Source organism: Mustela erminea, chromosome 2 (genome assembly GCF_009829155.1).
Source record: "Mustela erminea isolate mMusErm1 chromosome 2, mMusErm1.Pri, whole genome shotgun sequence".
NCBI lineage: Eukaryota > Metazoa > Chordata > Mammalia > Carnivora > Mustelidae > Mustela > Mustela erminea.
The window spans coordinates 164,670,857-164,885,071 of record NC_045615.1 but is presented as its reverse complement, the minus strand read 5'-3'; the positions used below and the strand labels follow the sequence as shown (position 1 = coordinate 164,885,071).

The window sequence follows — 214,215 nt, the reverse complement described above, 5'->3', positions numbered from 1 at the left end:
CACACCGGCCGCTCCCTCAGCGGACAGTCGTGCTCCGGTCTCTGTCCCTGGGACTCAGCGGCGGTCACCGCACTCTGACCAGTGCTGTGCTGTCGCTCGTGGTTGCTCGATGCTGACCCTGGGGCGTCTGTGAGGAGACCCTAAAACAGTTGTGCAGGTGCACCTGTCAGACCTTCTCTTGAAGATCTAACTCTTGAAGATCGGCTCACTGAGAGCCTTCAAGCTTCAGAACATGCCTGTTTTCTTGTTTGTTTTCCACATCCTGAGCGGCCGTCGCCCGTGACCAGGTGTGGCACAGGTCCTGGCCACCTCGCCCCAGTAGGAGAGACCCCGCTCACCGGCAGCCCTGGCCCCCAGCCCTGCTGGCCGGCTCGGAGCCGAGCGCTGAGGCTCCCGCCCCGTCGTCCTTCCTTCGCCTCTCCGCCCGCCTCGCAGCTGGGCGGCTCTCCCTGTCCGTTCCTGCTCCCCTTCAGCTTCCACAGCAGGACCGCCCCGCAAGTCGATGACGCCCCGAGCTCCAGCGTCCATTTCCTGGGTCACCCGACCAACACATCCGTCCCCAGGTGACCCCGTCAGACGGTGGCACCCCTTCCCTACCGGGCCCCCGACTGAGACAGCCGGACGCATTGGCTGGATTTCCACAGGGTTCCCACACACACTCGGGGAGGACTAGCCCCAGAGCCCTCCAGGGCTGCCCTGCCGTGACCACAGATAACGACAAGTGACGCTGAGGTCCCCTTGCTGTCCCCACCAGCATTTCCATCCGCACCGCGGCCCCCACCGCCGCTCAGCCAGGCCCGGCCCGGGGTCTGAAGCCGGAGAGAGGGGAGAACCCGCGGGACGGTGGGGGTCAAGGAGCCACGGTGATAAGAAGTGCGGGTGTTTCGCTCTTCTCAACAGAACCTTAGGAAAGTGCATTTAGTCCTCAGCGTTTGGGAGAAAACGTCCAAATTCACTGAAGCGGTGGGCAAAAATAGCGTCAGAAAGGCACGGAGTCTATTCATAAACCTTGGAACTGAAGCTTGTTACTAACTGAGAACCAGGCTACTTGGGCCTTTCTGGGCCAATCTGCGCTCGAAGAGACCAGGAAGTGGGGTTCTCTGCAGGCGGGCGGCTCTGCGCTGCCTCGGTGGGGCGTGGGTGTCTAACTCACTTTCGGGAGCGATCTCAGTGAGAAATTCTGATCCCAGCAACACTCTGCACATTTTCTAAGTCTCCTAAGACAAGAAGAGTGCCACAAAACCCTCAAAACACAATCCACTTCGTTATAAAAAGCACATGTCATAGAGAACCTGAACATTAGGCCTACATTTTTTCTAGGCTCGTTCTAATCTCAAGAACTTTGGCCTCTGGTCAAAAACACACATAGTGGGGGGCGCCTGGGTGGCTCAGTGGGTTAAGCCGCTGCCTTCGCTCAGGTCATGATCCCAGGGTCCTGGGATCAAGCCCCACATCAGGCTCTCTGCTCAGCAGGGAGCCTGCTTCCTCCTCTCTCTCTGCCTGCCTCTACCTGCTTGTGATCTCTGTCTGTCAGATAAATAAATCAATAAATCTTTAAAAAAAAAAACCACACACACACACACACACACACACGTAGAATCAGGCTGTATCTTCCCTTTGGGATTTGGAAACTCCAGTCCTATTGTTCACGCAGCATTTTTAGGGGAGAGAAAGAAATGGTGGAAGGGGACGTAGGACGGTAATTTTCTTCAACATTTTCTTCAAGAAACTTCCCACATGCGAAGATTCAGTCCTATCATATACGTTACTAGATCTTTTTCCGTAACAGACGGAGCTCGGTGCCTCTCCGCTAGTGCCCCTCACCTCCAAATGTGCTTATTTCTTGATTGTCTTTTGGGTCCTCACAAAGCCAAACACCAGGACGGAATGAGGTCCATGAGAAGTTTACTGAGATTAATGCCTGTGAAGAGCGAGGGAGGGAGCAGGAGTCACTGAGGAGAAGCTTACGGCCAGACACAGGTCTGACATCTGTGAGGGCTCGAGCCCCCGAGCGCGGCATCATTCTGAGGAAATCTGGGTCAGGTCATGGGAAAGTCCTTGAGCCAAAGCTGCCCATCAGAGGGACCTTCTGTCTGGCAGAAATGGCCCTGAGCTACGTTCCCTCTGCATTAAACTTCCTGCCCCTTCTACCGCACACATTTACCTGCGTCCGCTACAATCCGTGCCTCTCCTACAACGCGGCACAGCCCGGGCCCCTGGCCGCTCGCTCCTACTGCTTCGACCCTAGAAGTAAGAAGCAGGCACGGGAGCAGGACACGGCCCAGGGGGCTCCGGGGGCTGCAGGGGCTTGGAGCGGCTGGTGTGTGAGCAAAACGGGTGAGCTGGGGATGCTTCGTGACATAGCCAAGACCCATTAAGGGGGCTCCCGGGCTGCACTAGGAGCTTGACCTTCATCCCATGACAGGTAGGTGTGGGCCACTGAAAAGAACAAATCAGGATCCGACAGATTCGCCTCTCATTTGGGTCACGCTGGGGCCACCACAAAGAGAGTCTCACAGAGGAGAGATTGGAGCCAAGGCCTGGCCAAGACCTGTTAGCAGATCACGGCAGCGCCCGGGAAAGCGAGCATGAGGGCCGTGACAGAGACTGAAGGGTGAAGACAGCAGTGGGACGTGAGTGTCCCAGAGCCCTGTGCCCGCGGCTCAGCTGGGGGCTGGCGGGCAAGTCCCCCTCAGTCCCCCAAAGGCAGCTCTTGCTGCATGGCCCTCCCCGCTAGGCCCTTCTCCTCTCCCGCGTGGGACCCGAAGCCCGTGCCTCCTCTCCTTGTGCCTGTGGGCCATCCCTCAGATCTCCACAGTCTCCGTGGCAACCCGAGTGTCCTGTCCCTGGTCAGGCTTGCCTGGACACTAGCCCACTGGCCTCCACGCCTGCGTCTCCAATCCAGCCCTCACCTGCTGTCAGGGACTTCGGTCGCTCAGTGGCTTCCATTGGTGGCAAGAAGAACACAAGCCCCTTATTACTGCGTGTAAGACCCTCCCACGGCTTCGGGCTGCAGGACGGGCTCCGGGCGGCTCTCCCAGGCCCTCCCCCAGCAGCGCTGAGCCCGAGCAGTGCGAACGTGCGCTTCCTCAGTCACACCCGCCGTCTCGTGTCTCTGTTCTTGTCATCACGTGGCTCCCCAGCCGGCGCACCTGCAGATCCTGCCCACGCCTGCTCGTTCCTCAACACCGGCCACACCGGGCTCTCTCGGAGGCCTTCCTTGTATCTCCACTTATTACGATTTGTGCGACAATCACTTCTTCCCTGCCAGCGTGTAAATGTCATGAGAGCAGAGATTATGAGTATATTGGGTTTTTTTTAACATCCTCTCTAAGACTAAGCATCACTCCTGATACATAATGAATGCTCAATAATTACTTATTGAATGAATAAATACAGATTTTGTCTCCTTCACTGGACCATGAGTTTTTTGTTTTGTTTTGTTTTGTTTTAAATAAGCTCTACACCCAACACAGGGCTTGAACCCACAACCCAAAGATCAAGAGCCTACAACTTGCTCACCTACCAGGCCAGCCAGGCTCCCCGCAGACAACAAGCCTTTGGAGGCAGTGACTGAGTCATGTTTATCTCTGTTTGTTCCCAAATAACTGTGTTAGTACAAGTATTAGTACAAAGTTGCTGGGCTAGGAAAGTTGATCTACTCATTTCTTACTGTATTGGAAAAAAACTATTTTTTCCAAGTTCCTCGTTTCACTTAAGAGATGACTTTGGGGAATAGCTAAGTTCAGAGTAGAGCCAGGTCATAGAGTTTTATGGATTTTCCCTAAACAAAACAAATGGGAAGTTATCCACTTAAAACCCTCACATCAGAGAACAGTGGCTTCAGGAAAAAATAAAATCTAAAAGCTGTGCGGAAAGAAGCATTTAAAATTTTATTCTGAGAGGGTGAGGGTCTCTGACTCCTTGAGCCTGAGCACCGACACCAGCAGAGAAATGGAGACTGAGTAGTAGGTAGACGGGTCTTCATCGTCACAGAGATGGAAGCCTGGGTAGCTTTCTCAACTCAGACGTTTATGAGGGCATCATGTTAAATCCACATATCAGGGCTGCCTGCGTGGCTCAGTGGGTTAAAGCCTGTGCCTTCAGCTCAGGTCATGATCCCGGGGTCCTGGGATCGAACCCCCACATGGGGCTCTCTGCTTGGCGGGGAGTCTGCTTCCCTTTCTCTCTCTCTCTCTCTCTCTCTGCCTACGTGTGATCTTTGTCAAATAAATAAATAAAATCTTTTTTAAAAAATCCACATATTAAAGTCTTTGCGGGTGACAGTGAACACAGTATTAGTGAGCCGTTGTAGGGGCACACGAACTAAAACCGACTGGTAAAATGACAACATCATTTTTTTCAAAGTCCCCTCACAAGATGTAAAAAATGTCCCCAAATCACCAAATGATCATTCATTTTAATCAAGGTAAAACTATTCTAAGCCCAAGAACAAAGCCCGCAGAACACAGCCGTGCTCCCAGAGCCGGGGACAGTCAGGAGGAGCCCCCGAGACCAGCCTGGTTGCCTTGACAACCGCACCCGCAGCACCAGCCTTCAGGATGGGCTTGGGCAGAGCCACGAGGAAGACTCACTGACGATCAGACCCAACATCTAAGACGGAAGAGTGACTGGATGGCAGCGTGTGAATATTTCCACGCTGAAAGGGACATTGGGGCGTGTGTGTGTGTTTCCCCCCGACCCCTCCGAGTTCTCCCTCTTTCTCGGTTCCAAAATAAGAAACCTCTTTTTAGAAAGGGTAACAAGCACAGCGGAACAGCTACCTTGGAAACTCTAACCTGGAAAAGGACCGTTTCTCATTTAAAACCCAAACTCCCTGCCCCCCCCCCCCCAGGCAAAGATGACAGCAAATGGGAGGCAGCTGTGGGAGACCGATCTCAACTCTTTAAAGAAAACCTCCTTGCGTGTGGGGGTGTGAGGAGTGCCTCAACAATCCTGGTGCTGCCAGACACCAGGCAATTAGTTCACAGCCGAAACCGCCACAAAAACGCAAGCACACTGGGAGAGAGAGAAGGCGGCAGTCTCCCGTGTCAGCCTCTTTCCCACGTGCCTGCAGAGCCGCGTCTCTGCGAGCAGTTGCAGGTGCGGAAAGAAGCCTGTGCCCGGACAGCAGACAGTGTGAGGAGGGTCGGGACAGGGAACAACAAGCCACGGTAAGGACAGACGACACAGAGAAACCCGCACGCCGGACAGAAGAAGCCTGTGAGGTGCTGCGATGGCATTCCGAAGCCAACTGTGTCACCCAAACAGGAGACAGCAGAAATGCAATCACTCCAGCCTGGGAATAAATACATAAAATGAGAAGTCAGGGAGAAAGCAAACCAGAATTAAGACTTAAGATTTTTTTTTTTTTTTTTTTTTATTTATTTGACAGAGAGAGATCACAAGTAGGCAGAGAGGCAGGCAGAGAGAGAGAAAGAGGAGGAAGCAGGCTCCCTGCTGAGCAGAGAGCCCAATGCGGGACTCGATCCCAGGACCCTGAGATCATGACCTGAGCCGAAGGCAGCGGCTTAACCCACTGAGCCACCCAGGCGCCCCAGAATTAAGACTTAAATTAACCACAGGGCTCTAAGGAGTCACCTTTCTCTTGTCGTGTTTTCTTGGCGGTATCTGAGACGCCCTTCCCCAAATGTGCAATTATCTCAGCAGAATGAAGGAAGATGGGAAACCGCAGGACGCCTGGGGGGCTCAGTCAGTGAAGCGGCTGCCTTTGGCCTGGGTCGCAGGGTCCTGGGATCGAGCCCCACATCGGGCTCCTTGCTCGGTGGGAGCCTGCTTCTCTCGCTTGTCTGGGCCTGCCACGCTGCCTTCTTGTGCTCTCTCTCTGACAAATAAATGAATGCAATCTAACACAGAAAAGAAACGAAATGAAACTGGCGTGTGCGCTCACCACAGTGCACAGGGGCAGTCACAGAACCTGGGCGTGCAAGGGCGGTCACTAGGCACGAGCTGGACAGTCGCCTGTGTGACCTGCAATGCAGAAAACTCAACAAGTCCTTGAAACACGGAGCCTGAGAAAACAACTTTGAATTATTTCATCTCAAGTAACACAAATGGGGGTGGCATGGCCGGCTCGTCAGCAGAGGCCAGGACTCGGTCTTAGGGCTGCGTGTTCAAGCCCCACGCTGGGTGTGGAACCTCCTTCAAATTAAAAAAAAAAGTAAAACAAAAAAAGTAAAACAAACTGTTCTTCAAGTTCAACAGCAACACAACAAGAGCAAATCCACGAAAAGTGGTGGGACCTAGTTGCTCACCTGATGCGGTTGAGGAGGCCAGAGATGTGTTTGCACAACTTGTTGTCCTGAAGACTTGTTACCCCGAAGGCATCAGCGCCTCGGCCAGAAGCACCTTCTCTCCAGCTGAGAATGCGGCAGGTGTACGGTGACAGATGACAGCTCGTAACCCTTGCTGGCCACGAGGGGGATTCTCAGCGCCAAGACATTTCAGTCATTTTAGGAGACGATTTATTCCCTTAACTGGAGTTACTTTTGGTTTGTACAATTTAAAGCAGCACGTTAATTCACTGTTGATGGAGCATGGAGAAATGACTGTTGCCTGAATTGCTGGTGAGAAGTAACACCGATACCAGCTTTCTGGGGGAAAGTGACGTTATGTGCACCAACATGTAAAAGTGCAGCTGACCCATGAACAATGTCAGGGTGAGGGGTGCTGACACCCCGCGCGGTTGAAATCAGCAGAGACCTTGTGACTCCTCCAAGTCTTGACTATATTGACTTGATGCCTTACTGATAACACAAATGGTCGATTGACACATATTTTGTATGTTCTGATAAAGTCAGCCAGAGAAAGAAATTGCTATTAAGAAAGTCATAAGGAAGAGGGGCACCTGGGTGGCACGGTCGGCTGGGCGTCCAGCTTGGTTTTGGCTCAGGTTGTGATCTCAGGGTCATGGGATCAAGCCCCACGTCGGGTTCCACACTCAGTGCAGAGTCTACCTGAGGCTCTCTCTCCCTCTGCCCTTCCCCCTGCTCGCTCGCTCACGCTCAAATAAGTAAATACATTAAAAAAAAGAGAAAATCTTAAGGAAAAGAAAATATACTTGCAGTACTATACTGGAAATATATAAATAGCAGTACTATATAGCAGTACTATACTATATTGGAAAATATCTGCATATAAGTGGATCTGTGCAGCTCAAACCCTGTAGTTCAACTGTCAGCTGTACTCAGAGAAGCAGCTCTGTCTGTCAGGTCCGTCTGTAAACTGTCCATTTCTCATCAGCCACTGCCACCTTCCTGGTCCAGGCCACCATCGCCTCTTGCCTGCTTTTCCGAAACAGTATCCAGATTGGTCACCCTTGACCCTTGAAGTCCGCACTCAACAAGCTGCCAGATGCTACCCCACCCCTGGTCACAACCGCTCATCTTCTCTGAGTAAAAGCGAAGACCTCACCACAGTCTCACAAGCCTCCCTCCTCCTACTTTCCTACCCCCACCCCCCAGTCTCTCGGAGTCATCTTTTGCTTCTCTCCTCTTTGCCAGGTCCACTTCAGCCAGATCAGCCTCCATCAGCTCCTGCACTCACCAGGCATGCTTCTGCCCCCGGGCCTTTGTACTTGCTGTTCCCTTATCCTAGAAATCTCACGCCCTCTCTGTCCTACCTTCATCCCTGGTTTCACCAACTTCAAATCTTTTCCCAAAAGCCATCTTCTCAGTGGGGTGAGGCTGGTTTTGCCCACTCTAACATCACAATGTTCCCGCACTTACTCTTCCTCTTTCCCGCCTAGCTTTTCTCCCCAGCCTTTACCAACCTGTCTTTCTCGGACACCCTGTATAGTCGACGATTTTTATTTAAGTGTCATAGAAAAGGGGCACTGGGCGGCTCAGTGGGTGAAAGCCTCTGCCTCCGGCTCAGGTCATGATCTCAGGGTCCTGGGTTTGAGCCCCGCATCGGGCTCTCTGCTCAGCGGGGAGCCTCCTTCCTCCTCTCTCTCTGCCTGCCTCTTTGCCTGCTTGTGATCTTTGGCAAATAAATAAATAAAATCTTTAAAAAAAATAAAAAGAAATGTCGTAGAAAAGAGTGATCCCCAGAACTCTAGTACACTAGGGAATAACCAGGCAGCTGATCTCTAACATGTACAAGCTAATAAAGGAATTCATACATGTCATTTAAAAATCAGTTTGCTCGCTGGTTAGTCACCTCTCCATCTACAAATAGCTGTAATCGATATTTATATATGTCATGACTAATCTCTCCAGAAGGAGAAACAATTAGCCACTGTGAAAGATAATCCTTCGCTGGCTCGACGTCTTCTTATGTCTTACCAGTGGGGATCATATCCTGCCATTGGATGGGCTCCGGATCTTTCTGCACAGTGTGAGAGGTAAGAAATGTGAATTCTCAGGCACACAAATTAAAACACACACTGTAACTAACTAAGACAGATCAGTCATTCTCGTCAAGTCCTATTTGATGAACTTGACCAGCTGCTTTTCTGGATGACCGAACAGTGTGGCTTCAGCCACGACATCAAGCCCAGCTCACTCTGCAGTGCCACGACGGATGCGTTCTTGGTTCGTGCGGGTCATGAGCTGTAAACGTCTCAGGCCCAAAGTGTGTGTGTGTGTGTGGAGGGGAATGAGTCTTCTCTTCCCCTTAGACTATCTGGCAGTCAGGCATCGAGTCCACAAGTGTCTCCGGACGCAGCCCTGGGAGAGCTGTGTAATGACCCTTCCAGCGTCAGAGGACAGGTTGGCACAGAGCGCCCGGTGCCATGAAAGCAAGCGGAATGAACCCTTGGCATGTGTAACGGAGAAGGTCCCTCGGGTGGGGACGAGGGTTGGGAAACACCTCTCTGAGAAGTAAGGTTTAACTCTTGAATTTTCTTGGCAAATGCAATGGAGAAGGACAGACTTGGCAGGCAGAGGGGAGGGTACGTGCAGAGAAAGACCCTGAAGTGGCAGAAGGATGACATGTCCAGAAGCAGGAAGAAAACCCTTAAGACGGGGCACCTGGAGGGCGCCTGGGGGGTTCAGGCAGTTAAGCCACTGCCTTCCGCGCAGGTCATGATCCCGGAGTCCTGGGATCAAGTCCCACATCGGGCTTCTCCTGCTTTTCGGGGAGCCTGGTTCTTCCTCTCCCTCTGCCTCTCCCCTTGCTTGTGCTCTCTCTCTCTGTCAAATAAATGAATAAAATCTTAAATTAAAAAAAAGAGTCAACAGAAATGGAACACTTTTAAAAAGAAAGATGGGAAGTAAAAGCAACCCCCCCCCAAAAAAAAGACGAGGCGCCTGGGGGGCCCAGTCTGTTAAGCATCGGCCTTTGGCTCAGGCCATGATCCCAGGTCCTGGGATCCAGCCGGTGTCAGGCTCCCCTGCTTCTTCCTCTCCCTCTGTCCCTCCGCACTACTTGAGCTTGCTGGGGTGCGCTTGCTCTCTCTCTCTCTCTCTCTCTCTCTCAAATAAATAAATAAATAAATAAAATCTTAAAAAAAAAAAAAAAAGGAAGAAAGAAAGAAAGAAAACCCAGAAGACTGGAAAGGTGGACACAGTAGTATTAAACTTGATCCTAAGGGCAGAGGAAGGCGGTGGAGGGTTGTAAGTCAGGGACAGTGTGATCCGTGCCCTGCCCTCGGCTGGTCGCTGCGGCCTTTGGTTTTCTGACCGTGTCCTTACCCAAGTGCTGTGCTGTTACGTAGGAACCGTTCCAGACTCGCTGTCCAGGACTTCAGGGGAGCACATTAAGTCCGTTTTACTCTCCATCGTGCTTATTTGTAGGACCTAAAATAGATTTTCAGCAACACATGAAGAACCTAATTGCTAAACCCCTGGGGAAAGAAGTCAAGCCGCACCTGTGGTATCTCCGCTTGTCCCCACTCTCCTACCAGGCGCGGTGGGAGGTGGCGCGACAGGGCCTCAGAACCCCAGGTCTGTCACTCACCGCCTGTGGGACTTCGGGCAAGTCGCTTAATTTCCCTGTGCCTCGGTTCCCTCATTCGTGAAGCGGAAGATAACAATAGGACCTCACGGGCAGGGGGACCACACAACGGTCTTCCAAACTGCACATCTGAGAGGCAGAAGGGCCTCCCGACGCCCGCCGGTGCACGGAAGCCTGCGGTTGTCGCTCCTGGGACGCGGTCCCTCGTGCCCGAGGAGACTAGAATCCCTAACCGAGTCTAAACATCAATGTGGCTGAAAGGGAGAACCGAGAAATATCTAAAACCCCGTGAAACTGTGTCAGACTCAAAAGTACTGTAACTTGAAGAAGATTATCTTTTCACAGAAAACTAAGTGAAGAGATAAAAAAGAAAAGAAAAAACCCAAATAAAAGCAAACTATAGCTGTGCTCAGAAAGACAAATACTGGTGGGCGATACGGGTTAAACGCTGCTCTCAGTCCTTTGTAAAGTGGGATTTAAAACGACCTGACTTACAGATGTGGGTGTTAGTCTGCCAGAAGCATCAATTAGGGGCGGGCTTCATCTAGTTCCGCTTATGAAAGTAATAACCGCTGGTTAGAGAAAATCTGAAGATGAAAAAAGGAGGAAATGAAAGTCATTCATTCTCCTACCACTAAAAATAACCACCAGGAACATTTGGCCACGCGCTCTGGTGTGCAATGTGCCGCTTTCCCGTATGCTTTCCCTCAGGGACGCACGTGTCTGTGGATAGGTCTGTCTGTCTGTCTGTCTTTCCAAAAGTAAGATCATTCTAAAAATGCATGTGTCTTAGTTTCCCAGACCTGCCATAACAAAGTACCCCAATCGGGGAGTCTTTAAAAAATAGACATTTATTCTCTCAGTTCTGGAGCCTAGAAGCCTGAAATCAAAATGTTGGCAGGGCCGCGCTCCGTTCGAAGATTCTGGGAAACGGTCCCTTCTTGCCTTTTCCAGCCTCTGGGGCTGCCGGACATCCTTGGCCTTCTTTGCTGGCGGCAGCATCCCTCTGATCTCTGCCTCTGTCTCCATGAGGCCTTGCCCCGTGTGTCTGTGTCTCTGTGGGCCCACATGGCTTTGTGTGACGGTACCACGCACTGGACTTAGGCCTGGCTTCGTCCAGCAGGATCTCATCTTAACCAATGACATCGCAAACACCCTATTTGCCAAGTCCTATTCGGAGGTTTCACGTGGCCTTGAGTACTCGGGGGACATCGTTCGACCCAGCACAGCACGTGGTGAAGCTCTCCAGCTGTCCCATGTACAACGTGGCAGCCTTCCCCATCCTGAGGTGCCCTGAATGAAATATCTGAATCTCCTTTTACCAAATCCGATGCAGTTCCCTTCCGTACTTCCCCCCAGACACGTCTGCCTACTTTCTGGGGTAGGGTGGGGGGTGTTTCAGACATCATTCAGGACCCCAGGGCCTAGGGAGAAGAGTCCAGTCTCCCTAGAGTCACGGGACTATGGCCTGGATTTAGCCCCTTCACGGATTGAAGGCTGACCTAAGAGTTAGCCGCTGAGACACCATTTTGTCGGACCAGCGTTTGCACAGCCACTTCCTGAGCCATGGTCAGGGCCTAGAAAAATCACTGACACTGGTTGGCTCGGGATACAACAGGCTGCCAGTCCTGTCTCTTTCCAACCTCAGGATAATTTTATTTTGAAAGACGCTTTGACTTAACCTGACCACAAGCCATAATTAGGGCCTCGTGACCTACCGTGAAAGATTTGTCTAGGGTTGAGCTTCAGGTCCAAGTTGTTGGTTTTGTAACTTTCCCTCCAGAAGGCCCCTGGGCTCTGTATGCAAATGAGAGCAGCTCCTTCCGGGGACAGTCTTCACTGGGAGGCACTGGGAGAGGTACCTGGGCTCCATCTGAGCAAAGGTCCTGCCCTGCCCTCAGGCAACAGGAGCCTGGTGCCTTCTTACATTGCGGAACAAGGGGGTGACTATTAAAGAAGCCTCCCCATGGAGTGTGTTGGGTGGCTGGTGGCCTCCTGTAGACCTAGAGGTGTCTGCGTCACTTCGAAGCCCCCCAGTACCACCACTGTGCTGAAGACTTAGCGTCACATCATAATTCACATCCCATGAATGTACTGTAACTCATTTAACTGTTCCCATGCTTGGTACATTTAAGTTGATTTCCTTTAACTAGTTAACTGGGATAAAAATCCACCTTCACTTAATGAATATTTATTATTCCTTTACCAGGTCCCAGTCAAAGTTTTAGTGTCAAAGGGTCTAAAGTTCTTGTTTCTGGGGCACCTGGGTGGCTCAATCGGTTAAGTGTCTCCCTTCGGCTCAGGTCATGATCCTGGAGTCCTGGGATCAGGCCCGCATCGGGCTTCCTGCTCAGCGGAATCTGCTTCGCCCTCCCTCTACCCCTCCCCCGCTCGTGCGCACTTTCTGTCTCGCTCTCTCTCTTGCTCTTGCTCTCGTTCTCACAGTCTCAAATAAAATCTTTAAATAAAATAAAATAAAGTTCTTGTTTCTGAGACACTCACATTTTTGTGACAGAGAAGGAAAACCACAAAAAATAAATGCAAGTTAAGATACGTATGTTCGCTCTCTATGGACAGCATTCCTGTGCCTTCGTAATACAACGGAGAGAAGTAAGAGCAGGTGGCAGCGTAGCAGGGGTGTTATTCCAGATGGGAGAAGGGGGAAGAGCCTTATGAAAGGTTGGTGTGTGATACACCTGCCCGATTTGGTGAACGGGGTAGGGTCTTTACAAAGCACAGCGACACTCACGTGAAGTTCTGTCTTTCTCGTTTCGGTTTGCTCACTACGTCACGTATGAATGTAAACACGATGGACGTCTCTCCGCTAAGTGAAATTGCCACTTACATGCGATCTGCAGTAGCACGTGAAGAATAAACTGGTTTTAAGAGTCAGTGGTTGCTCATGAAACTATAACTACTATTTTTTAAAAAGGTTTTATTTATTTATTTGACAGACAGAGGTCACAAGCAGGCAGAGAGAGAAAGAAGAGGAAGCAGGCTTCCCACAGGGCAGAGAGCCTGAAGTGGGGCTCGATCCCAGGACCCTGAGATCATGACCCGAGCTGGAGGCAGAGGCTTAACCCACTGAGCCACCCAGGCGCCCCATAAACTGTAACTACTATTATGTCTCCCCCATGAATTACGGGGAGCCACCATGTAAAAAGGATGACATGGAAAACTATGAAAAGTGGCCAGGGATCAGCGTTCAGTTTTGAGATGACTAGATCTATTTGTAACATAGTCTTTTCTCTGAAGAGATCTGACGGTCTTTTGCCTTCAGCAGTTTGGTCAACCAAACTGGTGCCACATGCAGGCCAGCTGAACAACGCAGACTCTAAGAGTGACTCTTCCACAACTTATCATTACAACTTACTTCCTAAAGAGACCCAGTCTGCCTTTACGATGCCGTCTTGAATATCAAACACTTAAATATGTTTGTCACACTGAGAACCAAGCCCTTCACAATTTTATACCTAAGTTTTTTCTTGCTGCAACATTTTAGGTAACCAGATGTTTAAACATCCTGTGCTTAATTTTAAGTTGTGTGTGTGTGTGTGTGTTATAGTTCAGTGCTGTGTAACAACCTCCAAACTTGTCTGTGACAAATAACCATGTAACAACCCCACAACTTGGTGACCCATTTCACTCTGCTCACTCCCTGTGGGCTAGGAACAAGGGCCAGGTTTGACTGGACAGTTCTCCTGACGCACGGTACAACAACTGCGTCACTCTGTGGTACCCACTGAGGCTGTCACCGGGCGAGGCTGGCCAGTCCAAGACAGCTTCATTCACCAGCTTGGCTCCTCGGTGGGAAAACTAGAAAGCTAGGCTCTTTCCTTCTCCAGGTAGTTTCCAGGGTTCTCCTTACAGGATCTGGAGAAGGTCAGCCCAGAACGCTGGTGTCTGTCCCTAGAGACAGGAGCTAGAAGCTGCCAGGCTTGCTAAGGGCAAATCCAGCAAACCAGCACAGGTCCCTTCCAGTGTATTCTATTAATGAACAGTCACAGAGCCCACAGACCCTTTAAGAGGAGGTGATAGAGACACCTTCTCTAAGGTTAGGGCAGTGTCAGAGAGCCTATAGCCATCTTTGATCTGCTACAATATATGAATTTGGCTTTTCTTATGGAAAATGTTAAACATACGTAAAAGTAGACAAACTGGGGTGCCTGGGGGGCTCAGTCGTTAAGCGTCTGCCTTCAGCTCAGGTCATGATCCCGGGGTCCTAGGATCAAGCCCCGCATCGAACTCTCTGCTCGATGCTTCTGCTGCTTCTGCTGCTCCCTCTCCCCCTGCTTGTGTTCCCTCTCTCACTGTGTCTTTCTCTGTCAAATAAATAAAATATTTTTTAAAAACCCTCCATGGACCCGTCACCACCGTCCACAGTTCTCAACTCCAGGCTGTTCTGTTTCATCCATACGCCCTCCCACTTCCTCTATGCCCGTATTGTTTAAGTCAAACCTCACACATTGTACTAATTCATCCGTTAATGCTAAGTTTTGCTTGTTTGTTTATTTAAGTTGGCTCCACACCCGGGATGGAGCTCAACACCGGGCTTGAACTCAAGACCCCCAGATCAAGAGTCCAACACTGAACCAACTAACCCACCCACGTGCCCCCGTTAACGCTAGGTTTTAAAGTGATATGGGCAAAGGACATTACACTTTAAGGGAGAAATTCTCATTTTGGTGGCTTTTCTTATGTTGATACCAAGCTGTTCTTACCGCTCAGAAGCTTGAGATGTCTTCCTCACCCAAGACTGCTAAGTACTGGAACAGCAAAAACGGACACTTTCCCAAGTAGCTTCTGGTGAGACACAAAGCGACCGAGCAGCCCCGAGCCTGGGTTCGCTCTCAGCCAGCGCCAGCTCTGGGACTCTGGCCAACTGTGACCGAGCCCTCGTCTGCCGCTCTGCACTCATCTTTTCCAGGCTGTGGTTACCCCACGTTACAGAGGGGCTTGGAAAAGGTCAGCAACTTGCCTGGGGTCAAAGAGTAGCCCAGCTGGGATCCCTCCCAAGCCATCCAGAGGCTCCGTTTTCTTCTCTGCCCCGTGGAGTTAGTTGTCCAGGTTCAGCCTGTTTCACCGGAGAATAATTTATTAAATGCTCAACAAACCACTCTGGAAACATTTCAAATTCTGATCACAAAAGCTCTTGAATAGATCATGGCTCAAAAATCCAAACAATAGAAAATGGTGAAAATCCGGCTCCTACTCTCATTCCCATTTTTGTCTTACTCCTACCCATTTTCTTTCTGTACCAGGAACCATCCAATTATTATTTATTTATGCAAATAAATGAATAATGAGAATAATGTTCCCCCTTCTCTGTATGTTCGATCTCTATGGACGGCGATCCTGTACCAGTGAATACACAGCTCCCTTGTCTTTTTTGATAGTCGCCTACGACCTGACTGTGTTGCCTCCGACCCGATTGTTTCGCTGCGCCGACAGTTACTGAACAAGTTCTCCACTGGTGGATATTGGATTTGTGTCCCAATCTTTGCTATTACAGACAATCCAGCCCAGAATTTTACTTTTGCGGAAAAGCAAAGATCCAGAGTGCCGGTGTGTGTGTGTTGGGAGAAGACAGTCCGTAGGAGAACCTCTCGTTCCCTGCTTTGTTCAGTGCCATCATTCCCTGCCCGTTTCCCATATTTCACACAAGACGAAGTTCATCGACCTTAACTGGAAGAACCTACACCTTCTTGGGGCACGTGGGTGGTTCAGTCGGTAAAGCCTCTGCCTTCAGCTCAGGTCATGATCCCAGGGTCCTGGGACCAGCTCGTCAGGGATCCCTGCTCAGTGGGGAACCTGCTTCTCCCTCTCCCTCTAACCCTGCCCCCAGCTCATGCTCTCGCTCTCTCAAATAAATAAATAAAATCTTGAGAAAAAAAAAAAAAAAGAACATATACCTTCTTACGGAGTCCTCTCATCCCGGAGCCCCAAGGGACCAGAGAATTAGAGCCTCATGGGTGTATCATTATCACTGTCACGTTTTACTAATCTTGTCTTGGGTTTGCTTATTTTAAAACTCTGCCTGTGGGGGACTCGGTGGCTCAGTGGCTAAGCGTCTGCCTTGGGCTCAGGTCATGATCTCCGGATTCTGGCATCGAGCCCTGCATCCGAAGCCCTGCTCAGCGGAGAGCCTGCTTCTGCCTTTCCCCTCCCCCTGCTCGTGTTCCCTCTCTCACTATCTCTCTGTCAAATAGATAAATAAAATCTTTAAAATAAAAAAAATAAATAAAAGGTTATTATCTTCAGTCATTCATGCCTTAAAGTAAATTGATGTACTCGGGAAACCGGTCCTAACACCGGTGTGGATCAGTCACGCACTGAAGGGTGCCGTGGAGGCGGCGAGGCGAGGTGCGATGCTCCCGGCAAGTTCGGAATGGGGTGGGGGCGGGCGAGTGGGACGGAAGCAGCGGGGGCGACTCTGGAATGCGGGGTGGGGAACTCTTCACCACTCGAAGAGAAAGGAGCAGGGAAAAGGGACACGCAGAAGAGAAGTCTGCCGGGCCCCAGAAGGGACACTGTCCTCTCTGTGATCTTACCCAGGAACAGCCCTGCCTTTTTGGACGTGTTTACCGAGAATGCGTCACTCTGGATCTTTCCCCTCTATTGTTGGGTTTTGTTTACTATTAGCTGTGCGTGGGAACCCGGAGCTGGCGAGCAAGGTACAATCAGAGAGTAACTCCTGGTACATGCGTGTGCGTCCTCAGCAAGAACCCTCTGGCACTGTGGGTTAACCACAGAATACTTTGTTTCCTCGTCTGGATTTCAAAATTCTCAAGCGTAGCATTATGCCCACTCTGAGAACATGAAGAAACAACTTAGACTGAGCAAAGATTTTTTCTTAAAGGGACGCCGTGAAGGGAAAAAAAGCACTACACGCACTGGCAAAGAACTAAGTTAATCATTTCCAACATGATTCAACAGAACAGAATCTCCGCTTCAGGCGCCTCTCCGTTCCCCGTCCTCTCTGCGGAGACTCCCTGAGCAGCTCCAGCCCTTAGCAGAAGCTGCCAGGCTGCCCCGGGAATGGCAAAGCAGCCGAATGCAACATCTGTGTTTTGACAGATCAGCTTCTAGGAATCAGGGGAGGACGTGGCACGGAACAGCACGTGCGCCGAACCCTCTGCGAGCCTGACAGATGTCAAGCCGTAGTGCGTCCTCCTCCCCAAACTTCTGTCGGAGTGGTTGTTTTGAATTGTGTTTTGTTTTGACATCTGCATATATTCTCTGGATCGCCTCTGGATTTTTACCTCACCCCTATTTGAGTGTTTCTTCGCAGGGAGCCCAGTGGCTCAGCGGGTTGCGCAGCGGGCTCTTGATTTCAGCCTTCACCTGAAGAGGTTCTGACACCGTAGGTCTAGGCCAAGCTCTGCAATTTTATATTTTTTAAAAGTTTCCATAACACTTTTAATGTGAGCATCATTGATCAAAAAGCTCCAAAGGACAGAGCAGGTATATTTTAGGACACGTTTTCCTTTTTACCGCTGTCCGCCTCACCCCCACCTCTGCCACCGTGTTCTGAGCATCTCCCAAACGCAGGGTGATGACCCATCCCAGTTCACCTGGGACAACCCACGGCTGCTGTGACATAATTCTCAACTGCAAGCCCCCCCACCCTAAAACATGTCCCAGTTGGAATGACTGGTTGCCTTACCTAGAAGAACTACTAGAGGAGCTAGTTTAAGCAGGAGTCTTAACACTACATCTTCCCTATTTGGGATAAATTTGTGCCTATCTTAATGTTGAAAGGAGGCCCAGGTTTGCAGAGGACTCAGCTGGCTTGCTGGAGTTTTTAAATAAGCCCTTCAGTCCCAACCCTGGAGGCTTTCGATTTCGGGTGGGAGATTGGGGGTTGCATGCGAATCTCAGAAGTCTCATAGAAAGTTAGGTATTTCCTGAGTTATTTTTGTGTGCTAAATTTTTTGTTACCACTCTGGTGTGCATGTTGTCCCATCTGAAGGCAGGGGAATGATCGAAATGATTTCCTAGCTTCCCCCCAACCCCAGGATGCTCTGATAATGTACATCCTGCTGCAAGCCTTAGGAACTAGAAGAGGAAATTACAAAGTGGGAGCTGCTGAAGCAGAAGAAATCTCTTGGTTTAAGATGCTGGAGTGGGGGCGCCTGGGTGGCTCCAAGGGTTAAGCCTCTGTCTTTGGCTCGGGTCATGATGTCAGGGTCCTGGGATGGAGCCCCGCGTCGGGCTCTCTGCTCAGCGAGGAGCCTGCTTCCCCCTCTTTCTCTGTCTGCCTCTCTGCCTACTTGTGATCTCTGTCTGTCAAATAAATAAATAAAAATCTTAAAAAAAAAAAAAAAAGATGCTGGAGTGATGTCCAAAGCAGAAAGCTGCAGCACGGAGCAAAGCAACAGACCGGCAGGGAAAGCAAAAGTGAGGGGATGAGACTGAGTTGCTTTACTGTGGCCTCGTGAGGGTTCTAAACCTTGCCTGGGATTAGCAATGCACTTCGGAAATCATGCAAACAGCTTAGATGTGGGCATTAGAAGTTGGGGGTGGGGGGCTGTCTACCAGGGCAGCCAAATAGAGTCCCAGTTTCACAGAGATCTGTCAAATCTTTGGGGGGGAAAACAAGGAGGAGTTGGAGGCCGCTAGTTGGGCTCCGGGAAGTCATAATGGAGACTGTAAACAGGAAGGGGCCATCAGGGCTGCCTTCCTTCTCTCCAGCAATGCCTTAGATGTTCAGAGAGATCTAGATGGCTCTGTGGGAGGGCAACGCTGAAGGGCCCGAGAGCTTCTAGAAACATCGGTCAGTTGTTGAAGACAGGAAATTCTTTAGAATGAGAAGATGAAAGGTGCCACTTAAAGTCCTGGGTTCTTTGACATGAGTCAAGAAGGAAGTAGAAACTGCAAGAGGGATTTTCTTGGCCCACAGGGAAGAGTTCTCTGCTCTACCTCTGGGAGAGACACGGGGTCAACTCTGGGAACTGTTTCAGCTACACGTTGCTGTGCAAGACTATCTCAGAACATAAGGGCTTAAAACAAGAACCATTTATTTGTTCCCAATTCCTATAGGTCAAGATCGGTCTGGGACACTTCATCTTTGTTCTATGTAGCATTTGCTGGGACACCTTGACCAGCTGAGGACCTGCTTTCAAGTTGGTCCACTCCCGGAGCTGGCAGGCTGGGGCTGCTGCCGTCTGAGGTCTCAGACGGGCCTGGAAGCTGGGGGCCTTGATTTTCTTCCACATGAACCCGTGGCTCCAAGTGGCTGCCGAGGCACCCTCACAGCATGGAGGCTGACAGACAAGAGAGACAAGAGACTGACAGTCTTACTAAAGGCAAGTCTCATCGCTTTCTCTTTGTTTTATTGATCAAAGCAGTCACGGGCCCAGCCTATATGTAGAGGAGAGAAGAAACAGATCCACCTCTCAGCGACAAAAGTGACAAAAGACTCGCTGCCATCTTGAATATTCTCCATGAGCCGTGGAAAAGGTCAGCCCTAAGATGTCAGAACAACTGGCTATCGAAGTCGAACCTAAAGGTTGTCAGTGAGAAAGTGTCTGGAGGAAGGAAAAAGAGATTTGGGGAGTTCAGTATTCCCGGAGATTTGCTAGGGAGGAAGAAGGGACAAAGGCCGTTTTGACTATCATGACTACCACAATTCATGCTCCTGGCCTCACTCCTGGATTTGTGCAGCCAGGGAAAGAAAACATACATATCTACAGCTGAAGCCTTCAAAGTTTAGGATTGCCATGTGACTTAAGTTATTCATTTATTTATTATTTTTTAAAAGATTTTATTTATTTATTTGTCAGAGAGATAAAGAGCACAGGCAGACAGAGTGGCAGAGGCAGAGGCAGAGGGAGAAGCAGGCTCCCTGCGGAGCAAGGAGTCTGATGTGGGACTTGATCCCAGGACGCTGGGATCATGACCTGAGCCACAGGCAGCCGCTTAACTGACTGAGTCACCCAGGCATCCCGACTTAAGTTATTTAATTCAAAAATCTTAAGCGAAAATATTTACCATATACAAGACAGTATAATACATCTTGTATTAATTATAAAGTTTTATAAAACATGACTTCTGTCCTCAAGGAGCTTTCCGTTGATTTAGCAAGCATTGATCAAGCACACACCAAACACTGTGGGACAAGCTACCAGCTAGTAGATGCATAGATAGAAAACACCACGGCCCCTGCCTTCACAGAGTTCAGACTATAGTAGGGGAAAGAGATCTGAACATAATATTCCAATGTCATGCAACAAGTCTGGCCCAAGCTCTGTAAAGGATAAGTAATACGTGTGTATAATAGAAGAGAAAATGAAAATATGCAATCCAAAATGTTAATCATGGGATTACCAGTGGACTTTTGTTTTTTTATTTATACTTTATTTTCAAAAATTAATGTTACTTATAAGATAGAAAATGATACATATTATTTTTAAGCACAATGTAGTGTTTTTACAGAGAAATGTCCACCACGTGCTGGAACTGAGATGAATTCCCTAGTTCCTCCTGGAAAGAGAAGCGAGAAGTGCACATCACCCTCTTCGAGAGGTGACAGCGAAGTCATGGCTTGAAGGGTCAACAGAAGTTGTGACTATTATTTGCCTTTTGGGGAGTGTCACCCCGCCTAACCCTCTTATCTGGGGAATCTGGGGATGGTTCTTTACCAGTTGTCCTGTTGGGTCCATAGAGCTTTGTCGCCTCAAGGCAAGTCAGAGAGGTAGGCGACTCCGTTTACTCTTCTTTCTTTCCTAGAAACAAAGGTATGGCTGCCGAACCTGGGTTCCACCTATCAGACTCCTTGCCCAGGACACGGAATCTGGCGCTGGAGGAATGAAGCCAGGACGGGCAGCAGGCACCTACAGCAGATGCGAGAGGGCGCAAAGAGGGCGACCGTGGTGGCGTGGTGGCGGTGGTGGCAGAATCCTGTCAGATAAGAGCTGTGTCTCTACTCCTCCCTGGTCCCTTTTTGCCATCTGTGTCCTAATCTTGGTTTCTCAGCCTCCTATTATTCTAGGAGTCCCCCAAACCCTTCCAACAAATTCCTTAAAAAGAGCCGAGCCTAGGTTGTGTTGTTTGAGGCGACTGAGTGACACAGGAGTTAGCTGGGCAGGGGAGGAAGGCTGGTGAGACTTTCAGTGCCTGCAGACAGAGAGGCCTGAAGGAGGGTCTGCAGGGCCATCCAGAAGGAGTGACCACACGGACTCACAGATATATGGGGGGGTGTGCGAGCTGCATATTGTGGGGGGTGCAAAGGAATCACTTCCTGCTGGGTTTATTAGCAAAAACGCAGTGGAAGAAGCGGTATTAGCTTGCCCATGAGAGAAGAGGAAAGAACAGAGTGGTTATTCCAGGCAGAAGGAGAAGTATATATACTCACTGGAGATATCCGTGTATATTTAGGACTCTAGTAGTCAAGCAGTTAAATTTAGCTGCAGCACAGGGAGAAGCAAAGCAGCCTGTACAGCTGGTAGATACGCAATTCTACCGAGGTTTCAGGCTAGAACAGAGACTCTGGACTTCATTTGGTCGGTAATAGGGAAACGGGGAGGGTTTGTGAACAGGGAGTGTCATCAAGCAAGTGGCACTTTAAAATGCTAAATTCGATGGTTGTGGCTGGACGGTCTGGAAGCAGCCAGAATAATCCGGGATGAGCCGCCAACGTCCTGAATTGGGCTGATGGCAGTGCGAATGGGAAGGCAGCGCACAAAATATAAAGAAGGATTTGTAAACTGGCAGCTCCTCTGTTTAGAAAAAAATTCAAAAGCTAGCTTTAAAACGCATATGTGCACAATCACCGTGTTCCTAAACGGGCTAGATTTACAGATACACAGAGTATAACACGCCACATACGCTGGCTGCAACTGGCTCCAGCTAACAGAGCAGTGGATTTATTCCCTATGTTGTGCAAAACAAATAAAATAAATACAACGAAGCAAAAATGCTCCATATCATTCCATGGAAGTGCTTGGGCTGCATCTGCATGTGTGCGTGTGTGGGCATGTGCAGGTGTGTGTGTGTCTGTGTGTGTGTGTACTGGAACACGGTATGCAGCAAAGAGCTTAGACTATCCGTGGGCTTCTCAGCTTCCCCGGAGGTTTTCCGTCACCGTTTTCCGTGGCTCTGCTCTTCCCACCCCCAGGGTTAAAGATGTATGCAAGGGGCCATTGCTGCAGTGCGTGGGACTTCACTGGGCTTGTATTAAAAAAAATCTGATCGTTCCAAGGACAGTGACATTTAGAAGGTATTTTTTTATTTATTTGGGAGAATGAGAGAGAGCACATGCAGTTGGGGGAGGGGCAGAGGCAGACGGAGAGAACCTCAAGCAGACTCCGTGCTGAGTGTGCAGCCTGAGGCAGGGGTCGATCCCGGGACCCCAAGATCATAACCTGGGCCAAACACAGATGCTCAACCGACTGAGCCATATTTCTTTCTGGAGAAGGTGCCCCCAGCAGTGCCCTAGCAGTGCACGAGCACGCTCTCCAGCCCGTGTCCTTAGTAAAGACGTTCCAAGGAAAGGGTCTGCAGCTCCCCTCGGAGTAATAATTGGCCATTCGCTGGCTCATATCATGTCACAGTGGTTTGTGGATCTAATACATTTCCCGTGACAACAACACGGGCTGGGTGTTACTGTCCCATTTTACAGAACGGGAAGTCAAAGCTGCAAGATGTGAAGTAACGTGACGGCCTCACACAACCGCAAGTCACAGAGCCAGACGCCTAATTCCCCAGCTTAGCTACGGAACCACTTCGTCCGTGGATAACATGACATCGAGCTAGGGGAGCCCGGTCCCAGCTGAAACCCTCTTCTCACTGGGATGCGACACCGCTGGGCTCTGTTGGCTGTGAACGCAATGCGGGCTTTCCAGCCGGGGCCTCCAGGGAAGACTTGCGCTCTTCTTAATGCCTTTAGGACCCAGTTTTCAGTCTTTTCAAGGCATTGTCTCTTTCCTCTTCAGCCCACACTAGCGACCTCTCTTCCCAACTCTCATCCCCGCCGTGCAGGTTAAAGCAGTGTTGGCGTCAGATGGTATTGTCAGAAGGTGTCAGATGGCATCAGTCAGGTGGCGTTGGGCTCATCGTCAGGAAGCCCGTTGGACACAGCTCTGTCACTAGAGCACGTGTGGTCACCTAGAGCACATTCCTCACTTCTCATTACAGGTCGCCGCGGTCTTGACAGAAGCGATGCCTGTCCCTGCTTCTTCCACATGTCTATTTCCAGTCACTGCTGTAATCGCGCACGTAAACAGTTAAGTAACTTGACCTATGTACAAACACATCAACATTCTCATAAATGCTTCCTGGGCAAGGAATTCCTCGCGGCAAAACTGCATCTAGGTAGGAAAAAGCCACTGTCTTTGGTTGGGCTCCCAAGAAGCTGTCCCTGAGACAAGGATTCACGAGCAAGTGATACATTAAGCAAATGCTCCTGGAAGAAGCCAGTGAGGGACTGGAGGAAGCAGGACAGCGAAATGGGAGGCTCTGAGCGAGGGTCCAGTTTCAGGTACCGTTTCTGCTTCTGCTTGATCCCCAGGGGGGTTCTGGAATGTTCCTTCCACCTCAGAGTTTGTCTCCATCAGAGCAAGGGATGTCAACATTGGGACCCCTGCGTGGTGAGTCACCAGCTTTGTGCCACTCTATGGGAATGGAAGCTCTGTGCACTGCTGGCTCTCTGGGCTGGGGCAAAGCTGACCCAGTAGCCTTCGGGAGTCCTCTGAAGAAGGCTACAGGTGCTGGTTGCTAGAAGAGAAGCAGGCAGAAGTGGCACAGAACGGACCCACTGGAGGAAGTCCTACTGTCCACTGGGTAAGAGACGGCTCTGGAATTAGATCCGGATCTGTGTTCCGACTATATTATGCTAGATGTGAAGCCTGTCCTCACCAAGACTTAGTTTTCTCCTTGTAAAATGGGAATAATATCTTCTGAGGGAGGTGTAAAGGTTTAAGATGTTTTACCTGAAGGGTTATTTTGCTGACCACCTTAAGCAGGTGCTCAATATGGTAACAGTTTCTGATTTGATATAAAGGTAACTTTTAAAATGTAGTCAGCTCAGCTGGGTCATATACATAAAAAATCTTTTCTCATGTCATGAAATGTGCATAAATTATGTAGAAAGATGATATATTTTTCCTGTCACTTCACCTGTGTAGACAACTCCCTCCCTTTGACAGAGCCATCAGTCTGCAAGTCAGAAGTAAGCTTCTTTTAAGCATGTGAGCAGGAAGAAACTTTATTTTTGCCCACCAATGCTTTTTATATTTCACTTTTTATGATGAAAATCTTTGAACCTATCCAGAAAGAGAGAAGAGAGCATAATGAATCCCTGGAGAGAATAATGAACCCAGTTTCAACGACTGTCAACTCACGGCCAATCTTGTTTCATCTACACCCTCCCATTTCCCTCCCTCCCATATTACTGGAAGCAAATACTAGATTTTGTATCATTTCACCCATGAATATTTCAACATGTATCTCTAAAAGGCAAGGACTCTTTTTAAACTTTAATCTTTGAATTTACATACAATAAAACCTCCTTTTTGCAGTGTGGGTAGCTCCATAAATTTTAACACATGGATAGATTCATGTAACCATCATTATGGTCAGGATACATAATAGTCCCATCACCCTTACAGGGCTCTTTTTTTTTTTTTTAATCTGCAACAACAATAACATTATCACACCTTTAAAAAATTGACAATAACGCGGGCACATGGCTGGCTCAGTTGGGGGAACATGTGACTCTTGACTTGACAAAAGAATCATATTTGTTTGGACCTCTTGTCAGTTCAAGTCCCATGCTGGGTGTAGAGCTTCTTAAAAACAAAAAACAAACAAACAAACAAACAAACAAAAAACACTGACAATAACATATATGCTTTTAAGGATAAATATGATCCTATTTCTTTACAATCACAAGACAAAACCCTCCGACTCATAGTGTCTCTCTCACAAAAGAAATATTCATATCTAGGCATTCATGTGCCATACAGAGAAGACGTTCTAAGCATCCTTCACCTTTGTTTCTGGTAAGAGGTCCAAGGAAACATGACCCTTTCCCAAAAACTTGTTCATTTCCTTTGGCTTATGACCTTCCTGCCCAATACAGGAAGATGTTTGATAGATGTTTCATAACATCCTCAGTTCTCCCATTTAGTACAATTATGTACTTTAACATGATTGTTTAGATCTATAGAGGGATGGGATTGCCTTAACCAGTTTTTGTTGAATGAACGAGGGGTATTTTTTTTCTGAAAGAACTCAAATACTCTCTTTATTTCTTAAGAAAATACTTTAGAGGGGAGCCTGGGTGGCTCAGTTGGTTAAGCATCTGCTTTTGGCTCAGGTCACAATCCTGGAGCCTGCTTCTCCCTCTGGCCCCACCCTACTTGTGCTCTCTCCCTTTTTCTCTCAAATAAATAAATAAAATCTTTAAAAAAAAAAAAAAAGAAAATACATTAGAATCTGAGATCTAGAAGGGTACTTAAAAGCCATTCACTTGGATTTTCCCATTTCATGATTGAGAAAAATCAGCTCAAGAAATTTAAAAGCTTATCAGAGGTACACAGTTGGTTAGAAAAAGAGCTGGCTCCAGAATGTGGTCTCCTGGTCTTGAGGGCTCTTTCCCTGACACTGTATTGTCGGCCATCCTGTGTCCTTCATGTTACTGTCAACTGAGTGTGGGTTCCATTACCAGTTGCATAGCCATATGTTACAAATAGTAATTAGGAATACTTCTAACGGGGCACCTGAGTGGCTCAGTCAGTTAAGTGTCTGCCTTTGGGTAAGGTCGTGGTCAGGTCATGGTCGCAGGGTCCTGGGATCCAGCCCCACGTTGGGCTCTCTGCTCAGCGTGAGCCCGCTTTTCCCCTCTTCGTGTAGCTTCCCCTTCTTGTACTCTGGCAAATTAATAAATAAACTTTTTTTAAAAGGAGTACTTTCAGCTTAAAAAAAAAAAAAAAAAGTTGTTTATGAAATGTCCTGAAAAGACAAACCTACAGAGACAGAAAGCAAATTCGTGGTTACCTAGAGTCACAAGAACGGGGATGGACGGCAAAGCAGCCCAAGGAATCTTCGTGGGGTGACGGCAATGTCCTCAAACGGGACTGGAGTGGTGGCTGCAGAACTCTGTGAGTTTACTAAAAGTGTACGCTTAACGCGGGTGCATTTCATGGTCCTAAGTCGCTGTCGCTCAGTAGAGCTGTTTAAAACGAAAACCGCAGGAACCGTCGCGCGCAGATACTGAATCACGTCTTCTAGGAAGAAGTCTGCAAGAAGGCGACTGCGCGCTTGGTCCCGCAGCTCCGCAGCGTCCTCAGACCCGCGTGCTGCCCGTGTTCAGCTCACCCGCCCGGCCCGTGGGCGTTCGGAGCTCACGCCCGCCCCGCGGTCCCGCACAGCCCGCGCCACCGCACCTGCACCGCGGGGAGAAATCCGCCCGAGCGCGAGTTCGGAGCTCCTGCCGGCTCCTTCCCGGAGGCGGGCTCTCGACGGGCTTCCGGTTTCTCATTGGCCAGAAGCAGGGCACGTGCCCCCGATATGCAAATCAGGCTGAGCACGAGGTTAAGAGCCGCGGAGCGCGGGTGGGTCGAGGCCCGCGCAGGGCCCGGGTGGGCCGCGCGGCGGTTCTGACCCAGAGCGCGGCTGCGGGCGGGACCCAAGCGGGGGAGGCTGCGGGGGCCGCGCGAGAGCCTCTCCCCCGCCGGGAGACTCCAGATGGGCTACATACGGTGTTCCGCGTCCAGAGCCCTGCTTTCGATGTAAAGACGTCCTTTGTTGACTTGAGGGGGCGGGAGCGGCCGAGAGCGAGGGTCGGGGAAGCGGGCTCCCCGCCAGACGGGCGACCCGCGGCCGGCCTCGGTGCGGGCCCGGTCCGGGCCTCCGGGATGACCCGAGCTTAACCAGCCGAGCCCCCCGGGCGCCCCTGCCGGAGTTTCCGCGGCGCGGCGGCTGAGAGACTCCGGAAGACCTTCCCGGCTCGCTGTGTGACCTCGGGTGCGCGCACTGCCCACTTCGTGCCTCCGTTTACCTCCCCGTAAACGAAGCGTAAGGATGACACCACTTGACTCCGACCCGGAGAACTCGGCGAGCTGCCCGCGGGAAGCTGCTGGAACGGTGCCCAGCATCCAGTAAGCGCTGACGACGGATCCTCTCGTGGGGGGGGGGGGTACATGAAAATGTGTTATCTTGGCATGTCCCGCATTGCACCAGTATTTACTGAGTAATTACTGTGTGCCGGCAGTGAGCTACACACTTGGGTAAAACTAGGAACACGTGCGCTGCTTCGCAGTCTTGCCGAGCTGAGATTCGGATGGGAGAAACCCACAGTCAACAAGTTGATAAATAAGTAAACAAGTCATTACGGACTGGAAAGTGTGAAGGAAAGAAACAAGGTGATGAGATAGAGCACGGAAGGAGCAGCTGTCTCACATGGGGCAGACGAGGAAGAATTCTGCAAGATAAGGGGGAGACTGCGTTAATTAATAAAGTCCTTCCAGCATTAAGCGGACGCGTGCATACACGTACAAAAGAAAGGTGGGTAGAGCTGCCCTCACAGAATAAGAAATTGGTTCCATAGTTCTTGTCTGCAAACTTTGAGAAATGGGAGGGGGCAGGAGTCTTCCCAAAGACCCCAGCTATGGGATGGCAGTGGTTGGGAGGAAGGCCAGAGCCTCCCAACCCCTTGCAGCTAAACCAAGGCTCAAATCAAACCCACCTTTCTGCCAACATGCACAGCTGATGGTTGGCAACCTTGACGCTTCCTCCCCTTTTCGTGTCAGAAGCTTTAATTAATCAACCAAGACTGCTCTTGATGTGATTTTTTAATCAGTTTTCATCTGTGTAAGTCTATTAATGGGTAAGGACAGGGGCTCCCACAGTGCCTTGCCTCAGCTCCACGCAGCATGTGTGACCCAGCCTCCAGAACCACAGCCTGCGAGAGCTAGATCAGCTGACGACCAAGACCTTAACTCCCAGCCGAGACCCAGAGAATCTGGCTAGCCCAAGGGGACGCGAGCAGCTGCTGGCACCAGAACCGACTGGCACCGTTCCCTGATTTGTATGTCCCCGGACAGGAGGTCGCCGGGTGGAGTTTAATTGAACTGACTCGACTCCCCCAGGGTCCTCCTTCTCAGCCAGCACTTGGGGGGGCCGTCATGCCTATTTACAGTGTGAGATGGCCTCTTGCAAAGTTGTGGTTGTGAATCCTGAACTTAAACTTGGTCTCACTAACTCCCCATGTGGGGAAGAGCAGACTGAGCCAGGGCAACCTTGAAAATGCCTTAAAACAAGGAGAGTTCTGTTACTTTCAAACACTGTATCAGAGTGACAGAAACTGTTAACAACGGGCAGCCGAGGAGAGGTCCAGCCAGCTCCCCCGGGGGGCAGGGGGCAGCAGGGTGGGGGGTGGGTTGAGGATCTGGCCAGCCTGCGTCTTGGAGGCTCAGAGCTCTGCGGGTTTGAAAGCTCTGCCCAAGGGGAAAAGGGGCGGCTGGCATCTGGAGAGACAGGGTCTGCAGAGGCCAGGGGCTGAGACTGTCGGGCAGTCGTGTTGGAGGCCTTGCTTCCGTTGAGTGGATTTGAAGGAGGGAAAGGTGAGGAAGGTGATGAGGTGTGTCCCTGCGATGCCGAGCCGCACGGGAAGGGCTGGACAGACTCCCGCCGTGGGGGCTGTGATTGCGACCTCAGGGCCCGGTTCTCAGGGACCTGTTCAGAAATAAACAGTCCGAGATTCGTTATTAACTTTGTCCTCGGAGACAGGCCCCCCGAGAGTCTGGCATTCCAGGGTGGATCTGACCCTGTTCTAATAGGCTCTGCTCACCTTCCTCCACAGGTCACTGTGGTTCAAATGAAGGTGGAGGCAGACTTGAAGGGAAAAAAGGTCAGGAAGAGATGCGGGAGAAGCCAATAAATAACCTGGAGATAAGATAGAGCTTTGTTGGGGTGCCTGGGTGGTTCAGGCATTAAGTGTCTGCCTTTGGCTCAGGTCATGATCCCAGGGCCCTGGGATTAGCCCTGCATTGGTTTCCTGCTTGGTGGGAAGCCTGTTTCTCTCTTTCCCTCTCCGCCTGCTTGTGTGCTCTCTCTCTCTGTGTGTCCCTCTGTTATAAATAAATAAGATATTTTTTAGAAGTCATTTTTAAAAAAGATAGGGTTTTGTTAGCGATGGGGCAGTCCCAGCTTATTAAGGGGGGAAGATCGGTTATTTTAAAAAATAATAACTTAGCTCAACTCATCTTTTTTGAGGCTAGTATTACCATGATACCAAAACCAAAGACATCATAAGGAAAGAGCCGTGAATGACTAGGCTGTGTTTAAAGTTCTTACTCATGTCATACGTCTACTTCCCTGCAGAGTAGTTTTGTTTGTCAAACGCCCTGGTTTATCTTTGCATATGTGCCACTGTAAGGATCTCGAATCCATGTTTGTGTTCATGTGGACTTAAACCCCATTTTCTCTAACAAATCCTGACTCATCATTGCCGATCACAAGGCCTCGGAGAGCTAACTGTGAGAACAGTCATCACGTCACACACGGGCGCCCCCACCACACGTAGGTCCTGTAGCGGCATTTGTCTCTCACTCGTGCTCGTGTCCCCGGCGCTCTGCACGGGCCATTCCCACAGGAGCAGGCATTCCCTCCATGTCTGGGGACTAGGATGTCAAAACCTGTTCACAACTTTACTAGAAGGCCGAACAAGCAAGAATGCCAGTAAAAGCATGGGGACCGGGAGATGCATGTGAGGGGAACTTAGGTGGCGGGTTGGGGGAAGGGAAAATGTAATGGGAAATGAGGCGGGGGAGGGGGATGGACTGAGACCACAGCAAGCCCCAAAGGCCATATGCTACATGACTGTAATCCAGTTCTGCATCCAGTGGAAAAATGGAAGGGTTTGGGGACAATGAAAGATCATTTTAATACTAGTCTTTGGAAGGAAATTTCTTGAAAGTCCACATGCGTATCAATTAGGGGGACTTCCACTACAGGGAACAGAAAACCTGATTCCAATGAACTTAAGAAAGGAAATCTGGTGGGTATGTTGGCATCAGCCTCAGACTGTCATCTCTCCCGGTGGCAAGACTGTCACCCCTGGGGCTGTGTCATTTCTCTCAACCTTTAATGAAAAATCCCAAGTTTCATTCTGATTAGACCAATTTAGATCTCACCGCCCCCCCCAACCAAGAACTAATTCTTTTTTTTTTTTTATATTTTATTTATTTATCTGACAGAGAGACATGGTGAGAGAAGGCGCACAAGCAGAGGAGCAGCAGAGGGGGAGGGAGAAGCAGGCTCCCCCCAGCAGGAAGCCTTATGCGGGCTCCATCCCAAGATCCTGGGATCATGACCTGAGGCGAAGGCAGATGCTTAACGACCGAGCCACCCAGGCGCAAGAACAAATTCTTGAGCCAGAGCCAGAGAAATACAATTAAACTGATTGGCTTAGGCCAATGGAGGCCACCCGTGGCCAAGAGTGGGTCAGTCCACCCAAACCACATGGCCACTACCCAACAGGAAAGGGGTATTTGGAAAGCCGAGAAGGCAACCAATAATGTTCTGAAGTAATATATACTATGACTCCATTTTCTGTTAAAAATGTGAATATAGGGGCGCCTGGGTGGCTCCGTGGGTTGAAGCCTCTGCCTTCGGCTCAGGTCATGATCCCAGGGTCCTGGGATGGAGCCCCACAGTCAGGGTCTCTGCTCTTCGGGGAGCCTGCTTCCTCCTCTCTCTCTGCCCGCCTCTCTGCCTACTTGGGATCTCTGTCAAATAAATTTTAAAAAGAAATGTGAATATATGTTTGTATGAGCATGAAGAATTTCCAGAGAAATTACCGGGCTGTTAACATTGGGAAATAGGAAGGAAGGGGTGAAGACAATGGGAGACTATTAACTTTTGCTTTACACAAAAGTGGATTTTTTTCACTTCTTAATTAGGCATATAGGACCATGTATCCAAAGAAAGTGAAATAAAGGAAGAAGAAAATTATTTCAGGGCGCCTGGGTGGCTCAGTTGGTTAAGCAGCTGCCTTCGGCTCAGGTCATGGTCCCTGGATGGAGTCCTGTGTCGGGCTACCCGCTCTGCGCGGAGTCTGCTTCTCCCCCGACCTTCTCCCCTCTCACGCTCTCTCTCTCTCAAATGGATAAATAAAACCTTTTAAAAAATAAATAAAAATTTAAAAATTATTTTAAAAGATTTTGGGGGACAGCAAGAAAAGGAATTGGAATAGGGGAGAGAGTGGAGGCAAAAAGAGGAAATAAGGCAGCTGTGCTTGCCGGCGGTGGTGAGGGCTGGCCCCGAAGCAATGCAGATGGAAAGCAGACAGATTCCTAAGACTTCGTATAAGTAGAGCAGGAACCAGGACTGAGTTCCCAGGTGAAGATGAGACCACTGGAAGAGAAAAGGAGTCGTTGCTACTTCAAAAGTCCAGAAATTTTGGTCTACAAATAAGGTGATGGTCCTAAAACTTGCTTTTGAGGTGTTGGCTGACTCACCAGACAGAGACCCATGACAGATGAGTGCTTTGGGGAGTCATCTGGAAAGATTACATTATCCAGAGGGAGAGACCACAGTGTTAGAAGAGAGAAGGCCCCTCGAAGACCACATTCCCATACCGGCTTTCCTGTGAAGGAATATGTGAGGAAGTAGCCAGAGAGGACGAAGGAAATCCAGGGGATTGTGACATTGTGCCAGCAAGGGAAGGACGAGCCAGTTTCAAAGAGGACAGCATGGTGAATCAGGAGACCACAGAGCCGTCAGCGGCACTGGGGGTCTGAAAGCTCATTCCTTGTGCGTCCGTAAGGGAGCGTTTTCCACAGAGTGGGTGTGGAATCCAGACTTCGGGGGCTGAGAGTTAGTCAAAGACCAGACTGAGAGGAAGTAGTGAGAGAACACTATGCTTCTGAGAAACTTCGTATCGAGGGGAAGGGAAGTAATGAAATAGGAATTTGACTGAGAAAGCAGTTTCTGTGGAAGGCATCTTTGGGATGGAGGAAACACGCTCGTGTGTATAGGCATCTGAGAGGGAAGGTTTAGCCTCAAGAAAGAGTCTCGGAAGACGAGACGACAGAAATGAGAACAACTGGTCTACCGCGGTGGGCTGGGAAGTAGACTGAGGACTTTCCTATTGTGAGAGTGGGGAGACAGGAAAGGAACAGAAAACATAAAAAGGTGGGGGTTTTGTTTGGTGAAGAGAAATTGAGCCCCATCCGGGGGTGATCACTGAAATAGCCAACAGTCAGCGCAGAGTGCACACTGAGGCAGGAGCCCCAAAGGCCCCAGCTCTCCTCCGTGTTAACTCTGGTTGCTGGTCCTGGCAAGGTCTAGGGTAGAGGCTGGGGCAGCTGAGGGCAGGCAGCACAGAGGGACAATGAAACCGCAGGGCTGGAAGCAACACCTCGCGCTGGAGCTTCAGAAGACTGAGTGAGATGGTCTACGTCCTGGGGCGCCCGGGGGGCTCAGGACTCTTGATTTGGCCTCAGGTCATGATCTCGTGGTTGTGGGTTCGAGCTCCAAGTCAGGCCCCAAGGCGGGCTCCGTGCTCGGTGGGGGGTCTGCTTGAGATTCTCTCCTTCTCCCCTCACCCCTTCCCTGCTTCCCTTGTTCTCACGCTCTCTCTACACGAATAACTAAATCTTTAAAAAAAAAGAATGATCTAAATTCCTCAAAAACAGCCGTTTGTAATAAAAGAATATCATGCTATAACATGATTAATCTTTCTGATTTCTGATTAAGACTTTCTGATGTAGAAACTATTTTTTTATCAGATACATAATGGACGGCTTCCATAAACTTAATGCATGTTGGCTAAAGGCCTAAAAGAGAAGGGATGGATTGAAATCAAAACTGGTCACACTTTCTGGCTTATGTCCTTGCGGCAAACAACAGTCTCTTAGTTCAAATAGGGGAAATGGGGTCACAGTGAATCTCAAAATACAGAATCTGGCGTTTACTCAAGGTTTTCCCTCTGAGCACCAGTCACGGACCTCTTGCTCTCCCACAGGACGAAGAGAACGAGACGACGACACCGAGAGCTCCAGAGAATGCGGACGAGGGCTTGGGGATTCCCACAACCCCGTTGCCAAGTACAGAACACGGAAACCGTCACCAAGGGGATCGCACCAACATCAGCCGCGTGTCCGCCTCCCCAGGAAGGCGCCGCCCGCCGTGTGTGTCCGTCCACACGGAGGAAATCCTTGTCCCCTACCACTGCGCAGCCCTGCCAGCCGCGGGTCCGAGGGCCGCCCGCCCGGGGAGGCAGACTCTGAAGAATGACCATGTCCTTGAGCTAGGACACGCTGTATGTGGCTGTAGCCTTTCAAACGTAGCATTTTCTGACTGAGAGATCGCTTTGACCTAATCCCAGCTGATCGAGATGAGGCAAGTACTGCCGCCCGCTCCTTAGGAGATGTTAAACCAACATTTAGATCCACTTCGACGTTTTACTCCAAGACCCTCGCTTCTCACGGTCCGGTGGGTGAGCTTGGGCTACAAGGGGTCTCCCGGGAAGGGCTTCCTTGACACGCGCCCCTTATTGGTAATTCGAGGAAGATGCCAAAATGAGACGCCCTCAGAAGCTTCCAGGCCCGAGGTGGAGGGCGGAACGTGGATCTGAGCTTGTGGCGGCCGTGGACGCGGCGGGACCCGTGGTGCCAGCAGAAAACAGCCTTCCTGTCCCCTGTCGCGCCTGTGGGCGCTCCCTGCAGGGCTATTTGTTCGACCGTCCCTGAGAGGAGCTGCCATGTGGGCCTTGTGCCTCCTGGGGTCGATCTCAAATAACAAAAAGGGCCTCTGGTTACTTTTAGTCGAAAATCCAGGCCTAGATCCGTGAGGGCCGACAGGTCACAGTAAGAGCTCCACCGTCCAGAGGCGAAGGGGAGCGAGGGCTGCTCCCGTGTTTCTCCCAGCCCAGGCTTCTCCCTCCTCCTTGCCCCCGGGGCTGCCCAGTCTTCCGGGGTTGACGCAGGAAAGAGCACGCTGCGGAGAGAGAAAGGAAGACTTTGGGGGCTGTAGCCGGCTCGGCCTCTCCGGGGCCAGCAGATGGTTCCGACCGACGCTTTCTCTTGGGGGCAGTTTGGCAGGTTTGCCAAAGCCTCCCTCAACCCTACCTCCCTGCCGAGCCATCTCGCGCCCCCCCGCTTCCTGGGCATGAGCGAGTTCCTTTCGCCTCTGTCTGGCGGCCTCCAGTCTTGCCTGGGCCCCCGCCACCTGCAAACAAACCTCTGGAGGTGTTGCCTTTCCAGGCAAGCCTCTTGGGGAGGATCAAAGTCAAGCCCACGCTGTCTCACCCTCTCCAGACTTGTTTCCCATGGGAGTAAATTACTTCCCCTACTACGGTCTCTATCCCGTGTTCAGGCCACTTTTGCCAACTCTGGCCTTTTCGATTTCTCAAGCGTGAGGTAGACACCGGCCCATGGTGTTCCCCAAACTGCAGGGGACACATCCAGGGCTCTCCGAGTGCTCTGCCTAGAGTGCCTGTTGCCAGACCTAAGGTGAGAGGAAAGCTCCCTCTGACCTGTCCCTGGGGAGTCGGGGGGCACAGGAGGGACCTCTTAGACATCTTCAGTCCCTCTATGGAAACCTTTCTCTGACCCAAGCGGCCTCACCAACCCCCACCTCAACCTTCGGACATCTCTAAGTGAGACGTTAAGGGAACACCCCTTGCAAGTCCCAAATCACCGCCCTGCGCCTTGCTTGGAAGGTGAGAGGGGCTGACTCGTGTGTGGGGTGTCTGTAAAATGGAAATGAAATAATAGCTCCCATTTTATTTTTAAAGATTTTATTTATTTATTTATTTGTCAGAGAGAGAGAGAGAGTAAGCGAGTGCACAAGCAGGCAGAGTGGCAGGCAGAGGTGGAGAGGGGAAGCAGGCTCCCTGCCGAGCAAGGAGCCCACTGCGGGGCTCCATCCCAGGACCCTGAGATCATGACCTGAGCTGAAGGCAGCAGCTTAACCCACTGAGCCACCCAGACGTCCCTATAGCTTCCATTTTAACATCCTGTTACCAAATGTATTCTCTTTCCAATGATCCCTATAAAGATTCCTTAATAGGTAGATGTTGGAAAAGATCAAATGCCATTTCAACAAACTGCATAGTTTTGTTGTTTATCGGAGACTAACTTGAATTATCGGTGGCTGGCACTAACTTCGTGGTGCAGAGAGTTTTATTACAACAAGATATACTGCAACTCCAGCGGCAGCAAGGATCCCTGAACCCCCGCAGTGTTATTTATAAGTCGTGCTTCCCTGCTTTTCCAACCAAACAAGGGACGTGGTTTGCATCGTAAACAGCCACAAACTGGCTGCCTAAGAGAAAGGAAATGAGCAAAATACAGAATTTCTTAGAATTCTGCATGTTTTTGTTGTGGTTTCTATTAGATAACCAGGTCTCATATCAGAAGAGCCATGGCCCCTACTCAGACCAGTGGACACCTGTGCTGTTCACTGAACACCGGTCAGTAGCGCGGTATCAGAATCACGGTGCCTCCTCGTGGTCCTGGGGACTGATTAAGTCTCTGCATAATGATCTCCATCCTGTCCCACCGTGGCTGTGGCTGGCGTCTACTGGCAGGCCTTAAACCCTATTTGTTCTGTACTTAGCCCTTTCCTCAAAGCCCCAAGCGTTTTGGAACACTGTCAACAAATCATTTAGGAACACAGGATGAATCTTTATGTACATTTTTTTAAAAGACAACCGGTTCTAGGAAAGTATTTCGATCTTACACACATACGTGATTTAAAATAGCACAGGTCATACTGAGTGCAGAGTGAACACATTTTAAGGCGTGCAGTTCGAAGAGCAATAAAAGGAGAAAAGAGCGTAGATAAAGTTGCGTTTTGTTGGTCATCAGTTCTCTAGACGTTTCACTAGATGGCTCGGGACAGTGACAGACCTGGTCACAGCAACCAGCGCTCCTTCATGGCCAGTATTTTAACATAATATCTTAGTTGTCGGTGTCACCGTCAGGAATACAGTTTCGTTCACACTTGGGGCTTATCTAGACGGACATCTTGGAGAGGAAGGTGGTTGTGATCCGGTGTTGCTGGCGAGTGGCACTGAGCCCACCATCCTTGCAAATCCAAGTTGGTTTCTTAGGAGTGGGCCCGACTCTAAGTGACAGTGACATCTCAAATAAATTAAACATAGTGCAGGGGTTCTCAATCCTCCTGTGGAGAAAAGGAAGGACATTCTATAAATCGGGGACCCTTTTTCCAAGAAAGGCAGTGACTTAGTCATAAGCAGGTCAAATCATCTACTTGTGAAAGTACCTTCCCCTGCCACCCCTGCTCCTCCTGGATCCCGACTCTGGGGTCTATGGTGGGAACGGGCTCTTGTCTTTTTTTTATTCTTTTAAAGGCCTTCGCGGGCGGTTCTGGTGTGCAGTTCAGGAGGGGTCGAGCTGTTTGGATGCATCCGGAACTTCTGGGAGACGGGCTGGGAGACGGTGGAGGGTCTGGCTAGCGGGTTCCTTCAGGCACCGCAGAGAGAGGGGTAGGGCCCGAGGCGCATGGAGGGGGAGGCCCTCACACCCGGCTGGGGTCATCCACGGATGCGACTTGGAGGGGCTCACGGATCCCGTGGAGAGTGTGATGAGGGACCGTCCCCGCAGACACGCACGGGCTGACTCAGACCCCTCAGGGGGTCCCGAGGAGCAGGAGTTTCGTCGCGAGCAGGTGGGCCGCACCCGCACTGCGCGGGGAGGTCCTGGCCTCGAGAGGCCGGCGGGCTGGTGGCCGCAGCACAGCGGCTAGCGCCGGGTGAGCAGGGCTGGTGGGGGAGGGGCGCAGGGGGTCGGGCCGGGGGTTGAACCCTCTGCCCTGAGCCGCCGCGGACCCGAGGAGATGGGCGTGGCCCGGCGCCCCCGGCCGGCGGCCGTCCTGGGGCGGGGGCGGGGGCGGGGGTCCTCCCGCGGGGCCGCGAGGAACCGGAGCCCGCGCGGGCGGGGGGACAATGGCGCGGGGCTCGCGGCTGCCCGAGGTCCCCGACGCGGCGCCGGGTCGGCCGAGGTGGGGCGCGGGGGCGACAAGGACGCGGGACTGCGGTCTCCCCGCACCCTGACGCGGCCGAGCGCCCGCCGCGGGGTCGGAAGCCGGCGGGGCCCGGTCCTGCCGCGGGGGGAGCCGCCCCGGCCGCTGGTGCAGACCTGCGGGCGCGGACCCGAGGCGGCAGCCGGAAGGTCACCGCGGGTCGCGGAGAATCGCCTCCGCTCGGAGGGTCGCCCGTTCCGTCCTGCCTGTCCCCGGGCGGCGGCGGGCGCGTCCACGCGGGCTCGGGAACGCGGCGCTTCGGCGGTGCCGCGCGGCGCAGCGCCCGGTAAGGACTCGGGGCCCGGGGGTGGGGGGGGGGGACGGCGGCCGGAGGCCGGGGGGGGCCGGGGGCTCGGCTCTCGGGGGCGGCCTCGCGGCGGGGACCCCGGGAGGAGCGTGGGGCGGGCCGCGGGGCGGGGGCGGGCGGGCGCGCAGGTCCCACCCCTTCCTGAAGGAAGCGCCCGCCTCGCCGCCGCCGCCGCTGCCTCCGCCGCAGGTCACGGCCCCGCCAGGCGACCGCGGCCCCGCCGCTCCCGACCAGGTAGGCGCGGCGCCCCCTCCTCCGCCGGGCCGCGGGGCAGCTGGGCGCGGGGCAGCGGGGCCGCGGGGCCGCGGGGGCCGCGGGGCAGCCGGGGGCGGGGGCCGGCTCCGCGCCCAGCTTGGAGGCGGAGACCGGGGACGGCGGGGCGCTGCTGCGGGACTGGGGCGCCGGGGTCCTCCCGGCCGCGGGGGCCCCGCTCCGCCCTGCCCCAGCCCCGCAGCGCCCCGGGCGCGGGTGCGCCCGGCCGAGCCCCCGCGGGGGAGACGCGCGTGTCCGGCCGCGCCCGGAGCTGCCCCCGCCTGTCCCCCGCGCCTCGGTCCCCGCCGCCGCCGCAGTCTGTCCGCCGAGCCCCTGCGCCGCCCGCCGGCCGCGGCCCCGTCCCGCGCGGTGACAGGTGTCCCCACGCGCCAACCCCCGCCGCACGGCCCGGCCCTTTGTTGTCCGGTGGACTCGGTCGGGAGCGACCCCAGGTTCGGCCTCGGGGCTCCTGCCGCCGCGGCTCACTTGACCGTTAGCCGAGTCGGGCCGGCTCGGGCGACGGGGGCCCGGGAGGGGCCGGGGCGGCACGAGCTCGCCTCGCCCCGCACAGCCGCGTCTCTCCGGCCGCACGCGGGCAGCACGCGGGCTTTTCGGCTTCTCCGCGCCGGCGGGGGCTGCCGGGTCCGCTCGTCTGTGGGAGCGACTGCTGCGGGTGGCGGAGGGCGACCCGGTGCGCGGTTTTCCCCGCCTCAGAGGAGTGTCGCTCCCGCGTGAGACTCACGCTCGCTGCTCGGTGCTCGTCGCTCCCGTCCGCGCGTCCTGCCCCGAGCGCCCCACGGGGTCCCCACGCCCCACGGACGGTGCGCGGGGCCCGGTCCACTGCGCGGGGCCCGGCCGTGCTCGCAGCGCGTCCGCAAGAGCAGGGGCGGCCGGTGGCGGTTTCGAGGCCGGACGGCGGTGCGCGCTCCCGCTGGGGCATTTCTGCTCCGACCCGGGCAGGGTTCGGGGCGCGCGGCTGTCCCCGCCGTCCTGGCCGCAGGCGAGGGCGACTCTGGAGACCCCGCGGGGCCGTTAGCGAGCGGACCCGCTTACGGTTTCGAGGACGAACTTGTTGGGCTCGCGCGTGGGGTGTTTGCAGATCAGAGAGTCTGGGGCTCAGCCGTCGTGCGCGAAACCCCGCACTGTCTCCCCTCCGCGTCCCGGAGACGCTTCCAGGCTGCGGCCTCCTAAGGGGCGGCGCGTTTCCTCGGGGGGCCGCAGCTCGGGCCTTCTAAGGGCCGGTCCGTTCTGGATTTGCTCCCCAGGTTCGTCGCTCGGGCACTGGCCATGGTAGACAGAAGGGAAGGAAGTGCGGCCCGCGGGGACCGCCCCTGGTCGGTGCTGCCGACCTCGGGCTGACGCGGCGGGAGCGGGGAAGCGCGCGGTCACTCTGCCGCCAGCGCGAGGCCGTCTGGGTTGTTTAAATCCAGGTTAAAGTATCTTTGTAGCCGTTGCTCAAGGCACAGATTTCTCCTCAAATCCCCTTACAGTGTGCTGTGCGCAGGGGAGCTGCGCCGGGCAGTGACTGTGCGAACCCAGTAGGGCCGGTGTTAGGCTTTGCTCTGGATCCGCCACACCCGTGTGTGCTGTGACCTTGCGGGGTGTCCGCTCACGGCACCTGCTCTGCGGTCATCCACAGGGACAGTTCTTTGTGTCACTGCTTCGTTTCCCCTGTGCCCGGAGCGCACCTCCGGCGTCCAGCGGGCCCAGAGCCCGACGACGGCCTGGGGTCCCCACGTGGAGAAGCTGGCGGGGCCTGCAGTTTGAGCCTTTTGCTCCCACGAAACTCTGGCCACTGGGGATCATTTCAGGAACCAATGGAGCAAGACAGACACTGACAGGATAACGTATGACCTCTCAGTCTCCCTGTCACCAGCAGAGTCTGTAGCTCCCAGAATCCATCCCACAGTGGTGATCAGTTCTGAGAGGCTGAAGTAAGATTTGAGCTAAAGCTCTCAAAAGTGTGATACAAACACCAAGTGTTCCTGAATCGGGGCCTACATTCATGACAAGCGAGGAGCACACTCTGGTGTGTAATAAAGGCTTTCCCCGGAGCTGACGGCAGAAGTGCCTCCCTACTAACTCCAACGGCAGACTTCTCCTGGCTCTGCCGGTGGCCTGTGTCTCCATGGTTTCTCACCAACTGTTCTGAGTACTTTCAAACGAGCTTATCTAACGAGTTGTTGTTTTTGCCAAATACCCTTTCCTGGCGTGGTGGGATGGCGAAAGATAGCTTCTTGGCGATGGCAAGTCTTCATGGGAAGAGATTTCAGACAAGCAGTTGCAATGATAGTGTGAGGTAGCGTGGAATCTTCAGGCAGACCAACCTCGCTGTGGAGCAAGTCGAGCCGGCGCTGCTGAGTCGGGCTTGGAATTCTTCTACTGATTAAGAAATCAGCATTTTTCTTTTAGCCTCTGTAAATGGCCTTTCTCTATATTGGTGCTGTCCATAGGGGCGCCTGGGTGGCTCAGTGGTTAAAGCCTCTGCCTTCGGCTCAGGTCATGGTCCCAGAGTCCTGGGATCGAGCCCCACATCAGGCTCTCTGCTCAACGGGGAGCCTGCTTCCTCCTCTATCTCCCTTGCCTACTTGTAATCTCTGTCTGTCAAATAAATAAATATATTGGTGCTGTCCAGTAAAACTTTCTGTAGTTCCATCATTTGTCCGAGGTGCTGGCCACAAGCCACATGTGGCTGTTGAGCACTTGGTATGTGCCTCGTACAACTGAGGGACTCGATTCTAATTTTTATTTAATTTTAATTAATTTAAATAGCCACATGGGACTAGTGGCTATCATGCTGGACGGTGTAGCTCTAAACTGTTTTTACCTGTTTCCTGTAGAGATAACATTTAATGGCAATTCTTTTTTTTTTTTAAGATTGATTTTATTTATTTAGAGAACATGAGTGGTGGGGGGGAGGGGCAGAGGGAGGAAGAGCAAGAAAATCCCTGCACTAAGCATGGAGTCCGATGTGGGGCTCGACCTCACAACCCTGAGATCATGACCTGAGCCGAAATGAAGAGTTGGACCCTTACCTGACTGAGCCACCCGGGGGCCCCTGTTGGCAATTATTCTTTGGAAGAAAGTGGAAATAGGCAGTGATAGACCCAGAAATTAAATTTCACTCTGTCATCCTACTGTTACCAAAACACTAGCATTTACTCTAAAGGAGGTGTTTTATGCTGAAGTTTCAGCCCACTCTAAAAATTAAGTTTACTTTTTTAATTTATACGTATTTGCTCACCTGCAGAATAAGCAATGTCCAGAGCGGTTTAGATGCTCGGCCCCGTGCGAGCGGGTGTTCGTCCACGTCCTCGAATCTGCTCTCTTGCACGTAATAGAATCATTTATTCTTAAAGTTGGTTTCTGTGCTTCTAGATTTCTCAAGGGGAGGGACGTTTGAAGAAGAGGTGGTAGGTGAGGGCTGATGCACAACCATTCTCCCGTCCGATTCCCGTTCCTAACAGTCACAGAAATCCCGTGAAAAAGCCAACAAATGAGTACCCCCGCCTCAGGGAGCGGCTGAGGCCACTGGGGGAGGCTTCATGAATTTAGGAAATGTTCCATGTACTCCTGTTTTGGTTTGTCGTTTTTGAGGTCTGCCGTGCACCGTAACATGGTCAAGCCTCCAAGACGAGACACATGTTCTTGCTTAACTTTCTTATGTTTCCAAAATGTTTTCATACACCCTTACAGTATTTTTCAAACCATGTGTCCTGAGTCATGGAATTGATGTAAAAGGTTAAGGTCAGTGTTTTGTCTGTTTGTTTTTTTAATGAAATGAAATACACAGTGGAATAGGAATTCTCACTCTGTGTCCCTCTCAGTGGGAGCTGCTAGCGACTGGTGAAATTTTTGCTTCTCCCACGTCTGGCAAATACAAGACCACAGAGAGGGTGGCGACCCTTGGACTCAAATCCTGACGCTGCAATGCCCGGTCCTTATATAGTGAGCACTATATAAGCAGGGTCATTATTTCTAGTATTATATGAGTGTTTGTGTGTCTCTTGGATCATGATATCAAATATTGCCTTTGAAAGTAGGCTCAGGACCCACTTTTGGGAAGCATTGATCTAAGGCCTCCACAAATCACTGAGTACTTCCCAAAGGCCCCACAAGGAATGCTTCACATGTATTACGTTGCTTCTCACGACAGTCCTGTGAGCCTCGCCGCGATCCCATGGTACCTCCAATCCCAGGAAGTCGGAGAGGCAGGATGTGAGCCCCAGGCAGTCGGTGACAGATCCTCACCTTCCACACTGCAGTGTGACAGCAATGTGCAGGGGGACAGCGGCACACCCGTGAGGCTCAGACATTGCGTAGCCTTGCACAAGCACAGAAGTGAGCAGACCACAGCTGTCGTCTGAGTAAGATGAATCCTGTTGGGTGGGTGGGGAGTCACTCTGTGTTTAGTCGCTGTCCTTACGCCAGGAGAGACCTTGCTGCTCCCAGCCTCTGGCCCCTGAAAGTGAATGCCCTAAATCAGGAAGCATGGGGACCAAAGAAACGCAAATTACCCGAAGATTGACTACAGACTGTGTGGGCTTCCTTCCTTCCTAACCACTCGCTGACTTCTACCCCCTGCTTTGTAGCAAATCGTCCCATATGGTCTGAATAGATAAGGTCCATCCCATAAATCTCCCACTTTTTACTACATTCTAAATTGTTTTTTGGAATCACTTCTTGCCTGTAAGTGTTTCGTGATATGTATATATTTTTATTTGTAATAGACATATAATAGTATAATACTTTCAGATGTATACCATGATGATTAGGTATTTGCATATGTTGCAAAAGGACTAAGTCAGTCTAGTTAACCTCCCTCAGCACATAGAGATAGATATTTTTTCTTGGGATGAGAACTTTTGACATCCACTCTCTCAGCGATCTCCGAATGCAGAATACAGAATTATTCACTATAGTCACCGCACTATATATTATATCCCCAAGACGACTTTATTTTATAACTGGAAGTTTGTACCTTTTGATTTCACTTTAATATAATAAATGGAAAAGAGTGTTGTTTTCAGAATTTTATGTATAGGGGCAGCCGGGTGGCTCAGTTGGTTGAGCATCTACCTTCAGCTCAGGCCATGATCCCAGGGTCCGGGGATGGAGCCCCGTGTCAGGCTCTCGGCTCAGCAATGGTCTGCTTCTCCCCTCCCTCTGCCTGCCGCTCCCCCTGCTTGTGCGCTCTCTGTCAAATAAATAAGTAAAATCTTTTTTAAAAAAGAATTTTATGTACAAGGAGAGGTCTTAAAACAGGCTGGAAATTTTTTTTTTCCTCACCTAGTGTAATCTAGAAAGTAAGACCAAATTCATTTTGGAAGGAAGGTTTCAGTTTTCCCTAAAGGTCAAACTAAATCTGAGCGACCACATGTCCATGGACTTCATCAGGCAGACGAGAAGAGGAAACAGCTTGTCGGCTCGGCTACTTTTCTTCTTTGTACCCCATGGGTAGAGTCTGTACCCCTGTCTCCAGAGGTGGACACTTCTGAAGCTTTGAACGACATCTGAATGCCTCCAGGACATTCTGGAGATTTTAAAGGAGTACAGCGAAGGTCTTTGAAAACGTGCTGGAGGTCTTGTAATACTTTTAGGCAAGTGTAGACAAAGCTTAAGAAGTCATTGTGAGGGCGCCAGGGTGGATCAGTCGGTTAAGCGTCTGCCCTGGGCTCAGGTCATGATCCCAGCATCCTGGGATCGAGTCCCACACTGGGCTCCCTGCTCAGCGGGGGATCTGCTTCTCACTCCCCTCTGTTCCCCTTGCTTGTACTCTCTCTGTCAAATAAATAAATAAAAATAAAATCTTTAAAAAGTAATTGTGATTAACTATGGCAGTAGAGGAAATCAGCCTGTAGTTTAAATGGTGTTATTTAACTGTGCAGTAATTATAATGAATTCTAATGGTTTTCAACTGAATGTAAACATAAATGTCTCCAAAAATAGCAGAGCCTTACTGTTCATCAAACATTTCACTTATTAACAAAGTAGACTGCTTCCTGTTTTTTTTTTACACTTATAATGATTTAGCTGCCACAGAAATAGTTTAGATGGTAATAATGGGAAGTTTTAAGGCATAAATTAAAACCGTACACAGCCAAGGGCACCTGGCTGGCTCAGTTAGTAGAGCATGTGATCTGGGGTTGTGAGTGCAAGCCCCATGCTGGGGGTAGAGATTACTTAAAAACAACAACAACAAAAACAAAAACAAAAACAAAAGCGGGCCCCTGGGGGTTCAGTTAGTTAAGCCTCGGCTCATGGTCTCAGCTCAGGTCTTGATTTCAGGGTCATGAGTTCAAGCCCTCTGTTGGGCTTCACACTGCGTGTGGAACCTACTTAGAAAAACGAAAAACAGGGGCACCTGAGTGGCTCAGTCAGGTAAGCATCTGCCTTGTCTAAGGTCATAATCTCGGGGTCTCGGGACCGAGCCTCACGTGGGGCTCCCTGCTCGGGGGGGGGGGTCCCCTTCGCCACCCTCTGCCTCTCCCCCAGCCCCACTCATGCTCTCTTTCTCTCCCAAATAAGTAAATATCATCTTTAAAAACAAAAAACAAAAGCAAAAGACAAACAAAAAACAAAACAAAAAAACAAGAAGAAATCTGTACATAGCCAAAATGGACATTATAGTATTTAAACTGGTCTGGTTAATAAAACAGCCTTTCAAATTATCTTTCATTTTATTGACTTATGAGTGAAAGGTGGTTTTTCTTTTTTTAAAGATTTTGTTTATTTGAGATAGCAAAAACAAGAGATAGAGCGAGAGAGAGCAGGGAATAGGGCAGAGGGAGAGGAGGAAGCAGGCTCCCCGCTGAGCAGAGAGCCCGATGTGGGGCTCCATCCCAGGACCCTGGGATCCTGACCTGAGCCCAAGGCAGAAGCTTGACTTGAGCCACCCAGGCGCCCCACTGAAAGGTGTTAATTAAGAAATACTGATACCATTGTAAAGCCATTTCAAATAGATACTATTTTTTACTGCACCTGGACTGTTTGTAAATTAGAATCCCATAATGTAATTATTCTGGAAATTCTAGTGGAAATGTATCTCCTGGAATTCCTGAGTTCTTCTTTTCAATAAAATTTTTAAAATGTATTTACGTAGAAACACGAGCAACTAAAAATACCTGCATGCAATGGCAGGAATATGAACTCATGGGGGACAGTTTTTCTTTCTTGTGGGATTATGTTCCCACATGCCCTAGACTTAGAAAATTTTGAAAAATTTTCCAGGCTTGTCAGTGACAGCACAGAGTTCACAAGAACAGGATTTATCACCCTATAATTTTAATAGCTAATAGAATTGTTCCTGAATAAACTGATTATTTTTTCTATGGCATTTTGATTGGTGTTTTTCATTTTATTTTGAGCTTCTATGTGGCATAACGATTGATTTGTATGAAAAGGAGTGGGTTGCCATTTGCATGCCAAAATTTTGATTTTCTATGTATGCATGTAAAAATAAAGACAAAGTTTTCCCATTAACTGATTTGGGGAGAGGACGTCCTTGTGATCAAAGAGTAGCACATGGTGATCTTTTAAGATGAGGCCATCGAACAAAGTGAGCGTTTACTTGTAGGGCCACAAACTTGGCAGTTCACCAGCGGTGTTCTCTGTCAGCCGTTGGGACAGTATTTCTGCCAGCCCTCGCATGTTCCCTCGCCCGGAGGAACTTTTTCTTCACTGTTACTTCCTCCTTATTCATAACACAGGTTTTAACTCCTTTCAGCCCCTGGGAAATTAAAGAGGATTGTTCTGGATGATAACTGCTCCCCCAGTGAGCATTTCTAAGAGCTAGAAAAGCCTTAGGAAGTCAGATAATTTATTTCTTAGAGTCGTGGCATGACTGCAGTCATCACAGAAAGATATCTAGGCTCCGTTCTACTTTTAGCCTGTGAATATTTTACACCAGTTCTTGACATATTGTCTGTCCGGGCTGACTTCATGGCACTCTGACGTTGAACCTAGGCTCAGTTCCATTTCAAGTGTCTCCTGGTTTGCTTGCTTGTGGCACATGTATCTTGTCTTTTCCAATTAAGTCATTGTTTTGGGGCACCTGGGTGATTCAGTTGGTTAAGCATCTGCCTTCAGCTCAGGTCGTGATCCCAGGACCTGGGATCGAGTCCCACATCGGACTCCTTCTCAGTAGGGAACCTGCTTCCCCCTCTTCTCTTCCTCCTACTCGTGTTTGCTCTCTCTCTCTGACAAATAAATAAAATATTTAAAGGGAAAAAAAACCTGTTTCTTTGCATATAGAGATTATATCATGTTATTTATTTATTTGTTTGTTTATTTTTAGCCCTCCAGGTTGTCTGGAGAGGGAGGTTGGCTAACTATTTTTTTTTCCTTTTTTTTTTTAAAGATTTATTTCATTTATTTATTTGACAGAGACAGATCACAAGTCGGTGAGAGGCAGGCAGAGAGAGAGGAGGAAGCAGGCTCCCTGCAGAGCAGAGAGCCCGATGCGGGGCTTGATCCCAGGACGCTGGGATCATGACCTGAGCTGAAGGCAGAGGCTTAATCCACTGAGCCACCCAGGCGCCCCAGTTGGCTAACTATTTTGCAAATAAAGTTTTATTGGAACACAGCCCTGTCCATCGGCGGCACATCACCTGGGCTGCTCCTGCACTACCACCACAGAGTCCAGCAGTTCAAACAGCCCATCTGGCCCATGAAGCTGACAATCTTCTGTATCTGGTTCTTTATAGGAAAAGTTGATCAGCCCTGTTCATAGGATACTCTTCTTATGGGACCCTGGAAGAAAATGTGGGAGACGGCCCGTCACAAATTATGTGCAGAGGCTTGGTCCCTGTAGGAGCAGATTTCACATCCGAATGCCTGACTGAGTGATCGAGACCTTCTCCCTTCCTGCGGCACCGTCCATGGCTATGAAAGCAGGTGTCAGCACAGGCTTGGGCATCGTGTAGGCCTGGGTCACTAGCTGTATAACCTTGAGTAAGTTACTTAATCCTTTTAAAGCTGTTATCGGTGCTGTGGTACTGTACTGTTGGGAGGCAGTCCTCCGCACGTCCCCTGCATTTGGACAGGTCTTTAAGAAGGGAGGCACTGGCTGCAACTTTGTCCTGGGTTGTGTTTCCCAGCACGTGTGTGTAGCGAACAGTCTTGGATGATAGAGGTAGCGTTGCCCTCAAGCAACGGGCAGGCATGCGTCCATCCGGTATGAAGGACACGGGTCCGCAGGGCGGCCTTCCTGTCCAGGAACGCTCCTGCCTGTGTGTGCAGGGGCCACCTGGCCCTTGTTGTGACACCTGTAGACGTCAGAGCTGGAGGACGGTCACGAGAAAATGCAGGTACTCTAGCTACTGCTGTCGCTGAGAGTAATACAGTCGTCTGTCCCTGACCCAGGAGCCCCGGGTCTTCTTCAGCATCCGTGACTTGTGCAAACAGCATAAAATCCCAGAATTTCCCAGTTCTCAGACACCAATTCCGTGGGCTATTATGAAACTTGAATAAGGTAACGAATAGAAGTCATTTAACACAGTGCCTGGCAGACAGTAATTGCCTGATAGATGTTAGCTGTGAGTTATTACCGAGCTGGCTATTAACTCTGAGGTGCAAAGGCGAGTCCCAGGTTCTGGTGTCCAACTTGTATCTTAAGGTAGTGGTTTTTCAAGCCGTAGGTCAGCAGGGCTATGAAAACAGACGAGTAGATTAATTTTTATAATGACACAGAAAATACAATAGAATAGAATAATAAAGAAAACATCCAAGTGCAGAATTTGTAGTAAGGATAAATACTGATTTCTGAAATATTTCTTTTCAGTTATATACATATATATCTGTATATTGGATTGTGATATTAAATACTTCTGTTTACGGTCAGTCTTGGTCAAAAAAGTTGGAAAGCCACCACTGCCCTAATACATGTAATGGAACTATTCAGAACTGTTGTTCATGAGAGCCTAGAATTCCTGTCCTAGTTCTCATTCTGGAAAAGGCGTATAAAGGGCCGCTTTCATCTAGGTGTGGCTGCTCAGAAGGAATGACCAGAAATTCAGATTGCTTACCCTCTACAAACCATTTTGCCCATGATTAACAGAAAATCAATATAGCCACAGGTTACTTTCAGAAGAAGGGGATTAGGGACACCTGGGGGGCTCAGTGGGTTAAGCCTCTGCCTTCGGCTCAGGTCATGATCTCAGGGTCCTGGGATCGAGCCCCACACCAGGCTCTCTGCTCAGCGGAGAGCCTGCTTCCCCCTCTCTCTGCCTACTTGTGATCTCTGTCTGTCAAATAAATAAATAAAATGTTAAAAAAAAAAAAAAAAGAAGAAGGGGCCTGGTAGTTGTTGTTAGCCTTCGCCACTAGAACTTTCTGCGGTAATGGAAATGTTCCCTTTCCGCATCTTGCCATATGGTGGCCATTCTGTGTTGAGCAACTGAATGTGCAACTGAGGAACTGAATTTTTAATTAAAATTTTTAAAAATCTGGATTAATTGAAATTTAAATAGCCATGTGGAGGCCCTTGGACAGCACAGATTTATTCAGATTGAACACAAAGTTGTGGTTTCCTCCAGTACAATTAACTGTGTTGTGGCTTCGGTACTGCCCCAAGTGCAGCACCCTTCCACTGCGTGGTTCAGACAACCACTGACCCTTGCCCGGGCCCGCTGGGCGGACATCAGGGTGAAGACATGCTTGAGGAGCGGCTACCTTGGACAGCGCCACACACCAGGAGAAGACGTCTGGTTGCTGGGGGCAGAGCCTCTCAACCGTGACCGAACAATAGAATCATTTGAAAAGCTATAAAAATCCAGGCTGCGCTCCAAACCAAAGAAGACATTGTTTATTTTTTTTAAGATTTTATTTATTTATTCATGAGAGACAGAGAGAGAGAGAGGCAGAGGGAGAAGCAGGCTCCCTGCTGAGCAGGGAGCCTGATGCCTGGCTGGATCCCAGGACCCTGAGATCATGACCTGAGCCAGAGGCAGGGGAAGGGGCACATGAAAGACAGCGGACCCCTCTCTTCTCTTACAGATAAAGACTCCAGCTGATCTCTGGTGTGGAGAGCTGAGCTGTTTCCTACCTGGTTGCCCTTGCACCAGAAGTCAGTCCCCTTGCTCAGTGGGCCAAAGTGCAAATTTTTGTGTGACAAAACTCTTCAAAGAAGGAAAATATAGTCTGTTACTGACCTGATTCACATGCACAGTACTTACCATTTATATACCCAGCAAACGTTTGTAGACGTCTGCCTGTGTGTTTGCGGGAAGGTGTGCCCCTTCCGTCCGGCAGGGGAGGCCCACACGGTAATAGTTGTCCGCAATGTGGAGAGAAAAGCCCCTGGGTGCCTCGAGAGCACTGTGAGGGCTGGGGATCCTGGGTCGAAGAGCAGAGACATCAGAGGGTTTCTGAGAGACACGGACACACAAGTTGAACCTTGTAGGATCAGAAGGAACAGTCACATCTAAGAGGCAGAAAATGAAGGAAAGAACAGATACGACCTGGGAGGAGGCCCTGGCCTACGTCTTCCGTCCCTTTACCGCTGAGACTAAGACAGCTCCCTCCTGAGGGAGGCCCGTGCTGCAGTTTTAGCAAACTTCATGGGATAGGGCACCTGGGTGGCTCAGTGGGTTAAGCCGCTGCCTTCGGCTCAGGTCATGATCTCGGGGTCCTGGGATCGAGTCCCGCATCGGGCTTTCTGCTCAGCAGGGAGCCTGCTTCCTCCTCTCTCTCTGCCTGCCTCTCCGTCTACTTGTGATCTCTGTCAAATAAATAAAATCTTTATTAAAAAAAAAAAAACTTCATGGGATATCCTCATCCTAACTGGTTTTTGTCATTTATTCATTCACTCGATTATTCATTCAGCGTGATTTATTGAGGTGTTACTATACGTAGACGTATCTAGGTGGTGGAGATAGAGCAGAGAACAAAACAGACGCATTCCTGCCCTCCGGGAGCTGTACAGTCTATTGGAGAAGACCAGCCAGGAATGGGTAGATAAGGAAATAGTACAGAGTACGACGAGTGGACAAATGTGCTGTGGAGAAAAAGAAGTCATGGGAAGGAAGCTGGAGGCGCGTGAGAACTGGAAGCCTCCGAGCACGCTGTCTCTCTGCAAACTTAATAGCATTTCCTGCCACTTTTCTGAAACTAGACTGGGTCCTGCATTCTCTTTCTTTTGTTCAAGCCTGGCCATCCACCGACGTCCGGAGCCCTGTGACCTCCTCCGCCTGACAGTCTGCGTCAGTAAGACCTCTCACACCCACCTGCCTTACCTCCGCCCGCCATATATCGTCACTTGCATTTTCATGGCTTCTCAACGTTTTCATTTCTGCTCCTCTTTTGAATCCCCCCATTCTTTCCCTCCGCACCCCAGGGAGCCCACGCTGAATGAAGCCCTTGACCTTCCGCTGGTTGCGCTCTCCCTCCTCTGTGGTCGCTGCATGGAAAGCCGTGTCATCCCCAACTCGAAGACCATGGTAAACCGCCTTCCACGCCTCTCAGCACACCCTCCGTCCAGCTCCCAGGCACTTCATTCATTTCTCGGGTTGCTGGCTCTGTGCCTGCCCTGCCTCCCGCCTCCCCATCTCTTTTCCTGACTCTCAGCAACAGCAGTCGTCCTGGATCATCAGACCATAGATCTGGCCTCAAAATCCACGGGACCTTTTCCATAAGTTCACCTCCAACTAAACCATAGCTGTTCACTCCCAGGCCTCCACCCAGGTTCTTGTGCCATTGGGACTTTTCCACCTCAGAAATCGTAGCCTCAGTGTCCCCTTCCTGAGCGTCCCTGTGTTTCCTTCCGGCTGCCCCACACCCTCCTCCCTGCACGGCTTCAGCTCCGCAGAGGCTCCAGGCTCTGACTGCCTTCAGGGGCCCCAGCTCTTCCTTAGAAATGCAAATGGAGTCCCCTGATCGTCAGAGGATGTGGTTTCCTTTTTTGCAGGTCTTTAAGGCCAGTCCATTCCCTGAACCCCGAATGCCATCTCTCATCCTTCCTTCGGGACCTTGGCTCTGTTGATAATCCTCTTTCTTCTGGGTCATGTACCTCTGCCCTTTACTGGCCCCTCCCCTTAGCCAAGCACCCACAGGTCACGTCCAGAAAAATAATTTTCTTAGGTTAAGTAAATTAAGATAGATCATGCCAACAATACTATACTGAAAATTGGAATATTGATGGGGATACGTGTGTGTGTGTATCAATCACACGGAGAGGTGATCACAAAAATAAGTTAAAAGATATTTAGACAGATTTATTAACTGATTTTCTTTTTAAAATTTATTTATTTTTAATTTTGTAGTAGAGCACGTATAGTAGAAAGTCACTCTCTTAACCAGTTTTAAGTGCACAGTCAGTGGTGGTAAGTTTACTCACAGTGTTGTGCACCCAGCCTCCAAAACTCTTTTTATCTTGCAAAATTGAAACTGTACCATTGAACGACTCCCCCTTTCGCCCTCCTTCTCCAGTCCCTGCAACCACCATTCTGCTCTCTCTGAATTTGACTAGTGCAGGCGGCTTGTGTCAGTGGGATTCTGCAGTGTTTGTCTTTTTATGATTGGCTTATTTCACTTAGCATGACGTCCTGGAGGTCTCTCCATGCTGTAGGATGTGTTCGAATTTCCTTCCTCTTGTAAGGCAGAGTATTACTACCTTGTAGGTGTAACCCTATTGCTAAATGATTCCATTTTTGAAGTTATTATTAGTATAAACACACACACACACATAACAGATTGCACGACAAGATGTTAACCGTGGTTCTCTCTCTCCGTTGTGGAATTCTGAATACTTTTCGCCCTTTCCCTGACCTGTACCTTCTAAAGTATTTGCAGTGAGCCTCCTTCTCTGTTGTAAAAGCCAAGGAGACTCTTCCTTGGTGACGGTGGGTCACACCCGCAATCGGCACCTGCTGGGCCGCAGGCCGCCCCCTCACCTGCCCCCACTCTGCTCTGAGCACCACCAACCCCAGCCTTCTGCATGCGCAGCCTTTGGAGGCCTTGGAGCCCTCGCGTGCCTCTTGCTGCGGCCGCATGGGAGACCTCCCCGTCCCTGCAGACGCAGCCCAAGGTCATTTCCTCCTTCATTGCACACCCCCTGCCCTCAGTGCCAGGTCGGTTCCTCCCTCTGGAGCTCCCCAATCCCCCGTACCTGTCTCTGGTGCTGTATCCTTTCCTAATGGACGGTGAGCACCTCGGGGCGAGGACTCTGCGTTCGTCGGTGGACTCTTGGCCGGTGGCACAGAGCCTGGTAGATGAGCCGAGCAGCCTGGGGAGCCTCTGGCCCTCAGAGGGGCTGGAGTGCGGGATGCTGAGAGATGCGGTTGGAAAAAACTTGCCCTGAGGCCCTTTTTCCACCACCTGCTGTTGCCCCTTGCATGAACAATGTATTAAAAATACATTTTACTAAAAATTAATTTGACTTTTTAAAAGATTTTATGTATTTATTGGAGACAGAGCTAGCTAGAGAGAGCAGCAGACCCCCCCACACACACACTGAGCAGGGAGCCCAACGCGGGACTCGATCCTAGGACCCTGGGATCATGACCTGAGCCCAGCAAATTCTTAACCGACGAAGACAACCAGGCACCCCTACATTTGATTTTAAAACCAAAGACACCCCATTTCTATCTTAATAATGCTGGTGAGCTCTGGCCTGGTCCTCGGTCTCCCATAGCGCGTTTGAGAAATCCCTGTTCCTCTCCTTGGTCCCCGCCCAGCCCCCTGTGAGCAAACCTCCCTTCCTTCAGTTCTGCTGGTCGACAAGCTGGAACAGGAGTTGGGGGTGGGGCTCCTTCGCCATCCCCCGCCCATCGTAGGCAGTGACTGGCAGCCTCCACCACGGGTCCGACTGCTGCCGGTCAAGCCCGGTCGGAGAAGGGAAGGAGTGAGGCGACGCACTGCTGCTCCGGCTCGGAGCCCCTGGTGAGGGGAGACAGCGGAGGACGCTTGCCCGCTGCCCTTGACCTGGCAGCGAACATCATACTGTAGTAGTAGTTCACACGGAGGAGCCGTCGCGGGCCACGCACGGTTGGGGAAACACATTTCAGGCGCGCCTGGGGGGCTCAGTCGTTAAGTGTCTGCCTTCAGCTCGGGTTATGATCCCAGAGTCCTGGGATCGAGCCCCCTGCGTCGGGCTCCCTGCTCAGCGGGAGGCCCGCCTCTCCCTTTCCCACTCCCCCCTGCTTGTGTTCCCTCTCTCAAATAAATAAAATCTTTAAAAAAAAATTCATAGGCTTGTTCAGGTAAGTAGTTTTGGATAGTTCCCTTCCATTGTAAATGAAGGATTCTAGTCCTCCTTTAGGAAGTATGAGGGGGGCAGATGAGAAGATGAAAAACTGTTTTTTTTTTAAAGATTTTATTCATCTATTTATTTGATAGCAAGAGAGATCACAAGTAGGCAGAGAGGCAGGCAGAGAGAGGGAAGCAGGTTCCCCGCTGAGCAGAGAGCCCGACGTGGGGCTCGATCCCAGGACCCTGGGATAATGACCTGAGCTGAAGGCAGAGGCTTTAACCCACTGAGCCACCCAGGTGCCCTGAAAAATAGTTTTAGTTACTGGGGAACTTAATCAGTTGGGACCCTCTTCAGCTTCTCAACCCACAAGGACTTATATTGGTTTTTCTTAAGGAAAGTGGTCCAGTATGAGTGACTCACCCAAAGCACCTGAAATTATTTTAGCAAAAATTATTAATGATACGACACTTTGTATCTGAAATGAAACATTTTGCAACTGTTGGACCAGTGTGTGGTTCATTGGCCTGTCTGCACCCGAATCACAGTGGCTTCCTGTAAAGTCTCCTTCTTACCAACCAGCTCTGTTGCGGCTCGGCCAGACTGGAGAACCCTGCTGGCGGTACTGTCCTGCTGGTGTACTGTTGTCGTGTTTTCTTTTCTTACTGCCACACCACAAGGAAGTAACAACACTCCTGAGAATCAGCGTTAGACTCGGAGATGTTAATAACGGCCTTTAAGTCTCGGCCTTCCCGTCCTCATTTCTGGCCGCGCGCTCGGATGAGTTACTCAACTCACGGAAGCTTCGAGTTTCTGTTGTTCATCAGTAAATGGATCTGTGTGTCCGTCTTGTGACTAGCTGCGGGCTCCCCCACAGGAGGGGTGGTGCTTCATCCATCCTTCGAAACTCAGTACGTGGGACGAGGCTGGGCAGGTAAGAATTCTGCACGTATTTGCCGGGCAAACCAGATTCATCTTCCTTACTCCCCTCATCGGTGGTTTCGAGGAGCAGTGGGACGTGCAGCGGCGGAGTGTGTGATGCTGGGCTCTCGGGCTCTGGAGTCACCCCCCGGGGGCCGAGTCCTGGCCCCGGCATCCCCAGCAACGTGACGCTGGACAGGTTATCCTCCGTGCGTCTGTAGAGACACGTGGTGGTACCTGCCTCCTCGGGTTGTGAGAACTCGCCGCTGTGCCTGTCCGAGGGTCCGGGCTCTGTACGTGCCAGTTCTTGGTGTGACACATGAAAAGCTTTTCAAATTGCTGCTCAGGTAAAGGTGACAATTTTTCCATGAGGACTTGCCAAGGATCAAATGCTCCGAGATACTTAACAGTAATGTGTCTTTCCTTGTCTTCCCGCGTGGTAATTCCTTCTGTTTCACATTCTCTAAAGCCCAGGTAGGGTGTCTTTCATGGGGGCCCTTTAATAAAAATACTCACGGCTCACTCTGATATAAAATATAAGGTTCAGGGACACCTGGGTGGCTTGGTCGGTTAAATGTCTGCCTTTGGCTCAGGTCATGATCCCAAAGTGTTGGTTGGGATCAAGTCTCACATCAGGCTCATGGCTTGGCAGGGAGCCTGCTTTGCCCTCTGCCTGCTGCTCCCCCTGCCTGTGCTCTCTCTGCCAAATAAATACGTAAAATCTTTTAAAATAAATAAAATAAAATATCAGGTTCAAAGAGGGCCTAACCTTGGGCTGTTCCTGGCTGAGACTGGCTGCCTGCTCTCTTCCCACTGTTTGCGGTACAGAAATCGCTCTGGTCAGTTCCCAGTATTACAGATTTTGAAGATCACGATTTCGGAGGTGAGGGCACAGCGGCAGGTCCTCCGCTCACGTCCTCTTTTGCTGTCTCTTCCCGGGTCTGTCGTGCGCGGCACTGTCTGTTCATCCTCCGGACATTTCTCCTCCATAAGGTCTCCCCGTCCAGGGAGCCTCTGAGAAAGTGCCTTAGTTATGGGACCAAACCCAAGTACTAGTGACATTCAAGGCCGTGCGCAATGGGAACCCATTCTATCCATGGTTTTATCTATTTATTTTATCGACTCTTTTTCTCCCAATTCCTCTCCAACGTACACTTTTCCCACCCACTCACCTGAACAGTCTTGGCTTCTCTCATTTTCCTGGTTCTCACACCAAAATGCCCTGCTAGGCCCATGGTGTTTGTCTACCTTGGTGCGCCGCCCCGTGGATTCTACGTCTTGTTGAGCACTGAGCAGCTTCTGTCCACATGTCTGCGTTTCCTTGTATTGAATCTCGAGCTTGGTCAGGTGCTATTTAAAAATGCTCTTGAAGACTCCGACTGTTGACTTGATATCAGAAGCTGATTAGCTGGGCATTGAGGGAAACTGCGCTGTTTTATATGTGTAGGTAAAAAAGTAAAAATCAAAAATTAACATTGCCTCCTGGCAGCTGTGATTGCACCCACCGCACACAGCCCCGACCGAATGTGGCAAAACAGACACCGCCGGGGAGCGGGTGGGGCTGCGGGCGCGTCGGTCTCTGCTTCTTGACATTCGTCCCAGGGCCAGCACAGCCGCTTCGGGCCGGCAGCGTCTCCTCCCTGCTGAGCCCCGGCTGGAGCGGAGAAGCCAGAGCCGGAGCCTCGACTCACCCACGTCGGTAGTGGACGCTCGGGGACGGTCGCGAACACGTTAGCTGCGGCCTGGTCTGGGCTCCTCCCCGAGGGAGTCTGACTTACACGTGTCAGCTCAGTCTCTGCTAATTGAGCGCATCTTCCACGGTCCCAGGATTTCATTCCGGAGTGAGACCGTCGTGCCAGAGCAGAAACGCTGCGTGTGTCACGGCCGCCAGCCTCTCCTCCTGCCTCCCTCTCTTCCTGTTCCTCTCCTTCTCCTGGCTGCATCTGAAGCGCAGACAGAGCCCTGGGCTAGGCCCGGGAGGGAAACGGCGCCTTCGCTCTCAGAAGCCACAGCCCAGCACAGGAACACACGTGTGAGCAGCCGTGTTCTACCCAGAACGTGAGACCGAGCTACATAAGAGGGTGCCAGGGTGGCTCAGTCGTTTAAGCATCAACTCAATTTCAGCTCAGGTGATCTGAGGGTCCTGGGGTACAGCCCTGCCTCCTGGGATACAGCCCTGCCTCGGGGGGTACAGCCCTGCCTCGGGGGGTACAGCCCTGCCTCGGGGGGGGGGGGGTACAGCCCTGCCTCAGCTCTGTGCTCAGCCAGGAGTCCGCTTGAGGATTCTCCCCTGCTCCCTCTGCCCCTCCCCCTAAAATAAATAAATAGATCTTTTTTTAAAAAAGTAAATGGTGACATAAGCAAGCCAGTGAAAATGAAGAGAAAGGGAAGCTTGAAAAGTATGTAATTTGCATAAACCATACTACGTTTCTAGGATGTGCCAAGCTGTGTGCTGGGTAATAATTGTGTGATGGTAACCTCACAGCAAGGACAGGAAGCAGGTAGGTATAGGAGTCTATTTTTCCAAAAAATAAACTAGAACACAGTCCAATAGAGGCAGAGCTGGGACTGAATTCTAGACCACTCTTTCACTATACCAGCCTGCTCTTATGCCACTATAAAAATAAAGTTGCATCAGTAAATTAAAAGATTTAGAAGTACCAGGGGTACTTTTAAATAGCCACAAAGCTCTGGATGGGCTCACATTCCCTAGAGGAAATTAACCAGGGTAAAAAGGAATAAAATGCAGAGAAATAAGCAGAATAAAACAACTTTTTAAAGGAAATATCTTTCAGTTTTGAAGCCTCTAAAGTAATGAATGCTAATCTTTTATTAATTTAATAGCCAAAAGAACAGGCAGAGACATTGAATGACTTATTTTGTGAAATCTCCAAATAAAACTAACTTCCTTCAGGATTATTAAGAAGGTTTTAAAAAGGTTCTTAAACACAAATTCTTATATGTGGTTGTGTTTCGACTATAATGTGCTTCATTCCAGATGAACTTTACAAATACTGTCAAATTCCAAATTAATCCCCTTGAGTTGTCTTTTTAATTGAATTCTGGATATCTCTAAATTAATGTGGCAAGAGTGGCTTTCTTCACAGTACTCTAATTAACCCTCCAGGAACATTTATTTAAGTTTTTGTGTGTCACAGAGTTTTGTGGAGTTTTTCATGTATATCTCTTATTACAGATAGTCTTAGATATTTTATGGTTTTTCAATGCTATTAAAAATCTTTTGTTTCCATTTTTTTCTGTATAATTAAAAGTCGTTTGAATTTTCGTCTTTTATCCAACCCTTTATACAAACTTTCATTAACTCCAGTAATATTTTAATTAATCTCTGATCTTATTTTTGTAGTAGAAAATAACTCTACTTCTATATTTCTTATAACTAGACCCCTTATTTCTCTTTCTTGTCTTACTGAATTAGTAAAAACTGCCAAGACGGGGCGCCTGGGTGGCTCAGTGGGTTAAGCCGCTGCCTTCGGCTCAGGTCATGATCTCAGGGTCCTGGGATCGAGTCCCGCATCGGGCTCTCTGCTCAGCAGGGAGCCTGCTTCCTCCTCTCTCTCTCTCTGCCTGCCTCTCTGCCTACTTGTGATGTCTGTCTGTCAAATAAATAAATAAAATCTTTAAAAAAAAAAAAAAACTGCCAAGACGGTGTTAATAATCATGGTAACATTATCATTCAGCTGGTTTTGAGAGCAGAGAGAGACAAAACACGAGTGGTAGGGAGGGACAGAGAGGGAGAAGCAGGCTCCACACTGAGCAGGGAGCCCAACGTGGAGCTCCAACCCAGGATCCCGAGATCATGACCTGAACAGAAGGCAGATACTTAACGAACTGAGCCACCCACGTGCCCTTCATAGAAGCCTTCTGTTTCTAATTTTCCTAGGTATGTTGTAAGGGATGGGCACTGAATCTTATCAGTTATCTTTTCAATATTCTCTTAGGGTGTTTCTTATTTGGTGTCTTGACATATTACATTACATTGACAATAATAATTATCTATCTCCTGGGATAAACTCTCCTGGGTCATGGTTTCTTTTTCTTTCAGTGTACTGTTGACTTTATGTGATGTTTTCCAATTTGGGACTTTTTATTCCTGTTAGCCATCAGGGTTGTTCATACACATAAGCAGACATCCTATACACATGTGCATTTGGGGGTCACATGGTACCTCCACTTGTTTTCTGAATTTTCTGTTTGTATGCTGTAAACATTTCCCGCGGCATTTGAAATTCTTCAAAACACATTCTTTAATGGCTGTACATTATAGGTATATTATAGCTTATTTAACCCTTCCTCTATTTTCATTGCTTTAAGTTTTTCCTAATTTTTCCTGTTACAAATCACGCAAAGATGAACATCTCTACATATAAACCTTTCCTTATGTCAACGGTTGTTTCCATAGTGTATTAGTTTCCAAGAGCTGCCACAATCTTAGTGGCCTAAAAGAGCAGAAATGTATTCTTTTATTGTTCCAGAGGCCAAACACCCAAAACCAGAGTGTCAGCCAGGCCTTGCTCCTTTTGAAGGCTCTGGGGAGAGACACTGTCCTTGCCTCTTCTGGCTTCTGGTGGCTCCCGGAGCTCCTGGGACCATGGTAGCATCACTCCAGTCTTCACATGGCCTTCTTTCCTGAGTGTGTCTCTGGGTCCTTTCCTTTTCTTGTAAGGACAGCAGTCATTGGACTTGGGGTCCCCCCTAAATGCATGACGTATCTTTTCACCGTACTTTGCTACACCTGCAGAGGTCCTGTTTCCAGATACAGTCAAGGGTTAGACTCAGGTCTTTTTCGAAGGGGATGCAGTCTAACTCAGTGTACTTTCTGTGAGTACAAACACAAAGTGAAAGACAGAAGCCTTCTTAAGCTTTTTCCTACTTAGGACCATGTGGTTTTCCAGAACGTGTAAGAGGTCCTGGCTCGTTTATCGTTGCCAGTATAGAGAGTACCCATTTATCTACATCTTCACCCGCATTATCATTTAAACACACACACACATACACATTTGCCTCTTGGATGGAATAAAATGGAAAATTCATTATTTTTACATTTCATTCCATCCGTTGTTGGGAAAGTTGACACCATTCTTAGGGACTTATTATGGACATTTATAATTCTGTGACATCTTTGTTCAAGCTCTTTGCCCATTTTTCTTTTGACACATTAGTTGTTTTCTTATTGAAACTGTCATTATACACGAAGCATGTTAGTCCGTTGTCATGCTGCTTGTAAGTATTTTCCCAGTTTGTCCTTCACCTTTTAATTTTACAAAACTTGGGCCGTGTGTGCTCAAGGATATCGGTAATTCTCTTGTGATTTTTCCCCTTTGTGCTTCCCTCTCCAGCCCGTACCTGAAATATTTTCCTAAGTTTCCCAGCCATGTTACAGCTTCAGGTTTTACACTTGATTCTGTTTCACCTGGAATTTACCTACGGGTATGACGTAGCGAGCATTTCCCCCACTTTAGGACAGATTTTCTGCACGTCGGCGGGGAACCGGCTTCTCCTCTTCCTCCGCTGTCCCTGCTTGTGCCCTTCTCGCCCTCTCTGCCAAATATACAAAGAAAATCCTTAAAAAAACAAAAGCAAAACCCTAACTAGAGGGAAACATAAATTTAAAGTGTTTGTGCATCTGGTGTGTGAAATTAACACGAAACGAGTCTGTAATTTCATCCAAAATTTGGATAGTTTTTACAGACAAGAATTTCCTTTATTATTGTTATTTTTTTTTAAGTTTTTATTTGCGTACTTAGTTGTTGGGGAGGGGGAGGGTAGAGGGGGGAGGGGAAGGTGAGGGGAGAGGTAGGGGGAGAGGCGGGGCAGGAGGGCGGCCGAGCCCCGGGCCCAGGTGCTCCGTTAATTGTCACCTTCGCTAAAATGCACCGATTCACAAACGTCTTGGGTCTCATGCCGGGGCTCAAATCAGGGCTGTACCTGGGCACCCCACTGAAGTGTTCTGTCTGTTCATTAGATTTTATTCACTGACTTGAGAGAGTGAGCAGGGGGCGCAGGGAGAATCCGGAGCCGACCCCACCCTGAGCACGGAGCCTGACGCGGGGCTCGATCTCACGACTGTGGGGTCATGACCTGAGCTGAAACCAAGAGCTGGACACTTAACCGACGGAGCCACCCAGGTGCCTCCATCCCACCGCATGTAAACATGAGTCCTCATGATCTTACAAGGGGACTCGACATAAAATAGAGGGGAAGTAAGTGTGCCTCACTTTAACTGTAGGTTGCCTTAATTTCCCACAGTCATAGCACTTACTGACCTGAAATATCCCATTAGACAGAGATGCTCGAATATAACGAACAATAAATTAAAGCTACCTTAAGTTTGGGGCATTTTACAAATTGACTTGGTAAATGGAACCCCATGGATCCCAGTTAAGATTCTTATTTGGCCCCAAATAAATTAAAATAGGACCTTCAGAGATTAAAACTCATTATCTAAACCTCATACATACAGGAGTGATTATCTCCTCTGCCTCTCCATTTGACAGTCTAATTTTGCCTGTTCTTAAATCTGAAAAGTAACGGGGCCTCCTGGTGCAGTACTAAAGCTTAGTGCTGTGGCCACGCCAGCCGGCCGGTACCCAGCACCCAGCACCCAGCACCTAGCATGGTTGAAGGTACTGACTGCTCAGCCGACCACCCGTAAGCTTCTGCTCTCACAAGGTTGCTCACGCATTCGAGTCAGGGCCGCTTGGTCAGCTGTGGTGCGCCTCCCCGCAAAGGGACACCGGATGCCTTTTCTCAGCGGTCGTGGGGTGTTTCCACAGCTTCACCATCACACAGTCCTTCTGACCCCGCCGACATCCACCTTCCTCCAGGTCATTAAATCGGTAACATCTTTTTCAAGAAGATGCACTTGATACACATATTAATGACACTTGAGTCTAATACCATCCAGTGCTTTCTGGGTCGTGCCCACTGCATACTCATTTGCCAACGTTACTTAATTAAACTGAACAGCGGTGGCGCATGGCAGGCCCCGTCGGAAGAGCGTGGGACTCTTGATCTGGGGGTCTCGGGTTCGAGCCTCACGTTGGGCGTACAGATTCCTTACATGAATAAATAAACTGGGAAAACGTAAGAAAATCAACAGGCACTCCCATTAGTGTCTTCAAAAACTCCTTCACCGTAGAGGTTTGGGCAGCCTCTTCCCATGCCTCCTGGAACCTCCGGGCCACTTGTGCTGGCTGCTGGTTGCCCCCGGGCTTCTGAGGAAACTGCCCCTCCGTCTCCTGCTGTGCTCCCTCGGGACACCGAGTGACTGGCTACCGCTGGGCTCTCCAGGCAATAGAGACTCTCACAGACCCTGAGCCTGGGGCCCTCCGAACCCCGTCGCACCCTCTGCTTTGGATTAAAACAACACCCTTGCTCTGTCTGCTGAGGCCTCCTGAAGACAACATGGAGCCACACCCGGGCCCTCCGGCATATTCCATCACCAGGAGTAGGTGGCTCCCCTGTCCTCAGTTCCCCACCAGAGGCCAGGGTGCTGAAGAGGTCTCCACTGCCCCAGCGCCCTTGGCTACTTGGAGAACCTCTCAGGATTGACTGAGGGAAGCCCTGGGAAGTCACGTCCTGTGTGAATGGCATGGCCAGGCCTCACGCGTGCTGGAGGTCAGCGGAATGTTGCTGCTTTCTGTCCCTTCACCAGAACGTCCCCCGTAAAGGATGGGACCCGAGAAACAACAACATACGTGGCCAAATGTTAGGTGGTCATCTTAGCGCCAGACGCCCTGGCAGGTATGGCCTCATCCTCACATTTATTATAAACTGTTGGGCCATTGCCTAAAAATTAGCTCCTTCAAGAAAGATGGTTGAGAAATCTCTTGCCTCACAGATCGCCAAAATCTAATTCTAAATCACGCATTCCTCAGCGTATATTAAGGCCACAAACACGTGGCCTTGCCAGGACACTCCTTGTCCCCTTCAGAGTTACAGACATCACTGGTAGGAACAAAGCGCACATTTTCAGTTTTCGGAATACATAATGCCGGACTCTTGAAAGAAGGTAGTCAATAGAATGTTCATGGAAGGTCCCAGATACTTGGTTTAGTTGAGAGAAATATGGTGTTCTTTTCAAATACGAGTACAACAAATTAAAGTTCTCTATCTTGCCCCAGGACTTAACTTTTTTTTTAAAGATTTTATTTATCCGTTTGAGAGAGAGAGCGAGCTAGAGCCAGGGGGAGCAGCAGAGGGAGAGGGAGAAGCGGACTCCCCGCTGAGCAGAGAGCCCGATGCGGGACTCGATCCCAGCACCCTGAGATCATGACCTGAGCCGAAGGCGGACACTTAACCCACTGAGCCACCCAGGAGCTCCCCTCCGCAACTTACTTTAGTTCAATCTTACCCCCATCTCAGGGCTGAGGCCAGAAGAAGGGCACACACTCTCGTGGGACTCACTGGCCACACGTTATCCCGCCTGCCAGAAAGCTTGCTTCCGTGATGGGAGCCCATCTGAACCTAAACTTCCACCAAAAACTAAAACAAACGCCGTGGCAGGTGTGACTGTATCCCCATTCTGCTGACTGTTGGTCTGCTTCCTGCTGGTCCGGGCACCTTCGCTGGTTTACAGTCTGGAGACCCACTCAGGTGGGACCCAGTCCCGCACCCCAGACAGCATTGCTCTGGCCCAGAATCTCCCAGTTGGAGACGACATGGCCCCAGATGATGTCGTTCCAGTCGAAGACCTCACCAAATTGGAGGTGACTTCACTTTTTACACTAAACTCTCCACCCCGGGGACACACAGGACCCACCCCTCCTATGGCACAAAGTGAACACAGGGTATTTTTTGCTTTTCTGCCTGAGTTTGCTGTCTGCTTTGGCCCATGGTTCTCGTATAATCCTTGATCTCTGCACGCCCAACACTTCCATGCCTCAGGAGAAATCTGGTAATGCTGGAGATCTGAAATGCTGGAGACTCTTGCTTTCCTCAGGAGGCCCCTGCCTCGTATCTATCACTCCACCCCCTGGGGAGAGGATCACCCACTCCTTAATGCCTTTTCCTTTTCCTACCTGCCCCTCCCCCAGGTTCCGCCCATAAGCTCTTGCCTTGTGTCTCCAACCTTGACCACCGCAAGCATCTTCCCTGGGGTTCAGCACAACGACTCTTTCCACAGGCACATCGTACTCTAACAGTGACACCTCCGGGTACTGTTGGGGCCCAGACTCATGGACCCAGAACTTTTGCATGTGTCGTTCTCCCCTGCATGTTTTCCCTCATTCAAATGTACCCCAGGGCGCAGAGCCTGTGCTTCTCTACCCACCAGGTACTTCCCCGTTTCCATCCACCCAGGAATGCCGGGCAAAACAGCCCTCGCTCCCGTCCCGTTAGCACTCGCTGTCACCCCAGGAGCAGCCGGCCCTGGAGCCAGCAGAACCACCTTTCCCAAGCCGACTCCCCTCGAGCTGCCAACCAGCACCTGGCAGCAATCCTGTCAGAGCCTTCAGAGGCTGCAGAAAACATGGTCCCTGATGCAACAAATCTTCGGGTCTTTAACCCAGATGCTAACAGACCGGCCCTTGGCCTTTTACCAGCCGGGGACGGAGGGCTTTGTCCATTTGGGTATCTCTTGCTGTTCCACATGATTAACTCTGGGCGGGTACAGGCCAGACCATGACGAATGGGCCGAAAGGTAAAGGGAACCAGCACCTTCCAACAGATCCCCTTAAAATCAGAGCTACCTGGTCTGTGCTCTTGGCCGCTGCCCATAGAGGAGGGTGCCTGGTAGCACTTGTTGTCATCAGATGCCCGATGAGAGGGTTCTGCGCTGTCACCTTTATCAAAGGTTGCCTTCCAGTGGCTCAGTCAAGCTGGCGCAGTCACCCTGAACATCTCCACAGCCCAGAGGCAAGCACTGTCCGTCCCATTTTTATTGTTCATGATGTGGAGGCATCATAGGATCGACTGCATTCTAACTTCTAAAAACGCCCTAGTTTCCTGATGCCTCAGCGTCCCTGAGTCCCCTTGCCCAGACGGCCAGGTGCACCGGTGTGCTAAAGCTGGTGCCTGCCACGACTCCCCTTCGCACCCTCCCCGGACTGTGACCTAGGGACATTCAAATGCACCAGTGAGATGCCTTCCCTTCCTGTATGCGTGCCCTCCCCTCTGACCCCCAATTAAGGCACTTGCCTTCATAGGTTCTCCCTCTCCCCGCACTTCCCTCTCTGCTCCCCACCTGCTTGGTTGAGCCCACTCCTTGGGCATCTTCGCAGGTACCCCCGAGGTGAATGCCACAGCTCCCTTTGCAAGGACTGTGAGTAGAACCAGTCTTTTACGTCCGGACTTCTCCCCGTGGTGTTCTGGGTGTGCACCTGACTGATCATAAAACAGAACAGAACACAAAAAACCATCTGGGGGCACCTGGGTGGCTCTGTCAGTGAGAATCAAATTCTTCTTCTTTTTTTTTTTTTTTAGGATTTTTTATTTATTTGACAGAGATCACAAGTAGGCAGAGGCAGGCAGAGAGAGAGGGGAGGAAGCAGGCTCCCCGCTGAGCAGAGAGCCCGACGTGGGGATCCTGGGGAGCCCAGACCCTGGGATCATGAGCTGAGCCAAGGCAGAGGCTTAGCCCACTGAGCCACCCAGGCGCCCCGAGCATCAGACTCTTGATTTTGGCTCCGGTCAGGATCTCAGGGTTGTGGGATCGAGCCCTGCATTGGGTTCTGTGCTGAGCGTGGAGCCTGCCCAGGATTCTTCCTCTCTCCCTCTGCCCACCGCCCCCACCAACAAAAATAAAACAAAAGAAAAATAAACCATTTTTAGCCTCATTTTAAGTAATGTAATTACTCTTTACGCACATGTAGCTGCGGCCTCCCTGGCCACGTTGTCTCTCTGGCGTCCAGCATCAAATCCTGCCAAACGTAGCTTCCAAACTCGGCTGAAGGTGCAGCCGGTCCTGTGTCGCTCTCGGCCGCAAGGACGACAATCAGCCTTGTTCATCCCGTTTATTTCGTCAACTTCCTCAGCTCGTATGCGGCCGGGTGACCAATAAGGGGCCAAGCGATGGGGAGAGCCAATCAGAGTCCTGTTACTATGCTGGTTAAATTCGAAACCGCCAATGACTATGTCCTGCTGCAGGCGGGCTTCACCAGAACGCCGGTTGCTTACGTGCAGCGGCCTCTGCTGGCAGTGAGCCAAGCGCCATCTTGTAATGGCGGGGCGGTCCGGCCGGAGGCGTCCCCGACAGTCCTGAAGACGCGGAAACCGGCTGGTGGACCCGATTCCACTTCAGTCACTTAAGACAGGATCCGTCTTCGGACTCTTCAGCTACGTTGTTTGTAGCTTTTTGTCAAAAACTCGCATGATTTCTACTCCCGAAGTGCGCGCTGGGCCGCGCGGACGGACTTTCCCGGGCGCAGCCCCCGTGGACCCACCGCGGACCGCTGGGGTCGGGCCGAGGTGCTGGGGCACCTCCCGGAGCGGGGTCGCGACCCTGCGCGTCTGTCGGGGTCCCTCGGGGAGCCCGGTCAGAACCGTGTTCGCCTCCCGTGATTCTTGCGTCGGGGTCAGCCCAGGAATCTGCGCTTTAACCACCGCCGAGGGTTGGTCCTCGACCCCGTCCCCAGACGCGCGGCCCGAGCAGCGGCCCAGGACCGGCCGGTCTCCACCGCCCTTCGCCGTCGGGTCGGCGGCCGCCGGGAACCACCGTCCTCCTTCCGACGGGACGCCGGGCCCGCGGCGGCTCCCCTGGTCCGGCGGGGCCGCGGGGCGCGGGGTGACCGCCCGCTCGGTTTGCCCCCGCCGCGGCGCATCCGACCGTCTCGGGTCAGGCCCTGCGCCGGCCGCGGGGGCTCGGGACACGGGGTCGTGCGTCCTCCCCCCGTCGCGTGTCCCCGCCGCCCGCAGCCTCCAGGACTCGCTGGAGGCCCTCGGGGAGCCCCTTCTGCGCTCCTGCTTCCGCGGCTTCACGGTTACGAGTGGTCGTGCGGTCTCTGTCGTCCGTAAAGACGCAGTCAGTTCAGAGAGTGGGTGTGAGGTCGGGGGCGCAGAGGAGGAGGACCCGAGCAGACCCAGCCTCCACCCCAGGGCCCTGGAACCATCACCCGCGCTGAAACCCAGACGCGATGCCCAGCGGGCGAGCCCCCAGGCACCCGATCCGGATTTTAGAAAGGTCTTTTTTCGGTTCGTGTGGAGGAGCTTACCGAAAACGCGACGGAAATAGCTGACTCTTCTGGTCTCTTCATGCTGCTGCTACTTTTTAAATTTTATGAATAAACACTGGTATTTCAGTTTATGAACATCTATTGTATGATCGGCCCCGGGGCTACAGGTCTGTGAATCCCCGGGTTGCACACTTCACAGCGCTCACCAGGGCACACGCCCTCCCCATGTGCGTCCCCAGCCGGAATGGGTGTAGAAACCGCAAGGAGGAAAACATCTTTGTTCTTATAGCCTCTTCAGTTCTGTAGCCGGGACCCTGTAAATTGGGGTGACAAAAGGCCGATGAACAAAGAAAACAACGAAGTTTATTAGCACGGGAATTCCCACTTACGCAGGGAGCACCCAGAGAGGAGTGCCTCAAAGTGGGGGGGGGCTGTGGTCTGAGATATGTTGTATGTCATTCATACCGCAGTAAGAACACATTAGGGGTCCGTGTATCTAACTTCCTAGGCAAGGAGAAGAAGGGGCCCTACTGGAAAAGCAGACTTGGGGGGAAGACCTGTGGGCCCTTGGGAGAATAGACAGGAGACGTGCTAGTGTGTGACAGTGTCGGGTGCAGAGTCCCTCCTGGTGGGGGATTGATGAGAGTTGATTTCCTTGGGGAGGCCCTTCTTGTAGACAGATAAGGAATTTCAGAAACTCCAATGCGTTCACCCCAAAACAATTCTCATGTCAAGGAGGCATACTTTGGGATGCCACCTCCTGCCCGGTCCGCTTCAAATCTTACTTAGTGGCTCTCAGTGTCTACTGAAGGAGTAAAATGGTTTTTCCTTTTTTTTTTTTTTTTCCTTTTTAAAGGATATTAATAAAATTTCTAACCCATCAGGGCACCTGGGTGCCTCAGTTGGTTAAGCACCCCACTCTTGATTTTGGCTTAGGATATAATCTTGGGGTCCTGAGATCTAGCCCAGCATTGGGTCCCTGCCCAACAGGAAGTTTGGTCAAGATTCTCTCCCTCCCCCTCTGCTCCCCCATCTCTAAAAATAAATACGTATATCTTTTAAAAAATATCTGACCCATCCTTATTCTTCTGAAATAACTCATACTTAGTTGTGGTTCATTCTTCTTATTCATTTATTCCGAATTTTATTCCCTACAGTTGCAGTCTCTAACTGTGAGATATTTTCGTTCTAAAAAGTCACTTGCCTGCCAAACTACAGTTGGCAAAACCGAGGTTTTAAAGATGAGAGTAAGGCACTGACTTCTGTTTTGATTATGAACTAAATTCAGTAAAGGGAAAATTCTAGGTGGCAAGCTCTTCCAAGACAGACCAAATTCGTTGATATTAAAACCCAAGATGAGGGGCACCTGTGAGGCTCAGTCAGTTAAGCATCCGACTTGGTTTCAGCTTGGGTCATGATCTTGTGGGTGATGGGATCGAGCCCCGACTTGGGCTCCACACTCAGGTGGGGGCATCTGTCTGCTTGAGGCTTCTCTCTCTCTCCATCCCTCCCCTGCCCATGTATGTGCTCTCTCTCCCCCTCTATCTAAAATAAATTTTAAAAATCTTTTTAAAAAATAATAAAACCTGTGGCTGGGTAACTTTTTTCCTGATTCACATTCTCTAATTGATCAGAAAACATTTTTTTGGTTTCGTAGTTCACTGAGAGACTGAATACACTTTGAAAACTCCGTTTGTTTTTACAAATTTGGCTAAATATTCCTTAAACAATGCTCATTTAAGAAAATTATTGAAGTAGCTACTGGCGTGTTTTGGACAGGCTTCCTGATGATGGATCCGTGTATAGAGAAGACAGCCAAGAGATCTGTCTGATCCACTCAATAGACGTACCTATAAGATCTAAAGACAGCAATAGTTGGTGTCTTGGGGTTTTTTGTTTGTTTGTTTAAAGGCATAAACTATGGATATATAAAAACAATCAAGAATTGCCTTCGGCTTGGGTCGTGGTCCCAGGGTCCTGGGATCGAGCCCCGCATCGGGCTCTCTGCTTGGCAGGGAGCCTGCTTCCCTTCCTCTCTCTACCTACTTGTGATCTCTCTCTCAAATAAATAAATACAAATCTTAAAAAAAAAAAAAAGAAGAAGAATTAGTAATTTTGGGTAAAGATAAAACTTGATGAAGTTTTATATCAAAAATACTTATTCTGAGACAAACCATAAGACTTAATCTCACAAAACAAACTGAGGGCTGCTGGGGTGAGGGGCAGGGATGGGGTGGGGTTATGGACACTGGGGAAGGTAGGTGCTATGGTGAGGGCTGTGACGTGTGCAAACCTGGCGATTCACAGACCTGTACCCCTGGTGCTAATAATACATTCGATATTAATTTTAAAAAAATTTTAATTAAAAAACTTATTCTGGGGCACCCAGGTGACTCTGTCGGTTAAGCGTCCAGGTCTTGGCTTCAGGTCATGACGGTCATGCTCTCAGGGTGCTGGGATTGAGCCCCGCAGGGGCCTCCCCGCTCGGCTGGGACTACGCTAGCTCATGCATGTGTTTTTTTTCCTGTCTCAAGTAAATCTTTAAATATATTTATTCAAATATTCAAATACCTATTCAAAAATATGAGAGATGATATCTTTTTATTCAGAAATAAAATTAGTCTCTATATTTTTTGGAGACATGTTCATCAGTTTTTGGTATGAGAAAACTCTACTTTCGAAAGAATTTGGGTAGCTTCCCATAGTTTTCCATGTTCTAGTATAATATATTTAGCTTTAAAATTGGCTTTTCCTTCAAAGTTTGAAACTTAACAAATAATATTTAGAATTTGGCAAATTCGCGACTGTCATACAGATATAAAATGAACATGTGGTACAGACTTTATTGTCATTATTCAGTGAGGGAACCAGGCAGATGTTATAACCAGTTCAAAGAGAATTTTTAAAAAACTTATAGATCAATGGTGTTGAATTATAGATAAGCAATACTGAAAGAATGAATAAATGAGCAAATGGAAGCAGAAGTGGTTTTTTCGCAGGGGAATCCTTGGAGCTTCCGCCAGACAGACTAGAGCCTGTGTGTGGGTAGGAATGATTTTTGTCTTGCTCTCAGTTACTTAGGGTTCATAGTGCTAAACTAGCTCCGGTAGATGGGATCACGGGCCTCTGGATAATGTGCGGTTTTCCACTGAACACAACTTTCTTTCCTACAGAAACAACACAGTAGGGAAGGTAAAGAAATCATTCAACAAAGGTTTGTTTGCATGTGATGGGATTGCTAGTGCCCCCTAACTATCCATTTCTTCCTGAATTTAATCCGTTTGGTACTGATGCCTGCAAAAGTTTGAGACTCCCCCAACTAGTGAATTTCTGTTGTTTTCTTTTTAAGATTTTTTAAATTCATTTTGAGAGACAGAAAGAGAGAGCAAGAGAGCACCAGCAAGGCAGGGAGAGAGAAGCAGACTCCTGGATGAGCAGAGAGCCTGATGCGGGATTTGATCCCAGCACCCTGGGATCATGACCTGAGCCAAAGGCGTACGCTTAACCGGCGGAGCCACCCAGGCACCCCAGAACTGGTGGGTTTCTTAGCCATTCTTCATGGCCCAGTGTCAGTGTTACTTGACCTCATGTGCGGAACCCTCCCAGGCCTCTCAGACAGAAGGAACGACTTTCTCCTGTGTCTGCCCGTAGTACTTTATTCCTGCGTTTCCGTCGCACTTGTCTCATTACGGTTCCTGAACAGTCTCCCCCCTCCCTGGGTTATAAGGTCTAGGGTTATTGTTGCTCTTTGTATTTTCCAGCACCTGGCCTGGTGCCTGGCATGAAGGAGAGCTGTGTCATAGTATCACAAATTACTTTCATGTCTTCTGCTTCCATGACCCCTTTTTACTCTGTCTTTCCCTTCCTGGATCTTGGCTTCTGGGTGTGAATAAATCATCCGCATGAGATCTTGCCATTCAATAGGATTGTTTTCACTTGATTCAAGGCTTCAGCCCCTTCGTATCTATCACATACGGCTCAAAGAGAGAAGCAAAACCACGAATGGAGATTTTATATATATATATATATATATATATATATATATATATATATATATGTATGTATGTATATATATGTGATTGATTATAGGGATTTAAATTTTTTTTTTAAATATCAATTTGTCAAAGAGAGAGAGAGAGAGCACAAGCAGGGGGAGCAGCAGGCTCCCAGCTGAGCAAGGAGCCTAGTGCAGGACTCAATCCCAGGACTCTGGGATCATGACCTGAACTGAAGGCAGAAACTTGACCCACAGAGCCGCGCAGGCGCCCCAGGGATTTGAGTCAAACACGGCTGCAGAACTGGTTAAACTGTGCAGAACTGTTGTCTTGCCTTCCGTGCGGGAGCATGAAGTTCCCTGGGCAGACACTGGGCAGGACAGATGCATGAGTGGGGATGTGGGGGAACGTGAAGGAAGACTGAGTCCCGTGAGCACACGGTGGGACTCGTGAGCAAGAACTGGAACCCACGAGGACAGATGGGGACCGAGTCTGTTCTCCTGGCGCCAACCTTGGTGAAGCGGATGTTCCACCGGAGAAGCCGGTGCCTCCGTCATGGAGCAAACACACTCCTGCCCCAGGAGCTGGAGAAGCTGAAGGGGGGGTCTGGACAGAGGGGAGCCGCAGCAGACCCACAGCGGCCCCGCAGCAAGGAGGGCGTCGGCAGACAGACAACCCTGTGTGGGAGCCACAGGAGAACCCGCCCCAACATTCCAGCATAAAGGCAGAAAGGCTCAGCGCATCTAAAATTGTTCTAAGATAAAGCCTGGTTTTGTTTTTTCCTTAAATGGCTCCTCTTCACTTTCACCTCCAGATCTCATGTGAGCAGATCTCTTGTGGCCCACTCTTAACCAGAAACCTATGGGGAAGGAAATTCTGGAGAACTTAACAAAGTCAATACAATATCGGTGTGTCTGATTCGGAAATAACTGAGGTTTATTCTGTGAACTGAAAAATCTGAAATATGGGCAATATTTTATCCCCCCAAAAAACCATTGTGCGGTGGTGGTGAGGGAAAAGCCCTTCGTAGATTGGATGGCAGTGGAACTGGTTCTAGAAAGATGGTTAAGAATTCCCTGGTGTGGGGTGCCTGGGTAGCTGGGTCATTAAGCCTCCGCTTTCAGCTCAGGTTATGATCTCAGGTCCTGGGATCAAGTCCCGCGTCGGGTTCTCTGTTCAGTGGGGAGTCTGCTTCTCCCTCACTCCTCCTCTTTGTTCTCTCTCTCTCAAACAAATGAATAAAATCTTAAAAAAAAAAAAAAAAGAATTCCATGGGGGAAGGCTAAGACATCCCACAGGAGACAAGTCATGATGTGCAATATTAGACTCTCAGTAGCCAGTCAAAGGCACAATTATGTGAGTATATTCTTTCCTGAGGTGACACAGACCTGAGCAAGATTATCAGTAAATTTCAGAGCAAAGCCATCTAAATTTAATTAATTAGAACATCATGCATTACAGTTCATTGAGTTTTTTTAGTAAGTGGTGAGTGTAATAAAGGGTAATAGCGTTTAGTAGAACCATAGTGGCCAAGAGCTGGGACTCAGCCACTTCTAGCTGTGTGACCTTGAGCAAGATGTTAAACCTTTGTCAACCTTTGTGTTCTCATTTGTGAACTGGCAGTAGGAACGGTCTGTCCCTCACAGAGTTCTTACGAGGACTTGCGAATTCATAGAAAGTACTCAGCAGAATATTAGAGGCATCATATATATTTTTTTAAAGATTTTATTTATTTATTTGACAGAGAGAGAGATCACAAATAGGCAGAGAGACAGACAGAGAGAGAGATGAGGAGAATCAGGCTCCCTGCTGAGCAGAGAGCCCTATGCGGGACTCGATCCCAGGTCCCTGGGATCATGACCTGAGCCGAAGGCAGAGGCTTAACCCACTGAGCCACCCAGGCGCCCCTAGAGGCATCGTATATTAACTGTGGCCAATATCCTATCATCATCGTTGTGGTTGCTATTATTTTATCATTGACCTAGGAAATACTTCCCAGGCCAGTTGATTTCCAGAGTCTCCGTAATACCTTTGTCCGCTCAAAGTGACAGGCCAGTGTAGCAGATGGGCCAGTGTGGACTGTTGGAAGAAATTTGCTTTAGTTATTAGTAATGTAATTAGTTATTGTAATATCTTTGTAACGTAACTAGTTGCTGTAATATATTTGTAATGTGACTAGTTGTAGTATAACCTTAGTTGCAATTGGTTTCTCAGCCCCAGCCCCAGCCCCCAAATGCATTCCTGCACTTCCCTGTAAAACTTCTCTTTTCCTTTGTCTACGAAATGGGCTTTGTGGCTTTTCTGCATCCCCTGCCCTACCAGCCCTGGGGCCAGGATGGTTTTAGAACCGGGGTGTGACGGCTGGAGACACAGGCATCCTGCCGGTCGGTGATGTGGGCCTCTGTGGTCTTCGCAGGAAGGAATGAGAGGAAAAGCAGACTGATGTCCACCGCAGCCATGGGTGTCATTTAGGAGCTGGTAAGCATTTATCTATCTGCCCAAGAGAGAGAGAACCGGGTATCTCTTTATCTTTGTTCAACAATTAAAAACAAAGAATGGAATATTGTCCTTTAATTAAAGAGCTATTCTAACCTCTTTCTTTATCCTGATTATCATTGAGTTTCCATAAATCTTCATCTGCTGTAAATCTGCAGTCTCATTTTCTCTCCCCCATCTTAATTAGGTTTTCTGGTTTCTGGCCATTTTAACTGGAGAAAAATCGCGGAAGTGTAATTTGGAAATGGTAGCCCCTTCTGGTTTTCTCACCCAAGTCCGGTGGTGATCGGATCCCCGGAATGCCTTCTGGTTTTCTCACCCAAGTCCGGTGGTGATCGGATCCCCGGAATGCCTTCTGGTTTTCTCACCCAAGTCCGGTGGTGATCGGATCCCCGGAATGTACTTTCATGTACATCCCTCTCTTTCGGAACAAAATCTATGAATCGCACCAACACAGGGATTTTTTCTCCTTTATTGAGCCCAAACTGACATTACTCCAAATAAAAAATTCCCTCGTTGGAAATGAATTAAAGGATTTCTATTCATTGAAAGATGCATCCTGCAGGTCCCACCTCGGCTAGGAATGAAATGCATCAAGCATTCTTTCTGCTTTTGCCTCCAGAACCCTGAAGTATTTCTTGAATTTGTCTCTTTCATGATCTTTCAACAGCTTCTGCTTTGGTCCAGGATGCAGGTATCTCTCTCCAGGAACATAGCAGTACCTCTCACTCCCCACCCCCCACCTCCCACCCCCACCCCCGAATATTTCTGTACTGCAACCACAATGAAATCCGCTTCCTGGGTAAAATGGTTCAAGACCGCATCTGAGGCTTTGTTCAAGCTCTCCCTCTGCCCAGAATGCCCTTTGAAGCTTTGTTTGCTGGTGAATTCCGTCAAGACTATTTTAAATGTCACCTCCTCCTTTAATCTCTTCCCAGCTCCCCCTGTGGGGATTAAACCGGCCTTATTCTGGGCTGGGTAGAGCTTGCTGGTATTGCAAAAACTGTTACATTTGCATTTGTAATTATTTCATTGTGCGGGGCGAATCCTTGCCTTTCTCATTGAACCTAAACCACTGGCAGTAGCTGAGGCAGGGAGGCACTTGGTAAATACTTGCTGAATGAATGTAAATACAATCTTGTTTGTTTCGATGGGCATATAAATAAGAAAGAAAGACATAATAAAGAAGACAATTACTTGGATATTTTTCTCAAGAAACTAGAGAAAGCTGCAAGTAACTTGTTTGCAATTTAAAAGAAATGGGCTACTCATTCACATTTGGAGGATGAAATTCTGTGCTCCCAGGACACACTTCTCTCTCAAAATGAAGTGCTAGTGCCACCTAAATGGACAATGAATGTTTTGGGGAAAGAAAAAACCTTTTTAAAAAAATTTTCCTTGTTGTCCCTCAAAAAGAAAATCAAAGAGTAAAATGGTTCTTCTGAGAAAATCATAGCTTGTGTCATCTAATTTTGAATTAGAGTTAGTCATGGTTTAGTTATTGTGTTTCAATAAAGCAAGTCATTTTGACCCAACACACTTTCCCTTCTCATTCTCTTAACATCATCTAGAATGCTTCGTGACCGCATAGTTGGCTATCCGGATGGCCTGTGGAGACAGTGCCCAGTTTGATTCTGTGCGTTAAGATGCCAAAATTTCTTTTTCCCCCAAATCAATGTAAAGCACCTCTTTATCTTTGTAAATTTATCATTTAGTACTCATCTGGAAGTATACTCGTGAGTGCCTGTGACCTCTAACTGATTTCCAGAATACGTTCTGGGGTGTTTTGTTGGAGCTTCCTCCCATCATGGCCGCCCTCGCGGTCTCTCCACATTATCTCACCGCGGGCAGTTGTGGATTTTGGTGAGGGAACAAGGACAGGGCACACCCTGGCTAGCTCACTATTCCCACCAGAACTCCCAAGGAGAAGTGTGACTAGAACGTGGCAGTTCTTCATGTGGCCCCCTCGCCTCTCTCTACTTCCCACGTCTTTCTGTTTCTGGAGAATTCCATAAACATATAGTGAATTTAATCCTCCCAAAGCACTGTCTTCTCCTTATTGCTCTATAAAGGGATGCCCACCCCCCCCCACCTCTTTACCCAAGAATGTATTTCCTTTCAAACCCCTTCCCAAGCAAGGGTGGTGGGCTCCATACAGCCTGGCTGCAGACCCCTCCCAGCCTTGCCTCCCACCTCAGGTCTCCTCAACCAAACGCCCCTCCCATCAGCCACGCTGCCCCACCAACTCTTCCCCACAAATACTTTGTACTCCCTCTTCCGGCAGTTTCTCTGCTAATAGCCTGCTGTTCCCTCTCAGTATGTTGGGATTCTATTCATCATCCGAGGCGCAGCTCCAACTCCACCCTCTCCACAGACCCTGTCCTAACCCCCATAAGTCAATTAATCACTCTGCTGTAGTATAGACATCTTTGTTTTCAGTGCAGACACAGCAGTAATCAGATTACTCTTTATACCATAATTGTGTCCCCATTTATGTTCCCTTGAGCCAAAGTCCCTACTTTCGTTTTACTCTTTCAAGTCTTGTATTTCCCATTTCCAAGCACAGCGTCTTTCATTCACTCTTGACCAGACATTCATTGACACCCGACTATGGGCCAGGCCTTCTTCTACACACTGGGGATGAAGCAGGAAACGGAAGATGAAATGTCTTCTCTCATAGAGCTTATATTTAGTGAAAGAAGGTCTGATATAGAATAAATTGATACAATACAGTACGAGGTGCCATGGAGAATAAGGAAGCAGACCGGAGCAGGGGGTTCAGGAGGTGAGGGGTAAGGGTGATTTAAATCGGCTTTCAGGGAAGCCCTCCCCAGAAGGTACCATCTTGGTGAAGATTTGTGGGGGTGAGGGGAGTCACGTGCATTTGTAGGGGCAGCTCAGGGAGGTGTCAGGGATATCCAAGGGCCGCGTGGAGGCCAGAGTGGCAGGAGCCCGGTGGGGAGGTAGTGGGCCAGGTCAGAGCAGAGGGCCCTTGGAGGTGGGGGCCTGGGTGTTTACCCTTGGCAGGTGTTGAGCTGAAGAAGTCCATGATCTGATCTGTGTTTCAGAAAGATACCCCTGGCCGCTGTGGTGAGACAGTGCCAGGATCCGGATCGTGTCTAGATCAGGTTTTGCAGGCACGTTGAATGTGGGTGTTTGAGAAACTGAGGTGTGTAAGGTGACCCTGAGGCTTCTGGTCTGAGAAACAGGAAGGATGGAGTGGCTGTTAATGGAGAAGTAGAGACTGCAGGATTATGGAACCGAGATCGAAAGGACATCTGCGTCCACTGTCGCCTAAGGAGGCTCACAATTCATTAAGTACAAGATTTTACACGTGCGTGACAGGGGGAGGCTTGGAGGATGGACGTTGTAACTGTCAGCAGCTCACTTTTTCCACATGGCATTGCTGGGGGCTTACGCTTCCCATTTCCTAACTCTTAATTCCACATGCGTGCAATCCCCAAGTGTAGGTGGTCTGAGGGCAGCACCATGTGGGAGACATGCCCGGGCCTCGGCGTGCATAGAAGAGTGCAGAGCAGGTGTGGGAGGGTGATGGGACCCCGGGAGTGCCCACGTCCCACGCCTGGCTCGCAGCTTTTCACATTTCTTCCTTCACTCCCCAGAAAGTCCAGCCCTTGGAGGCCACCTCACAACGACAACCAGAACAGAAATGCATTCACAGTGGAGTTAAAGTAACGTTAATTATTTGCTTAGGAAATTCCTTTCTTGTCAGTAACTCCATTCAGAAAACCATATTATAAGGGCCCCCCAGGTGGCTCAGTTGGCTAAGCGTCAGCTTCAGCTCAGGTCATGATCTCTGGGTCCTGGAATTAAGCCCTGAGTCGCTCAAATAAATAAATAAATAAATAAAATCTTAAAAAAGAAAAGAAAACCATATTATAGGCCTGTAGATGACTTGGTAGATAGGGGTTTGCAAGAGAGGATATTTCTGTCAAACAAGACTAGTTTGGAATCAAAGCACCCCACCCCCCAAGTCCAGCACTACTCAGACACACTAGGAATTCTAATGGTTCAATGTCCTCAGTCAGCAAATCCACCTGTAATTCACACAAGCAAGGACAGTTCACCATGTTAAGGGGAGTACAGCGGATCTGAAAATGTGACTACCATGCTATCAACTCGTTCTCTGCAGAAAGAGAAAAGGCTATTTCCTGATGAGCTCTCTCTCAAAGAAAACGGTTTTCCTGGTGCGTCCTTTGCAAGGGGACGAACGACAGTAGGGCTGGAACAGGGGCATTATAGGTACCAGAGCTGGGAGGGAGAAGCAGCACACACAGGGGGCCTGTCCTGAGAGGGGGACGGGTGTTCACTGTTCTGCAGCCAGGCCGCCAGACCACAGCAGAGAGAGACGGTTGCTCCAGGTCGGGTGAAGGGAAGAGGGAGGAACTTGGGAGAGAATGCATGTGTGTCTCAGGGGTGGTTGCCCCGCCCCCAGTCTTGTTCCCTCCATTCTGGGGAACAACTCTGGCGGGAGAGCGGGAGGGCTTCAGCCTTCATGGGGAGGTAGAGCTGGCATTAGAGCGGCGAAAAGGGACAGTGGGAGAACGGTATCCTGAACGGGTGACTCAAGTTCAAGGCCACAGTTTCCTTGGTCTGGTGATGGGACACCCGAGGGCCACCAAGAGGCACGCCAGCCTCTTGTTATGGAGAACTGAGAAACATGCCAGTCCTGGGGCACCTGGGTGGCTCAGTCGGCTAAGCATCTGCCTTCAGCTCAGGTCATGATCCCAGGGTCCTGGGATCGAGTCCTGCATTGGGGCTCCCTGCTCTTGAGGGAGGCGGCTTCTCCCTCTGCCCCTGCCCGCTGCTCATGCTCACTCTCTCTTTCTCTCTCTTGCGTGCTCTCTCAAATAAATAAAATCCTAAAAAAATAAATTTAAAATTAAATTAAAAAAATATATAGAAACATGCCATTCCTCCTAGTGGCATGCTTATAAGTCGTTGTTGGGTTGAGGGGTTGAGGAAGACCGAGGAGGTTGATAATTTATGAGGTCTGCTGCGGGGGCTTTCTGGACAGGAACTGTACAAAATGAGAAACTTATTAGATCACCTTGTACAAGGTGTGTGGCGGGCAGCCCGGCTGTGGAAGAACGAGCATGAGGCACTTAAGCACGTCTTCTGAGGCCCTGGATTCTGTGGTTCTCGCTGTGGGGATGCAGGGGTTCTGAGTGTTTGGGGGAGTTGGGGTTCTGAGTTGTTGATTCATTCTTCTGGCCGTGGAAAGGACTCAAGGTGATGTACGACCTTCAGCACTGGTCTGAACCCCTCAAAGAAACCTCCACTCCCAGCTCTTTCATGTGGTTCTTCTCTTTCCAAAGAAAAGTCACCAGTGTGATTTCTAAGAGACAGCTGGGAGGATTTTTGTACAAGGTCATACCCTGCTTCACCGACAGAACATTAAAAGCCTAGCCTAGATTCTCTTTCCAGTTTCTCACCAAATTCCCAAGTTGTTACCGTTAAACTGGAGTAAATCTGTAGTTCTTCTTGTTTCTCTTGGATCGCAGATGGGTCGGGCATCAGTGAGATTAGGACAGCTACTCACAACAATAGACTTCTCATTACTGAGTGCTTGCTATATGCTTACCGAAGAGCCTTACATGTATGAACTCCCTTAATCCTTGTGGCAGCCCGAGGAGACTGGTACTATTATGATCCCATTCTATAGATGAGAAAACTGAGGTTTAGGGAGGTTAAGCGATTTGCACATCACCACCACCCCCCCGCCCCCCACCGCCACTCAGTGGCAGAGCTTGGACTTGAGACCAGAGAATCTGGATCCAGGACACGTGTTCATGGTCCTGGCTGTGGAGATGGGATGAATTCTCATTAGGGCCATCACCTTTGGTATAAGGCATCCACCACGCAGCTGCCCGTCTGCTGGCCCAGGACATCCAAGTTCAGGGTTTGGGCTTTGACGGCCAGGTGCAGCAGCCTAGCATTTCTCAGCCTGTGTTCTCCCCCTAGCCAGGTAAGATTCTGCCTGAGTTTCCTCCTCAGCGTCCCCATTTCTTGAACTTCGTGGACTGTGGGGATTTCTCGTTTGCTCTGGTTTGTTTCATGTTTGGTTGTTTCTCTTCCCGGAGCCAGGCCTGAGAGGCGGTGTCTGAGCACAGCAGGCGGGAGGCAGCATCCTGCCCAGGCACTGTTTGTCTTGGCACGTGGAGCTGGGACTCTGAGTCAGAAGAGGTTGCCCTGATGCTCTTCGAAGCTGCGGGTTAGCGATTGCAGGCACAAGAATTTCATTTTCAATAAGCTGTGGCCAGACGGCTCTACCGAGTTGTGTTTGTGTTTCCCCTTAGGGATAGGAAGGCATATGAAGCAACTGCATATGGCAGAGGTTCTAGAAAAGGTTCTTCAGAGCTGCTGAATCAGGCATGTCAAGAGTAAACACCTCATTGTCATCTATCAAATAAAATTAATAATATTTCCTACCCTTATTTTAGACCTCCCAGGATACCGTGAGTCATCGTCTAATTCCCGATCTATAAAACGCAGCTAGCTCTTTGCAGGGAAGCTGTGGGTATTTATAAAACCTTTGTAAAAGTTATGTGTGTAAAGGTTAGTCGCTGCTAAGGAAGGAAGCCATTCCCTGGCCTTGATTCTTCCGCGTCCTTAAAGAAACCACCTAGTTGCTTGGAACATCTGATCCAGCAGAGCAGAAATCTGTGAAATTACTGTTGCCTAAGAATGGAGCTCATGGACAGAGTGACTTTGTCATTTCTGTGTCGAAGAGTGTGAGGAATTGGACAAGCTGCCTGGCCTGTAAACAGAGCATGTGAACGCAGTTAGAGTGTCTGAGTGTCAGCTAGAAGAAAAGACTCAGCTGTTACAACAGGAAACCCGACAATAATGGCGCTTAAAAATGAAGGTGTTTTTTTGTCGTGTTAGAGTCCAGGGTGACAGCCCCTGTCACCGGAGAAGGAGAGGTTCACGAGAACCAGGCCATGCTCAGCACAGCTGCTTGCTTCCGCTCGTTGCCATCTCCGCTCGTGGGAAGAGTGTTTGAGAGCTGTGTGTGCCGGGCCAGGAAGGTCCCACGGCAGGAGTTTAGTTCCATGGTGACTTCACAGCCTGGAGGGGTTTGGGCAGGCAAAGGCCTAGCTAGCTGTTCTTGGAACATGGAAGAAAGGCCCAAGAATGGGTTGTCTTTTTTTTTTTTTTTTTAAGATTTTATTTATTCATTTGAGAGAGACAGTGAGGATGAGAGCACAAGCAGGGAGGAGAGGGAGAAGCAGGCTTCCCCCCACTGAGCGGGGAGCCAGACCTGGGACTCAATCCCAGGACCCTGGGACCACAACCCGAGCTAAAGGCAGATGCTCAACCTACTGGCACCCTGAGAATGGGTCTTCATAGACATGGACAGCTAACAGCCCGGGCACAGTCGGTCCCTCTGGCCACCAGGTTCACTGAACACCCTGTTTCCAACTTGTGGAACGCTCTCTCTTCATCCCAAGTGAGACAAGCGAAACGCGTCCATGAATGCACCCCCTGCGAGTTCTCAGTCTCTGGGTAATGCACAGTCCTTCCACCAGGCTTGGATGTGGTTTCTAATGGTCTGGCCACCTGTGAACCGGAAGGCACGTGACCTCCCCACTACACTCATACTCACACTCCTTGCGCAGTGGTAGAGCAGGGGTAGAAACCACAATTAAGGAGAAAGAAATGCACACAGCAGCCCCCGGCTAGAATTCCAGAGTGGGCAACGGGAGGGCTCCTTACCGTGCCAGAGAAGGTTTCCCATGGAACCCTGATTCTGCCTTTTCAAGAGGACTCCCCTCGTTCAGGGCTCTCTGTGTGTCCCTCAGCCCTGCCCTTGGACGGGCATCGCCCTATACTCTTTAGCGGAACCTGAAGTGGGTGTTGGGATCTGCCCCCCTCGGTGGCCGCCCAGCTTTCGCAGCGCACGGCCTGCCGGTGCAAATCTGGAGAACTGAGCGCACCGCTGTCACGAGGTTTTATTGGCTGCCGTACCTTCACAAAAGCCACAATTCCCTCGGAAACTCCCCTGGCTCCTGACCGGTTAATTTCCAGGCAGTTCACATACCAGCAATCTCTCCCCAAGTTCTTTCCAGGCCATGGCTCTCAAGCCGGCTCTATCTCTCTGCTTCCACGCTTGCCTCTCTTGCCTCTCTGCTCTCACCCTAGGCTCGTGTCTTTCTTATCATTCATACTAAGAACAAGAACAGCTAATTCGCACTAATACGCAGGCTCTTTCCAGTCGTTTCTCATAAAGTTAGAAGTGCAGTCGGAATGTGATCTGCTTTCCAAGTCAGACTATCAGGGGACAGTTTTATTTCTTTCTTTTAAGAATCAAAAAACTTTGTTGACGCAGACCAGATTTTTAAAAACACTTTCCCTGTATCTATTTCTTTTAACCATGGTAAAATATCATAACACTGAAGTTACCATTTTAACCAATGTAATTATGTGATTCAGTGGCATTAAGTACATTCCCACTGCTTTGCAACCCTCACCACTGCCCATCTCCAGAACTCTGTTCCCATTAAACACGAACTCCCCGTTCCCCCTTTCTCCTCAGTCCCTGGCAAGCCATTCTACTTCCTGTCTCTGTGAATCTGACCACCCTAGAAGTGCCCTTAAACTGCAATCATACACATGCGTCCTGCCATCACTGGCTTGTTTAATTTACTGTGAGATCCTCGAGGGTCATCCATGTTGTAGCCCGTGTCAGAATGTCCATCTTCTTTAAGGCTGAGTAGTATTCCGTTGTATGTACGTATCCCACGTTTTGTTTATCCCTTTCCCCATCGATGGGCATTTAGGCTGCTTCTTCCTTTTGGCTCTTGTGAAAAATTCTGCTGGGAACACAGATAGGCAAATATCTCCACAAGTCTCTGCCTTCGGCAAATATCTCCTCAAGTCTCTGCCTTCACAGCCGGAAACGGAAGTCCTGGATCGTATGTTAATACCTGGTTTAATGTTTTCAGGACCCTTTACGCTGTTTCTCACAGCAGCTGCACTGCTTTCTCTTCCCAGCAATGGTCACAAGGGTTCCAATTTCTCTACGTCTCTGCCAACACTTGCTATTTTCCAGGATTTTGGGGGGGGGTGATAATAGACATCCTGATGGGTGTCTTCTTCTTTTCCTTTTTTTAAGATTTTATTTTTAAGTAATCTCTCTACCCATCGTGGGCATTGAGCCCACAACCCTGTGATCAAGAGTCACATGCTCCACTGACAGAGCCAGCCAGGTGCCCCTTCCCAATCTTTGTCATCACTCCATTGGTGAAATGTTTGTCAATTTTAGACATTATGATGATTGATCCCTAAATGCTTCGGTATGTGTCTCTAGGAAGTAGAAACACATACATCCTATATGATACAATGCTATTACCACAGGATGCTAAGTGTTATCATATGAACACTCCCATTCCACTGGAGAAAAGTTACAAATAGGGTCACGCTTACTTGAACGGGAGGCTGCTAATGAGGCTGTAGTTGGGCACCACTTGCCCGGTTTTAATGGAATTAGGAAGAATGGATTCTGGTACTTTACCAAGCTACAGCAACAGTGCAATAAAGGCTTCCCTGATTCGCATCACAAGAATTTGGGTGGCTGGTTTCTGGGAGTTTGGTGCAGTGTCTCAGTGATGTTATCAAGGAGTCTGTTCTTTCCGTCTTCTGCTCTGCCACCCCTCAGTCTGTTGTCTTTGGATCCTCCTGTTTGTTGTCTCATGATTCCATGACGACCAACATGGCACTAGGTACCAAGTTTTCACAACAGCATCCCAAGTGGGAAAGGAGAAGAGTGGAAGAAGCTTCCCATTACCAGGGATGCAAGCCCTTCTCATTTGCTCTTCAGCGAGTAGACCTCCCCTTGACTCTCACTGGCCATGTTCAAGGGGTCTGGAAAGATACTCATCGCGGGAACAGGATAGCTATGATTGGCTTAGACCAGTAATGACTTAGACCAGTTAGGGCTGGAGCCATTGCAGTCCTAAATAAAGCTAGATACTGTCAGGTAAGAAAAAGAAGGGAAATGACTGGTAGGTTGGCAATAAATCTGCCACATGAGCAACATTTTAAAGTATTGTTAAAGATATAAATGGATATAAAGATATAAATGATGCCTGGTTGGCTCAGTTGTTAAGCATCTGCCTTCGGCTTAGGTCATGATCCCAGGGTTCTGGAATCAAACCACGCCATCAGGCTCCCTGCTCAGCAGGAAACCTGTTTCTCCTTCTCCCAATCCCCCTGCTTGTGTTCCCTTTCAAGCTATCTATCAATTAAAAATATAATCTTTTGGGGAAGAAAAGATCATATAAATGGACTCTGGGGAGGATCTTGGCTTAGAAATTCTAAGAAGATATCAAATTGAAAACCTGGGAGGAGGGGCCTCTTTCTGGGATTATTCCATGAATGGTGTGGGGACAGTGTCTACCATCTGTTTCTGAGAGAAAGAGTTCGTTGGGCCACTTGCATGAGAGGATCCCTACAGTGATCTGCTTCTAGATCTTCTAGACTGCTTCTAGAAATCGAGAGCGCACTGGGGATAAACCAGTCACCATGGTTCTACTTAGAAATCATCATGTTATTTAGAGATGTAATATTTTATGGAAATCTTTTACTAATTAATATATCATCTTTTGCCAGTGCTCATAAAAATTATTTGGTGGCAAAATTTGACCTCATTGATTGAACAAAATTGCTCACATCCGATTAAAGAAAGTCATATAGGGCACTGGGGTGGCTCGGTGGGTTAAGCCTCTGCCTTCTGCTCAGGTCATGATCTCAGGGTCCTGGGATTGAGCCCCGCATCGGGCTCTCTGCTCAGTGGGGAGCCTGCTTTGCCCTCTCTCTCTGCCTGCCTCTCTGCCTACTTGTGATCTCTCTCTCTCTGTCAAATAAAATAAAGTTAAAAAAAAAAAAAGAAGTATATTTTAGGGTGACACCAGGTCACTCAAATTATGCTTTCCCAAACTTAGGATTCATGAAAGCAAAATTTTTACTGTCAGCATAATGAGCTGGTTGTACTGCAGTTTTATATCTGAGAGCCTGTAAACATTTTAGCAAAACAAAACAAGGAGTCCCTGTTATTACCCCTTATTATTGTAAATTAATTACGAAATAACACAAGCCTTCCACGCTGGCCCACAACACGAACCAGGAAATAGCTTAAGATTCCCAGAACGTTAAAAAAAAAAAAATCAAGGATGCTCACAGACACTGTGACAATCCCAGTTTTTAGTGGGTGACTCGCTAATCTTTCCTGTTCCATTCCAGCTGGCCCTGAGAGAAAAAAAAAAAATTGCTTTGGCAGGGAGCTCATTCCTGATAAATCATAAAATAAAAAACAAAAACAGATAACTGAAGATTCCAAACATCACTCGCAGTGGAATATAGTTAACACTGAAAAGCCATCAAATGCTAGGCAGTTACCAGTGCTTTCAGTGTACTTCCAACCATTTTAAAAACCCTCTGAGTAGGTACCATTATTTTTCCCACTTGACTGATGAAGAAACTGAGGCACAGTGAGAGCTCAACAGCCAGGCTCACACAACAGTGCAGAGCTGAAATTCAAAGTCATGGGTCGTCTGGCTCCAGAGTCCTTGAGCTGGAGCTGCCTCCTCACCGTGACCCTAGCCTGTGAGATATTCTTCCAGTTCATAACAGGCACATCGTCTCCAGTCCCCAAAGTATTATCTTAACTTTGAGGACATTTTATTGTAAGCAGTTTCTCACCAGTAAAGTTGTAAAATCTGTAAACGAAGATGACCCAGTGGGCTTTATTTTTCTGTTTGTAGGTTGGTGGAGGTTTACCATTGCTGCGAGAATAGGTGTGTCTTCAGGGATCATCACTGGGAACAGTATGCTATATTCTTGACTTCCCAAGCTTCATGAGGTTATACTGCAAGAACCATCTGTTTGGAAATTTGATTAATTATATGACCTCAATTTTATCAAGACCCCTTTTTCGAGTCCATTAAAGTAGTTGGGAGTCCTAGGTGCTGGGGTAAAGTGTGCTTAAACTAACACTTTGTTGGGGCACCTGGGTGGCTCAGATGGTTAGCATCTGCCTTGGGCTCTGGTCGTGGTCCCAGGGTCCTGGGATTGAGTCCCAACATCAGGCTTCTTGCTCAGCGGGGAGCCTGCTTCTCCTTCTGCCTGCCGTGGCCCTGCTTGTGTTCTCTCTCTCTCTCTGACAAATACATAAATAACATCTTTTTTTATTAAAGATGTTATTTATTTATTTGACAGAGATCACAAGCAGGCAGAGAGGCAGGCAGAGAGAGAGGAGGAAGCAGGCTCCCTACCGAACAGAGAGCCCGATGCGGGGCTCGATCCCAGGACCCTGAGATCATGACCTGAGCCGAAGGCAGAGGCTTTAACCCACTGGGCCACCCAGGCATCCCATAAATAAAATCTTTAAAAAAATTTAACACTCTGTTTGCTTCCATGAGATTGTAAGTTTTAAAATGGCCAGGTCTTCTCTTGATGCTTCATAGCTAGAAGACTTATAGAAGAACCTAAGTGTCACCAGCAGGAGCCACCACAAATGTTTGCTACAGGTCAGGTTCTCTCTGAGGAAGAATGAAAGCTTCAGGAGAGCAGGGGCCAGGTCAGCATTTTCAGCCTTTGACTCTGAGCTGACGAGTCTCCACAACGCAGTCTCACTTGTGCCACAGATGGGGTGAAAGAAAGTGAAGATAACTCAAACTTTGGGAATATTTACTGCAAGAAAAGGACACAAAATAGACATGTACAGAGAGTACAGAGAGCTCGTATTGGCTCTCTAGGAGGATCTGACCATCTGGATAACAGCTTTGCAACTCATTTGGATAAATGATACCATTTGGAGGAGAGCCTTCCAAACCAAATCTAAATGCCAGAACCCCTGCAAGAAGGTTTGTGCAATTTGGGCTCTTTGCCTCAGACAGTTTCCTCAGTCAGAAACGCTTTGGGTGCCATTGTTTCAGATTTAATTTACCATTTGGGACATGGGAACAATTCTAAGTTTCTTTAAGGTATAATTAGAAGATTAGTATCAATGGAGTAAATATTACACAGAATTAAAAAAAGAAGTATAATTCAGTATAGTTCAGAATGCAAAGATAAAAGTATCTTAGGAGTATGGAGTACTCCTTCCCCACTCCCCCTCTTTTCCATAAAAAGGCAAGGAAAAGGGTGCTATCTTAGCTAGTAGGTACCATGTTGCTATAGCCCCAGGAAGAGCAGAATGTGTCCTTGCTAGGAAATATAAAGTTTGGGTGATACTTTCTAACGTGACTGGAAGTGATGGACCCGTTTATTTTAATGGTGTCTGGTCTGGGAGGGTAGAATAAAGAGAACCATCTCCGTTTCAACTCTTAATTCTCAGATAACACTGGGAAGCAGAGAGAGTTAATTCAATACATCAATTCATTTATTCTTTGCAGAGGTACTTCCAGTCAAATATCTAAACTTACCAAGCCAGAACAGCTCAGAGAAGATTATGAAACCTCACCAAATCGATGTTACTTCCTGCTGCCTCCAGACTCCTCCTCCAGCAGGGAGAGCAGAGAATGCGTCGGTGTTGTTTCTACACTGCAGGTTTCTCTGGTCACATTATAAGCTGCGTATGGGCTAAAGGACAAATAGGTTATTCTGGAAGGAAAGAGAAAAGTATACATAACAGAGTCCTCTGCTGCGGTTAATACAGTTCCACCAGGGAGAGAGAAGGAAGTAACAGGACAAAGAAATGTCAGACGGGGCATTGATAGGTTAGCAACACCAGAAACAGTACCAAATAACTTAAAGATGGATAGGGATATGACATAGGGAAGGGAGACCTGCTCATCTTCATACGCGTGCGCGCGCAAGCACACACACACACACACACACACACACACACACACACACTTAACTGTTCTGTTAAGTTCATGCTTGTCCGTTGCCAAAAGAACGCGGCCTGGTAGGGTGTGTACTATGTTACAGGGTCTTCCTTTACTGTAGCAGAAAACTGACCTGGAGCATCACATATTTCCTGATCCTTGTCAAAGTGATTCACAAACTGCTTAGGATCTAGCCCACTTCAGTAAGACAATAGAGATCTATAGTTTAAAAAGACATAAGCATGGGGTGCCTGTGTGGTTCAGTTGAGTAAGCGTTGGACTCTTGATTTCAGCTCAGGTCATGAGATCAGGCCTCACATCTGCTTAAGAGTCTCTCTCTCCCTCTCCTCCTGCGCCTCTCCCCTCTCCCCAGCTCGCACTTTCAAGTAGATAGATGGATAGATACATATATACATACTTACATATATACATACACATAACCAGGCGTGCCTGGTTGGCTCAGTTAGTAGAGCATTAGTTAGTAGTGACTATTGATCTCGGGGTCATGAGTTCAAGCCCCACGTTGGGCATAAAGCTTACTTAAAAAAAAAAAAAAGACATAAGCAGATCACAGATTTAAACGTAAAATTATAGATCTTTTAGGAAAAAATAGAAAATCATTGAAATCAAGGGGTAGGCAAATACTACTTGTCTTAGACTTGACATCAAAAGCACAGTTCATAAGAGAAAATCTTGGTAAGTTGGATCTTCAATGAATTTAAACTTTAGTTGGGGGGAGGGGAGGGTGCACCTGACTGGCATAGTCAGTAGAGCATGACACTTGATCTCCCGGGTGTGAGTTCAAGACCTACACTAGGCATAAAGCTTATTTGGAAAAAAAAAAATTTAAACTATCCTCTGCAAAAGACTGTGTTAAGTGCCAAGACTATTCAGTGGGGAAAAAGATAGTCTTTTAAACATTGTTCTGGATATGCAAATGAATTACATTACCTTGCACCATATGCAAAAATTAACCGAAAATGGATCAAAGACCTAAAAAGGAAGAGCTAAGGCTATAAAGCACCTTTAATAAAACAGGGGGGGAGCCTCATTATGTTGGATTTGACAATGATTTCTTGGATAGAATATCAAAAGCACAGACAACAAATAAAAAAATACAGTGGACTTCATCAAACTTAAAAACTTTGGTGCATCGAAGGACACTATCAGCAGAGTGAAAAGGCAACTCACATCATAGGAGAAAAATGTGTAAATCATATACTTGACAAGGGATTAATATCCAAGGATTAACTAATATATTTATTAATATATAAAGAACCCCTACCACTCAATAATAGAAAAACCAAAAAACCCAATTTAAAAATATGCAAAAGACATGAGTAGACATTTCACCAAAGATATGTACATGGCCAATAAGCACATGAAAAGACACTCAGCCTCACTGATTATTAGGGAAATACAAATTAAATGGCTACTAGTAAACAAACAGAAAATAACAAATATTGGTAAAAATGTGGAGAAATTAGAGCCTTTGTGTACTGCTAGTAGGAATGTAAAATGATACAACTACTCTGGAAAAAATTTGACAGATTCTTTAAAACTAAACATGCAGACGTTCCTGGGTGGCTCAGTGGGTTAAGCATCTGCCTTCAGCTCAGGTCATGATCCCAGGGTCTTGGGATTGAGCCCCGCATCGGGCTCTCTGCTCAGCGGGGAGCCTGCTTCTCCCTCTCCCTCTGCCCCTCCTCCCTATGCTCTCTGGCGCATGTGCACACTTTCTCTCTTAAAAAAAAAAAAACCTACACATGCAATTATTACAACCCAGTACTTGGCAGTTGTGGGCATTTAATCCAGAGAAATAAAAATTTACATTGACACCAACTCCCATATGCTAATTTTCTATAGTTTATTTGCAATAACCAAAACCTTGAAACAACCCGATGTCCTGTAATAGATGAATAAATTTGTAGATGCATACCATAGAATGCTACCCAACGATAAAAAGTGCCAAACTATTGAGAAACACAAATCTTAGATGAATCTCCAGGGAATTATGTTGGGTGGAAAAAATTCAATCCTGAAGGTTTCATACTATATGATTCCATTTGTATGACATTTTGAAATGGTAAAATTTATAGACTGGAGACAGGATTCATGGTTGCCAGGAACTTAGAAAGGAGGGTGAGGGGAAGATGGGTGTGGTTATAAGAGCAAAAAAGGAATTCTTGAGGTCATGTAACTCCTGTCATATTGGTTCCCCTTTTAGGAACAACTGTATGTTCTTTATTGGACTGTTGTGGTGATCACACAAATCTACACAGGTGGCAAAACTGTATAAAACTAAATGCACACACCTACCAAGGAATACATATAAAACTGGTGAAATCTGGATGAAGTCAAGAACTGTATCAGTGTCAGTATCTTGGTTGTTGATTGTACTATGTTTGGACAGGATATTACCATTGGGGAAATAGAAAAATACAGAGGATCTCTGTGTATTACTTCTTAAAACAGTGTGTGAATTTGCCATTATCACCACCCCTGCGAGAATGGTGTAGCCGATGTAAAATTCAGAAGAAGCTCCACAGCAGTTTCACTGGAAACTAAAAATAAAACTATCCACAGACTTACTCTTTTTATCTCCCAAGGCATCCCTTTAAGAAACTGGCAATTTCTTCTATCATTAGGCAAGCAATACAGTATGGTTTTCCCAAAATTTGCCCTATGAGCATTAAATTATTAGGGACGCCTAGATGGCTCACTCGGTTAAGCACCTGCCTTGGGCTCAGGTCATAATCCCAGGGTCCTGGGCTCCAGTCCCACATGGGGCTCCCTGCTTAGCAGGGAGCCTGCTTCTTCCTCTCCGTCTGCCTGCCTTTCCCCTGCTTGTGCTCTCTCTCTTCTCTCCCTCCAATAAATAAAAATCTTTAAAAATAAAAAAAAAGAAACAATAAAACAAAATAATTTAGGACAATAGCCATTAACCATCTGAGAACCTTTGACAATAAAATAAGAAGAGCAATGCATACTGAAAGATATCAAAGGATATCAGGAAGGATGTCTGCATTCCTCGAGAAAAGCAGGAGCCAGGAGAGGAAGATAGTATGAAGCTGTCCTGAGCCCTGCCTTGGTGGGAAAGTACCTCGGCCTAACATAGGCACTGATCTGCTTGGCACGGCTGCCATTTCCGGAGCATGTATTATGTGTGAAGTGCTTTACCTGCATCGTCATTAATCCTTAGCACAACCCTACCAAATACGAAGTTATCAGCATACTTAGGCTTAAGAGATGAAACCCCAAGCCTGAGATCACACAAGTAGTGAGTGACAGAGGTGGATTCCGGCCAATGCACCACCACACCATTTCCATTCCACCATTCTGCTTCTCTTTAGAGGAGTTGAGCACATAGAACTACTACAGTTTGAGGCCATGGCCTTAGAGTTCTCTCAACTCTCTTTTTTCTACTTTCCTGCTTCCTCATTTTGATTGCTCAAAGAGTGTTTCTGAAATGGGAACCAGTGTGAGTATCTGTCCATTTGGCAGTCGTATTTCCCTTGTGTGTGAATGCGTTGGCACTGATTTATTCACTGGACTACTGTAAAAATGGTCAAGAGGCATGGGTTCCCTGCAGCCTGGTGATTTTCCGTGCACCGGAGCATTCTGTTACTACAGACGTAGAAGACACTGTGCTTGGGTTAACCTCCAGGGTACTGCCTCTCTTGTGAGGCCACAGTCTCCAATGTCCTCCCTCTTTTAAAACCCAGTCTTTATGAAGCAAGATGGGGAAATGGTGTTAGGTACGTAACTGGCCCAGACCCAGAGAGTTGATTACTGGCAACGTTAAGGTTGAGAACTAGGCCTCTGGACTCTTAACTCTAGTGTAACCATTTCATCTGTGCTCACCCTGTCAGAGCAACTGATTGCAGGGCCAGATGTGGAAGAACTGGTTTACGTGCTCAGTCCGCATTCCCATTTTCTGTACTCATGCTACATCTTTGGCTAATGATGAAATTATTTTTGTTAACAAAATTGGTAGCTTTATTATAAGCCCATAGCTTTCTGGTCGGAAATAAATGAGGAGGCACTGACTAGCCACAGTGGGTGTGCTTCAAACGTTCATCCTCCTCCCACATTACATAAACTGTAGCCAGGCCCTGCTGGTTCCTACAACAGCTTCTCCAGAGTGAAGAGACTATTACATAGAAGCAGTTGTATTCGTGAGATGTCCCCTCAGTTATTCCCACCTCCTGGTATGGTATGTGGCACAAGCAGGACGTCCATCCTTGTGGACTGGATTGGAGTAGACTGGATTAAATGGACTGAAAGTGATTCTAACGTATTTCAACTCTCAGCTTCCGTCATTTATTTAACATCCATCCCACCCAGACAGCTGTTGAGAACACACCACAACTGATCACAGACACATTATTAGGTCCAGGTGTGTGTCCCCTCACCCAAAAGATCTACTTTATCAGGTAGGTCACTTCTGATAACCGAGACCTTCCTGACACTTTGTGGGTCACCACCTTCTAGGGAGGGTCATGTTAGTTCTCTGATCCAGGACTTGGGAGTGTCAGTGTGCAAAGGCAGATAGGGAGGTGCTCAAATACATGGCAGTGCTGGTTCAAACTTGTAAGCAGCTGGTGGTTCACTGGAAAACTCAAAATAATGAGCAGTGATAGCTCCTTAGAGATACCTACTAATTACATTACTCTTCTGTTTGGCAGGTCACCTGTGGAGGTCAGTTTCTCATAGACACTCCGGCAGCTTCTCTTTTTCACTTCCAACTTGTGGAGAATCTTTTTATGCATTTATTTTTGCTTTCAAATATAACATCCAAAATGCCTGACATCTGTTCTTGTTCCCCCCTTGTGTTCATTGGAGTTAGTCTGAAAGTATTCACAAAGCATTGTTTTCCCCAACATTCATCTTTAGAGTCTTCAGAGATAGCTGCTCAATATCATGTCACGAGAAAAGTTCAGATTTGCAAAGCATTTGTCATTTCTTCCTGACTGCTAATGTACTTAGTAAGCATCTGTTTCTAGCATTCTTGTCTACCAAGCTGTAGGCATATGTACATGCCAGATCCATAGGGCCATAAATCCATAACTGTTAATAATCGCATGAAAAGTAGGTTGGAATAAGCCTTGGTTTCCTAGCCTTCTGTACGTCCTAACCTAAACCCTTTGTCCTTGCTTAAAAATACTGATGCTCCTATCAGGATAACTGTGTTTGTGAGAAGTTTCCCATTTAGTTCTCATTAAGGCTCTGAAATATTTAAGCTAATGCTAGATAACAGTCATCCTTGTTACCTGCTCAAGGGATTTCCACGAGCATAAGTGGCAGTATTAGACTGATTTGGATCATGGTTTCATAAAATACACTTCTTTTAACTTCCTTCCCACCCTGAAAGGGTAAGGTAAATTTCTGCCTTAGTTATTAATGTCTGTTCATTTTATTTCAGTGGTACAGGCATGGATGGGAAGAAATGCAGTGTATGGATGTTTTTACCTCTTGTATTTACTTTGTTTACTTCAGCTGGATTATGGATAGTGTGAGTATTCTCTTAATTATTTAAGGACTCGGGTGCAGTGTAGATCAAAATGTCGTTTTGATAGTGTAGGGCATAGCTATCTAAGTGTCTTTTAAATACTTTAAAATAATGTTTACTAATTCGACCTTGCTAAAGTCCCCATTTGCCTTCCCTTCTTCTATTACCCAAAGTAAATAGCAAGAGTGAGTAATAAATTACACCAAGCAGATAGTGAAGAATACTGATTTTCTTTTGTGTTCCCGTGTTCTTTCAATAATGAACGTTCTATAAACTGGTGATAGGGATTCATTATTTGCAAGATTTGCTTATTATTCCCACTTGCTAAAGATTCCATTCACAGTTCATTGCATCATTCAGTGTGACTGGGTTTGGTATGTTTATAAAATGGGTATCGTTACATTTTAAGTCTCGGCTTATCACTAAAGGATGCCCACACTTGCTTATTTCAAGGCCAATTCCCTTCCAGCAAATTATTTTAGCTCCCTGCAGTTCATTGAGAGAGGTGGACACACTCCTGAGAAATTAGACAATTTGAATTCTAATTTTATTTTGTTTTATTTTTTAATTCTAATTTTAGTTTGCTCAAAGTTATCAGGTCTTATTTCTTTGTTTTCCAGTTTCCAGATTATAATGATTACCATCAATTTGGCAGGGTGTCTTGAAAACTCAAGAAATAGAAATAACAATCACATTTGAACTTTAAGGAGCTAAGTGATTTATAGGTAAACATGATAATAATGCATAGAAATAATACATAAGATGTAATGTGGCTAGTCTAGTAAAACTGGGCAACAAATGAGTCTTTAAAATTTTCTTTGTTTTATAAACATTCCTTGTTCTTTCTTCACAGATACTTTATAGCTGTGGAAGATGACAAAATTTTCCCATTAAATTCAGCTGAAAGGTAAAGTCAGTCTCTGGGTAATTCATTGTTTATGAATGGATATAACAAAACTTCTGCCACTGGTGATTAAACTGTGCACAAATGACTATACTTTAATCCATGTTTCTGGTTTTCCAGGAAACCGGGTGTGAAGCATGCACCTTATATAAGGTAACTCAATAGCCCTTCGAATCTGTTGGATGCTAGGAGAAGTTGGGAGAGTGATTTAGTTTGGGCTACTGGGTGGCTTACAAACAAAAATTTGTTTAAATTTAAATAAGTTTAAATTTAAATAAAATAAATTTATTTATATACAGCTTGGGTGGCTGGAGGTCGAAGATTAGGGCGCCAACAGTCAGGTCTTGATGACGGCCCTCTTCTGGGTTGTAGATGGCCATCCTCCCGCCGTGTCCACCCACGGCAGAAAGGGGTCAAGGTAGCTCCCTGGGATCCTTTTTATAAGGGCACTAATCCCACTCGGAATGGCTCTACCCTCATAACTTGAGTATCTCCCATAGTCCCTACCTCCTCATCATATCTCATTGAGGGTTGGGATCTTGACGTATGAATTCTAAAGGGACACAGGCGTTCAGCCCGTTGCAGGTGACAGGTTTTCATATGGCGATAATGAAACACGTCATCATTTTCAAGTATTGCAGGTGACGAGCCCCCAGCAAGCTGCGTGTTTAGTCAAGTCATGAACATGGCAGCCTTCCTAGGTAAGCGGGATGAAAAGAGGGCTTCATGTGCTTCGGTAGCTTTCTTTTTTTAAATTTTAAATCCTTCCAAACATCAAAAGCATGGTGGGCTTAGCTGATAATTTGCTGTTGTATCACGTCAGTTATGCTAACACTGGCTTTTTGTTTCGAGGGTCTTTTTCTTATACTTTCGTGTTCACCCTGCTTACCTTACACTTTCTCTTCCCCTTATCATCTTTATCATTTCAGTGTATTCTTGACATTATATCTTTTGCCACATGAAATACTTTAAGACTGTCATAAAATTCCCACATGAGAATGTAGTGTCCTATAATACATTTGCATTAAAAAGAATGCCGTATGTATTTCTTCACTGGCAAGGATGACAAATGCATAGGCTTTGTGATAAATATTGACATGTGGAGACACTGTCTTTAAATCCCCAGGCCGACAAGAACATGGGTGACACTGTCTCCTGTACATATATACACATAACAGGATGGCAAACAGAGATGCAGGTTAAAAAAAAAAGAAGAAATCTTTGGTACTCAGGTCTGGTCCCCGTTCCCTACTTTCCCTTCAGGGCCCAAGACCATCATTTCACATCCTGTCCCCTTTGTTCTGTGAGTGTTTCCTTCCGAGGATCAAGGGAACCAGCCATCATCTCTGTCCCTTTCCACTTCCCCCTTGTATACCTTCTCCCCAAGACCAGTCTCCTCAGTGTCTTTCAGAGGGTCAGCTAATACCATCATTGGCATGTTGTAGGGGATGGGCCAGTGACAGCTAAATTTTTCAACAACAGTTCTCTGGAAATAGTTCTTTTGGATGGTGAGAATTTCAGCCTTGGTAGCACCTGTCCCCCAAAGAGATGACCTGTTATTCTATGTAGAACGCCATCCCCCCAAAATCCTACTCATTCTTAAAATATTTTTTAATGTTTGCTGTTGGAAAAGGAAAGACCTATAGAAATTACTGGAAAATCAAGGGAGATGGTTCATCCAACAGGCAACATGGGCACAATCTTAGTTTAGAAGGCTCAAAACATGAGAAACATGGAGAATGTACCACAGGAGGGCCAAAATGCTTCTCCTGAACCTGTCGAGTTCGATGAGAAGCAAAATGGGGGACTTGGCTACAGTTACTAAAGTTCCTCTCTGGAGCTAACTCTGTGTGGGTCAAAACCTTTCACCACCCAGTGTGCCCAGAACATAGCCCATTTGCCTGAGCAGGAAGTCTTCTGGAAGGCATGGACTGCCAGGCCACCACTAAGGAGGAGGTCAGATACAACCCTCATGTCGAAGCTGCTGAGTCTGGAAGAAGCTCTCCTCGTCATGCCCTTGGTAGGCAGGATTTTCATGTCCTGGCTATTCCCCAGTTCTGGAAAAGGTAGTAGTTGCTGCAGCTGATGCACACCTGGGCACCAGTTCCAGTCCCGGCCTATCAGGTTTTGTCTTCCCTGCCATCAGCCTCAGCTACCACGAGGTTTAATTCTCACTTTTTTCCCCTACTCTTGACACCAAGGCCTGACTGACTGCTAAGGAGCTATGTGCATTTAAGAGAACACAAAGGCCAGAGAGAGAGAGAGATTTCTTGAATCCCAGGGTCAGGCACCTTTCCCAGTTTGCCTGTAGTCATACCACGTAGGCCTGAAGGTCGGAACCTACTCATCATATGAGCTTCCCCATGGGGCGCAGTAATAACATAATTAATAGCAGTCATCCATATTCCAGGCACAATGCTAAGTGCTTCGCAAATACCACCTCATCTACTCACAAGACACAGGAGACTGTCCTTATTAAAAAGCTGTCACAAGCTGTTTGTCCTCCATTTGGGCTTTAAAGACACCAATGAACATGCTGGAAGCCACATATTGCTTCCTTCACGTTCTGAAGACAATATGATATTTCCCCACAGTCTTTAGTGTGTACTCTTCAAAATGCCAATTTGCACAGCTCGCAAATGTATCCAGTTATAAAGCTTATGATTAACTAATTAGAAAAGCATTTCCAAAAACAAAGTAATGAAAACCAGCTCCCCTCTTCCAGATGACATTCGTCATCATCTGATCCGCTGGTCCTCCCATTCCAGCAAGAGACACTTAAGCCTTTACTAGCTCTTGCTCTGAAGTGTTCTTTACTATCTTCTGTCATTTTCGGTGCCATCTGGTAGACACAATCTGATGAAGATTAGTGTACAGTGGGAGGAAACTAACAATTATTTATCAACTCTGGGAGTGAAAAAGAATCCATTTACTAATGATTCCTGCTCAAAGTGGAGGAGGCTTTTGTCTCCCCAGGCCAGTCCCTGCTAGACCTCAGACTGTTACTGTAGACGGCATTACTAGCTTTAAGGAATAACCTGGACTGCCTATAAGTCACTGCTTTTTGGCAGCCATCTAGATTTACAAATGAGTCAGTGTAGCATTTATTAAAATCAGCTAGCTAGCAAAGATCTTCTATCTTTTTGATGTACTAATCAATGACCCAACTCAATTATTTTCTTTATGCAATTAGTTATGCACTTTGTCCCTAATCCACATTTTTATTCCCCACCCCGGGGGCAGGTGGGGGAGGAGACCTAAGACAAATTTCTTGAAAGGAACAATCTTTTCTGTCTTTTGTGAGGATAAAGCTGATAGCTGGATGATTTCAGTCACCTAACAGCAGCTGCTCCCCCACCTCAACTAAAACACATTGATTGCCATGTTCTACCGCAGTCATAAATAGGAATTATTGATGCATAAACAATAAAACTAAACAAATGAAAAAAGCATCTGGCCAGGCACCAGTTTAGTACTTCGAGGAAGAGCTGCTATTTTGGGTTTCAGGTTTAAAAGCCCAACCAGGAGCGCCTAGCTGGCTTAGTCGGTGGAGTGTGGGACTCTTGACCTGAGGTTTGTGAGTTCAAGCCCCAGGGGTGCGTGGAGCCCACTTCAAAAGCAAATAAGTAAATAAAAATAAAGCTCCAGTCAGCCTCACAGTAAGAAATTTAGTAAAGAAAATAAGCAATTATTCTACTTTCTGTGTTCTTTTAAAATAGATAATAGGGGATACTTATATAGCAAAGGACTATTCCAAATACCATAAACAACAGGAGGGTAAGTTTTAACAATCTTTTCTAAAACTGTTAATCTAAAAATTTCTTTTAGAGATTTTATTTATTTATTTGACAGAGAAAGAGAGAGAGAGAGCACCAGCAGGGGGAATGGGAGTGGGAGAAGCAAACTCCCCACTGAGCAGGGAGCCCAATTCGGGACTTGATCCCAGGACCCTGGGATCATGACCTGAGCCGAAGGCAGACACTTAACCAACTGAGCCACCCAGGTGCCCCTAAAATCTAAATTTTTTAATGGAACTAAAAGACATATCTTCTGATCAGAACATTAATGTAGTATAAAATTGGTCAGCACATATAAAGACAGCTTTGAAATCATGCCACTACCCCGAAGTCTTTTTCAAGCATGTATATTTAAATCACTACTTGGTTGAAAAGGACTTTGTAACCAATAATCTCAATCTGCCTCCATTAAACCTGCTAATAAAACTGTTAAAAGGACCAGAAGCTTATAATCTCTACCTTAAAACTTCAATTAGAACTTTTTTTTTTTTTTTTTTCAGTGTAGTCCCTATGATCAGCGTGAGGCCTGAACTCACTGAGATCAGGAGTCACATGCTCCACTGGCTGAGCCAGCCAGTTGCCCATACAATCTATCTTTAAAGGAAAATTTGCCTAGTCAGAGCTGATTAATAATGGTGTTAGTAGGTAAAGAGGGCAGAGTGTGGTGTTTGGACTGCTGTTCTGGAAGTTAGGACTATTGGGTTGAATTCATGTCTTCAAATAGGTTTCTGTTTCCTGCTTAATTTCATCATCTGTTCATGATCAGATGATTTATCATCATATTACAAGGGGGAAGGCTGGGACCAGAAGATGACACATGTCCTGTATTGACTAGGAAGAAATTAGTAGCACAGAATATGGCCACTGACCCTCTTGCTCTGGGAACAGGGAAACAAACTGACCAGATAGGTCAATATGGAAAGCCATCTGTGTCTGCTTCAGCAGTAGGTTAGGGCTTAAGCCAAAGTTCTAGTACCATCCTATCCTCCCCAACCTAAATGGCATCTAGAGAGCAGTTAGAGTAATACTTTCCACTAGTCATTTTAATATTTTTAAGTTGTTTTTAAAGATTTGTTTTGTTTTTTTGTTTTTAAAGATTTTTATTTATTTGACAGAGAGAGATTGAGTACAAACAGAGGGGGAGCAGCAGAGGGAGAAGCAGGCTCCTTGCTGAGCAGGGAGCCTGATGCTGGCCTCCGTCCTGGGACCCTGGGATCATGACCTGAGCCGAAGGCAGCTGCTTAACTGAGCCACTCATTAGTCACTTTTAAAATAAATGAAATGTGCTATCTTGGTATTTTGTCATTATGTCCTAATATCCACACACAATTAATAGCAAGTGTCTCCCATGGTGCCCTATGTTGAGGCTTCTGGTCTCAATCTAGTGACCGCTTTAATCTGATCACTTTGTGTCAGAGGGCTTATGTGAAATTTCTTCTAATTCTTCCTCCTGTGCCCATCCTAGAAAGCAGAAAAAGTTGTGCTGAGTTTTTCACCCTCTAGGATACTTGTTGTCATTATTACTAGACATCAGATATATCACAACTTCTAACTAAGTCCTTCAAACCATTAGGTTTGGACTCTTTCAACTCAAGTGTCATTTATAAATTCTATGAACTCCAGTGGGAATTAGATGAAACATAAAAATACTAAAAGCTAAATCAGAGCTGAACAATCTGCAATTTTATAAATTATGGCTTACTGCTATTTTGTTTCTAAAATGCAAATCTTAACTAGGTTGTATTCCACTCTTGGATCAGAGATACTTGGACTGAAAATCAACTTGCTGAGCTTAACTTTGTAGCTTGAAACTATGACATTCAGCAGATTTAGGAAATGCAAATTTATGGACGAGTTTTCTTTATTAATGACTCCTAATAGGGAATGAAGATAAAAACTTTTAGCAACTAATTACCTACTTAATTGCTATATAAATAGGATAATTCTTGAATTTCTAGTCATCTTCCCTGTTAAACCTTAATGTCAGAATAAATTGTCGTAGGAAGTAAAAAGTGCATTTCCTTATTTGTAGATATAATTCATGCTAGCTGCAAGTACTTTTTTCCTCTTATTCATAGACTAACCTCCCCCGCTTTTTGTTTAAATATGAAAATATCCCTGCACTAAGCTGTTAATAAAAGGAGATTCTTATATTCGTGGCTTGAGTATGTACTGTCCTGAAATCAGGTTTGAGGCATGCCTGGCTGGCTCAGTCGCAAGAGCATGTGATTCTTGATCGCAGGGCTGTGAGTTCGAGCCCCACATGGGGTATAGAGATTACTTAAATAAATAAATAAAACCTTAAAAAAAAGAGTCAGGTTTAAATCTAGGTAATTCCTTCAACCTTTCTGATTCTCCCGTAACAATCTGCTTCAAAAGATGGAGTGGTCTTCTAAAGTAAGTAACACCGGGGCCCCTGGGTGGCTCTGTTGGTTAAGCATCTGCCCTCAGCTCAGGTCACAGTCCCAAGGTCCTGGGATTGAGCCCCACATCGAGTCCCACGTTGGGCTCCCTGCTGAGCAGGGAGCCTGCTTCTCTCCCTCTCCCTCTCCCCCTCCCCACCTTCATGCTCTCTCACTCTCTCAATAAAATATTTTTTAAAAATAAAATTTAAAAAATAAAGTAATATCACTGAAAAATTAAGCTTTCTTAATATAATCAGCTAAATCATTACTGTAACACCTCTAAGTTAGATCAACTATCCTTGTCCTATGACAGTGGACACCTCCACACAGAATTAGAGGGAGGAGGGAATAAACCAGCAATCAAGGGATTTGTACACTTGCCTTGTCTTCTTCGTGTCCCCAGGAATGATTTCTGGCACAGGGACCAGCCACCATGTCTGGATGTGGATCCCTGTCTTCTTCCCTGTCTTCCTTCCCCTAACTGAAACTAAAGGGGTGGTGAATTCGTGAATTCCGAGCCATGGATTGTCTTTCTCCCTGTCATAATTGTTGCGTCAAGGCCTCTGTGATGTTCTCCTAAGCCAGTGGGTACTGGGCCGACCTTGCTTTAGAGAACTCTGAGCACCACCCTTGTGGCAGCTCTGTCATCCTTGCATCCCTCAAATAACATAGCACTGCCGCTTCAGCTCCTCTCTGCCTCCCTCAGGATAGGCATAATAAAACATCTAAATAATCATAAGCATCGCGTGAAAAATTTCTTTTAAAAGCTATCTGCCATTTCAGAGATGTAAAACTGCACCATGGTGAAAAGTTTAGTCTTGCACATTGGGGCTTCAGAACTGTGCCTCCAAGTCTAGCTGCATGGTTTAGATTTTTAAATAACCTTTTTTTTTTTTGAATCCCCAGCTCTCGTGGTAGCTGTTCTGCGCTTCATACAACTGAAACCCAAGGTTTTAAATCCATGGCTGAATATTAGTGGATTGGTGGCGCTGTGTCTGGCTTCCTTTGGAATGACCTTACTTGGTAATTTTCAGGTACTTCATTTGGCCTTTTTCACCTCCTTCTTCCTCTTCACCTAGCCACTGATTCTGCACGAATCTTTTCAATAATGCTAATCGTGCTTCCTAATAAGCACAGATCCTTCAGCAGTCAGTCCTTCTGGTCTTCGCCCCCGTGTACCTGTGTTCGCACCACGCATGTGAGGGTGCTCCCTCTGCACTGGGAGGACAGCACAGCTACGGGGAGAAGTAGCCTCTCCAATCGCTGTGCATCTTCTACAAAGGATTTCAAAGTGCTTTACTCTTTTTCTCAGAACAAACTGTCTCCTAATGGAACTTTCTAGAAAACTAATAGGATCGTGACCTTTCTAAAATTAAACACTGGGGACGCCTGGGTGGCTCAGTTGGTTGAGCAGCTGCCTTCGGTTCAGGTCATGATCCCAACGTCCTGGGATCGAGTCCCGCATCGGGCTCCTTGCTCAGCGGGGAGCCTGCTTCTCCCTCTGCCTCTGCCTGCCATTCTGTCTGCCTGTGCTCGCTTGCTCTCTCTCTCTCTCTGATAAATAAATAAAATCTTAAAAAAAAATATTAAACACTGAACATCCTTTTTGGATGAAAGCTCGCATTTCATATGAGCAAGCTCACGTGGGACTCAAGTTTGAAAACCCAGAATTTCTCTAGAACACATAGGACTTGTATAAAGATCTCCTAGCACTAACTCTTCTGCCCAGACATTTAGAAGCCCGAGGTCACAACATTTAGTAGTAAGTTCCCTAGGGGTGCCTGGATGGCTCAGTTGGTTGAGTATCTGGCTCTTGATCTCCGCTCAGGTATTGATCTCAGGATCATGAATTCAAGCCCCGTGCAGGGCGCCACACTGGACATAGAGCCTACTTAAAAAAAAAAAAAAAATTCCCTTGCTACTACGATCATCTGCCTCTTGACTCGAATGACTCCATCTGTAAGACAGACAAGGAGCTCCCCTGCACTGGAACAGTTCCCCTGGCTCCATTCTCTTCCCACCGTCCTCCAGCCTGTGTTTTATACCCTGGTGAGAAACTTCCTCCATCCTCACACCTCTCCCTGTCTGTGGAGTAAAATCCAAATGGCACAGGCATTCAAAAAAAATATGGTAGTGGATTTTCTAAGACTGTCTCTTGTTCCACCCCTCAGTCCTGATAATTCATTATATCAGAACTTGTTCCCCAGCATTCCACCTAGAACAGAGAGACCATGGAATAATGAGTTTTGGAATCAATGGGTCGTTTGACAAGCAATCCCACTCATCATTCTACTACTCTAGGTCCCATCCCATATCAAGACTTGAGTGTCTGTGCTGGTTTGTGCTGCAGGGACTAGCATGTTGTCCAATGCTCACTACCAATTCTCTCAACCAGGGCCTGGATGGAAGTTACTGAGGAGACCTTTCCGTCTTTCCTGAAGTCCAGAGACTGGGTTGTTTTGGTGCACCACAAATACTCAAAACCATGAGTGATCACGTGACATAGGAGAACACTTTCTGGAATATGTAACACACAAGAAACAACACCTTAGTTGCCTGTGAGGAAACAAGTGGCTAGCGTATGGGATGGGAGACAGACTTTTCCATCTGTACTCCATCATTTTTTAAAGTTTGAACCATGTAATTATATAATCTATTTTTTAAATTAAATTTAAGATAATAAATGAATAGACTGTGTATAGCATGGAAAACCAATTTCCTAAAAATAAAATTTAATTTGAGGAATTGTTATTTAAAGTAAGATCCAGAGCACCTGGGTGGCTCAGTCAGTTAAGTGTCTGCCTTTGGCTCGGTCATGGTCCCAGGGTCCTGGGGTCGAGCCCTGCATCGGGCTCCCTGCTCAGTGGGGAGCCTGCTTCTCCCTCACACACTCCCCTTGTGTTCCCTCTCTCACTGTCTCTGTCAAATAAAAAAAAAATAAAACATTAAAAAGAAAAAAAATATATATATATATATAATTGCTAAAGATGTTTCAAGGGGGCAGTGTATATATATTTTTTAAAGATTATTTTATTTATTTATTTGAGAAATAGAGCGCAAGCCAAGGCAGGGGAGACGGAGAAGCAGGCTCCCCGCTGAGCAGAGGGCCCGATGCGGGGCTCGATCCAGGACCGTGAGATGATGACCCAAGCCGAAGGCAGAGGCTCAACTGACTGAGCATCCCAGGCGCCCCGAGACCACTACACTTAAGCAAAAGGGGCCCGTGAGCTTCCCGACACCCCTAGGCGATGATCTGGAGAGTTCGCGTCTGTGACGCGCGGACGGGTGTCCTTCAGCCTGTTCGCTGCGTGAAAGGGAGAGTTCGGACACGAATGTCCGCTGGCGGGCCTGCGACTGCGGGAGCTCTTGGGTGGCGGCTCTCTCACAAGAGCAGCCTTCCGCAGCGCCCCGCACTGCCCACCGCAGCTGGGCGTGTTCCGTCCGTAGCGACGCGGCGGTCCGGGCGTCGCCTCGTGTGGAGAAGGACGCCCGGGGCGTGCGTCCGCAGACCCCGACGCCCTGTCCCGGCTGCCACGGCTCCTCCTGTGCCTGCGCACGCGTGCGGGAAACGGACTCCCGCGACGCACGAACACGCACAGTGCTCGCGCCGCACGCGTGCTCCGAGGCCCGGGGCGGCCCGTCTGCCTCCCGCCCTCCGAGGTCAGGCCCGAGAACACTCGCCAAGAACCGGCGACGACGAAGGCCCGCCCAGTCCTCCCCGGGCGGACCCGTCCCTGCACGTCTCCCCCTCACGCGCCCCCTCTGCCCGCCCCCAGCTCACGAACGACGAGGAGATCCACAACGTCGGCACGTCCCTGACCTTCGGCTTCGGCACGCTGACCTGCTGGATCCAGGCCGCCCTGACGCTCAGGGTGAACATCAAGAACGAAGGGCGGAGAGTGGGCGTCCCGCGCGTGGTGCTCGCCGCCACCGTCACCCTCTGCGTGGTCCTCTGTATCCTTTCAGTGCGGGGAGAGGCCGGTAAGCGCTCCGGGCGGACGGTCTGGTCGCCGACCCTGAGGGCGAGGAGGACGAAAGCGCGCGGCCGCGTTCCTCACCCAGAGAGGACGCGGGGAAGCGTGCGTGACGCGGGCTCCGCCGCCTCCAGATCCTGTCTGTGGGGACGGCGTCCCCGTGACGGAGGGCACCGGATGCGCAGCGAGAGGGCGGCCGGTTTTCCCTTCCCTCTTAAAACAAGGTTAATTAGCGACATGATTAAGGCCGCGGTTATGTCCTGTCACTTAACTGGCAAAGGAGAACGCGGCCGGCCTCCCGGGTCGCACCCTGGGAACGTCCCCTCTCGTCAGCGGCGGGCCGGGTAAACGCGAGAAACCCCGCCCAATCCCGCGAGAGCAGTTCAGCGTGGGGGTGGGGGGATGCGGTGACCCCACCTCCCGGCAGCGTGGCCCAATAGAAGCCGGCCGGTGCCAGTGCGGCCCATCAGGTCAGCCCCTCGGACCGAGCGTCGTCAGTGTTCACGGCGACAGGGCCTCCCCGACACCCGCGGGGAAGCCAACAGGGTTCCCAGCTGCCGGGGCGGGGAGCTGAGCGGAGGAGGTCCGGCACGCGTCGGCGACGCTGATTAGGCAGCACGTGCCGGGCCACCGAAGCCCTTTCCAAGGCTCCGCTCTTAGTCCTCGTGTGACAGCAGTAGGCACAGGCCACGCGCCGTGCGCCGGTTCGCGGCTCCAGCTCAGGCGCGGCTGGAGCTCTCGCCGCACCCTGTCGCGCGGGGGTCACGGGCGGTGGCTCGGTGACGCCGCAGATACCGCAGCTCGGGGTCTTCGCTTCCTCTTTCCTCACGAACGGCCGCTTGCCCGGGTGTTTGAGGTTGTGCAGCACCTCAGAGGACAAGGCCGGGAGGGTCCAGCCCGGAACGGTGCTTCGGCGGCCGCGCGACGGGGTGTTCCGTGAGCGACAGGTGAGACTGTGCCGCCGAGGCCCAGCCCTTCCCCCGCGGCTCCCGCAGCCCTGCGCGGCCGCGGTGCGGAGCCTCCCCCAGGCCCGGCGGAGACTCGCATCCGTTCGCATTTTCCGCGTCTACCAGCCCCGCCCCGTCGTTGCTGAGCGCTCGGAGCCCCGCTGGGTCCCGGGCGGGGGGTGGGGTGGGGGGGCGGGTCCGGGCCTTGTGCGAAGCCGCCGCCGTCGCGCCGCCGCCTGCTCTCTGCAGACTCGCGGGTGCCCGTGCAAGGCCTGCGGGCAGCGCTGGCTCCGCGAGCCTCAGTGTTTCCTGACGCACGTACTTAGGGCCTGGCCCCTTGGCTCCGGACTGCAGCCTTGACGCCTCGCGTCCCTGCCGCCGCCGCATGCTGTGGCGGCGCGGCGGCGTGGACGCTCCGCGGGGATCAGGCCGCGGAGCCTCAGTCGCTGTCCTGACGCGGAGCTGGGCAGAAGAAGACGCGCCACCTCCACGGTGGCAGGAGCTTCGGTGTCGGTCGCTAGTGATTTCGTGTGTTCGGGATGGTTTCTGCAGGTAGAATGGTGACCGCGAATCCACGGCCACACGCACTGGTCTTTAAAAACATACATTTATTTTTCTGGCCGACGTGTTTTTTTTGGTGTTTTTTTTGGAATTTTAATCCTCTGGCTAATCTCACAGATTATTAGGCGGCGGGAGAGCTGCCTGCCCGGCCTGGGAGTCGGAGCATTTGAATTCCAGCTCTACGGTTAACACCTCTGTGACCGGTTTCCCCATTTTTAAGTGAACCGGTGATAATAGGGTTGCTGTGAGGATCAAGTTAGATTTTTCATGCAAGCCCCTAGACGCCTGTCCCACACGAGGGCAGAGCTCGGTACTGAGTTCGAGTTATTCGTGCAGGTGGCGAGTTCAGCAAGCCGTCCAGCCGAGTTCCGCTGGGGAGGGGGAGAGCGAGAGTTCTTGTCACCTGTCCCTGTCCAGAAAAGAGCCCAGTTTCGATGCGGCTGATGGGGGTCCTTTCCTTGACTGCTGCTCCCCAGATTTCATCCTCATGGCCCAAGGCATCCACATGTATGCGGCCCGGGTCCAGTGGGGACTGGTCATGTGCTTCCTGTCTTACTTTGGCACTTTTGCCGTGGAGTTCCGGCATTACCGCTACGAGATTGTGTGTTCCGAGTACCAGGAGAATTTCCTGAGCTTCTCCGAAAGCCTGTCCGAAGCTTCTGAGTATCAAACCGACCAGGTGTAACCCGTCTGCTTCTCCTTGCCGGTGAGGTGGGTGCGCTGGGGGGAGGAGCCGGAAGGACACACCCACGGGCCTCGGTACAGAACCTCTTCACACGTTTCCACCCACACGTTCATGGCCACATCTGCCAAATGAGCTTTTCAGGGCAAGGTATGTCTTTAGTGGAAAAGCACAAGCCCTTATGTGTTGAAATACACGCTGTTACACTGAAAATACATGCACGACAGAGCCAGAAGCCTGTGCATGATCACTTCTCCTTTCCCTCTCTCTCCCAGTACTCTCTGCTGTTCTCATTCTCTCACACGTTTCAGACTTCGTGATCTCCCTGCCAGAGCAGGGCGGGCCACATGTAACACGGGAATAATGCCGACTCCCAAAGTGGCCTTCAGATCCAAAGGGCTTGGACCCAGCTCATGAGGAAGTTCTGAATCTGGCACTCAGACTCCTGAACAGACTGAGGATCATCTGACTGGATGGAAACTGCAGTGATGGGACCCCTGTAACCCATGGAAAGGTCTGGGGTCTGGAACTTAACTCCTTTCACCATGGTTCGGTGGTCGGCTGTGTGGAGTCAAGGAGGGGAGTAGGCTACTAGCCCATCACCATGATTTGGACTTTACTGTGACTGAGAACTATTTCCAAATGTGAATATTTGTAGGGGTGTGGTCTGCCAGGCATGGGACAAGATGGGGGCAGTGAGGGTGTGGTGTCATTTTTGCTTCTGTAGTATGCTATGTACAGCTTTTGTTTTATAGTTCATAGTTTAACTTCTTTTTTTCTTTAAGTAACTACCGTGGGTCTCTTGAGGCCCGTGGACAAAGAAGATGTAGGCCAAGTGCAAGAGCTGAGCTTGTTTTGGGTTCAACCATGACAAAAGCAAAAAAAAAAAAAAAAAAAAAAAAGTGACCTGCAGGCTTCATTTGCTGCTTTTAAAAAGGTTCAAAGCTAAGAAAATGTTCACAGAAAAGCACAAAGAAATATTTGTGGAGGTAATAAAAAGAGCTCCTGCTGGACATTTTATAAAAGGGGTCTTAGAGTATCTTGTTACAAGTCCAGATCAAAGGAGAGCTTCTTAACACGTATCTGTAGCTCAAATTTAGTATTTGATTCAGGGGGGTGGCTTAAGGGCTTTTTCATACTTGGGATTTATAAAAACCAGCTAAACGATCACCCCTTCCCACCCAATACCAGCACAGCTGATCCCCTGCTGCCCAACGTACACTTTCCACCTGCACAGAGTTTAGAACGCAAACTGGAGGCCTCGGCTTTTGGGGCCGTGCTTCATAAAGAGCAGAATTCTAAGTTCAAAATGCCCTGGAGTGGGCCACGTTGACAGACTCTCCTGTACTTTGTTTCAGAAAGTCCCCAAATGTACTTCCCAGGAGCCTGGGACTTCATGGAATGTAATGTGAAAAACGCTGTTTTTTAATTCAACCCAAACTCAGACTCTTGAGGAAGGGGTTCGTGACTTTTCATCTCTGTGTTTCTCTCTGCCTCCCAGCACAGTGCCTGGCACGTATGGGTGCTGAACAAATGTCTGTTCAATAGAATGACTGGTATTTAAGGGCAGGAGAAAGGAGTACCAGAGAAAGAGTCAAAGAGGAGTGAGCAGATGACTGTTTCAAGCAAGCAAGAATGGAAGAAATCCGAGAGTAGGAGCAGATGGGGATGAGAACCCCTACGAGGGATACGTGAAATGTGAGGAAAGAATCAAGAAGCAGAGAACATTCTTCTAGGAAAGAGGCATCTTACTGTACATAGTCCAAGGTGACATTTATTATTTTTGAATACTGCTTTGGGTTTGTTTTTTCATTTTTATATTTTAAGAAATTTTAATCAGAAAACAAAGACTTATGAAGTTTTCTTTTACTCTGCACAATCCAAATTAAACAGCTTTTGGCGATGCACTGTACACTTTCTTAAGTATATCTAAATAGCACATTTTAGCAGAATCAAGCAATGACTGGCATTATTCATTGGGATCTGACCACTAAATAAAATTCTTTTATGCAGAATTATGATTTGTCTCTTACACTAACATTTCTTCTGTAATATTAATGCATGTTGTAAAGGCCATCAGACATTCTGCAGAACATACACTTCAGTGGGCACCTGGATGCCTCAGTCAGTTAAGCCTCCGACTCTTGGTTTCCCCTCTGGTCATAATTTCTCAGGGTTGTGGGATGGAGACCCTGCTGCAAGGCTCTGTGCTCAGTGGGGAGTCTGCTGGAGGTTTTCTCTCTGCCTCTGAGCCTCCCCCTGCTGACACGTGCCAAAACAAAAACCTAACCAGAAACAAACCAGAAGGGATGCCTGGGTGGCTCAGTTAAGCATCTGCCTTTGGCCCAGGTCATGATGCCAGGGTCCTGGGATTGAGCCCCTGCATCAGGCTCTCTGCTCAATCAGGAGCCTGCTTCTCCCTTTCCCTCTGCCCTTCCCACTGTCATGCTCTCTCACTCTCTCTCAAAATCTCTAAAAAATACCAGAAATTATACTTGTGTTATGGGGGTAGCATATCTATCTCTAGGGTGTTTTCCAACACCCACAGCCAATTCTCTGATTCTCTGGACACCAACCTGATGTCCTACAATTTGGTTCGTACTAACACTACCCAGAGTTATTGTCACTCCCACGAGACTGCCCTCTCTCACTTCAAATGCCAGTCCCACAGACTGGGTCCCAGGTTACCCACACTTCCGTCCAACATGACTATAAAATTGGTGGGGAAAGGGATGTCCCACAACTCCCTTCCCTTTTAAGTTAGATAATTTGCTAGAAAGTCTCCCAGACTCCAGAAAACATGTGTGCCTGCTTATTATAAAGGATATAACTCAAGAACAACCAAAAGTAAGCGACAGGACAAGGAAGGGGAGGGGTGCGGGCATGCCATGCTCCCAATGTTCTCACGTGTTCACCAACCCAGAAGCTCTCTGAATCTCTCTGTGCAAGAGTTTATAGGGCTCAATTTCCAGCATCCTCCCCCACATCTGCTTCTGGAGGTTGGTCAAGAGGTCTAATCCCTTAGTCTTCTGGTGACCTGAGCCTATCTGGGGGCCCCCTCCCTAAGTGACCTCATTAGCATAAGATTGGGCTTATAATGAATAACACAAGTCACTCCTGTCACTCAGGAAATTTCTAGAGTTTTAGCAGCTCAGTGGCAGAAACCCTAGGACAAAGACCAAATACATTTTTTTATTAGGCCACACATAAGTCAAGATCAAGATTACAGTACTTCCTAGGAGTTAAGATCCACAGGAAGCTTCTCGGAAGCCAAAACCAAGGTCTCTGTGTTTGGAATGAGCACGCCTGAAGGATCTGATGCAGGTGGCCCAGAGAACAAAGCTTGTAATAAACTAAACTTCATTTTTGTAGTCCAACTAGGTCTCTTGAAGAAAAGTTCTCCTCCTAGTTGGGAGAGAGATGTTTCTAGAACAATGTTGACATTTCAAAGGTTCCATCGTTTTTTATTGAATGGAGAGACCTGACAGGGAGGTGAAGTTTTACCACCTGTTTCTGGGTCTTCTTTGCCCCTGATGTGGGAAACTGAAACTTTCATATGCTAGACTTGGTCTTCTGCTGGTTATAATGGAGAATGATGAAGTCTAGAATCTAGGTGAAGTTCAGCGGGGTAAAGTCCAGAGCCAATGACCAAGAAAGAATTCTTGAGACATCTTTGCTGCAAAATGGTGGTTTCTTAAAGCATGGGGACAGGACCCATGGGCAGGAAGAGCTGCTGCCCTGCTATCCTGAGAAGTGGCTGATTACATACACAGGAGTTGGGTAGGTGAGGATAAAGGGGTGTTCAGAAGAGCTGTCACGGTAAAGAAGACTGTCAGGATACTGGAGGCCTGGTTATTGTCAAGCCAAGGTTGTTTTTCCCTCTAATGAGGCATTAACATGAAGACAGTTGGGAGTTTCCTGGTGGAATGTCCTCCTGTTACACATCCTTGTCAATGAGCTTTAGGTTTAGAAGAAATTTAACTTTATTTACATTTCCTTCCCCTCAGCCTCCTTCAGTTTTATGGAGGGGAGGGTGATGTTAGGGCTTTAGGAACTGAGTTGCTTGCCTCCGGAAGTTGGGCTTTTGATAAGGACATTTGTAAACTGAGGGAGACTCCTGTCTTGCAGGATTGTCTCTACAAGTTAATTATTTGTTTTCCTTTTAGGGCAGCCAGGAGTGCCTGAGGAATGTCACACATGTCACCGAGGTTGGGAAGAGAGGGGGTGTAAGGTGCCAGCTTTAGCTTTGTCCTCAGCCAGCCTCTGCTCCCTCATCAGAGAATGGAACATTGGTTCATTTTTGCTTAGCACTGTGTCCGTCAGGGTATGCTGGATTTTGCTGTCCCAAAATAAAAGGAATAAAACTTAAGTTCACTTCTCACACAAGGTGTGTATCCAGGGGTTGGCAAGGGGGCCACACTCGGTGCTATGACTCGGACCCTGGCTGACAGAGGCTTCATCTCCACACGTGCTTCTGCCACCGTCACTGACAGCTAAGAACTCGTAGACTGCTCAGTGGTTCTTTACGGTTCTGTTAGTGATGAGGGAGCACGAGGCTGGCTGAAGACAAAACAAAAGCTGGCGCCTTGTACCCCACCCTCCATCCGCTACCTCTCAGTCCTATGTGTAGCATCCCTCAGGCAGCCCTGACTGCCATGAACAATAAGCAAATAGTTAACTTGAAGAGCTCACAATCCTGCTAGACAGGAGTCTCCCTTGGCTTAGAAATGTCCTAAATCTCACTAACAAAGACGATTGATAGGATTGTGACATCCCACCAAAAAGTCTCCCAACTATCTTAATGTTAATGGCTGGTCTAAAGACAACATTGATCCAGCTGCAAGGTCAAGGCCTCGGGTAGGCCTGGGACATCCTAGCACCTTGTAGGCCCTCTTTAGCATATGAAAACTCCATTGAAACCTCCCTTCCCCTCACCTTCCCCAACCGCAGGGTACATAACCTGCCATCCCTCATAACCCGGGGCAGCCGCAGCTCTTCCTGTCCACGGGTCCTGTCCCCGTGTTTTAATAAACCACCATTTTGCACCAAAGATGTCTCAAGAATTCTTTCTTGGTTATCGGCTCCGGACCTCAGCCCACCGAACCTCACCTAGGTTCTAGAACTTCATCATTAGGAAGCGACAAACATCATGTAGCTTGCATTTCATTGGGCAGGACACATTGCACAGTCTTATCTGAGAGCCACGCTCCCACTGTGTGCCCAGAAGGGAGGAACATTTCTGTGAACAGCCTACGACTGTCCGGGTTCACATGACTTTTTTTTTTTTTAAAGATTTTATTTATTTATTTATTTGTCAAAGAGAGAGCGAGAGCGAGCACAGGCAGACAGAGTGGAAGGCAGAGTCAGAGGGAGAAGCAGGCTCCCTGCGGAGCAAGGAGCCCAATGTGGGACTCGATCCCAGGATGCTGGGATCATGACCTGAGCCGAAGGCAGCTGCTTAACCAACTGAGCCACCCAGGCGTCCCTCACATGACGTTTTTCAGACTTCTTTGGTCATTGTCATTCCTTTGAAGCGGAGTAATGAAGAATCCGTGAAGAACCATCATCCTACAGAACCAGGAAAGGTGCGATCAGTGGCGCTGACACAGCCAATCACAAATGTGAAGCACCACACAAACAAAAAATGAGAGAAATGCAATTCCTTGGAGCATCTTGACCGAATCTCTGTTGTTTCCCCAAAGCAGGGGGATCAACAGCTGGGGGGGGGGGGGGCCGGGCATTCTGCATATGAAAGAAGCTGGATTTCACAATCCTCACTTCCTGGCAGTTCAGATTCCCCATTGTGAGGGCTCCAACAAACAGCAAATACCTAAACCAGTCCTAAGAGGGGAGTGTGCGTGACAAGGCTGAATCCCTCACTGGAAAAGCAAAGATCTTTTCATCAGGATAAAATATGCTTTTATTTCTCCTATCTCTAAAAAAAAAAAAAAAGTGTCCCCAGGCACCTGGCTCCTGGCTCAATTGGAGGAGCATGTGACTCTTGAACTCAGGGTCATGAGTTCAAGCCCCATGGTGGATATAGAGATTACTTTAAAAAGAAAAGATTTAAAGAAAGTCCCTATTTGCTGTCTCCAGTCCCTCTCTCCCAATTCTCTCTTGAACCCAGTCCAACCATTGGAGCTCTCACTCCTGCCACTTCGTGGAACTGCTTCCCTCATTCTCCAGAGACCTTGTGATGTTGCATACAATGGTTGGTTCTTTTGCAACCTTATCTAGACCCATAAGCACTACTTCACCCTTCTCTCCTGGAAACATTTTCTTTACTTGGCTTCCAGAGATCATTCCCTCTTCATTTGCCTCCCGCTTCACTGTCCATGCCTCTGCCTCCTTTGCTGGGCCTTCTCCCTGACACCTTCACACTGGAGTGTCCCACACCTCAGTCCTTGGAACTCTTCCCTTACTAGCTACATCCACTCTGCTGGTCACTGCATCCAGCCCTTTTGTTTTAAAGGCTGCCATATGCAGACCTCTCCCAATCCACCAGCTCAGACTTCTGGATATCCAACGAACTTATGACATCTCTACTTGTCATCTCAAGTTCAGTAAGTAATTCCTCCCAGAGTCTTCCCATCTAATTTAAGGACAACTCATCTTTCAGTTGCTCAGACTGAAACCTTAAAGTGATCTTAAAGTATCTCTTCTTTTTCTCACACCCCACATCTGTCAGCAAATCCAGCCTACTCTATCTTCAAATTATTCTGGAATTCATCCACTGCTACCCTCTGGTCCAGGCAACTTCCATCTCTCATGGGCTTTTATAATAGCGTACAAAAACTGGTCTCTCTGCTTCCATCATTTGCTCCCTTCGGACTGTCCTCGACACAGCAAAATGGTCTTGTGAAAAGCCAAATGAGATCATCATCACTTCCCTACAAAACCCTTCAATGGATTCTCTTGTACTTAGACTAAAAACCTCAAGCACTAAAATGGCCTGCAAGGGCCAAGAAGACCTGTCTCTCTCCCTTTCATTCTCTCTGCCACTGTAGGTTCCTCCAATAGCCAGCATGCTCTGACCTCAGGACTTCTGCACTTGCTGGAACCTCCGTGCCCTGGACGATCTTCCCCCAGATATTTACATCTCTCACCCTTCTACCTCCTCCAAAGTCACCTTCTCACCGAGGCCTACCTGATCTCTAAAACTCAAGCCCAGCCCAGCAGGACTGCTCTTTCCAGTTTTATCTTGCTTGATAGCATTTTGTAAACAAAATGTGATTTTGTGATTAATTAAAATTCTAACATACATAACACTGTCTTACAGGTTTCACTTAGTTCATTATCTCATTATCTCTATCCCCAAGATGCAGCTCCGTGAGGGCAGGGATTTTTTTTTTTTTTTTTTTTTTTTCAGAGATTTTTGCCTGCTCTGTACCTGAGGCAGAAGAAGATCTGGACTCAGATCCCCTCAACCCTAACCACCCAAACATTCCCACAGAACTCTGCCCTTTGAGGAGTCCATCTTCTATGACAGCTAAAACTCTCTGCCCCTTGAATAGTGTACCTTACAGGAATGCGAAGGGAGGCTGCTCACTGAAAGGAGGGATGATGAAGACTGGTGAAGACTGGACCAAACCAATCTGTGCCAAGATGCACCCCAGTGCTGAACTTCCACCTACTTCCTCCCTCATTATAATACTAAAAACAATGCCCAGAGCGGAGAGATGACCTGTTAGATAGGCAATACACGGAGAGGCATATTCTGTCCACTGTGCCCGCATCCCCCACGTCCTATCTCTCCCTGCTCCAACATGCTTAGACGCCGCCCTTTCCCACCCCAGCCCCCCTGAAAACTTTTCCCGGCCTTTGGTCTGAGAGTCAGCCTGTGGGACACTTCGCCCTTACACCATCTCCCTTGTGCCTAAGTCCTAATAAACGCCTCGCCTGGGATTCCCTTTTGGCCTGCTGTCAATTTCTGTGGCTTAGAGAGCCCAAGCACCCATGTCTGTCACACACCTGGCCACTAAAACAGCGGCTGGCACAGAGTTAGATGCTTTGTAAATACTTTCATGATAAAGGCCTGGTAGTTCCCCCCTTTTCCTTTTTTCTCTCTTTTTTAAAGATTTAATGTCTTACATATGAGCTGCTCCGGGTGGCTGGGTGGCTCAGTTGGTTAAGCATCTAATTTGGTTTTGAATCAGGTCAAGATCGCAGGGCAGGGAGATGGAGCCTCCCATCGGTTCCAGGCCTGCATTAGATTCTCTCTCCCTCTGCTCCTCCCCATCCTGCTCGCAGGGTCTCTCTATCAGAAAAAAAAAGTGAGCCGTTCAAAATTCAAGGCATTTAGGAAACAATAGTAATGCAGTGAGATTTCAGAGGATGTAACCGTTCTCCTGCTTCTCATAGCAAACAGCTTTCTGTGTCTTAAGGAAGTTCTAGATTATAAAAAGGGTTATTTCTTAGAGTGTCTGCTGTAACTAGTACATGTCAAAGATCCATGTTCTAAATGAGGCCTGAAATAATCGTATACAAACTCTGTCAGTGGCAGACTTCTACTCATGTAGCTTCAAAAATAAAATAGTAGGGATAACCGGATCCTTACCTAAAAAACTCCCATTTTTTTCCTGTTTTTAAAAAGTAAGAATCTAAGATGACTCTGTAGGCTATATTCAGATTTATTAGCTTAACTCACAAAAACTCTCCCTACAAACGCTGCTTGGGTCAGCACAAAGAAAAAGCCATGGTTGTTTCATGAGTATTTCTAGAGAAAGCAGCACGAAGGGATTTACTTGACAGTCAATATCGGAGCGCTGTCTAATACCACTAGCCTTCTGTAAGCCAAATTTAGCTTTGTAGCCAGGGACAGTTAAGAGGAGCTGGAGGAAAAGGTCTTGGGCCCAACACAGGAACAAAGTCAGTTCAGGACTAAGAGCACGAGAGGCAGACTGGGTCTCACCTTTTGCTTTCCCTGGTAGGAGACAGTGGTCTCAAACCACAGGGGACTCTCCTATCATACTGATCATCGTTAGGGATGGGAAGGAAGGAGCAAATTTGTGTGGGCACCAGGGAAAAAATAATGGGCATCACTTGTTGTCTCTGTCAGGAGGGTGAAGGGAAAGGAAAAAATCAGACACCCTGTGGTTCCGGGCCTGGGTGTTTGGGAAGATGGGGACACTTGCAAAGTCTAGCAGAACAAGAGATGCCACTGTCAGGAGGGAGGGAGGGGTGAGGAATGAGGTCATCTCCACGCTCAAACTGCTGCTTTGGCACAGTCCTTTCCCAGCCCAGCTATACTGAAGGGGAGGAAAGGTCTGTCCCCTGCTTGGCACCATTTAATTCACTGGGTGACTGTTCCAATTACTGGGGCTGTTGAACAAGTCACCAGAAAATGCAGCAGCATAAAATCACTACATCTGCAGAGGCCAGGGGTCAGAAATTCAGACAGGGCATGGCCCAGAAAGCTCGCTTCTGCTCCGCGAGGTCCGGGTCTCAGCAGGAAGACTTGACAGCCGGAAGCAGTCTGAGGCCTGGTTTATTCCTGTGTCTGAAGCCTGAGGCTGGCCGTCAGTTTGGGGCCCTAGCGCCTCTCATCCTGGTCTCTCCACGTGAGTGAATTTGGGCCCCCCCAGAGCATGGGAGCCGGCTTCCCCAGAGCAAGTATACTAACCCCAGCTCCTACAAAAAGGATATGGCGCAGTAGCCTTTCTATCACCCAGCCCGGAGAGTCAGAGAAACTTCTCTTGTCCTTCTTGTTGGAGCACTCACAAGCAACCTCCCGACGCGGACTCAAGGCGGGAGAACCCATACGGCCCCCTCGGTGGGAGGAGTGTCAAAGTCCTGGGGGGAAGAGAACAGGTGGGAAGACAGCAGTGAAAATGGGGGAGTGAGGAACACCCCAGTCCTTCCCTCTGAAACACCAACACATACAACACTGGCAAAAACCACCAAACACAACTCTCCCAGAACTCTGGAAACTAAGTAAGAGCTCGCGGCAAGCGGGGGAAGCTTACTCAAGAAAATCTGGCTGACTCCCGGTGAAAACAGAGAGCTTTGTGGTCTTTTAGCTTATCCTGGTCCCACGCCAGGCCGCAGCTCAGTGGCGGCCTTGACAGTAGCAGCCGGTGTTTCTGGGCAGGAAAGAGCACCAGACGGAGAACAACGGGCCTCAGTCGCTAGGAGTGGCGCTTCTGAACTACCTATCCATCAGGCTGGGCTGCTACAACAAAGGACCACCAACGGGGTTTTAAACAACAGAAATTTGTTTTCTCCCCCTTCTGGAGGCTGCGAAGTCCAGAACAAGGTGCCGGCTGATGTGGTTCTTGGGGAGGGCTCCCTGCTGGGTGTCTCGTCCTCGCACACAGGCGTCAGTCCGAATGCATTAGGACCCCGGCCCCAACAACCTCGCTCAACTCCAGATAGTCACGCGGGAGGGGAGGGCTTCCCCGTGGGCGAATTTGACTTGGGGGGGCGAGAAACCCCATTCCCTCCATAGCCACCTGTCCGCTGGCTCCTTGGGGGACCGGCTCCAAGGGTTGACCCTTGGCTCAGTGACTCAGAAGCTGCCGGTGCCAAGGGGCTACCCACGGGCAGTGTCGAAAACACCCGAGCGCGGAGGTGTCCGCCCCGGCTTCCTGGAGCGGTGGGTGCGGGCCGGGGCGGACAACCGACACCCCGAAAAGCTTGAGAGCAGAGAGTGGGGAATGCGACGCTCTGGCAGGTAAGGGCTTGGAAAGGCTCTGACATTTCCTTGGTGCTCGGACTTGAACTGTCACCCCGAAAAGAGAGCATGAAGTCCTAATCCCCAGTACTTCTGAAGGGACCCTAACTGGCAACAGGCTCGCGGCAGGCCCAGCCACCAGGCCCCAACCGACCCCACAGAGCGCTCCGCGACAGCAGCGCGCGGCCACGCTCCAGGGCCGGCCGGCCGTCAGGCCACAGAACACGTCTCGACACGTTTTCAAAGATCGCAACCGGACAAGCACGTTCACGAAGAAGTCCATCAGCCGAAGGAAGGTTGGGAGGTTCACAAACACCGAAACACCACGCTCTTCCGCCACCGGGGGCCGCGGAAGCCGTCGGGGCAGCCGAGCGCGCAGCCGGAGACGACGGGCACAAGCGCTCAGGGTCCCAGACCCGCGGCTGCGTGAGGGCGGTCACTGCGCGGGGAGAGGAAAGACCTCAGAGCAAAACGTAACCTTGCCCTGGAAGAAGTCGCCGAGAGCAAACGGTGTGCGCGGCCCGCGGAAGGAAAGAAGAGACGGGAGCGGAGATGCGCCAGACAGAGAATCCCGGGCACGGCCGAGTCGCTTCTCTGAAGAGAAAACGGACGGACCTTGAGCCTCCGCTTCCCTCAGCCTGTGCTCGCCGCACGCCGGAGCCAGAGGCCGCCCTCCACCCACCCGAGGGCCGCCGCCCGTCGCGACCCCCGGAGCCGGTAGCGGCGTCAGGCTCTGCTCACCAGGCTCCCCCGCCCCTCCTGGTTCCCGCCCGCGAGGCCCAGACCACCGCCAGCTCGGCCGCCGGCCCCTGCCCGCCGCCGGGTCGCTGCCCGGGTCGCCGCCCGGGTCGCCGCCGTGGGAGACAGGAGCTCCGGCCGCTCCCCGGCAGCGGCCTCGTCTTATTTGGCCGCGTTTCGTGGCTTTGCTGTTGTTCCCTGGCTCCCCCGCCAAGGTCGCAGGCACGCGGGGCGTAGGACAGGACGGTAACCCCTCACCGCAAACCCGGCCGCAAACCCGGCCCATCCCACGTGCCCCAAATAGAACAGACGCCCGCAGTTCGCGCATTTTCCCCGGGGCGTCCTCCCGCCCCCCACCTCGCACCGCGCGCGCGGACACGCCTCGTGCTTGGTTCCCGCACGCGGCCCCGCGTGCACGCGCCCTCCGCGTGCACGCGCGAGGGACCGGCCTGGGCGAGGGAGAGGAGCTGGGCCCCTGGGCGCTGCTCCGGCGCGTTCGCGCGAACGCACAGTTCTTCCTAAAGAGTGGGGGAAAGACGGGGACACGGTGCCGTCGGGGCTTACGTGGTGCGAGGACGAACTGTTCGGCCTTCGCGCTCTGGCGGGAATTTCAAGACCCTGAAGATCCTTTTTCACGAGGCCGCGGGAAACCGGCGACCGGGCAGCACGGTCTCGAGTGCTGTTTGCCGACGTGACTGAAGGAATACAGCGAGGAGGAGGCTGGGTGGGCGGTCCCTGCCGTCCGGCCCGACGGCGGGATGCCGCCGCCTCTGTCGCAGGCCGCCGACCGGCTCACTTCTCCCCTCAGCCGCCGCCCGGCGCCACCTGCTGGGCGCGGCCGCCTCGCAGCGGGGAAGGTCCCTGGAGGAGCAGCGCCATCTGCCGGGCGTGGCCGGCCGCGCGCCTGTCTCCGCGGTCCGCCGGCGGCCCTCAGCCGTCCCCCGTGCAGCTCTAAGTGGCCGTCAGTTCGGGGGTCAGTTCGGGGTCGCAACTAAGGCCGGTCTCCCAGGAGGCCAGGCAGGAAGCCCCGATACCCCAGAAACGCTGATGACATCAGCGAAGGCCTCTGACGCTTCCCTTCCAAGGAACCAGTCTTTGGCTTGGGGGCGCTTGGCTCATCCAGTCGGTAGGGCTCGCGACCCGCTCTCCGGGGTTGAGACTTTGAGCCCCACACGGACTGCTGAGATTACTTAAAAATATAACCTTTTGGGGGGCACCTGGGTGGCTCAGCGGGTTAAAGCCGCTGCCTTTGCTCAGGTCATGATCCCAGGGGCCTGGGATGGAGCCCCGCATCGGGCTCTCAGCTCAGCAGGGAGCCTGCTTCCTCCTCTCTCTCCTCCTGCCTCTCTGCTTACTTGTGATCTCTCTCTGTCAAATATATAAATAAAATCTTTAAAAAAATAAAAACATAAAACCTTTTGGGGCGCAGGGGTGGCTCAGTGGGTTAATAAGCCTCTTGCCTTTGGCTCAAGTCATGGTCCCAGCATCCTAGGATCGAGCCCAGCATCGGGTTCCCCGCAACCCCCCTCTCTGCCCGCCTCTCTGCCTACTTGTGATCCCTCTCTCTCCGTCAAATAAATAAAAATAAAAATAAATCAGTTTGGGCTTTGATCCAAATCAATGCCATGGTGAGAAAGAGCAGAACTGAGGTAGAAGATGTGCGTTAACAAACAGGAATAAAAAAGGCCACAGTTTTAAGGACTTTCTCCCCTAGAATTCTCTGCAAACAAAATGCTGAGAAAATGTAATAACTTTGATCTCTTTTTGGAAATTCCAGAGGTGAGATTTTTCCTCTTTCCCTTACTAAGGACCATGAATTTCTGTGGATTCACCACCAAGCTCCCTTCTTGCTTTCTAGGCATTTTTCCTTCCTCATGACCAGTCTACTTCATACCTCAACTTCTTCCTAAGATCTTTTTCCATAACATTTGTGAATGAGTTTTTAGGGTCTAAGAAATATTCCACTCGACTTCTTTTTCCCTTCCTTTCACCTCCCACTTTGACAAACTGAATCTGACGGCGGACGTTCTCTTTATTCCTGAATCTATTCTCAATTACCCAAAATACATTAGTCTTGGGGCGCCTGGGTATTAGCAGATTAATGGTCCAGGTCATGGACCATTTTTGGCTCAGGTCATGATCTCGGGATTGTGAGATCGAGCCCTTATAGGGGTCTCCCTCTCCCTTTTCCCCTCCCCCCTAATAAGTTTTTCTGCTGCCTTTTTCATCCTGGATAGGAAACGTCCCTTGCTGTAAACTGAGTGTCTTGTCCCCCTCAAAATCCATTTGTTGAAATCTAACCCCCAAGGCAATGGTATTTGGAGGTAGGGCCTTTGGTGGAACCCTCATAAATGGAATTAGCAACACACACACACACACACACACACACATTTATTTTTTAAGTGATCTCTATGGGCCAACATTGGGGCTCGTACTCACTACCCCAAGATCAAGCGTTGCATGCTCTACCAACTGAACCAGTCAAGCCCCCCAGAGTAGCTTCCTTATAAAAGTAGCCCAAAGAATGCCCCTTTGCCCTTTCCACTATGTGAGGTTACAGAAAGAAGACTGTGGTCTGTGAGGAAATGGGCTCTCACCAGACAGTGAACTTGCCAGCACTATGATCTCAGACTTCCTAGCCTCCAGAACCATGAGAAATACAAATTTTGTTAATTATAAACCACCCAGGTCTCTGGGATTTTGTCAGAGCGGCCCCAACAGACTGCAACACCTCCACCCCAACTTTCTTTTGGCTTACATACAGAGCACCCTCCCTTTCCTTTAATTCCTTCCTTCCTTTTTTCAAGTAGGCTCCAGCATGGAGCCTAAAGCGGGGCTCAATCTCACAACCTTGAGTGAGATCAGGACCTGAGCTGAAACCAAGAGTCGAATGCTTAACTGACTGAGCCACCCAAGCACCCCAATTCCTTTCTAATCTAGACTCTGGTGCGTAATCTTTTCTCATTTCTTCCTTACGTTACCAGTTATTCCTTTACTGGCATTAAGAGATACCTTTCATAAATTACTGCCACTTCCAAGATTTACTTCCTCATTTGCCTTTTACTACCCTTCCAAATTTTCATAGTCCTCAGACTTCTTAGTTACTAGGAGACAAAAACTATCAAATAAAGCCTTTTATATTCCCTGTCCTCTCAAATCTGTAACACTTTTTCATATTCAAAGCATCCCCCAAATTATTCCTCCAGGATTAATTTTAGCTTTTCTTGATTAATTAAGAAAACATCTTCCTTCAAGCATTATTTTATATAAATCAAACGTAAGACTCTCAAAAATCTAAGAAACCCCACTCATGAGTGCTTACTATCCAAATGAAATAATAACCAATGAGATCATATGTGTATACATAACTCAACTAATAGTCAATGCCTTTTCACTGGCATTGCATTCTCTCTCTCTCTCTCTCACACACACACACACACACACACACATCCACACACAAGATTAAGGCAAAAACTAAAATAAAGCTCTTATTTTCTCAATCTCTCTTCAGTTTGTCTTTTGTTTATGGCAATAGGTAGTATGGTTCAGGAACCTACATAAAACTGAGTGAAGAAGAAAATGTTTTTATTAATCACAGCATGAAGTTGACATGACATCCCACTAGAATTGAACCAGGATAAATAATGCTGTTATAAAATTTACACTCTTCGTATCCATTTCAGAGGAAAATACTACATTATTAGGGCTCTTCTAGAAGGATCTTGAGGAATGATTTCAGTAAACCTTTTGCTTTTCAATAGTAAACTGCAACATATATTCTCAAACTCTGCTAAGAAGTAGTTAGAAAGGCAACTATACGATCTATGATGATGACAATTGGCAGGATTAGGACTATTCTGTTAAACATTAGGAGTCACATTCCTATTTTAGCTGTTAACAATACACTTTTTTCATTGGTAAGGCAACCGCTGCTGGGGATGCCACAATGATCAGCTCAAGTTTCTTCAGTAATAGATGTTTGCATGCAACTTCAAGATTCAAATGAGTTTCCTCTCCCAATTTTGCTCTCTTTTAGAGCAGAAATAAATGGCTTTTTGTTCTGTACAGAGGGAGGCTAATATTTTGAAATTCAGCTGTCACAATCTTCTAACTCATAATTTAAAAGGAGAAGAATTATTATTGGGAAGAAGTAGGTGAAATACTTCTAGCTTTTTAAAATAACAAGGCTTCTCGAACCTATCTTTCCACATTGACACAGGACTCGATAAACATGACACATGTGATCTGCACTGCGGTAATTCTTCTATCAGCTACGTTTTGCCCTCAGTACGGGTTAGATTTGTGGTTTCAAACAATTTCTACACAGAAAGCATCTTTAAATAAGTTTCCTTTTCACTGAACAGAGATTTTTTTTTTTCACTGATTTGCCTGTGGAAGGCAATTTAAATGTATGCATGTATACACTTGCATACCTATGTGTGTATATATATGGATTTTTAAGTTAGTTACTTTGACCATTAGAATAAAACTAGACTACAGGGAGAAGTCTGTGAGGCTGGTGTTCCCTCCGGCTCCTGCACTAGGCTGAGGAGGGCAGGTACAGTTCGCTGAAGGACGTGATGAGGCTGTAGTAAGTCTTCTCGTCGTCTGTCAGCCCCGCATTGCCGGGTCTCACCACCACAGCGACGTGCACATCTGCTTCCTCGGCAGCGCTGGCCTCTAGGAAAGTCAAAGTCCGTGTCAGCAACATGACAGGTGATGTCTGAGGTTTGCTTCAAAGGAACCAGGGGCGTGTGGGGGAGGACGCCCCCAAGCTGGGCCCTGATCTGATCACTGCTGAAGCTACAAGACGGGCATACTGGGGACTGAGCACACCATTCCTCCATGTAAATGTGATGCTTCCACAATAAAAAATGTTTAAAAATACATGATTGTGCCTGACAGACTAGAGTGGTCTAGACTTCCGTGTCCTTGTGTATGGTGTATTGTGTACCCCAGACTTCTGAGCTTTACGTGGTTATTGAGTGCAGAAGCAAAGAGCTACGCTCCGCCCACGACGTTCCTCCACTCACTGCCTCAGTCCTACAGAAAACCGAGTGTTTCCCAAAGGTCAAACTCTTGGTCATAGTACCAGTTAGGGACAAATGGACAAACACCAAGGGGACAAATGGAAGTCCATGATCCGATCAGGCCAAAATTCCTGCTGTCACATCAGGAGCCCAAATATGTCCTACCCCCAGACCCGCCTGCTCCTCTTTTTTGCCTGGCAAATTTCTACTCTTGAAAATTCAGCTCAACGATCTTACCTTCAAGAACCACTGCGCCACGTGTCTTAGAACAACCCACGTGCTCCTCTAAGGCTTCGTGTTTGGCTCTACCAACATTGTATGAATTGACACGTTATTACCTGTTGTCTCTCTTCGCATTAGACTATGAGCACCTTATGATCAGTGACTGCATGGTGCGTAAAGGAAAAACAGGACAAGTCAAAGGAGACTAGGTAAGCTAGGTACAGCAGGGGAGATCTCTAATACACCTTGGGTCATACTCCTCTCTCCATTCTGCTTCCATGTGGAAGAGAAGAGCAACACCTGGTATTGTTTGGCACCTACTATGGGCCAGGTACCCTTTTCGGAACAGATATGTGTGAACAAAACAAAGCTCCTGCCCTCAGGAAGCTCCCATTCTCATTTAAATCTCCACAACAACCCTGAGGTAGTTAGTATTACTACCCCCATGCTAGAAGCAAGCCAGTGAGTGGCAGAGCTGAGGTCTGAAAGTCCGTGCTCTAGAACACAGGAGAGCAAATCATAACCTGCCACGAGCTTTTGTAAATAAAGTTTTATTAGAACAGTCAGGGCCATTCATTTGTATATTTTGTATGGCTGCTTTTCCACTAAGAGGACAGGGTTTAACAGTTGTGACAGAGACCGGAGGGCCTGCAAAGCCTAAAAAACACCATCTGGCCCTTCACAGAACAACCTGTCAACTTCTGCTCCATAGCAATACTATTCCAAATGTGACCTACAGACCTGAGGTGCGGGAATCGCCTGAAAGCTTGTTAAGAAACACAGCATCTCTGGGGCTCTTGGAGAGGGGGTGCTCAGTTGGGTAAGCATCCAACTCTTGATTTCTGTTCGGGTCATGATCTCAGGGTCATGGCATTGAGCTGGGCATCAGTCCCCGCATTCAGCGGTGGGGGGCGGCTGGGGATTCTCTCTCCCTCTGCCCCTCCCCCACTCGCTCATTCCCTCTCTGAATAAATAAAATCTTTTTTAAAAATTTTAAAAAAGGGGTGCCTGGGTGGCTCAGTGGCTTAAGCCTCTGCCTTCAGCTCAGGTCCGCATTGGGCCCTCTGCTCAGCGGGGAGCCTGCTTCCGCCTCTCTCTGCCTGCCTCTCTGCCTGCTTGTGATCTCTCTGTCAAATAAATAAAAAATCTTTTAAAAAAATTAAAAAAAAAAAAAAAAGCAGAATCTCAACTCCCCAATATGGAACACTGAATTAGAATATGCAATTCAACACATGACTTCTCAGCACAGAAGGTAAGTTTTGATCAGAAGTTTTGAGGAAACAAAACTGCCAAGAGAGGAGGCATTCTGGGCAGACAAAATACACGTATAAATATTGGAAGAATGGAGCGAGTGAGTGTGGGAGACAGGACGTGGGTCAAATGCAGCATATTTGAAGAGAGCGAAACCGGCAAAGAACACGCTGTGTGGAGTTCAGATCTGGTGTAGTAAGAAACCTCAGTGGCTTCCTGACCTTTGGAAAACAGTCGCACCATCCACATGGGGTAAAGGGCAGCCGTGCCAAAAGAGATTAGAAGTTCCCAGAGAAAGGAAGTGGGGCAGAGCTCTCTTCCACCTACCAACCTCAAGTGTCTAGCTTCCCGTCCTGTGAAAGGCTGTCACCTTCCCAGAGCAAACAAAGTGCTAAACCATCCCCTCTTCATGAGGAAATCCCTTCCTCCGAGCAAACTGTGCAGGCGCTATTCTCCTCATCCCTAGTCCCCAGCCGACCGCCGCAAACACAGCTTTCCCTTGACTAGCAACCCGTGATCCCAACTGCGAGCCATAGCGGTCCACATGGGACCCGACACTCGCTAGTGGCCACGGCACATTCAGCCTCTTACCGAGACCATCCCTGGGCAACTGTCCCTAAGCATCTATTTGCCCTACTGGCATGATATTGACTTAGAACCCTGGGCCTCCCTCCTTTCCTCCGAGAGGAAAAGGTCTTTCGGGTCTCTCTTTCATACTTGGATGTTATTTGGGGTATCAACTTAGTCTTCCATTCTGCCTTGGCAACGGAGCCTGGGCACGTGGTACCCAACAGAGGATCGGAAGTGACAGGAAAGAACAAGGCCAGCAGCCAGCTGCCTGCTCCCATCCGAGCTACACACGAGCCCCGTTCTGGCCCTACTGCCTTAGATGGGTGTGGAGCTGGCAGAGGAGGAGGCAGAACAAAACCTCCGTGCACAGACCTTGGAGAAAGCCAGTTTTGTTTCAAGGCCAATTTGGGGATTATCTCTATTTGCTAAAGTTAAGAATAGTTTCTGGGACTGCAGCCCAAGGGAACAGCTTAAGTGAAAAGAGGAGGATATTAAAATTATAGATGTACTATGGTAAGAACTAGGAAAAAAATGTGGCTCAAGGCAATATGAAGAACCTGTATGCGACCTTACTAGAGAAGGGGCTGTAATTATTAACGGGGGCCAAAGGTGAGGAATGGGGGGACGACCCGGGGACCACAACACGCCCAGTGCCAGCGTACTCGGGACAGGCGGACACGCCAGGAGCGCCAGCCAAAGCAGGTCTCTAACTCCAAGCCTGCGTAAACTACTCTTCCAGGGTGCTAGGAAATTCAACAGACGGCAAACCACGGATCTGCATCTCCAGCAGCCCCTTCCATATAGATGATGATAAAAAAGCAATTCACAGATTAAAGCAGCTAGCCTCAGCAGAGCAAGGCCTAGCTCCTTTCCATAAGGAAGAAAACACAGTAAAAGGTCTTCTAATTATCCTTCGTCACGGGGCCTGCTGTGTTTCACAGCCCGAACCTCTCTAAAGCAATCCCCTCACCCCACCTCTCTAAGTCCCCAAAAGCCATTCACAAGGGAGGGTAGATCATAGCTTTGAATTGGCAAAAGTTTCTGTAGAGGAATAAGACAGGCAAATATTAACAGGGCAGGGTAGGGGCCCGGTGAAATGGCTTTGCCAAGGCTGACGCTTGGCCATGGTACATCTACGTGGCCTGGCTACCTAGTTACACAGGGAACCCTGAAGCAGCGTGTCCATGTGTCCTTCTGTCTGTTCCTCTCCTTCAGTGCAGCCCGAAAGTAAATATAAAGTTCTTCCGGAGGCAGAAAACTGAGACAAGTCTTGTAGAAACCCTTGGACTCTGGACCCAAGCCAGGACATGTAAGACATGCAATCTGCTAAGTTTTCAAAACTCAAGAAAACAAGTGGCATGATCTGGTACCATCTACCTGGATCAAAGCTTTCAGTCTATACTGACCAAGGCCTGAAATTTAACACTCATTGAATGTCTACTGTATGCCAAGTAAAATTAAGACTTTCTTTCTCCAGAAAACATTATTATCACTTTTTGAAGGCATTACATCATCTCTATGCTGGTTAAAATTTTTTTTTAAAAAACCACTTAGCAACTTAGTACTTGCTTATACGCCTCTAACTCTTGCCCGACACAGCAGACCAAAAGGTCAAAGGTCAGCAGCACAGCAAGATCCCAGTTCAGACACACCACCTCTGGTAAGGTATGTCCGTCAGCAGCTTGGATTTGCCTTTGGGCCCTATCTCTGAAAGTCCCGGTGGGTAGGGGCGACTCTAGTTCCACACGATAGGAAGGACCAGGGAGAGGGAGACGGCCTACAGGCTCCGGGGGGGCCAGGAGTCACATGGAGCCAACCAGGCAAGAGCGCACCGAGCCCTCAGTCTCTTTGCCTAAGCGCCCTTCCCCAGCCGGCGGACCCAGACGTCGTGTGTCACAGCAGCAGCACGGTCCACCAAGTCCTGCTCTGGGGCAGATGGAAGCGGCCACTCACAATCCCACTAGCAGGAGGAACACAAACATAAAGGAGGGCCCTCAAATACCAGCGTGATTATGAACGCACCACAAACAGGCCCCGGGAGATGCATGAACTCCAAGGGCCATGAGCGAGCCGTCCGCAGCCGGAGCCGGTGGGGGTGTGGGAAAGCCGCACCAGCAGACGCCTTCCGAGGAGAAGCGGTGCAGTCCTCCACCAGCACCCACTACCTCTTCGCCTGCTGCTGCCGGCTTCCTCCTGATTTCCTGCTGGAATCCTCTAGAGCGTGTACATTCTCACACAAGAGCTGGAGTGGCTGTTTTACATCCGGTTAAAAGTGCTCTTGAACTCACTTAAATTACCAACAGAGTCGAGCATAGGCTGCCACCCGCATTCAGTCCTTACAGCAACAGTGCGTGAGCCACCGCACCATATGTGACAAAGAGGGCCCCGCCGGGGCAACAGGTCTGCCTTTCAGCAGTGAATCAAGCGCAACCAGAGGCTCCGAGCACGGGGGAGTCTGGGGACTGAGATCACCTGAGGGAAGGCAGAGAGGCAGCTCGTGCTCACGGAGGGGCCGTGCTCGTCAACCAGAACGACAAAGAGGAAAAGGGAATTCTCCCTCCCTGTAGCTTTTTGCTTCTTTTTTGGCTTTTAGCCCCCATCACTGCTGTTGGATACACGTGCTCAGGTCCACGGCAACGTTATGTCGCTGTCTAACCACGCACCTACCCTCACACCCTTGCCTGCAAGCTCCTATCAGGGACACCCCTGAAACTGTCCTTCGTTGCTCCGCCAGCCCGTCTGTGTGCTCGTGTGTGCGGAGGATAGGCGGGGGCCGTGGACAGAGTGACCGCGAGAAGATCCAGTCTTTCCAGAGCCACCTGCCCACACACAAACGCCAGGATGGGGAAATGGAGAGAAACATGGATCGGCTGGTCCACGGCTTCTTTTTATAAGCCCGTTCCATTTTTCAAGGCTCCCCACAAACCTCCTTCACAGAGGCCGCATGTGTGCAGGGCAAGGTTCGGCGCCCACCCGCGAGTATACAACAGAAGGGGTGGGATTACTCACCCAGGGTGACGTCTGTCAGAAACAGGATGTTGTTGGTGGCGCACCCGATGCTGCTTGCAATCTTTCGGTAGCTCTCACTCTCCACTTTGTGTCCGATCTTGGTATCAAAGTGCCCGTCAACAAGCTGTACACAGGGCGAGGAAAGATCGACGTTACGAATACACTTGCGACCTGACCCTTTGTCTCTCCTCGTCTGCTCTGAAATACACAACAATCACAGTGACTTCGGCCCCTCAATAAATAATCCCTGAAAGTCTGCTTAAAAGAGAACTTTACGCAGGCTATCTATAGAAAATAAAGGAAGATTTTACAGAAATAAACATTTGGAAGAAAACTACCAATTCAACGTATATACAATCATGCTACAATTTACTTGGTTTTCTTTGATTAGCGTTAATTTTATCTTCAAAATCTTTTAAAATATACATGCTTGACTTTGTATCCTTAAAACCCTATTTGCAAAGTCAAGCATGTATAAGGATACAAAGTCAAGCATGTATATTTTAAAATTACTTACTGGACTAGGTGTCACTCCTGATTATAGGTCCCGAATATTGTTCTTTTGACCCCAGGAAGAACAGATTTCTCTAACCTGCCTCATTAGTAAACTGCTACTTAACTTTCTTTCTCTGCTGCTGACCTTTGAGATTTTGGTCTATTGGGTCAGGCAAGAGTTAGAGGTATGTAAGTAAATTTTTTTTAAGGATTATTTATTATTTGAGGGGCGCCTGGGTGGCTCAGGTCATGATCTCGGGGTCCTGGGATCAAGCCCCGCATCAGGCTCCCTGCTTGGCCGGGAGCCTGCTTTCCCCTCTCTCTCTGCCTGCCTCTCCGCCTACTTGTGACCTCTGTCAAATAAATAAATAAAATCTTTTTTAAAAAAAGGTTATTTATTATTTGAGAGAGAGACAGCATGAGCAGAAGAGGAACAAAAGGAGAGGGAGAAGCAGACTCCCTGCTGAGCAGGGAGCCTGATGTGGGACTCAATCCCAAGACCCTGAGATCATGACCTGAGCCGAAGGCAGACGCTTAACCGACTGAGTCCTCCAGGTACCCCCGCAAGTACATTTTTATCATTGAATTCAGTAACTATTGTGTATTATCTACTATCACCTTACTGTCCTATCAGAGAGAACAAGAGTTGTTTACATCTGTATTCAGGAGATATACATATCTGTATACCAATACAGGGTTTTAAAGGGTTTTATTCTTGATTTAATATTTGACCTAAACTAAGATAAAACACAAGGAAGTACTAAAATGAGAAAAGGACACCTCCAAAGCCAAAGTGTTCTTTCTCTGTGCCTGGCAGAGGCTCAATAAACATTTATTTAAAAGACAGCTGCTGAGTGACCTAGTGCACATCACTAAGTTCAGCCTGTATTCAGTCAGTCAGCATTTCTTCTTCAAATCCTAAATGCCTTCCCTTTTCCCAGTGCCCGCCCTGTCCTCCAGAGGGCCCAGGGATGGTGGGGACAGAGGAGCCAGCAGGAGTTTTCTCATCTACAGGAAAGGTAACAGGTGTCCTGAACATTCCACACTCAGTTCTCACAGGAGAATGAGGTTTCTGCTAAAATAAAATCTGCTCTCTCTCCAAAGTGCCAGGAACAAATGAGCTACCCTGCACACCGCTTCATTAAAGTACATGCACGTGTCTGGAGGGGGTACGTGCCACTGCCGTACCGCTCACCGGCTCCTTGAAACAACCAAAAGAAGTGGCCTATGAGTTTCGTCCGAGTTGACAATTTTCTAATGTCGGAAAGACAACTGATTTACAAGCCAGCTCATGCCTTACTGGCTGTATTACATATACATAGACATATTCCTGGCCCCTCCCTTCCCAGACTTGCCAGTGCAGATTTGCTAGGAAGCGTGGCCCAGGGATCTACACTTTCAACAAACTCCCCTGGTGTTCATTCTTCACAGCAGCTTAAGAACCTCCAATGCCAAGACTGGCACAACAGAAACATTCTGCCCTTCCCTCGAATCCACTCCCCAGTTTTCCCACTTCTCTTCACCACCTGCTTGGCATATATACACGCAATGATCTGGACGTTGACTTGGCTTATAATCGTAGATACTCCTTTAAGAGTCATTATTACATGCTTTGATAGTGTCAGAAAAACAGTAATCAGGTAACATACCTCAAGAATGTCTCCCTCTGTAGAATGCCCAAATAGTAGCTTCTGGGCTTCTACACTCCCTGAGGAATAGATATACACCTTCATTCCAGCCTCTCTCCATTTCCGGACTGCTGGAACTACATCTTCGAAGAACCTAGAGGAAAGACCATCATGTTCAAATGCAGGAACATGGTATCTAGCCTGATGAAAGCCAGTCAAAATAGCTGTAACAAGTTTCTTTTATTTGAGCCCAAAGGGTCGCCATGAGAAGCACCTCCAGGAGACTGCAAACTCCTGCCAACCTACCAAGTCCCTGGGGTTCCAAGACCACAGCAGATTAGAAGCAACAACGTAGGTGCACAGAATAGTCTTTGACAGGCGGCCACACTAATAATAGTAAAAGTGATTACAAATAAAGGATGAAATAAAATGCTTCGTTAAATTCCCAAAGAACTCAAAAAGGTAAATAACAATTATGTAATCTTCGATGAAATTCATGACAAGAAGAGGCTATTATGTCCAGTGTGCCTTCAGAAAGCATGGAAATGCCTTTAAAAAGATTTGCTCCCAAACAATTACAAGGAAAACATTTGAGAGTTCAAAGCTATTCATATGTAACCAGCTATAAAATGGAACTCTTTTGAGAACTAAGAAAACCTAAACTTATAAAATATAGAAAAAAATGACATAACAAATCAGTTAAGAGACCCGCACCATGTCACGTAAGCTAATTGGCAAACAGTGTCTAACTTTTCTGATTCCTGACATGAGTCCTGCTTCCCGGTTCTACAACTTCTTCCATACTCGGTGGTGGAATTATCACAGAAATAAGGTAGAAAGAGAAGCACAAGAACTTGGAACACGCAACCAGTCATCTTTAGCAGATTAACTGGAAAATATCAGGAAGTCTCCTACTGGATCCAACAGCTTACTAGAGGGCATGGACTGAAGGAAGGTGGTCAACTAGTTTGAAACCAGCACCCATGACCGTGGGTTATTCTGTGCATTATGCTGCAATCACAGAGACAGGAGTTTTCCACATTGAATTTGCAGATTGTTATTGCTCCAAGTCAGGGCTTAGAGGTCTAAGGTAACTTATTTCAAATCCTTGGTTTCATAATTAAGGAAACTTAATTATGACTAGCTCAAGCATCCTCTCTCAACTCCATCATTTAGTGTCTTACACACTGAACTAACGGATATTCCCAGACGACTGGCCTATCCTGAAATCCTAACGTGTCCTTTAAAAAGTGGGAGCCTCCCGGGGCGCCTGGCTGGCTCAGTCGGTCGAAGTCAAGCATCTGACTGCAGTTTGGGTCAGGGTCCCGGGATTGAGCACCGGGGTCAGGATCGTCGCTCAGCAGGACATCTGCTTCTCTCTCCCTTTGCCCTTCATGTGCTCTCTCTCAAAGAAATAAATAGAAATCTTCAAAAAATATATTAAAAAGTAAAAGAAGCCCCTTGTGAAATACACAGAGGAAGGGCAAATCGTTTGACAGGAAAAAAAAATATAGCAGCAACTCGAAGTAGTCTTGGGTCTTCTGCTGTGCATCAGGCAATGGCCTAAAATCCTTAGTGGCAGTGTCACATCAAGAATTTCTTTCAGGCACCTGGGTGGCTCAGTGGGTTAAAGCCTCTGCCTTAGGCTTAGGTCACGATCCCGGGTTCCTGGGATCCAGCCCCACATCAGGCTCTCTGCCTACTTGTGATCTCTGTCTGTCAAATAAATAAATAAAATCTTTTAAAAAAAATTAATTTCTTTTTGGGCACCTGTGTGGCTCAGTCATTAAGCATCTGCCTTTGGCTCAGGTCATGATCCCAGAGTCCTAGAATTGAGTCCCACAACAGGCTCCCTGTTCAGCAGGGAGCCTGCTTCTCCCTCTCCCACTTTCCCTGCTTGTGTTCCCTCTCTCACTGTGTCTCTCTCTCTGTGTCAAATAAATAAATCTTTTTAAAAAGGGGGATTTCTTTCTTTTTTTTTTTTTATTATGTTATGTTAGTCACCACACAGTACATTAGTTTTTTTGTGGTAAGAGTTTCTTAGCAGGCACTGTCTGGTTCAGTCAACAGAGCAGGGGCTCTTGATCTCAGGGTTGTAAATTTGAGCCCCATGTTGGGTGTAGAGATTACTTAAAAATAAAATCTTAAAAAAAAGAAAAAGAAAGAAAGAAAGAATTCCTCAGCAATACAGGACTCCAAGTCTCCTTGGACAGGATGGCATTCGGGAACACCACAGCCCAGACTCAGGGGTGTATGGAAGCTGCTCCCCAACACAGGACAGAGTGGCACTGCTGACAATTTGAATGACCCCAAGATGACATATAAATCCTTGACAGCATCGTTCCTTCTCCGGTAGTGCAGAAAGCAGGAAACCCGACAGCCCTGAGAACCAGCCCGACGGCACTGTCTGTTGAAGATCAAATGTGACCGAGCTCAGACACCTTTTCCTGGGAGCTGTTTTAAACTGGGATCCAAGGGTGCCTGGGTGGCTCAGTGGATTAAGCCTCTGCCTACAGCTCAGATCATGATGTCAGGGTCCTGGGATCGAGCCCCAAGTTGGACTCTCTGCTCAGCGGGGAGCCTGCTTCCCCCTCTCTCTCTGCCTGCCTCTCTGCCTACTTGTGATCCCTCTCTGTCAAGCAAATAAATAAAATCTTTAAAAATAAATAAATAAATAAATATATAAACTGGGATCCAAGTCCTCAACCACCATCCCACAAAGCCAGGCATGCTAACATGGGGAGCTTAGCTAGGTGGAATGCTTTATCCCCACCTTGGAAAAAAACAAAACAAACACTTGTTTTGTTCAAATAAAAAGAGCGTTAGGCGCCTGGGCAGCTCCATCAGTTAAGCATCTGCCCTGCTCAGTGGGGAGCCCGCTTCCCCCCTCTCCCTCTGCCCACCCCCCCCCATTCTCTTTAATAAATAAAGTCTTAAAAAAATAAAAAGAAGGTTGAGTTTATCTATCTGACTAATCACACAACTAACACCGGGCAGAGGACCATGTACATGTCTCGGGCTTCCGGGCTGGCCAAGTGCGTGGAGCCGCGCCCAGCACGTACTCGGCCTTGACGCGCCCGGCTGCGAACGCCGCCCTCCACATGTGGCCCTGCAGCTGCTTCAGCGCCGTGGTCTTGCGGTCCAGGGCCATCTGCCAGCACACGTTGTCCACCACGGCCTGGATCGTCCGCTGGGGGTCGTCTCCTCTGCTGCCAGACCAGGCCGGAATGGGAACAGCCCCATCCAGGTGCGAATCCTCTTCCGCCTTGAAGTCATAAACAACATGAAGTTTGTTTCTTACTTACTGTAAAAAAGATCACTTAAAATGAGGCCTGAAAACCTAGCGGACCCGCTTTCTCCAGCTATCACTGGCACCTACATTGCTACAAATTAAAGTATCTTACACTTTGGGGGCGGAAAGTGGATTAGAATGAATAAATCTGCATCCATGTTGTACGGGAGAGAGACAGCATAAAACAGTAAAATGATATGGTGAGACTCGGCGTGTTGATTCACTTACGGGATCAACAAACCAGGACATCGGTTAAATCCGACCATTTTCTCTGCACGATAATGAATCAAGGGAAGAAACAAAGAAAATGTCAGTGAAATTCACTTATGCCTGGGATCCCATAAAGAGAGGCTAGGGAAGCAGTCTGGGGTTGGCTCTTTTTCAGTATCTTGCAGATTTCCTCCTCTTGCCCAAAGTATCTAGCAGGTACTTAGAACAACGATGCTTTGACAAAGCATATGTCCAGGTTCTAAAGACCAACGATGTGTATACTATAACAGGGACTGAATATGTAATTTCAATAACAAGAACTAAGACAAAAGAAAGCTTAAGGGAGGGAGTGTTTCAGACGAACCTGGAGTTACCTAGAACATTTAAGAAACCCAAATACCTAATGGCCCCAAGGGTATTATTTCCAATCCCAACTCCCAACCATTAAAACATTTCCAGAACATTCTACATTGTCTGACATAGAACACGACTAGAAAATAACTGTCAGAGTTCACCCGGCCCAGTGTGTAAGATCTTTGCCACTGAAGCAGTTTGAAGGAGAAAGTGAGCAGGAGCTCTACAGCACGGAATGCAGAAAGGAAAACCGACTGTAAGCTGGCCAGAGAACAGAGCAGAACAGCACAGGAGATGAAGGCTGGGCCTGGGGGGAGCTGGATGCGAGGTGTGCAGGGCTGTGTGGAGGCGAGGGCCCAGGAGGGCTATGCAGGAGGCAGGAGAGACTAGAGGCTCCCTGGGAGACGGTACTGAGAAACATGGCAAGATGGCAAAAAACCTCTTGCACACGACCAGAAAAAGCTTAGTTTTAAAAATCCATGACATTTTTAAATAATCAATTAATTTTTAAAAAATGACAGCTTTATGCAATCGAAATGGCTCCAAAGAGAGGCAACTGTGGAGACAGTAACTGCCACGATTTGGCCGTTTAATGACGTGCTTTGAGTCCCTAAGCAGGCAAGCCACCACACCGCCACGCCCTCGGAAGCCGGGGCGCTGTTTCCAGTGCGTTCGGAGCACATGTGAGTCTCCCAGCATCAAGTCTCAGACACCTGGGAACGTGGAAGCAATGGAAGAGCGATGTCCCAACCTGTTTCCTCAAAAGACTGACGTCCTGCTGGCACTCCTCTTCCTCCCAGTGTGTCTGCAGATACTCTCTAACATTTTCTTTGATGTAAGGAAATAAAATGTCCTGGATAAACAAGTTAAAAAACAAGAATTAGCTTTAGTCATCTGCACGAGAGCAAGTTCTTCCAACAGTCTCACCTCTGCTAACTGTGGCAAGTAAGCCCCTGAAGCTTACATGGCAAACGTGAAAATTTCTGCTGGAGAAACAAAGACCAAGAAACAAATGAACTAGGTCAAGAGTCAGCCAACCATGGCCCATGGGCCAAAGCCAGTCTACCTCCTCCTTCTGTAGATGAAGAATTTTGTTTTGTTTTTGTGTCTTAAGTAAGCTCTATGCCCAGTGTGGGGCTTGAACGCCCAACCTGGAGATCAAGAGTCACAGGCTCCACCGACTGAGGCAGCCAGGCGCCCCCGGAAATGAAGTGTTACTAGAAATGGCCACACTCACTTGCTTACAGCATCGGCAGCTGCCCTGGGGCCACAAATGGCAGAGTGCAGTATGTGTAACCAAGATCACACGGTCTGCAAGGTCCAAGAATGTACTGTTCAGCCCTTTACAGCGAGTCTGCTGACTCACGCACACCTGCTCAGAGCTGCAGTGTTGATACACACAAGCTAGCACGTGTGCACAGCTCAAATTTCGGCTGGAAGATGGTGTCCACGCAGGGTAAATGCTTAAAAAAAAATGTGATCAGCATGATTCTTTCTTGGTGGTCAGACTACCTACAAGACAGTGATGGGCAGGACAATTCAAAATTAAATACCCTGTCGGTAAGGTGAGCTCTCTTACGTCAAAATTTTTATTTACTTACAATTCAGCACGTGGATACTTTCAAATCAAATATGGCACATTCAATAATTTTTTTAGTGTCTACTAGCGGGGCATACAAAAGGGAACTGGAAAGACACAATACACCGTGAGGTTAAGAATCTAGCGCGGGACAGGAGCACGGCAGGTGAAACCACCCCTGCGGCGTGGTGCAAGGGGAGGGACAGGCCGAGGAGCAGGACGGATCCAGAGGCTCACGACTGATCCAGAGGCTCACGACTGAAACAGTCTTAGCAAGAACCTGTCTAAAAACCCAGCACAGGAACGTACGCCAGGAGTGTAGACCCCAAGTGTACACCTCAGAGGAGGTCTTACGGTTTAAGGAGAATTCTATAATCAAGTTGAACTCAAGAAGTCTGTTTACTTCAACTCATCCACTCCTTTATTTATTCAAGCATTCACTGAACGCCCTTTGTAATTATCAGTTCTAAAATAAATAAGTGACGGGGATACGAAGTATAGCGTAGGGAACACAGGGACGAACTCTGGTTAGGGACGGTGATGAAGCTTGGTGTGGCGACCGTTTCCTAACACGTGTAGAACGTCCAGCTACTATGCTGCCCGCCGGAACCAACAGGGTAGGGGAGTCAGCTGTATTCCAACAAAAAAGATAAATAAACAAACAGCAGGGCCAAAGCATTTACCTCTCCTCACAACGCGTTACTACAATCTCACCTGCGCTAGTAGAAACACAGAAGCCCCCCCAGTCCGCTGGCTGTCGCACGGCTTCTAGTTTGTCACGATCGTCCAGAACAGAGCACACACAGTGGAGCCCGGAGGACCGTCCAGCAGACTTGGCAGAACAACCTTGTTTAAGCTCAATACTAACTCATTCCGGATCTCAAAGAAGGAAAACAAAGAGCCGAGACTGGCACTTGCTTTTTCTGCAAGAGATTCCCTTCCCAATACCGACAGAGCCCAGCTTTTCTTTGAAGACTTGGTTTCCCCGTCGTGTCCTACATTGTGCCCCTCGCCCCTACCTTCGGGCCGGAAGGCAGGCGGGCACCCCACTCAGAGCACTGTCGGAGGAGAGAGGAAGATGCTGGAGGTTCTGTGCACGCGCACCCAGGCCTCTCCTGGACACGCACCAAAGACTCTAACACACATGCACAAAGAGGAAAGTAAAAAAAATGTTTATTGCAGTACTTGGTGTAACAAAATTGACAGGAGCAACCGAAATCTTCCCCAGTGAGAGAGAAGATAAACTCGGGTATATTCATTCCTACTCAAGAGCAGTATACAGCAGTTAAGAATCAGCGCACTTCAATTATCCACACGAACATAAACGCTAACACACAAATAACCCTCCTCTCCTACCACTGGAGACGTACTCAAGAGTCTCAGCTACAGCTGTAATGTTTCAATCCTTACAATCTGAAACAAAACAGTATAAAACCTAGTTAAGCTTCGTGGTAGGTGCGCAGTCATTAGATTAACCCATATACTTCCTTATTTAAAATGTTTCGCAGTTAAACAACAAGCCAGCTTTGACCCCTCACCCTCTACCTGCTTCCTTCCCCCTTGGTCATCCTCCTCTAACATCCTGTTTCCCACTGTCCCCCCATTCTCGAACACCTGGAAGCTCTCCCCGGGGAACTGCTGGTTAGATTCAGGGCCTCCCAAAATCTGAAAAGCTAAAGTATGTAAAAGTTCTAAAAGTGCACGCAGAGCTACACTCCTCTGTGCGTCACAATGCCCGATTCCCTAATCCAGCTTGACGGGTCCCAAGAACAGTTTCCGAAGAACCTTCGAAGGCCGGAGCCCAAGTCCTCCATGAAGAGCGGGGAGAAGGGAGGAGCAGCAGAGACGCGGCAGGGCCCCAGGCCGGGGTCCGCCCCTGCCTCGCCCTGCTGTGCTCCCCCCGGCCCTCTCTGCGCCTCTGTCTCCTCACCTGCTGAACGGAAATGGTAATCCCAAGCAAGGTCGCTGCAGTGATGGCAGAGAGAAGTAGACAGACAGGCAGACAAATAGACAGACCTAGATCTTGCCACTTACATTCTCCAGCACAAACATTTAAACCGGGCAACGATCACCTTAGACCCAAACTGAGTGACAGGATGGCAGCAAAGTCCCCAGAGGATAAATCACAAGTACGATGAACTCATGCGTTCAACTGTTACTGAGGACCCACCGAGTGGCAGAGACTGCTGGTAAGTTACCAACCTCAGCCTCTGACCTCAGGGGACTCAGAGAAATACAGGGTGCAAGGTCTCAAACAATTCTGAACTTTTAGGAAAAGCTTCAGAGTTCCTTATCATCTAATTTGCCTCTTCCCTCTAGACACGAAACTGCCCGCTGCACGAAGGGCAGAACTTCGTACACAACACACGGGGGGATGTCAGGACTCACTGGGGAGACGTGTCAGCAGACTTGGACCTCAGTGGAGTAAGCGCTGTTGCATCATATAAAGGTATATGTGGCCAAAAACTAAATCATTAAGATTTCTTCCTATTCTTTCAGCATACTTTTTGAGCAACCTATTTTATAAAATAAATAAAATGCCTTCCAATCACTTGCTTTTCAAAAAGCCGTAACTATATGAATTACATGTGCTGTGACAACATACGAGAAGGCTCTAAAAATAGATTCAGGAAAGCTAGAGCTTACTGCCCAACGCTGGCCACTCAACATTTTCAGGCTTTAAAAGTAATTCCAGAAGTAACTGTGATGACAGATGTTTTAACTTCAGTCACAATCCATTTATGGGTTAATTTCCGAATACTACAGTATGAAAAACATGCCGCAATAAACCTAGGGTTCTATAAACACGTGAAATATTTTTAGTCCCCCAGGCACCTAAGGGGCTGGTACGGCTTAGTAGTACACAGAACAAAACGCCAAGAACCAAGTGAGAGTATTTCCATCGAATGCTGGAGGGGACACTACACAAGCAGCACTTTACATGACCCAGGAAGCCCAGCGGTGGCTTTCTGAAAGAGCCCCATTAACGCTCTGTAAGGGCCACAACATTTCTGAAACATCTAATTAAGGAAGCTGCCTCGTTAATGTTTAGGAGTCCACTATGGATTTGCTTTATGGTCAAGAGGTTGTTTTAATAAAAAGGTCATAGAATCAGTAAGAATAAAACAGTCACTATATTGTTTACTCAAGTCTCCTTTGAGGAAAATGGATAATAAAAAGGTAATGAGTAATACTTAGAGTATAGCTATTTAAAGAAACTATTTTAAAAGCCTTCCAATGGGGCGTCTGGGTGGCTCAGGTGGTTGAGTGACGGTCTTCGGCTCCGGTCGTGATCCTGGAGTCCCAGGATCAAGTCCCACACACCCACACAGCCTCTCTGCTTGGCGGGGAGTCTGCTTCTCCCGCTGACCTTTCTCCTCTCATGCTCCCTCTCTCTCAAATAAATAAATAAAATCTTAAAAATAAAATAAAATAAAAAAATAAAAGCCTTCCAATGAACCACACAGTACAACAAATGATTTAAAGTATTTGAGAACTTAAAACTTTTTCAGCCAGGGGTGCCTGGCTGGCTCAGTGGGTAGAGCATGAGACTCGTAATCTCAGGGCTGTGAACTCAAGCCCCTATTGGGCATGGAGCCTACTTGAAAATAAGGTAAGCAGCACCTGGCTCCCTGCTCAGTGGGAACTCTGCTTCTGTCCCTGCTTGTGCGCACGCATGCTCACGCCCTCCCTCTCTGGCAAATAAATAAATAAAATCTTTTAAAATAAAATAAAATATTTAAAAAAAAATAAGTAAATACAACTTTTTTAGCCAGAAAATTAAACAACACAAAAGCAGTATTAGTGGACTATAATTTTTTTCTTTGGACTACTATTTTTCTACTAATCTCAGAAGATAAAAGGAAAGGAAAATTAAGTGGCTTGATGGGTCTTAGAAACAAATTACATTCTCAAATAAGAAATGAAACAGGTTTCAAATATACAGCATAATCCCCTCCTGGGGACTATCTAATCCACAGAACAAAAATCAAGGGGAACATGACCATTTGCAAAGGTTCTCAGTTTTTTGGTTTTGGTTTTTTATTTTTTAGATCTGGTAATTTTTTAATTTGGTAATTTTTTTCTTTTCAGTGTAACAGAATTCATTATTTTTGCACCACACCCAGTGCTCCATGCAACATGTGCCCTCCATAATACCCACCTGGTACCCCAACCTCCCACCCCCCTGCCCTTTCAAAACCCTCAGGTTGTTTTTCAGAGTCCATAGTCTCTCATGGTTCACCTCCCCTTCCAATTTCCCCCAACTCCCTTCTCCTCTCTAACTCCCCATGTCCTCCATGCTATTTGTTATGCTCCACAAATAAGTGAAACCATAGGATAATGGACTCTCTCTGCTTGACTGATTTCACTCAGCATAATCTCTTCCAGTCCCGTCCATGTTGATACAAAAGTTGGGGATTCATCCTTTCTGATGGAGGCATAATACTCCATAGTGTATATGGACCACATCTTCCTTATTCATTTGTCCGTTGTAGGGCATCTTGGTTCTTTCCACAGTTTGGTGACTGTGGCCATTGCTACTATAAACATTGGGGTACAGATGGCCCTTCTTTTCACTACATCTGTTATCTTTCATGTAAATACCCAGCAATGCAATGGCAGGGTCATAGGGAAGCTCTATTTTTAATTTCTTAAGGAATCTCCACACTGTTCTCCAAAGAGGCCGCACCAACTTGCATTCCCACCAACAGTGTAAGAGGGTTCCCCTTTCTCCACATCCCCTCCAACACATGTTGTTTCCTGTCTTGTTAATTTTGGCCATTCTAACTGGTGTAAGATAGTATCTCAATGTGGTTTTAATTTGAATCTTCCTGATGGCTAGTGATGATGAACATTTTTTCATCTGTCTTGATTGCCATTTGTATGTCTTCATTGGAGAAGTGTCTGTTCATGTCTTCTGCCCACTTTTTGATATGATTATCTGTTTTGTGTGTGTTTAGTTTGAGAAGTTCTTTATAGATCCTGGATATCAACCTTTTGTCTGTACTGTCATTTGCAAATAACTTCTCCCATTCCGTGGGTTGCCTCTTTGTTTTGTTGACTGTTTCCTTTGCTGTGCAAAAACTTTTGATCTTGATGAAGTCCCAAAAGTTCATTTTTGCTTTTGTTTCCTTTGCCTTTGGAGACATATCTTGAAAGAAGTTGCTGTGGCTGATATGGAAGAGGTTACTGCTTATGTTTTCCTCTAGGATTCTGATGGATTCCTGTCTCAGGTTGAGGTCTTTTATCCATTTCGAGTTTATCTTTGCGTGGTGTAAGAGAATGGTTGAGTTTCATTCTTCTACATATAGCTGTCCAATTCTCCCAGCAAAAGATTCTCTGTTTTGTTTTGCTTATACATTTTCTGCAGTGACAGTATATAACCTCTTTTTTAATTGAGATATAATTGACATACATCAGTTTCAGGTGCACAACATAATGATTGGACAGGTACATACAATACTGCAGAATGATCATCATAATTAGCCCAATTACCATCCATCACCACACAGATTTCTTCTTGTGATGAGAACTGTTAAGATACACTTTCTTAGCAACTTTCATATATTCAGTGACAGTAGCATTAACCAAAGTCACCATGCTGTACATTACATACCAGAACTTACTTATTTTATAACTGGAAGTTTGTACTTGCCTGAACACTTCCGAAGATGGGAATTAATGACTTCACAGGAGTGGTCCCTGTCATCTGTTAGACAGCTTCAGCAGCTGTGGGATTAAAACTTCTCCTTAAATATCTTTCTGAAGACCATCCTAGGAACTACCAAAAGTCTGGTGCTCTCACTGCTACATAGGGCCACAGGGGCTCAGAGACTGTAATTCTGGTGTCCCTATTTTCAATGCTGTACGCAGGGATGTAACCATTCCTCTCTGAAAGCACAAGTCTTACATTTCATATGTGCATTCAAATGAATGAATAAATGCATTGCCAGATAAGAAAAAAAGTCTTCTATATCCCATTAAGGAGATTAAACTCCTTAAAGAAAGATAAACTATAATCTAATTAATTGCAAAGAATCACATCACACAAGGAAAGGTTATCATTACAAGGGGCTAATAGCTGGGATAAGATTTTAAAAATAGGCACCGGGAGAGAATAACCGTTATGGTTCGAGTTTCAGAGAAGGAAACCTGACTGGCCTGAAGTCGTAGCCCTTAGCAGTGGAAGGGAAAGGGAAGGAGTGGATAACTGATTTTTTTATTTTTCTTAGAGAGCAAGAGGGAGCACGGAAGGGGCACAAAAAGGAAGACTCTTAAGTAGGCTCCATGCCTGGCTCAGAGCCCAGCTCAGAGCCCTCATAACCCTGAGATCATGCCTTGAGCTGAAAGAAGCTTGACTGACCGAGCCACCCAGGAGCCCTGACATCCCCTTTCTGAATCCACCTGGCGTCCCTGCAGGGTGACCCCTCTGAACACATGAAGAAGCTGAGGTTCTAAAGGTTTCATTGCTGATACAAAGTAAAGGCAGGACCCAGATGCAGGCCTACCAAATCCCAATGCCTGAGCCTATCCAGTTCCGCAAACGGATGACTCTGGGGAGCACCACTCACTGCGATCACCCAACCTTCCGGGATCCTGACAGTCTCACAGAAACTTCTAATAAAGCTTTCAAATACATTTGTACTAAGAAAAATGAGACATTTCGGTTCACCTGGCAAGTCTGTAACATTTCTAATAAATAGTAGTAATAACACAAGCACTGTAGTAATAGTGGGCGTGACTGCCAACATTCACTGAGCCCCTACCATTCCAGGCACATCCCTGCCCATAGCCAATCTTCAGTGACTTCATCTAATCACAAGATTTTATTTATTTATTTGACAGAGACATACAGCAAGAGAGGGAACACTAGCAGGGGGACTGGGAGAGGGAGAAACAGGCTTCCTGCAGAGCAGGGAGCCCAATGCGAGCCGGATCAGGAACCCTGGGATCCTGACCTGAGTCGAATGCAGACATTTAACAACTGAGCCACCCAGGCGCCCCTAATCTCAAGATTTTAAATACCATCTATTGCTGATGACCCTCAAATCCATAGCTTTAGCATAGACTTTCTCCCTGACCTTACCAAGCACTCCACACTTATTCAATGAATTGATTAATGAATGGTCTTAATGAAATCATTTCAATTTGCATAAAAGCCTTATGAAACAAGGGCTATTATTCCATTTTACAGAAGCACATAAAGGTTAAGTACATTTTTTTTAAGACTTTTTATTTATTTATTTGACAGACAGAGATCACAAGTAGGCAGAGAGGCAGACAGAGAGAGAGGAGGAAGCAGGCTCCCCCACTGAGCAGAGAGCCTGATGCGGGGCTCGATCCCAGGACCCTGGGACCATGACCTGAACCGAAGGCAGAGGCTTTAACCCACTGAGCCACCCAGGTGCCCCAGGTTAAGTACATATTAACAGACTATGGTAACAGTTTATTAATCAGATCTTTTTTTTTTTTTTTTAGTTTGAAGTGCCAGACCCCAGAGCTTCATCATCCCGCTGCAGGGATCTAATGAGCTTAAACGAAGCTACAATGACTTAGACCCACAGAAGGCCCCGCCCGGGAGTCAGCCAGCCTCTTGGACCATACCATGTGAACTGCTGAACAACGGCCTGACCCCGGGCCCTTTCCAAATTCTCACCCAGGTCCCACTGCCGTGATGACCACTAGTATCCAAACGACATGTCTTAGTCTCTCTTTACTCAACGAAGGGTGTCAACCCCACACTTTTTAGACTTCAGAAATGGAACTTGCAAGAAGGCCACATAATGAATCACTCAAAAGAAAATCAAGTTAAGGAAACCCTCATGTACACACGCAGAGGACAAAGAACCCTTTTCGGTATTAAAGACTTCTTTGGAAAGAAATCTGTGTTTCTGAAATGGAATCCTCTGCAAAGAGGTCCTGGGGCCCCATGAGGGCCCCTGAGGACAGACCCTCGTGGGGTCTCCCGGAACCTCTTCCCGGGGGATTTCATTTCAGAAACATGGATTTCCTTCCAAAGAGGGGTGATGGAGAACCGGGTACAACAGGTTCCCAGGGCGTTGGCTTTCCCTGTCTCTGACTCCTACCCCCACCAAAACCAGTTTTGAAAATCAAGAGTTAATAAATACGAAAATCAGAAGTATTACACAAAAATAAGCTTTTACTATTAGAAAAAAAGGCTTTTTTTTTTTCCTTTAGTCAAGCTGTAAGAATAGAAAATTTTAAGAATCATCAGACAAGGAAGGACTTCTCAGAGCTAAATACAGGATGTCCTTAAAAAGTTTATCTGAGGGACACCTGGGTGGCTCAGTTGGTTGAGCAGCTGCCTTCGGCTCAGGTCATGATCCCAGGGTTCTGGGATCGAGTCCCACATCAGGCTCCTTGCTCGGCAGGGAGCCTGCTTCTCCCTCTGCCTCTGCCTGCCTCTCTGTCTGCCTGTGCTCACTCGCTCTCTCTCCCTCTGTCTCTGACAAATAAATAAATAAAATCTTTAAAAAAAAAAAAAGTTTATCTGAGCAAAACAAAACAACAACAAAGAAAACAAGCTTATCTGAGCAAGATAGAGGCCTACTACATATACTTAAAAAGTTAAGGTTATATAACTGATGTCTTTTGGGGAGTAGATTGGACATTTTTTTCAATAATCTCAATTACTGTATGCACAGGAAAAAATCAAAAGGAATGTTCACCAAATTCTTACTGGTCATCTCTGGGTGACAAACAAAAGGAGACACATTCAGTCTCTATTATATTCTTCTATAACGTTTGCAATTTATAACAAGCATGAATTATTCTGAGGAAAAATCTGGGGCGGGGGGCCGGGGAACCACTTTCTTCTATCCAAAAAATAACAGATACAAGTTTCCATTCAATGATATATTTAGCTTTTTAACTTAATTTTAATTGTGAATAAATTTTCTATGTCTCATGATTTTTTTTCAAGTAAACTCTACCACCAACATGGGGCTCAAACTCACGATCCCGAGATCAAGAGTTGCACGCTCCTCCAACTAAGCCAGCCAGGCACCCCTTTTTTCATAGCTTTTAATGTCCATTTTTACCTGATTTCTTCCTTTGGACTTCTAGGTTTAGAAACACTGCATCAATGAAAATCCATGTCACTCTGTAAACACTTCGGCTAAAGTGCATGTTGTTCAGACACGATGAAGTAGCGCCTTGAGGAAACCCGGAATAGCACAGATCGCAGAGGCCATCCTGAACCTCAGCCCAGCCTGTGCCCATTCTGGAAGGCACCATAGAGCACCATCAATAAGCACTGGCTGAATGCCTTGGTCCTGAACTCCTATGTTTTAGATCATACTGGGTCCCAATTAATTCGTATGCACAAAGTTAAACTACATACTTATAGGCCATTACCCTAATAACCTACCAGGCTTCCCATCTTTTATGGAAATTAAACAGTTGCTATTAAAATTTAAAAATGGGGCACCTGAGAGGTGCAGTTGGTTAAGCATCTGCCTTCAGCTCAGGTCATGATCTCAGAGTCCCAGGATGGAGCCCTGTGTCGGGCTCCCTGTTCAGCAGGAAGCCTGCTTCTCCCTGTGCCCTCTCCCCAATCGTGCTCTCTCTCTCAAATAAAATCTTTAAAAAAAAAATTAAATAATTTTTTAAAAAATTAAAAAAGGCTTGTTTCTGTCCACAAGGAGCTCTCAGTAGTGCTGGAAGACAGGACACAATTACAACCCCAAAGGCAGCAGGTGCCGCAGTGGCAAACGCACAGACCTGCAGCAAGGGGAGAGGACTCGAAAACTCCTGCTCAAACAAAGTCCGCTGAGAGCAGAAGCAAGTCTTAGCTCTGCCTGCCCACAGCCCAGCCCAGTAAACAATGTTTATACGTAACGAGTGCATGGAACCAACCTGCACTTGGAGGGACAAAAATGATTACCTTCCAAGCTGGAGGAACAGGACGGCATCAAAGAGCATGGCCTGGACGGGCACGTTCAGCTGTATAGAGGGCAACAGAAGAAAGGGATAGGGCACTGGAAATCCCTGCTCACTCAAGTTCAGGAGCTAAATCTTCGTAGCCCACAGGAAAACACATAGCAGTTCCACGATGCAAAGACATCGCCTTCCTTACCAGGTTCCATGAGGGTGATGTCTAGGTCTTAAGGACTATGGGTCCCTAGCAGAACCTGGCACGATAGGTGTTCATATAAATGTGACAGAAGGAAGGAAGGATCATGCAAGTGCTAGGACACAGAAGGTTCCAGAGTAAGAGACCTGACGTTCAGGCCAGTGGAGCTTTCCATCCACCTGGTATACTCAGACCCAATACAGTGACTCTCCAAAGGCTCTTCCCTTTGTTTCTCCCTGAAAAACAAAGCCCCATCACATACCACACTGGGTCTATCTCCCCTCGGGAAACAGTACTAAGCAATGGGGCGGTCTGGGGGAATGGGAAGCAAACCCACAGGTACTTATCAAGACAGTCTTGCCATTCCAAAGCTTCCGCAGATTCTTTGAGATTAGACATGTTCTGGGTCTCATTTTTACCATGTTTTTGACGAGGGCCACAAGAGCAGAGGTGGAAGGAATCATGGTGGGAAACCACAGAGCAGGTGGCTTTCACTAAAGGTCAGGTCCCCTCTTCCTGACTCTTCACAAGCACTGTCGGTATTAGTCTGGTTCTTCCGCGTTATAATCAGTGTTTCCATGAAGCTTTGCCATCTTCAAAGGCTTCTGCATTCCACTTCATTTAACCTTCATCACCGCCATAAGCACAGCAGATCCTAGAACCTCATGCTTGCAGGTGAAAAAGCCTAGTAAGTTCATAGCGTGAACGAAGACCAGAAACATGACTCAGCTGCAGTTACTGGGGTCAAGAATAAGCAGCACAGGTAGAAGGAAAGTTCTAGTTCACTGTACCTTGACAGTTGTCTTCTAGCAGTTTCCTACTGAGGGCAGAATGGGCATCACATACCTCTCAGTGCTGAAAACATTAGAAGCAATACTTATCAAACAGATGTTTCACTGAAGCTGGGATATACTATCAGACAACACAAGCTCTCTTCCGAGAAAGACCATAAAATTAACACAGCAGTTTTCGTGAGAAAGAAATGTCAACTTCGGGGCACCTGGGTGGCTCAGTGGGTTAAAGCTTCTGCCTTATGGCTCCGGTCATGATCTGAAGGTCCTGGGATCAAGCCCTGCATCGGGCTCTCTGCTCAGTGAGAGCCTGCTTCCCTCTCTCTCTCTGCCTGCCTCTCTGCCTACTTGGGATCTCTTTCTGTCAAATAAATAAATAAATAAATAAGAAGGATGTGGTATATATACACAATGGAACACTATGCAGCCATCAACCTGCCCCCCTGCCGAAATCTTGCTATTTGCAGCAACGTGAATGGAACTAGAGGGTATTATGTTAAGCAAAATAAGTCAGTCAGAGAAAGACATTACCAAATGATCTCTCTGAGATGAGGAATTTGAGAAGAAGGATGGAGGGTTGTGGGGGGAAAGGAGGGAAAAATAAAACAAGATGGGCTCAGGAGGGAGATAAACCATAAGAGACCTTAATCTCAGGAAACAAACTGAGGGTTGCTGGGGGGAGGCAGGCAGGGAGAGGGTGGCTGGGTTATGGACATTGGGGAAGGTATGTGCTACCGTGAGTGCTGTGAAGTGTGTAAACCTGGCGATTCACAGACCTGTACCCCTGAAACAAATAATATATTATATGTTAATAAAATAAAATAAACAGAAATTAAAATTTTTATCATTTTGATTTTCAATTAAATGGGTATCTGCTACTTCAAATAAATATTATTTACAAGATCAAGAATTCGTCTGTTTAATTCATATTTTCTAACTTAGAAAGTTTAGTTTGAGATCTTTCCTTCCCTTCAGTCTAAATCAAAACCTTGCCAAATATCTCATTCTCTAAAAGTCCAGCCCCTAAGTGCTGCCTTTACCAACCTCCATACCAATACAATCTTAAAAAAAAAAAGTCTGCCACATCTTAAGATTGCATCCAACACCATTAATGATAAATTTCAAAACAAAAGTGGACCCATTATAAATTCTAATTCCTATGTAGCCTAGAACTATAAAGGGATCTGCTAGAAATATCTGTAGTCGTCAAGTATGGTAAAGGGGAAAATTTCCCCACTCTCAGATACCCATATCCTAAACCCCAAAACCTGTGAATGTTACTTTATATGGCAAAGGTACTGTAGGCATGATTAAATTAAGGATCAAGATAGGAAGATTATCCTTGGATTATGTGGTTGCGTCTGATACAATCACAAGGGTCCTTAAAGGTCAAAAGAAGTAGGAAACTCAGAGAGTGATCTGAAGATGCTATGCAGCTGGCTCTGAAGACAGAGCAAAGGCCCATGAACCAGGAAATGTGGGCAGCCTCTAGAAAGTAGGAAAGGCAAGGCAATTTTTCTGCAACCCTGTCAACACCCTGATTTTAACTCCGTGAGATCCATTTCAGAGCAGTCCCTCCAGAAGTGTGTAACATGATAAATCTGTATTGTCTTAAACCACTAAGTTTGTGGTAATTTTGTTGCAGCAACCACAAGACACAACACAACAGGTTTAGTAAAGGACGATTCACTGCCCATCTGCCAGGAGACCATTCCAAAGGCTTATCACACAGGTGCCAACTATACACACACACTCAATTACACATTTAAACCAACTATCTAGGTGGTCCTGTAAGTACACGGAACTCCTTGCTAATGTTCTATTCGTCCTTTAAGAATGACGGTGTAGGGCACCTGGGTGGCTCAGTGGGTTAAGCCTCTGCCTTTGGCTTGGGTCATGATCTCAGGGTCCTGGGATGCAGCCCCATACCAGGCTCTCAGCTCAGCAGGGAGCCTGCTTCCTCCTCTCTCTGCCTGCTTCTCTACCTACTTGTGATCTCTGTCAAATAAATAAATAAAATCTTTAATTAAAAAAGAAGATTTATTTATTACAAGAGAAACAGAGAGAGAGAGGAGGGGATGAGAGAGAGAGTGGAGGGGCAGAAGGAGGGAATCCCAAGCCAGCTTCCTCCTGAGCTCAGAGCCTTACATGGGGATTGATCCCACAACCCTGAGATCAAGACCTGAGTCAAAATCAAGAGTCTCATTGAAGTGACTGAACCACCCAGGCGGCCCCAAAATTTACAAATTCTATTGGCAGTGCCTGCTCCAATTCTGCTGATGGTGTACACGACCAAAACAGGTTGGGAGATCAGCCCCGTAAAGGATCAGACTTAGTGCCTGAAAAGAAAATCAACACCAGAGGCATGCGTCCTGCAGTGAGGGGCAGGGCTGGAGGCTGAGGATTCAGATGCAGGGGGAACATCTAAGGAAAGCTGGACTGCTCTGCTCCCAACAGTTGTGATGGCCTCACACAGGACCTCCCCCTCCAGGCATCAATTCATGAGAAATTAATTAGCTGGTTGCAACATTCACTGCACTATCTGCACTACCCTGCTAGGAGGCCCTCCTGTTCCAGAAATTTGGCAATTCTATGACTCAAAGAATATAAGATACAACAGCTGGTAAACAAAACCACTGTTTTTTTTGTTCTTGTCTGACAGGGAAGGGCTGAGGCAAGCCCCAACAGAGCTGCAGGCCGACCGGAGAACACCACTTCCCAGACGGAGTCCCACGAGACATCCCAGACTGTTCGTGTTGTAGAGTTAAGGTGCATCATACACACATTTAACTTTAAGTGCTCGGACCAAAAAAAAAAGAGGAAAGGAAAAAAATAACCATAGTCAGTGCTGGCACTATGTGTGTTATTCCACTCAATGGGCGTTCTGTTACCCAGTGGAACAGTCTCTGTTCTCCAGCGTCTCTTACTGTGTGAGCGGCTCAGGATGAGGCTAATGCCTGACACGACTTATTTTTCATCTATATCACCAAATCCCAAACCAGCTACTTCCTCTGATGCTCCAGGGAAGAAGCAGGGATCATGTCTCCACCCTAAAGGAAAAATGAATGCACGACTTACTGAAAAACAGAAATCAGTCTCCAAAGAGGAATGACTTCCTAAGGGTCTTTCAAGGACAATTTTTGACAATACTCAATTTTCACAGTATATGCTGACTACAGAACCAAATCTCCAAATGAAGACCCAACTACGGTTATTGTGGTTCAAGGGTTCACTCCTAAACCTATCGCCAAGAGATGGTATAAACTGAAATTTGTTACCACATACTTTTAAGGTACTTCGTGTTGATTAAAGTGGTCTCCTATCAACTCTCTCATTTAACATACACAGAAGCCAAGGGAAGACATGGAACAAGCACTGTGGTTTCCACCTTAGAGATCAAGTGTAATAATATAAAGAATAGAAGCTTTGGAGCCAGAAAATTTGGGTTCAAATCCAGACATACCATTCAATTTTTAAGAATCTTAGTTTCCTATGAGTAAAATGTGGACAGTGCACACACCTCGCAGAGGTTTTGAGGATGAGTCAAGTATACAAGTGGCACATGTGTGGTACTCGATGTCTGTTTCCACAAGAAGCAGAGCTGTATGTTCCACATACCTAACGTAGCTAATAAAGTCCAAAGTAGAACAAACATGTCCAATTTCCACCTCCATGCTCAGAGGTTCACGAAGGGTATGATTTAGCATCTCTTTTAAAAGGTTTAAAGGATTAAACCTTTTAAAAGGTTTAAAAGATCACTCCTTGACATACTCTGCTACAAAGTGTTTTGTTCAAGTAAAATTTGTGAAATGTCACTCTTGAAGACTTATCATTAAGCACATATGTGAGTGTATGTGTATGATATAAAGGCTCTGAGAACTGTGTAATAAAGAAACCAGGTAAATATTTTCCAAAAGTGCATTTAATAATGGAATCCTTTTTGCAGAATTACTGTAAATATCCACCAGACTTCTGAATATACTTTTGGAAATACTAATTTTGATATACTAATGTATACCAAATAAATTATAGCTTATTAGATTATAACAGACTGAAAAGTAATGTGAATAAAGTAACAATGGAATACAGGACAAAGCACAAGAAAATATCCTTTAAACAAAGTCCCTGAAATGTGCACTGGGTGTTATAAGCAACTGATGAATCACTAAACTCTATCCTGAAAGTAATCATACATTAACCTGAATTTAAATTAAAAAAAAAAAAAAATTTAAAAAAATAAACAATCCCCTCCGCACCCCGAAATCATTTTTTCCAGCCTGCCTGGACTCTACCCAGTGTCAAACTTTAAAAAAAAAAAAAAAAAGTCTATTTAGGCCATGAAGGCATTTTAACTTTCAGAGAGATGTCAAAATAAGTCTACCATAAACAAAGATTTCAAGAAGTAGCTCATGTCATCTGGCAAAAGACAGGATTGGGTGGCGAGTGGGGAGTGGAGAGGTGGTGGGTATGGCACCCATGTTTTTGTTGTTGTTTTAAAGATTTTATTTATTTATTTGACAGACAGAGATCACAAGTAGGCAGAGAGGCAGGCAGAGAGAGAGGGGGAAGCAGGCTCCGGGCTGAGCAGAGAGCCCAATGTGAGCCCCACGACCGGGGTTCATGACCTGAGCCAAAGGCAGAGGCTTCAACCCACTGAGCCACCCAGGCGCCCTCACCCATGTTTTGTTACAGAACTGATTTGCAGGACACCTGGGTGGCTCAGTGGGTTAAGCTTCTGCCTTCCGCTCAGGTCATGATCCCAGCTTCCGGGATCAAGCCCGGAATCGTGCTCTCTGCTCCGCAAGGAGCCTGCTTCCTCCTCTCTCTCTGCCTACTTGGGATCTCTGTCTGTCAAATAAATAAATAAAATCTTTAAAAAAAAAAAACCACTGATTTTCATGAGATATCCTAGTCCCTAACCAACTTTTCAAGAATGGTACATAATCTTGTGTTGCATCACTATCTCTCCTGTCATTATCCCTAGTAGAGTTCATAAGGTGTGAACTATATAACCCACAAAGATGAGGAATCCTTTTTTCCTGAAAACTCTGAGAAAGTGGTTATTTTGTTAGTTGTGAAGAAAAAACCAGTCAACTCTATTACCAACATGTGGGGTCAATTCTGAATATTTCTGCAGGTCTCTGGTGTAATTAAAAACTAGAAAAAAAGGTCAACCTAGGGACGCCTGGGTGGCTCAGCGGGTTAAGCCTCTGCCTTGGGCTCAGGTCACGACTCAGGGTCCCGGGATCGAGCCCCGGGCTTCCTGCTGAGCTTCCCTGCTTCCCCCTCGCTGTTTCTGCCTCTCCATCTACTTGTGATTTCTCTCTGTCAAATAAATAAATAAAATCTTAAAAAAAAAAGAAAGAAAGAAAAAAAGGTCAAACTAGATTTCTTAAGATCTTGTGCTAAGACGGTATTGTAATTCTCCTAAAAAACTCCTAAGTGGTTATTACACCGCAGTCCTAAAAGTGTACACTGACTTTACGTAACAATTCACATCAAGAAAATCACTCTTCACGGTCAGCTTTAGAAATAAAAAACTCAGACTGCTCGGTTTGTTCGAAGATGGGTCTTTCCTACGTTGCAGACAAGTACCTGTTGTTGCAAACCCTTCTAGCTAATGCTTCCATCTTCACCCCCAGCAGTCGAATAAAGCGGGGACGAGGCCCAAGGAATGCCTTCTAAAACTACAGGAGCACTTGACATTCGTTGACAGACAAACCCAGGGCTCGTCGAGGCCCCGAAGGAGCAGCGGACTGTGTGGTCAGCGGCGACGTGCCGGGATGCGGGCTTCGGGGCAGGAGGCGGCTCCGGCGGCCGCGGCTTCCGGGGAACCGCCCGCAGCGCAGGCAGGTTCGCGAAGGCGGCGCCGCGGCCCGCGCCCCGGGAAGCGCGGCGGGAGGAGCCTCCCCCCCGGACGCCGGCGCGGCCCGCAAAGCCGTCGGGACAGTCCGGCCCACGTTCTGCGCGACTGGAAGCCCCCAGCAGCGCTCGGTCGCGGCGCCCGCCGGGCCAGGCCCAACCCGGGGCCACCCGCGTCCCCCTCCGCGTCCCCCTCCGCACGCGCGCGGGTCCGGGTCCGCCTCCGCCCCTCCCCACCCCCCGCACGAAGCCGGGGCAGGGGCGCGGGAGGACGCCCCGGCGACCGCGAGGGAGCGTCCCGACCCCGCCGCCGCCCTCCTGCCGCCCGCGCCGCGGGGCCCCGCCGCGCCTCCCGCCTCCCGCCTCCGGCCCGAGTCCGCGAGACTCAGACGCGCCTTCGCCGGCCCTCGGGGAACCGCCCTCACCTTCACGAAAGCAATCGGGGTCGTGGTACCTTCGACGTCCAACAGGATCACGCTGACCTCGGCGGGCACGGGCAGCACCACCATCTCCCCCGCGCACGCGCCCACCCGCCTCGGCCCGCCGCAAGGGAGCGCGGAGGGCGGCGCCCCGGGCTTCCCACGGCCCCGCGAGAGCGTCCACCCGCAGCCGGACGCGGCCGAGGCCGAGGAACACCGCCGCCCCCGCGCCCCGGCGGAGGCAGAGCCCGCAGCCCCGGCGCCCGCACCGCCCAGCTGCCGAGGCCGAGGCCGAGACCACGTGGGCCGGGAGGGGGCGGTCCTGTCGGAGAGCGGGGGCGGGGGGGCAGGGGGCGGGGCGAGGGCGTCGACGCCGATTGGCCGCCGGGGAGCCGCGAGCGCGATCCGTCAACATGGGCCTCGCGTGGGCGGGAACAAAGCAGCGAGCGCGGGAGCCGGGCGCGCGGGTGCGCGCGCGCGCGCCGCAGACTGGTAGAGCGAGCGGGAGCGGCCCGGGGCACGTGCAGACGGGAGCCCCGCGAGTGGCGCGCCGGGGATGTGAGTGCCCCTTGCCCTCTACGGCAGCTGGCCCCCTCCCCGCCCACTGCCTCCGCTGTCGCAGCTTCACAGTAGCCCGGGCGGGCTCGCGCCCCTCCCCCCGGCGGCGCCCGCAGCAGAGGCCGTGCGGGGACCGGCCCGCCGTGCTGCGTCGGCCCCGGCTCCGGCCGCGCGGAGGGGGCCCCGCCGCGCCTCCCCGGCCCGCGCGCCTGCGGCGGTAGCGGAAGAGGCCGCCGCGCCGCGGTCCGGAGGGGCCCCGCGCGCCCGCCCGCTGCCGGGCCGGTTCCAGCCGGCTCGAGGACAAAACACGCGTGCGCGCGGCGGGGCGGGCGGGCGGGGGGCGCGCTCGCGGGCTCGGCCGCCGGCGCCCGGCGCAGTCCGCCTTTTGCCGGGAGCTTCCCGGCCGCGGTGCTAACCGACAGCGGCGGCCGCCCCGCAGCAGTCCGCACGCGGGCGCCGAGGGCCCTGGAAAAAGGCGGGGCGGACGGCTGTGCGCGGGAGCGGCCGATCGGACGCCGGAGACAAAGGCCGCCCGGACCAGCGGGACTGGGGCCCTGCGACGGCGCCGCTCGGACTCTCGGCCCAGGACTCGCCGCCCCGCCGTCGTTCCTCTGCCGACGCTGCTCTCGTCTTAAGCCCGCGCGCCCTCACCCGCGACCTCGCTCCTCAGCGGGAGGGCCGCGATGGAGGTCCCGCCCCGGCTCTCCCATGTGCCGCCGCCATTGTTCCCCTCCGCTCCCGCTACTTTAGCCTCCCGCAGCCTCTCCCATTGGCGGCCGCGGGCGCCGCGGCAGCTCGCCCCGCTCCTCCCTTCGCTCGCTGCCAGCGCCGCCCGGCAGGGGGCGCGCCGGGCCCAGCGCCACGTCACCGCGCAGCAGCCCTCGCGATTGGCGGGCGGGGCGGCTATAAAGGGAGGGCGCAGGCGGCGCCCGGATCTCTTCCGCCGCCATTTTAAATCCAGCTCCATACAACGCTCCGCCGCCGCTGCCGCCGCGACCCGGACTGCGCGCCAGCACCCCCCGGCCGACAGCTCCGCCGCCATGGAGGACATGAGCGAGTACAGCAACATAGAGGAGTTCGCAGAGGGATCCAAGATCAACGCGAGCAAGAACCAGCAGGATGACGGGTACCGCACGCTTCTCCTCTCGCCCCTCCCCCAGCGCGCCGCACGCGCCCTCCGCCCTCGAGAGCCGCGCGCTGCCCCGGCTCCTGCCCCGAGTCGCTTCCCCGCGTGCCCGCCGGGCCCCGGTGGCCTGAAGGGAAGAGGAAAGTAGGAGACGGAGGGGTGACTCGGGAGGCCCGCGGAGGGTGGGGGAAGGGCGGGGGAGTTGGAGGAGGAGGGCGGCGGCGGCGTCTGGGGCCCGAGTGCGCAGGCGCCGCGTGGGGCCCGAGGGGGAGGGGCGGCCCGGCCGCGCGGCTCGCCGCAGCTGCCGCCGCCCTCTCATTGTGTCTGTGCGGGGCCCCCGCGCGCTGTCCGTGCCGCGGGGCTGTCGCTGTGTGACGGGTTCCCGGCCCCGCGGAACGCGGCGCGGGTGCTTCGGGTCGGACCGGTGCCGGGACGGCCGCGGGCTGGGGGACCGGTCAGGGGCCGCTGGAGACGCGAGCAGCGCGGAGCAGCTCGCCTCGTTTGAACTTCGTGTCCGGCAGCCGATGACCGGCCGCGGCGTCGGCCGCGGTGGGGCTCGGGGGTCTGCGGGCTGAGTTGTGGAGGACGCGGTGAAACGACCCCCGCTCGGTCGTGCGAACGGAAGCACCGTCGGGGCGCGGCTGATCTTTTTCCCTTTTAATAACTTCGTTCCCAGTAAAATGTTTATTGGAGGCTTGAGCTGGGACACGAGCAAGAAGGATCTGACCGAGTATCTGTCCCGGTTTGGGGAAGTGGTGGACTGTACGATTAAGACGGACCCGGTGACCGGAAGATCGAGAGGATTCGGATTCGTGCTTTTCAAAGACGCGGCTAGTGTGGACAAGGTAGGAGCGGGGCCCTGCGCCGTGCTGCGGGTCGCCGGGCGTCGGGCTGCGCGCCGTGCACTGAGAACGCTTGTCTTCCAGGTGTTGGAACTGAAGGAACACAAACTGGATGGCAAATTGATAGACCCCAAAAGGGCCAAAGCTTTAAAAGGGAAAGAACCGCCCAAAAAGGTGTTTGTGGGTGGATTGAGCCCAGATACTTCGGAAGAACAAATTAAAGAATATTTTGGAGCCTTTGGAGAGGTGCGCTGTGTGGTTATGTCTGCATGTTTCGTGCTCGGGGTGTTCATGCACCGTGAGTCCCCAGCTTGCACAGAACAGACGGATTAGTCCGGTGGGGGAGGGGTGGTCACTCTGGTCACTCTGGTGGACCTCTGGTCACTGCACCGTAATCGCTGTTTTTCTCTGTGCTGGGACGGAAACCAGCATCTTTATTTTGGTCAAAACACAGGTGCTTTGGGGTGGTCAGTGTTTGGACTTACCAACCAGTGGCATCTGTTGGGTACAGAATGATGCTGAATAAGTTTCGCTCCCCTCTGAACGCTTCACAGATGAATTTTTGTGGTGCGATGTTGATGATAAAATACGAGTTTCTATACGGAAGTATTCTGACCAGAGGAACTTGCAGTATTTCTGTTGAAGCTTGAAGATCTTGGGCGTTAGCTTTTATCATTGGTGGGTGATCTGGAGTGTGCTTCTGGGTTTCAGATTGAAAATATTGAACTTCCCATGGATACAAAAACAAATGAAAGAAGAGGATTTTGTTTTATCACATATACAGATGAAGAGCCAGTAAAGAAATTATTAGAAAGCAGATATCATCAAATCGGTTCTGGGAAGGTAAAACCATTTTCCTTCTATTAAATGAAGTTTTTGGTGGGGGGGGGGTGTTTTTGTTTTTAAGATTTTGTTTATTAGATTACAAGTAGGCACAGGGGGAGGGGGAAGCAGGTTCCCTGAGTGTGGGGCTCAACCCCAGGATCCTGAGATGATGACCTGAGCCCCGAAGGCAGAGGAGGCAGAGGCTTAACCCACTGAGCCACTCAGGCACCTGAAATGAAAATTGTGAAGGTGGTTTTTTGTTTTGTTTAGGGAGATTTTTTAATTTGTTTTGAGAAGAATAAAATGGCTTGACATTACAGTGAAAGAAATTTCTCATGTGTTTACAGTGTGAAATCAAAGTTGCACAACCCAAAGAGGTATACAGGCAGCAACAGCAGCAACAAAAAGGAGGAAGAGGTGCTGCAGCTGGTGGACGAGGTGGCACTAGGGGTCGTGGACGAGGTGAGGCTTAATTCTTTGAAAGTGACTCCATGGTTTAAGCTGTAAACTGCTCACTAGAAATAAGCCCAGGAGAAAATAAAGCAGATTTTCAGCATAAAATGCTCAAGTTAATGAGTGGGTATTTGTTAGTTCACTGGTTTCCTGTCTTCCAAGCATGGCCACTTTCAGTGGGAAAGTAATACCAGTTTAATGTAGTTAGGATTATGTGATAACACCATGGCATGCTAGGTTTTGGGGGCGGGAGTCCTTTTTTTTTTTTTTTTTTTTTAAGATTTTATTTATTTATTTGACAGAGAAATCACAAGTAGATGGAGAGGCAGGCAGAGAGAGAGAGAGGGAAGCAGGCTCTCTGCCGAGCAGAGAGCCCGATGCAGGACCCGATCCCAGGACCCTGAGATCATGACCTGAGCCGAAGGCAGCGGCTTAAACCACTGAGCCACCCAGGCGCCCCGGGAGTCCTTGTTTTAAAACCAAACAGCCTTCCTGTCTTCACCTTTGTTCTGATTTTTCGGTTACATTTAGGAAGCTTGGTAATTGGCGCAGTTGGACTTTCTGTCCCCTTTTATGACAACTGGAGTAATTTTCTCAGTCAGATAATTATATAGATGTCCGTTCACCTGTTTCAGATTTTCAGCGTGAGGGACAGGAATACAACATTTTGTGGTAGGATTGGGGGTCAGAAGTTGTTATCTAACAATCATTGTGCATTGTTTCAGGTCAGGGCCAAAACTGGAACCAAGGATTTAATAACTATTATGATCAAGGATATGGAAATTACAATAGTGCCTATGGTGGTGATCAAAACTATAGTGGCTATGGCGGCTATGATTATACTGGGTATAACTATGGGAACTATGGATATGGACAGGGATATGCAGACTACAGTGGTAAGAATATTTAACTTAATTTCATAAACCAGTGGTATTAAAATTCCATGTTACAGTACAGTCCTGTTCTGAAATTGTTTGTGTGTGGGTTTTCCATTCTTGAAGTGTTTGGAGTTAAGTTTTTAGGCATTTGATAGTCATCGGGTAATTATGTTAATGTAAAAACTTTGGTTATAAATGTTGTAGAATATGTGATATATGACTAGTTTATAATGGCTATTTAAGATACCTGGTATTTTAACATTTGGCATGCAGAGTTGTACATGTCTCTAAAGTATTTATAACGAAACCATTTTGTAGAAAACTATATCTTAATAGAATTTTTTTGTGTTTTCAAAATAGGCCAACAGAGCACTTACGGCAAGGCATCTCGAGGGGGTGGCAATCACCAAAACAATTACCAGCCATACTAAAGGAGGACATTGGAGAAAACAGGTGTGTGTAAGAGTACAAGAAACCAGTGGAAATGTCTAATTTAATTTAAAGATCAATAGACAAATGAAAAATAAGTAAAAACAAAATATTATGTAGTCTGTTTTTACTAAATTGTTAACTTTTTAATTGCTTTATGAGCCCGTTTTGCCTAAAGTGTCTATAGATCTTTAACTTTAAAGTCTTATCTCACTTTCTTTAGTATTACAGAAAAACTTAAGAGTTTTTCTGTTTGCTTTGTGTACCAGGTGGTCTAGAGGAATAATTAAACTTTTTTAGAACTATTAACAGGTAAAGTACTGAAATGGGTACAACTTAAGGAAAACAAGAATGTTGTCTTCTAACTCTGACATTATACCTTGTTTGTACCCGCCAGCGGGAACTTCATTGCAGGCCGTGTGTCACCCTGACCACGTCTATCTCTGGGGGTCGCACGTTGCGGGCAGAGCGCAAGGCATACACCAGAAAACGCTGTCCTGTGGTATGGTCTCTTCCAACTTCATGTACCAGCGTAAAGATTAAAGTGGAAAACTTCAGACTTTGGCTTCTTTTTTAATCTTTTTGAAGATTAAGTGTCTAAACTTAACTTAAATGGTTTTTTACAGGAGTTAAAGTACATAAATGCCTTTTTACAGCTTAATCATTTTGGTCTTCTGTTTAGTGTTGTATTTCAATTGTGGAGCCTCATTTTAAGTGTTCATTCTTTAAGATTTAATGCTTGCTTTTTCTTTTTATAGCTAATAGTGAAATCTACAAACCAAAACAAGAACTTTAAAATCTGGGATATAAATTAAAGATCATATGCACAAAGCAATTTGTTTTCTTAAAATATAAAAGCTTACTAGAAATTAACTTTTGTAAGAGGGATTTTTGGCTTACTAGAGATCCTTCTAGTAGACCTTAATCTAGCACAGCTTAACCTGTGAAATGGGAAGATTGCATTCCCCAATTCCTTAACTAAGTTAACTATCATTTGGGAACTCCAGGGTGAATTTATTAATGACCCAAATTACATTTTGCAATTGAGTATGCATGTGATCTTTAATTATTGAAGAAAAGAATAAATTGAGGACTTAAAACAATTCATGAAAGTGGACCTTTGAAAGCTTTCAGAGTTGCACAAATCTAATTGCTATTTTGTTTTTGTTTTTAGGAGGAAATTGCTAAAGTTAACCCATCTTGCAGGACGACATTGAAGATTGGTCTTCTGTTGATCTAAGATGATTATTTTGTAAAAGACTTTCTAGTGTACAAGACACAACTGTGTCCAACTGTATATAGCCGCCAATTAGTTTTCTTTGTTTTTACTTTGTCTTTTGCTATCTGTGTTATGACTCGATGTGGATTTGTGTTTATACAAATTTTATTTGTATGATTTCATGTTAAACCTCAAATAAATGCTTCCTTATGTGATTGTTTTTCTGCGTCAGGTACTAAATAGCTCTGTAAAAGTGTAATTTAAAATAAGCAATAATTAAGGCACAGTTTATTTTGTAGGGAGTATTGGTCCATAGGGAGAAACTGTGGTCCTTTATGAATAGCCAGCTACAGTGTCCCCCTGTTACCCATTTTTGTTAGATGTATACTATCCGCTAAGGCTTCATTTCCCTGCTAAAAGAGATTTCTACCACACCTTTAATGTTCTTTGTGTATCTGGAGGCCTTGTCATAGGGTTGTCAGTAGTGGAGGTTTTCTAGCAGACCATGAATCTTTCTGGACTGTGTCTTGGTAAAGTGCACCTTTTAGCACAAAGCATGTTGGTAGCTCCTTTCATGAATAGAAAAGATGGTGCTTTGTTTCTGTCTCTGGGAAGCCATTAGAGATCTGCTAAATCAGGATCAGTGTGGTCTGTTAGAGCTTCGGCTGATCATAATACCCTGACTTTGATTTCTTGATTAAAATGTCCAGATGTACCCAGGCAAAAGGCCCTGTTAAACTGTATGTAGAAGCTACAGTTTAAGAGTATCAAAAACAAATTTTAACAAGCATTTTGTCAGGTGGTTAAAATTTGAGCAAATGTGAGATTGAGGTATTTGATGTAGTAGACTAGGCTGAGGAAATACAGTTGTATTCTGGTATTGTCAAAGCAAGCACCAAACTGAACAAAATGTTTTCTATTGGGGCATTTTTAGGAAGCTATATTGGGTGTTAACTGTTAATGTGGTGTGAGTTCTTAGAAAAAGTCATGGTAGTAGATTTCATCATTTTTAATGCGTTAGTGCATGAGCCGAGTAGTTAAGCATACCCAAATTCAGATATAGGAAGGAGTAATAGGAGAAAGTACACTTTAAGTTTTATGTATGTCAATGCAAGTCTAAGTGACTGAGTCATTAAGACATCTTCCTGGTACATCAAAAAGCAGTTTTAGCCCTAGATTTGGGATAATTTCCTGGGTAAACCCAAGTTTTTGAATTTTAACATTCAGTGTAGTTGGATTTAAGGATTTTAACTTTTGTTTTCTGTGGTTCCACATTAAGTTCTAGGATTGGCATACATATTCAAATGTGTAGTAGTTGACCTCACCTTCAACCAGATGTTAATTTTTTATGCTGATGAACCTGCTTTTTGTTTCATTTGGTGCCTGCAACTTTTCTCTGTTCAATGATGTTTGTACTTGCTGGCTATCAAGTTACAATGCACTTGGCCTCCTTTTGCATCCTGTTTTGCTATTTGACCTTAAACCTAGGCCAAGTACCAATGTTGGGTTATTGCGAGGGACTGTTCATTATATCAACATGCAACGTTAGGGAAGGAGGAAGATTTTGATTTTAAGTTATGTTGTCAAAGTCTGTAGGTGCAGTGTCTCGAGGGCAGTGAATCCTGTTCAAATTTATGATTAGGTGAGAAGTTGACATGGAGATTGTCCTTTCCCTGATCAAAAATGAATAAAGGCTTTTTAAACAAAATCCAAACTTTTCAATCAAGTCTTGATATATATATGACTTTGAAGAAATACACTACATCTATAGATGATTGAGAATTACAAAGAACTGAGTAAAAATGCGTTTGGGTTTTTTTTTTTTCCCCAAGGGGCTTTAGACTCTATAAATTCAGATTTTAGGCTCTATGGATGCCGACTGATGTAAATTTTAAATATAGCAAGGCTAAGCCATAGGACTTCATTTGGTTGAACAATAAAGTTATCAGGGTGTCATCCAAGTATTCAGAACTAAGTAATTTGACTAAGGTGTGAGGGTGGAAATTCTGAGGTCTTTAAGACAAACATAAGTAGCCTGTGTTCTTGTTAAATGTGCTTCCTGAATGGTTTTGACTGAGTTCTGTGTGGTAGTCCTCATCCTAATAGAAACTTTATTAATTTCACCAGTATTCTGTGGTCTCATGGTTATGTTTATAAGATTATTAAGATGTCTGTTGGGATACTAAATGGATAAGTGGAGCTTTTATTCCATTCCCTGATGCAGCTTTCAGAATGGTGACAGGGACTGGTTTCTTGCTAATTGTAAATTTTAGTACTTAATTTTTAATATCTGAAAATTTCATCACTACCCTTTACGAAGATTTTCTGATAGGATGTGAACCACAGGATGCTAAGTTTCAGCGATTAAAAGTGATTCAAGGACACTGCAGGTGTACTGCAATTTTTCTGTTACCTTTTCTATGAAGTCATTCAAAAGTACTGTCATAAAAATACGGGTTTTAGGGTTAGTTGGGGTTTTGTATTTTTGTCTTGAAATAGTTTAATTTGATGTGGAATTTCAATGGATTTTGGTTGAATGGCAAGAAATAAAAATTCACCTTTGACTTCTCAACCACTGCTTCTTATAAACTAGGGTAGAGCATAGTGCTTTCCTGAAATTACACATAAAGTACATTCTGAAAACTTGATCTATGTTTAAGTGGTAGCTTAATCTGGTTTTATTTGAGTATCAAATATTTAAGAGGTTTACTCCTCAGGCACCTGGTTGGCTTAGTGGAGCATGTGTCTTGATCTCAGTGTTTTAAGTTTGAGCCCCATACTGGGTACAGAGATGACTTTTGAAAAATCTTTAAAAAAAAAAAAAAAAAAAAAAGATATACCCCCATTTTGGTGGAGGTATATCCATCTCAGGGTGCTGGGACTGAGTTGTAGTTTGAAAAAGGATATTCGGTATACTCTGATTTGTTATTTAAAATGTAGAAATTTCAATTAACAATGCTTTAGAGTTTGAGTTTATCAAAGACCAACACAAATGAGAAACACTTTGTAGACAAGTTTCCTTATGCTACTCTAGTGGTTCTATCTTGAGAATCTAACCCAAAATGAATTTTGACCCCCCAAAAGATGCATGTCTATATATATTCTAAGTATAGCATTCAGAGAAATTATCTTTGAAAGCCGTCTAGTTTAAAAGGCTCTTGAGGTTTGTTGGCTTTAATGGTAATGGACTAAGTTTATTGAATCTGCTACCCTTGATGAGGTTGCACAAAGGTGACAGTGGGGGCTAAGTGGTATTTTAGGGTAGTTCCAACTTCCCATTACCAGGACACCCTTTAAATACATTCTTTCACAGACTCGGGGGTTGTTGTTGTTTTCATTTTGTTTATTATTGGGGTTTGTTTTGTTGAGAGAGCACAGGGGAAGGTCCGGGAGATAAATCTCACGCAGGCACCACGCCCAGCCCAGAGCCCAGTGCGGGACTGATCTCACAATCCTGAGATCATGACCTGAGCCAAAATCAAGAGTTGGATGCCTAACTGACGGCGCCACACAGGCTCCCCCAGATTGTGTTTTGAATGGCTGTGTATTTATCAACTACATTGCTCACTATGTAATCATGCTTCCTTTCTTTTTTTAAGATTTTATTTATTTATTTGACAGAAATCATAAGTAGGCAGAGAGGCAAGCAGAGAGAGGAGGAAGCAGGCTCCCCGCCAAGCAGAGAGCCCGATGCAGGACCCTGAGATCATGACCTGAGCTGAAGGTAGAGGCCTTAACCCACTGAGCCACCCAGGGACCCTGGGTGCTTCTATTAAAATTCCACATAGGGCATCTGGCTGGCTCCGTCAGTAGAACAACCTTGATCTTGGGATTCCAAGTTCGAGCTCCACGTCCGGTGTAGAGATTATTTAAGATCTTAAAAAGACATCAGCTGTCGATCGGAATTTCCCACAGTATGATAATTGGCATCATATCACCAATTACAATGCCAGCTAAAACCAAAGCATCTTCGTTAGCTTGTCCAGGTTTTTAAATATATATATATATATATATATATTTTTTTTTTAAGATTTTATTTATGTATCAGAGAGAGGGGGGGAGAGAGAGCGAGCACAGACAGACAGAATGGCAGGCAGAGGGAGAAGCAGGCTCCTTGCCGAGCAAGGAGCCCGATGTGGGACTCGATCCCAGGACGCTGGGATCATGACCTGAGCCGAAGGCAGCTGCTTAACCAACTGAGCCACCCAGGCATCCCTTTAAAAATATTTCTATCAGACTTTTAAAATATTGAAAATAAGTCTTAAGAATTTTCATTACTACTTTCTAGGACTTTAGCACTATACCTACCACATTATTGAAAATAAGGAGAAACAAAATGTATTTTTAAGTACATTTCATATTCTAGGGAAAAGTTATTTTAAAATACTTCAAATAACTATAGTTACAGTTATCCGTACTAAACTATAAGTATAAAGTAGTTATCCATACTACTTAAAATGTAGTATGGATACAATTCAAGTTTTTAATTTTTTAAAGATTTACTTATTTGACAGCAAGAGAGCACAAGTGGGGAAAGCGGCAGAGAGAGGGAGAAGCAGGCTCCCCCAGTGAGCAGGGAGTCCGAAGTGGTTCAGTATGGGGCTCGATCCTGGCCCCTGAGCTGAAGGCAGACAGAACTTGAATGGCTAAGCCCCCAGGCACCCCAGTTCAAGTTTTAAAAAATCATGCTTTGAAGGACTTCAGAACAAAAAGGCCTCTAAATTATACCACTGATCTCATTTTAAACATACACTTCTGTTTGTCATACATTTGTTCTTTAGTCACATTCCATGTAACTAAACTAGACCTTAGAGACTGTCAAAACTAAGAAAAACCTCACCCTGGTCTAGGTCTTCCCTTACTCTTTTAAAGTTATTTTAATTGCTATTCGCATGATGTTTTAGGACACTAAGATGTAGACATCGAAAGGATATTTAATTTTCTTCCATTCCCCTTCATAACACAATGACAGATTCAGGAACATCATCTCACTGCCACTCTCTGCTGACCGTGGCGTCCGTCCGTCCGTCCGTCCTCTCTCTTTCCTTTTCTTCATCTTTCTCTCCCTCCCTTCCTCCCTCCCTCCCTCCCCCTCTCTCTTTCTTTCTTCCTTTGTTTTCTTTCTTTCATCTTGAACCCCCAAGAGAGGAGGGTCTTGGTGTTAGTGGCAGGTAGAGAGATTTGCCACTGACCCGTAACCAAGTACTACCAGGCAAGTGTTGTTTAATCGGAATCATTTTCAATTCTGCTTATAGATATTTGCCCCTCGAAATCATCCTCTTACTTCGTTAAGGACACCAGGGGGGCAAATTTTACTCCTCTGCCTCTAACAGAAACAATCAAGCACACACTTAGCCAGGAAATACATAGGCATTAATTACTGTTCTCTTGATTATTCCGGGAAAGGTATGCAAATTCTTGGTATAACTTGGTTAAGAACAATGGTCACAGTTTATTAACTCCATTTGTTGCCATGAGGAAAGAGAACGTCTTAGGTAAGATGTCAGTTCTTAAATTATCCATAACATGCTAAGATGATACTGTGTTTTTATTTAGCAGTACATAATTCACATTTCCAGGCATTAGCCTATTCTTCATAATAGGGTAAGAACATGTACTCACGTATACATCTACATGAGATACAATTTTCATTAGACATTTGTTCAAAAAGTATTTAATACTTGCTTCCGTTTTCAGCAACTATGGCCTAAGTAATTCAAATTAATGCTTCTGAACATAAGCAGGATGAAAAGGATTTTTAAGTCTTCTTAAAAGGACTGAACGAGGGCGCCTGGGTGGCTCAGTGGGTTAAGCCGCTGCCTTCGGCTCGGGTCATGATCTCAGGGTCCTGGGATCGAGTCCCGCATCGGGCTCTCTGCTCAGCAGGGAGTCTGCTTCCTCCTCTCTCTCTCTCTGCCTGCCTCTCTGCCTACTTGTGATCTCTCTCTGTCAAATAAATAAATAAAATCTTAAAAAAAAAAAAAAAAAGGGCTGAACGAACTAAAAATATAATGAAAAATTCACCTGGCTAAAATCTAGAGAATGTCAAAACCTAGAGAAGTACGCCTGGCATTTAAAGTTGGGTTTGATGGCCTTACCAGACAAAGAAAAAGAAGTCAAAAGCGTAGGCCACCCCCAAGTGTAGACTCTGATACCCCAATTACTCCATTAAACTAAGAGTTTCCAAAAGACCTGAGAACCCAGTTCCCTCACCAATGTAGTTAAGGGAATCTTAATCCCAGAATTTAGACTAAGATAGTTCTAGTAAGGGGCCCCTGGGTGGCTCAGTGGTTTAGCCTCTGCCTTCGGCTCAGGTCATGATCCCAGCGTTCTGGGATCCAGCCCCGCATCAGGCTCTCTGCTCAGCGGGAAGACTGCTTCCTCCTCTCTCTCTGCCTGCCTCTCTGCCTACTTGTGATCTCTCTCTGTCAAATAAATAAATAAAATCTTAAAAAAAAAAAAGGGGGGGGGAGATCTAGTAAGGTAAAGGGCCTCAAATGCTTGGAAAAAGGAAATGAAAATCATTTCTTTGTCCTAGATTTCTGATGGTTTCCACGAAGGTTTTTTCAAACATAATGACCAGTACATAATAAAATCCACCATGAGCAGAATCAACGCAATGAACAAATCCAGAAGATATCAGGTCTCCTTGCTTACTGCGTTGAAATAAAATACAAGCTTGAAAATATCTCAGGGAAGAGGAAACTTAAAGCAACACAACAGATCTGATAAAGAATCAAACAGAACTTATACAAATAAAACAATAAATGAAATTAAAAACTAAAGATGGATGGGTCTAAAAATGGAGTAGATACAAGAATTAGTAAACTGAAGGATAAATGAGAAGATACTTTCCAAAATTTAACATGGAAAGACAAAAACATGAGAACTGTCATGGAGAACCAGTGACATAAAAATTCCAGTAGGTGTATAACATGCTTGATTGGAGTTTTAGATGAAGAATCAAGAGTTTTCCAGAGGAGCCCACTGGGAAGGTGAGTACGGCACACCGGGGAGGGATGGCAGAGGTGCCTTTGGCCTTTCCTTTTGGGCACCCCCCAAAAAGTAAAAGAGACAGAATGAGGCAATATATGAAGAGAAAATGGCTGGAATTTTCCTAGAAGTGATGAGATGCAATCTACAGATTCGATATACCAACAAATTGTGAGTTTGAAGAATATCAAGAAATCTGTACAGAGATACAACTTGGTGAAACTAAAATGTTTCACAACAAAGAGGAAAACCTTCTCGACAGAACCTTGCATTCGGAGGCTTCACTTAGGGTGGGCAGCCGGAGAATGCTGTGATTCAGCGGCTCGGACCTGCTACCCTCCAACTCAGAACCGCGGGAGCCACCGGTGTGTCCCAGACGTCTGTGGCTGAGGGCAGGAGTGTCCAGCAGACCGTGGAGCTCCTCGCCGGAAACTGGGAGATGATGCTCGCGGCAGCGAAGCAAGGAACATTTTTTGTGGATTGTGAGACCCACCACACAGCTGCCTCTATTCTTGGCACCCAAGGTCAGGCCGGGAAGCCGTGGACGTGTTGCACGACTCAGGGTACCCTTTGAGAAGGGCCATTGCCCCACTGCCAGCGCCAACTTCGATGAGCTCATGGTGAAGCTCAAGGGTTTCTTCCAGGTTGCAAGGCCAGCAGGATGGAGAGCCAGAGTGCCCGTTACCAGTCCCGTGACCCTCTAGTGAAGGAAGACACAGTCCCCGTGGGGCCCAGTGCCCAGGGTGTCTCCACAGCGGTGGAGCCTGGCCCCTGTGCGGTCTGAAGCAGCCTTGGATCTCGCTGCTCGGGGTCCTACGGAGTTTTCTAGGCAGCCACGCGCCAGGGAACAGTGTCTGGGTACAGCGATGCCAACTATGGCCTAGCAGATACCACGGTCCGGCACTTGGGGCTCTTCGACGCAATTCGCAAGCTGCTGCAGGTGCCGGTGGCTGGGATTCATCGGTGGTGGCCGCTGCCCGCCTGAGCTCGGTCACCCGGGCAGCATAGGAGGAACAGGGGCTGCACGCTGAGGCCTCTGGACCCCAGAGAAGCAGGACAGACATGGAGGCTTCCTGTCCCTCTTCCCAGCTGTGGCTTTCGTTCCGGGGATCCGAACTCCCCTCCACTGACCCGCGCACAGCCCCCCAGCAGCTGCCCCACTGTACGCCTTACTGGATCCGGCTTGTTCTCGGAGGTAACCACGACGAGTGCAGAAGTGCAAAGCTTTCCTGCTTTGGGGAAGAGGCAGGACAGGCCCGTCCAGGCCTAGTGCTGGTGGGGAACTGTCTGGATCTCCAGTTACTGAGGATTCGGCCGAGGTCCGCAGTGGATGCCCTGGGCTGGGCTGTGCAAACGTCTCCTTCCTCTGCTCTGGGAATGCAGCCAGGCCTCTTCCAGGGAAGGAGCAGGAGGCCTAACTTGGCGAAACGCCCACTGTTTCTGACCTTCTCACCGAAGTGACCTGTGAGTTGACTTTTCGAGGGGGTCAGGGGAGTCCTCTGGAGTCTCCCTCCCGAGTCCTTCCGTTCTGCCAGGCATGAGGTTCTCCTGCTGAAACAGAGAACCTGAAGCGCCGTGGCCCTTCGACGTTGACGCTTCCATCTTCTGGGCTCCGCAGTGACTGCGTCCGGGGGGTCACATGGGCTGGGGCAGATTTACCTGTACAAGGTCACCAGGACCTCGGTTTCCTACTATCTTGTTGTCCAGCCAACCCTGGGGTGTTGACCTTGCCCACAAGGTCAGCTCCGGGTCTACAATACACCAGCGAAAGCAAACAAAGCTGTATCTTTTCAAAGGACACGACCTGGATTCCCTCCCATGGGTGTGGTTGCTGGTGTCCCTCGCATCGGTGTGGCCGCACTCTGCGGAAAGGGACGCTGGGACGTGGAGCCTCTTCCTTGAGTGGCCGTGCGTTTAGTCAGAGCTCAGAGGCTTCTGTAACAAAACGATGAAGGGGAGAGTGGATGGGGGGGCCCAGTCGGGGGCCTCTGCTACGCGGACCTCAATGGATGTGCCCAGGAGGGCCCTCGGTGGCTCTCAGTGGCTCTCTGCAGAGCGCGCCGGTAATGCAGCCATCTGTCTGCACGCACGTGGGCTGGTGCCAGAGCCACTTGTGAGTTTCGGGGGCTCAGTGGCACTGGGCCGTCAATTGCGCAACCCTCGCCTAAGGGCTTACGGTTCCCCCAGCTCTGTCCTCTCATCGGAGCCTCCAAGCCACTTGTTTGACCTGCCCTCTCTGCTCCCGCTGCAGACACGCTCCGTAGGGCTAACGTCGGTGTATACGGTCAGGGATGGTCTTAGGAAACATGTTAATGGACACACTACGGAGCTGTCCTCAAGGAGACCAGCCCTCATCGAAGGCACCTAAGAGAAATTATTTTTAGATCTAAAGCCTGTGCCGCGGAATCAGGTGGTAGGAGGGTTTCCCTGGCAGGAAGCTCCATCTAATTTTCTAACTACAGGACCTGCCATCTGCATGTTTTGTTCTCCTTTTCCCTTGGCTTTTTTGTTTCTTTGTTTTGTTTTTGCTTTTTAAAATGGAGGTGCATCTTAGATGTCATTTACATACAACAAAATGCATCGATCTTAAAAAAAAGAGAAAAACCTTCAAAGTAGCTAAATCTAGATCCAACTACCAGGAAGCAGGAAATACAAAAAACAGAGGCACATGTTAAACTACCAGGAGAACGCAACCTTCCCGGGGCACCTGGGTGGCTCAGGTGGTTGAGCAGCCGACTCTTGACTTTGGCTCAAGTCATGATCTCAGGGTCACGGGATCAAGCCCCATGTCAGGCTCCATGCTCATTGAGGAGTCTACTTGAGATTCTCTCCCCTGATTCGTGCTCTCTCTCTCAAATAAATAAATAAATCTTTTAAGAAAGAATGCAACCATTCAAATCTAGAATATGGGGAACTTAACAATTAGAATGTTCCATTTCTTCTTCAACAAATAAACAACGTGAAAAAAAGTGTGGTGTGAGGTGGTTCTAAGAGTAAAGAGGAATTACGGAAAAGCAAAATTTATCATGGCAAGCGAGCATTTAAGGTAGAAATCATTTTGCCTAAATTATGACACTGTATGTGTTATATGGAGCATGGAGAGAGCCTTCCCGTGTCTGGAGAATTCTCCTGTGAGTCTTGGTGAGAAGCAAGCGCTAACACTCATCCCAGGCTCTGTTAGAGCCAGAGCATTGACATGAGGCCTGTCCATCAGAATTCTCCTACATTAGACTTGGAGACAGGAACTAGTACATCAAATTGATTTAGTGGAGTCGGTGTTAAGACAGCCACCTTTTTTAACCATGGTGGCAGGTGCTTCCTTAATGGAGCTACTAAGGTTCTAGCAGCTGCGTCCAGTTTCTAGCGTGGATAAGGCCAGTGTTGGAAGCAGCAGGGTCGGCGTACAGCAGGAGCAGCAGCAGAAACGGAAGCATCTTTCTGGAGCCAGTTTTGGGGTGTGATTTGGAAATTATTGCTAGATGAGAGTTCCCAAATGTGGCTTTCCAGCTCTCCTGGAGGGTGTAAGTTACTAAAATAGACATTATTAAATTCATTTTTACCTACACACATATATGAGTAGATATTCAACACACTCACTAGTCAGAAGAACTTCCAGAACAGCAGAGTGAGGGCATCCAAAATTTCACTTCACCATTAAAACAATGAGAACGGTGGCAAAAAACATCAAAGTCCACTTCTCTAGAATTCTGAAAATAATGTCTTGCAACAAACAAGGTGCATTTTTTAAAAAGATAACTGAATCTCAGAAAAGAGGGCTTTATGATGTTGTAACTTCCCTTTAAGGGGATACAATGGACAATTGTATGCCAACAAATTAGATATCTAGGTGAAATGAACAAATTCCTAGAAAGATAAGAACTACTGTGAAACTACAGAAGAAGAAATAGACAAATTGAACAATGGATTGAATTAATAATTTTTTAAAACTTTCTATGAAGAGGGGTGCTTGGCTGGCTCCGTTGCAGGAGCATGCAACCCTTGATCTTGGGGTCATGAGTTCAAACCCCACATTGGGGGTAGAGATTACTTTAAAATAAAAATTTTAAATTAAAAAAAAATTGGGATGTGCCTGAGGGGCTCAGTGGGTTAGCCTCTGCCTTTGGCTCAGGTCATGATCTCAGGGTCCTGGGATCGAGCCCTGCATCAGGCTCTCTGCTCAGTAGGGAGCCTGATTCCCTCTCACTCCCTACCTCCTTGTGACCTCTCTCTCTGTGTCAAATAAATAAATAAAATCTTTAAAAAAAAAAAAACTTTCTATGAAGAAAAACCCAGGACCACATACTTCATTGATGTATTTTATCAAAATGTTTAAAGAATTAAGAACCCCCCCCAAAAATGAATTAACACCAATCCTTCATAAACTCTTCCAAAAACAAAAGAGGAAAGAACACTTTCTTACTTATTCTGAGGTCAGTATTACCCTGATATCAAAACCTGAAAAAGAGATAACAAAAACAGTATAGATCAATTTCCCTTATGGATAGGCACACACAAACTCTCAAAAAAAATTCTAGGAAAGAGAATCTAGCAACATAAAAAAGGATTATACACTATGGCCAAGAGGAATTTTTCCCAGGAATGCAAGGTTGGTTTAACATCTAAAAACCAATGCCAGTATAACATACCGTTTTTTAATATACTAAAGAACAAAAAATACATGATAACTTCAATAGTTGCAGAAAAGCAACTGACAAAATCCAATGCCCTTCCATGATTAAAAAGAAAAGAAAAACCCACAAAACAACAACAACAATACCAAAATACTCAACCAACTAGGAATACAGGTGTTAGGGACTAAATTGCATTCCCTCACCAAAATTCATATACTGAGGCCCTAACCCCTAACTGTATTTGGAAATAGGACCTTTAAGGAGGCAATTAGGGTTAAATGAAGTCATAAGGATAGGGCCCTAATCTGGTATACCTGGTTCCTATAAGAAAAGGAAGAGATGGGGCTCCTAGGTGGTTTAGTTGGTTAAGCGTCCTCCTTTGGCTCCGGTCATGACCCCAGGGCCCTGGAATTGAGTTCTGCATCGGGCTCCCTGCTCAGTGGGGAGTCTGCTTCTGCTTTTCACTCTGCCCTTCCCTCATCCCTGCTTGTGCTCTCTCTCTCTGTCTCTGTCTCAAATAAATAAATAAATAAAATCTTAAAAAAAAAAAAAAAGAAAAGGAAGAGACACCTGAGATCAATCTCTTCCTATACACACACAAACACACGTACAAAAAAGGCTACACCAGAACATAGCAGAAAGGAACACATCTGTAAGCCAGGAAAAACATGCCTCACCATGGGGCATGTGGGTGGCTCAGTCGGTTCGGTGGCTGGCTCTTGATTTTGGCTCAGGTCATGATCTCAGGGCCCTGGAATGGGGCCCCACATCAGACTCTGAACTCAGGGAGTCTGTTTGAGGATTCTTTCTCTCTCTCTCTCTCCCTCCGCCCCCTCCCCATTTGCATGTTCTCTCTCTCTCTCTCTAATAAATAAATAAATAATTCTTTTTTAAAAGATGCCCGGGGTGGGGGGGCGCCTGGGTGGCTCAGTGGGTAAAGCCGCTGCCTTCGGCTCAGGTCATGATCCCAGGGTCCTGGGATCGAGTCCCACATCGGGCTCTCTGCTCGGCAGGGAGCCTGCTTCTTCTTCTTTCTCTTCCAGCCTGCCTCTCTGCCTTCTTGTGATCTCTGTCTGTCAAATAAATAAATAAAATCTTAAAAGAAAAAAAAAAGCCTCACCAGAATCCAACTCTACTGCGACCTTGATTTTGGACTTCTAGCCTTCAAAACTGTGAGACAATAAATGCCCGTAGTTTAAACCTACCAGTTGGCAGTATTTTCTCATGGCAGCCTGAGCAGACCTGTAGAAAAGAACTTCCTCCACCTGATACTGTCTAGAAAACCCCACAGCTACATCACACTTAAGGACTGAATGTGCAGCTCCAGGGTGGCTTGGGCCTTTACCTTCAGTTCTGGTCATGATCTCGGGGTCCTGGGATCGAGCCCTGCATGGGGCTTTCTGCTTGGCGGGGAGCCTGCTTCCCTCTCTCTCTTTGCCTGCCTCTCTGCCTACTTGTGATCTCTGTCTGTCAAATAAATAAATAAAATCTTAAAAAAAAAAAAAGGACTGAATATTTCCTCCCTAAAATGAGGAACTACACAAGGATGTCAACTCTGTCACTTCCATTCAACATCGTACTGAAGGTTCTAGCCAAGCCAGTTAGGCAAGATTGAAAAACAAAAGCAATCCAGATTGAAAAATAAGTAAAACTGTCTCTATTTGCAGATGACATTATCTTGTATATACAAAAATCTTAAATATTCCACAAAATATTGGGTAATAAAGGAGCTCAGCAAGGTTGAAGGGTACAAAATTAACATAAAGCTTGCATTTCCAGGATGAATTTTATTTAGTTATAATGTATAGTTCTTTTTATATTAAATTAAAAACTTCTGTGCTTCAAAGGACTATACCACCTAAGTGAAAAGGCAAGCCACAGAATGGAAAGAAATATTACAAAACATATAGGTGATAAAACACATATCTAGAATATATAAAGAACATTTGCAACTCAGAAAAAAAGACAAATAACTCAGTTCTTAAATGTGCAAAAAATCCAAATAGATATTTCTCCAGAGAAGATATACGAATGGTCAAAAAAGACATGAAAAGATATTGAACATCATCGGTCATTAGGGAAATGCAAATATCAAAACCACAATGAGATACTGCTTCACACACACCGGGACAGCTAAATCAAAAAGACAGTAACAAGTTTCAATGAGAATACGGAGAAATTAGAACCCTTGTATATTATTGGTTGGAATGTAAAACAGGAACAACTTTGGAAAACAATGTGTCATTTCCTCAAAAAGTTAAATGTAGAGTTACTACATGACCCAGCAATTTCTTTGTTTTTTTAAAGATTTTATTTATTCATTGAGAGAGAGAGACCATGTGCACGTGAGAGAGAAAGAGAGAGAGAGAGTGTGTGCACAAGCAGCGGGAGGGGCAGAGGCAGAGGGAGAAAGAGAATCTCAAACAGACTCCAGGTTGAGCGTGGAGCCGGACCCAGGCCTCAACCTCACAGCCCCGAGATCATGACCTGAGCTTAAATCAAGAGTCGGATGCTTACCTGACTGCACTACCCTAGTGCCCCACCATCAATTTCATTCTTAAATTTATACCCCAAATTGTATTTATATCCAAATGTGTAAGTATAAAAACTTGTACTTAAATGTTCATAGGAACATTATTCATAAAAGCCAAAAAGTGGAAACAATCCAAATGTTCATCAAAGGATGAATGGACGAACAAAATGTGGCGTATCTCCATGATGGGATATTATTTGGCCATAAAATGTAATGAGGCACTGACATGTAGGATGTATGATAAAACTTGAACACGATGAAACTTGACAACATCATGTAAGTGAAAGTCACTAGACCCACAAGGTCACATATTATATGATTCCATTTATATGAAATGTCCAAAATATGCAAATCCCTGGAGACCAAAAATAGGCTAATAGTTGTTCAGGGGCCAGGAGAAGATGGAGGGAATGCCCGCTGTCGTGCATGGGGCTCCTCTTCTGAGTGAAGAAAAAGTTCTCAAGTGGTGATGATTGCACAACTCTGTGAACAGATTACAAACCATTAAATTATACATTTTAAGAGATGAATTTTTAAACTATATGAATGATAAACTATACGAATTATATCTCTCTAAACTTGTTACTAAAAAAGACAAATCCATCCAATACAAATGATATAGTTCTATTTGAAACAGACTTGAACTATCACTATGACAAGACAGTTTTAAAACACATTAAGGGGGAGTCTGGGTGGCTCAGTCGGTTAAGCATCTGACTCCTAATTTTGGCTCAGGTCTTGATCTCGGGGTTGTTGTTTTTTTTTTTTTTTAAAGATTTTATTTATTTATTTGGCAGAGATCACAAGTAGGCAGAGAGGCAGGCAGAGAGAGAGGAAGGGAAGCAGGCTCCCTGCTGAGCAGAAAGCCCGATGCGGGGCTCGATCCCAGGACCCTGGGATCATGACCTGAGCCGAAGGCAGAGGCTTTAACCCACTGAGCCACCCAGGCGCCCCGATCTCAGGGTTTTGAGATGGAGCTCCACTTTGTGGTCACGCACTGGGCATGGAGCCTGCTTGAGATGTTCTCTTTCCCTCTCCCTCTGTCCCTCCCCTCCCTAAAACAAACAGAACAACAACAACCACAACAACAACACACACACACACACATTAAGGAAAATTAAAATATGGACATCACAATAGTATGTAGTTACCGTTTAAAGAAAGTTTTTACCTGTTAGAGATACATTAAAAAATATATATTTATGCTAAAATGATATGGTAGGGGCACTTGGGTGGCTCAGTGGGGTAAGCCTCTGCCTTCGGCTCAGGTCATGATCCCAGGGTCCTGGGATCAAGCCCCACATCGGGCTCTCTGCTCCGTGGGGAGCTGCTTCCTCCTCCCTCTCTCTCTGCCTGCCTCTCTGCCTACTTGTGATCTCTATCTGTCAAATAAAAAAAAAATCTTAAAAAAAATAAAAATAAAATGATATGGTATATGGTATTATCATAAGAAGAAAACAACAGAAAAAAACAAGATAGGAATAACACCGATAATTTTTTTAAGTGGGTGATGGGTACATGAGTCCATTTTATGATTATTTCTAGTCTAGTGTATGTTTTGAAATTTCCCTTTAAAAATATGAAAATTAATGAATGGAGAGTAAAATAACAAGCAACGGGGGAGAGAGTACTGTTTCCACAGGAGCGACAGTGAGGCATAGAGCTGACTTCAGAGTGGGAAAAAATGGCTGCCAGTCAACAGTAGATGACACGTTCAAATGGGAATAACTAGGCCCAAGAATTCTGTCAGCCAAAAATTTTTCAAGATTGAGGTGAAATTAAGATAGTGTCTTAAGAAAAAAACTAACCCATGAGGAAGTTTTCACTAAAGGAAATTGTAAAACTTAGAAAATAACTGATCCCAGAGAAAAGGCCCATGTTACAAAAGGAGTGAAAGAAAGTTAGTGTAGATGTGGGGAAATGTAAATGAATGTTGACTGTGAAAAAATAAATCTTCATAAAAAGTATGTGTTCTTGTAAACATTCCACCATTTTTAGAAGGTCATGGTTACCACTTGGAGTTTTCAGAATTTTGTTTTTGTGAAGAAGACTATGAATAGCTCTGCACCATATTTTTCATTCCTTTGGAGTAATTCTTTCTTGTACATTTCTCAAGGTATATAATTGTGCTCTCCAAGAACACTGAATACTCTGCAGTGGTATTTATAACATTTTTGTGCTAATTCATTCTATTTTGTTTTGTGTGCCAACAGTGGTCTTTAGGGTTGTTTTTTTTTTTTTCCTAGTTTTAGAGAGATGTAACACTTAAGCTCTTTTAGTCTGCTTTTGGTATTTAGTTCCTAAATTGCAGAGGAAATTTTATTATTTACTTCATGATCTTGTTACTGAAGCAGGACACCTTGACTCTGTCATTTTGGACATTCCAAGTATTTTCATACACCACTCTTTGTCTTTGTACTAGCCATAGTGCGGACAGTTGTTGAGTTGTTGTGTCATACAGAAACTGACCTATGTATGTGCAGAAATTAGACTGGCCAAGAGTTAGACGGTCTAGTAGAATGGAAGAATCCCAAATGATCAAGAAGCTCATAATTGTCTCAGGTTTTCTGAGAAAGAATACAAATTATCAGTCTTTTATCAAAGTCAAAATGAACATTACTGGTATGAATGACAGAAAATAAAAATGATTTCGTCTAAAACTGCATATGGTCAAATTAATGACATGCATTTTATTTTTTAAAAAAATCAGATCTCAGGGGTGCCTGGGTGGCTTAGGTGGTTAAGCGAATAACTCTTGATTTCGGCTCAGGTCACGGTCTCGGGGTTGTGAGATCGAGCCCTTGCTTCAGGCTCTGTGCTCAGCTCAAAGTCAGCTGGGAGCTCGCTGTCCCTCACCCTCTGCCCCTGCACCCCGCGTTCTCCTTCTCCCTCTCGGATAAATGAATCAGTCTTCGTCAGGCTGTACCACAACACACTTGTTTACGGCACTGATGTGTACTTACGTCTGGCCAAGTCCCCACCAATAAAATAACACTACATGGTACAGCACAGTGTGTGTTTGTTTAAGGTTTTTTTTTTTTTAAGATTTTATTTATTTATTTATTTATTTATTTATTTATTTGTGACCGAGAGAGACAGGGAGAGAGGGAGCACAAGCAGGGGGGCAGGGAGAGGGGGAAGCAGGCCTCCCGCAGAGCAGAGAGCCCGATGCGGGGCTCGATCCCAGGACCCCGAGATCATGACCTGAGCCGAAGGCAGCGGCTTAACCCACGGAGCCCCCCAGGCGCCCCTGACCTCCGTCTTATTTGCTGGGAGAGAAAATCTTTAAATATCCTACCCGGGCGAGCTTTGTCTAAATGAGCCACGCGCGGTCGAGCCGCAGAAGGGTCCCCGGAGCGCGCGAGTCTAACAGCGAGCGGAGTCCGGGGCGCGAGGCCGGGGCGTCCCGGGTCCCACCCCAACGCCTTCGCCGAGCTCCGCGTTTAGACGCAGCCGAGAGGCGCGGTTCACAGGCCGGCGTAGACCGCGGCGCGCAGGGGCGGATTCGGGGAAGCGGGACGACGCGGCCGCCCCTCGGAATCTGGCTTCGCTGGAAAGAGAGAAAGATGATATACTTGGAAGAAAACGTGGTGAACTCGAGGCACAAACAGGCGGCGGGGCTCAGCCCGGCGTAGCGGGAGCCGCGGCGCGCAGGACGGAGACTCGGCTGAGCCCGGGAGGCCGCGGACGGGGCGCGCCGGTGCGGCCCGCAAGGTGAGCCCCGAGGGCGGCGCGGGACGGTGAGCGCTGACAGCGGCGACGGACCGCGAGCGCCCGGGCCGCGCGGACACGGGGCCGCAGAAGCAAGGAGGCGGCGCGCGGCCGTCCACACTGACCGAGGTGTGAGTCGCCGGGAAGACGGACGAGCTTGGCACAGGGACCGGGACAAGATACAGTGCGGATTCACAGAGGCGAGGCCGTAGTCACTGATGGCGACGCAGGAAAATATCAGCCATAAAGGGATCCAGGGGCGCCTGCGGGGCTCAGTGGTTAAGCCGCTGCCTTCGGCTCCGGTCATGATCTCGGGGTCCTGGGATCGAGCCCCGCGTCGGGCTCTCTGCTCGGCGGGGAGCCTGCTTCCTCCTCTCTCTCTCTCTCTGCCTCTCTGCCTGCTTGTGATCTCTCTGTCAAATAAGTAAATAAAATCTTTAAAAAAAATACTGTATTGGAGCGCCTGAATTGTTCAATCAGTTAAGTGTCCGACTCTTGATCTCAGCTCAGGTGTTGGTTTCAGGGCCATGAGTTCAAGCCCTGCTTTGGGCTTCATGCTGGGCACGGAACCTGTTTAAAACAAGGAAGGAAGGAAGAAGGAAATAAATAAATATTAAATGTACATATAGATTTAAGCTGTAGCCTAACTTTAGAAATATTACAATGTGCTAGAAAAGACAACATCTCGTGTGTCTGGTTCTCAGAGACTGTCTTTTCAGGCAGCTGTTCCCTTTGCAAACTGCAGTTACTTCTGCATCCTCCATCTGGGAGGAGCAGCACATCAATGACTCCACGGTCCCCTCCTCCAGACTTTCTTTTGCTTTTCAAAGCTCTTGGGTAATATATTTTGGGGGACAGGAACCATGGTAAATATAGGTACCCGTTAATGCCTTTAAGTCTCGCACTAACCCGAATGAGAGAAATGCGGCTTCGAGCGTGCAAAGTAACATGCTCAGTGCGAGCTGACCCACATTTCAGCGAGGACAACAATTCGCCCAGTGCCTCATTCTATCATAGGCAGGATCTCGAACACGAATGTGTAGAAACCTGCACCGTTTCACACGGGCGACACTGCAGAAGTGCTTGTCCTAGCTTGGATCTTCATGGAAAAGTTCATCAAGATCATCTATACACCAGTCTATACGCCTTCAGTGTATCAAGCCAGGAAGAAATGATTTATAATATCTCAATCTTATGCTTTTTTCTCTCCTGAACAGTGCTAGAAAGAGCATCACTGTTTCTGCAGGCTTTGAACTTGAGAAAATAATAAACTGGCTGGAACTGACAAAGTGAAAACACGCCCTGCTCTGTCAGGAGGACAGACCAAGTCAGCGGCAAATGTCACAAGGAATAATGTGAAGGACGCGGTGCTGTGGTAAATCACCCCACCAGCCCCCATCATTGAGTGACTATGGAGTCTTTGTTGTTGTTGTTGTTGTTTTTATGATTTTATTTATTTATTTTTTAGAGAGAGAGAGAGCGCTCATGACAGAGAGCACAAACAGGGGAAGCATCGAGGGAGAAGTAGGTTCCCCGGTGAGCAAGGAGCCCAATGCGGGGCTCGATCCCAGGACCCTGGGACCATGACCTGAGCCGGAGGCAGACGTTCAATCGACTGAGCCACCCAGGCATCCCCAATTCTTTAAATCATAGACTAGAAACTTTGCTCTTTGAAAATACATCAAGAAGGAATGCTGCGCTCTTTCTTAGAGAACATAAGGCACGAAGAAACCATCTGGATTTCCAGTCCAGGTGCAAAACCTCAGAGAAGAGGTTTCCAGAGACGGCGTTCCACACGGGCACTTTCACTTGGCAGTTTCCAAGGAAACAGGGGCCTGTTCCGTTTTGGGTCCAACACTCACCTCGCCCCCTTCATCCATGATCCTGCTTTGCTTTGGTGCTATCGAAACCCTGCTTCGTTTACATTTTACCTAAATGTCACCCTCCCCCCAACCCTGTAACTCAACTTTTCCTTGGCTTAGTGAGACACCCCGTACTTCCTCCACGGGAGTCTCTCTGTGAGTACACCCAACCTGGTCTGACTACGGGTTTGTCCCAGGTGGTCTTTGGCTGATTGGGCCAGAACAATTACACCAAGGAGAGCCAAGGCCCTCCCTGCTATGAACTTGGATGTCCGTTCAGTCAGAAGGTACACATCTGAGACCATCTGAGTTTCCCCTTTGAGGCCTCTCTCTCCTTGATTGCTTTGATTTTATGCTCTACCTGGAGGACGTCCGTTATCTCTTGGGCTCTTCAGAGTCATGCTGACTTCAGGAGTAAGCAGGCAGAGCAACTTTTCCTTGAGGTTGGGGCCCCAAACCGTGATATTTTTATTTTTGACCCGCTACCAGCCAACTTCTAATGGGTACTTGCTAATGAATTTGCTCTGCTGGCTGACGTAACTTCACATACAACATCTTGGAGCGGCTACTCTGAAAAGTTTTGACTTCAATAAGATTGTCCATTTTGGAGATGCCTTAGAATGAAAAAACGGGGGGGGGGTGGACTTCTCTTGAGGACATTCTCTCTCCATCAGTCCACAAGAGACTTCATTTAGTTCAATGGAAGACTCTGCACCTCCTCAAACATCCTTTTCCATTCTTACAAGACGAATAAATATCAGCTGTCTCATGCCTTTGACTTGATAAAACTGCCAAGAGCCCAAGTTACTGTTTAAAGCAGGGTATCCACTGTGTGTGCGTCTGTGTGTGTGTGTGTGTGCTGAAATGCGTTTTTCTAACTCTAAAATTTTTCCCTCACCTAGCAGCAGAAAGATTATTAGTTTTTCTCCGATGATAATTTTTTATATTTGTCCCACTCCCCTTTATTCCCTCTGTCCACTCCCTCTTGCCCTCACTGGAGAAATTAAAGGTGAATTGACTAGGAAAATCATTTTGTTGCCTTTCGTGCACTGAGGGAAGACCGAGTCCACAGAAACAATTACACATTTCTAAAAGAAAGATAAAGTAAATTGTTTTATTGTACAAAATTAATGTTTTATTGTACGAAATTAATGCTAGCATTACATTTTAATTTTTATAAGACTAAAATTAAAATTCTCATGCTTTAAACTACCTAAATTTTTTCTCTTGGTGTTATTATGAGTCAAATAAGTTATCCTTTCCAAAAATTGTTTAAGATTAAAAGTATAAAATGGTGCTAATTTTTTTAAAGATTAAAATTTTTTATTTTTTAATTTTTTTTATTTTAAAAATTTTTATTTATTTGACAGACAGAGATCACAAGCAGGCAGACAGGCAGGCAGAGAGAGAGAGGAGGAAGCAGGCTCCCCGCAGAGCAGAGAGCCCGATGCGGGACTCGATCCCAGGACCCTGAGATCATGACCTGAGCCGAAGGCAGCGGCTTAACCCACCGAGCCACCCAGGTGCCCCAAAGATTAAAAAAATTTTTTTAGAGTAATCTTTACACTAAACATAGGGCTCAAACTCACAGATCGAGTCACATGCTCTACCAGCTGAACCAGCCAGACACCCTTGGGGGTTGGTATGTATGTGTGTATGTGTGTGTGTTTAGGGTTTTTTAATTTATTTTGAGAGAGGGAGAAAGTGGGGGGAGGTGCAGAGGGAGGACATTGTCAAGCAGACTCCCCGCTGAGGGTAGAGCCCCATGCAGGGCTCCACCTCACAACCCATGAGATCCTGACCTGAGTGGAAACCAAGAGTTGGACACTCAACTGATGAAGCCACCCCGTTGCCACCCCTCCTGTAATTTTAAGTAATAAGCACATTGATTTACTGTGCTGATCAGATTAATTTTATCTTAAACTATATTTATAAACTTCAATTTTATAATATATTTATATACTCATGTACTTACATATGCCTGAGTACATATATATACAGAAATTCTTAAGATTAATATAAGAATCATCTGTAATTGGTAAAAAGCAAATTAAAGGTGTATAGGTGTTGGTACATTTAATTATTTTAAAAAGCTTGCAAAATCTTTTAAAATCCTTTTTAGGAAAAAGTCACTTGAAGAGAACTTAAAAAGGTAACCAACACTTCGGGGTAAATAGTAGAAAGAAGGTTGGTTTAGAACTTTATCCTGAAAAACTATGCCCCCAAAATGGAAAAGATGGGATTTTAAAATTGAGGTAAAATTGATAGATAACATTATATTAGCTTCAGGTGTACAACATAATGACTTGACATTTGTATACACTATGAAACGTTTATCACAATAAGTCTGATTACTACCCATTACCATAGTTATAATTTTTTTTACTGTCATAAAAACTTTTAAGATTTACTCCTTGGCAACTCTCAGTATATGTGCTGCCGAAGCGAGCACTCTCCTTGGCAACTTTCAAATAAGCACTATAAAATTATTGACCGTAGTCACATGCTGTACGTTACATCCCCCTGACTTATTGATTTTATAACTAGAAATTTCTACCTCTTAACACCTTTCACCTATTTCACACACCTCTTAACTGCCCTCCATTTCAGCAACCACTGTCCTGTTCTCTGTATCCATGAGTTTTGTTTGATCGGTTTTTAGATTCCACATATGAATGAGGTCATGTATTATTTCTCTTTCTCTGTCTGGCTTATTTCACTGAGCATACAACTCTCAAGGGCCAGCCATGTTGTCCCCAGTCACAAGATTTCATTCTTTTTATGGCTGAGTAGGACTCAGTAGGACTCCATTGTGTTTGCATATGTGTGAGTACCACAATTTCTTTATCCGCGCATCCATTACTGAACACTTAGTTGTCTCTAAATCTTGACCAACATAAATGATGCTACAATGAACACAGGGTGCATATAGCATTTCAAATCGTGCTTTCATTTCTTTGGATAAATATCCAGAAGTAGAATTGCTAGAGCATATGGTAGTTCTGTTTTTTGATTTTATGACAGACCTCCATATTTTTTTCCATAGTAGCTGTGGCAATTTACATTCACATCAACAATACACAAGTGTTCCCTTCTCTCTACATTCTCACCAACCCTTATTTTTTGTTTTTTCTCTTTTAAAAAGCTTTTTTTTTAAATCTTTTTTTTTTTAAAGATTTTATTTATTTATTTGACAGAGAGAGATCACAAGTAGGCAGAGAGGCAGGCAGAGAGAGAGAGAGAGGAGGAAGCAGGCTCCCTGCTGAGCAGAGAGCCCGATGCGGGACTCGATCCCAGGACCCTGAGATCATGACCTGAGCCGAAGGCAGCGGCTTAACCCACTGAGCCACCCAGGCGCCCTTTTTTTTTTATCTTTAAGTAAGCTCTATGCCCATTGTGGGGCTTGAATTCATGACCTGGAGATCAAGTCACATGTTTCGCTCACTCAGCCAGCCAGGTGCCCCAATTTTTTTTTGAATTAGTGTTTCTCTAACAACTTTTCTTAAACTTTATTATTTTTTGAGAGACTTTGTAAAATTTTTTTAAAGATTTTATTTATTTATTTATTTGAGAGAGAGTGCACGTGTGTGTGCACACACACAAGGAGGACAGAAAGAGAGGGAGAAGCAGGCTCCCCACTGAGCAGGGAGCCCGAAGCAGGACTCGATTGCAGGACCCTGTGATCATGACCTGAGCCGAAGGCGGCCGCTTAACCATATGAGCCACCCAGGTGCCCCATGTTTCTTAAATTTTATTTGTTTGTTTGTTTGTTTGTTTGTTTTTAAAGCAATCTCCACACCTAACATAAGGCTTGAACTCATGACCTGGAGATCAAGAGTCACATGCTCTACTGACTAAGCCAGCCAGGTGCCCCTCTTGTCTTTTAGATTATAGTCATTCTAACAGGTGTGAGGCGATATCTTGTGATTTTGATTTGCATTCTCTGACGATTAGTGACCCTGAACATCTTTTCTTTTCGCTTTTCTTTTCTCTTCTCTTCTTTTCCTTTCTTTCCTTCTCTTCTCTTTTCCGTTTTTAAGTTGACTTCATGTCCGATGTGGGGCTTAAACTCACGACCCTTGAGATCTAGAGTCCTGTGCTCTACTTACAAGCAGGGCAAGCACCCTGTTTTTTCTTTTTCATTTTTTTAAAGTGATACTGAACATCTTTTCATATGCCTATTGGCCATCTATGTGTCTTCCTTGGCAAAATGGCTATTCAGATCCTCTGCACATTTTAATAGATAATTAGTTTTTAAAAAGATTTTATGTATTTATTTGAGAAAGAGAGAGAGAGCGAGAGAGAGAGCACAAGCAGAGTGAGCGGCAAAGGGAGAGGGAGAAGCAGGCCTCCTGCTGAGCAGGGAGCCTGATATGGGGCTCAGTCCCAGGGCCCTGGGATCGTGACCTGAGCTGAAGGCAGACGTTTAACTGACTGAGCCACCCAGGCGCCCCCAGATCCTCTGCACATCTCAAAATCAGACTGTTAGTTTTTTTCATTTTAAGATTTTATTTATTTATTTGACAAACAGAGATCACAGGTAGGCAGAGAGGCAGGCAGAGAGAGAGGAAGGGAAGCAGGCTCCCTGACGAGCAGAGAGCCCGATGTGGGGCTCGATCCCAGGACCCCAGGATCATTACCTGAGCGGAAAGCAGAGGCTTTAACCCAATGAGCCATCCAGACGTCCCTGTTAGTTTTTGTTGCTGTTGAATTGTATGACTTCTGTATTTTGTGTATTAACCCCTCATCAGATGCCTGATTTGCAAATATTTTCTCCCATTTGGTACGCCACCTCTTCATTTTGCTAACGGCTTCCTTTGCTGCATGGAAGCCTTTCAGTTTGATGTAGTTCCACCTTTTTGTTTTTTCTTCGTTGCCTTTGATTTTGGTGTGAGACGCAATGATTATTGCCAAGACCAATGCCAAAGAGTTTACTATGTTTTCTTTTTTTCTAGAGGTTTTATGGTTTTAGGTCTTATATTCATGCTTTTAATCCAATTTGAGTTAATTTTTGTGTAGGATGTAAGACATTAGCCTAGTATAATTGTTCATAGTAGTTTTTTTTTATGAACCTTTGTATTTGTTTTGTTTCCATTTTAATTGCTTTCAAATAGTTTTTGGTTTCTCCTTTGATTTCTACATTGACCCATTGGTTGTTCAGTAGCATGTTTTTGTTTGTTTGTTTGTTTGTTTGTTTAAGATTTTACTTTTTCAGTGTTCCAAGATTCATTGTTTATGCACCACACCCAGTGCTCCATGCAGTGCGTGCCCTCCTTAGTACCCACCACAGGCTTACCCATCCCCCACCCAAGTAGCATTTTGTTTAATCTTCACCCATTTGATATATTTTCAGTAATTCTCTTGTAATTGATTTCAAGTTTCGTATCACTGTGGTTGGAATAGATGTTTGATATGATTTAAAACTTTTTCAATTCATTGAGACTTGCATTGCAAGTTAACATATCTATCCTGAAGAATGTTTCATTCTGCATCTGAGAAGAATGTGTATTCTACTGCTTTTGGATGGAATGTTCTGTATATATCTATTAAGTCTGTCTGGTTTAATGTGTATTTTTTTGGTTGTTGTTTTATTTATTTATTTGAGAGAGGATTTTGTTCTTTTTAATGTAATATTCCATTGTTTACATATATATATATATTCCACATACTCTCAGTTTTCTATTATGTATGCAATTATTCTTATTTTAAAAAGAAGTAATTTTAAAAGAAGTATTACCTTTTCAATTAGAAAGTTGAAGAGAGTATGAGTCAAACTCATTTTTTATTTTTTACAAACATATATTTTTACCCCCAGGGGTACAGGTCTGTGAATCACCAGGTTTACACACTTCACAGCACTCAGCAAAGCACATACCCTCCCCAATGTCCATAATCCCACCCCCTTCTCCCAACCCCCCTCCCCCCAGCAACCCTCAGTTTGTTTTGTGAGATTAAGAGTCACTTATGGTTTGTCTCCCTCCCAATCCCATCTTGTTTCATTTATTCTTCTCCTACCCACTTAAGCCCCCATGTTGCATCACCACTTCCTCATATCAGGGAGATCATATGATAGTTGTCTTTCTCTGCTTGACTTATTTCGCTAAGCATGATACGCTCTAGTTCCATCCATGTTGTCGCAAATGGCAAGATTTCATTTCTTTTGATGGCTGCATAGTATTCCATTGTGTATATGTACCACATCTTCTTGATCCATTCATCTGTTGATGGACATCTAGGTTCTTTCCATAGTATGAGTCAAACTCATTTAATTTAAATTACTTTCTCTAAGTCTGTCTTGTTAGGCCAGTAGTTGGGAGTCACCCAACAAGAAAATGAGAGTCAGTTGGTGGGGACACGTTCTGGACTGTGGAGGACCGGCTGGAGCAAGGTGGGGCTGTGGGAATCTGTGTTCATAAAGGGGACTCTAGGCTGTGGAAAGTAGAAGATGTTAAGAAAAATAAAAGATGGGAAACTTAACTTTTCCCAGGCAAATGAATCAGAAAAAAATGCCCCGACGCAGCACAGAGTAAGAGAACAGGACGGTCGTCTGGGCCGCCTGGGCTCGGTGCGCGGGACAGCGTCCTCGGCCGTTCCTCTGCCTGCGCTCACCAGGGCCGGCTCCGTCTCCCTTTATGAGGTGAAGAGGGAGACTCCGGGCTGGGAATGACAGCGGATCATCTCACCTTTCAGAAGTCAAATGTCCACTTTTTTTTTTTTTAATTTATTTGACAGACAGAGATTACAAGTAGGCAGAGAGGCAGGCAGAGAGAGAGAGGGGGAAGCAGGCTCCCTGCTGAGCAGAGAGCCCGATGCGGGGCTCGATCCCAGGACCCTGAGATCATGACCTGAGCCGAAGGCAGCTGCTCAACCAACTGAGCCACCCAGGCGCCCCAAATGTCCACTTTGTTTTTAAAGTCGACTCCGGGCGGGGCTCGAATGCGCAGCCCCACGATGGAGAGTCGCGGCCGCCCTGGCCGAGCAGCCGCGAGCCGCCCGGTTTCCGCGGTTGGTGGAGTTGGAGAGGGACGCGCTTCGTCCCCGCAGCCTTGGAGGCCCCTAACGCACAGCCCTTTCTTCTGAAGGAGGACGTGCGGCCTCCGGGAGTGGGTGGCGTGGGGACAAAGGGCCGAAGCGCGCAGACGGGTCGGTCTCGGCCTCGGCCTCGCGCGGGTGCGACCCCGGCCGGCAGCGGCTGGACGCGGCCCTCCAAGGAACGTGATCCAGTGACGGAGACGCGAGGCCGTGTCTGTCCGGGGTTCAGGAGGCGGCTTCACCGTGCTCGCGTCTCGAGAGGAGACCTCAGGACAGGAACGGAGCATCCGGGCCGGGTCCCCCCAGACGCGCCCCTTCGGCACGTGCTTTGCCGCCGAGCCCCGTCGAGGCGCCGGGAGCGCTTCCCGCGCCGTCTGCGGCCTGCGGTGACCGCGCGGCCGCCCGGGCTGACCTCACCGCTCCTGGCTGTCGGGTCGGGAACCAGCCTCCGCGCCTCGGGGTCGGAGCGCGACGCGAAGACGGAGTCGGGGACAGAAAGGAGCCGCAGCTGTCCTGCTTTCGAGCTCAAGCCTTCGAGCCCTGCGGGGCCGCCGGGGCAGGGCGGAGGTGCTGCGCTCCAGCGACACGCGGATCCCGGCTGCTCCGGAGGGCGCGGGCTGCTCCGGAGGGCGCGGGCTCCCGAAACCAGGGGCGGAGAAGCGAGGAGCCGAGGCTTGTGGAAGAAGCTTACATTAAAACTCAGCTTTGCTGAAGCATCAGTGCAACCACTTCGATTAAAAAACATCCATCTATTTTATTTACTTATCGGACAGGGAGGGAACACAAGCAGGGAGAGCGGGCGACGGGGAAGCAGGCTCCCCACGGAGCAGGGAGGCCGATGCGGGGCTCCATCCCAGGACCCGCGATCATGACCCGAGCGGAAGGCAGAGGCTGCATGACTGAGTCCCCAGGCGCCCCTGACTTTTGCTCTTTGTGCTTTTAGCCAGTTTGGGCTGAGTTCTTCCCGCTCGTCCCGGCTCCAGGGGAGGACCCTGGGCACAGAGCAGCCTTCACGGCCCGGAAACGACCCGCAGGCGGCGAGGACTGCCCCTCCCCCCGAGACCCCCGCCTGCCTGGTCGGCCCCAAGGCCTTCAGTGCCCGCTGGCCCGTGCGCTCCCGTGGTGCACACTTGGTCCACATGCGTCCAGCCGTTTGCAGACCGTCTCCAAGACGCTGGGTCCCGTCTTCCCCGGGGGTGGCCGCACGGAAATCAAGTCCCTCCTGGATTCCCCATCCCTGGATCTCGGATTGTCCGTGGCGAGCGGCCCGACGCGGTCTGCTGTGACCCCCGAGCCCGGTGCTGCCCGGGCCCCGCGACTGCAGGACCGCTCGCGGGCACCGGGGGCACCTGAGAGGTCACCGGGAACCCCCCCCACGGAAGCGCCGCGAACGCGAGTGAAGGAGAAGACGCGGTTCTCCTTCCGGGCCGCGTGGACCGCGTCGAGCACCGCTTCCCGCCGGGGGCGCCGGGGGCGGGGGAGGAAGACCACCGCGGGGCCCTCCGCTTCCACGCGCGCGGGGCTCCCTGGGGGTCCACAGAAGCCGAATGACCGCGGAGAAGACGTTTAACGTCGCTCATCACCAGCAGCCGCAACTGGGAGCCGCGGTGACCTGCGCGCACGTTCGTCAGAGCGGCAGGCGCGGCGCGGGGTCGGCAGGTGCGGGAGCCGCAGCAGGTGCGGGGGCCGTGGCAGGTGCGGGGCCAGCAGGTGCGGGGCCGCGGCAGGTGCGGGGCCAGCAGGTGCGGGGCCAGCAGGTGCGGGGGCCGCGGCAGGTGCGGGGCCAGCAGGTGCGGGGCCAGCAGGTGCGGGGCCGCAGCAGGTGCGGGGCCAGCAGGTGCGGGGGCCGCGGCAGGTGCGGGGCCAGCAGGTGCGGGGCCAGCAGGTGCGGGGGCCGCGGCAGGTGCGGGACCAGCAGGTGCGGGGGCCGCGGCAGGTGCGGGGCCCCCGCAGGTGCGGGCGGAGACGCGGGCTGGAGAACGGGCGGCGGTTCTCGCATCCAGCAGCTACGGTTCGGGCCCCAGTTCTAAAACAATGAACCTGTACGGCCGCACGGAAACGGGCACACGGGGGTCCGCAGCGACGCGGGACGGCTCCGACCCGGGGCGGCTCAGCGCCCTTCGCGGGCGGCGGTCCCACGGCGCGTCCAGCCGCGGCCGGTCCTCGGCGATTACGGGAACCGAGTCCCGATGCACTCGGCGATTCCCAGAGAATGCTTCGGAGTGGAGAGAAGTGAGTCCCGAGCTCCCAGGCCGTGGAGTTCACTGACGGCCTCTTCTGGAGTGACCTGTCGAGGACAGCAGCGGCGCGGTCCAGGGGCGGGCATGGAGCGGAGCCGCTTCTGAAGCGAAGTTCGGCGTCCTGGCCCGGAGCTGTTCGGGGTCTTGACTGTGGTGGTGGGTACGCGACCCGCCACACGCGACAAAACGGCAGAACACACAGCGACTGAAACTGGGACCGGGAACAAGACCTTCGGGTTGTATTGACGCCACTTGACCGGCGGAGATTTATGCTGCAAAACGTTTCCACGGCGGGGAACTGCGCAAAATGTACTTGACATTTCTCTGTGTTATTTCTTACAACTGCATTTGAATCTCTAATTATCTCAGTGAAAAATTCAAATAAAGAACTTGGTGGAGTTGTTACCACAATTCTCCGGGTACAAGCTTATTGAAATAGGTTATTAAACTAAAAAAAGGGCAGCTGGGTGGCTCAGTTGGTTAAGCATATGACTCTTGATCTCAGCTCAGGTTTTGTGTTTTTTTTTTTTTTTTTAAGATTTTATTTATTTGACAGACAGAGATCACAGGTAGACAGAGGCAGGCAGAGAGAGAGGAGGAAGAAGGCTCCCCGCTGAGCAGAGAGCCCGATGCGGGGCTCCATCCCAGGACCCCGGGATCATGACCCAAGCCGAAGGCAGAGGCTTTCACCCACTGAACCACCCAGGCACCCCTCAACTTTTAATTCTTTATGTGATATTAGACATTCAATCATCTGAGCTCAGAGCTCTGATTAAGGGAATCAACAGAACATCCTAGAACATCATCTGCCACAGAGATTGAGAAGTCACTGAAGAAAAGTTTCCCAGTATAAGTAAAGAAAAATCAAGACTGAAAAATGTTTAAGGATGTAATTCTTAAAAATTAAAACCAATATTTCCTTACTGATCAATTTAGATGTTTGCTTCTAGAGGCTAACGGCCTGGCAGTTAGTAGACCACTGTGATATTCTGATTATATACTGTACTAAGACAATTATAAACCACAATTTTTTTTTTGAAGTCACCAAAATGACATAGTGTTGGAAGTTATGAGTAGACCTCATCTATAGATGAGGTCACTCAGAGTTTGTGGTAAGAAGAGAACCAAGGACAAAATCTTGGAGAATAATACAATTTAAACAGATGGTAGATGATGGTAGACGAGAAAATCCCCCCCCCCTTTTTTTTAAGAGAGTGGGGGAAGGGCTGAGGGAGAGGAGATAGCATCTCTAGCCTCACTCATCTCAGAGCCTGACTAGAGGCTTGATCTCATATCCCTGAGATCATAACCTGAACCGAAATCAAGAATCAGATGCTTAACCAACTGAGCCAGCCAGGTCCCCCAGGTCAGAAGATCTTAATGGTAGAATTCAAGAACGGTGGTATCACTCTAAAGTTTATGTTTCCGGGGTACCTGCGTGGCTCAGTTGTTCAAGCAGCTGCCTTTAGCTCAGGTCATGATCTCAGGATCTTGGGATGGAGCCCCCCGTTAGGCTCCCTGCTCAGTGGAGAGCCTGTTGCTCCCTCTGTCCATGCCCCCTTGCAACTCATGTGTACTCTTTGTCAAATAAATTTTAAAAATTAGGGTATGCTTCTATTTTTGGAGAGTGGGAGTAGGTTAGGAGAGAAGAGTACTTCCTCTCTTTTTCATTTAAGTAGTCTCCACTCCCAAATGGGATTCCAGCTCAAGACCTTGAGAGATCAATAGCTGTTTTCTCTACCAGCTGAGCCAGCCAGGTGCCCCAAGGACTATTTTTTTTACTCCATAAATTTCTGTTTGTCCAGATGGTTAGTAAAACTGCCTCTATATATCATTTGTGTACTTTAATATTATTTTAAGGTAAAAATAAGAATATAAGACAAAATGAAATTGAAACTTCACAAGGAGTACAGAGTGTAAGGATATGGTTCCTAGACCCTGAGAGATTGTTAAGCTATGAGAGGACTCTGTGCTAGGCCTGCCAGGGTGCTTGCCACACGAGAGCCCGCAATGAACTGTAAGCTGAATTGTGTTTGGCAACTTCCTAAAAGGGCGGAGGCAACCTTGGTCCCTTCTATGGCCCACACGGATGCTATCTTCCTGGAGTATCTTGCTGAAAAATTATGTATGGTCCGGAGTCTCACCAAACTTGACGGGCACGGTCTGCTTTTACTGATTTGTGGAGATCATCCATTACTTGCCGAAGAGACCTAGGATGTATGTTTTGAAGTGCTGGGCCAAAAGATGAAGTACTTAGGAATACAAATAGCGTTTTCACTAGTGTTTTCAATATCAGGTTGTCAGTGGGAAAGAAGAAGAGTGATACGGTATGCAGATGCTTAGGTGCATAGAATTAATCGTATCTTTGGATAATGCAAATTGGTATCTAGGCCGAGGTAGAGCATATCTCTAAAGGACTAGAGGGACACAAATTTTCCCAGAAATATGCCAAACTGCTCAAGAGGGCTGAAAGTGAAATATTGAAGGACAGGGGTGAAAGCCCAGATAATGCTAATTCTGTCTATGATGAACGGCACCAGATTAATACTGAATAACAAAACAGAAATCCAAAGTCTTCCAGTTGCCCAAACGAGAGGAATGTAGATGGCATCACTCTATCCTCCTCTTGGCTACTTTTTGCAAATCACTCTGCAATGGCTTAGCTGATTCGGTGGTTTCAGGTTCAAGGTCTTTTATAGTCAAGGAGGCAAAGCTCAGAAGACAGAGATGGGAATGAAGGGGGCTGGCAAGCTTCCCAAAAAAGGGTCCACAGGGTGGCAGTGCTTAAGTAAGATCACCAAAGACACCTGTTCTCAGGTTCTACGTATAGATCACGCCACTGGTGCTATCAAACACACAAGATGCCCCTGCAAAACCCCAAATACCAATTTATTAATGTAAAATCTGGGGGACATGGGAAAGTTTTCTTTCTAGTGACCTCAACAGTTATAACTGCCATGAAAGAGAACACCTTCTTCATATAACTATCCTTGGTTAAGTAGGACGCTGAATTATTAATCAAAGGGTGATTGATCCAGAATGGGTCCAAGAAAAAGGTAAACATTAATCTTGACAGATGCAGGAAGTAATAAAAGTCTGATTAACTATTTGCAACCCTACAGAAAAGAACGTCTCATGTGATAAAAATAACTATATTTATGAAGTTAGGAATTTCTTTTTGGAATTTCAGACTGGAAGACACTAGATAATCACCACCATGTTATTTTCATGGTATATCTGGTCAGCCATTACAAGTTTAGCTCTGAAGATTAGGCAAAGTAGGAAATGTTATGGCATAATAGCTGATGAATGTAGGAAATGCAATTGTATATTATACTCCAATTTCATTGTTTAAAAACAAACAACATAAGGAGGAAAACTGACATAAACATATTAAAATACTCACAGTGGTTGTATTAGGAAGGTAGTCTTTTTTTTTTTTTAAGATTTTATTTATTTGTCAGAGGGAGAGCACAAGCTGGGGAGTGACAGGCAGAGGCAGAGGGAGTGGCAGGCAGAGGCAGAGGGAGAAGCAGACACCACACAGGTGTCCCAAGACTGTAGTCTTAATGAATAATTGGTCCTTATTTTCATTGCTTTTCAAATTGAATGAGTTACCATCTGCATCTTCCTAGGACCATGTGGTCTCTGGTCCCTGGTTCTTTCTGCACATCTGCTTCATTCTCTGTCTCCCCCTTCACACCCAAGCCCATGTTCTCATCTTCTCTGATCTACATGGTGCAAAAAGGCTGCTCCGTCCTTTAACCAAATTTCCCCCTAGCTCCGACCGTCTGGCCAACCTCTTAGAGACCCAGTATCCCAATTTCCATTCCCAGGAGAGAAAGTCTAATTGATCAGTTTGGGTCATGTGTCCACCCTGGACTTGGCTATGGCAATGGAGGTGGGGTCATGTGATGTAAATTTGGCTGCAAAGGGGTCACCCTTGGTAGTGGGGGGAGTTCAGAGAAGGCGGTTGTGTCTTGGTAGACAACTTGAAAGGTATTTATTATTTGGGTTTCTTGTAAGTCCTCAGGGTCAAGATAGGAAAACAGAAGTTGGTTGAATAGATCGATTCCCAGCCAACAGGAGTTGGTTGGAAGAAGATAGATTGCAACTGGTTAAATGATGACGCCCACAAATGATAAATCAGTGACATCCTGCCAGAAGTTTCTGGAGAGAGTGGCTTTCAGATCTTATAAGTAGATCTCCAGCATTATCCAGTGAGTCTTTGTGGGGGTTCTGTCCTAATCAACACTTTTTATTAAAGTCTTGGATTCTCTGGGCCTAGTGTATTTGTGCTTCCACTTTCCCTAATAACCTAAGTCTTCTCTATCTCCACTTCTGTTCACACTGTCAGCTGAGGACAGACATCTTAACTGACTGAGGGAAAAAAGAAAGATTTAGAACTAATTATCTATTTATCACCAAACCTATCTACTGACCTATAACTGACTCATATGATCTTCTTTCCCTCTTTTTTATTTTTTTTTTAAAGATTCTATTTATTTATTAGAGAGAGAGAGAGAACATGGCGCGGGGAGTTGGAGAGGAAAAAGCAGACTCCCCGCTGAGCAGGGAGCCTGATGCGGGGCTCGATCTCAAACCCCAGAATCATAATCCAAGCTAAAGGCAGATGCTCAACCGACTGAGCCACCCAGGCACCCCCCCTTCTTTCCCTCTTATACAACAGATGAACTCTCTCTACTACTATTGTGTACTGGATCCCATTTCCTCAAGAACTTGCCTTCTGATGATACAAGGAAAGGGAAAGACATTCTATGCTCATGGATTGGGAGAACAAATATTGTCAAAAAGTCTATATTACCCAAACCATTTTACAGATTTAATGCAATCTCTATGAAAGTACCAAAGGACTTTTCATAGAGTTGGAACAAACAATCCTAAAATCTGTATGGAACCACAAAAGACCTCAAATAGCCAAAGCAATCTTGAAAAAGAAAAGCAAAGCTGGAGACACCACAATTTCTGACTTCAAGTTATATTACAAAGCTGTAGTAATCAAAACCATGTGGTGCTGGCACAAAAATAGACATATATAGACCAATGGAACAGAATAGAAAACTTTTGAAAGAAACCCACAATATATGGTCAATTAATCTTTAACAAAGCAGGAAAGAACCACCAATGGGAAAAAGTCTCTTCAAGAAATAGTGCTGGAAAAACTGGTCAGCTACGTTCAAACAAATGAAACTGGACCACTTTATTACACCATACACAAAAATAAATTCAAAATGAATTAAAGACCTAAGTGTGAGTCCTGAGACCGTAAAAATCCTAGAAGAGAGCATAGGCAGCAATGTCCCTGACATTGGCCATAGCCACATTTTTCTAGATATGGCTCCTGAGGTGAGGGAAATAAAAGCAAAAATAACCTATTGGGACTCCAGCAAATTAAAAGCTTTTTCATAATGAAGAAAACAATCAACACAACTGTAAGATAATCTACTGAATGGGAGAGGGTATTTGCAAATAACATATCCAATGAAGGGTTAGTATCCAAAATATATCAAGAACTGACAGGGGCACCTGGGTGGCTCAGTGGGTTAAGCCGCTGCCTTCAGCTCAGGTCATGATCCCAGGGTCCTGGGATCGAGTCCCGCATCGGGCTCTCTGCTCAGCAGGGAGCCTGTTTCCCTTCCTCTCTCTCTGCCTGCCTCTCCGCTTACTTGTGATCTCTCTCTGTCAAATAAATAAATAAAACATTAAAAAAAAAAGAAAAAAGAAAAAAGAACTGACACAACTCAATACCAAAAAACCCAAATAGTCTAATTAAAAAATGGGCCAAAGAAATAAACAGACATTTCTCCAAAGATACCCACATGGCCAACAGACACATGAAAAGATGCTCAACATCACTCATCATCAGAGAAATGCAAACCAAAACCACAGTAACTTTCCACCTCACGCCTGTCAGAAGGGGTAAAACCAAAAACACAAGAAACAAGTGATGGTGAGGAGGTGGAGAAAAAGGAATCCCTGTGCACTGCTGGTGGGGATGTAAACTGGTGCAGCCCCTGTGGGATACAGTATGGGGGTTCCTCAAAAAATTAAAAATAGAACAACTTTATGATCCAATAATTGCACTCCTGGGTATTTGCCCCCCAAATAAAGCACTAATTCAGAGGGATAAATGCACCCCTATGTTTATAGCAGCATTATTCACAATAGACCAGTCATGGAAGTGGCCCAAGTGTTCATTGACAGATGAGTAGATAAAGAAGATGTGGCATATATATATCTATAATATTATTTAGCCATAAAATAGAATGAAATATTGCCACTCACAACAACATGGATGGAGCTAGAGAGTATAATGCTAAGTAAAATAAATCATTCAGAGAAGACAGACACCATATGATTTCACTCATATATGCAATTTAAGAAACAAACAAGCAAAGAAAAAAAAAGAGAAAGAGAAACCAAGAAACAGACTCTTAACTATAGAGAACAAAGTGATGGTTACCAGAGTGGGGAGAGTGGTGGGGAGATGGGTGAGACTGGTGATGGGGCTGAAGGGGAGCACTTGTCCCGATGAGCACTAGGTAAAGTATGGAAATGTTGAATCAGTATACTGCATACCTAACACTAACATAGCACTGTATGTTAACTGTACTGGAATTAAAAACAACAACAACAAACTTGTCTTCTGCAATTATTTCCCCAATTCTACCCTACCTCACCAGTTTTATCTTTCTACTGGATCATTACCATATATAATCATGATATATTAGATATATATAGTACTAAAGAAAGAAATCAGCCCCCACACATAGAGGTATATGTCACTTAGTCTACCTGTTGGCCATAAACTATCAGCAGACCAAAAACTCTTCTCTTAGTCCTCTTGAGCAAATACTGTGTCTACGTTGAGAAATGTAGTAACTTTACAAATAGCTTTCCAAATCTGTTCAACTATGGTCAGCACAAAAGAATGTTATGCCATGTACTTGTCCATTGGGCTCTTCCAAGATCGGAGTATTGAAGAGAATCAGTAATCCTCTGCAAAGCAATGGTTTCAGGAAAGGTCATTACAAGTTCTTCAGGCAAGAGAAGAGACTAATCACCAGATAGTAGATGGACCAGATTCCTATTGCTGCTTAACAAATAGCCACAAATTTAGAGACTGAAAACAACACAAATTTGTTATCTTGCAATTCTGGAGGTCTCAGTTGGCTAAATGAAGGTGTCAGCAGGGCTCTTTTCCTTCTGGAAATAAGGGAGAATTTCTTTCTGTGCCTTTTCCAGTCTCTAGAGGTCACATGTGTTCCTGGGCATGTGCCTCTTCCACCCCTCCACCCCCATCCTGCCCCTTCCTTCACCCCGAAAGCCGTCAAAGTAGCATCTTCAAATCTTTCTCACTTGGACCCTCCTGTCTTGGTCTTATAAAGACCCTTGTGAATACATCGCACCCTCCTGGATAGTCTTTCCATCTCAAGAACCTTAAACACATCTGCACAATCCCTCTGAGGTAACGCATTCACAGGTTCCTGGGATTCAAATGTGGAGATCTTTGGGGGCAATTATCCTGCCTATCACATTAGAGGAACATCATTTTTTACTGGCAGGAAGGCTCCACAAAAATTTTGGGTTCAAGGTCTTCAGCTTCAATGAAGTTTGTCCAAATATCCCCACCTAATTTTCAGTTCCACTCTTCCCTGACGAATACCTTAACTGGAACGTAAGAGAACATGCAAATTAATTCATTCACTTTTATGACCAGATTTTGTTTGTTTGTTTCAGAAATGTTGATCCTGTAGCTGTATCAAGGATCACTCGCCCCTCCCCCAGGCAGATAAGAACATTTTTGGTTCCTTATCCAGACTTTGAAGTGGGAATTCCAAACCTTGAGCTTATCATTTTCTTTCTCTAAGTTCTCCAGTGGAATTTGATACAGGCAAACTACTCCACAGTCCCGGTGCCCTTCATTCTCACTATGTTAGCCTACTGCGGGAATTTCTTGGTCATCTGAGGTGATGGTAAGTTAGCCATTTGCCACTGTCCTGTAAAATGCCAATGTTAATATCACCAGCAACGGGGCCCTTTAAATCTAATGGGATCAGAGTGTCAATTCCGATACCGAAAGTTCTGCACTTCTTGGAAACCATTTCTTTTTTTCTTTTTAAAAGATTTTATTCATTTATTTGACAGAGAGAGATCATAAGTAGGCAGAGAAGTAGGCAGAGAGGTAGGCAGAGAGAGAGGAGGAAGCAGGCTCCCTGCTGAGCAGAGAGCCCGATGCGGGGCTCGATTCCAGGACCCTGGGATCATGACATGAGCCGAATGAAGAGGCTTAAGCCACTGAGCCACCCAGGCACCCTTGGAAACCATTTCTATTACTAATCACTGAATGTGGTGAGGAAAGCAAAGCTCCTGCAAGCATTCTGGGCACGAAGGGATTTAATGTAGGAATGGAGGATTAGTTGACTGTAGCAGAAGCTGGAGGCGTGAAGGGCTGGGAGCTGCAGGCAAAGGGTTAGAGAACGTTCACTGGCGGCCTGAACATTGGAGCAGATGAAGCAGCCAGATTCATGGAGAAATACAAGATGCCAGAACTTGGAGAGGACTTGGAGAAGGTGCCATTTATGGCCCCCTCGACTGCAAGGCAGGATCACACAGAAGTCTGAGAAGTCATTGTGTTTTGCTGCCGTAAGTGCAAAGCCGGGGCATGTCATGAGATCTGAGAAGCTGGAAACTGCCAGTGTCCTCGGAGAAGAGGAGTCTGTGAAAGCTGCCACAACCTCCTGAGAGCAAAAGCTTCTTTTCTCTGCCTTTCCTGTCTACCCTGAGTACCTCTCTTTGGCCAGCTCTACCATGGAGCCCCAGGTGGCAGGGGATTCTGGGAAATGTTCCTAGCTTCTCTTTTGCAATGCAGACAGTACAAGTGAGTGGTAGAGATGCAAAACTAACAACCAACAATTCAGCATAGGTAGAATATGTGGATCTTGAGAAATAAACCGGCAAAGCTTGTATGGGATGAGGAGAATCAAAGAACCTAGAGCCTCTGCAACAAAGGAAAAGGCTCCAGATAGTTCCCAAACTAGAGATATGTTCTTAAACTTTTTTCTTTTTGAGGTTTTCAATAGTTCTTAGTTGAACCTTAATCTGAAAATTTGAATTTTTCTGATTATGTTCTTTTTCAGTAAGTATTCTCTTGAACAGTAACTTGTACAAACTAAGTAGGACAATTATAAAATTAGCAGCTAAATCAACCTTAAAAGTGTGTTATGAGGCAAAACCTGATACTATTTGGCTTCAGCCTTGGTATTTGGGAAAAAAGAGGTCTGGAGTATCCAAGATGCCAGAACTCCGTTCAAGTCAAAATATTTATATTATTTATTTTAAAACTGTATTTATCAGGGTACTTGGTGGTCTCAATCAGAAGAGCATGTGACTCTTCATCTCCGGGTTGTGAGTCTGGGCCCCATGTTGGGTGTAGAGATTACAAAAACAATAAACTTAAAAAAATATTGTACTTATTGCAATGCCTGAGGCAGGATTATGCAAGGGCTCTGGGCAATACATAACTACAGCAACTAACCAGAATTTCATCCCAGGGATGCAGAAAAGGGGAGAAAAGGAAGAAAAAAATTGCTGAGTTTAATGAAAATGCTGGTCTTGGGGCACCTGGGTGGCTCAGTGGGTTAAGCATCTGCCTTCCACTCAGGTCATGATCCCAGGGTCCTGGGATCGATTCCTCCTGCATCTTGCTCCCTGCTCATTGGAGGGCCTGCTTCTTCCTCTGCTTGCCGCTTCCCCTGCCTGTGTTCTCTCTCTCTGACAAACACACACATAAAATCTTAAAAAATAAAAGCACAATGCTAACTGCAACTTACAAGGCCCTGGGTGACTTTGTTGCTGGATACCTCACAGGTTTCACCTATTTCACTTTCTCCCCTTCCCTCTATTCAGCTACGCTGGCCTCCATCTTTCATTCAAAATGTCAAGGACACTGTCTTTGCCTTGTAAATTCTTCCCTGAGCTATGTGGTTTTCTCTCTCAACTCCTTGAGGGTTCTACTCAAAAACTTGCCTCCTTGGAGTTTTCTCAAACTACTCTAAAATAGCACATACTCTAGCTCTAGCACCTTACTCATCATTTTTCTTCCAATCATGATCTATTACATATTTATCTTTTTTTTTTTTTCCTCTTACTAGAACGTCAGCTCCTTGACATCAAAGACTTTGCTATTTTGGTTGGTTATATTCCCAGCACCAGAAATGTACCTGTGTTGGGGCACCTGGGTGGCTCAGTGGGTTAAGCCTCTGCCTTTGGCTTGGGTCATGATCTCAGGGTCCTGGGATGCAGCCCCATACCAGGCTCTCAGCTCAGCAGGGAGCCTGCTTCCTCCTCTCTCTCTGCCTACTTCTGATCTCTGTCTGTCAAATAAATAAAGATCTTAAAAAAGATTAAAAGAAATGTACCTGTGTCATGTGTTGCATGGTTGAATGTAAATATATCTAACTAGGAATAACAGCACTTTTTATGTTCTAAGAAGCATTTAGATGAATCAAGACATTTTGGAAGTCGTTGTTGGTAATTGATCGGGTATGAGGGGTTTGGGAGGGGGTGATACGAAGGACTCCCTGATTCTTGCCAGGAACACGTGGGTAAGTGGAGATGTCATTTACTGAGAAGAGGAAGACTAGAGAAGTTGATATGCAGGGAAGGTAGAGTTCAGTTTTGGACATCTAGAGGTTGAGATACTCGTGGGATATCCAAGTGCAGACATTACGTAGGCAGTCGGATGTATAGGCCTGGAATGAGATGACTGAACATCCTCATCACCGAAATCCTTGAGAAAGGTTTCCTTGGAGTCTAAACGCACCCTATTGACACCACCATGGTTAAGCATGACCCAAGCTTCCACGACAGATTTGCCGAAGTGAAATCTGAAAATTCCCAGCGCTGGGGCCTCTATTTTCTCTAAGCGAAGGGACAGCTTTCCGACAACAGGACTGGTGATAGAGAATGTTCATTGTGTGCAACTGCTTACTTCCCCTAAGATCACAAACTAATTCAACAAAATGCTTGAATTTCACTGAGGGTGTTCTGCAAGTGGGTAAGTGGCTGCTCCACATGGTTGTAGAATAGGCACTAGTATGCATACCCTGGGTAGGAAATGGGGTCCTCCTGTTTCTATGGAACGTTTAGTCTCGGTCAGTGAATGGAATGCATGTTCCTCTTCTAAACATGCAAGCACAGGATATGCTTGCCCCGTCTGTAGAGTGTACTTAGATCAAAACTGTGACTTTTATTTGTGCACATCTTGTTCTGGGTGCAAGTGATTCCAGTTTAAACTTCAAATGAACTCGTTTGCCCTTTTACAAGGACTCTTTTTCCCGCAGTTCTTGCTTCACAAAGGCAGAATTCAAGGAGGATCCAGTATTTCAGAGCTTCTCAAATGTGATGGGAACCTGAAGCAATGGGTCTCTGATGTCATGGACACTGAGAGGAAATACCGCTTTCTTAACAATGGTTTGAGCCAGTCTTCAGTGACTTAAACACTACCTTTAAAAAAAGAAAAAAAGATTTTATTTATTTGAGAGCAAGAGAGAGAAAGTGAGAGAGAGAGCACAAGACTAGGGTGAGGGGCAGAGGGAGAAGCTGCCTCCCCGCTGAGCTGGGCTCATGACCTGAGCCAAAGGCAGATGTCCAACCCACTGAGCTACCCAAGCGCCCTAAACACTATATTCTCATGAATGTGCGGTAATTTTTTCCTTTTGAAGGAATTTCATGCGTCAGCAAGTGGTTTTCACACCTGAGATGAGGTGGGATGTTGGGGAGAAGCCTTTTAAGTCCCTGCAAGCACACCTAGTTTGCCTAAGAGGCCCTGAACCTAGCTAGATGAAAATAATGTCGTATTTTGCCATTCAACAATTCGACTATAAATTACTGTGTCTGTTATGTGTGTGTATGTGTGAGGTACAGTGCACACACAGAAGACATTATCTTTGCTCTCAAGGAATTCATGGTCTAGTACAACTGCACATTTAGAACAGAAGTAAGGGGGCACCTGGGTGGCTCAGTCAGTTAAGTGTCTGACTTTGGCTCAGGTCATGATCTTGGGGTCCTGGGATACAGTCACATGTTGGGCTCCTTGCTCAGCAGGGAGTCTGCTTCTCCCTCTTTGCCTCCTCCTGGTTGTGCTCCCCCCCCTCAAATAAATAAATAAAAATCTTAAAAAAGACAAGAACAACAGAAGTAAGCGTAAAAGCCTATGAGACTGGCTGATTAAATCTGCCTGGAGAGTCTGGGAAGGCTTCACAGAAGTAGGAACATGTGACTGGGTTTTAAAAGGATGCACAGGGGCGCCTGGGTGGCTCAGTGGGTTAAGCCGCTGCCTTCGGCTCAGGTCATGATCTCAGGGTCCTGGGATCGAGTCCCGCATCGGGCTCTCTGCTCAGCAGGGAGCCTGCTTCCTCCTCTCTCTCTCTCTGCCTGCCTCTCTGCCTACTTGTGATGTCTCTCTGTCAAATAAATAAATAAAATCTTTAAAAAAAAAAAAAAAAAGGATGCACAGAAGTTTAGTAGGCAGATGAGGAATGTGAAGGAATGGCAGCTGAAGTTAAGTCAGTTCTAAGAGCAATGCTGGGTGAATGCAGATGAGGACCCCCAGCAAGTCGGACAAAAGTAATATGGCATGACACACGCTCATGTAGCATGTAGTAAATCATTCCCAGGTTTTTTGGAGTTTCCAAGATAAACTCCAAGAAGCCCAGAAGCTACTGGACTACATGTGAATTAAAGTGAACCTTTGGGGAAAGCCTATTACTAAGAGCTGGACATGTCTACAGCTGTCCTGTTTTTAAACTGTGTTTGACAGAGAGAGCGAGAGGGCACGCGGGAGCACAAGTGGGCAGAGGAGGAGACAGAGAGGGCGAAGCAGGCTCCCCGCCGAGCAGAAGGTTTGATGCCGGGTGGACGCCAGGACCCCAAGACCATGACCTGAGCTAGAGGCAGATGCTTAACCGACCGAGCCACCCAGGCGCCCCTAAAGCGGTCTTGAGAGCAGAATAATGCTCCGTCTCTTGAGCGCGAGCGCGCAGCGGCCACGCGAGGGGCAGCAGCAGAGCAGGAGGGTCCCAGGCCGGCTCCCCCTGAGCCCAGAGCCTGATGCTGGGCCTCACGACTCGGAGAAGGTGACCTGACTGGAACCCCCGAGTCCCACGCGCAACCGACTGAGCCGCCCGGGCGCCCCGAAGACGAGCTCCGCAGGAGGCCTCGGCTGTCCCCGACGGGAACGCGGGCTCGAGCCCGCACCCACGTCCTCCGGCGACCGCCGCGACAGACACACCCGACGTCCCAGCACTCGGGCCACACACGGTCGCGTCCGACTCGGAGGCGCCGCAGCACCCGGAATTCTCGAGTCTTGCTCTTCGCCAACCGACCTCGGCTTCAGAAGTCGGGTTCTTCACCGACCTGAGGTTCTGGAAACGTCCGACCAACGACTCCGTGAAAACCTGCTCCTGCCTCGGGACTCGGCCGTTCCGCACGCGTCGTCGTCCCCGGGGCGCGGCACGTCCGACCGCGGCAGGGCAGCGCCGCCGACCCCCGCACCGGAGGCCCCGCAGGAGGCCGCCGTCTCCGGCCCGAACCTCGGGAGCTGCCGCCGGCCGGGACCGAGCGCCCTGCGCCCCGCGCCGAGCTCCTGGCGGCGCCTGTCAGCCCGACCCCACACGCAGGCTCGGGAGCCCGGGAAGGCGCTCGCAGCGCCCGCACACCCCGCCGGCCGCGAAGGGAACGGAGCCTCCGCGCGACCCCACCCGCGTCCTCAAAGCACGGCGGGAGGCAGCGGGATCGCCCACGAGTCGGGCCCGACGACCCCGACCTGCACACGAAGCCCGTCACCCGCCCCTTCCGACGACAACCTCAGGAGAAAAGCGGGCGAGCGGGACTCGCGCCGGGAGCGCCCTCAGCGGCCGCCGGCCCCGGGGACACCTCAATGTCACCCGCTCGCGGCGACCCCCGCAGCCGAAGCGGCGGCCCGTGCGCGCGCCCCGCTCGGCTGGCCCGGCGTCTGCGGGCGCCGCCCCGGGGAGAGCCGGGGTCACCCGACCCCCCCCAACCCCCCCGGGGCAGCCTCCCCCCGACCTAGCCTGGGCCCGGCGCGAAGGAAGGAGCGGCCGACGGGCGCCTCCCCTCCCCCGCCCCGGCCGCCGGAGCCCCGGGCGCAGCCGCCTTCTGGGAGCGGCTCCCACCGCCCGGGCCGACGCCGCGCCCCCGCCGGCGGGCGGGCGGCCTCCGGGACGCTGCGGAAGGGCGGGGGGCGAAGCAAGGGCCCCTCTAGCTGCGCCTCCCGGACGGCGCTCCTTGTTCTCGATGGTCCCCGCGCGGCCGTCCCCGCAAACGCAACTTCCGGTTCCTTTTAAAGGCCCCAGGCTGCGCGCCGCGGCGCGTGCGGGGAGGTATAAAAGGGAAGGAGAGGGCGGGACCCGGGAGGAAGAGGAAAAAAGCTGGCGGCAGAGGGGGCGGGGAGGCGCAAAGGGCGCGCTCTCGCGTCACGTGACCGGGACGCGCCGTTCTTCCGTCGGCCATTTTAGGTGGTCCGCGGCGGCGCCATTAAAGCGAGGAGGAGGCGAGAGCGGCCGCCGTTGCTGCTTATTCTTTCCCAGTGCAGCTGCGGAGGGCGGGCGAGCGCGCCGCGCGAGTGCGGGAGGCGAGGGGGCAGGCCAGGGAGAGGCACGGGAGCCCTCGCAGCCGCGCGCGCCTTCTCGGTCCTGTTGTGTGCTTCGCGCGGCGGAGCGGGCGCGCGGCGGCGGCGGGGATTACTTTGCTGCTAGTTTCGGTTCGCGGCGGCGGCGGGGGTCGTCTCGGCGGCGGCGGAGGCAGTAGACGATGTCGGAGGAGCAGTTCGGCGGGGACGGGGCGGCGGCGGCGGCAACGGCGGCGGTAGGCGGCTCGGCGGGCGAGCAGGAGGGAGCCATGGTGGCGGCGGCGCAGGGGGCAGCGGCGGCGGCGGGAAGCGGCGCCGGGACCGGGGGTGGCACCGCGGCCGGAGGCACCGAAGGGGGCACCGCCGAGTCGGAGGGGGCGAAGATCGACGCCAGCAAGAACGAGGAGGACGAAGGGTGAGTAAGGGGCGGCCCGGGAGAGTCAGGCCCGACCAGTGCCCCGTCCCCCTCCCCCTCCCCCGCCATTAGGCCTCGCTCCCGCTCCCGCTCCTGCCCGCCGTCCGGGCGCGCACGCCGTCCCCGCTCCCGCCGGCCCCGGGCGTCCGTTCCCGCCGCTGGCGCCCCCTCCCCCCGCACGCGCTTCCACCGTGCCCGTCACCATGCTGCCGCCCGGCCCGCCCCGCGCCCGCCCTCGGCGCGGTCTCCTCCCCCCGGGTTTTCCCGCCCGTCCGGGGCCTTTTTTCTCGCTCCGCGGCCTCGGCCGCCCGCTTCCCGCCGCCGTCCCGGCGTAGGGGGAGACGCGGAGGGTCTGTGCGGGGACGGCGGGGCTCGTTCGGGGCGCGCGCTCGGGCGTCCCGAGACGGTGCGTCTGTCCGTGAGCGGCAGCTTCGGGGCCCCGCCGGCCGCCGCGCCGCTGCCCCCGCCGCCGCCCCCTCGGCTGCCCCGGCTTCAGGCCGCCCGCGCCCGCGTCCCCGGCCGGCTCGGCGCGTCGCGGCGTCGAACAATGGCTGCGCACTTGGGCCTGCCTCGGCCGCTGGAGCTCGCCGGGCCGGGCCGCTGCCGGGCCGGGCCGCTCCCGGGCCTGCCGCCGCCGCCTGTGCCCCGCGGCCTTCGCGGAGTTCCCGCCCGCGGCGCCGCCGCCGCCGCTCCCCGGCCCGGGCGCCCCGGCTGTGCGCACCCCGGGCCGCGCTTCCCCGCCCCGTGCCCAGGCCCCGGCCCCGTTTTTGGTCTCTCTTGCTTTCTCCTTCCCGCGCTCCGCACGCTGGAGGCGGCCCGCCCGCCGCTGCGTCAACGAGCAAGTCCTTCGTGGCGCTGAGGCACGGCTTTGTGTTTGTTTGCAGGTTTTAAAGCGCTGGCTTGTTCTGCCCTTGGAACAAGTTGTGCTGCGCCGCATTCGGTCTGTTCGAATGCGGCCCGGGCGCGGGAGCGCAGTCCCGGAGTTGCAGGAGGGACTAAAGCGGGCGCGGGCCGGGCTTTCCGCTCCCGCGGCGGCGCGTCCTGGGAAGCGCCTCGGTTCCCTTTGTCGGGGGCGCGTGTGCGCGGTTCATTTCACTAGAACAGGAGAAAGTGTGCAGAAGAGCAATACAAGGCCACCTTGATCCAGGATTAGAAAACACGACCTTTTTGGGAAAGAGCGCGGGGTTTGGAGGGTGGGAAAGAGGGCCGAGGGCGAGTCCCTCTCAGCCCGGGCCGACCTGTCAGGCCGACGAGCTGCCGGTGTGGGAGAGGGAGGTGGGGCGGGGACCTGCATTGACCTGAGTCTGAGTTACGTGCAGTTGAAGGAAGGAGGAAGCTTAAGCCTTTTAACATTTTGGTTTTCATTTTCTGAATTCTGTTCTCTGGACAGAGGTACCAAAATGATTAATTGCGTAACTTGCTGGTGGGGACGGGCTTTAGCCCTGATCTTTGAAATCACAAAGCTGCCACGCTTATAGTTACCTACTGTTGAACTGAAGTGTAAATGAATTAAAGTTTTTTAGCCCTAACAATGTCAAAAACTAAAACTAGAATTTTGATTGGTTGCTGTACCGGTTGTTAATTCCCTAGCCATTCAAACTCCTCCCCACGACACTCTGAAGCAGCGACGGCACAGCGGGAAGAATGGTAAAACTTTTAAATTTTATTTCTGTATTGTAAAGGTTTCAGTAGTCATAACGTGCAGAGGCTGTGTATTGATTAGTTGCCCACTGATCCCCCAGGAAGTTCTAGACATAGTACAGTAGGATATCTTGTGCCTGGGATATAAAACCTTTTTAGGCATCGTGTGTGATCTTTGGGCAAAATTAATGCCATCTCTTGGTTTTTGGTCTGTGGTAATGCATGTAATTGTGGCTTGGTTAATTGAAACAATATAATTAGTGATACCATAATTTCAAATTTGATTTCCTTTTGTCAAGAAATATTTTTGTTGGAATTCTGAGTTTTAATTTTAAATATGAAGGTTGTTTGTTATAAAATCTTGTGTGTTTAAAATGTCTTGCATGCCATACCGAAATACTCTGCATATGTGAAAAGTAAAACCATTTTTAAAGTAGTGCTGTGTATATGTATATGTATGCAAAAATGTACATCTCCAGCCGTGTTTGTAAGTAGAAAGAACTTTAATAACGATTGGGTACGAACCATTCAGAGGTGGGCTGATGTGGCTTTTCACTACAGCTCTTAGCAGATTTTTTATTTTCAGTGCGATTTGTTTAGAATGTTAATTACCGTTGGTTGGTTCACATGTCTCTGAAATTGCATGACTTTTCCGTGGAACGATGGTAGATGATGATTCTTTTTATCCTTCTCTTTCCCCTAAATGTCAGTCTTCCTGCTTTTAGGATTAATTTTATTTTGAGCTTTCCAGGAGTTTGTGCACCACTGGAATTAAGAGGGCCAATAATTTGTAGAAAGCTGACTTGGCTATACAAACTGCATTCTAATTTAAGAGCCCAGTGGGGATAACATTTAAATTTTACAAGAGCTTTTCTTACTACTGTATTCTCATCCATTGAAATCTGTCCGGTTTTATATTGCAGATAAAGCAGACTGGAAATAGGCAAATGGGAAAAGTAAAAAGAAGACTGGGGTCAGACTTTGACTATGGAATAAAACCTTTTTGATGAAAGTTCATCCATTTAGCACTGTGATTGTTCATTTCCACTGCCAGCTAATCGTGGCAGACTTAGATTGAATAGTCAGTATACCTGACTTTTTTACTCTATTACGTTTCAAATGTTATGTAAGGAGTCATTTTCAGTGATTAGAAAGGGCAGAAACTTAGGTTTGAGATCACTGTTAATGAATGATTCTTGTAAGAATTATTTTTGCCCTGCTTCCCAATCATGTATGTTTACAAGTTTTTTGAATGACCTCTTAGGAAAAGTGGATAATTAAATATTTATAGTTAGGGAACATTTTAGATTCTGACCTATTTTTATTTCCTGAAAATGGGATTTAACTGAGGTTCGTTTTAAGTTAAGCAAGTTTACATTTAAGAAATGTTTTTAAGGTGTAACATTTGACTTTATAAAATTACTGCTTAATCACCCAGCCTCGTCCTGTTACAGATACTCTTGTTTTTCTTTTTGGTGTGTGCACTTGTCACTCTATCTGTTCCTTTCTCTGACTTCCAGTTCGAGAGATACTGTGCTGCAGTTTCATAATAGCCTCAGGGATGAGAGTAAGACTGGCTTTACTAGATACGAAATCATCCAAATTTAATTTGTTAAACATACATGTGCATTCTTTTTTACAGTTTTAACTTGAGAATAAAGTTACTACAGTGTGATCCTTAAAACTTTTTAAAAATGAGTTTGTTGTGTACCCAGAAGTTTTTGTTTTTTTCTGTTGAGTGTAAGAACAAACAGCTATTCTTAGGAGGGTACGTCTGTTAACATCTCTGTGGATGTTTCCACATTGCAAACCTTTGGAATAATTTGTTCATTTCCATAATAAAATGCTTTCCTGAGTTCATCTCATTTTAATTTTCCCAACTTTAATATCCCTGGTTTTTACTTGTAAGCAGTTGCCTGGAATTACCCATTTTTGTATGGGTTCATGTTCTGTAGAGGGCTGTAGTTTTTTTAGGGTAGGTAGTTTAAAGTTCGTGTGGGGCAAAATACATGCCATGTAGCACAGCTACCTGAAGGAGATTTTTTTTAACATATCAAGATGAGTGGAAAACTCTTAATAGTGTGTTAGCTTTCAGATGGTTTTATAAGGTCGGTACATTGATTTGCCTGCATTTGATTGGGCAGGAAGCAAAATACTTCCCCTTCAGTTTTCAGCCAAAGCACAGCACTTGTCTAGTAGCAAAGCTGTAGATCTAGACCTATAACAGTAGTGTATAAGCTCGTGTGATTTCTTCCTGTTTGGAATTTTGCAAATTAATATTGCTGTCGGTTGACTGCCCTTTAATTTTTAAGAATGGGGATATACAAGTTTTTGTTTTAAATATTTGAGATTATAATGTATATCCTAGTGCTTTTGGGGCATTCTGAATGTTGCTTTATAAAACAGTTACTTTTAGAGCAGTCTCATCATACCTAATTTACTGGCCTTTAATTCAGTAAAGTTGGGTTTCTGTAAAGTTGAGACCCTGAGTAGATGGTCTGAATTTTAGTGTTCTTCGGAGCCTTTAACAAGTTTCTAGTGTTAAAATTGCAGAAATTGATGCTCCCAAGTCTCAAGATTACCCGCTAAGGGAGGAGAGAAGTATTAAATTCTTTTCATTTCAAATTATGGAAGGTACTAAATCACCTGACCTTTAGGGTTTGGAATAGGAGAAAATCATGGTGGTTTTTTTCAGTGCTGTCTTTTGAGATAAATCTATTTGGCCTTAAGCCTGGATTTTTTTTTTTCTCCAAGTCATGTGACTTCTGTAAACTAAGTATATTTAATGTGTATTTTTTTCTTTTTAGATTTTATTTATTTATTTGACAGACAGAGATCACAAGTAGGCAGAGAGGCAGGCAGAGAGAGAGAGGAAGGGAAGCAGGCTCCCTGCTGAGCAGAGAGCCCGATGCGGGGCTCGATCCTAGGACCCTGAGATCATGACCTGAGCCGAAGGCAGAGGCTTAAATCCACTGAGCCACCCAGGCGCCCCTTAATGTGTATTTTTAATATTGCCTGGGTATTCTGTCCTCTGTAAGGCTGCCCTAATTTAAGAACGTTTTGAATTCTACTGTTGGGATATGTGATGTGTGGCCAATATGGAGGATGGTTGGTTTTAGTCGTGAAGCAATACATGCTGCGCTTGAAAGCATTTAAAAAGGAATAGAATGATAACCTCTTTCCTATTCCACTTAAAGCTGTGCACCTCAGGTGTGTGTACGAAACATAACTTCTGTTAGTCCAAGATTTATTTGACTTTAGTTCTGCTTCAACGTTTTAGTAGCTAGGGCACTGAATGCTGGATGCTGGAAGCGTGGGATCTGTTTCTGTTACTTCACTTCCAACAGTGTGGTCTCAGGTAATACAACACGTTTGTTACTTGGTTTGCTGATCTGTGTGTTGGACACAATGCTCACCACGGGAAGATTGACTGCATAGCCTGCTTTCATAGCTTGTGTGTGTTTATCCGGTGCCTTAATAGTTGATACTGCCAGTGATTTACTCCTGTGGAGTAAAGGTAAGCATGTTTTAGTTTCTGGAGTATTAAATTGTACATTGGAGCTAGACATTTATGATTATTTGGGGGTGGGGAGGGTCATTGCTGGTAGTGTTTGGCCAGTAATCAGGGTGATAGTTGTTAAGTATTGGGTCATGTCCTGTGTACTCTTGCTTATCTAGACTTGAAACTTGCACACAGTTCAGACTACTGGGAAATTTTCCCATTCTCTCTTCACTTGTAAGAAAGATAAATTAAAAACCATCAGCAAATATACTCAGAAAGCAACCAGTAGAGGCAGTGTCATAGAATCAATCTTTCCATAATTTTTCCTTTTTACTGTTAAAAACATTTTAAAGGATTGCAAGAATCTAAAATTTCATCATTTTCTGGGTGTAGTGTTCATATCTAAATTAATTTACATTAGAAAACTACAGATCTGTGAGTGTGTAGTAATCTCAGTTAACCAGAACCTTAACCTCTAGGTTAAGGAAACCACATTCCTTAACCTCCAGGTAGATGGGAGTTGATCTTCTAAAGCTGATTGCCAGTTTCTTTTGGAAGTGAAAATATAGGAAATCATTCCTTCTTTGGAATGAAAGGAAAAGGGGGGGGGGAATTTTGGGTTAAACATTTGAAGTTGACTTAAAACCTGTCATCTTGTTAGCTGTTATGTTTTCAACCTAATTATCGTTTTTAGTCATTCAGATTCGTTCTAAAGTGCGAAGTAATAATGAGATTTTTAATAAGCTAGGCTAAAAGAGTTAGTCTTTTATTGGCTTGTTGAAAGTTTGTCAGTTTCCAAAGGTATTTTTTATACAGATTCTAAAATGATTACCCTACCACGTGGTACTATCTAGTTGTCAAAAGTAAGCCCTGTCCCCCATTAAAGGTAGTTACTTTATACTTTCTGGCAGCTCTTTCTGCCCACAGGTCCTGTCCCATGTTTTAATAAAACCACATTTTATTAAAACAAAAATCCCAATAAATAAGTAAATACTTTAAAGGAAAAATACTGATTTTATTTGTGTTGGTGGGATTTTCCTTGTATTTGGGATTTTAAAGGAATAATTTTAATGATAAAATAGCGAAAATTTAAAACGAATTAGTGGTATGCTTGAGTGTTTCTGAACTGTGACAGTGATTGGCTAGCCATGTTATATGTACTTGAAATATATATCATATTGGCATTCTGTTTTTTTTAAACTGTCAGAACTTGTTATGAAACCACATATGGAAGGTCATGAGTTGTCAGGAAGTGTTTGAAAGTTACAGAATATTATTTTGGCCATATTTCAAAATTGGGAGGGAGTGTAAATGCTGTTTATCGTGGAAGCTTGAATAAGATATTTCACACTAGAGCCTTAGAAGTATCTTTCAATAAAATACTATTGACTTTTGGAGTGTTAAATCTAGTGATCTCAATAACACAGAGTAAGTTTTGGCGTGTGAAAAAACTGGAGTGTTAAATCAACATTTTCATCAGTCAGCACTGCTCCATATGTATTACTTTTTTTTTTCCTCCAAAGATTTTATTTATCTGACAGTGAAAGTGAACACAAGTAGAGGGAGAAGCAGGCTCCTGGCCTAGTGGGGAGCCCGATGTGGGGCCTGATCCCTGGACCTTGGGATCATGACCTGGGCCAAAGGCAGATGGTTAACAACTGAGCCATCCGGGTGCCTCTCTGTAACCTTTTTATATTTTGAAATTCCTTATTAAATACTGGCATTTATATGGAGTACAGACAAGTCACTGAGATGGTTTTTTAACTATATTTTATTGAAGACTTTTTTAGGTGACCTAATTTCTAGTTTGTATTTTTGTGTGGGATACTTAGACATTTTGGGTTAAGACGATAGTATTGAAAATAATCTTAGGATCTGTTTTATAGGACTTCATTCTGGCTTTTTCCTTTTAATGTTGATGACTTCATATAGACCATGCAAATTGTAAAAAGTTTAGGTGCTAGGTAAATGTAAATATTGCTCTGTTAAGTTCTATTTAAATTGCGCTCCGACCCTTCTAAAGAATTTTTTATTGAGCACTTGGGATATTTCAAACTATGTTCTGTACCTTTAGGTGTATTTGCTCCTTTATTTTTTTATTAATTTTTTTTAAGGTAAGGTCTATGCCCACTGTGGGGCTTGAACTCAACCCTTATTTCGGGAGTCTCCTGCTCTGGACTGAGCCTCCAGGTACCCCTGTGTTTGCTCATTTAATCCTTACTGAAGATTCTTGAAATAGGCTCTTTGTCCTCTCACAGAGTGGAAGCAGTCTTGGGTTTTTGTTTTCCTGAGGGTCATATAGTTAGTACTAGGTGGAGGTAGGATTTACACTCAGGTGGTTTGGCTTTACTGCCTCTAAATTTACTTGAGAATGTCCCACTAAACAGTCTAAATTCCTAAAAAACATTGTATAGCATTTGGAAAGTCATTTGCACCGAGTTGTATAATTTTATGCGTATCGTTTAATACTATGATATGGTATAGTATTACTACCTGTAAAAGCAAGGAGCTTTCCATGGTTGAGTAGGTGTTCTAAATTGAATACTCTATTGCCTCTGGGGTGCTAAAAAGCTTAGTAGGATTAAGAAGTTAAACTCTCAGTAAAATACTGTAGATGCGGTCCTGTGTTTTCATTAGGGTTGTTGATACAGTTACAGCTAAGGATGAAAGTTTAAGCTTGTATTGCAGGACTAGGAGCCCATTTTTGTTGCCACTTGAACAAGTCTTGTGACATAGTTTTCATTTGGCTGCCTAGGATTTCTGAAGTTCTGTCTACCTCATTTAAGTATTTGCACATCTCTGCAGGAGTGACAGCAACTTTTGGTATTCAGGGCAGCAGGGATGATCTGCATGGACAATAGTAGGTACCCAGCTTAAGCAAAATACAGTAATCTAAAAGAAAATGAAGCATACCTTACACCATCTCATAACTTGAGAGAGAGCATGTCTGAATGCTCGTGTTCTGAGAGGCTAAGATAACCCTATTTATCCAAAATTAAGACAGTAGGCCTTTTCTTACTGTACTCTACCGTTACATGTTGGTGTGTCTACTGAATAAAGATTCGATGGATTTGGCATGTTCCGTTTAATAAGGATGAAACGATTTGGAACAGATCGTGTTCACTGTAGTATTTACCTCTCTGCTATCAGTGGTGCCGCAGCCTTTCCTGTAAGAGTGGCTAAAGCTGTAGCTGTCTTGGACTGCCAAAATGGCAATGCGTATGTCTGTCTCAAAGAGCCAGTTAGGCTCTTGCTCAGAGGCTGTTTTACTCTTCTTTACACAGAATTTGCCCAAGTTCAAGTGCTGGCTACCCGCCCTACGGAATGGAAAGGGTGGGGTGGATTTAACGGCAACTAGTGATTAACCTGGCAAAAATGAAAAATAAAACTTCTTAAAATAACTAAGAAATGAGATGCACTTAGTATATTAATAGTTCTCTCATTTCAGAAGAGCCTTTGGGCATGCTTCAGTAGCTTAATATTAATTAATGGTGACTGACCCATACAGTGTTTAAATCATGATTACTGTATTTATGAAGGCAGAAGTGTGATGTGCTGTAGAAAAAAAATCCCAAATGAAGGTTAAAAGACAACTGGGAGAGATTGGAAGACAGGCAGTGTTTTTTAAACATGGTGGAATGTTTGGCTCACTCTAAAGGTGCTGGATAGCTGAAGTTTTCCTTTGTGTTTTGCTCTAGTTTTTTGAGAAATAGTAATCATTCTGTGGAACATGTATAAATTATAGTTGACCCAGAGTTTTTAGTATTTTTTCCAAAGGGGATTGATTTTTAGGAAAAGCTGCATCTTCAGTGACCTTTTAGCTGTAAGGTGGTAGGCACGTGTAACCACTTTTGTACTAACGATTGTATTAAAGGGGGGAAGTTTCTTAGAGTTCTTTATTGGGCCAGTTGATGCTTATCCAGTATTTAAGAAAACTGACTTCCTAAGCTGTGAAAAACGTTTGGGGCTTGTGAATAATAATAGGATATGCCTCAGTCATGGGTTATAATTTATTTCTTTGTAATTATTTTGTTTTTCAATTATTTTAAATCAAGGACACTTAACCCAGTATAAACTTTGCCTTGGTTGAATAAAATTGAAACAAATTCTGTCTTAATATCTGAGGACTGATCAGGCAGAATATTCTTGCCTTTCAACTAGCTTGCTTATCTATTTATTTATTTATTTATTTAAGATTTTATTTATTTATTTGATAGACAGGGATCACAAGTAGGCAGGGAAGCAGGCAGAAGAGAGGAGGAAGCAGACTCCCTGCTGAGCAGAGAGCTCGATCCTAGGACCCTTGGATCCCAGGACCCTTGGATCATGACCTGAGCCGAAGGCAGAGGCTTTAACCCATTGAGCCACCCAGGCGCCCCTAGTTTTTTTGTTTTTTTTTTTAAACAAGGCTTTTGTTACTATATTGTCTTCAGACTGAATTAATTTCAAGCCCTTACACTAGTGGTAGAAAAATTTTGTAATCCCAGAAGGTGGTAGTTCCTTAATTGAAATTGTTTCTGTTCTGAAATTGCCATGGATACCTGAGTAAGGGATTATTGCTTTATAGTTTGTTCCTTCTCATCTTTAAAAATACAGCAGTGTGCTTACCGTGGAAGGGTAAATGTTGCTAATCAACTTTCATCTATGAAGGAAGTGCTCTGGATCTTTAGGTTATAAAAGTAAACTGTTTTTAAGGCGTATATTTAAGTGATAAGGGTTGGATTTCAGAAGGTGCACTATTTGAATGAAAGACTATGTAATTGAGAATAAGTTTTTTCCATGAAATTGGCAATAAACATTAAAAACGACCTATACAACTTTATGGGTGTTCTTATGTTCATTTGATAAAATAAAAAAGGGGGTTAATAAGGGTTACTTCAAGCTTGGAGGTCTTATTAGAGGAAAGTTAAGCATATAAATAACCCAGCTTTAACATTACAATACAGGTACTAATTGAAACATAACCTGAAATGGGAAGCACAGTATATACTGAAAGTAAGACGACCTTTGGTTTGTAAATTGATTTTGTTAGAACTAAAAGCAAGTCTGTGGCAAAATAGTAAGATCAGTAACACCTCAGTTAATCTGGCATCTTTAGGGGAGAAGCAGAACAAGATCTCATTCTAGGGACACAGTTGGCCTCTTGTTGGAATTGGGTGAGTGGCAATATCCTAAAAGCCCACAAGATGGAGGTGTTTCCTGCTTTAGTTTCTATCTGGAGCTGAAAGTTAGTGCCATATCCTTGTCCTACCCCACTTACAAAGATGAGAAATCATTAAGCAAGTGTGATTTTATTCTCGTAAAATCGTTAGCCTTTACATAACAAATTCTGACAGTTTACCCTTAAAATGAAAATCTCCAGTCCTGTCTCTTTAAAGGGTAGGAGGTGTGTCTAAGCTCTTGGGGCAGGCTGGGGATGGCTCTGGGGGCAGATGTAGAAGCAGTCAGAGAGCTGCCAGGTCTGAGCACAGTAGTGTTCTGCTGTGAGAAGAATAATACTTCACCTGAGGGGTGTTGGGGCTTTTTTGTTTTGTTTTGTTTTGTTTTTGTTTTTTGGAGTATATATATTTAGTCTTAAAGTGTTCTGGTGGTTTCCACTTAACCACCTGTCACTTTTAGTATCTTTAAGGCTTAAATATTTTATTGCTGGTTAACTGAGGTTCTACTGTGAATAAATTATATAAGTCAGTTCATGGGTTGTGCTTCAGTGGGTAATTTTTGTTACTAAATTGTTTATATTGTCTTAGCACATCGAAAAACTTGGTTTACAACTTAATTGTGAGACTTAGAATTTTCCATTTTATGTGCTAAGAGTTTTGTTAACGAAGAGAACCATTAAGTAGGAAACTTCAGCATAGGCATACCGGTTGCTGTGATCAGTGGGGACTGCATAGTCTTTTCACAAGTTTAATGAAGATGGGGGATGGAAATTTGAAGCTAAAATTCTGTTTCACTGTTAACCAATATTTAACTTGTAATTTAAGACTTAAACGTGTAGTATTTTTACTTTAGGGTTACAGATATCTTTTTGGCAAGTCAAAAAGAATTTGCTGCTTCCTCACGTCCCTTAAATGTAGATGCAGCAATAATAAGCAAAACTTGACAAAACTGGAATGGGGGGTTCTTGGTCCGCGGTGACATAGGGAGAGTGACCTGACTGATCTGCCCAGTAAACTGGTGCAGTTTGGAAAAGGTATTGTTGTTATGGATACTTAAGGCAAAGTCTGTTTATTTGTTTTTAGCATTTTAATACTACTTTTTGTCTTTACAGGAAAATGTTTATAGGAGGCCTTAGCTGGGACACTACAAAGAAAGATCTGAAGGACTACTTCTCCAAATTTGGTGAAGTTGTAGACTGCACTCTGAAGTTAGATCCTATCACAGGGCGATCAAGGGGTTTTGGCTTTGTGCTATTTAAAGAGTCGGAGAGTGTAGATAAGGTAGTGTGTTATGTGTTCTGATTAGTTAATAATACAAGATGTGGATAGTTTGATAACACTTAATTTGCCTGTTCATAATTTCCCCTTTTGCAGTATATGAAGGAAGAGCTCTATATAGTTCTTAACCAGTACATTTTATGAAGAGTACTCTTTTTAATTGTTTACTGAATACCTTCTATATGCCAGGCTGTACTTGAAAAAAAAATTAAATTTTAAAAATACTGAGACTTAAAAACACCTGTTTAAAAGGACAGTCTGTGACAAGTTCACAGAAGTACAGATTTTGGAATTTCTTGGCAGTTGAAGGTGAGATGGTTTTCTAGTAATTGATTAGATTTGTCTCTCCCCTTCTCCCCATCCTTACTGACAGTCAAGTTTGAGCTCTGTTCTGTATTAGCTGATGTCACATCACCACAGTTTGATAGTTCAGTTATGAACAAGTCCGCATATACCTGGCATTAGCTGTATTTATAATTATTAAGTAAGTTAACAATCTGAACTTCAATTAAGATACATACTTAAAATGAAAAACTTCAATTTCCTTAGGTCATGGATCAGAAAGAACATAAATTGAATGGGAAGGTGATTGATCCTAAAAGGGCCAAAGCCATGAAAACAAAAGAGCCTGTTAAAAAAATTTTTGTTGGTGGCCTTTCTCCAGATACACCTGAAGAGAAAATAAGGGAGTACTTTGGTGGTTTTGGTGAGGTATGTGATAATGTTTTGACCCAGTTTTTTGTCAAAATTAGTGTGAATATAATTGTCGCATTTTAAAAATTGTTATGAGGTTTGGACTAATTTGTGATTTGTTTTGAAAGAAGGATATTGTAAATCATTGGCAGATCTTCTGAGATTTGATGATTGCATTTTTCTCATTTATTGAAGGTACAGGGTACACAAAGATGGACATTCTTACCTTGAGGAATTTACCAGATTAGTAGAAGAAATAAAAATAAAACATGAGGAGGAAACCCATATTGGGTTACCTGAGATATAGAAGGAAATCATTCAGTTGAGCGTAGGAAAGGAATGAATTAAGAATAGGATGTAGTGCCTTCTCAATTTACAAAAAAGTGTATGTGCAAATTTTATGAGTCTAATTATAGACTTAGTGAAACCAAACTTTGTTCCTTCTGTGAATTAGTGATTCAAAGCTG

At 47.5% G+C, this 214,215-nt stretch overlaps 4 protein-coding genes and 1 pseudogene across 17 annotated transcripts in view; 4 read left to right on the top strand and 1 right to left on the bottom strand.

Annotated features, from left to right (window-relative positions):
* Positions 1-37,022: 37,022 nt before the first annotated feature.
* Positions 37,023-110,190, top strand: TMEM150C (transmembrane protein 150C). Of its 3 annotated transcripts, XM_032334736.1 has the most exons (9): positions 37,346-37,456; positions 91,480-91,569; positions 92,420-92,473; positions 92,591-92,623; positions 93,104-93,171; positions 99,579-99,706; positions 102,449-102,626; positions 104,631-104,869; positions 110,159-110,190. In XM_032334736.1, the coding sequence occupies exons 2-8, from the start codon at positions 91,490-91,492 to the stop codon at positions 104,837-104,839; spliced, it is 750 nt and encodes a 249-aa protein (XP_032190627.1). In that variant the 5' UTR covers positions 37,346-37,456; positions 91,480-91,489; the 3' UTR covers positions 104,840-104,869; positions 110,159-110,190. The 3 variants fall into 3 exon arrangements, with proteins under 3 accessions (XP_032190628.1, XP_032190627.1, XP_032190626.1); XM_032334737.1 differs by lacking the exons at positions 37,346-37,456; positions 110,159-110,190 and adding an exon at positions 37,023-37,201 and having other exon boundaries at positions 104,631-106,855; XM_032334735.1 differs by lacking the exon at positions 110,159-110,190 and having other exon boundaries at positions 104,631-106,855.
* A 9,620-nt stretch (positions 110,191-119,810) lies between these two features.
* Positions 119,811-151,357, bottom strand: ENOPH1 (enolase-phosphatase 1). Of its 3 annotated transcripts, none has more exons than XM_032334732.1 (6): positions 151,061-151,357; positions 133,059-133,160; positions 131,514-131,716; positions 128,473-128,605; positions 126,329-126,452; positions 119,811-120,926 (listed from the first exon to the last, which is right to left on the bottom strand). In XM_032334732.1, the coding sequence occupies exons 1-6, from the start codon at positions 151,142-151,144 to the stop codon at positions 120,787-120,789; spliced, it is 786 nt and encodes a 261-aa protein (XP_032190623.1). In that variant the 5' UTR covers positions 151,145-151,357; the 3' UTR covers positions 119,811-120,786. The 3 variants fall into 3 exon arrangements, with proteins under 3 accessions (XP_032190623.1, XP_032190625.1, XP_032190624.1); XM_032334734.1 differs by lacking the exon at positions 151,061-151,357 and adding an exon at positions 133,680-133,752; XM_032334733.1 differs by lacking the exon at positions 151,061-151,357 and adding an exon at positions 133,545-133,657.
* Positions 151,358-152,139: 782 nt separating this feature from the next.
* On the top strand, positions 152,140-159,092 carry HNRNPDL (heterogeneous nuclear ribonucleoprotein D like). Of its 5 annotated transcripts, XR_004283538.1 has the most exons (9): positions 152,140-152,738; positions 153,415-153,583; positions 153,665-153,826; positions 154,292-154,423; positions 154,753-154,867; positions 155,584-155,754; positions 156,097-156,189; positions 156,563-156,667; positions 157,340-159,092. XR_004283538.1 is itself a non-coding variant. In XM_032334728.1 (8 exons), exons 1-7 carry the CDS (start codon positions 152,296-152,298, stop codon positions 156,165-156,167), a joined length of 1,263 nt encoding a protein of 420 aa, XP_032190619.1. In that variant the 5' UTR covers positions 152,140-152,295; the 3' UTR covers positions 156,168-156,189; positions 157,340-159,092. The 5 variants fall into 5 exon arrangements, 4 of the variants coding, with proteins under 4 accessions (XP_032190619.1, XP_032190620.1, XP_032190621.1 ...); XM_032334728.1 differs by lacking the exon at positions 156,563-156,667; XM_032334729.1 differs by having other exon boundaries at positions 156,563-159,092.
* Positions 159,093-164,403: 5,311 nt separating this feature from the next.
* On the top strand, positions 164,404-166,194 carry LOC116582802 (annotated as a pseudogene).
* Positions 166,195-200,919: 34,725 nt separating this feature from the next.
* The window catches only part of HNRNPD (heterogeneous nuclear ribonucleoprotein D), a 17,509-nt gene continuing 4,213 nt past the window's right edge, over positions 200,920-214,215 (top strand). For 2 of the 6 annotated variants that reach the window (XR_004283536.1, XM_032334723.1), the window contains exons 1-4: positions 200,920-201,475; positions 203,066-203,122; positions 212,890-213,058; positions 213,605-213,766. Coding sequence is in view for 4 of the 6 variants with exons in the window: in XM_032334723.1 (XP_032190614.1) it covers positions 201,243-201,475; positions 203,066-203,122; positions 212,890-213,058; positions 213,605-213,766 (621 nt within the window). In the remaining 2 variants the exon portion in view is untranslated. The remainder of the gene's footprint in view (positions 201,476-203,065; positions 203,123-212,889; positions 213,059-213,604; positions 213,767-214,215) is intronic. The other 4 variants (XR_004283537.1, XM_032334725.1, XM_032334724.1 and 1 more) reach the window with 4 other exon arrangements.

Excerpts from the sequence above, each read along its gene's own strand:
- TMEM150C (XM_032334736.1), top strand. The coding sequence starts at position 91,490 with ATGGATGGGAAGAAATGCAGTGTATGGATGTTTTTACCTCTTGTATTT. Across the intron at positions 93,172-99,578 it reads GAACATGGCAGCCTTCCTAG|CTCTCGTGGTAGCTGTTCTG; the intron begins GTAAGCGGGATG and ends TTGAATCCCCAG. Across the intron at positions 102,627-104,630 it reads CACCCTCTGCGTGGTCCTCT|ATTTCATCCTCATGGCCCAA; the intron begins GTATCCTTTCAG and ends GCTGCTCCCCAG.
- ENOPH1 (XM_032334732.1), bottom strand. The coding sequence starts at position 151,144 with ATGGTGGTGCTGCCCGTGCCCGCCGAGGTCAGCGTGATCCTGTTGGAC. Across the intron at positions 128,606-131,513 it reads GCCGGGCGCGTCAAGGCCGA|GTTCTTCGAAGATGTAGTTC; the intron begins GTACGTGCTGGG and ends TCTTTCCTCTAG. Across the intron at positions 120,927-126,328 it reads TCTGACAGACGTCACCCTGG|AGGCCAGCGCTGCCGAGGAA; the intron begins GTGAGTAATCCC and ends TGACTTTCCTAG.
- HNRNPDL (XM_032334728.1), top strand. The coding sequence starts at position 152,296 with ATGGAGGTCCCGCCCCGGCTCTCCCATGTGCCGCCGCCATTGTTCCCC. Across the intron at positions 152,739-153,414 it reads AAGAACCAGCAGGATGACGG|TAAAATGTTTATTGGAGGCT; the intron begins GTACCGCACGCT and ends CTTCGTTCCCAG. Across the intron at positions 153,584-153,664 it reads ACGCGGCTAGTGTGGACAAG|GTGTTGGAACTGAAGGAACA; the intron begins GTAGGAGCGGGG and ends CTTGTCTTCCAG.